We start from the raw sequence: 288,358 nt of genomic DNA, 5'->3' as shown, positions 1-288,358 counted from the left end.
ATGCTAGAAACCAAGATCATCAAAGCTAATATGGGTAATATCAACATAATCAAGAAGGTCCACAGGGGCACTCCCCAGGGAGGAATATTATCTACACTTCTTTGGCTATGTGTGATCAGCAAAATCTTACTAAAACTTAACAGATGTGGGGTAAAAGCGGTGGCGTACGTTGATGATGTGGTGCTAATGGTGTCAGGACTGTAACCCAATACGATCAATGGGATCATCCAAAGGGCGTTCGGTGAGCTTAACTCATCCTGTGGCACAAGTTTAAGCCCGCGTAAAACAGAACTTATGCTTTTTACCACCAAATACAAGGTACCAACTTTTACCCTTCCAAATATCAACGGACAAACTCTTTCACTTTTACCCAGTGCAAAGTACTTATGGGAAATTCTGGACTCCAAACTTAGCTGGCAATCAAACGTCGAAGAACGGGTAAGGAAAGCAGAAATCGCTTTATATGCCTGTAATCGTATGCTTGGAATAAGATGGGGTCTTCAACCTAAGCATACATTATGGCTGTATAAGGCGGTTATACGACCTATTTTATCGTACGGTTCGGTAGTTTGGTGAAAAGCTCTAGGGAGAGAGTACAATTCCAAATTACTCGGCAGAATACAAAGATCAGCCTGTGCAGTAACGGTCGGTGCAATCAGAGCATGTCCTAGGGAGGCTCTCTAATGTATAGACCTACATATAAAGAAGATGGCCACCATGAGTGCATTTAGGTTAAATGAAGCGGGTCGCTGGAAAGAAAAGACTTATGGTCACGCAAGCCTATTATTGTGACAAACTCAGTTAATCTCGGTGAGAACTGACTACATCGTCCCAATGGTAACTTTCAACAGAAATTTTGCCACTCTCTTTCCATCTAAGGAGGAATGGAATAAGGGATTCTCACTAAACAACTTCTATACTAAAATCTATATAGATGCCAATAAAATGGATTGTGGTGTTGGAGCTGGTATATATTCGCATGTATGTACATGGAATTGGAAAATCTGTGCGTCTCCCTAATACCAGCAATGTCTTTCAGGCGAAAGTACGAGTACTAGCAATTGGGGAAGCTTTTAGGCTACTTATCACAGATTTCTCTTTTAAGGGCAATATCGCTATTCTTTCGGATAGCCAAGCTGCAATCCAGGCACTGGATTCGTCTATAACAATCTCTAATGTGGTGGAGCAAAGTAGGAATAGCCTTACCACCGTGAGTGAAAACCATAAAGTAACCTTAATCTGGGTCCCGGAACGCCGGAACATTGAAGGTAATGAAAAATCGTATGAACAGGCAAGAAGGGGATCTGCCATGAATAACGTTACTGCACTACCTGTATTCACACCATTAGGTGCAGTCAAGAATGCAATTTCCCTAAAATACCTTCGAATCGCAGATTGTAGACGGAGAGACCAGAATGTTAACCCTGGGCAAACCGCTGTTCGAGAGTTTCGAGCAACTGCCTGGCTTAAACGTCAACAACCTAATAAGGTTCCTAAGCCGCACAGACTGGATAGAGTCTTGCTGTAAATAACTGTTGGTTATGTTAGTTGGTAACGAGGATGTGGCAACAAAATGATGCGGAAGCGCTAGTTGGATTCTGGATGAATCACCACTCTAGCCAACCAACCAAACCAATCTGGTTCAAATATTTCATTCTGAATATTCGATTGTTATCAAAATGATACCTGCAAAGGAAATTTTTTAAAAATACACTGGGCATATTCCACTTTAAGTTTTTTGAAGTACATAATTCGTATTTCAAGAACTATTCCGATGTTACTTAGTTGATTAGTTTTTTGGTTAAATTAAAATTCAAACTATCTGGCGGTTAGTTATCGTCGGGTTCAAGGTGAAGATAAACAGGCAATGAAATAATTAAAACACTATTGCAACCAACGAACAGTGTGGCGTATACAACCTAGTGCCAAGCAGGTGCTCTGCTTCATTGTGTATAGCTTGATGTGTCCCCGCTGTCGAAAACAGACGGTTTTTATGATAATTTTTGCAATTGGGAAGCACTGCAATTAACCAACCCAGATGAAAATATGTACATACATATATGTATATAGGTTAATTGTTTGCAAAAGCGGCTCCTATTTGTACATAAATTTTATGGCATCAAAGTTTATAAATTTTATTGGCACACACATACAATTTACTCACATAGAAACTTCAATAAAACCACTTAAATGCGTAAAAATTTTCATAATATTTTTATAGTTTCATTTCGTGACTTACTGCGCACGTCTACTGTTTATCAGCTCAAAGTCATATACAAGTAATATTTGTGATCAACTGAAAGCAATCGTGCTCGTGTGCCCTGCAGAGAAATAATGGGCTCGTTTGAACTGGTTTGTGTTTTCTTGAAATGCGCACCAGTTGAAAGTGGTTAAATGTTCACTGGTGGAAAGTGCATTTGAGTTAAGTCCACAAATATAAAAAATTTATTGTACTGCTTCTAGATTGGCGCGATAACCGTTTACGCGATTTTGACCGAGCTCATCAAAGTGCGCCAGTCGTTTCTTTCTCGTGCTAACCGCCGCCAGTTGGGCTAACTTAATGAAGCCAAGTCCTTCTTCATTTGATATTTCCAACTCAGGAGAGGCCTTCCTCTTCCTCTGCTACCACCAGCTGGTACCGCATCGAATACTTTAAGAGTCGGAACGTTTCTATCCATTCGGATGACATGACCCAGCCAATGGAGCCGCTGGACTATGCCTTTGGCATCGAAAATTCTCACCAAAAACAAACGATGAATTCCCAAAATTTTCGATCATTTAATTCAAATTATCAAAGCTTTAAATATGGACTTGGTTGTGCTAAAATTTTGTTTGGACTAAGAGAGAGTGTTCGTTGATTTTCACAACGAACAAACAAAAAGGATCCGGCCAAAGAATGATAGGTTACCAGATTTGACCATCCACTATCAAGGCGAATTGAGTACCTTAGGTGGCGCCTTAAAAAAACAGTTACTTTATTTTTAGCGATTGCGAAAAGTCAGACGTCAGCTCCCTTTCCGATACAAAACAAACAAAAGGGGGAGAAAATGGTCATGTTTCTGAAAATTCAGAGGAGTGGTTGGTAATATTGTTATTTGTGTGATTTCCACTAATCAAATTAATGAAAACGCAGTACCGTGAGTTAAACTGTGAAGGCACAAAATAATACAAAGCCTCCAAATGCATTTATTTTGCGTTTTTATGCGAAAGACGCCGTGACACGGCAGTGTTTGTGCTTATAATTTCTTGTGTTTGGTTGTTACCATTGCTTTCGCGTACCCTTCTTTTTGTTTGTTTATTCATGGTCTCTTACGACACAGCGAGTTCGGAAGGCGCAATCTATTTCTCTATCATTCTTGATCCACTGTGATGAAAAACAAAATTGTGAAAGTAACTTTGGCTGCCACGCCACCTCGGCAGTAGAATTCTGCCCACTCATTTCACACGTATTCACACACTCGTCTAATTAATCGTTATTCAGAGTGCAACGGAGTAACAGAAGTAGTAGCTGCGTTGATTTTTTTCGCATATCATCAACATGTTTCAGTTTCTTCTTAAACTAATCGGTGTCATGACCCCGCTTACGTCAGCCAATCAGCTGATTCTTTCAAATCCGCTGAGAGTGGGTTAATGGTCTCACCTTCTGAATTCTCACCACCGTGAGCATAGGCTGTTATCAAACTTCAAATTAAGTAATTTTACATTTTCGTTTACCGTGTGGTTACTAAATATGTATATGTATGTACTTCAATTAGTGTTGAGAATAGGTAAAAGAATATAATGCTCAACTAACTCAATTTGAAGGTTACCAGAATGCAACTCTGTAAAAACTTATTATAACCACACCACATCAATCATTTTTCACTGAGAGACGATTCTGTCGCCGGCAGCAAAACTTAAAACAAATCAATTCTCGACATTGTACGGTAGTATGTTTTAATTTTGACAAAAAAAATTCGTCCAGTGATTTGATTATGTTGTATGTATGGTGGGTGAGGCAGTCCATCTGCGAACGTCGACTATTGCGTCGAGTGGTGGGGTCACTAAAACAATATCTCCTCCTCTTCTGCGGCGACTCCCTTTTCGGGACTACTTTCTGCATTACTTCGGGTGGACCCACACAACGACGTCCATGAAATGGGCCAGTTCTATTCACACAAGTCTGAACTCACCATGCTTGTAGCCAGCTTCATAAGAAGGTGAGCATTTTTTATGCCTACTGCTGAACATAGCGGACGTGGTTATTTACTTTTATAAAATAACCTGATGCGTTTTCATTATTAATCTACTTCATAAGCCAAATGAGAATTGTGAAATATAGGATAGACGAACGAAACTCAAGCACATGATGTGCTCAATTGTGCAAGCTCTATGGTTCGTGGGTCTCTATAGTAAATAGAGGCTTTGGAGCTTGCAAGCGTACTCCGAATCCCCTTTCGGGATCAGTGCTGTGCAAATGAAATGATATGCATATAGCCAGCTCGAGGAAGAAATAGATAAATAAAAACTAATGTTCAGATAATCACACCCAATTTTAATAAAGCGGCACTATTTTTGAACCAGCGAACAAAATGCGTTAGGCGATTATTAACGCTAGTTAGGATGTTGGATAGCTAATTTGTCTACTCAAGTGGTAGATCCGAACTAACAACACAAAATAAAAAAAAAAAACAAATTCCTGAGCGAAATTCCCCAATTAATACAAAAAATTAAGGTACAATATATGCACTAGTCATCGTTCCAAATTCACTAAAAATATCACCGACTTGGACTCTGATGGATTTTCCTGCTGGGTTTTTATTTTTCTTTTCCTACGCTTGCTTGCTTGTGGGACTTTAATTTAAAGGTGTTCAACTATAAACTTCCAAAAGTTGACTATCTAATCAAAGTGAAGTGGTGAAGAATGGATTGATACACACAACGCACAATTTCTGCGATATTATTCTTCATTGACGATAATGGCTCGAGGGGAGTCGACGCATCCTCTAATTATGTCACCAAATACGGACAAGCGCCTACGATTAATTAGCTTGAAATGACAGCAAATACGCTAAGGTGCTTTGAACTACTCGAAATAATTCGTTGTACCCACTGTTTCTTTGAAAAGGAAGATAAGTAGCAGTAAATCCTCCAGTTTGAGGGAACGAGTTTTACTCGAGTTGGTTCTTATGACATCGGAACCTACAATTCGCAGCCTTGCTCTAGCAAATGCAGGCCACCCACAGAGAAAATGCGCAGTGCTATCCGCCTGCTCTAAGCAAGACAGGCAAATCGTGACAGGCTCAGTGATTCCAATGGTGGTCATATATTGACCCCATGAATTGTGTCTTTTAATAATACCGACCATCAACCTCTCGTCTTTTCTTTCAAGTTTTAGGAGAAAGTTCGACAGTCTTCTGTTCGGGCTTGTCACAAAATACTTTGCAGTTCTTCAGCGTTCTAGACCGGACCATCGCTTTTTATGTAAATTGCAAACATAATCACTGATCCATTTCATGATTTCTGCGGAACTGTTTCCGATTATTGGCTATGTTCCCTGTGGGGGAACCGCTAGTCCACGGTTGGCCAATTCATCGCTAATTTCATTCTCTCGAACAACGCAGTGTCCAGGAATCCATATAAGTAAAAGCTTATTTTGTCTTGCAACAGAATTAAGCTTCTTCTTACATTCTTGAACAATCCTTGAGGTTTGCTATGCGCTCTCCAGAGCCTTAAGTGCAGCCTGACTATCACTAAAGACTCCAATCTGTTTCCCGCTGGTACTTTCAGAATGGCAAAATTTTGGAAAACAGTTACCATTCCTCCCATAACGTAATGATACTTATTATATATGTATATATGTACATATAATTGGCGCTTACCCCCTTTTTGGGTGTGTGGCCGAGCTCCTCCTCCTATTTGTGGCGGACATCTCGATGTTGTTCCACAAATGCAGGGACCTACAGTTTCAAGCCGACTCCGAGGCGCTTTTCCATGGCAGAAATACACACGGAGGTTTGCCATTGCCTGCCGAGGGCGACCGCTATTAGAAAAATGTTTTTCTTTAATTTTGGTGTTTCACCGAGATTTGAACCAACGTTCTCTCTGTGAATTCCGAATGGTAGTCACGCACCAACCCATTCGGCTACGGCGCCCTATGTTCCCAAGTAGAAAAATAAACGAATACCAAAAACTATGACTTCAAATAAACTTTATAAATTTTATCCAAAATATATTTTACTTACATTCTCCATTTTAATCACCATTTTTATTTAAATTTAGAATTTCGACTGAATTCGCAAATTTTCATTTACTCTTAATTTGCGATCAGCTGTTTTTCTCACTTACAAATTCTTATAAGTACAAATTTGTGCAGCAAAAACTTGCAACTTCCCCTCAAAATTAATTGTACGTTTGCTCTCTCGCTGTCCCCTACTTTGCTAATGTTTTGGATGCATGAACAGCAAAACCTGATAATTTGTAATAAAATTCTTACAAATTATTTGCTTCACGAACAGACCTAATAGCGCGCACAGTCTGGTCAGATATTTGGTACAATCTTCTACACAAACTTTATGATTTATTACAAAATATAGGGTAATAGAGTTTCATGGCATCGCCGAAGGTAACATGTTTACCACGAAAAACATGCAATCGGAGATTAAAAACCTCTTTGTATGCCTTTAGTCGAAGCCACGACTGTTATGGCACGAACAAATATGCACGAACTTGTCGGCCATTCAGCTGGCTCTTGGAGATAAATGAGGATATCACATTCAGAGGGTTACAACACATAATTTCTATAGGATGCATAGATACTATTAATGTTGTTTTTGTAATAGTGAAATTATGATTGATTTCTGTATCTGTAGCCAGTAGGAAGTAGTAGTAGTGTGTCTCCACTCATACTAAATGACGTCCTTATAAAATCAGGATCTACAGTGCGCCAAGCTGCTCTAGAAGCCTTAGGAGCCACGCACACCTCTTCAATAATAGTTGAGGATTGTAAGTTGAGGCTGCACTCCTCAGCAATGTGGAATAAGCGTGATCTTGTGTGTATGCCAGGACACTGAGGAGTACAAGGCAACGGACCGCCTGATGAATTGGCAAACTGCGCATCTTTGGACTTTATTAATGAAGCCCTTGTGATCCTACTCACACCTGAAAAAACCAAAGTCTGGTGTACAGAGTAGCAAAATTCTTTCTCAGACAAAGATAGAACTAATAACGGAGCACACTTTTTGGCGACGACGTATGACCATCATAACCTAATCGACAATCTACTGTATATGAAGAAATGTGTACACTGAAGTATGAAGGTATTACAGAACTTTTTTTCTGCCACTATCCGGGCTTCAGCAAACTTAGATGGCACATTTTTGGGTCGAGGGCTTTTCCCGCGACACACTACAAAGATTCATGACAACAAAAAAATTGATGAGGAACAAAAACCTCAAGCCAAAGCTCGCAGAGATGAAAGTTTATCACATTAAAATAAATAAAATATACAAAATATAATTTTTATTAAAAATCCACATTTCGTCTCAAATTTTTATTTTATGCATACATGCATTTCTCTTTAATTATTTATTCAATTTCGCCTCCGAACACCCACGCTCAGTTCTGCGACAAAAGCGTCAACTCTACCTCGGCGATTTTTTCAAGTATCCATGGCAACAAATATGACACATTCGCATACACTCCCGGATAATTAGCCTGTGCACAACCATAACCCCACGACACTATACCAGCTAGTTTATTATTAACCAACAATGGACCACCCGAATCACCTTGACAAGCGTCCTTGCCACCAGTGCCGCGTACGCCAGCGCACAACATAGAATCCGTAATTAATCCACTATAGTCCGCATTGCATATCTCATTACTGACAATCGGCACTTTAACTTCCTGCAGCATAGTTGGACTGGTACCACCTGAACTAAGCGTACCCCAACCACTGACCGTAGCAGTAGCACCATTCAGCGAACCCTCTTCCGCCAATGGCACTGCTTTGATGGTGAAATTGTTGATCGGCAGTGGCGTACCAAGCACCATAATAGCGACATCATTGCTATACGTACTGGGTGAGTACTGCTCATGAATAATGATCTCCTTAACGGTTGCAATAGCACCATCGGCACTTCTGCGCTGGTTCGTTCCTGCGACAATTTGGTATTGACTAGGCACTTTAGCGATTACACAATGTGCCGCTGTAAGGACTATGCTCTCCGAGATAATGCTACCGCCACAGTTATGCGAGTACGAGGCGGATGAGGATAGAATACTCTTCAAGCGCATGCTAACCTGATGGGGATGTGCAGAAATATCAACGGTTCTGCCGCCAACAATACGTCCATCTATGGTGGAGTCCGTGTCTGCCGCAACAACAGTATCAGCTTCGTTCAAAGTACGCGCGCAGGATGTACCCATTAGGGTGAGTGCCAATATGGCGCCAAAAATGGTACCGGCTTTCATGGTGTAACGGATTAAATTCGTGGTAAACTAGTCGGCCAGTCGATTGGCCGAAGACTAAATGGCAAACAGAAAGTCAAACGCTACTATACATCTCCCCAAATGGTTGTGTAATTTTTATAATTTTAGGGCTTTAAATTAGTGTGCGCGACGTGCGATAATTGGCGTCTTATCGATATTATCGGTAGCTATGATGTCCATATACATTTGAATTATCGCTAATTTTGATTACCGCAGTATTCGTTTAGTGTTAAAGGCAACATAAAAGGTTATGATTTATGAGGTGGACAGCTAAGCTGATAAAGCAGAAATTTGTGCATAGAATACTTGATAGTTTAATAATTTAGAAGCTATTGTTTGTTTGCAAAGCGGTTCAAATAAATAACATGTGGAGCAAATGAATTGAATAAAAACCGAAATTGCGAAAACTATTAAAAAATTATACCCCACACAAATGAAAATACCTGTTGAGGTTAGCTTTGCCCTACACTGAAGTTATTGTAACTAAGTAAACGCTGCCGTACTAAGAAGTATTCAATGAATATTTAATTTAAAGATAAAATAAAAATCGTATTTTGTAATACAATATATTTCTTTTATTTGAAAAGTAATTATCCTAATAAAAATGTTACATTTTCTCGTAAAACATTCAATATAACACATAGGCTGAAAAATCCGGAAACAAACCAGGTTTTTTGTTTTGTTCAAAATTAGCTTTATTCATCAACGAAATTTCCCTCAACAACAACGACGTCATTTCAGCGCCGCTCTAACTTTTCCATGCCACTTTTGTAGAACGATTTATCTTTTCTTTCCTCTTCATTCGAGCAAAATTTCTTACAGGCGAGCATTTTTTAGGCCTGCGAACAGACAGCAATCGCTGGGAGCCAAATCTGGCGAATACGGTGGATATGGGAGCGATTCGAAGTTCAATTCATGTAGTTTTGCCTCTACTCAGAATCATCAAAACGTTCTTGTTTTTGGTCAACAGTGAGCAAACGCGGCCCCACTTTGAACAGAGCTTTCTCATAGTCAATTGCTCATGCAATATAAAGCCAACACGTTTTTTGATGTCCTTACGATGTCAGCCAACTCACGCAAACTTCACTTTTCGATCAATTGTCAATACCTGCCAAGGGGCGTCTGCTATTTGAAAAAAACTTTTTCTGCAACATGGTTTTTCACATAGATCCGAGTCTACGTTCTCCGAATTCCGAATAGTAGTCACGCACCAACCATTCGGCTATAGCGGCCGTGATACTTATTGCTATCGTTTTATTACCATACGGCTCTAGAACCTATTTCATTCCTGGACCCATCGGTAAAGAAAATATCCCTCAAACCTCTTTGAATGCACTCTGGTTTAGTCCATTGCGTGGCATTTAATGTAATATATGACTTCAAATCTTATATATAAAAATGGAGACGTTTTTTTGTGTTCGTTAGTCGCCGATTCACGCCTAAACGCATTCACCGATTTCAATCAAACTTTCACAGATCATTGGTATTGGCCCATAGATGGTTTATGTGAAGTTTTAAAGAAATCGGTAAAAGTATGCGTGCGTTGTGTAAGTGTGAAAAATACAATATTTCCGTGTTTCCCTTATACGGACATTACGTATACGGAATGAGAATGCACGCAAATGAATAGAATATACACAGACATGAATAACATTGTTTCGATGTTGAGTGACGTATGCGACTGTATTATTCGTAACGCAATAGTTGTCCTCTCTTTTCTTTCCTTTTTATGCATGCGTGACACGGCATCAAAGCACATTGCTTTTTTTTTAAACTGGAAAAATATTTTGAGCTTCATTTGAACGTTTTATGATTTAGATAAAATAAAAATTCGTTAAATATATTTGATTCCATTAATAACCATAAGCTTGTATTTTTCGAACTTCAAAGTTTTTGGTCAAATATTGAAACGTTTACTTAAATTAAATGTTAAATACATATATATAAATGCGCAAATGTAAAAGTTCAGATGGATTTAAAATATACGAAATCATTCAGCGGTTGAATCCATACATTTTTTGAAATCCATCAATATGGATCGACAGTCGCCATAAATATTCTTTTAAAAAATAAAATGTGTTAATTTGATGGTAGCTCGAGTATTAAGATCAGGTTTCTATTAGTATAACTTTGTTTATGGATTTGAGTAATTTTTTTGTGGTGAAAATCTAAAACAAAAAAAAAGGAAACGCGAAAGCCGACGAGCAAATTAATTGTGTGGGATGAAGGTACAATGAGACATAAAAAATCAGTAGAAGCATTGGATAGAACTTTGAAAGATTTACGTAATAATCAAGAAATATTTGGTGGCGCTTTAATATTATTGTCTGGTGATTTTTTCAAACTTTGCCAGTAATTCCCCGTTCAACACCAGCAGATGAATTAAAAGCATGTTTAAAGACATCCCATTTATGGAGGCACGTAAAAACTTTGACTTTGAAAACAAATCTGCGAGTTTATTTGCAAAATTATGCATCGGCTGACGAATTTTCAAGACAACTTCTGAAGATAGGAAATGGACAAATTCCTATTGATGCTGCTACTGGCTTAATCACTTTGCCAGATAATTTTTGTAATTTCGCACACACAAAACAAGAATTAGTTTCAAGTGTTTTTCCAAATATTGCGCAAAATTATCAAAATCACAATTGGTTAGCTGAAAGGCAATACTGGCTGCGAAAAATAAGGATGTTGGTCAATTGAATGCGAATATTTTAAATGATGTGCCTGGTGAGATTGTAAGATTTAAATCAATTGATACAGTTATAAATCAAGATGACGCTGTAAATTATCCAACAGAATTTTTAAATTCCTTGGATTTACCTGGACTGCCGGCTCATCACTTACAATTGAAAGTTGGTGCACCAATTATTTTACTTAGAAATTTAAATCAGCCACGATTGTGCAACGGAACAAGATTAGCAGTCAAAAAGGTCATGAAGAATCTTATTGAAGCAACAATTTTAAAAGGAAAATTCAAAGGGGAAGACGTATTGATTCCGCGTATTCCGCTGACTCCACCAGATTTAGCTTTTGACTTCAAAAGATTGCAATTTCCAATACGTCTTGCATTTGCAATGACAATAAACAAAACACAAGGAATTGACTTAGAATATCCATGCTTCTCCCACGGACAATTATATTTATCATGTTCACGCGTAGGTAAGCTATCAGTTCTGTTTATTTATACCACAACTCAGGGCAAAACAAAAAATGTATATTAGTTTACGCAAAGGCTTTGTGTTAGTTTGAGTTTAAAATTGGCATTATTTTTATATTGTAAAAAAAGAATAAATACACATAGAGTGAATTTAAATCGAGTGTTCATTATTCATTTCTAATTTTGAAATGCCTAGCGAAGCAGGCAGAGGGTCCGCTAGTAAACTTTATAAATTTTATCCAAAATATATTTTACTGTTTTTCTCACTTACAAATTCTTATAAGTAAAAATTTGTAGAGCAAAAACTTGCAACTTCCCCTCAAAATTAATTGTACGTTTGCTCTCTCGCTGTTCCCTACTTTGCCAGTTTTTTAGATACATGAACAGCAAAACCTGATAATTTGTAATAAAATTCTTACAAATTATTTGCTTCACGAACAGACCTAATAGCGCGCACAGTCTTGTCAGATATTTGGTACAATCTTCTACACAAACTTTATGATTTATTACAAAATATAGGGTAATAGAGTTTCATGGCATCGCCGAAGGTAACATGTTTACCACGAAAAACATGCAATCGGAGATTAAAAACCTCTTTGTATGCCTTTAGTCGAAGCCACGACTGTTATGGCACGAACAAATATGCACGAAATTGGCGTCCATTCAGCTGGCTCTTGGAGATAAATGAGGATATCACATTCAGAGGGTTACAACAGATAATTTCTATAGGATACTGATGCATAGATACTATTAATGTTGTTTTTGTAATAGTGAAATTATGATTGATTTCTGTATCTGTAGCCAGTAGGAAGTAGTAGTAGTGTGTCTCCACTCATACTAAATGACGTCCTTATAAAATCAGGATCTACAGTGCGCCAAGCTACTCTAAAAGCATTAGGAACCACGCACACCTCTTCAATAGTAGTGGAGGATTGTAAGTTGAGGCTGAACTCCTCAGCAAGGTGGAATAATCGTGAGTTTGTGTTGGTTCCAGGACACTGTGGAGTACACGGCAACGGACTACCTGATGGATTGACAAAGTGCGCACCTTTGGAGCGTCCAATTGGACCGAAACCTATTTTAGAGTCAAGCATAGCGAGAACAGTCGAGTACATTAGGGTTTTTATTAATGGAGCCCTTGTGAGCCTACTCACACCTGAAAAAACCAAAGTCTGGTGTACAGAGTAGCAAAATTCTTTCTCAGACAGAGATAGAACTAATAACGGAGCACACTTTTTGGCGACGACGTATGATCATCATAACCTGATCGACAATCTACTGTGTATGAAGAAATGTGTACATTGAAGTATGAAGATATTACAGAACTTTTTTTCTGCCACTATCCGGGCTTCAGCAAACTTAGATGGCACATTTTTGGGTCGAGGGCTTTTCCCGCGACATACTACAAAGATTCATGACAACAAAAAAATTGATGAAGAACAAAAAACTCAAGCCAAAGCTCACAGAGATGAAAGTTTATCACATTAAAATAAATAAAATATACAAAATATAATTTTTATTAAAAATCCACATTTCGTCTCAAATTCTTATTTTATGCATACATGCACCTCTCTTTAATTATTCATTCAAATTTCGCCTCCGAACACCCACGCTCAGTTCTGCGACAAAAGCGTCAACTCTACCTCGGCGATTTTTTCACGTATCCATGGTAACAAATATGACACATTCGCATACACTCCCGGATAATTAGCCTGTGCACAGCCAACACCCCACGACACTATACCAGCTAGTTTGTTATTAACCAACAATGGACCACCCGAATCACCATCACAAGCATCCTTGCCACCAGTGTCGCGTACGCCAGCGCACAACATAGAATCCGTAATTAGTCCATCATAGTAATTCGCGTTGCATATCTCATTACTGATAATCGGCACATTAACTTCCTGCAGCAAATTTGCACTGGAACCACCCGTACTAAGCGTACCCCAACCACTGACCGTAGCAGTAGCACCATTCAGCGAACCCTCTTCCGCCAATGGCACTGCTTTGATGGTGAAATTGTTGATTGGCAGTGGCGTACCAAGCACTACAATAGCGACATCATTGTCATAGGTACTGGCTGAGTACTGCTCATGAATAATGATCTCCTTAACGGTTGCAATAGCACCATCGGCACTTCTGCGCTGATTCGCTCCTGCGACAATTTGGTATTGACTAGGCTCTTTAGCGGTTACACAATATGCCGCTGTAAGGACTATGCTCTCCGAGATAATGCTACCACCACAGTAATGCGAGTACGAGGCGGATGAGGATAGATTACTCTTCAAGCGCATGCTAACCTGATGGGGATGTGCAGAAATATCAACGGTTCTACCGCCAACAATACGTCCATTTATGGCGGAGTCCGTGTCTGCCACAACAACAGTATCAGCTTCGTTCAAAGTATGCGCGCAGGATGTACCCATTAGGGTGAGTGCCAATATGGCGCCAAAAATGGTACCGGTTTTCATCATGAAACTCTAGCGATAGTAGAGATGAGCACACAAAGTGGATTAAATTCGTGGTAAACTAGTCGGCCAGTCGATTTGACGAAGACTAAATGGCAAACAAAGGGTCAAACGCTATTAAATATCTCCCCAAAATGGTTGTACAATTTTCATAATTGTAGGGCTTTAAATTAGTGTACGCGTATACGTGCGATAATTGGCGTCTTATCGATATTATCGGTAGTTATGATGTCCATATACATTTGAATTACCGCTAATTTGGTTAACGCAGTGTCCCCTTGGCTTTAAGGGCAACATAACAAGTTATGATTTATGAGGTGGTCAGCTAAGCTGATAAAGCAGAAATTTGTACATAGAATACTTGATAGTTTAACAATTTAAAAGCTATTGTTTGTTTGGAAAGCGGCTCAAATAAATAACATGTGGAGCAAATGAATTGAATAAAAACCGATATTGCGAAAACAGTTAAAAAAGTATACCCCACACAAATGAAAATACCTGTTGAGGTTAGCTTTGCTCTACACTGAAGTAATTCTAACTGAGGAGACACTGCCGATCTACAGTGGCTCAAGAAATGCAAGTTAAATATTTTTATTTTTCTATTGGGTATTTAAATAGGATTTTAAAAATAGTAATAATAATTTACAAATCCATTACCTCCTTGTTATAATAAAATTATCATGCAGCATTCGCAAAATTGCTGTCAAAAAATAAGTCGGACATCTGGCATTATTGCGATTGCTTGGCGCTTTAAAACGGGGAATTCCACAATTAATTTGCTCTCGGTAGAACAGTGCACAAAAAGAACCAAACGTAATAAATTAAAATAAAATTTCAGTAGTGTTTTGTTGAATAAAAATCCAAATTATCAGGGGTAAACAGCATAGACAAAGCTCAATTGAAGCCAGAAACTTAATTATTAGTCATCATGAAATGGGTAAAACCGTTCGGGAAATCACAGAAATAGTGGATAGATCCTGTTCGACTATATACGACGTGATAAAACGTTTCAAAGAAACAAAATACCTTGGAAAATAAGAAGAAATCAGAACGATCAAAACTGTTTTCGAGTGCAAATGAACGGTGGATAGTGCAACAAATTAAGACAAATCCTACTTTGAGCGTTCCTAAGCTCGCAATAGAAGTCACTCAACGCCTTAATCGTCCCCTTAGTACAGTGCTGTCCATCCCATACATCAATTGATGACACGTATTCTTACTCTCCATCGTTCAGTCGTTAGCAAACCAGCAACGAATAAACACCACGTTTGTTCGCGACGCTTAATGTATGCAATACAATGCCCTGTGAGAACTTTTTTATGCTAGAAAATGCCTTTGGCGACTTGCAATGCCTTTTATGTTACAAGTCGTTCAAAGGAAGCTATAGATGTAATATCAAAAGGCATTTCGATTCCTCCCACAAAAATTTTCTACTCCAATCCAATATTTATTTATTTTGGTTTAAATTTCCCACTGGGCTGCTCCTATTCTCTAGTTCTCACTTATACACTCACATTTTTCATTTTGGACAGCACTGCCTTAGTATAACAATAGCCTATGTGCTCATAGGCTATTATTTTTTTATTGAATTTTTGGATTCTCCATCGTCGATTTTATATGTAGTCAAAATTTGGTCAGATTCTAGTTCCACAAAGTGGGTCAAAACGTCAGTCAAAAAAATATATATTAGTATAAATATGTATTAAATTATTATCCTCAAAAATCATGTAAACGCATATACGCTATTTTTGCATAAACTAAATTTTCTGTTTATTGAATAGAATAGTAATGTACACTCACATACTCTATTTTAACTTTCAGGAAAAAAATCAATTTTGTCATGACACAAACACCTAAAATGACGTATAATGATATACCTACGTTGTTGTTTAACAAATATTTTCAATTTGTTCATTTGTATGAATCTTATAGGCCGTTATATTCTCAGAACAATTAACATGTGTTTCAAAATTACAAAAAACAAAAGTAGCCTATGCAATGCTTACGTTGTTTTATCATGTACATATGTAAATGCAATAGAAATAATTTGTGCAATTTAGGATTTCAGTTCGTTGTTGAAATTCGCTCGTTCATAATCATTTAGTCTTTCATTCGTTCCCAATCATTCATTTAATCATGGATTTGTCAAGCTCTGGTGAATATCTGCTATCTTAAATTGCAGGAAAGAATATTTAGGTATATTAATTGTCAACAGAATTTGCGCGAAATCAACCGGAGCCCTATGTGTGAAACTTGCTCCAAACTCTGTTGGATTATCTGTGGAACCAATGAATTCAAATATATCGGAAAATGACGAAGAGGATGGAGAAGAGTTTTCAGCAGAATCGTCAGATTATTATATTCCAGAAACGGATGAGGAGGAGGAGAATCTCGAGGGGAAAATTGAAAAACCTTCACAAATTTTACATTAACTCACATATATAAAAAAGAACTACCAATTTCTGACACAAAATTGAAGGATCTCAAAGATTTATGCAAAAAAAAATGTAATTCCTCCCGGCTCACAGACATTTTTTTTTAATTTACAAGGAGGGAATAATCGCGATTGTTTAGATCAGAGTTCCCCAAACTTTTTTGTGTCGTAGACCCCTTGCCATGTTTTTCCGTGTTGGGTAGACCCCCTACTTGCCTGATATTGATTTCCTGCAAATTTCTAACTGTAGTGAAGTTTAGTGCTAAAAACTTAAAGTAAAAACACATGTTAATTTATAAATTTATTAATTGAATATTAATTGAATTTAAATTAAAACTACTCAAAATAAAATTTTGTATCTGTTATGTAAAATATACGTAACAGAAAATAAACTATAAATAAAATAACATAAGCAATAAGTCAATATTTTTAGGGAGAAGGATGAACCTGATGCTTTAATAATAAATTATCAACATTTGGCGTCAATTTTGTAAGGGTTAATCTTAGGGTAAGGGTTTCTTTTTTTCGTTAGGAGATTGGGAACAGCGCTGAACCCCCTTTCCAGTAGGTATGACGATGGAAAGGAAATTAAAAATTCCCTCGCTATATTCCATAATACGGGATAAGTAACGGGTATGTTGTTTTGCAGCGAGAATTGCTGATATCCGTTCTTACACTTGACGTTTCCATTTATTACATTCTATAATATACAATATAATAAATTTTTTACTTCATAGGTGCTTTTATAAATAATGGATATATATTTTGATATTATAAGATAGTATGATGTAAGTAAATAGGTACTATCAGTGTATGTGTTGCAGTGGCGGATCCAGGATTTCATAAAGGGGGGGGTCCGGGGTATTTTAGAAGGTAACTGTAACTGACGTTTCTGGACAAGCTTTAGCGAATTCTATCAAGGATTACCTGATCGACATCGGCGTGGATTGCTCTTTTATGTATGGCCAAGGATATAACGGAGCTCCAGCAATGAGTGGCGAATTTCACGGAGCACAGGCTTATTTGAAATCATTTTTCCCTCTTGCAATTTATGTGCATTGCGCTGCACATAGCTTCTGTTTAACAATTAATGCAGCTTGCGAAGTAACCAGTATTAAAAACGCGTTGGGGACTGTGGGATCAATTGAAGCATTTTTTCACTGGCCCAAGAGACAAAGCATCTTGAAAAACGAAATTGCCAAAATGACGAATAAAAGTGAAAAAAGTAGAAAAAAATTGAAGTCTATCTGTCCTACAAGATGGGGTCAATCTCATGAAGCTGTATCAACGTACGTCGAACTTCAACCGGCTGTTATTGAAGCGTTAGAAGAAATAAAAACATGGAAGGATCGAGATACTTCACGCACAGCATCTCAACTTTTGACCGCAATTTTCACAGTCGAATTTCAAATGTCCTGCCAAATAATGGAATCGATTAATTCCCTCGTTCTACCATTAAGTCGAGAATTGCAGTTGAAGAATCAAGATCTAGGAGAAGCAACAAATTGGCTGATGATGCTTTGAATGATTTCAAGGAAAAGCGGGAAAACGTAGATTCATGCTTCCACATTGTTTATGAAAAAGTTTCTGAAATTTGTTCTAAATACGAAATTGAAATGAAAACGCCTCGTCGATGCCCAGGACAAAAATACCGTTGCAACATTGAAACGCAAACAGTTGAAGAATACTACAAAATCGCATTCTACATTCCACTTCTCGATACGTACATTTGTCATCTCCAGAGTCGGTTTCAAAAACACAAAACAGTCTTTCAAAGTTTCGGACAGCTGTTTCTCAAACAAGAATTTGATGAAAAAAAATGCGCCGATCTTTACCTATTTTACGAAGAAGTATTGGATTGTTCCGAGAGTAATTTCATTTCAGAAGTCAAAATGTGGAGACAACGAATCCGCAATCAGAACATCGAAAATTCACTTGATGCATTATCAGTAAGTAACTCCTAATATAGAAAAAGCAATTTAACTGTGGATTTGAACAGAATAAGGTAAATAAATATTTCTATTGAGAATTTAAGCAGAAGCAATTTTTTCAGATCATGAATAATGAAACTTTCAAAAACGTCAACAAAATGTTGCGAATTTTGGCAGTGTTACCTGTGACAACAGCAACTCCAGAACGATCGTTTTCGACCTTAAGAAGGATAAAGGATTATCTGAGAAACACAATGGGACAGGAGCGTCTCAACGATCTTGCATCTTTGAACATCCATCATCGCATTGATTTAACTGATGAGGAAATTCTCAGAAAGTTTTTTGAGAAACCTCGAAAATTTAAAAGTGTTTAAAACCTCTTGTATATTGTTCATCATCGATCAGTCTTAAATTCAAAATAGTATAACTTTTTTTTCATTCATCCTAGAAGTCTTTTAAAAAATGGATTTTAAAGCTACAGAGCATTACTTTGCGATTCCGTTGTGAAAAATAAAAAAAAAAATTTACCTTACTCAAAAAAAATTCATAAAGATGTCCAAAATCGGCATTTCTTGACTATTTAACCACAAATTGCCAAAAGTCCTGACGTGCTGGAGCATTTTCAAGATCAAATTCGTTTTCAGCACAAAAAAAACTTGAAGAGACACTCGTAGCCGTTTTAGAAATTGGACAAAAATGAAATTACGCAGGCCTGTGTAATTATTCAAAATTTTGAATTGCGTCCGTCGTATTATAATTGTTTTTATTATAAAATAAATTAAAACTGGAAGAAAAATTTAATAAACTGCTAATGCATATAAAAAAATATTGTTTTTTTTAACTTGACTCATACAGAATTGAAACATAAAATTTTAGAGCATGATTCCAATGGGGGGGGTCCGGACCCGAAACCCCCCCCCCCCCCCCCCCCCGTGGATCCGCCACTGATGTGTTGAGATCCACTATCGCGGACCCCCATTTTCATTTCATTGACCCCCAAATTTTTTTTCGCTGACGCAGACCCCTTGCAGGTTGTCATAGACCCCCAGGGGTCGATATAGACCACTTTGGGAATCACTGGTTTAGATGAACCAGACAGATTCGAAGAAGAGGACGAAGTCGACAATAAATAAAGACCATGCTAATAATTTACGATCTTACTGTAATTAAAACATAATTTTATAGTAATAAAAATTCATATTAAATTTACTTATTATTCTGGTGTATTTCTTGAATAAAATAGTGTATACCATACAAAATAAAATAACGTATCAGAAACTTAATAGAAAACATTAAAAAATAAAATAGCCTATCTGATATATTTGTAGTTTACACCTCTTTTTTGTTCACTAAAAGGATGATTATAATAATAAAAATTGGTCAGTTAACAAAATAGACTCATTTTTATACAGTCTTAAAAAAAAAAACGTCGAAAATAATAAATATTTACAGACATAACGAGATTTGAGTGAGAGCTACTTTCGACAAAAAGTTTGAAATTCATTTTCTCAAAACATCAAAAAATTTATAGGCTATTTTAATACTAAGGGGACGTAATATTAACTGCAACCCCGAAATTATGCGTATAGTGCCGCGAAGGAATTATTATAATGGAAGAGTTGCACGAAAAAACACCATTCATCAACGAGATTAACCGGCACAAAGGAATAAAATTTGCAAAACATTAAGGAGGGATAAGAATTTCGAGTGCCGGAAACACGTTTTATTTGCAGATGAAAGCAAGTTTAACATATTTAGGTCAGATGAACAATCATATATAGTATGTGGTGACGACCTAATGAAAAATTGCAGGGTAAAAACTCACATCCGACAGTTAAACATGGAGGTGGGTCGGTAATGGTATAAGGTTGTATGTCTGCTGCTAGTACTGCAGATTTGTGCCTCATTAACGGCAATATGTACCACAAACAATACCTAACACAAATGAGAGAAAATTTTGGTCCCAAGTACTGAAAAGTTGGGAATTAAGTACAATTTCCAGTACTATCAAGACAACGATCCCAAGCATAAGTCACTTGATGTCCGTCTATGGCTTATGTGCAACTGTCCTAAAGTACTTGCAATACCTCCACAACCTCACTGTAATTGAACAGCTGTGGGCTCATTTGGAAAACCAACTGAAAAATCTTGTCATTAAAAACAAGAAAGAGCTAGAAGATGTTCTTAAAGAAGAGTGAGGGAACAGATAGATCCTTTAACATGCAAGGAGCTGGTCGAATCCATGCTAAGAAGACTGAATGCTGGGAGAAAACATTAAGGCTTGCCGATCAAATATTAATTTTATTATTTTTCTCAAATATTATTTGTCTATTTCTACTTTATATAAATGCCGGAGTTCTTTTTTGTCATGTATTTGCTAAGTATGTATTTGTATTTTCTATGTATGAATGAGTTGAAGTTTGTTTATGATTTTTGTAGGAGAACGAAAATAAATGTGACCTATAAACGCGATAGATTTGCATTTTAATATATATTTTTTGATTTAAAAGCATATCATTTAGGTGTTCGAGTTCCTTATTAAGCCACTGTATATAGTATTCAATGGATATTTATAAGTAATCTAAAGATAAATAAAAATCGTATTTTGTAATAAAATATAATTGTTTTATTTAAAAAGTAATTACTCTAATAAAAGTGGGGCCTAATAAAGCAGACACGTTAGTTTTTTTTTGTTCAAAATTAGCTTTATTCATCAACGAAATTTCCCTCAACAACAGCGCAATCATTCCAGCGCCGCTCTAACTTTTCCATGCCACTTTTGTAGAACGATTTATCTTTTGCCTCAAAAGAGGCCTTAGTTTCAGCAGTAACCTCTACACTCGAGCAAAATTTCTTACAGGCGAGCATTTGTAGGTCAGCCAGCAATCGCTGGCGAATACGGTGGATATGGGAGCGATTCGAAGTTCAATTCATGTAGTTTTGCCCCTTTGAACAGAGTGTTCTCATAGTCAATTGCTCATGCAGTATAAAGCCAAAACGATCTTTCGATATGTTTACAGAGTCAGCTAACTCACGAAACTTCACTTTTCGATCATTCAAAACGATTCTATGAATTTTTTTGATGTTTTCCTCATTTGGACGTCCGCTGCGTTGTGCATCATCGGTGTCTCTACGACCACGTTTTAAGGACGTAGTCTGGTGAAATACTCATTTTTTATAGATAGTTTTTAGGACTTTTTTTTAAGAAAATAAAATGCGATCGTGTTTGATTTTATAGTGAGTTATTATTGACATCAAATAGTATACAAAAACATTTTTTTTTACATATTTTTTTGTAGCAGGGTGACATCAAAGTAAGCGTCTTAAAAAAAGGTAGGTGGCTTGTCAACAGGATTTTGGCTGTTCAGGACATCTGAAACGAAAAAGTTAAACTGATTATTATTCTGTAGGCTTGTCATTCTGGCAGGTCTGACAATGGGAACAATTTTTTAAATAACAAAAATGCGAACTTTTGAAAAAAGATATGTTTTCAGACGTCCTTAAGGCACCTTTCTAGTATAGAATTTCGAAAAAATCGATTTTTTCCACGTTATGATAATACTTTCAAAAATATACTTGCAAATTTTTATATTGAAATTCGTTGTAGTTTAGGCGTTACAGTCCTTTAAAACGAGACCGATTTGGAGTACTACGCCCAGGTATAAGCGCGTTAACCATTTTCTCGAAACTACTTTTTCCGAGTTGGCGTTGGTGATTTCTCAAAAAGTACTGAACCGATTGATTTGAATGTTTAATATGTTATTGAGTAGACTTGTGGCTCTCGCAGAATTATAATTTTATAATCAATTTTTCTATTTTTTTAAGAGCGAGAACGTGAAAAGAACCTTCTTTTTTTCCAGTAAACAGATAAAATATCTAGAACATTTTTTGTAAATCTGTAAATTGTTTTTTTTTTTTTTTGTAAATCTGCTACCCGCTATAGCGACATATCTCCTAATGAATAATCGACCGAATTTTTTTTTCAGAGGTACCTGAGCAGCGCCATCAGTTACGCCAGTGGCATGTGCTACGTCAGGGGAAGCAATTTTTTTATTATTGTCATTGAAAAAAATAGTTTTTTTGGAAATAAAGAATTGATCTAATAAATAAAAACGATTTTCAATTGATGCCGGTTGTTTTTCTTCAATTTTCAACGCCTTCACGTCTCTAGACCAGAAAGGTGCCTTAAGTCAGCAAACCATCGTTTTTGTTTTTTGTTTCTGATGGATCGGAGTCCCCATAACATTTTTCAAGCAATTGCCAACCAACAAGAGTCAGTGTAAAATAAAACACGCAATTATTTTTGATCTACTGTTTTGAAAATAACAAAAGTAGCGTCACTCTTAGCACAATAACTCACGAACTAAAAAATAGAATATCATGAATTTTTAACAGCTGTATTTTTAAGGTTAGTACTAACTGAAAAAGAAGTGAATGCAATAATACTACTGTCACCTATGTGTTAGTTCCGAGACTTTTCAGCCCATGTGTTATTCACTTATCGGTTTAAAACAGAGCAAGCATTTTCGGGTAAACAATTGTGGTAAGCTGTTAAATTTTGTTTTTTTTCCCCCCCTGTTCACTCCTCCCGGGAGTATTGGGCCTCGACAAGACTCAGTCTTGCGGTGGTTTCGTTAATCTATTTTGATTTCTGACAGGGTAGGTGATTAGCCGCCGCTACGCTGTTAAATATGCATTTAAAATTTATTGTGCAATGGTATGATATAAAATTTGGTTCAAATTGTTTTGTTCTCTTCAATGAGATACAATACATTTTTTTATAGTTATGGACTGCTTAAAAAAATCTCAGTTTTCATTTAAATATCTGCTATTTTACGATTTTTCTAGACTATCGATAGCTTATCGATGGCTTGCCAAAAGCTATCGGCTGTTAGCGTTGCTGCCCATCATTGAAAGTTCCTGATCTCTAGATGAAATCTTATCATACCCACACCAAAAGATAATAGAAATGGCGGCTTGCACAAAAAGTGATTATGTACTTACTAGTTTTACACAGATGGCGCTGGGACGATGAAGAAGCGCCACTGGATGATATATGAAGGAAATTTCTATACTAAGTAGTATAAAACTATAAATAAAATAAAAACTTAGCAGCTGATAAACCATGAATTTATTTATGAACCAATTAAGTCCACTTACCAAAGTAGTAAAAAGTATTATATTGAAATATTTCCATTTTTTATTTTTATTCCTACCTGTTTCTTCTGCACAAAAGAGGCATGGTATCGAGTTTCACCGCACATCTTGAGGACATCTGCCTTCTCTCTCACAAACTCACTGACATGCAAGCGAAGGCGGGCAGATTAGACACGCTGGCATGCACTATCGGACTGGACGTCAACATCGCCAAGACGAAGCAAGAGCTATATTGGTTGACGGTTGTCGGGTGGAATTTAGCGAAAGCTTCTGCTACCTCGGCTGCACTATCACAACAGACGGCGGAACAGATGGGATGTCAGCTGCAGGCTAAACAAAGCAAAGGCGGCGTTCGGGCGAATGCACACAGTATGGACGAGTTTGGCAATCTGCGGGCGGACGAAACTGCGAATATTCAAGTCATGTGTTAAGCCTGTATTGTTGTACGGAAGTGAAACAGGGGTGGTATCCAACACCATCACACAGTGGCTACAATCTTAGGTTAGGTTTGGCAGCCGCATCGCACATAGAGACAACGATGCCACTTAGACCACGGAATGGGTCCGTTGTGAGCCGCAGGGGCTGGGCTACATTTCCCTCTCCACCCTCCTGAGCTTTTGACAAAGCGTAAAAGGTTGTTGATACCTAAAGTGTATAGATTATCTATATTCGTTAAGAAGTAGGATTTTAAAAATCGGTTTCTGCTTCTGGCTAGAGCCGGGCATGTGCAAAAAAGGTGTTGAATTGTTTCCAATTCCTCCTCATTTCTGCAGCTACGACAGAAATCATGCGTGTATACGCCTAATCTCCTTGCATGATTTCCTATGAGACAATGTCCTGTGAGGGCCCCTACTAAGGTCCTGATTTGAAGTCTATTCAGTTTTATAATACACTTGGACACACGTAAATTTAGCCTTGGCCATGTTTGCCTAGCAATTTCACAGGTGTTAACGCTAATCCATCTTTGATTTGCAGACCTGATTAATGCATCCTTAATGAGAGGAGAGGAAGGCCTCCTCTGCATTGGAAAGATCAGGTGGAGAAGGACTTGGCTTCACTTGGTGTGTCCAATTGGCGCCGGTTAGCACGAGAAAGAAACGACTGGCGCGCTTTGTTAATCTCGGCCAAAATCGCGTAAGCGGTTATCGCGCCAATTAAGAAGAAGAATGAGAAGCTTACAAGTCGCGAGAGGTATCTCCATAAAATTACTTATGTCTGGCAAACAGGTACCTTCTCTTGCAAGTTGGTCTGCCCTACAGTTCCCTGGTATATCTCTGTGGCTACAATCTTTCGTCAACAAATGCCTCCGCATCATCTGTAGAATATTCTGGCCGAACACAATCAGCAACGACGCACTGTGGAGAATGTCGTTAACGTCGGCGCGGAAAGTAGATGGTATGGATACTTTTTCATGGGATTATGGTACTCAGATATTCTACTAACTATTGCTATTTTGACAGTGACTACTGGGCTATTTTGACCATCAGCATTTATTATTGGTTGTCCACACTATCGTTTTTTTTAATATACATATGTATATGGGCGTTTCTACATACACACTTGAAATTCTTGATGATAATGTTTAATGCTCTTATATGCAGGGTCTTTCAAGTTCAAGTTTCTTTTGTAGCAGTGTTAAGTTTTGATGGCAGTTACTGTTTAATACGGTTTTTTTTTGTCGGCAGATATTAAGTAGAAAGTTCACAATTAAAGTTCACTAAGAAAAAAAATATAATGAGGAGCAACCAGGATGCCCGGCAGACATGGTTACGAAGGAAATCATTCAAAAAGTCCACGACATGATTCTCGCTGATCGACGAACGAAAGTGCGCGAAATAACAGAGGCCATAGGTGTGTAGACTGGAACGGAAATTAATATTTTACCTGAAAAGTTGGCGATGAAAAAATTGTCGGCCCGATGAGTGCCGCGATTGCTCACAGGCAACAACAAGCGGATGCGGCTGTTAACTTCGAAGCAATGTTTGGAGCAATTTAAGTGAGATCCAAAGGAATTTTTGCATCGAGTTGTCACCGTTGATGAAACTTGGATTCATCATTACACACCTGAAACTAAGCAACTAAATACATTTGCTGCGTGCACTCAAATCATACCCAGATGGTCTCATGCGAGGTCTTATTAATGCTTTCATAGAAAAATGATTTTCCGCGCCTTGTACCAAACACAGACCAAAGCTTGGTTTATGACGTTTAGGTTATGTTAGAATCGACTAGCACACACTGCTGGCGGCATCTATTGACAAACAACGGGAACTTAGTTGCGCATCTATAGATGTTTTGACTGAGAAATACTTTAATGCTAGCTTACCTTGGCATGGTCTTGATCTCTAACTAGTAGTCCGGCTTTGTTTTCTAATTAACTCCCATATATAGACGTAGATGACTCCACTGCGCCTGTCGATCTAAGTTGAGATTTCTTCGCAGACAGAGAGCACGCTTCTACCCACACAAGGCTTGAAATCTAACGCATTTTAGGATGCACTTAGCGGAGTTGCTGAATTTTTATTCGATGTGCCATGTCTACGGCGGGAGCTTTCGATAATACATCCAATGACCTATCTCAAAAAGACGTACCTAAACCCTTCATAAGATGGATTATACTGATGCAGGAATCCAGAACATTGAGTGCAGAATTAGAAGGAAGAATAAAGTCTATCAAGGCCACAAGAGGTTGCCCGCAAGAGGGAGTACTCTCTCCTCTTCTGGGAACACTAGTAATAGACGAACATCTCCACAAACTGAACAATCTAAGATTCCACACTCAAGGTTATGCTGTTGGCCTGTTAGTATACAAAGTAGGCTGGCATGAACATCCCATTTCTAACCGCATGCAACAAGCACCGTCAATGGTGCACCGATAAAGGGCTACTATGCATACCACCGCATCCCATTTTAATTAGAAAAAGAAGAACGTTTGAGCGTATTAAGAGTAAAACGCATCTCCGATCTAAAAAGTGGCGATATGAAAGGGCATCCAAAGATCTTAGAAGACTTCCGAAATACTGCTATACTTTATAGGATGGATACATTATCACGCAAACCCGTTCACTTCAGGAATTTCCAAGTTCTCATTAATGAACGTACGGCCAGGAAAAGTAATTCTATCATCTTCAAACCCGGATCGAAGATATGGTGCACTGAGTGATCGAAATTAGAAGATAGTAGTACAGGGGGGAAATCAATGCACCTAATTTGAAAAAATGGATTCCAATGGCAGAAATACTCGTACATGCCATCGAGATATGTATGAGGGAATGTCTCCGTAGAAAGATGAGCGGAACTCACATTTACATACTTTCGGATAGTCAGTAGGCCGCCGTAGTCGAACGGATTGGTGCGTGATTACCATTCGGGAGTTACGTAGGTTCGAATCCACATGCATGGAACAGCAAAATGATAGAAAAAGTTGTTCCTAATACCAGCAGCCGCTCGGCAAGCAATGGCAAACCTCCGAGTGTATTTCTGCCATGAAGAAGTTCCTCATAAAAAATATCTGCCATTTGGAGTCGGCTTAAAACCGTAGGTCCTTCATTTGGGAAACAACATCAAGATGCACGCCACAAACAGGAGGAGGAGCTCCGGTAAACACCTAACAGAAGTGTACACGTTAATTATTTATTTATTTTAAACCCTTCAAACGCCATTATTCAAGAACGATGAGCCGAAGTATCTAAACTTAGAGACATGCCACGCGGGACAGTGATAAATAAGATGTCTGATAAACTCTTCCTACTCCTCATTCCCCCGCAGCTGCTACAATAGTCGAAATGAGGTACGTTCAATCTTTGAGCATGTCCATCTAGGAGACACTGGCCTGTGGGCAAAGCAACTAACATAGAGACGTTTTTCCTTAACCGATTAAGTAGCGCCTGACGTCCCATTTTGGCCACATTCTTTTTGCAGCATTTCACGTCAGACTATCAACCCGCCGCCGCCAACGCGTAAAGGTTCAAAAATCTTCCGACGAATTTGTTTCTCGAAATGTATTGTTTATTCTCTAGGTAGGAATTTAAACCTTAGTGTAAAGGCGAAACCACTGTACAAGCATTTAAATAGCATAACTACTATCCCTATCCCTTTCCATCGTGAATAGCATAACATTCAAGTGACAGAATTACACTTCAAATAGCATTAGAATGAAGGCATTCGGCCAATTGAAGGATGCCCCAAAATGGAGGGCTTCGAATGAGTTGTACTCATCTGTGGAAAATTTTGGCAATCAATGAGCGAAACTTAAGGAACACCTCAAAATTTTCGTCTACTTTAAATGATGGTTAATCTCCGATAGCGGCCTTCACAAGGCAAGCGCTTGTGGACATTGCTGAACGACTGCATTTGTTACCTAAAACTTTTCTCGTGCTGATTATTCGCTTGAGTTGCCTTCAAAAGGTGTTTTATACACCCTTCTAATTGTCATTAGCACAATGGCAGCTCAGCAATCAGCCAGCAGTTATATGATGACTGTATGAATATTTTTAGATGTGCTCAGCACTGAGCTGTGAACATTAATGACGCTCCACATTTCTGCGCGTTTTCACTCTTACGTATGTCTGATTGCCTGCGAGTTATCAAAATTGTGTTATCAGTTGTCTATTAATAATACTTTAAACGAAAACTGTTTCAAATGATTAACGATATCGTATGATCAAATTTGCCGAATCCATATAAAGAAATTGAAGTGGTAATTAAAAATATTTCAAACAATAATAAGATAATGTTAGTGGAAAACATTTCAGCAGCAAATCATTGGCACAATCTTCACTCGTTGCTGAATGGAAAAGTCGTGTAAGTCTAAAGGTGACGATGACATAATGGCTGACATAAATAACTATAGCGCATGGGCTTATCGACAAGTTATGGAAAATTAATTTATTTCTCATTTAAAATTAACAATTTATTTATGATAATGCAAGCCTTCGAGTAGGTTCCTTATACGTCACCATTAAGTTGGTGGTACAGGCTCAGTTGAGAAATCCTGAGAACTATATACTCTATTGCCCATGAAACTTAGAGTCAACCCTCGCATGGCTTCCCTGCTTGCATAGATAACATAACCAACTTTCATGTAAGCATAGCGGCCTGAAATCGGGACTCCAAAGAATTGAAAATGAGAAACAAAAATCAAAAACAACCCACAGAGCAAAAAACAGAAGAAGGAAGAAGAGATGGTCGAAATGGCAATGTAGAGCCAAAAGCAGCCTTCAGAAAAAGTAGGTAGCTTGCTGCTAAAATCCCGCCGGCAAAGAACGCACCCGTTCTGAATGCAGCTGGAAGCGCACCAGCCCGCATTGCGTACAAAAATACCAAAGCTGATAGCACCGCAAATGGCAACGGGCACACTAAAATAAGCATTCAAATGAAGGATACCTCCACTACCACCATTGGAGGGCTACAACCAGCGCAGTATACGCCAACCAGCACTCTTGCAGCGACAGAACGGCTCATCACTCCCACCCCAGCGAATGGCAACACAGAAACGATCGCCACAAAAAAGAGCGAGTGAATCGACGCAATTGAAATGTCTCCTCGGCTTGATCTTATTAAAAACATGAGGAGGACAGAGGAAGATGTGATCTCACAATGCTTGACAATATTTTTTTTTTACATTCAATATATAATATTTTTATCGTTTTTCTTTTTCCATAATCATGGGAATCACTTACCATACTCTATATAAACAAAAAAAAAATTACGGATAATCAATATGCAAAAAATTCTTGCATCAATTAAAGAAGAAAATCAAGTTTTCGGGATTTTTTCGATAACTCATCTATGACTTCATCAGCTGTGATTGGAATATCATGATGAATAGCTAGAGCAGTCAATCCGTTCAAGCGATCAACGATCCAATGAGTTTCCAGGTTTGATATCGCCTTTACGAATTAAATATCTCTTCCAAACTTTTAATTCGACAAGAACAGCAAGTAGCCCCGCAGTGAGAAATTCCTGGTAAAACTAGACTGTTTTGATGAATTTATCAGCTACTTTGTCGATTTCGTTCAAATCATGCTTGAATAGGGCCGAAAATCCTTCTAATATATTTTCATGTTTGGTAAATCTTTCTCCAAGATCCATGATGTAAAAATCTAAAAAAGGATTAAACGCTGTCACACGAAAATAATCTTCCGTGCTTTGAACTTCAGGATTTGCTCGATTTTTTTGTCTGCGCGCTATTCTTTTGTGTTTGATCTCAATGTCAAGATTTTCAGCAATTTTTTTCGAAGCTTCGTAAATTGCAGAAAAAGCGTCTTCTTTTGCGCGAATCTTTTTTACTTCCTGGCGCAAATCTTTGGCGAGATCCATGGCTTAGACCAAATCTAAATTAACCTTTTGCAATTCATGACTCAAAGGCAACGAAAGTTAAAAATTACATTGATAATATGTAAACATATAATATTTAAAATTCGAAATCCATGGCGTTTTTCAGATTTTTGGCGTTTTTTTCCGAGGTTCTCATTGCATCTAGAGTTTCGTAAACAAACGGGAATAACCCAAAAAAGTCGTTGACGGCCTCATATTTCGAAACCCATCGAGTCAGATTCAATCTTTTCAAAGATTTCGTTCGTGGAGTTTCATCAGATTCTTCAATCGTGTTTTCCAAAATGGCTTTTCTTTTAGGGGTATGCAAGAAATTGTAGACATTTTCGAGGGTACCGAGGCAATCTCTAATGGCTGGTATGTTGCTAGTGATGGATATAGCAAGATTCAAAGAATGTGCGGCACAATGAACGTATATAGCATGAGGCGCATAATTATTACGTATAATTGCCTAAACACCTTTATATTGACCGGACATATTACTTGCCCCGTCAAATCCTTGGCCCATCAAGAAAGAAATATCCAATTCAAAATTTTGAAGATTTTCTACCACTAGCAAGAGCAGCACCTGTAAATTTGAACATCATATAATTAATGACATAAATATATATATAAACTTCCCAAGTAGCATACGCTTGGATCTGGCCAAAATCTTTGACTGTATTTTCACTGCCTGACGCTTCACGACGAAGTTTCTTCGCAGTCGTTTCAGCAGATAATTCTGCATTTTCTTCATTTTCGCTATTCTTAGCAAAGGGTGTTCTTGCCACTAAAACTCTTTTCATCATGAGATGATAAACAAATAACAATGCAAACGTGATTATGGAATAGGTTATAAATCCGCAATATTGACTCTATGTTCGATTATCGAACTTCAATACGTCCTTATCGTCGATAAGTTATCGATGACAGCGCCATTTCATGCCTTTCAATTGGTAAGCCCGTTTAGGCGCGGGAATTCCATTGTGTTCAAATTCAAAACTATTATAAAAAGATTTTTTCTTTCTCATTGTAAAATGGTTTAAATGATGTCATACTGCAAAAAGGTTGAAGGCATTTCGAGAAATGGACGCATATACATGTATAAGTACAATTTTTCAAAAATTTTTGTTTCAATTTCTCATGGGGGGGATTGATCCCCTTGATCCCCCCCCCCCCCCCCTATCTACGCCACTGCTTCATACAGAACAAGAGCGGAAACGGATATGGCAAGCAAAAATCTTAGCAATTGCAGGACCCTCCTTCCTCGACATTAGAATTCAAACGCTCAGACTTTGACAAGCAAGATGGAACTCTGAGTAGTACGGTAGATAGAGAGCGAGACTAATACCCGTTTTAAAAAAGTGGGTAGAAAGAAAGCTCGGTGAAGTTAACTATTACCTCACTCAGTTTTTGTGCGGACATGGGTCCTTTCGCTAGCAATTGAGGCGAATGGGAAAGGTGAACATAACAAAATGCATTTATGGAGGTACTGAGTATGACGATGCGGAGCACACCTTCTTTAAATGCGAGAGGTGGAACACTGAGAGTACAGCTCTACAACGAGTTATTCGTGAATTTGCCCCTGAAGAAATAATCGAAAATAGGCGAGCAAAAGTGGAATGCCGACATTATCCGAAAAAAGAGGCGTGAAATGGAAACTTATGCCTCAAAACAATGCGGCAGCAGTTCCGAACTTGAGGAAAAAATTCCAGAGAGGGGTGAGGATGTTTTTAGTGGAATCACCACACACGTAGTAACGTCGATTCCTAAATGGTGCGAAGGCATTTTTAATCCAACCTCACGACCAAAAGAAAAACCTAGAAAGAAAAAACAATGGTCCAAAGTATTATAACACTTTTGGCAACAGAGATTCTTCGTTGGATTTCAAGGCTGGCATTGTTATCGGTGTTAATGCTGGTTTTTAGATAAACGAAGTTCTATAAATTCTGGCTCCATATGTCAATAAGTGCAGGCAAGTGGTGAAAGTCCCTGTTTGTCATTCTTTTGGGAGTGGCCAGGACTATTCTTTTTCATATGGACCAAGCACTCACAATTTCCGGGCCTCGCCCTAGTATTTTCTAGGTAGCTTCCGCCCACTCGTTCGCTAGTGAGTTAATGTGAGAAGGCGAAGCAACCCAGGATAGCTGGTTCTGCGCTGGGTTTGGAACCCGCCACGTACAAATCCCCGCAATGGAAACGATACCCTGGGACTATGATGTTCAAAAATGTATTCATGTTATGAGAAGAAGACTAAAAGGTGGTATAGATGTTGGGTGTAGTCATTAATTACTGATTCACATAACATTTTTTAAAACGTATGTATGTATAAATGTAATAATGTTAAGTGCAAAAGGAAAAAGACTTTCTTGACAGCTGTATTTGAAGTGTACATTTTCTTGCCTTTTACTAAGTATTGGCTTATGAATTATTTAATTTGGTTGCTAGCCTTCCTACCCCAGCTTGGTGATAATTGAACTATCCACACCTCCAAGCGGGTGTTTGTCTGTTTGAGTCCGTGAGTGGTATTCTCCACTTACCCTGCATGATGCCGAGTCTACCGCGACCCGCCATCTGGGGACGCGTCCGATGGAAGACAGGCAACGCCACCAGCCGTGATGGCTCTCAAATAATGAATAGAGAAAGCTTCGATTCGTTTGCAATTATATAGTTGTTGACACACGTCTTCCTTCGCACATACAAAGTTGATGAAGTCGAGATAACTTTCCAGGAGAGAATGAGTAACAATCGTTCTCCTTTGTGAAAATGAGTAATATTCGTTCTCTAAAGCTGGATTCCAAAGAATCTGGAAAATTCTCACAGGACTAAATACCTCTGTCTCTGTTTCTATTCTGTCCTATCTCTTTCTCTGATACTTTTCTCCTTTCCACCTGGACTATCTACCCTCTTTCCAGAGCTCTAAATACAATGGGCTTTTTAGCCTGAGTGTTTTAGGAACCACCAAATCTCTTGGTGCTCCTTGGCTCGACGAATTCAAATTTCATTTGAATGGTTCACCCTGAACTATGATGCTATGATGACGATGATGTTGACACACGTGTTCATTCTCATTTCTGACTTGGCAGGCATTTTTTCTACACTTTAAATCCCTGGAGACCAAACCAACTAATTGATTGTTGGATACCAAAGGACTTCCAGGTAGAGCGTTGCACGCTTTGTTTTCTGCAAGACCACACAACATAGTTTTGGATATGGCGCCATCTCATTAGTCTTTCCATCTGGAGTAAACACTACCTTTTGGAGTGAAGAAGCAAATTTCGTTTAACTGGAGGTGTAAATTAGCAAAATTGCCGCTAAATCACCACTATCAAAACATCAACAGCCACTTCACAGTCCCAAAACAACAGTTTGGTGTGCATTGTCCAGCAGTGGAATAATTGGGCCATATTTTTGAAGTGAAAACTTCTTTAGAATCATTGGGAGTGATTTGAGAAAAAGTGAAACGAAAAAAGCGACACTCTTGGCTACGAAGCGTTATATTATATGTTGATATAAACGTAGCGACGAACTAAATAACTTTTAGGCCAGCGCCGATAGCATGGCGCGGTAGCCGAGCGACTAGCAATGTGAGCTTCCGATCCAACGTCCTTGGTTCGAATCACAAGAAAAAAATTTTTTTTATACAGTTATTTTATTTTATTTTATGATATGTTTATGAGGAGCTTTTTTCATGGCAGAAATACACTCGGTGTTTTGCCATTGCCTGCTGAGGGGTGAGCGCTATTAGAAAAATAGTTTTCCTTAATTTTGGTGTTTTCACCGAGATTCGAACTGACGTTCTCTCTGTGAATTCTGAATAGTAGTCACGCACCAACCCATTCGGCTACGGCGTTTGTTTAATTTTACTGATGCAAAAATGAGGAAAAATATATGAATAAAGTTTGCTTACTGTTTACACATTTTCCAAAGGTGACGGAGAAACAAAAAAAAAATCGATTTTCAAACAAATACGAGTGCATATGTGTAATTGTGTTAGAGTTTAGGTCACGCCCCAGCAAAACCTGCGTGCATATGTGTTCGTAACATTCAAAAAAATGTAATTGTGTTAGAGTTTCGGTCACGCAGGTTTTGCTGGGGACGCTCATAATAGCAACCGCGTGTGTATTTTTATATTCGTAAATATTTTCATTTTTAAATATTTACCGCAATTATGCCGAAAAATAATGCAGAAAAGTGTCGTGAGTATCGACAGCAAAAAAAAAATCAATAAATAGCATCACGGAATTCATTCACGAAATTTTAATAAAGTATACACCAGAAGTATCGCGGATACTTAGAAAAGATTACGATAAAGTTCCAATGATTTTAAGTGGCGATTTTAACGTAAATTTTGCATTGGACACAGCGGTTCCTTTAATTGACGTTCTCAATACAACATTCAATTTAAAAATGTGTAACAATCGCACTGAATCGACAACACGATCAAAAACAACCATTGACGCGGTATTTCAAAGATATGTTGACAACATCGAAACCAAAGCATTTGTATCATATTTTAGCTATCATTAGCCACTCGTATCATTTGTTGAAATTGAAAACATTGAGGATGAATAATAATAAAATGAAGAAAATAAAATATGAACTTTATAGCAATATTATAATGAACCTATAATTATCCCGCCCCTAATGCTGCTTTCGTCTCATTCTCTCTCAGTTTGTTTTACGGAAGGTTTCACTTCTATCGCGTCTAACAGTTAGACTGGTATTTGTTTTTTTTGAAAATCGTCGAGGGCAAGCAATTTCTGTCAATACTGAAAGAACATTTTTTCTAACATGCTTCTTTCTTGACACAGCCAGAGTGGCCATGCAGATACCGCGTAATTTCTTCCCTAACAAACTGATAAGTCGTTTCGGTGACATATCCTGGCTGCTCAGGTCTCCCGATCCTCACCCTATGGCCTTTGATCTGTGGGGGTACCTTAAAAGTAAAGTCTATAAAACAAGCCCAGTGACCATTTCTGCACTAAAAAAAATGTCGTTCACGAGGTTAAGCATCCTACACTTTGTCGATATTCTCCTATATACCTATATCCTAAAACTTAAAAGTATCTTTTTTACTAAGTGTACGAATAGTTTTTCTGCTAATGGTTCATTGACTCGTATACAGCTTGTGCCAAAAGTATAAGGCACCCCACTAAAATACAAATAATTTCAAATGTGGCTAACAAAGTGATCGCTGAATTTTGCAAATATGTCACTAGAGTGTTTAACCTTTGATTACGACAATAAATTGCATTATGTGAAAAGGCATGGCGCACTTGGTGCGTAAAGTCTAAAAATTTCCACTTTTAAAGGTATAATTAAAATATCTTGATATTTTAAATTTGTTAGTCAATGGGTGAATAATCGTTAGTGCAAAATTATCAAGCGGATATAAAAATATTTTTTTTATCGAAATGCCTAAAAAGTGAACTTTGTTACGACAAAAGAGTGAGAATCCAAGTTTTAAGTGAGCAAGGGAAGTCTCTGGTTGACATTGCAAATTTGGTGGGATGTTCGCGGTGCGCAGACGAATGCGCTATTAAGCGATTTGGGGAGACAAAATCCCACCATAATAAATCAAAATGGGGAAGAAAACGCCTCACAAGTTAACGGGACGGCCAAAAACTTATAGACGACTCTCTCCAAGATCGCAAAAATTCCTCTTCTGTCCTTGCAGCTACCTTGTCAGAAGAAATTGGAGAATCCGTTAGTGATCGTACAGCTAGAAGAAAGATTCTGGAAGTAGGTTTAGAGGGTTGCAAAGCCCGAAAGAAGCCATGCCTCTCAGAAAGGCACCGGAAAAAAGCCTTTGGAATGAACTATCCGTTACCACAACATTTTACGGAGGAAGATTGGTCGAATATTCTGTGGTCTGAAGAATCGAACTTCGAGGTAAGCTTAGTTTACATCGTTTTAAAATATCTACAACTAAAGCTTCTTACCCTAGTCCAATTGTGAGGAATTAACACAAATCTTTTAAAACGATATTTTCCATTTCCTACAGGTATTTTGAACACCTGGTGTGTCGTACGTGAGGCAACGGTTTGCCGAGGAATACTATCCAGAGTGCGTTGTACCCACGCACAAGCATGGGGGAGACATCATTATCTGACTGTGGCTGTATGATTGCTCATGGTGTCGGGGAAATGTTCATTTGCGAGGGTCGCATGGACAGTGAAAAATACCTAAATGTATTCGAAACTTTCGTTAGCGCGCATTTTCGGCGACACTAAAATATATAGAGTTCAATTTCAACAATTTCATGCTCTTTCTCACAAATCAGCGAAATTAGAGGCAATAACAATGTTTTGTTAGATTGGCCAGCACAGTATCCAGATCAAAACCCTATAGCGCACATGTGGGTTATTTTAAAACGTAAGACAAAATAATACAGCATAACTTCCCAAACAGCCCTGAAAATTACTTTAACTCACGAGTGTAGCGCCATAAGTACAGCCGAATGTGTTAAGCTTGTACGCAGCAAACTCCAGATGATTGCTGCTGTTATCAAAGCAAAGAGTGGACCGACTAAATATTAATGTTTTATCACTAATTCCTTTTATTTGTACTGATTTTTTAGTTAAAGATCATCACTTCACTTTTTAAAACTAAAAATTCAGTAATTAATGGCGTGCCTAATACATACATATATACGAGTATAAAAAAATCATGTGCAGCATCGTACACATGGTAGAAGTGAAACTTCTGTGTGTGAATGAGTGTGAATAAGAGAGAGAGAGAGAAAGAGCGAGAGACGAAGAGAAGGAGACAGCGATAATTTCAAAAGCAATACAACAGTATAGAATTTGTGTAACCAAAATTCGATTTTATTAACTATATATGCATTATGCTATCATCTGTTGGTGGTTCAATTGGTAATACTGATATAATTGGTTTGTGATAGCTGAAATATGAAATACATATATGTACGTGATTCAATATTTTCTAGATAACGTGTGAAAATTGCATCTAGTCTAGTTCCGGTTTTTGTTGTTGATTCTTTAGGGTTATTGTTTATCTGCAAACCGAATGTTTCTCGAAGAAATTGAATCAACGGCAAAGAATCATTGGATCCTAAATTTACCTTCTGCTCAAATATGAACGAGACGTTATCAATAAAACGGTCCGCGGATGACATATGGCAAAAATAAATTTTTTGTTTTTTGGTAGGACTGTTATAAGCTTACATGACAAATTTCAGCGTGATATGTCACATAGTTTGTTTTCTGTGCTACTGTAAACAAGTCAAGCTCGAGTGTGTTCTTCGAATTCTCTTTTATGACTTCAATTGTCTCAAAATGTTTTCCACGGAGCGGCAACTTGAGCTTGGGAAACAGGAAAAAGTCACATGGAGCCATATCAGGCGAATACGGTGCTTGCGGAACGATATTAACATTATTTTTGTTCAAATAATCGCGAACAAGACGTGATAAAGTGAGCTGGTGCATTATCGTGATGCAAGAACCATGACTTGTTGGCCTACAATTCCTTCCTTTTAAGACGAATGTTCTCGCGCCACCGCTTTAAAACGTCTAAATAATATTCAGCGTTAACCGATCGGCCTTGCGGAAGGAACTTCGAGTGCACCACACCTTCGTAATCGAAAAAAATAGTCAGCATAACCTTAATTTTTGAGCGACTTTGGCGTGGTTTTTTGGGTTGATGTACGGCCCTCTTTGAACGATTTGTACCACTGGAAAACACGTGCACGCGATAGAGCAGAGTCCCCATAGGTTGTCTGCAACATTTTTAAGTCGTCTGAAGCCGAAATTTTGTTGGAATAACAAAATTACAAACAAATTCTTTGTTCAACTTGAATTTCCATCGTTAAATTCGAAGAACACATTCGAGCTTGACTTGTTTACAGTAGCACAGAAAACAAACTATGTGACATATCACACTGAAATTTGCCATGTAAGCTTATAACAGTCCTACCAAAAAACAAAAAATTTATTTTTGCCATTTGCCATCCGCGGACCGTTTTATTGATAACGTCTCGTTCATATTTGAGTAGAAGGTACGTTGAAATCACCCCAGAGAATCAATGGAATTTTGTCTTCGCCTCTTCCAAGTGCATTTGCACCTGCGTGGCGGTAAAACAGTAATGAGCGGTGAATCAAGATTTTGGTTCGGTGAGATATAGATGGCGGCTATGACAATAGTTTTTCCATGCAGCGTTTGACATTCTGCAATGCAAACATCGCCAATTGGTGTGACTGTTGATGAATATGACTGATACTGCCTTGCAGTCATTTCCATGTTTGGTGTGACGATATTTACGCTATCATCTTGATTGTGGTAGATTGCCACACCGCCAGCTCTAACATTTAGTCGCTTATACGTATTTGATGGCGCAATTGAAATTTGGTATACTAATATCCTCGTTATCGTTTAACCAAGTTTCGGACAAAAGTACTATACTCGATTTGCGGATGACAGAGTCTGTTAAATCTGCGAAATGTGCTCGTAGGCTCTGGCAATTAAGAGTACATATCGTCCCCTTAGTATAACAATAGCCTATGTGCTCATAGGCTATTATTTTTTTATTGAATTTTTGGATTCTCCATCGTCGATTTTATATGTGGTCAAAATTTTCTCAAATTCTAGTTCCACAAAGTGGGTCAAAACGTCAGTCAAAAAATAATAAATATTTACAGACATAACGAGATTTGAGTGAGAGCTACTTTAGACAAAAAGTTTGAAATTCATTTTCTCAAAACATCAAAAAATTTATAGGCTATTTTAATACTAAGGGGACAATATATACAGATAGCCCTCTTCTCTGAGTCATGAAATCGATTATTTGTTTATCCACAGTTTCCAGTCTATTTAACGATAGTCTCCGGAATTCATCTTGTAAATGAGACATACTGACTGATGCTCGTCGACCATGGTAGAATCTAAAATCATTTCCGTTCATTATAATCCACAAGCCTTCAATACAAGTGACTCGTGATAAAGCAACGTTAGCTAATGATTGCGAATATTTTTTATCATATTCGTAAACAACTTCAGAATACGTGCTTCCCTGAGACTTGTGAATGGTCGTCGCACAAGCACAAACTAATGGTAAATGTGATCGTTTAGCCTTAATCGTTTTGTTATTGTTAAGCGGGATTGTTGATGTGCGTCGTCCGATTGGTACCGCTGTTTTACTGATATTATGCGCTGCAACATGACCAGCAACTTTTTTTCTCTGTCGCGTAACATTATGATGTATAGCTCTCCTTCTCTTTCTCTCTATGTTATATATCTGTATACTCTGTCTTACAACGAAGCCTATGTCTTAGGTATAGAAAATGTATACCTCTCTTTCTCCTTCTCTCTACGTTCTATCTTTTTTTCTCTCTCGCGTATCGAAATCTCTAAACGTTACATTTTTTCCAATTCACTCTCCATTCTCGCTCAAATATCAGACCGCCGCTTACACCATTTTTGGATCTCCTGTTAATCCAATTTTTTTGAGGTGTGTCTTGATATGGAGAACCTCCGAACGGCAACTGTTTTTTTTTTTTTTTTTTTTTTTTTTTTTTTTTTTATACCCTTTATTATTGTTTCTATTTCAACTTAAAATATTTACAATTTTTCTTTCTTTTTGGGTTTCAACAGTATCTAGAAGCCAATACCACTATATACATTTATCTAAGAAAAAAAAAAAAAAGAAAACAAAAATTAACTCTATATTTAGTTAATTCAATTATTTAATGAATAAATATATTCATAAAATTGTGACACCATTTACATCTGCAGGTCAGTTGGTCGTTTGCGCTTAAGTCTCCTCGTCTCGGTTTCCTCTTTTAATGGAAGTTGCCGAATTTCCCTGTTATAATGTTCTAGTAGTCGGTTTTTGTGTCTTAAGCTGTTGTTGCGTATTTCTTCATGGACTGTTTTTACTTTAAGTTCTCGATGGATGTTATCATTTAGTATATACCACTCTGCTTTTGATATTATACGGAGTATCTTATTTTGCGTTTGTTGTATAATTTTTATATTTGTTCTGCTGGCAGTTCCCCAAAGCTCTGAGCCATATTTCCATATTGGTGTTATAATTACTTTGTATATTAGTATCTTATTTTCTAGTGAGAGCGTTGAATTCTTTCCCAAAAGCCAATGAAGTTGTTTAAACCTAGTCTTGATTTCGCGTCGTTTTTGTCCAATGTGTAACTTCCAGTTAAGTTTATTGTCTATAATCATACCCAAGTATTTTGCCCTTGTGTCGTGGTGGATTTGTTTATTCTTTATGAATATTGGATTGTATTGTTTTTTTCTCTTGTTAGTGTATGTGACGTGGGCGGTTTTATCTTCGTTTATTTTGATTCCCCATTTCTCGAACCATTCAGTGGTGTTGTCAAGTAATTCCTGAAGTTTATAAGCAGCCGTTCTTGGATCTTTGTCTGATGCTAACAAGACAGTGTCGTCTGCGAATGTTGCTATTAGAGAATTCTTAGTTGCCGGTGTAGGGATATCAGCAGTGTAAAGAAGGTACAGAAGCGGCCCAAGGACACTACCTTGCGGTACACCTGCTTCCATTGTTAGTATATCAGAATACTTATCTTCGAATTTTACATAAAATTGTCTTCCAGTTATATAACTTTTCATTAGTTCGTAGTAGTCTGTTGGTAAATAAGTCAAGAGTTTTTGTAGAAGTCCTGCGTGCCATACTGTGTCAAAAGCTTTGGCCACGTCGAGATATACTGCTTCACACGTTCGTTTTTTATCGATGTCTTCTAAAATTTTGTTTGTAACTCTGTGAACTTGTTGGATGGTGGAATGTTTTTGCCTGAATCCGAATTGGTGGCAGGGTATTATTTTGTCCTTTTGTATAATGGGATCGATTCTGTCAAAAAGCAACTTTTCAAAAATTTTTGATAATACTGGTAGTAGACTTATAGGTCTGTACGAAGTTACTTGCATAGGATCTTTGCATGGTTTTGGTATTGCGATAATTTGAGCAATTTTCCATACTTTTGGGAAATATTTCAAGTTCAAGATTTGATTGAACAAATTCCTTATATAGATAAGCCCCTTCTCTGGGAGTTCTCTTAAAATTTTTCCAGTTATTAGGTCGTATCCTGGCGACTTCTTAGGATCAGTTCTCTTACATATGCATTGCTTTATTTCTTCTAACGTAACATTTTTTGGTTTGCATGGATCTTTTTTTGCGTGGGTCGGGAAAAGATTTACATTAGGCATATTGTTCGTAAAAGTACTTTTGAAGTGTTTTGCGAGAACTTCAGCCTTGTCAAGATTTGTTTTAGTCCAGCTGCCATCAAGTTTTCTGATAGGTGGTTTGTATAAAATTTTATTTTCGAGTTTGTTTGTAGCTTTCCACAGTGAATAGTTTGTCGTTATACCGGGTCCAAGTTTTTCGATGCGTCTCTTAAGTTTCAAATTTTTATGGTCGAATAGCATTTGCTTGATTTCCTTTGTAGCAGCGTTTAGCTTGCTTTTGTCAAGTGGCAGCCTTGTTATTTGCCAGCGTTTACGTAAGCGGTTTTTGATTTTGATTTTTTCTTGGATGTGTGCAGGTATATTATAGCTCGAGGAACAGATAGTTTCTTGTGGAGTTGATTTCATAGTGGCGTTCATTATTGTGTGATTAAAATAGGCTATCGCACTGTCGATTTCGTCAAAGGTCTTTAAGCTTATTTTATTGTTAAGATTACGGATGACTATTTCTCTAAATGTATCCCAGCAGGTTTTTTTGTTATATATGTTTCTATTCGAGGATTCCTTCGTATATGAGCTCTGATATATCATTATTATTGGGGAATGGTCAGACGACAATTCAATTAACGATTTAATTGACATATCTTCGTGGTTAACGTTTTTTGTTATAAAAAAGTCGATCAGATCTGGACTTTTTTTTGGATCAGTTGGCCAGTATGTTGGGTCGCCACTACTTATGAACTTACTGTTGTTTATTTTCATGGCATCCAGTAAATTACGTCCTTTGGAGTTCGTCAATCTTGAACCCCAAATTGCATTTTTAGCATTATAATCCCCGCCAGCTATGTATCGTTTGCCAAGTGTTTTTAAAAAGTCGTAGTATTGGGATATGGAATTTATGTATTTTGGGGGACAATATACAGCAGAGGTTGTTAGTTTGCCGCATTCATCTTCTATTTGGATCGATGTTGCTTGTATATTTTCTTTTTCGTATTTTTCTAATTCGATGCATTTAATGTCTTGCCTGATTATTATCGCTGTGCCTCCATGGGCTTTGTTGTCAGGGTGGTTTGTGACAAATATTTTATAATTAGGTATTCTTGCAAAGCTTTTGTCAGTGAAGTGTGTTTCAGAAATTAGTAACGCGTCTATTGAATTATGGTTTATAAACACTATCAGTTCTTTCAAGTGTTGGCCCAAGCCGTTTGCATTCCAAGCGACTATTTTCAGTCTACTTGTGCTGCCCATCTATTTTGGTCACGAGCAGTGTTATAATATTTATTATGTTTGACATTTGTGCGAGGACCTGCTTCATCATTTCTTTTAACTCTTTGATGTCGTCATTTGAAGTTGCTTCAGAACTTGTTTCAGAACTTGTCCCACCCGATTGTGGGTTGTTAGAAATAACTTGGGCATATGACATTGTCGGTTTGACATATTGTGAATCTATTTGCCGATTTAAAGCGTTTTGCTGTTTATCAGTATTCAGTTCTTTGTTACGTTGCTCTGGGTAGTGTTTTATTTTGAGTGCTTTGTACACCGCGCATCCTCTGTAGCTCGCTGTGTATTTGCCTCCGCAATGGGCGCATTTTATGTTGTTGCTATTTTCTACAACACACTCTATAGTTTTGTGATTACCCGCGCATTTTACACAAACTGGAGTTTTTGTGCAAAAGTTTTTAGTGTGTCCGTATTTTTGACAATTTGTGCATTGTGGAATTGTTTTCTTTTGGTGAGGCGGTTCAAAACTTATTTTGCAGTGTAGTAGATTATTTATTGAATAAATATCTTTATTGTTTGCACCTTGTTTCATCTCCAATGAGAATAATGGCAGAGGTTTCTTTGTGCCTTTTTGCAAAATATTTTGAATATTAATTATTTCATGGCCTAATTCTAATAGTTCCTGCTTAATTTCATCTTTATCAGCCGAATAATGCATTCCCCTTAGGAATACTTTGAATCCTCTTTCTTCCTTTAGTTTAAAAGTATAATACTGGGTTTTCTTCTCCTTTAATAAATTAATGATTGCAGTATAGTTGTGTGAATCGAGCGGCTGTAGTTTAACTTCATTGTTTTTCAAGGCCTTAAGTTCATATTTGCAATCAGGAATGGTACTCAGCGCCTGCATTAACTTATCAATGCGTTCTACGTTTTGTATGTAAATCGGTGGGGGCTTACGTTTTTTAATTGTTGGGTTTAAGTTTTCTGTAGCGGTTGGTCTTTTTGTTCCACTGTTATCGGTTGTGTCATTGTCTGGTTCGTCGTCTGAAAGCAATTCGAACATGTTTGACGATGTTTGCTGGCTGAGCCAGTATGACGTTAGCTTTCTTTGGTTTGTTGTTGTGTCTTTGCTTTTATGTTTTTTTGTGCTATGTATATAATCATTTTGCTTACTTGGGGAGTTGCGGTACCGTTTTTGTGTAGTTTGGACTGCCGTGTTTTTGTTGGAGCTTTCACATTCGTTGTTTTGTTTGTTGGACTGCTTTACTTGTGTAAGTTGGTTTTTTAAGAGGATCTTTTTCTGTTTACACTCAGAGATTTGCCATTGCCTCCCGAGGCGGGACCACTATAAGAAAACAACTATTTTTATTATTTGGTGCTTCATGCACGGGGATTCGAACCTACGCATTTCCGAATGGCAGTCACACACCAACCCATTCGACTGCGGCGGCCGCTATTCATAGACTTTCACTTTTCTAAAAACCTACAACTGCATATTTTATGCTTAGACGTCTGCCAATTGTTCAAACACGGTCTTGTGGTTATGAAACCAAAAATAATTTTAGGTTTCCAGTTCAACTGCCATGAGTGCCAGCACAATTCTGTTCCAATTATTCCAATCTGTTCATCTCCGAATATTACCTGGATTTTGTGAAAAGTATTTTAATAACAAATATAACATAGGCATAAACTATTTAAATAGTTCATTATTTAATTATAAGTATTATTTATTTTTAAATATTGTATTTGGTATTGAAGCCAATCAAAAATGTTTCTAGCAAGAAGTAAAGAAGTACTCAGATGCTGGTGAAAACGAAATTTATGGCGGCGCATATTTTAATGCCATTGCACAGTCTCGGAAGAGCAGACCTCATAAGACTAACGTTTCTGCAAATTTTTATGAAATATCTAGATGGAAGAAGATATCCGGAAGGAAGAACACTCAGATGGAAATCGAATGCCGTATTTTATGCTGATTTTACGCTCTGCCTGGGTAATAGAATAAGTGTTCGCATGCCAGTCCGACTCCACGATTTCTAAGAATTTATCGACATTTTCGATGGTTGACCTACCGAACGTGCTTCATCTTCGACGCCTGTACTTGAATTACCAGGCTTAGCTTTGTTTTCGCCTTTCCTATTGAATTATGTCCGTGAACAACACACATTTTTTAACTGTCTGCTTCGCCTTTTCAGCTTTTTTTTGTCGGAACAGACTAGCAAGTACAGCACTCACTCACAATTAAGTCCATTGTACTGCACTCGGGTTCCCTTTTTGATTTTCTTTAAATCTACTCGACCTCCGAAAAAATCTGAGTAGATTTTGTGGTGCTAAGGAGCCAAGGTGGTCGTTACCTAACAAATCAGTGCCAAGGACCTCAAGCCTGATTCGAGCGAAGGCTGGGCAGAGTGCACTGTCTAAGATGCCCAGCTTTTCCATGTGATTTGACCATAGAAAGTGGCCCGTCATCGGTCCAACCAGCCGCCTACAGTCCCCGCTGCTTAGTGACAGGAGGAACTGCGACAGTCGGTCGGACATGACAGGTAACATCAGTTTTGTCCATCTGCAGCCTCTCTCAGCCTGCCAAGCTCGCTTGTGGGTAAGCCGTTTGCTAACCGCGGCTTTGATGGCTACAAAATGGAGCGGCTGAATGGGCTCTGAGCCCAACTTCCTCCGGCTAAAGAGTCAGAGATCTCGTTACCCGCGATACCCACGTCTCCCGGGACCCATGTTAGCATCACGCTATTAAGTCCACCGACATAGTTCAGCCTGAATTTACAGGCCTCAACTACCCTTGAAATGGTAGTCGTAGTTATACTGAAGAATTAAAAGCTGGTACTCACTACTGGCTTCACCAAACAGAAAAGTGCCAAATATCTGTTTTGAAGAGTGATCTTATTTTTACATAGCCGACTGATCCCAGACAATATGTACATCGGGAGCTGTGAGCTATAGCTAGCATAGTAGAGACATCCAGCTGAAAATGTTCCGACCTTTGAATTCTATTTATTTCTTTCCTTGATCATTTCCGTCACCAAAATTTGATTAAATCTTCTTTAGCTGTTGGTGAGTCAAAATTTTTAAAAATTTATATGGAAGGAGGGTATGGCTGTTTGCCAACTTTTCTCAGATTCAATCTATTGCACATTAGCATGGTACATAGACGGATCCCTCATCGAAATGCAGGGGCAGGGTAAAAATACGCGGAAGCGCTAGGCAAGAATACAAGTATATTTCAACAACAGAAGCACAGCTATTCTTACTGATGGCCAAGCAGCAATCAAAGTTCTTAACTCTTTTCAGGTTACACCCGAAACTGGTGCTGGAATGTCTTGATAAGCTGAGTGTCCTAGACCAGAAGAACCACGTACGTATGCTATGAGTTCCAAGGCACATATATATATATATAATTGGCGCGTACACTTCTGTTATGTGTTTGGCCGAGCTCCTCCTCCTATTTGTGGTGTGCGTCTTGATGTTGTTCCACAAATGGAGGGACCTACAGTTTCAAGCCGACTCCGAACGGCAGATATTTTTATGAGGAGCTTTTTCATGGCAGAAATACACTCGGAGGTTTGCCATTGCCTGCCGAGGGGCGACCGCTATTAGAAAAATGTTTTTTATTAATTTTGCTTTCACCGAGATTCGAACCAACGACCTCTCTGTGAATTCCGAATGGTAATCACGCACCAACCCATTCGGCTACGGCGGCCCATAGGGAGTTAATAGTAACGCAATGACAAATAAATTAGCCACAAAAAGACGACCTCCCCATTTATTGGCGCAGAGGCATTTTGTGGGCTGTGAAGGGGTAACTTCTTCTCTCTTATTCAGAAAATAGAGGAAGGAAAAAGAAGATCCAGCGGGTTTATCGCAATCAAAATCAATGATAGGTAGCTCAACCTACACCGATTTAAAATTTGTAAGAAATTAAAAAAGAACAATTTTAGAATCATCACAGGGATTCTAACAGCGTATCGTAGATTGCATTATCATCTTACTAACCTGTGAGGAAGACGAGACCGCCAAACATGCGTTGGCATCGTGTCCCGCACTGATGCTTGAGCGAGACTAATATGTGGGTAAAATATTTGATCAGAAAAGGAAGTAAAACTCAATAAAATAGGACAAATACTAAATTTCAGTGTGGGAAAAATATATCTAGGAAAGAAACGCATTTCATTAGCGTTTCCCCATAGATTTGGAAACATTTCAGATGTTATTGGACTATTTCCTGGCGTACGTTGGCTTTAAGTTATGCGGAGGAAACCTTAGTTTTTAAATATACCAACAAAAATAAGTGATGTATTAAAATCCGATAATCGGATTCTCAACTTATTGTGACTTTTATTCCATGGATATAGAAAAAATATGTATTTCTATCATATCTCGGTTCCCAGACAAGGAACCCAATCTAAAATCACACTTTTCTTACAAACTAAAGAATACTTTTATTGATGTTTTGATTGAAGCGCTCGGCTATCCCACTTGCGAGGGAAGAAAAGGGTTGCTTTTCATTATTTCTCTTGGAACAAATATTTAAATTTTTATAACTCCTTGAAAAGTACACTTTAGGAGCCCACGACTTATCTCCATTCTCTATGATAAATAGCTATAGCACAGGGGCTTATTGGAAAGTTTCGGGAATCTGTTTATTTCCTATATAATTTTAATAATTTTTGTATGAAAGTTCGTTCTACTATCACTTGAAATATGTGCTTTATTATGTTGTTGTTGTTGTTTAAGTGGTTGAGTATTTCCACTGATATAATCCTAATTGGTGACCAGTACCGTTTTACTACCACTGTCCTCGTATCATGCCTTCTTTTGTTTTTTGCTTCTAAGTCAGATCCATTTAGTGAGGTCCAAGTATAGCACCAAATTCTTTATCTCGATGTCTGAGAACGAAGGAGCGAGGTCGTGCCCTAGCTAGACATTCACATAAATAGTGGAAAAGACTTTCCTTGTTGTTGTTGTTGTTGTAGCAGCATAAACATTCCCCATACTTACATACGGGGAATGGTGCTGGAGTGACAGTCCTTGGCCGGATATGAATCCGGGTCGTTTCGGTTACGTAGAACCGACTGTCGTGGAAACGAAAGACTTTCCTTCACCCCTTCCGCTTGACAACTTCTGCAGATGGGATTGAAGGGGAGGTTGAGTCTGGCTGCATGATCCCAACTTTTCAATGACCTGTAAGGGTTGCAGTGGTGCGTGAAATGTTTGGTCGAGAACATCCTAACAGGTGATTCTTTGGGGTTTGTACGACGGCCATGTGTTTTTTGTTGTAATACATGTAGTTAATTGCTTCCATCTTCTTTCGGCTAAAGCATGATAGTGTGAAGCAATGGATGCTTTTATTGCGCTCAGTGGGGAGGAGACTGACACCGCCTCTGCTATTTCTAGTGTCGGGCCTTTTCTTGCTAGCTCAGCCGCTATCTCATTACCCCGTATGTTGCTATCACCGGGAACTCATGTCAGAGTAATTTCAAGCCAATGACTAAGAAGTTCTAGTTCCTCTCTACACTGTACAGACTACAGACTACATAACTTGGAAGAAATGGAGTTGGAGTCTAAGGCTTCGCAGTCAAGCAGCTATCTGCTTGAAAATATAGCTACTCTTGCACCAACTTCCTTGTAGAGTTTTAGTGATTTGCATTTCTCTAATCGCTAAAAGTTCTGCTTGGAGTACGCCGACATAGTCAGGAAGACGAATTGACTGAGATAGGTTGAGTAGCTTCGAATGGAAGCCAACTTCCACACCACAGTTCATCTTAGAACGTCAATGTAGATTTCAATATCGTATATTCCAACCCCCTTCCCTTTGCTCCATTTGGCTATCGGTGGAAATCGTACCGTAAAGTCTTTCTTGAAGTTAAGGTCGGGGACTGTGTAGTCTAATCTGTTTTTGAGCACCTCACTCCTTATCTTGCTGTGACCGTAATGACCTCGTTGTCCAGCTTCCTATGTCTCTGAGTCTCACCGCGCTGCTTTATTATACCAACAACTGAAATAATACGAACCGTCTCCAATATTTCTTTAGTGTTAAGTTGTGTATTCAGTCAATCTTCAATAACACTTCGAAGTGAATGATATGGCCTATAATGTGCTTTCATTAAAATTTGGCACCAGTTGTCAAACTATCTGATACAGTTGAGTTGATATATTTCCACTGCATTCCAGTAACGGGAAAAAAAACTCAAATTTTAAAAACTCTGCGCCTTCTTTTGGCATGTAATGACCCAAAATGAAATTTCTATTTTAATGTACTACGAAGAGGAAGAACAATTTCTCTGCCTCCCGAAATAAATGTTCTGCACTGTACAGGTTGCGGTATCTGGTGTTGAAGTTTCTGCACGGCCTAAACCATGTAATAATGCCGATGTAAAATATTACAATAATTTACTTGAATTTTATACGAGTATTTTCATTAATTAAGCAGTAGCTGTAGATTTTCCGATCTCACTTTAAATAAACCCTCTGTTATTTAATGCTGTATTTAATATTTTATTTTCCACTCATTAAGTTTGAAAAAAATTTGACTAATTTTTTAAATTGTTGGCAGTCTTTTCAATCCATGACTTCAGCACTGCGATATTGGTGAAAACAGCGGGATTGTCCTTGTTGGCGCAACCCTGACCCCAGGAAACCAAACCCACTAATTGATTGTTGGCTACCAAAGGACTTCCAGCTACAGCGTTGCAAGCTTCGTTTTTAGCGAGACCACACAACATTGAGCTGAAAACTTCGCCATCTTCGTACTTATACTTTCCAGAAACGCAATCGTCGGCGCTTATGATAGTCTCCGAAATGTCTACCAGAGCATTGTTTGCAGCCCAACTGGTGACTACACCACTGCTACCACTTGCTGGTTGCTCGCTAGCCAATTGAATGTAATCAGCCTCTACATCCTCTGCCAGTATCAAAACGGCCACATCGTTTTCCATGGTAATAAAATCGAAGGAGGGATCGACGCTACTTTTGGCAATTTTCACCGTCCTAGCACCGTTGTTTACGCTCACGACCAGTTGTGCAACATCATAGAAAGCCAAACACTGTGCAGCGGTAACAACGGTCTTCGAATCGATTAGAGCACCAGCGCAGACGCGTGATCCATCGAGGCTTTGCAGTGAGGCGATGAAAGGATGCGCCACTATAGTGGTGGGCACACCATTCTCAACTGCAGCAGCAGATGTAGTTGTAGCGTACGCCGCTATCAATAGCAATAAACTGGAAATAAGTTTGTTGGCCATATTGAAAAATATTAACAATTAGCGTATGATAAGTTTAGTGCGAAACTTTGAACTGCTCTCTGCTGGATTGCAAATGCGCTTATATACCCCAGCTAGTTACGATTATCAATTATACGAGTATTCAGTCCATAATTTGTTTACAGCTATCTTCCGATCGGTAAGTGTTCTATTGTTTGGCGCGCCAGTCATTTGTGATATGATAAATGTTAATCGCATCCGAAATGTTAATAGCAGAAGAGTGGCGCTTACGTCATAGCGAAAAGGTGTTTTAACCGTTCGGTTGAAACCTTTAAAATTTTAATGAATTGGCGAAGTGTTCCTCACGTGAAATTACATGAATGCAATGCAGTATCGAAAAAATTCTAAGTTTTCTGCACTTCCCTTGCTATAATTATGTAAATCATCGTTGTAATGGAAAATAAAGGAATCAAATTTACTTTCACGACACATTTATTATAATAAATAATAAAACTGCACCCACACGAACTTTAAGCAATTATTTTTCGAGCTTTCTCATAGGCGCGCATTAGACATTGTGTGCTGTCAATCCACGAGCAACTATTGTGCTGGGGGTAAATAATTTCCTCTTATGCGATAATGAATTATCATGCGATATAAAATACTAGCAGCAAACAATTAGATCAACTTGTTGCTGCATTAAATTCTACTTTGTTTTGTAAGGTTTTGCTATGTTGTGTTATTTTATTTGATCTAATGTGGTGTTATGTTATGTTATATTATGTTATGTTATGTTATGTTATGTTATGTTATGTTATGTTATGTTATGTTATGTTCTGTTATGTTATGTTATGTTATGTTATATTATGTTATGTTATGTTATGTTATGTTATGTTATGTTATGTTATGTTATGTTATGTTATGTTATGTTATGTTATGTTATGTTATGTTATGTTTATTTTTTGTTTTTTTAAGGATATACGCTATCGATGGTAGCCATTGCTTCCACTTCATAAGTGGTTCTGCAGCAAATGGAACATCGGAAAAGGCGTCGTAGGTATTACCGTCTGATACCACCTTCAGCACTAAGCTCAGGCGTCTGTGATTTGTTGTCAGTTCGTAGGCAGTCTACCTCCAGTCAAAAGCTGCTGCCGAATTTTACGCTGCGTGTTGCGTTGCCACTCTACGCGTTGACGATATAGCCCTATCATTGTTCCAAAATGTGTTGCTGCATTCCAGCAAGTATTTGAGGCGATCATCTTGGTGATTAGATTTTCCGGGTACAGCTGACCACCCAGAAGTGCTCCAAGCGTTAGGCGCTCCTCTCTGAAACGACCGCAGTAGAAGAATACGTGTTCCGCACTTTCTATCGCGTTGTTGCAGTTTGGGCAGAACGGGGTGCCCTCCAGATTAAATCGTTGGAGGTACTCCAAAAAACAACCGTGGCCGCTCAGTATTTGAGTGAGATAGTAGTCAACGTATCCGTGTTTCCTGGTCACCCATTGGCTAATATTTGAAATAAGCCTATGAGTCCAACGTCCGATTGGGATCTGACAAAATTTTCCTTATTGAAAATGATTAATATGAACCTCCTTGACCATTATTTATATGTAAGTAAGTAAATTTTAATACCAAGTTCGAAAACTCTATCAGGATTCCTTTTTTTAACTCATAACTAAAACGTATTTAATTAAATCGAGGTGATAACTACACATCACATCACCAAACAAACTTATATCAGTTCAAACGTGCGCACTCATGTATGTATATATCTCTATTCATATAAAGCTGCCAGTTGTTCAAACGAAAGTTTCTACAAACCAAATTAGTAGATAAATAAATATTTGCGCAGCTTTTAAAATGTAGACGCTGCCGTAATCAAATGACTAGCATTCGGTTGGGCCGAGGATCAACGCGGATGGAAATAAAGCATGAAACTCAAAAAATGGCTCATGCCACTGTAAGACTCTATTTGTAAGACTATCTCAAGGCGTCCACCGAGGCATGAAAGTATGCGCCAATTAGCAAGTGAAGTCTATAATAAACTGTATATAGTTCAGGCAATATTCCTTAATTCCAATACCACATAATTTGACTTTTTTATTTTATGTATATTAAAACTAATAGGCAATGGAATGAACTACACGTCACCCTTTCCACTATTTTGCTTATGAAACCAAGCTCACGACGAGCGGAGCGCGCAATTACTCGTGAACAGAGTAACTTTAAGAAGTTAGTCTAACTATGTATGTGTAAATAGAGGAATGAAATGCAAATAGTAAATGTCTGAGTGTTCTAATTATTTCATTTTATACAAATGAACTTAGCCCAAACAAGCGCAATATAAACTTATAATTCAAAACATATTTTTTGATATAACGGTAAGTAATTTAAGCAATTGTAGCCTGCGTTCATTTTGTTTCTTTTAGCAATGCAGTTATTTTATTAGGATTTTTTCTCCCTATATGTTTTGCTATTGGAATTGGTCGGTTATTGAACTCAGTTGCACAGTTTACTGAAAATGGGTAATACAGTGGAGTCTGGATATAGCGAACTAATATTAAGGTTGACATTTTTTTTTTGTTTTAACTTGGTTTATTAGGTTTAAATTCAGGTTTTTTATATAAACAAAACAAATTATTTGTATAAAGTAATATTTGGAAAAATACATACATATTATTGAAAGAATTTACGAATAGATGTTTGCTGTTTGTGTTCGGAAATTGACTTTTGGACCGCTTTTTCGCGTAGACTTTTCAGTGCTAGTATGCCAGCATAGTCAGTGGTGTTAGCTTCAGCCCATGCGATAGCTATATCGAAGCTTTTAATGGTTTCAGTAGCTTTTATTGAATTTCCGATCTGTCCTTCGCCTTGGCTGTCACTACCAGATTCTTCAGTATCCATGGCATAATTATCTAAATCAATTTCTTCGTCAAATTGGATTGAATTCCACTTCTCAATATCTTGTTCAGTGTAAGTTTCCTAAAACAAATAATGTTCACATACAAACTTAATTAACAGGTGCTTGTCAAGAGGGTGAATAAAATTACCTCCGGAAATACAATTTGCAGCAGACCCTGTATATCATGAACTTCTTCACATTTTTCCTGCAATATTTTTTCACGAAGTAAGCTCAATGGAATATCATCGTCTTCATCCTCGCTTTCATTTGCTTCTGTAGTATTTAAGCATTCTAATAAAAGCTTCCAACATTTTACTATTACATTTGCCTGCAGCTGATTCCAAGCAAGCATTAAAAATGATACAGCTTCCTTTAAAGTTAAATGTTTAAGAAATTGTGTGATGTCATCCTTTCCTACAGCTAAAAGCAGGAGATGCTTTTTGTAATACAACTTAGTTAAGCGAATCACATTTTGATCCATAGGCTGAATTAAAGGCGTTACATTTGGAGGCATATAAATCACGAATATGGATCCATCAGCAGTTTTAAGTTCATCTTCTGGTGGATGGCAAGGGGCGTTATCAAGCAAAAGGATAGCTTTGGCTGGTAATCCTTTCTGTAGTAAATACTTTTGAACCTAATATAAATTAAAAACGAATAAATACTCTGCAAAAATGTCAAGAGTTGCATTATAAATGTATGTACATGAGGGACGAAGCAATGGTGAAACCATTCTCTGAAAATGTTGGCGGTCATCCATGCATTCTTAGAGTTCCGATAGTCTACCGGGATGTCGTAAGCCTTAAAGGAGCGCGGCTTCTTGGCATGCCCAATTATTAACTGTTTGACTTTATGTTGACCAGTTGCATTTGTACATGCAAGAAAAGTAATTCTGGGGCCTTTTCTGCTTTTCTCCCCGGAGCTGTTTTTTCTGTTTGGCTGACATACGTTCTATCAGGAAGTATTTTCCAAAACAAGCCGGTCTCGTCTGCGTTATATACTTGGTCCTCGCAAAGCTTCAATTCGTAAATAATGTTTCTGAGTTTTTGCTTAAAGGGATCAGTTGCCTGGATATCCGATGAAAGTTTCTCGCCACACACTTTTAAAAGTCGGATTCCAAAGCGAGTTTTAAATCCAGATAACCATCCGGGGCTGGCATGAAAGCTACCTTCTTTTTCCTTTAAGTCAGCGTGCAGCTTCATTGCTTTTTTCTTAAGCATTTCCCCAGTAACTGGACAATTTTTTGTTTCGTTGAGCTATAAACCACTTGTATAACATCTTCTCCATGCGGGGATACTCGCCTTTTCTAAGAGTCTTCCGCTTAGATGCTCCGACTGCCTGGTGGGATATAATACTACGAGCATTTTTTTTTATTCCCGAAACTGTTGATTTGGCCACACCATAAATTTTTGCTATGGATGAAACACTAGCACCTTTCTCGAGTTTTTGAGCAATATCAAGTTTTTGCTTTAATGGAAGGAATTTCCTCACAGGCATGATAACACTTAATTTATTAGCACATAAACACTTTTAAAAACACATAAAACATTACACATTCACTCAGAAGCGTTTTGCACCCGACAAGAGATAAATAAAGACTGGCACCAAATACATAGCAGCAGCTTTTCCAGTAAAAAAACATAAAATGAGCAATTTCGGGGAATACCCGACTTTATTTCTGTTTAAGTTTTTTTTTTAACAGTTTATGCTTGCCGTTGCGTTTAAAGCTTTGTTCACTATTTCGAGTTGTCGATAGTTCACTATTTAGAGTACTCAATGTAAATTTCTAGGTCTTCACTATATCGAGGTGTTCATTATACCGGGGGCTCCTTATACCCAGACTCCACTGTAATTTGAAATCATGGAATCCAAAGGAAAACAAAGAAAGTTACGGAATGAAAAATAATTTTGTGGAAAGATAGAAATTGTTTCCGAAACATTGGCAAAGCTATTGGGCGAACGTAGGAAATAGTTACAAAACAACCGGGATTTCAACATCTCAGCCCAGTTCTGGGCATCCGAGAAGTACGCAGACAGTACAAAGGTTAACTCTCGAATTAGGTCCCCAAAAATTGTTGAAAACGTAAACCAAACATTAAAAAAAAAGTATTTCTGTGGGGCTGCCAGAAAAGTGGATAAATTAGAATTTATTGTAAATTTTTTTTTTTTTTTGTCTTGTCGGGACAACTAGCACGTGCAGCACTCAGACATTAATTACGTCCTTTGTACTACACTTGGATTCCCTTTAAATTTTCTTTAAATCTACCCGATCTCCGAAGAAATCTGAGTAGATCAGATGCATGCATTCCAAGAGCAAAATGCAGTTTTGTCCTGCTGCATTCCGCATAGACCCCAGAGCCGGAGCCATGCTCGGTCCTGGAACCATCCGTGAAAATGCGAAAACAGTGTTTGCCGGGCTCATTTTCTGAGTTTGACCACAACTGAGCCTCTGGCAGCACTACACTGTATCTCTTTTCAAGTACGACTCTTGATGGCATGGAGTCAAGGGGCATGGAGAGAATCGTTGGATCAAAGTCCATGCCTTCCCTGTTTTCCAATACCGGACAGGGGCCGTACCAGTTTCCATTGTGTTTCAGCCTGCAGATGGCCTTCAAGGCCTCTCCTTGGATGTAAGCATCAAGTGGTGGTAAACAAATCAGAGCATCCGGTGCAACAGATGGCCATAGTGCGTTGTAATCTCGATAAGGGCCTCCTGACTCCCACGGGAGAGAGTATGCTCATCCAGACCACTGATACATAGGTGATAATAGGTCTTATCATAGCCGTGTAAATCCATAGGACCTTGCTAGGAGAAAGACCCGAAGACACCTTTGCACTGCCAGGAAGCTGTAAGTGCCTTTGATGTTTTTGTTTCAACGTGCGATTTCCACAGGAGCTTAGTATCGAGGAATACTCCAAGATATTTAATTTCCTTGGATAGCTGGATTGTGACTCCTTTTAGCTTAGGCAGAACGAGTCCATCAAGCTTCCTCCTTTTGGTGAAGAGGACAATACCAGTTTTGGTGGGATTTGGCGATAGTCCATTCGCACAGCACCAAGTGTCAATCAGATCCAGAGTTTTGCCTACTAGCAGAGCTACACATACTGTCAAAAGTGGCATTATCAAACGAGCCCCCTAGACATAGGGGGGTCTAAAAAGATGCCCATAGCGTAGTCCCTCCTGTCAATGGCCAGCTCTACCCTAGCAACAAGGTTTTGCAGTGCCGGCTCGCAGGATTTTCCACTTTGATAGGCATGCTGAGATGGAGGCAGAGGGTGGACTTTCAGCGACTTCTGACGCAATTCCACCAGTCATTAGAGACTTTTCAGCATAAAAGAAGTCATGCTGATGGGTCTAAAGCTTTCGGGGCTGGTGTAGTCGTTTCCTCCCACCTTTGGGATGAAGGCGACCCTCACCATCCTCCAAGAGCGTGGTATGTAAGCCAGTGCCAGACATGCAGAGAAGATTTTCTTCAGGGCTGCTGTCACGGACTCTGTGCCTTTCTTCAGCATGGCAGGATACATGCCATCTGGTCCGGGCGACTTGTAGCCGCAAATCGAATGGCGGCCTCATTCGCCACAGGCAACGTACCAGTCATGCCGAGAAGGTGAAGCAGCTCTGACGACCGCCTCTATCAATAAAGTCTGTTGCAGGCTGATGTTTATCTGCTTACCAGGCCAGAGAGATTCCATCAGTAAGGTGAATGTCTCACTTTGCTTCTCCATGAAGGAGTTATCAGATTTTTTAAGTGACCCCAGCTTTGCAGTTGGGTCCCTTTTCAGGATCCTAACCAATTCCGCCGTGTCAGTCAGAGATTCAATACGGCTGCAGAATTCCCAATATGAGGCTCTTTTCTATTCCCGAATAAGCCTCTTGTAGTTCTTCTGAACATCACGGTATTGCCCCAGTCCTCAGCAATTTAGTCTTGAGGGCCCGGTTTGGAAGCTTTCTCGACTCACGCCCCCACATCAGGAGCTCTCGATTCCACCAAGTGTGGTTAAGGAGAGGTCGAATTGAACAGAGTGACTCAAAACATTCAGTTAGGTTGAGTTTCTCAACAGCCGCCTCAATGGCCTGTTCTTTTCGAAGTCTTGGTAGCGTCACGTCACGGTCCCGCAACTTCTGCCAGTCTGTTTTTCTGGGGTTTCTAGAGGGCAATGGTATTTGTGCCTCCTCGCCACACTGAAACTCAATGTACCTGAGGTCTGAGCACGAATCTTCGGCAACTACTCTCCAGTTCTTGAATGACCACCAAAACTTGGGAGTTTATTAGGGTGAGATCAATCACCTCCTGCCTTCTAGCTGTTCCAAACGTTGGCTATGAGCCCTTGTTATGTATGTCTAGGCAAGAGGACGCGATAAATTCGAATAGTCGAGAGTCCCGCCCATTCCACTTGCTGCTGCCCCAGATTGTATGCTGGGCATTGTATGCTGGGCATCGCAACATAGGATAAGGCCCAGACTGCGCCGCTCATAGAACCTTAAGAGACTAGTGGCCTTCCCAGGTGGTGGCCCTCCCAAAGCATCGTAAGAAAATAAGCAGATGCAATCACAAACTTCGACCATTCGCGTCTCCCTCTGTAACACACCTCGGCCGCTACCAGGTCATGGCAACAGAATTGCTCAACACCCGTCACAGTGGGATGGGATGATACTATAAGACCGGTCCTAGGTCTGCTCGAACTCCTGTCACATAATAACGTGGCCCCTTTCAACGCGCTTAAGCCACAGAGACGGCCCCTAAATACCCAAGGCACTTGCACTGTTGTTATGTGGGGTAATGTGTGCAGCTGTGTAAGCCTTCTACTTAGTTGTGCGGTAGCGGCTTTGGAATGCTGCAAGTTAATCTGCGTTACCGTCAAGGGACGGTACAGAAACCGTCGGAGCCAATCATCTGGGAAAGACATGAAAACTGACCGTCCCAAAGAAGAGACTCAGACGGTTCCCGTACCGTGAGCCCATGACATCAACACTGGCCTCATCCACTCGCACCCACAAGATGAGTTAATTAAGAAATGCTCTTTTTTCTCAATCATATGTGACCTTTATTTAGAAATGGATTTCGGGCTAGTTTATTGGAATGGTCTTCTAGATTTTGTAGGTATTTTTTGTTCAACCGTACTATTCCACCAGCTACACGAGGTATGCAAATGTCTCTGTGAATGTTGGCATTCTTTATATGCCACGGAGCTCCCATAATTACCCGCAAGACTTTAGATTGCACTCTCTGAAGCAGTTCCTCACATTACAATACCACATTTCCAAATGGAGGGACCTACAGTTTTAAGCCGACTCCCAACGGCAGATATTTTTATGAGGAGCTTTTTCATGGCAGAAATACACTCGGAGGTTTGCCATTGCCTGCCGAGGGGCGACCGCTATTAGAAATTTTTTTTCTTAATTTTGGTGTTTCACCGAGATTCGAACCGACGTTCCCTCTGTGAATTGCGAATGCTAGTCTCGCACCGTCCCATTCGGCTACGGCGGCCGCCTGATGTAGATGTATGTAATACGTATAAAATAGATCCCAGAACGCTGCCCTGTGGAACACCAGCATTTATTCTACAATGCCGAGAGAAAAATTATTTTTGCTTTACAACAGATTCTCTATTAATGATGCAGTTTTGCAGAAAGAGATGTACATTTGTAGGCAATAAACTAGTAATTTTGTGAATTAGGCCGCGGTGGCAAACCTTATCGAATGCTTCTGCTACCTATAAGAACAGTGCAGTGCAGTACTGTTTTTTTTTCTCAAAGATCTTTCGTATAAAGAACACTATTCGATGAACTTGCTCAGTTGTACTAAAAGGTTTTCCAATAACAGGTGTTATTTTGAATAGCCCGCTAGGTCGATAGATGTCACTTTTGAAGCTGTCACTTTTTGATATTTGACAAGTAGAAACTACGCCATTAATAAAAATGGAACGATACACGCTTAAACAGCGCATTGAAATTATTAAAACTCACTATAAAAATGGTGAAAATTTGGCAAAGATGGTTCGTAAAACTCGAACAGTTTTGGGTCATCGTGAAGCACCTTGTCGGACAGCAATAGAGAAATTGGTAAAAAATTCGAGCTGTTGGGTCAAGTTAGTGATGTGAAGATTAAAACCCGTGCACGTTGCCCAAAAACAGCCGAAAATATTGCTGTTGTAGCCGAAAGTGTTAAAGAAAACCCAGGTTTGTCCATTCCTCGTCGTTCTTAGGAATTAGGCATTCCACAAACGTCATTACACCGTATTTTAGGTCTTGGGATTTGGGTCTTAAGGCTAGTAAAGTTCAGTTAACACAAGAACTCAAGCCGGCCGATCATCAACAACGTCGTGTCTTTGCTGATTGAGTCATTAAAATGCATGAAAATGATCCGGAACTCAACCGAAAAATTATCTGGAGTGAAGACGCTCATTTCTACCTCACTGCCTTCGTCAACAAGCAAAATTGTCGGATCTGGCCTCTCTAAAAGAAAAAAAAAGCCTCTCTATCCTCAATGTGTGACTGTTTGGTGAGGTTTATGGTTCGGCGGAGTCATTGAATCTTACTTTTTTGAAAATAAAGCTGGACCAACAGTTACGGTGAATGGATTGCGCTATCGAGAGATGTTTAACGATTTTTTATGATTTTTTATAGCCGAAATGGGATGGTTTTGATCTGGACAACGTTTATTTTCAACAAGACGGTGCTACGTGCCACACAAGCAACGAAACTTTTGATCTTTTATCAAAATAACACCTCTTATTGGAAAACCCTTTATGTTGTGCTCTAAATCCAAAATGGCATCCATAAAGGACCAGTTCTATTCACTTACGTCTGGATCCGCCGCATTTGTTGCCAGCCTTCATGCTATAGGCTCGTGTTCTTGTGTCTCTGTCACTTTGTTGCACTGTGTCGAGGTCTATCTTTTTTCCGCAGTACATTTTTGATATAATTTTTTCTGCGTTCCAGCTATCCTTATGTTGCTCAGCGCGATGTCGCCAATCTGCTTCTTCAGAGCATCGCTTTCCGCGAACCATCTGTCACAAACTAAAAAACGTGTGTTCAGCGTCATCGCTCGGCGCCTCGCAGTAGATGCGCTTGGGATCGCTTACCTTGTCCATGTGGTATAAGTATATCTCGAAGTATCCGTGTCCCCAGAGGAACTGAATTAAGAAGTAATTCACTTTCCCGATGTTTCGTTTGCCTATTAATGGTTTCGCTGTCCATCTCTACCACTCGGTTTAGTGTCCCATCGACTTTGCCACCGCTGCATGGTTTGTCATGTCCATTTTTCTTGGAGTTCCACCCATCCATTCGTTCCTGGGTCATGAGGTATACGGGTATCTCCCTCCTGATCACAAAGACTGAAGCGCCACAGACAGTGTGGTAGGCTGAGGCAACTCTGAGTACCGCTGTACGTTTCACAGTCTCCAGTGATTTGCGCTTGGCTTTGCAGTTATCAAAATTCCTCATACTTCGCTGCCGTACAGGAGAATTGAGTTGTGGCCCGTGACCTTTGCTACTTTGGTATTTGGTGCCGTATCTGGAGCCTGTAGTCAAGTTGAATACTTAGATATTTCGCTAGTTTTTGAGTTTGCATGCAAATCGAGTGGCATGTGACCTAGTGTCATAAGAATAACTCCGGTCTTATGTTTAGCGAGTTCCAGGCCGTGGTCCTCAAACCATATTTGCATCCTTATCATAACTTAATTCAGCTTCCTCTTAGCGTCTTCAGTGTCCCGGGCTGGTATGACCGCCGCTATATCATCCGCGTATCCCACTAGATATGTATCTTCTGGCATTTCTATGCTCAAAATCTCATCGTAGCTCAGATTTCAGAGATTGGGGCCGAGAATAGATCCTTGAGCTACGCTAGACGTTACCGCTTTTGTTTTGTGGGCATCTGGTGTGTCGTACAGCAGCTCACGCTCACTCAGGTAGGTCTGGAGAATTCGTAGCAAGTATTCTGATATCCGAAACCTTTATCGTAGTGACTTTATAATGTATATCCATCGTAAACTGTTAAAGGCGTTTCGTACATCAAGCGTTGCCAGGATGGTCATGCGGTTCGGGTAGTGGCGTCCGCGCTGCTAACTACCTTCTCTATTGCGCCAAGGGTTGATTTTCCGGCCGCCAGGCTGACGATTGCGCTGGGTCGCCTTTACCCTTAATGATCGGCGTCAGTTTCTGTAATTTCCACAACTTGGAGAAGATGCTTTGAACAATGCATGCATTGTAAACCTCAAGCATTACGTCTGGTCGGCTTTCGGCCACAAGTTTTATGGCTTCAGCTGGGATGCCTTCTGGGCATGGAGCTTTGAGCTTAAAATACCCCAAAGCCGCCCAATATGAATGCTATTGAACATCCGTGGGATCTGTTAGAAAAAATAATTCAAGTAAGGTGGCTTTGCGATGTGTTATGTGTGCAGACGGGCCAATATTGCAACCATGGAATCACAGAAATTTGTCATTTTAGTGAGTGAGTGAAGTCCCAAAACATCGTGGCTATTCAACAAATACTAAATTTTGTTTTTGTATATTAATTATAAAGCTTTTTCGATATGTTTTAAGAGTGAACGCTGACTCTTAGGTTCCTGTACTTATATGTTGCTGTAATTACTTACCGTTAGGTAAAAAATTAATTGAAGAACCTCGTTATTTTCTTTTGCTTCTGTAACGTAAGGGTGTATTGAAGAGATAATTAAATAAAATATCTTTGGAACTATAAATTTATATTCCTAATGGAGGATGGTTCCATATGTAGAAGTCCACGCAAGTGGGGAAAGTTACTGATCGCCATTCACTTGGGAGTAGCCAGGACGATTATTCTGCATACGGTTCAAGCAACTCACAACTCCCGGGATTAGCCCAAGTATCCTCTGGGTAGCTTCCGAACACCCGTTCGGGAGTGAGGTAACGTGAGAAGGCGAAACATTTCAGGATAGCTGGTTGTGCGCTGGGTTTGAGACCCGCTACTTGTTCTGGGAGAGAGACTTCGTCGCCAAGTACTGTCGTTCACTCCGGTGTACGAGCGTCTCGCAATACTCCGCATTAAAGCGCGATTTTTTAAAATCTCGCTCATTTGCTCTCACGCCCCGATGGAAGAGAAGGACGATGTGACCAAAGATTCCCCCTATGAGCGCTTGGAACGCTCCTTTGAACGCTGCCCCCGCCGCGACATAAATATCGTGCTTGGCGACTTCAACGCCAGGGTGGGCAAGGAGGGTGTTTTTGGTCCCACAGTCGGCAAATTCAGCCTGCACAATGAAACATCCGGTAACGGACAGAGGCTGATCGACTTCGCCGGGGCCCGAAACATGGTAGTCTGCAGCACCAGACTCCAACATAAGAAAATACACCAAGCAACGTGGCTTTCTCCTGATCGAAAAACGCGAAACCAAATCGTGTTTTAGATGTACGTACAATTCAAGGACCCAACATCGACTCGGATCATTACCTTGTTGCAGCCAAACTACGCACACGCCTCTGTCCAGCAAAAAGCGTACATCTAACTGCACAAAGGATGTTCGACATAAAAAATGATAGCAGCACCACAGACAGCCAGAAGATTCGCCACTCGATTCCCACTCCTCATCTATTAGTTCTGCCTTCTCCAAACTGGATAAAGAGGCAAAGCGAATGGGTCTGATGGTGAACGAGGACAAAACGAAGTACCTCCTGTCTTCAAACAAACAGTCGGCGCACTTGCGTATCAGCACCCACGTCACTGTTGACAGTTATAATTTCGAGGTTGTAAAATACTTCGTCTATTTAGGAACCAGCATTAACACCGATAACAATGTCAGCCTTGAAATCCAACGTAGAATCTCTCTTGCCAACAAGTGCTACTTTGGACTAAGTAGGAAACTGAGCAGTAAAGTCCTCTCTCGACGAACAAAACTAACACTCTACAAGACTCTCATCATGCCCGTCCTAACGTATGGCGCAGAAGCGTGGACGATGACAACATCCTTTGCACGTTGGCAACGGCGAATATCGCAGGCGATGGAACGATGAGCTGTATGAGCTTTACGACCACATAGACATAGCGCAGCGAATAAAGATCCAGCGGCTACGTTGGCTGGGTCATGTCGTCCGAATGAACACAAACGCTTCGGCTCTGAAAGTATTTGATGCGGTACCAGCTGGTGGTAGCAGAGGAAGAGGAAGGCCTCCTCTGCGTTGGAAAGATCAGGTGGAGAAGGGCTTGGCTTCACTTGGTGTATCCAATTAGCGTCGGTTAACACGAGAAAGAAACGACCGGCGCGCTTGGTTAAACTCGGCCAAAATCGCGTAAGCGGTTATCGCGCCAATTAAGAAGAAGAATTAAAAATTAATTAAATATTAGATTAGTAGAACCCATTTTAGTGGTTATCTGTTTCCGATCGCCCACTACACTTTGTACTTATCCATCAAATGTACGGTTACATAGTAGTTGGGCCACACTTAGTGTCTGTTCATTCACGCAGCAAGCAAACATAGCGGGAACTGCTGTTCTAATCAAACAACTTGAATATAATATTGAATTAAGCGAAAATGAATTGAAATAGTTGTGGAAATATTTACGTGGGGTACACATCGCGCATTTACTTCAATAGTGTCGCAACTCGATAAACGCAATTTTCAGGAGAGCCGTTTAAAACTTTCGGTTACCTCTTATTTTGCGAATATAGGGAAAATAATTATAGGTTTTCTGAATAAACTAGGGACATGTAATATATAAAATACATTCAGAAAAATGTCGATCAATATAGTGATTGACAACTTTTCTTCAGCAAAACCGCCCACTTTGAATTATGACTTTATTTGGGGGGAAAATGTATATCTACTGCTGCGCTATCGTAAGCTAAATGTGTCGTTATTGTTGATAAAAAAAGTCAATAGCTGTGTTTAAGACAATTTATTTTCGTATTGTTCTAACTTAAAATTTAATTCAACTAAAAATCGAACTAGAATTAATTAGCTTAATTTTAAAGCTTAAAATAAAAATAAAAAAATAAGAAAAATTTCATCACAAATTAATATAAAAGTTTATTTTAATTAAATCGCTGATATCTTCTTTTTTATTGGAATCCCAATTTTGGTGTGGTAGCCTTTGTTTAAGGGACCGCCGTATCCGAATGGGTTGGTGCGTGACTACGATTCGGAATCCGAAGAGAATACAGGTTCAAATATCGGTGAAAGACCAAAATGAAGAAAAAGATTTTTCTAATAGCGGTCGCCCCTCCGCCGGCAATGGCAAACCTCCGAGTGTTTTTCTGCAATGAAAAAGCTCCTCATAAAAAATGTCTGCCGTTCGTTCATACCATTGGTATGACGGCACCTTTAAGAATGTTTCTGACATTTTGATTTACACCTCCTGACTAAAAAAAAATTATATACAGGGTGGCGCACGAATCGTGCTACAAAAACAAAACGTAATAACTTTTTTTCTAATCAATGTATTTAACTTTTTGTTTTTTTATTGTATAGATAATTCAATTTTATTTTATGTAACTAATTAGTTTTGAAAATAATAGAACGTAAATGTCCTCCATGCTCATTCACGCATATGCGACACTTGATGAGAAAATTGTTCATTGCGCACTGAAGGGTTGAAGTCGGGATCGCCTCAATTATTGTTGTGATGGACTGCTTCAATTCAGTCAAATTAATTGGTTTTGCTTTATACACCTCTTGTTTGAGATAACCCCATAAAAAAAAATCTGGTGCAGTGAGGTCAGGTGACCTTGGGGGCCAGCGGAAAGTGGAATTTCTGGATATCAATTTATTTCTAAATTTTCGTTGGAGCCCCTCCATAACCGGTCTGGCTATATGTGCAGTTGCTCCATCTTGCTGGAACCAAATGCTGTTAAAAGGGATACGTCTTCGCCGCAGTTCTGGATAAAAAAACTCCTTCAACATGTTTAAATAACGGTCCCCATTTACAGTCGCTGTTACACCGTTTTCTTCGAAGAAGTATGGCCCGACAATGCACCTTGATGAAACTGTGCACCACACTGTGACTCGTTCTGGGTGCAGTTCCATCTCATGGAGTATTTGCGGATTTGATTGACTCCATATACGGCAATTTTGCTTGTTTACATTGCCGTTTAGATCAAAATGGGCCTCATCAGACATAAACAAGCAATTTATGAAGTTGTTGTCTTCTTCGGCCATTTCAATAATTTTTTGGCAAAATTCCAGGCGAATAGGCAAATCCAGAGGGTTTAATTTGCTTGTGATTTGAACTTTGCACGGAAACAAGTTTAAGTCATCATGAACTATCCGCTGCAATGACCGTCTGCTAACTCCAATTTGCGCCGACAAGTTACGAGTCGAAACTCTTGCATTTGCCTGAATTGACGATGCTACAGCCGCGATTGTGGCTTCGACCCGAACATGGGGATCTCGATGGTACGGTCTGCGTGCGAAGCTTCCAGATTCAGCAAACATGTTCACCAGCCTAATAATGGTCCATCTGCTCGGGGGAGTGCCGCCAAACTCCCGCCTAAATTCCCTTTGGACGGAAATGATGGACTGCAAAGCATGGTACCGCTGCACTATCCAAATCCTCTTTTCGGTATCCCAAGCCTCCATTTTTTGTAAATCTAAATACTAATCTGCAAAATAAAAAAAAAAGCCGATTACTCACACAGAAAAAAAGTTATTACGTTTTGTTTTTGTAGCACGATTCGTGCGCCACCCTGTATATATACACACATACATATATGCTAGTATACCTCAGTGACCGAAATTAATCTAATTGAATTTGAATCGACAACAAGTCTTAAAATTTCTGTATAACTCTATTATTTTTTATTTATACACAGCCTTTTAGTTATACACAGCCTAATGAAAGTTTTGTCATCTAATGCTCTAGAATCTTTTTATTTGCACCTGAATAAAATCAAAATTTTACAAACTCTTTACAGTTTCATTTATCCATGAGTTCACTGAAGCGATGTTGGTGAAAACAGCTGGATTGGCACTGTTGGCACAGCCATAACCCCAGGAAACCAAACCAACCAATTGTTTGTTGGATACCAAAGGACTTCCAGGTAGAGCGTTGCAAGCTTTGTTTGCTGCGAGACCACACAACATTGTACTCAAAACTTCACCCTCTTCGTAACTGTACTCTCCAGAAACGCAATCAGTGGCAGTTATGATGCTCTCCGAAACATCTACCTGAGCATTGCTTGCAGACCAACCGGTGACAACACCACTGGCACCGGTTTTTGGTTGTGAGCTAGCTAATGGAATCGAACCAACGCTTACTGCCTTTTCCAATATTACGACGGCAACATCATTTTCCATGGTCACATAATCGAAGTTAACATCGAAGGTACTCTTTGCAATCTTTACTATCTTAGTACCGTTGCTTACACCCACGACCAATTGTGAAACGTCGTAGTTAGCCAAGCATTGAGCAGCTGTGACAACGGTCTTCGAATCGATTAAAGCACCACCGCAGACGCGTGCTCCATCGGTTCCTTGTAGAGAGACGACGTAGGGATGTGCCTTAATAGTGGTGGGACTACCATTCTCTATTCCATCGGCGGGTGTGCTTGTGGCCCATACGGCAATCAGCAATAAAGTGCAAATTAATTTGTTGGCCATTTTGAAGGATATGCTAGGTTCAGTGCAAAGCTTTCAACTAGGATTTTACTAAAGTTTTTGCGTGCTTATATACTCTGCCATTCTGCCGCTTATGCAACTACTTTTCCAGGAAGCTTGATAGCAAAGTAAATTGAAATTAATTTAAATATTTATTAAAGCTGTTTTAGCATATATCGTTCATTTGCCCCAAGAGTGTCGTGATCTAAAACAAAAAAAAGGAGTACGTAGATAAAAACGGCATCAACATCAAACTTCACAACATCAATGGCTATCGCCCGTACTAGAATCATATTATTATTTTAATTATTTCGTATCGTATTGATTAAAAAACTGAAAAAAGCCGATTTTTAGAGTGTCAAATTCAAACCCGCGCCATTGTGCCAATTTTTTTATTCTAGTACGGGACATAGTTATAGTCATACTGATTAATAATTTTTTTGGTTTTTGTGTTTCAGATAAATAGAAGAGCCAAAATGAACAACACCGTCCAGGACCAATTTTCGAAGAGGATCAACTTCAGCGGCATTTTTTAAATTTAAAAACAAAATTTTTTTCAAATTTTGTATGTAAAAGAAGTTAAATAAAAAGCCTAAAATATTTAAACATCGTTTTTCAGTTTTTTTTATTGTGAATTCGTGAAAATACCCTAAATTTTATAGCTCTACACCACCGGGACCCATGAAGCGATTTTGGCCCAGTTTAAGAAAGCGCGCCAGTCGTTTCTTTCTCGTGTTAACCGGTCCCAGTTGGAAACACCAAGTGAGGCCAAGTCTTTCTCCACCTGTAACGTAAAGGAGGCCTTCCTCTTTCTCTGCTACCACCAGCTGGTACCACATCGAATACTTTCGGAGCCGGGGCGTTGGTATCCATTCGGACGAAATGACTTAGCCAATGAAGCCGTTGGTTCTTTATTCGCTGCTTTGTTGTCCTGTAGGTAAATACGATCACACACAAAAAATTGGTTTACTCCATACCACGTAGTCTTCAAGCTGTAATTGATAATAAAGAATACCCAACAACGTACTAAATACCTTAAGATGTTAAAAATTAGAAATAAATAGTGATTGTGTTTTTAAGTTGTGGCGCGAGTTCTTTATATGTTTTTGGGTTTTTTGCATTACAATAAAATGAGTGGACACTTTTTTATATTCTATGTTGAGAAATGGTGTACTAGGGATGGAAGCAGATGTTCCTCAAGGCAGCGCTTTGGGACCACTCTTATACACTATCTATATACCTGTACGTGATATACCCTGCCCAAGGGACAAAAGCATGACTGCAACCTTTACTGATGACATCGTTTTGATGACCTCTAACGAAAACATAAATTTTGCCACAAATATGGAAGGAGGGTATGGCTGTTTGCCAACTTTTCTCAGATTCATTCTATTGCGCATTAGCATTGTATATAGACGGATCCCTCTTCGAAATGCAGGGGCAGGGTAAAGATACGCGGAAGCGCTAGGCACGAATACAAGTATATTTCAACAACAGAAGCACAGCTATTCTTACTGATGGCCAAGCAGCAATCAAAGTTCTTAACTCTTTTCAGGTTACACCCGAAACTGGTGCTGGAATGTCTTGATAAGCTGAGTGTCCTAGACCATAAGAACCACGTACGTATGCTATGAGTTCCAAGGCACATAAGAGTTTCTAGTAACGAAAGGATAGATAAATTAGGCACCAAAAGGCGACCTCTCTATTTATTGGCGCAGAGCCATTTTGTGGGCTGTGAAGGGGTAACTTCTTCTCTCTTGAGCGAGACTAATATCTGGGTAAAATATTTGATCAGAAAAGGACGTAAAACTCAATAAAATAGGACAAATACTAAATTTTAGTGTGGGAAAAATATATCTAGTAAAGAAACGCATTTCATTAGCGTTTCCCCATAGATTTGGAAACATTTCGGATGTTATTGGACTATTTCCTGGCGTACGTTGGCTTTAAGTTATGCGGAGGAAACCTTAGTTTTTAAATATACCAACAAAAAACAAGTGACATATTAAAATCCGATAATCGGATTCTCAACTTATTGTGATTTTTATTCCATGGATATAGCAAAAAATATGTATTTGTATCATATCTCGGTTCCCAGACAAGGAACCCAGTCTAAAATCACACTTTTCTTACAAACTGAAGAATACTTTTATTGGTGTTTTGATTGAAGCGCTCGGCTATCCCACTTGCAAGCGAAGAAAAGGTTGTTTTTCATTACTTCTCTTGGACCAAATATTCAAATTTTTATAACTCCTTAAAAAGTACGCTTTAGGAGCCAACGACTTATCTCCATTCACTATGATAAATAGCTATAGCACAGGGGCTTATTGGAAAGTTTCGACAATCTGTTTATTTCCTATATAATTTTAATAATTTTTGTATGAAAGTTCGTTCTACTACCACTTGAAATATGTGCTTTATTATGTTGTTGTTGTTGTTTAAGTGGTTGAGTATTTCCAGCACCGTTTTATAACCCCTGCCGTCGTGTGATCATGCCTTCTTTTTTTCTTTGCTTCTAAGTCAGATCCATTTAGTGAGGTCCAAGTATAGCAGCAAATTCTTTATCTCGATGTCTAAGAACGAAGGAGCGAGGTCGTGACCCAGCTAGCCCTAGACATTCACATAAGTAGTAGAAAAGACATTCCTTCACCCCTTCCGCTTGACAACTTCTGCAGATGGGATTGAAGGGGAGGTTGAGTCTGGCTGCATGATCCCCAACTTTTCAATGACCTGTAAGGGTTGCAGTGATGCGTGAAATGTTTGGTCGAGAACATCCTAACAGGTGATTCTTTGAGTTTTGTACGACGGCCGTGTGTTTTTTGTTGTAATGCATGTAGTCAATTGCTTCCATCTTCTTTCGGCTAAAGCATGATAGTGTGAAGCAATGTATGCTTTTATTGTGTTCAATGGAGTGGTGATTGCCACCGCCTCTGCTATGTCTAGTGTCGAACCTTTTCTTGCTAACTCACCCGCTATCTCATTACCCCGTATGTTGCTATGACCGGGAACTCATGTCAGAGTGATTTCAAGCCAATGAATGAGGAAATGGAGTTGGAGTCTAAGGCCTCGCAGTCAAGCAGCTATCTGTTTGAAAATATAGCTACTCTTGCACCAACTTCCTTGTAGAGTGTTAGTGATTTGCATTTCTCTAATCGCTGAAAGTTCTGCCTGGAGCACGCTGGCATAGTCAGGAAGTCGAATTGACTGAGATAGGTTGAGTAGCTCCGAATGGACGCCAGCTTCCACACCACAGTTCATCTTAGAACCGTCAGTGTAGATTTCAATATCGTACATTCCAATCACCTTCCCTTTGCTCTATTCGGCTCTCGGTGGAAAACGTACCGTAAAGTATTTCTTGAAGTTAAGGTCGGGGACTGTGTAGTCTAATCTGTTTTTGAGCACCTCACTCCTTATCTTGCTGTGACCGTAATGACCTTGTTGTCCAGCTTCCTATGTCTCTGAGTCTCACCGCGCCGCTTTATTATACCAACAACTGAAATAATACGAACCGTCTCAAATATTTCTTTAGTGTTAAGTTGTGTATTCAGTCAATCTTCAATAACACTTCGAAGTAAATGATTTTGCCTATAATGTGCTGTCATTAAAATTTGGCACCAGTTATCAAACTATCTGATATAGTTGAGTTGATATATTTCCACTGCATTCCAGTAACGGAAAAAACTCAAATTTTAAAAACTCTGCGCCTTCTTTTGGCATGTAATGACCCAAAATGAAATTTCTATTTTAATGTACTACGAAGAGGAAGAACAATTTCTCTGCCCTAAATGTTTTGCACTGTACAGGTTGCGGTATCTGGTGTTGAAGTTTCTGCACGCCCTAAACCATGTGATAATGCCGATGTAAAATATTACAATAATTTACTTGAATTTTATATTTTCATTAATTAAGCAGTAGCAGTAGATTTTCCGATCTCACTTTAAATAAACCCTCTGTTATTTAATGCTGTATTTAATATTTTATTTTCCACTCATTAAGTTTGAAAAAAATTTGACTAATTTTTTAAATTGTTGGCAGTATTTTCAATCCATGACTTCAGTACTGCGATATTGGTGAAAACAGCGGGATTGTCCTTGTTGGCGCAACCCTGACCCCAGGAAACCAAACCCACTAATTGATCGTTGGCTACCAAAGGACTTCCAGCTACAGCGTTGCAAGCTTCGTTTTTAGCGAGACCACACAACATTGAGCTGAAAACTTCGCCATCTTCGTACTTATACTTTCCAGAAACGCAATCGTCGGCGCTTATGATAGTCTCCGAAATGTCTACCAGAGCATTGTTTGCAGCCCAACTGGTGACGACACCACTGCTACCACTTGCTGGTTGCTCGCTAGCCAATTGAATGTAATCAGCCTCTACATCCTCTGCCAGTATCAAAACGGCCACATCGTTTTCCATGGTAACAAAATCGAAGTAGGGATCGAAGCTACTTTTGGCAATTTTCACCGTCCTAGCACCGTTGTTTACGCTCACGACCAGTTGTGCAACATCATAGAAAGCCAAACACTGTGCAGCGGTGACAACGGTCTTCGAATCGATTAGAGCACCAGCGCAGACGCGTGATCCATCGGGGCCTTGCAGTGAGGCGATGAAAGGATGCGCCACTATAGTGGTGGGCACACCATTCTCAACTGCAGCAGCAGATGTAGTTGTAGCGTACGCCGCTATCAATAGCAATAAACTGGAAATAAGTTTGTTGGCCATATTGAAGAATATTAACAATTAGCGTATGATAAGTTTAGTGCGAAACTTTAAACTGCTCTCTGCTAGATTGTAAATGCGCTTATATACCCCAGCTAATTACGATTATCAATTATACGAGTATTCAGTCCATAATTTGTTTACAGCTATCTTCCGATCGGTAAGTGTTCTATTGTTTGGCGCGTCAGTCATTACTGATATGATAAATGTTAATCGCATCCGAAATGTTAATAGCAGAATAGTGGCGCTTACATCATAGCGAAAAGGTGTTTTAACCGTTCCGTTGTAACCTTTAGAATTTTAATGAATTGGCGAAGTGTTCCTCACGTGAAATTACATGAATGCAATGCAGTATCGAAAAAATTTTAAATTTTCTGCACTTCCTTTGCTATAATTATGTAAATCACCGTTGTAATGGAAGAGAAAGGAATCTAATTTACTTTCACGACACATTTATTATAATAAATAATAAAACTGTTCCCGCACGAACTGTAAGCAATTATTTGTCGAGCTTTCTCATAGGCGTGCATTAGACATTGTGTGCTGTCAATCCACGAGCAACTATTGTGCTGAGGGTAAATAGTTTTCTCTCATGCGATAATGAATTATCATGCGATATGAAATACTAGCAGCAAACGATTTGATCAACTTCTGACAACTATAATGCAAGTTATTCAGTGCTCAATTTTGTAAAGAGAATTTTTTAGATAATAAATGTTATGGTGCATTTAGTTTGACTTTGTTTTGTAAGGTTTTGCTATGTTATGTTATGTTATGTTATGTTATGTTATGTTATGTTATGTTATGTTATGTTATGTTATGTTATGTTATGTTATGTTATGTTATGTTATGTTATGTTATGTTATGTTATGTTATGTTATGTTATGTTATGTTATGTTATGTTATGTTATATTATGTTATGTTATGTTATGTTATGTTATGTTATGTTATGTTATGTTATGTTATGTTATGTTATGTTATGTTATGTTATGTTATGTTATGTTATGTTATGTTATGTTATGTTATGTTATGTTATGTTATGTTATGTTATGTTATGTTATGTTATGTTATGTTATGTTATGTTATGTTATGTTATGTTATGTTATGTTATGTTATGTTATGTTATGTTATGTTATGTTATGTTATGTTATGTTATGTTATGTTATGTTATGTTATGTTATGTTATGTTATGTTATGTTATGTTATGTTATGTTATGTTATGTTATATTATGTTATGTTATGTTATGTTATGTTATGTTATGTTATGTTATGTTATGTTATGTTATGTTATGTTATGTTATGTTATGTTATGTTATGTTATGTTATGTTATGTTATGTTATGTTATGTTATTTTATGTTATGTTATGTTATTTTATGTTATGTTATGTTATGCTATGTTATGTTTATTTTTGGTTTTTTGTTTTTTTGAGGATATACGCTATCGATAGTAGCCATTGCTTGCACCTCATAAGTGGTTCTGCAGCAAATGGAACATCGGAAAAGGCGTCGTAGGTATTACCGTCTGATACCGTATTCAACACTAAGCTCAGACGTCTGTGATTTGTTGTCAGTTCGTAGGCAGTCTACCTCCAGTCAAAAGCTGCTGCCGAATTTTACGCTGCGTGTTGCGTTGCCACTCTACGCGTTGACGATATAGCCCTATCATTGTTGCAAAATGTGTTGCTGCATTCCAGCAAGAATTTGAGGCGATCATCTTGGTGATTAGATTTTCCGGGCACAGCTGACCACCCAGAAGTGCTCCAAGCGTTAGGCGCTCCTCTCTGAAACGACCGCAGTAGAAGAATACGTGTTCCGCACTTTCTATCGCGTTGTTGCAGTTTGGGCAGAACGAGGTGTCCTCCAGATTAAATCGTTGGAGGTACTCCAAAAAACAACCATGGCCACTCAGTATTTGAGTGAGATAGTAGTCAACGTCTCCGTGTTTCCTGGTCACCCATTGGCTAATATTTGAAATAAGCCTATGAGTCCAACGTCCGATTGGGCTCTGACAAAATATTCCTTATTGAAAATGATTAATATGAACCTCCTTGACCATTATTTATATGTAAGTAAATTTTAATACCAAGTTCGAAAACTCTATCAGGATTCCTTTTTTTAAGGCATAACTAAAACGAATTTACTTAAATCGAGGTGATAACTACACATTACATCACCAAACAAACTTATATCAGTTCAAACGTGCGCACTTATGTATGTATAGTACATATGTATGTATCTTTGCTTATTCATATAAAGCTGCCAGTTGTTCAAACGAAAGTTTCTACAAACCAAATTAGTAGATGAATAAATATTTGCGCAGCTTTTAAAATGTAGACGCTGCCGTAATCGCATGACTAGCATTCGGTTGGGCCGAGGATCAATGCGCATGGAAATAAAGCATCAAACTCAAAAAATGGCTCGTGCCACTGTAAGACTCTATTTGTAAGACTATCTCAAGGCGTCCACCGAGGCATGAAAGTATGCGCCAATTAGCAAGTGAAGGCTATAATAAAATGCATATAGTTCAGGCAATATTCCTTAATTCCAATACCACATAATTTGACTTTTTTATTTTATGTATATTAAAACTAATAGGCAATGGAATGAACTACACGCCACCCTTTCCACTATTTTGCTTATGAAACCAAGCTCACGACGAGCGGAGCGCGCAATTACTCGTGAACAGAGTAACTTTAAGAAGTTAGTCTAACTATGTATGTGTAAATAGAGGAATGAAATGCAAATAGTAAATGTCTAAGTGTTCTAATTAGTTCAATTTATACAGATGAACTTAGCCCAAACAAGCGCAATATAAACTTATAATTCAAAACATATTTTTTGATATAACGGTAAGTAATTCAAGCAATTGTAGCCTGCGTTCACTTTGTTTCTTTTAGCAATACCGTTATTTTATTAGGAATTTTTCTCCCTACCTGTTTTGCTATTGGAATTGGTCGGTTATTGAACTCAGTTGCACAGTTTATTTAAAATTGGTAATACTTTCCATTTGTGGAACAACATCAAGTCGCACACCACAAATTAGGAGGGGGAGCTCGAATTTATTGTCAATGGTTAAACAGGAATATTTGAAGGTTTTAAAAAGAAATTTCGAACAAAGTGCCAAAAAAATGTTTTTTGGGGGCTAGTTAGGGTTCATAATGTCTTCGCACTTACAGCGACCGTCGTCTACTGAGTCGAGTGGTGTTTTTTTTCATTTTCTTTATTTATTAAATCTTTCCTGTATAAGAAACTAACAATAAGTTATGAAGTCTTATGTGCTAGAATATTATTTTTTCTTGCAAGCGCTAAGAAACTAATTATTTGTTCAATGAGATATATATTTATGTATTTATAATAATATAATGTAAATTAATAAAAAGTAAATAAATGGATGGAGCTAGAAAGGACAGGTTTCGAGTCTCCAATGCTTCATAGCTGGGAACCGGAAAGGCCTAGTTCCCAGTCTCCCTTAAAGTTTCCTTTGTTCCACACGACGATTGAGTGCGATTGATGAGTCCGTACTAAAAATCGGAATGGCCTGGATTTCGTTGCCTTCGTGGACGGATCCTCGTGCAAGATGAGATAATTAAGAAATTCTCTTTTTTCTGAATCATATGTGACCTTTATTTAGAAATGGATTTCAGGCTAGTTTATTGGGATGGTCTTCAAGATTTTGTAGGTATTTTTTGTTCAACCGTATTATTCCATCGGAGGATGGTTCCATGTGTAGAAGTCCACGCAAGTGGGGAAAGTTACTGATCGCCATTCACTTGGGAGTGGCCAGGACGATTCTTCTGCCTATGGTTCAACGTGAGCTAACGTGAGAAGGCGAAGCATTCCAGGATAGCTGGTTGTGCGCTGGGTTTGGGACCCGCTACTTAAAAATCCCCCCAACGAAAAGAACTGCAAAGCCTCGGATGAGAACTACCTTTACTGATGACGACCACTGCAAACGAAATAAAGAAAGAACCCAACATCGACTCGGATCATTACCTTGTTGCAGCCAAACCTCGCACCCGCCTCTGTGCAGCAAAAAACGTACATCTACCTACGCAAAGAATGTTCAACATCGTGAGCTAAAAAAGGAAGAGAGACGTATTATCCGAAAGAAGAAACGAGAATTGTCGTTTCGCTACCCGACCATGACGAGGTGAGAATAGCAATATCAAACATGGCGGCAAGGAGCTGGTAAGGTGCATGCATCAGCTTCTATGCAAAATATGGTCGGATGAAAGCATGCCTGCCGATTGGAATTTAAGTGTGCTCTGCCCAATCCATAAGATGCGAGATACTGCAATCTGTGCCAATTACCGCGGGGTTAGTCTTCTAAATATCGCCTAAAAGGTTCTAGCGAGAGCATTGTGTGAAAGGCTGAAGAACACCATCAACCAACTGATTGGACCTTATCAATGTGGCTTTAGACCTGGAAAGTCCGCCATCAACCAAATATTCACAATACGCCAAATCTTGGAAAAGACCCATGAAAGGAGAATCGACACACACCATCTTTTTGTCGACTTCAAAGCTGCATTCGACAGTACGCAAAGGTGTTACTTGTATGCCGCGATGTCTGAATTTGGTATCCCCGCAAAACTAATACGGCTATGCAAGATGACGTTGCTGAACACCAGCAGCGCCGTCAGAATTGGGAAGGACCTCTCCGAGCCGTTTGATACCAAACGAGGTTTCAGACAGGGTGACTCGCTGTCGTGTGACTTATTTAACCTGATGTTGAAGAGCATCGTACGAGCCGCAGAACTTAATCGCTCAGGCACAATTTTTTATAAGAGTGTACAATTGTTGGCGTATGCCGATGATATCGACATCATCGGCCTTAACAACCGCGCTGTTAGTTCTGCCTTTTCCAAACTGGATAAAGAGGCAAAGCGATTGGGTTTGGTGGTGAACGAGGACAAAACGAAGTACCTCCTGTCTTCAAACAGTCTGCGCACTTGCGTATCGGCACCCACGTCACTGTTGACAGTTATAATTTCGAGGTTGTAGAAGACTTCGTTTATTTAGGACCCAGCATTAACACCGATAACAATATCAGCCTTGAAATCCAACGTAGAATCTCTCTTGCCAACAAGTGCTACTTTGGACTAAGTAGGCAACTGAGCAGTAAAGTCCTCTCTCGACGAACAAAACTAACACTCTACAAAACTCTCATCATGCCCGTCCTAACGTATGGCGCAGAAGCGTGGACGATGACAACATCCGATGAGGCGACACTTGGAGCGTTTGAGAGGAAGATTCTACGCAAGATTTTTGGGCGTCGGCTGGGTCATGTCGTCCGAATGGATACAAACGCTTCGGCTCTGAAAGTATTTGATGCGGTACCAGCTGGTGGTAGCAGAGGAAGAGGAAGGCCTCCTCTGCGTTGGAAAGATCAGGTGGAGAAGGACCTGGCTTCACTTGGTGTGTCCAACTGGCGCCGGTTAGCACGAGAAAGAAACGACCGGCGCGCTTGGTTAAACTCGGCCAAAATCGCGTAAGCGGTTATCGCGCCAATTAAGAAGAAGAATTAAAAATTAATTAAATATTAGATTAGTAGAACCCATTTTAGTGGTTATCTGTTTCCGATCGCCCACTACACTTTGTATTTATCCATCAAATGTACGGTTACATAGTAGTTGGGCCACACTTAGTGTCAGTTCATTCACGCAGTAAGCAAACATAGCGGGAATATCTATTGCAGAACTGCTGTTCTAATCAAACAACTTGAATATAATATTGAATTAAGCGAAAATGAATTGAAATAGTTGTGGAAATATTTGCGTGGGGTACACATCGCGCATTTACTTCAATAGTGTCGTAACTCGATAAACGCGATTTTCAGGAGAGCCGTTTAAAACTTTCGATTACCTCTTATTTTGCGAATATAGGGAAAATAATTATAGGTTTTCTGAATAAACTAGGGACATGTAATATTATATATAAAATACATTCAGAAAAATGTCGATCAATATAGTGATTGACAATTTTTCTTCAGCAAAACCGCCTACTTTGAATTAAGACTTTATTTGGGGGGAAAATGTATATTTACTGCTGCGCTATCGCAAGCTAAATGTGTCGCTATTGTTGATAAAAAAAAGTCAATAGCTGTGTTTAAGACAATTTATTTTCGTATTGTTCTAACTTAAAATTTAATTCAACTAAAAATCGAACTAGAATTCATTGCAATAAAAAAGCCTTTTAGAAAAGTTTAATTTTAAAACTTTAAACCTAAAAAGCTTAAAAACAAAATAACAAAATAAAAAAAATTTCATCGCAAATTAATATAAAAGTTTATTTTAATTAAATCGCTGATATCTTCTTCTTCTTCTTCTTCTTTAAAATCGTTGGGAGTGATTTGAGACTCGATGAAACGAAAAAGCGACACCAAAAAGAAGAAGAAAAAAGATATACGTATATATATGTATGTATAGAAAATGCTTCATTACCAGGCACACAGAAGGATGGCATAAGCAAATTTAAATTTGTGAATTTATATATGTATGTACAATATATATGCGGATATATGTATATATGTTATGTGTATGTACATATGTGCCTCGCCACAGCAAAACATACGGTAAAATTTCTCAAGAAATCCAGCGCGCATTCATAGGCACAGCATTGCATGTACAGTAGGGTGGGTCGATTTAAAAATCGCTCATTGCTCTATGGAAATCGTATTCTAGGGATCAAAATAAGAAACTTTGCCGAAGGAACCATACCTCTAAAACGAATTCTGATGTCCCCCAATTTCAAAATATCACCATTTTTGGCCTTTACATGAAAAAATCAGCTAAATGGCTATGTTTTTTCTTTATTTTTATTTATTTATAATATTATCTATTTTTTCTCTTAAGAAATTTATTTAGTCAGAACATATGTAAATGAATGAATGTGAGTTATAGAAAAGAAAGTAAAAAGTTGGGGGACATCAGAAATCGTTTTAGAGGTATGGTTCCTTCGGCAAAATTTCTTATTCTGATCCCTAGAATATGATTTTCACAGAGCAATGGGCGATTTTTTGCCTTCCCACAAATCGACCCGGCCTAATGTACAGTAACCTTGAACAGGCAGCTGCGGTTGTCGAGCATTTAGAAACATATATTTACATACATATATGGGTGCAAACATATTTACGGAGCCGCGGGCACTCGACTTGACAAAAATTGAATATTGGCAAATAATTCTACGCGAAATATTCCAATATTGACTATTTTCGAATTGTCGAGAAAATTAGCATATGGGCGGCTCGTTTTATGAATGAAAGTACTTGCTCTTAGAACTATGAGCTCGAATTTATAAATCAATTTTTTGATGATGAGTTTTTGTTGCACAGTACAATAGTTGAAACTGTTCGGCGCCGCCGCGACTGTTCAACGCTATGGCAACTAGGATGATGGCCGCTACGCCTGCGCCTATTAATGCATTTTGATCTTGTAGTCGCTAGGCATAGAATTTTAGCTTTGGACGACATACGCATTTACAGGAATAAAGTGAGTGGCCTGTGTGTGCGGTTGTATGTAGATGCATATGTGTATATTAATAAGCATTGTTTTGCTGGAAGTTCAGAACACAAATATGTATGTACGTACATAGGCTAGGCCATAGTATAGCATACATACATATGTATAAAAAATTCAAACCAAGCGTCCTACGAATGTTTGCGTGTATGTTAGTACGTCTGTGTATTATACGCGTTACGACGCTCATAATAGCAACCGCGTGTGCTGTATTGCGTCCGTATTTTTATATTCGTAAATATTTTCATTTTTAAATGTTTACCGCAATTATGCCGAAAAATAATGCAGAAAAGTGTCGTGAATTTCGACAGAAAAAAAAAACAAAAAGAAAATAAAACTAAAAAATACCAGTCTAACGGTTAGACGCGATAGAAGTGAAACCTTCCGTAAAACAAACTGAGAGAGAATGAGACGAAAGCAGCATTAGGGGCGGGATAATTATAGGTTCATTATAATATTGCTATAAAGTTCATATTTTATTTTCTTCATTTTATTATTATTCATCCTCAATGTTTTCAATTTCAACAAATGATACGAGTGGCTTATGATAGCTAAAATATGATACAAATGCTTTGGTTTCGATGTTGTCAACATATCTTTGAAATACCGCGTCAATTGTTGTTTTTCATCTCATTCTCTCTCAGTTTGTTTTACGGAAGGTTTCCCTTCTATCACGTCTAACCGTTATACTGGTTTTATTTTATTGGAATCCCAATTTTGATGTGGTAGCCTTTGTTTAAGCGACCGCCGTATCCGAATGGGTTGGTGCGTGACTACGATTCGGAATCCGAAGAGAATGCAGGTTCGAATCTCTACGTAACACCAAAATGAAGAAGAAGTTGTTTCTAATAGCGGTCGCCCCTCCGCCGGCAATGGCAAACCTCCGAGTGTTTTTCTGCAATGAAAAAGCTCCTCATAAAAAATGTCTGCCGTTCGTTCATACCATCGGTTTGACGGCACCTTTAATGATGTTTCTGACATTTTGATTGACACCTCCTGACTAAAAAAAAATTATATATATATACACACATAAATATATGCTAGTATACCTCAGTGACCGAAATTCATCTAATTGAATTTGAGTCGACAACAAGTCTTCAAATTTCTATAATAACTCTATTATTTTTTTACTTATACACAGTTTTTTAGTTATACACAGCCTAATTTCGTTTTAAATGAAAGTTTTGTCATCTAATGCTCTAGAATCTTTTTATTTGCACCTCAATAAATTCAAAATTTTACAAACTCTTTACAGCTTTTTTTATCCATGATTTCACTGAAGCGATGTTGGTGAAAACAGCTGGATTGGCACTGTTGGCACAGCCATAACCCCAGGAAACCAAACCAACCAATTTTTTGTTGTATACCAAAGGACTTCCAGGTAGAGCGTTGCAAGCTTCGTTTTTAGCGAGGCCACACAACATTGTACTCAAAACTTCACCCTCTTCGTAACTGTACTCTCCAGAAACGCAATCAGTGGCAGTTATGATAGTCTCCGAAACATCTACCAGAGCATTGCTTGCAGACCAACCGGTGACTACACCACTGGCACCAGTTTTTGGTTCTGAGCTAGCTAATTGAATCGAACCAACGCTTACTGCCTTTTCCAATATTACGACGGCAACATCATTTTCCATGGTCACATAATCGAAGTTAACATCGAAGGTACTCTTTGCAATTTTTACTATCTGAGTACCGTTGCTTACACCCACGACCAATTGTGAAACGTCGTAGTTAGCCAAGCATTGAGCAGCTGTGACAACGGTCGTCGAATCGATTAAAGCACCACCGCAGACGCGTGTTCCATCGGTTCCTTGTAGAGAGACGACGTAGGGATGTGCCTTAATAGTGGTGGGACTACCATTCTCTATTCCATCGGCGGATGTGCTTGTGGCCCATACGGCAATCAGCAATAAAGTGCAAATGAATTTGTTGGCCATTTTGAAGGATATGCTAGGTTTAGTGCGAAGCTTTCAACTGCGATTTTACTCAAGTTTTTGCGTGCTTATATACTCTGCCATTCTGCCGCTTATGCAACTACTACTTTAAGAAGTTTGATAGCAAAGTAATTAATTTAAATTTAAATTTAAAAGAAATTAATTTAAATATTTATTAAAGCTGTTTTAGTACACAACGTTCGCTTGCTAGCTCTAAACAACAAAAATGTCAATAAAAGCGGCGTCAAAGTGTTAAATTTACTGAAACAATTTATTAATACAAGTGCCTGTGGAAGTTCTCGCATACTTATCTAAATAATATTTTTTTTTATTATGACACTCTTGCAGCAAATGAGCAACATGTACAATATAAAAAAAATTATAATGCGAAAACCGCTTAAGTTATTTTGGCCGAGTTTAACAAAGAGCGTTAGTCGTTTCTTTCTCGTGCTGATCGGCGCCAGTTGGAGACACCTTTTCCACGCGTTCTTTCTACCGCAAAGCAGGCCTTCCCTTCTAGTACCACCAACTAGTAATGCATCGAATACTTTTAGAGCTGGAGCACTTGTATCCATTCGGACGACATGACCTTGCCTGTTGACTACGCTCAGCTACGTAACTTTTGGAATAATAAAAAAATACCAGTCTAACGGTTAGACGTGATAGAAGTTAAACCTTCCGTAAAACAAACTGAGAGAGAATGAGACGAAAGCAGCATTAGGAGCGGGATATTTATCGGTTCATTATAATATTGCTATAAAGTTCATATTTTATTTTCTTCATTTTATTATTATTCATCTTCAATGTTTTCAATTTCAACAAATGATACGAGTGGCTTATGATAGCTAAAATATGATACAAATGCTTTGGTTTCGATGTTGTCAACATATCTTTGAAATACCGCGTCAGTTGTTGTTTTTGATCGTGTTGTCGATTCAGTGCAAGGCGAATTTATTACAGGTGACAGCAAACACATATAAGTAAAACCCTACATGTATTTGTTGTTGCGTTTGGTACAAGCATCACGTCAAAATCAGTAGTCAAATGTAAACAGACGAATGTAAACATACCAATACATACAAACAAAGCTGATCATTTTGACGTAAGTCATACCTACGGGGAAAAATTCAGCTGGGTGAATGCTGTCACCTTAATAAATCCACCTTGATTCAGTGCGATTGTTACACATTTTTAAATTTAATGTTGTATTGAGAAAGTCAATTGAAGGAACCGCTGTGTCCAATGCAAAATTTACGTTAAAATCGCCACTTAAAATCATTGGAACTTTATCGTAATCTTTTCTAAGTATCAGCGATACTTCTGGTGTATACTTTATTAAATTTTCGTGAATGAATTCCGTGATGCTATTTATTGATTTTTTTTCTGTCGATATTCACGACACTTTTCTGCATTATTTTTCGGCATAATTGCGGTAAATATTTAAAAATGAAAATATTTACGAATATAAAAATACGGACGCAATACAGCACACGCGGTTGCTATTAGCCTCTGGACACGGACAAGCATGCTTGTCCAGCAGGCTTATATGTGTGCGTGTCGGGTGCTTGTCGTTTGCCCGGTAACGTTCAAAACAAAAAGCGATCAATCCACAGTTGCATTTAGAAGTAAATATGTCTTCATCGGATGATGAATTTTTATTACTTGCAACTATTGCAGTTTTGTTAAAAAAAAAGAAGAAAAGAGATAAAAGAAAAGTGTGGATGAAAAGCCTGTACGCAAAACGTAAAAAGTTTACTCATGAGCATCTTTTAAATGAATTAAAATTATCATGTAAAGCCGAATATAAAAATTTTATGCGAATGGACTCGGAAACATTTGAAGAGCTTTTGGGCATGGTGGCGCCATTAATAGCAAAACAAAATACATGTATGCGAGATGCAATAACACCCAACATGCGCTTATCATCAACATTAAGGTATTTGGCGACTGGAGAAAAGTTTGAAGATCTGAAGTTTTTAACTGCAATTTCTCCACGATCCCTGGGAGTGATTGTTATAGAAACTTGTGAAGCTATTATTTTATGTCTTTCAAATGCTATTAAGGTAAGTACATTTAAGCAAGTAAAAAATTTAGTTTTGAAAAAAGCAAAGAGGAATGTAAAAATTGATTAACTACTTTTTTTCTTTTTTCAAAAAAATTCAACTTTTATTCTAATATACATATGTATATATACGTTGTTTTTCCCGCCGAAAATTTGTCCGCAAAACATTAATTTTTTTTTTTTACATCCTATACTGTTGCATTCGGGTACCGCTCTTTGTATATTTCTAATAAAATTTCATACTGTTTCGCCTTTTCCTCGCGGTTGCAGTATGCTTCCACTTTTACATTCCACAATGCAGGTAAGCATTGATAATTTTCAATGAATTTCAATATAAATTGCTTATCTTCGGCGCACTTGTCCATTTCGAATATCAACACAAACTAAATACCATAAATAATAAGATGTGAAACTTAAGTGAAGCGCGTCCATGAGGACGTTTCAAAACTTGGCAGCACTCACACATTATGGGATTTTGAACAGCTGATAGGCGAAATGGCCGACTAACAGAAGAAACGCGCCGAAAATAACTGACGAAAACAGTTCGTTTTTGCTTAATGGAGAAATGACGTGTTGAAATGTTTATAATTATTTGTCTTAAAATTAATTCAATTGAAACGTAATAATTTAAATTGAAGGGAGTTTTAGAATTTTCCAAAGCCTCTTATATCCTTTTCGACTTCTACTTTTAATTAGTCTTATGTACATAATGTAGTTTTATTGAAAACTGTGTATTGGCTTATGTAAATTTGTATATACGTAATTATTCTACGGCTGAAAAGCGTAAGTAAGGGAATTAAATTTGAGTTTGGAACATTTTACAAAAATTAAAGGTAATCTGCTTTAACTTATTCTGTTCGTTGTTTCAGAATTTTTTTGTTACCCACTTTCTGTGTTATATTAAAAAATCGCAATAACTCATGTTTTTAATTATAACTTACGTTTTTATGTACTTTACTTATGTATATCACTTTTAAATAATTTCATTTACATATAAATTTTTAAATTTTTTGCTTATTTATGTACATATTTCATACGGATTGTGCTTATTTTTAGTATATGTAGGTATTTACGAGTAACATACTATTGGGCAACCGCACACTAAATACTAACCTCAATGCTAAATACAACCCTGCTGTTTTGTCAATCAGACTCCGACACGATCAACAAAGTAAGCGTCAAACGAAAATATCAAAAATTTTTGATTTTTCATCAAGCATCGTACGTGTAGCCGACAACAAATACGTGTGACACGACGACACCCGACTGCACTAACACACACAAAGCTCAGTCAAGCATGCTTGTCCGTGTCCAGAGGCTATATTATGAGCGTTGTAACGCGTATATTACACAGAAGTACTAACATACACACAAACATTCGTAGAACGCTTGGTCTAAGCAAGTATTAGGTAGTGTAGTATAGGTATAAATAATGCCTTCTCGCTCACCGTGGCTCCGTAATACGCAGGAGCGGGCACACATACGTACTAGCATACATACAAACATACATACACCAAAGCAAGTAATAGGCAGTGTAGTATACATACTACAATACTCACTATACTAGCGTGGCTCAGCAGTACGCATATCAACATATAACGCTTCGTAGTGTCGCTTTTTCGTTTCATCGAGTCTCAAATCACTCCCAACGATTCTAAAGAAGTTTTCACTTCAAAATTTCTTAGCTGCGTCTTGTTAGCTTTTCACATTTAACCTACATATTCGTTCCTGAGCCTTCCAGAGAACTTTAATCGCGTTCTCTGAGCCTTCTCTGTATATCAATGTTTTCTGTAGTGATTGATTATAGTCTTTTACAAAACTTACAAACCTTGAAAAATTTAGGTTTCGAACTTGGCTAATAACATCATTTCCATACAGAATTAAAAATGTTCTCCAGTTAAATACATTTGAATTCCATTGACATCAAAATATATATGTACACATATGCATATAGCTTTTAAAATGTTCCCTCGTTGCACCAGTATACTTTGAATATTCTATTACGCTATTATATGCGCTATTTGAAAACAGCGCATTTTTCTCAAATTGAATTCGCAATTTTGTTTAAATTAAGTTTTTTTCTACAAAATAAAAAATATATTTAACTTATGTTATGAACACATTCGGCTAACACTTTGAGAGCCAACGTCAAAGTGAAACCTACGCAGAGTTGCACTAAATTTCGTTAAAGAAAATTGCAACATTGCCCATTACCACTGGGACCGCGACAGAAAAATACTAATAAAAGAGAATTCAGAAGAATTTAATTTGTGTCGTCTGTCATCGTTGTCGTTGTCGTTGTCGTCGTCGTCGGGTGTGTGTAAACGCGGTTTGCATCCGTCGCCTTTTTCTGCACAAGAAATTTTTCAGTAATATCTTACGCTCGCAATTTTTTCAATTTAATTTTTTATTAGCCGTGTGTTTCATCAATTAAATGCATATATAGTAGAGTGCTCATAGAAATTGGAATAAATGAAATAATTAAGGTACAGACGAAAAAGTGGTGTTTGAAGTATAGAAGGTAGCGCAAAAGTTGGAAGGAAGAAAAAGGAGAACAACTTAAGTGCAAAAGAAAAATGAAAGATATTCCTTTGTGTCGCTGCATGGAATTCGGTGTTTGTTGCGTGAATGTGTACAAGCAAGCAGGAATGGTGAACCGAAAAAAAGCAAGTGAACATTCTGCTTATATGGCCATCAAGTGGGGAAAGGAAAAAGAAAAACAAAGTGTGCTGTTAAAAAAATTTGTGATGCTCATAAAAGGCAACAGTGTGCCGCTAACGAAAATATTCAGTCTCCATTTGCTATTGCTTTTGACGCTTTAGCTTTTATTTTTACACCCCCTCATACAACAGCCAAGAAAGGTAGAATTTCTTGAGTTGTTGAGAATTGTCGGATAGTCAGACGATGCTAGATTACTTAGTTACGTCTTGTAGTGGTTGCGAATGTTGTTACTGTCGTTTGGAATGATTAACTGTTGCAGTCATTCGAATTTATATGCCGCTAACTGTCCTTTGTCGTGTTCTGGTGGCTCCCACATAACTGACTTCAGCGCAAAAACAACAAACAAAGCCGACGACACCCCAAATTCACCACCGTCACTTATATTTTAATACAAGTTTCCTCAACTTGCATGTGACTAGCGGCTTTCGATGTTGATTTTTCATTCTATATTGTGTGGATTACCGAGGAAAAATATAATTGTTTAATTATTTTTTAACACTATAAATCTACTATTGAATGATTTATTAACCAAACGAAGTCAATTTGGTTGTTGCATCAATACCCAGTCAACCAACCAAAATTACATTGTTCCCTCCCCCCGAGTTCGTTGAGTTTTTATACTCGTGTCCGTGGGGCCAGCGAAGATGTCATAGACTTCAACGACGGCATCTATACAAAAACATATGAAAGTAAACGAAATATGTAATAAATACAAAAATACCTACCCGCTGATGTATATATACTACATACATACGTATACGGGCTAAACACAATACAGGCGAATGCATGACGAAAAAGAAGATAGGAAAACGAATTGAATTCGATACAACAAAAATAAGAAGAAATATGGTCAAAGCAACAGCAACATCAAACATCAGCAATAACAATGGCTAGATAGCGCATGGGTCACCGCTACGGTACGAAGGGTATACGAATTCGTTCGAGAATAAAACTTGACAGCGCAACGCAGCACGTTGGCAACGGCGTCGTCGCAGCGTCACAAACAAAAAGCAATAACAACAACTCAGATATTCCATACATATTTATATACAAATAACAATTCGTCGAAATATGCCGACTCAGGTGACGCTAACAGCGCTGCAGCGCAAGAATAAGTTCTGTTAAAAAAAAAAAAAAATAAACGGCGACAACTTTACCGCAGGCATTGCCAGATGGGTGTGATTTGTTTGATCATATTGTAGGGTGCATTATTATTAGGGACACGACATAGAACAGAGGGAAGAAGATACAGCACTCATTTAAAGTAAAGCTGCATAAACGCCTAGTATACGATAAAATCCAAACAAAATATACTTCGATACTATACTTATTACGAATACTCATCCCCAAAATACATACATATGTCGATTTAAAAGTATAGAGTTAAAAATATCGGTATTGAATAGCAAAAGTACCCGTAATAGGCCGTTTATGCTGAACGCTTAATGTGCATTTAACTCTTAATACCACGAAAAATTAGTTAAACCAATATTTTGAAAGCGTTTGCAATAATCCCTTCTCAATCTAAGCTAAGTCGGTGATAAGTGAATTATTTTAGTTGCCATCAATCAAAAATTATTATTATTAGCGATAACATAGTTATTGTTTTATTCACGAATCAGTTAAGGGAGGGGTCTAGGGTTTGACTTTCAAAAAATCGATTTTTTGGAAATAGCTTTTTCTTATAGTAAATCATCTCAAAAATATTGTCCCAAAATTTCAGCTCAATCGAGCAAAACTTTTGGAGTTATAGACGTTTTTGTCCCCACTCCTCTGCGACAGCTGCGAGCGTTTGGAGCGAAGCGTTACGTTTTTCTCGAAACCACTTTTTCAAAGTCCGTGACTATTAGAACTTCAACAATATTTAACCGATCCTTTTCAAATTTGGTATACAACTTCTATATATAAAATACCTCCCCCCCACTGAGAGATTTTTCACTTTTTTGTTTTACATTAAGGGCGGTTTCCACTTATACAGCGAAAAAATCAGTGAAAATCGCACTTTTTGCTTCAAAAAACGCGCTGGCAACGTAAAAATGAAAAAATGAATGAAAAAAAAATCGGAGCCAGGTGGGGGGAGGTTTTGGTGATAATTTAACCAAATAATTTTGTTTTTTTTTTATTTCAGGTGATTCTACAGCTAGATACGATAGTCACCGCAAATCACCTTTTGGAAAAGGCGTTTTCGGAAAAGTTACCTCACCGGCTTATTTCCCTATATTTTCTTACAAAAATTTAGTACAATATTGTTGAAATGATGCTTTATAATGTACAAAAAGTTTAAATACATTTTCACTATTCATATCTCTAAAGCAAAGTCTCAAAAATTCATTAAAAAAATGCTCAAACCCTAGACCCCTCCCTTAATACCATATTCACACCTAGAGACTGAAATAACCTAAAAAAGACGAATAGTGGGGTTCAACGGTCTAAACAGGGTTGGATTACTGAAACACTGGTGGGCTGAATTTTGGGTCATTTCGTAGTTCATATCGACTTTCGATGGACCCTCTGGTATGCATAGCCGCTAAGAAGAATGTGCTATCGCAGCATTTTGAAAGCCGCGTAACACAGACAAAACTTTGTTCTAGAAATTATTGGATCAGGTTAAACTCCTATCTAAAATGTACCCATTCATGCTTAACACTTCTGCATAACCGCTCGAAATGCGCGATGTACACAAAATTCCCTTACTGTGTTCTAATAAAAAACGTTACAGGACTACTAAAACTATTTATTTTCCTCCAACTTAAAGAAACGTAGTTTATTGCGGATTATTCCGTTCTGGTTGAAAAGTGAGAGTTTTTGTTCGAGGATTATTGTGTCGAATGATGCAAAAGGGTTAATGTGTTCCCTATATTTGAAGTATTTCCGTACGTTACAAATCACCGCTTCATGTGACCACTCTAACCAACTCTTCTAACAACCCTCTCCGCATAATGCGACCCTGTCGAAGCAACATATTTTTTGGGTCTACTTCGAAAACAACACTCAGTAGAGCACCAACCTGGGCAGGACTTAGCAAGTGTGCTACAACAACAGTAAAACAAGCAATAATATGCAAATTTTTATGAACTAATTTCTTTCGTTGGGGCGTATTTCAATGAATTTAAAAACAGAAAAATAGATAATTTTATGTGCATGTACGACTTTATTAAAATTATGGCAAGTAAAAATTTTATATAGCTAGAACTTATAACTCCTGTGACATCACTTCGGTTTATGTGTTCTATTTCTTTGTCCTTCTTTTTAAGCAGTGTTTCCTCCATAAAAGAAGTCGGGTTGCAAGACCGCATCCGATTATATATAACCCAACGTCATTAGGAGTCATCTTCGACAGCTTCGAGCAGATTACCCAGCTGAAAAAAGTAGCATATGCTTAAAATATTCAAGATGAAAAAATTCGAGCGCTCATAGTAGTCCAGTTTAACCCTAATCACATGTCGATGGTCGTTCGTGTCTGGCACCTTTTTTATGAAACGACTGCACGGTGCATGTTTCATTCCATTTGTTTATAATAAAATATTATTAAAATAAAAAAGTTTAGAAAAATCTCTGCAGATATGTTTAGTTAAAGCTTAGAAGATGGAAAGAAGAGTCAGTCCTCAAAAAATGATCAGGAATATTATGTGTATCAAACTTAGACCAAGTCTGAGTGTTATATTAAGAAATGAATGTTACAAGTTTGACGAATGGGAGGCCGTCGTAGCAAAGAGGGTTTATGTGTGACTACTATTTGGTATGGCCCGAGTTCAAAGCCCACTGTGGGTATGAAACACCAAAGGATATGAAAGGTTTTTCTAATAGAGGTCGCGAATCCGCAGACGATGCCAAATTTCCGTGTGTATTTTTGTCATGGGAAAAGCTCCTCATAGAAAACCATCTGCCGTTCGGAGACGGCATAATACTGTAGGTTCCGCGGTGGAGAGAATACAGAAGGTAGGAATATCCCCGAATCGCTCTCCCACTGTTTGTGAATTTAACAGAATCAGCTGATTTCATAAAAAAACACCTCAAATAAAACCATCTGGCTTTCGGAGACAGCATAAAACTGTAGGTTCCACGGTGGAGAGAGCACAGAAGGTGGCAATATACCCAAATCGCTCTCCCACTGACAGTGAATTTAACAGAATCAGCTGATTCGCTGTCGTAATATAGCGTTTTTCACATTTTTTTTACACATTTTTAAATTGAATGTTGTATTGAGAACGTCAATTAAAGGAACCGCTGTGTCCAATGTAAAATTTACGTTAAAATCGCCACTTAAAATCATTGGAACTTTATTGTAATCTTTTCTAAGTATCCGCGATACTTCTGGTGTATACTTTATTAAATTTTCGTGAATGAATTCCGTGATGCTATTTATTGATTTTTTTTCTGTCGATACTCACGACACTTTTCTGTATTATTTTTCGGCATAATTGCGGTAAATATTTAAAAATGAAAATATTTACGAATATAAAAATACACACGCGGTTGCTATTATTTATGAGCGTCCCCAGCAAAACCTGCGTGACCGAAACTCTAACACAATTACACATATGCACTCGTATTTGTTTGAAAATCGACTTTTTTTTTTTGGTTCTCCGTCACCTTTGGAATCAGCTGATTCGCTCTCGTAATATAGCGTTTTTCAATAGTTGCGCTTCAACTTTTTTCCGATAGGGAGGGCGAACGACGCAATATTTTTTATTTTTCGCTTGTCATTTGTAAACTTCATTAGTATACATTTCATCATGGAACGCTATACACTTGAGCAACGATTGCAAATCGTGCAAATTTTTTATGAAAATAATCGTTCTGTTGCTGCTACATTAAGAGCAGATTTCCCAAAAAATCATCTTCAGTGTTGAAGCTCACTTTTGGCTTAATGGCTTTGTCAACAAGCAAAATATGCGTTACTGGGCAGAAAGCAATCCACACATGATTCATGAGGCACCGTTGCATTCCGAAAAAATCACTGTTTGGTGCGGTTTACATGCCGGCGGCGTAATTGGCCCATATTTTTTCGTTGACGAGAACGATCGCCACGTTACTGTGACTGGAAATCGATACCGCGACATGATAAACGATTATTTTTGGCCGCAATTGAATGGTATGGACTTAGACGACATGTGGTTTCAACAGGACGGGGCCACAAGCCACACAGCACACGCTACAATTGATTTGTTGAAGAGTAAGTTCGATGAGCGCATTATTTCCAGAAATGGACCGGTCTAATGGCCGCCGCGCTCGTGTGATTTGACGCCTCTAGACTATTTTCTTTGCGGTTATGTGAAGTCATTGGTCTACAGTAACAAGCCGGCGACGATTTGTGAGCTCAGAGCCAATATTGAACGCGAAATTGCTGGAATTTCGGCCGATTTATGCAAAAGAGTGGTCGAAAATTGGGTTCAACGATTGGACTTCGTAAAACGTGCACGCGGTGGTCATGCAAAAGAAATCGAATTTCATACTTAAATGTATATGTTCAAACTCGATAATAAAAAAAAAAATTTGTTAAAAAAGTCAAACCGTTTGTGTTTTATTCAAAAAAAAAAAAGTTGAAGCGCTCTTACTGAAAAACGCTTTAGTTAAGTATTTCTTTTAATTTTTTTTTTTTTTGTTTTTTTTTTTTTTTTTAAATTCTTTACTTAAATCGGCGAAGAAGCAAAGCCTAATTTCCTTTCATTTTTGAGATTTTTGTTTACTAAAATTTTGTTAAACCTAATTCACTAATCCATCACCAATCTGGCAATACTGTCGCTTTGGGGATAAAGAGTTGATTGAGCTCAACGTTGTGAGCACGCTCCGCACCCAATGGTCGTTGATGAGGAGGAGAATGCAAGCAATGGAGTAGGCACACTGTGCGCTGCTGTTGTAGTTGCTCAGCAGCTTGTTGGTTCATTCTTCGAAGCTACGTCGTGCGGGCGCTACGTACAAATATTTTATTTCTATTAACTCACACATGCAAAATTCGACTCGTCTACGATTCCCCCTAAAATAGAACAAATGTGAAACTAAACCAAAAAAAGTCGTAAAATAAAAAATACAAAAATATCAAGCAAATTTGTTAGCGTGTGCAGAACGCGTACAAAAGCAAGTGTTTGCAAAATTAGTAAAATGTAAAATAGAAATACGAAAAAAGTGAAAATATCTCCTTGCGGGCAACAAGTGCGGATGTCTTGATCTGGAAAAAAGCTTTTATAAAATTCATTCATTTGAAAATATGCGGCACCAGAAGGAGGCTACGCATATTCTTTTACAATAATTTTTAATAAAACATACTGATTTTTGTTTTTGTAGATAAAATAAATTAGTGAAGGGCGAACAAGCACAATCAGCTCAAAGCTGAATTTACATAAACAAATATACGTATACATATTTTCAATTTACTAATTTTAAGCAAAAGTACATAAGGAAAACACCAAATTTTATCAATTAAATTAAACAAATCCACATAAAAGCAAACAACGAAGGCTGACAAAAAAGGAAATATTAAAAAGAAAAAAAACGTAAAATAACTACAATTATCTCAAGTATAAGAAAAATCTAGAAAATTTCATTACGAACTGCAGATAAACATTAATTGAGAAATTTTACATCAAGCACAAAATAATTAAACAACAACAATCGAAGCAGATTATAACAACTGTATAAATAAACCGCCAAATAGTGGTAGTAGTAGCAGCAACAAAAACAAAAAAAAAATCAACTTTAATTCATAACTGGAAAAAACAAACAAAACAGGAAAAAAAACAAATATGGAAGCAATTGCCAAACACGACTTCTCAGCAACTGCCGATGACGAATTGAGTTTTCGCAAAAGCCAAATTTTAAAGGTAAGTGCCTGACTGATAAATGTGTATAATGAAAATATCTGTTTTTTTTTCGTTGATTGTGGTTAAATAAATGTGTGTCAGTGGGTGGTGGTGGGCTGCTAGGCTACAAATGGCAGAGGTCAGCTGCAAGCGCTGTAAACAACAATAACATTTTGCAGCTGATAAGGGTTTTATTTTATATTTACGAGTATATGCACTTTGTAGTTGTCATTTGCTACGGTCATACGTTTGTTAGCTTACAATTTTCAGTGAGGATTTATTGGACTCTCGAATTGAGTCATTGAATCAATTAAATGAGTGAGCTTTGCTCGGAATTCAAGCAAAGTCTAATACATAATATAGGGTGGGCCATGTAAAATTTGCTTTTTGAATCGGATATAAAAAAACCAATCAATATTTTTTCAAACTCTTTTTTTTTTATTTTGAAGATTGAACATTGTCATTTATGAATGAAAAATAATATCGTTCAAATGACTGCCACGACTGGCTTTACAGTAGGCCATTCGATCAACCCAATTTTTAAGCACATTTTCGATTGTTTGGGCTCCAATTTCATGAATGGCAACTTCGATTTCGTGTTTTAAAGCATCAATCGTCTCTGGATGGTTCGCGTAGCATTTGTCCTTAACGGCTCCCCACAAAAAATAGTCCAACGGGCTTAAATCACAGCTTCGAGGCGGCCAATTGATATCGGAATTCAAAAACGGTAGCCAAAAGTTCGTGTGTAACTTTGGCAGTGTGACAAGTTGCACCGTCCTGTTGAAACCAAATGTCGTCCATGTCATCCTCTTCAATTTGTGGAAACAAAAACTCGTTGAGCATGTCACGGTAACGTTCGCCATCTACTGTAACCGCGGCTCCTCGCTCATTTTCGAAAAAAAAAAATGGCCCGATGATGCCGCCAGACCAAAAACCGCACCAAACAGTGACTCGTTGTGGATGCATTTGCTTCTCTACAGTAGCGTGTGGATTTTCTGAGCCCCAAATCCGACAATTTTGTTTATTGACGTAGCCACCGATGTGAAAATCAGAAAATAAGAAGAAGACTCACCACTTTGGAAATAGGTTTTCAATATTTCCCAATTTTGTTCAAGCGTATAGCGTCCCATTTCGTAAATGTCAAACCTTAAAGTAAATTATGAACACATTTGGCATGCCATTTGTGTTACCATTCTCAAAAAAATAGGTAGTTCAAAAAAAAAAACTCTATATGGCCCACCCTGTATAAAGGGTTAGAGAAATGTAGCTCACATACGAGTTTTTTTTTTTTTGAAAATAACTTCAAATGCGGAGAAGTTGACCTTTTCGGAATTTATGGCATTTTTAGAGAAAGCAAACTACTTCTACTACTTTACCGAAAGGACTGTCGCTTAGGTAGCATTCAATAAAAATGTATGGGAAATATTTTATACGGTTGCAGCAACAATCACAATAACACCAACAACATTTTTAATTTAATAAGAATTTATTTTGGTTGAAAACGCAGCAGGGCATCCTGTCAACCCAATTGAGGAACTCGCGAAAAGCTTGGATGATAATCGCCCTGCAAGCCTGAACCAAATCGATTTCATTAATGGGGTACCTTGCCTGAATGCTAGATACCAGGTTTGCTGTTGTTGTTGTAGCAGCATAAACATTCCCATATATATATGAGGAATGCTGCTGAAGTGACAGTCCTTGGCCGGATATTAATCCGGGTCGTTCCGGTAACGTAGAACCGACTGTCGTGGGAAACGTGTCACCAGGTTTGCTCATTAGATATGAGGGAACTTTGGATTCTACGTCATTCGTTTTGTGTTTCACAATATTTAGATTTAGCTCAGGGAAACAAAATTTAGCTTTAGCTTACTGAAACACAAAACGGATGACGTCGGCATACCCGCCAAATTCGCTCAGAGCCAAATAACGGTCTGCTAGGTAGCATCTCCTTTAAAAATCTATTCACCATGGAATAGACTAGTAAATGAGTAGAGGCCTGGAAATGTTCCCCTCTCGCGAAGGAATTATAATTGCCCATTTGCATTAAAGCGAATCCATACAAGGTGATACCAATAGTACAAAAACTCCATTAACATGTATTTGATTTTCTTAATTTGGTGGTTTGAATGTCAAAATTTCCATCAAACTGCAAAGAAAAGAAACAACAACAAAAAATTATTTGTTTGAATAGCAAATTAAAAAAAATCACCTGTTCGTGGTTTATATCTATGAAATGTGACGTATTACGTTGTGGTATACCCGATTAAAATATTTTTTATTAAACAATTTAATTTAATCGTTAAGTATTTGCTTAAATAGCTATTATTTGTTGCGAGTTGATAATTTTTGAATTGTATTCTTTCTATTTTCCTATGTTTCCAATGAATATTTAAATGGCACCCCTTAAAATAATAAAAAAATAATTAAAGTTTTCTTTAAAATGTCTTGCGTTGTGAACTCAAGTGAAATTTGTAAATATTTTTAAATATTTTTTTAAATAAGTAGACATTTTTATTAAAAAAATAAGTGGCAACCCCCTGGCGGCCGCCGTAGCCGAATGGGTTGGTGCGTGACTACCATTCGGAATTCACAGAGAGAACGTAGGTTCGAATCTCGGTGAAACACCAAAATTAAGAAAAACAATTTCTAATAGCGGTCGCCCCTCGGCAGGCATTGGCAAACCTCCGAGTGTATTTCTGCCATGAAAAAGTTCCTCATAAAAAATATCTGCCGCTCGGAGTCGGCTTAAAACTGTAGGTCTCTCCATTTGTGGAACAACATCAAGACGCACACCACAAATAGGAGGAGGAGCTCGGCCAAACACCCAAAAAGTGTGTACGCGCCATTTATATATATATATATAACCCTTCTCAAAATGTTTCTGTTGTGTATGTTCTTGTATGCCTTTTCCTTTCATAGCCCTCTAGAATATTTTAACAATCATATTTATTTAATTTAAATTTTTCTATAAGTGGCAACCCTGTTAAAATATCTATTGGCCTTTTCAAAATCCTTTCGTTTGACACCTATTTTGTAATACTTTCTCAAGATACATATTTGATTAATTGAAAAACCTACCTCCATTTTACAGGGTTGCCTGTAAACTATCTGAAAAAATATATTATATATCAGTTCAAAGTTTCTCACACAACTTTCTGATGTAGGAATACCCATTTTCTACGTTGGCAAAAAGATGACAATTTAGTTTTTTAGGGACGTCACTTTGTTCGATATGAAAGGGTTGAGATATTTAAATGAGGTATAGAGCAATCGATATAGTAGCTTCGAAGTATGTACATAAAATAAAAAACTTATCAATAAATTATCAAATTAAACGTCAAATATTAATTATTTAATTCATGTCTTGAATTTCAGTAAAAAACCCTAATTTAAACCAAATTTTTGTATGAGAATTGGGTTTCTGTCAGACTTCCTTCAATTTTGTCCCGTTTCGTTCAAAGAATATTGGGCGACACGGACGCCATCGTGTTTCAGTTTCTTTTGTCATGCTGAAAAGGATCTGTTATGCACAGCCACCTTAAGTGGTTCCTGGACTATGTTGTAAAATACCATTTTCCGCTCCAGATTCCTTTTTGCGCGTGTGGTTTTTATAACAGCAGACATAATAAAAATAAGCTGAAGTGACAGGCTTTGGCCGGTTATACATAGATACAACTACATACATACATCCGGCTCATTCCGATTATGTTGAGCCTTAAGGGGTTAGGTGGGTTTGAAAATTTCAAAAAATCGATTTTTTTTTTTTGTCTTATTAAATAGTATAATATGTTTAAAATATTCTCCTAAAATTTCAAATTGATCCGAGTAAAATTCTACGAGATAGACCCTTCAGAAGTTCCGCCCATCAGGCCATGTCAGTGCAGCGTTTCGCAGGTATACGCGTTTATCTCAAAACTCGATTTTTTAAGTCGGTGGACACGATTTCTCGAAAAGTTATGAAGCGATTTTGTTCAAATTTTGCACACATCTTTGGAATAACATTATCAAGTTAATGAACGAAGGATTTTTTTTTATTTTTATTACAACTAATTTTTTCGAGCCAACACATGACGAAAATTTGACCAAAAAATGTGTTTTTTTGTTCAAAGTCTGTCAAAAATTCAAATTAAATTTTTTTTTTTTTTCCTTCGTCCAGTAACGAGATTTATCCATGTACTAACGAAATATTTTTGGTTTTTTGATTTTAGATGAACCAATAATGAGTTATGCTGTCCACGGCAAGAGCATTTTTTTGTGAGACGTTAAGGGAGATGAGGTACCAACGGCTGAGTTTTCGGAATTTTTAAATAAAAATTTCACAAAATACTGTTTAAATATGTATCTTTGATATGCTGAATTGTTTAAATAAAATATATGATTGTATATATTAAAAAAAAAATAGTAAAAATACCCTTTTTTTGAACCTCTGTAACCCACCTAACCCCTTAAACCGCCGGCTATGTTCAAGACTGTCGATCTCCTCACGTCTTTTTTTTTCTTTTGTTTTGTTATTGTATCGGGCGTTTTTAAGAGCTTGAGAACTTAAAATGATGATACAAAACATAATTCTTTGAATGAATTCATGGTATCCATTTTTTAAATATGATATTCGGCAAATGTCCGCCGCGGCTATGAATTACATGGTCCAATGGGGGCTTGAATGGTTGTATTTATTGTAAGAGTATAAAATATTCCCCAAAGTTTTTTCGGAATGCAGCTGAAGTGACAGTCCGGATTTAAATCCGGCTCGATCTCCGGTCAAATTTTGGTTAAATTATTTCATAAGCCTAGTGGAAATTTCAGACCGGTGGATAAAACGAACTACTTTTTATTTTTTATATATATAATATATATTATTTTTTTTTGTATATTTTTAATTTTTTTTTTTTTTTGTTTTTTATATATTTTTTTTTTTAATTTATTTTTTATATATTTTATTTATTTATTTATTTTTTTTTATATTTATATATTTTTTTTAATTTAGTTAAATTTTTTTTCTTAATTAATGGCCTTCTAGAATGAACTTGTGCAGCTATATATGATATTATATTTTGTACTCGCGCTCAAAGCCATCAAGTAGAATGCATTCATCATTCTAGTCCAGTAATTAAATCACGCACTTTAATTTAAATAAAATTTAGTTCAACAACAGAAATATGAATATTCCAGAATGGTCGTTATCCATTCACCGCATAAGACCATTAGCGGGGACCACCTGCTATGTGGGGAAAAGGACTTTAAAAGTGCATATAGTTACATATCTTTTATGTTGTATTTGCTTTGTGTACATACGTATTTTCGCGTTGTAAAAATATATATACATATATGTACATATATTGGGGACGGGGGGTTCGTTGTCTATAACTCGCACAACACGAATGCCATATAAATATTGTTTATATTCTCGTATTCATTGCATGACTCAGTTGTGTGAATAAGTTCATTTTTTTTTTACATGCATAGTGTTTTACATAGTCGTACGTTATCGTTAAGCTTCCAAGAAGTGAATGTTGGCGCAGTCCCATGTGAGCACTCAACACTCACTCACTCGCTCATTCAGTGACTTATCTACCAAATGGCTTAGCAAATGCTCAGTCTTCCAGTTATTCATATGCAAATCTGCATAACAACAAAAATGCATCGAGTTCAACGTCATCGTCATTGCCCCATCTCTAGTCAACCAGCCAGCCACAGTCACCAACTAGTCGACGTGTGTTTTGCCAGCTCGTTAAGGTGAAAAGTAAATACATGCGGGGTTCAAGAGATTTTCCACACAGCGAAATGGCACAAAAAAAAACCAAAAAAACGAAAAACAAAGAAAAGAAAGCAATTCAAAGCATGAAGAAAATAAAAATTTATAAAGAAATGCATAGTTTTGTGGGAAAGAACAGCTTTTGGGTTTTTGCAATTTTCTACTTCATCAGCGTAATTCAATTCGAGTTGTGTGTTGTCAACAAGCGCTGGGTGAACAATCTTGCTGGAAACAACCCTACTTTTCTCCATGCCACAACCCCCTCCTTTCGATCGCTCACTTATTAAATTTAAGTTCGTTGTAAACCCCAGACACTTTTTAATCTGTTGCTTTCTCGGAACGTGGAAATTAATACGCCAACTTGCAGCCACCCACTGTGTCATTTAAGCCAGGTAACATTTGTGTGTGGTAAATTCCTTCGAACTTTTAAGCTGGAAGAAAATTTGAGAACACATCTAAGGGGAAGTTTTAAACTTTCTTTTTGAAGCTTTGCCAGCAAAATAAAATCAAAAATACCAACATCAAGTTTGAGTGCATTTTATTTGGGAAAAGTTAATTGAATGTAATTAAGATTTTTTCAAGTGAATTCTTTCATTGCCTATTGTTTATTTGAAATTTGTATGGCTTGGCATTTCTTTTGGGAGGACTTATTTTTATCTTGCTTTTAAATAAATTTAAGTTTTTCGATTGAATTTTTTCGCTTGTGTTTTGAAGTGCTAGTGACAGACGTTTTTAGTTGATAAAACGTGTGGATTGAGTACTTAATTTTTATTTTGGGTTGGGTTTATTCATAGTTTGGGTGTAGGAATTTTTTAAATTTATTTAAGTTTCACGGAATGACTGTTGAATCTGTGTTGTTGTTGTTGTTGTTGTAGCAGCATAAACATACCCCATACATATATGGGGTGGTCAAAAAATGTTGCTGGCATCATGTTGCTGACGCGTTGAGTGGTGTTTTCACCGCGTGAACTGAGTACTATAGTAAAGGGTTTTTCAGTAAGAGCGCTTCAACTTTTGAAGTTTTTTGAATAAAACACAAACGGTTTGACTTTTTTAACTAATTTTTTTTTTTATTATCGAGTTTGAACATATACATTTAAGTATGAAATTCGATTTCTTTTGCATGACCACCGCGTGCACGTTTTACGAAGTCCAATCGTTGAACCCAATTTTCGACCACTCTTTTGCATAAATCGGCCGAAATTCCAGCAATTTCGCGTTCAATATTGGCTCTGAGCTCACAAATCGTCGCCGGCTTGTTACTGTAGACCAATGACTTCACATAACCCCAAAACGGGACGGCTTGTTAAATGGCCGTAATGCTCTTAAAGTAGCAGAACAGAACGATTATTTTCATAAAAAATTTGCACGATTTGTAATCGTTGCTCAAGTGTGTAGCGTTCCATGATGAAATGTATACTAATGAAGTTTACAAATGACAAGCGAAAAATAAAAAATATTGCGTCGTTCGCCCTCCCTATCGGAAAAAAGTTGAAGCGCACCTATTAAAAAACCCTATACTTTGCTGTGAGATACAACCGAAATTTCACGCATATTTCACGGCATTGCAATTTGTATGGATTTTGACAGCCATTTCGCGTGAAAGGTGAACTGGGTATTATGCTTTAGGGTGTGCGGAAATGAGCTCTTATGGTTTCTACAAGTTTCAAAAAGTCATACTATACTGTGTCGAGCTGTTTCCACGAAATGGTTCGCAAGAATCGCGAGTGCTTAACTTGTCTATCGACGTTTATGAATATTCACCGGGACGTTCCCACGACAGTCCGTTCTACGTAACCGGAACGGCCCAGATTTATATCCGGACAAGAACTGTCACTTCAGCAGCATTCCTCGTATATGCACGGGGATTGTTTATGCTGCTACAACAACAACAATATTCACCAAGTATTCGCGAGATTATAATAACTATGAAGGGGTTACTGTTTTACCCTTCAATGAAGCTCCAAATTTTGTTTTCAGCTCTGGATAGACCTACTACTTCTAGGAGCAAATTAAAAACAAATGAAAACCTACTTCCCAGAGCCGCAAAAGCTCTTACACTTCTACCAAAAGCCAACCCAAAAACGTAAACTTGCAAGTATCCAATATATTTTGGTTCGTTCCATGATTTATTTTTCAGTCTATGATGCAAATGATGCTGCAAGACCTTAAAAAACTATGTGGTTTAATAAAATCGGTGCGAATTCAGTAGAAGCGGTATTTTAATTTCATCCCTGGAATACCAAGGGATATACATATAATAATAATGGGTTGGTGCGTGACTGCCATTCAAAAGTGCGTAGGCTCGAATCTCCGTGCGTGAAACCCCAAAGTGATTGAAATTTTTTTTTTTAACAGCGATCGCCCCTCGGCAGGCAATGGAAAATCCCTGAGTGTATTTTTGCCATGAAAAAGCTTCTCATAAAAAAATATCTGCCGTTCGGAGTCGAATTAAAACAGTAGGTCATTCCATTTGTGGCACAACATCAAGACGCCCGCCACAAATAGAAGGGAGGAGCTCTGCGAAACACTCAAAAAAAGTGTTAGCGCCAATTAGATATATTTAATTATAATAATAAAAGCGAAAAAAAAATTTTTCTGCTGGTATTCTGTTTTAATGCATAAAGTCTGATGCGAAAAGCGCCAAATTATTCATTCTTAGCTTATAAAGTTTGCGTCGATAAGAAGTTTGATAAAAGAAAGTCCGTACCAACATAAGAAAATCACTAAGAATATTCACTTTTAAACTTGATATTTCATTATTTTGCATGTTTTCGCTATTATTAATCATTATTCTTGAACTCAGGTCGATAGCCTCTGTAGCTGGTGGCTCATTTTGTAATGCAGACATTTATAATTATATTTATTTTAAATTATAAATAATTAATTAGAAATAAATAAATATTCTTGAATTAAAAAGACTCCATCAAAATTTGCGTGATTGTAGTTTATAATAAAATTCTAGTAAATCAATAATTCGTAAAAATCCGAAAAATTGCTCCGATTTCTGCATACATATACGGGGAATGCTTCTGAAATGACAGTCCTTGGAAGGATATAAATCCAGGTCGTTCCGGTTACGACAAACCGTCTGTCGTGGGTTATATGCTACCTGTAGAGCTAGGCCTAGCTTAGCCCCCCACACTAAAGTGCGCATTCCACTGATCGGCCCTGCAACTTCTTTGAGCCAGTTAATAGAATTTTTGATTTTATTTATCGGATGCCGCACGAGTAGAAAATTATTATATCCTTTCATATTCGTGCAACTTCAGTCATGTTTATAGAATTTAGCTGTCTGTCAAACAGATGTTTGCCTCGGTAAACTTCACTTAAGTAAGTACGCCTAGTTCAGCCGTCAGTTTTAGTTTTCATCATCGTCACCGTCACCGACACCGGCAACGTAACCATGGCCGTGTGCAATGCAGTGAAAATGCTGCAAAATCAAACAGCAACAAAAATGAAGAAAAATTACTGAAAAAAAGGTGAAAATAATCAGCAGCAGACAGAACAAAAATTTAACAAAGAATGGAAAAAATTATGCAGCAATGCCAAAGTGAGCCCGAATGTGTGAATGTGTGCAATAACAACAATAGTAATAATATAATAATACATAATAACAACGGCGAAAGCAATGCAACAGCCTTTAAAAGCAAGCAGCTACAGCAACAGCAACACTATCACTTATTTTTCAGTTTTGCCGCACTACTCAACACTGTCTCGACCGGCTGTTGACTGTCATCAATTGTAGTGTTACCCATCTGTTCTTGTTTCTCTTGTTGTTGCTGTTGTTTTTCTTACATTTTTTCACATGATTTTTTCTGTGCATTGTTGTTTGTTTTCTGACGTTTGCTGTTGGTGGTTGGCTGATTTCGTTTGGTGATACTTGCACTGGTTCCTTTTTGTTGTTATTATTGCTTATTCATTACTTTTTCTTTTGCTCTTACCATTGTTGTTGTTGTTCTTGTTGTTGTTGTTGTGTTGAGTGCAATGTGCCGTGAGTACCAGAAAATAAATAAGCACAAAAAATTAGGCCGATTGCCAGCAGCAACAGCAGCCAATATTGCAACAACAACAAACATGCAGTCAAATAATAATAACAACAACACCACTCTTGCAGTCAAATAACAACAATAACAAACGTTGAGGGAGAGCGCAGAATGGTAAAATAGTTGAGCATCAGCAGCAGCCCTTGAGCAACAGAACAGCAGCTGTTGGGGCGTCTGCCAGCCAGCGCAGCGGACAAGCGACTTGGTAACGAGTTGATATGCAGTAAACTCTGTGCCGCTTCACATGCAGACATGCATTCTGACATAAACCCGAGTATTTTCATAGTTTCATGATACAGTGGTGAAAGAAAAAACATAAAAAAGTGATTGCATTGTTGATAACAGATTTTGCTACTTTTATTATAATATTTTTAGCTGTAATAATAAAAGAAGTCATGCCGTTACCACCGTGGCCGAATGGTCTTGCCTTAAGGGGTTAGGCGTAGTCAAAGGCCCGAAAAAATGATGATTTTTGATAATTTTGTTTTGGTAGTCAATTGCTTTATTTTACAAAAATAAAAACATAGCATTTGACTTGACTTTAGCAAAATTTCAAAACAAAAAAATTAATAATTGTAAAAATTATCGTTGTTTGTTTGGAGCCCGTATCTCCAGAAGTCCCTTGCGGTTATCATCACAAATTCTTGGAAATTCATCTAAAATCAATCGGACAAGAGAAAGAAGAAGAATAGATAATCTTGTGCCTGATCGAAGCTTCTTTTTTTTCAAAATTAACAATATCCCGGCTTCAGAAAATATTTTTCATATTTTCGACAAAAAAAAACGACAATTAATTGTTTAAAAAAATCGAAATTTTTTTACCAAAAAATCTTTCGATCAGGCACGAGGTTCTTATGTTTTTCAAAGCAATATAAATTTTATTGAAATATACCAAGCGGTTTTTATATTAAGTTACAGTGATCACCAGTTCAAAAAACATAGTTTTGAGAAAAACGCAATTAAAGTTTTTCTATCGCGCAGCGGAGCGCCCAAGCGTCCTTTGTTAATTGTTGAATAACTCGAAAAGTATTTATCAGATTCACTTCAAATTTTCACACAAGATATTTAATTAAGAATTATACTTAAAGAAAATGCAAAAAAATCCAATTTTTTTTTAATTCTGACTGAAATCTTCAAATAACATTTTCACTTATTCTTATTATCATTGTTATTAGGGTTGTATTCTTAAATTCTTAAACTGTGAAATAATTTTGGGTTTGTGTTTGAAAATAAATTATGTAAAATAAAGTAAAAAATAAATCATGTGAATCAACCTTTAGCGTAAACACCACCTATTCTGTTTTTATACCCGCCACTGTACACAATACCAAATGTTGCCTATGTCCCTGACACGAGCATCAATTGTGTCTGGGGGTCTGTGCTAACTCGCAAAAGGTTCTCGCCCGCCGTGGCAACAGCGTTGGCGACTATGTTACTGTTGATGCATTCATGTTGCTATTGTTATTGCTGTGCTGTGATCGCCTATGCGCTTGGTTTCCTGTTTTCTTCGTTTTTGTTTTTTTTTTTGCTAGTGTTTTGCCGTATCGTCACCCACCGGCCGCCAGAAAAACAACTTTTTCTTACTTCACCCCTTTTGATGTGTGTACTTGCTTTGTTTAATCTTATTTATTTATAATTTTACTTTGTGCAATATTTTAGCTAACTTCTTTTGTGCTTGTCGCAGCCAAACGTTTGTTCGGTCAAATAGTCAAATAAATGATTTTTTTTTTAATTTTTTCTTTGTGTGGTTACATTCCTCTTTTGCTAAAAAAATATGCCTAGCAACATTGTTGCCAAGCAGCCCCTGAGCTGTTGATATTGAGGGGGAGAGGGGCGTTCAATTCAAAATTATTTGTCCCTCTCACTCTCTCTCGCGCAATCTGGCAGTCGATGTGAGTGCTTGCTTGTTTTTGGTTGATTATTTTTTTGACAACCGCTGTCTGTCCATTTTTTTAAGTCCTGTCTCCTCCAGTGTCTATAATTTCGTTGCCGGTTTCTTTGCTTCCCTTTGACGTTCCGTCCATCACATGCAACACGCATGCAATTCATATTCGCTCGCCATACTTGCGTACTTATAGTCATACTTATGCGTCGACTTTCTGTTTCTGTTGTGCATTTTTAGCTTTTTATGTACTCCTTACTTGCCTGCAACTTTTAGTTTCATTGCAATTCATTCCATTTGCACCCACTCTTCTTGCCCCCTCCTCTTATATTTCTCGTTTTTTGTTTACATACTTACACGCGCTGTAACTTGACTGCTTTTCTACTTGGTCAGACCAGTTTTTTTTTCCAGCTCATCTTTTTTTCTTCAATTTGTCTTTGTTCTTCTTTCTTTCAGTTCTTTATTCATTTTACAATTTACCATTCTTCTATGTGTACTCGGTCTTGGACCCGAACTCCAACTCGCCATTGCTATTTTTAATAACTTATTTACTCGCTAATCTGTGCTCTGAAGATTTTTTATGCTTGCGTGAAAATGATATGAGCTCAAGAGTGTTATGTTGCACAGCAGCAGCATGCATTCCATCCAGACTCCGTGCAGCGAGAGTTGCCACTTTCTTACAAATCTAACAAATTTGGGTTGAGTAACAAAAAAAAGTGGGCATGAATTTATTATTTAGTTGACTGTTGCCAGTTCTTATTTACATATGTAGCAACTATTACTCGTAATCGACTTATTATTGTTAAGTTGTGATTGCATATAATTTCTTTCTTTTTATCAAATTAGTTTAATTTCTTTTTCTCTTTTTTCAAATTAATTTAATATTTTTTCCGAGTTAATTAATTTTTTTTTTGTTTTTCAAATTAATTAAAAATTTTTTTTTTGTTTTCTAATTAGTTACATTTTTTCTCTTTCAAGTTAATTTAATTATTATTTTTTAATTAATACATTTTTTTTTATTAATTATTATTTTTTTTTTAATAGTGAAATTTTTTTTCAGTTAATATAATTCAAATTAGTTTTTCTTTTTTTTTTTCAAATTATTTAAATCTCACTCTTTTTTTTTCAAATTATTTAATTTTTTTTTTTTTATAAAAATATAGTTCATTTTCAACAATTGCCATTTTAATCCATGGCTGATCATCTAGCTAAACAAGGGGCAAGCATGTCCCTAATTGATCCTGAGCCTTGCTGTGGACTTATGCCGCATTTACAAATTTCTCAGAAAGTGGGAGGAGAAAAAATTCGTTGAGTACTGACGAAAGTCTATCGGTCAGCGACAAGCGTAGCAATTCCTAACGCCGAAGAAAAGAATTTCTAATAAACTACTTTCACGCAGCAGAGTAGACTTAGAGTTTTAACTGGTTACTTTGTAGGCCCCTGTAGCCTTGACATATCACTTAACCAAAACTGGTCTCTTTGGGGCTATCATCTGTCCCAATGGACACTGTGAAATGAACACTGAAAATTGAGAACAAATTATTTGTGAATGTACTGCACTAGGCAGAAAAAGGCTGCGCCACCTTGGTTTTATTGCCGTTCATTCAAATAAATTATGAAACAATAAACCCCAGAATATGCTAACATTTTTAAAAAGCCTTAAAAATGTAGGTCACCTCAATAGTAGTAACCTAAGTTTAGAACTTTGTAAAAATTTTTAAACATTCAACCAATTTTCGTAACAATTTCAATTTAAAAAAAAAATTTACTATACAGTTTTATAGCCTATTTAATTCCAATGTAATAAAGTGCAAACTTAAAGTGGTTCAACATTTTCGTTTTTTCTTTATGTAACGAATGTCTGATATAGTTTTTTATATGGAAGAGGAATGCGCTAAACCTCAGCGAAAAAATTGTCAAAAATCAACGCGTATTTTGAGCTATTTAAAACTTGCACTTTCTTGAATGGGCTATAAAACTGCATATACAGAATTTGTAAAAAAATTTTGAAATTTTAATCAAAATTTGTAGAATTTTTAAAATTTCGTACAAAATTTGAAACCATGTTAGGTTTTGTTATAGAATAATTAAAAAACAAAAATAAAATATTACTAATATTAATTAAAAAATAGTAATTGAAATTAATTAAAAAATAATAACTAAAATTAATTAAAAAAATAATAACTAAAATTAGTTAAAAAAATAATAAAAATGAATTAAAAAATAAAAATTAAAAACTAATAGTTAAAATTAATTAAAAAAAAAAATAAAATTAATGAAACAACATTAATGAAAAATAATAATAATAATTAAAATTAATTAGAAAAATATGTAAACTTATGAATATGTGGTGACAGTATCGTGGGGTACATGATGGATTAATTTTTCGAAAATTTTTAATTTTTAAATTTTTTTTTTTGCATTTTTTTTTATTTGATTTTTTAAATGAAGAACCTTTCAAGAATATTCTGTGAAAATTTTAGATGAATCGGAGCAAAACTTTCAAAGATACAGCCATGTAAGTGTTGCTACCTACCTGGCTCAACCGCGTTTAGCGTTAGCGTTAAAGCGTTTTTCACACAACTTACGTTTTCACAGTCGGTGCCCCTCATAACTTTGAAACTACTGCACCGGTCCTTTTGAAACTTTGAACACTTTTTCTGTAGATGTTTTACAAGGTAACGCCGAAGAGTTTTTTTCGAATTTGTTGATACTTTTGTTTTTACGGTAACTAATTCACCGATTTTTTACGCGAAAATCGTGTTTTTGACTTTAACGTGTTCCCAAAAATCGAAAAATTTAATTTCAAAAAACTCTCTCGGCGTTACCCGGAGAAAACGATTATCTAACGAAAAAACTTTGGTTTTTTGACTTCAGATGATTTAACACCGAGTTATGAGGGGCACCGCAAAACTACTTTTTTTGAGATGCGTCCGAATAATTTCTGCCATTCCTTCCGTATTTTTAAATATTTTTGGATGAAAATTTCACAAAATATACTTCAAATGCTATAGTTTTATGTAGTAAAAGATTTGACGAATAAATTTGACTGTGTCATCAAAAAAAAATCATAACAATGTGCCTTTTTTTCCATGAATTAACGTTACCCCCCTTTAAATCTTTTCACCATGCGCAGATATGTATGGGGAATATTTATGCGGCCACAACAAAAACATTCGTCAAAACTCCAGTTAAAAGTGCTACAGCCAAATACGTATTTCACTTTGGGTATTTTTTTTCTACTTCTATATGAATGGTAGACAATCATTCCCACCCATGGCATCCCTGCAGCCAGCGCTATCTGGTGAATATGCACATTTATTGTCGTTAGTTGTACTGTCCCTAAGGTGTTGCTTGGAACGTATATCCACACTAAATATTTCTTGGCAATTTCCTTGTTTTTTTCTTCTCATTTTACTTTTTTTTTTTTGTTTTATTTTTTACCTTATGCACTCTAAAGGTACTTAAATTGGTTGCATGTGTTGCATGTAATGCTGCTATCTGGTTTTTCCGCCATTCTAATTCTATTTTGTTTCGCCACACTTTCAAAGGTCAAGCCCATTTCCGTAGATGCATAAAATTTCTTTGGTGTACAGACATTTAAACGAGCAAATAAAATGGGAATTTTTAGTCAACAACAACCAACAATTTCTTACATCTTAGCTGATGATAAAAAAGCTGTAACCCATTTTTGATGCGGTCGCATTACTGGAACCTGTCGAGGTCGATGCGGCAATCGAGTGAGGTCATCTAACGGCAGTTCCAGGAAATGTATTACTTCAAAAGGAAAAATATTAGAGGCATTGGCTTAAGCGGCATATGAAAGTTGGTTGTTGTGACGATCGGGGTTGGGCGGCGTCAGAAAGAGAAGACTTCTTAATAAAATAATTTCTCAGGCAGATTTGTGATTGCTTGACTCAGTAGTTCACAATACGAATCACGAAGGGAAAATACGTGATATTTTAAAAATGTTTAACAGTGTCTATGAATTTGATACTGTAACAGCCAATTATGCACAATTTTCGTTTCATCGATTATGTGTCGGTAATTTTGACGTCAAAGATATGCAACGCGCTCCGGAAAACCAGTTGTCGAAAATGTCCATAAAATAATGAAAATCGTCGAGCGCAAGCATTTTTTCAATTATCCAGCAGTTAAACATTGCACAAAAACTCTTTGAATTCATTTGAATAAGGTTGGATATACAAAATTTACGGCAAAAAAAACCTCTCTGACCGAATTTCTATCTGCGAATCGCAATATTAAATTTTACGCAAACTTGTTGATATCATCTTCCAGCTATATCAATAAGCGTCTTAAGCTAAAATAAAAATAATGTTACGCTTAAAATTTTTTAAATTGATTTCTAAAAGTCATTTTAAAAAGAGTCCTAGTCGCCACGTTAAGCATTTTTTCGACAATATCGCTCATATTTTCGTATTAAATCTTCTATCTATACCCCGTCGTTTTGTTTACTCTATGAACTTAAAATATTTATTTTGCCGCGCCATCTCCTACCAACCTTGCAATTTATATTTTTTAGTTGCGATTTTCGTTCACCCGAATAATCGTTTATTCATATTTTATGACATGCTAGGGTGGCTCAATAAGTTCACATAAAGAGTACTCAATTCATCAACAGAAAGTTTAACATTCCATCATAGTATTCTGCTAGCTCGATATACTACATCAAACGCGTTTTCAAATTTATCGGTTGCCCCCAATACCACAATTTCTCGAAGACAACAAAATACGCGTTTATTTTATTTCGCGTAGACGCGGGGCGCTAATCTGGAGAATATTCTGAATGAAAGACAGATTCGGAATAGATCAGTTGTTTCATTGCGACCCCGGACTTGCCCGTCAAATTAAATGTTTTTGTACTTCTTATCCACGTCGAATTTATATGAATAACTTTTGTCCTTTCTACTGTAATCGATGTAAATGACACCGCGCGCATCCCAAAAGACGGTCTCCTTGACTATATTAGCCGACAGATTCACCTGGATGTTGTTGTTGTTGTAACAGCAATTCTAAACTCTGTCAGTGCAGTGCAAATCACCGGTCGTCTTCGTCTAGCTCATCTAACGGTAGGACAAGAAACTTGCTATTTCGACAGATCGGACCTAGATGTTGTTGTTGCTGCTATTTTAACACTGCCCAGTGCAGTAAATTCATCGGTTGTCGTAATCTATCTCATTCAACGTAGGCTCCGGACACATGTGCCTTCGACTGGGGAATGGGGTGTTAGGCGAGCTCCATACGAACTCTACTTCGGTTAGACTTTAAGACCTACTCAGTCCTTAAAACTCATAGGGTATATGGCCCCTACAGATCTTGGCAACAGTCGCCCTTCGCCTCCACGGCTGCAATTTCGCACAATGCACCCAAAGCGGACCCTCCACGGTCCTCGGTTGTTGTTGTTGCAGCATAAACATTCCCCATACTTACATACGAGGAATACTGCTGAAGTGACAGTCCTTGGCCGGATATAAATCCGGGTCGTTTCGGTAACGTAGAACCGACTGTCGTGGAAACACTCACCTCTCATATCGGTCGTCTTCGATTCCGATTCACCACGAGAACTCCGTAGGCGCGACTCTTCCGTAATCTTCTGAGAATTTTGATGGATCAACCATTAAAAAATTACCCAAAGGTCGTATGAGGCCCGATTGTGCATCGCCAAACTTAGTTTTTAGTTTGTGTATTGGATTTTTCACTCAAAAGGTAATGGCTAATGATACCAAAACTAACTTTTTTTTTATTTTTGGGATTACCATTTCCAAATTTTTAAATTGACACACAACAATTTTTTTGTTTTTGTTTTGAAAGATGATTCTGGTACCCAGAGAAATGTTTGTTTTGAAGTGCCAACGCTAACTCTTCTAGTTTTCCGAAACCGTTTGATCCACCCTCGTATATACTTTGCAGTTTGTTTATAATTTCATTTTAAATCGCTCTTCCCCATTTCACCGCCATCAACAACAGCATTCGATTTTTTCAGTCGCACACATTTTTATATAAAATTAATATTCCGTCGACTAATGTTTTGCTTTTGGCGTTTTGATGTTTTTTTTATTTAAATGTGTATTGGTTTCTCTCATTTTCTGTTTATTTAATACCAGAGAAAAATCTTAAAATTTCCTATCAAAAAATCCTTTGCTTTTTACTCTGCCAAATTCCATATTTCCTCCACACTTTACTCTTGCTCCGCTTGTGCTTTTTTGTTGTTGTTATATTGATTACGTAAATTGATTCATGTTACTCACATTTTCCACATCAGCATCCACCAAGTCTCCATTTACACTGTCTCGTCGTTTGTTGTCACTTTTTCACTCTTCTAAGAGTTAGCAAGTAATTGAAGCATTTAGAACAAATTTTATTATTTAATTTTCGATGTACACTTTTGCTCGTTTTTCCAATTACATGAAGGCCGGATATTGTTTATTAAAACTTATACTTGATTGCACGGGTATGTGTAGATATGTGTTATTTTTCTCGTATATATGTACTTGGATGTGTGTGCTCATTTGGCATCGTTGATGGATTTTTGTGATTGAAAGCTTAGTGAAATTGATTGCTGCTATTGTTTTGACAGAAGAATTTGCGAGGCGTGGGATGGAATAAATATGGCAGATTACCCACCGAACCAAATTAGAAAGCTTGGCAGCCGGCTCTATATTACCAGAATGCCGCCCCAGTAAACTAGCCCTGTCTAGTGTACCGTATCCCACCCAGAAAGCTTATTAATAAATTGTGGCTTTTCTAAAGTTTTTATCTTCTTCCCTAATCTATCGTAAAAATATATTTAAGTCAGGCGTGACAGGTATATATTCCCTCTTGTACCCTACCCTATACCCTCTTGTGCAGCAGTAGATTTCTATGAGAAGCTTTTTCGGTAATCTAAGGTGGGCTATTGCTTGGCGGGCTTTGATCGGCATTTAGAGAAAATTTTACTGTAGCCGGCTTTATAAAAAATATGCTTCAAATGAATAAAACGAAAAATATTTTGGAACTCCCGATTTTCGTTATCCATTTTGCGACCCTAACCGGTGGCTTGTTTTTTTTTTTAAAGCAAATTGAATAATTGTTTTAGTTAGATTATCCTAGGCCGAAATGTGCTTCAGGATGTCGATACAAGTCTTTTAAATGTAGTCTTCTTTAGACTGCCTTCTTTTCAAAGTCATATTGGTGAAGTTAATAAAATTTGACAATATACAAACTAACAACATTTTATTGACCTTCAGAACCTGCAGAACAGGCTATAATTGTCCAAAGGTTTTTGACCTGATGCACCGAATCTGCCTAGCACGAACAGCACGTCTGGTTTTTAAGACATTCCGACCGATTGGCACGATTTTTGGCTACATTTGGGTGCTAATGCTATTCTGAGCTCAGATTCGGATTCAGCACGTCACAAACCTTCAGAAAAATTTATTCTATTTTTTAGTTCAAAATTGTGTCAACAATTGTCGACAGTCGCAAAAAACTACTTGTGGCCTTAGAAATTGCGCCCATTTCTATACCTGTTTTTGCACACGTAGTCGATATTTTACACAATTTTCCCCTTCAATCCTTCGCAATACAGTTCTCAAAGTAATTTCAATATGTTTAAATACCCGCTTAATGCCTTCAGTAGCTTAGACTAATGTACCCTACTAACAAATTTCCCCCTTAAACTGGTCCTTTTCACATCTCAACGCGCCGTTGCTCTCTTAAGAAACCTAAAATCTTTCGAAAAATCTCTAACTTGTTGGATCCAACTTGTTCCCACATCCAACTCCCACAGTTCAAATTATTAATTGACTCTATATTTCTTTTTAATATTTTTGGGACAGTATCTCATCCCATTGTCATTTTTACCCCTCAAAAGTGGATCTCACCTTTTTATATCAAATTGGTTAATTTTTGAGCACAATGAACATTTAATATGTGTATGTGTACGTATAGGTACATTCATACATAGGTATGTGCGTGCACTGATTTTTTGGACAACAATTAAGTAATAGCCAAAATCAATTGTCACACTTTTGTCAAATACCAATAAAAAATTTGTTATAAATTTAGGTTGATTGCAACTACTTTACTTCATTTTCAGCTTGCGTGCGCACCTCTACATACACGCATATAAACTTGTGTTAATGTGTATCTATGCATATGAAAATAAATCACGTACATTTTTATTGTATTTCCGTTGAGTAATCGTTATGGCCAAACATTGGAATTTTACGAAAAAAATTATCAATGCCAACCCATTGATTGGCAATTGCAAAGAAAAATAAAAACACTGTTTATGAAAACTGTTAAGAAGGGAGGAGAAAGAGGAGAAATGAAAAAGCGTCAAACCAAATGAAATTAGAGCAAAGAGGCTGATGTGTGGGTAGTTGAAGGGCAATAGTGACAGCATAATAACAATAATAATAAAAAAACCAGACATATTTGAAAAAAAATGTTTGAGAAAAATATCATAAATAGTACATGGTATACAAAGGCAAAACGTTTAAATTTATCGCTTTGAAAATAATAAAAATTTGTTTGAAAATTAGTTTACTTACACAAATCTGATAAATTTACACCTGTGCGCACAATAGAAGCAGCGCGGCGTATTTGAGTATTTATTGTTTTATTTTATTTTCTTTTTTTAGAGAAATGTTTACTTAATTTTTTATAAAATAAAAATGTAGTTCATTGTTTATTTTTATTATTTTTTTTTTTTGTTTTTAGAAAAATTTAGTTAATTTTTTTTCATTTTGTTTATTTTTTTATACAAATTGTGTTTTTTTTTTTTACGCAAATTTTGTTTAATTATTTTTTTTTTAATTCACTTGTTGTGTATTTTTTTTGTTTTTATTTTTATTTTTATATAACACTTAAATTTTTACTTCAACAAATACCACATAACTGAAAGTTATAAACTTTGTACAAAATTAAAAAGAAATCAATAATTTTTCATCAAAATTGTAAATTGTTTTGTAAAAATTTTCATTAAAAACCGGGGTATGCAGTTTTATAGCCCACTAAAGTTTAGTATAACAAAAAGCAAATTTGAAGTCCCTCAAAAAGTATGTTGATTTTTGACATTTTTTTACGATGGTTTTGTGCATTTTCTCCTTATAAAAAAATTTTAGCATTCGTTATCTGAAAGAAATGCATATTTTCGTCAACAAAAAAATTCTCAAAAATCAACGTGTATTTTGAGCCATTTCAAACTGGTACAAATTTATACCAAAATTGAATGGGCTAGTGGTCGATTCTAAGTTACCGGAATGACCCGGATTTATTTCTAGCCAAGGATTGTCACTCCAGCAGCTTTATCCGCACATATTCCCCATACATGCTGCTACAACAACACGGAGGAAAAAAAAGGGAATTTCCCTACTATACGGCCAGCTTCTTCTCTGCCTAAAACGCACTCACTAATCAGTAAATTTAAAGTTTATAAAAAGTAAGTATGTAAGACTAACATACTTCTTCGGCTCCTTCATCGAAAAATTCCGTATCTAAGAAGAAATTTATTTGTTCTCGATTTCAAATGTCGAAGCACAGCGCAATACTTTCTTAAAGAAATGATGTTAGTACGACTTAGCAAGCATGAAATTGAGGCTTTTGCAAAATTTTCGCATGTCTATACACCAAATCGACTCGTTCTGCTGCACTTTGCCGCCCTTTACTCTCTTTTCAGTTGCCTGAATTAATTTTCATTATGATGTATAGCTAATTTGAAGCCCCCAATTCCCAACCCGTCTAAATTCATATTCAATTAGCTAATGCTTCCCCTTTCCATACCAGATATGTTAAAATAAGCGGTATTTCTCTACGTACTTACCTACCACCCATCTAAATATGCTTATTTTCGCCATAGAAAACATACAATTTTTAGCCAACTAAACAATTTCAAATATTGGACAAAGCTATCAACATCATTATCATATGTATGCACTTACCATCTACTGCGCCAGTCCAGCTTTGGCTTATCGTCCGTGAACAGACCAACACAGCCATCAGCAGCATCATTGTCCAAACATGCGCGCATAACCTAAATTCGGACATATGCGAACATTAAAAATTTGGATGCTAATTTTGCGACGGGCGAATGACGACATTTCAACCGACTGTGTGTGATGGTCGTCGATCCATTAGATACATCTTCATACATAGTCTATTATTTTTACGCAGAAATCAATGTTTGTATTTGTTTGCAGGCGGCAAGCTTTGTTGTTGAGTGCTACAAAAATGAGGAAATTAAAGATTTGAGTGGAAAAAAACTACAAAACAAAACTAACAAAGTAAATGAACTGTAGATGAATGGAATGTCAATGAAATTGCGTTGGCTGGCGCTGCTGGTGGTACTAGGTTGAAGAGGCGACGCGCATGCATGAGCAGAGTGTAGTTGATTGAGGAGGCAGTAGTAAAAATAAAATTCAAAATAAAAATAGTTGGCTATGGAAATTGAGAAAAACCAATTATGCAGAAAAATTTATGAAAATCTTCCTATAAAAACTGTAAGAAAACTATTGAACTATTGGTGGTGTTAAAAAAAAAGCGTTTGCAGCGAATGGGGGAAATGTGCAACAAAAAATTACGTTAAGCCATACATCATCTTCATTATTGCCGCCAGCCGCGGCTACAGCGAGCGCACATACATAAATATAATATTTTATAAATTACTGGACACAATACGTGCCGCACTGTGGACAATTGTTGAGGAAAATATGCTGCTATTTTATTGATAGCCATCATTACGTGTATAAGCACACGGGACCCGAGGCGAGTAATGGCAAGAAATGCGCATTCACTATATGGAATATTATATGCAACTCGATCAAATATCTGGTACCAGTTGCTATCTCAGACAAAACTGCTATAGCAATCGCTTCTGCCATTATTGATTTACAGTCTACGCTTTAATAAACTATTATATATATACAGGGTCCGGAAATCGAAGCGTAAACAATTAAAAAGGCCATAAATTTAGTTTGGAAAATTACTTTTATTCAAGTCAAAGTAAAATGTGTGAAAATAATACAAAATTAAGAATCAAATGGCCCAAAGAGAATCCCTCGGCTTCTCGTCTGGTGAATTTGAGAGCCATTGTGTGGACATTATGAAGTTCGGAACGTTGTTTTTTAGCGATTCTTAGTTAACTCGAGCTTTGTGAGACGATGCCGAGTCCTGTTGAAACGTCAATGATCTGCCACCGAAATGTTTGTGTGCCCACGGCTTGAAAACAACCTCGAGAATACTTTCCCGATAATATTTCGCATTTACCTTGACGCCAGGCTGGATGAAAACGATTGGAGAGCGACCATCTGCGGTTACAGCGGCCCAACAGTGAAACACCAAAATTAAGAAAAACATTTTTCTAATAGCGGTTCTCCAGAAGAAAAAAAAGTTTTACTGTGAATTCTCCTCAAACATGATGCTCGGGGGTTTCTGGGTTCGCTGCTGAATATAAATATTGAAGGAAATTGCTGAAATTGGAATTTTTTTTTCATAATACAGGATTTTTTTTACAGTAAAACTTTTTTTCTTCTGGAGAATTGGAAAATCTTTTAATAATCACTTCCTTTTTGTTTGAGATTTGGAAGGAATGGCTTTTTAGTATTTAAAAAGTGCCACATGACAAATTAAAGTACATGACATAAGCTTTTATTTCGGCATAGGGAAAAATTTTTTTTATAAAAACTGTTCTGGGCAGATGGGGGTGTCCGGTTGGCGAAGAATGCCCCATATATATATATATATATATATATAAAATGAATGTTAAAAAACAGATTGCAATAAAAAAATGGATTTAAATATTGGGTAGTCGAAAAAGTCGTATTTTGTTAATAGATGTCGTTGGAGTCATCTATCTCCAGTGCTACCAATCACATTGTGTCATATCATATGGTGTTAGAAAGGTGACATTTTAAGCTCCATTTAACGAAAAAAAAAATTAAATTCGGAGAAGTTGAAAAAAAGTTATAGCTGTTCAAAAATGAGTGAAAATAATGAAGAAATTCGCTATATTTTGAAATTTTTGTATAAAAAAAAGGAAAAATGCCACGCAAGCCACCAATGAAATTTGTGAAGTTTACGGAGACGATGCTGTATCAGTTCGTGTAGCACAACAATGGTTCGCCCGCTTCCGTTCTGGAAATTTCGATGTGAAAAATGCACTTCGCTCCGCGGTCAACCTATCGTTGAAAAAGTCGATGAAATTATGGAAAAGATTGACCAGGACCATCACATAAGCTGCCATGACATCGCCAAGGCACTAAACATTCATCATCAAACGGTTTTGAACCATTTAAAAAAGACTGGTTACAAAAAGAAGCTCAATGTTTGGGTACCACATGAATTGTCTGAAAAATTTAATGGACCGAATTAACATCTGCGATTCTTTGCTGAAACGAAATGAAGTCGAACCATTTCTGAAGCGAATGGTAACAGGAGACGAAAAGTGGATCAAATACGACAATAATGTGCGAAAAAGATCATGGTGCAAGGGTGGTGAAGCTCAACAAATGGTCGCAAAGCCAGGATTGACGCCTCGAAAGGTTATGCTGTGTGTTTGGTGGGATTGGTAAGAAATCATGCACTATGAGCTGCTCCAGCCTGCTCGAACGATTGATTCTACACTTTACTGTCAACAACTGATGAGATTGAAGCAAGCAATCGAAAAAATCCGGCGAGAACTGATCAGCAGAAAGGGCGTCGTCTTCCATCAGAACAACGCTAGGCCACACACATCTTTGATGACTCGGCAAACACTGGGAGAGCTTGGCTGGGAAGTTTTGATGCATCCACCATATAGCCCTGACCTTGCACCATCGGACTACCATTTGTTTCGGTCAATGCAGAAGTCCCTTAATGGAGTAAAGTTGGCTTCAAGAGAAGCCTGTGAAAATTACTTGTCGCAGTTTTTCGCCGAGAAACCACAAAAGTTTTACACTGATGGAATAATGTCTCTAGAAGAAAAATGGCAAAAGGTGGTCGACCAAAATGGTACATATTTGATTTAATAAAGTTCATTATATGTAAATATAAAAAAAAAATGAGTTGAAGTTTGATTAGAAATACGAAAAGACTTTTTCGACTACCCAATAAAAACTGAATCCGATGAACTTACACAAGTTTTTTTCTAACCTCAGAAACACAGTACATTTTTTTTTAATATTAACAGTTCTGGAATCTGGAAACTTCTTACTCGAAAGCTTTTGAGGTCATTGATTACACGGCTGAATTTAAGGAAATAAATCTGACTAGTAAGTAAGTGCTAAATGCGACCCGGAGCGCACTGTTACTGCTACAAGAACAACAACAACCCGGAACGCACTTTATATACCCGTGCATATTTTAGTAAAATTTAATTTGTCCTTAGTTTGTTGAATCATACAAACTCATAGAGAACAAGAGTTATTGCTTGTAACATCAGACGAGCGGAAGAAATTTTAGTCATTCCCGTGGCAGCCGGTTCTACGTACCTGAATGACTCGGGTTTTTTTCGACCAAGGGCTGGCACCCCAGTAAACTAGCCCTGTCTAGTGTACCGTACCCTACCTCACGGAATTTTAGTATTAACATATACAAAGTGGACGTGTATTTTGATCCGATCTCAATAATATTTACAACGAATCTAACTAAATAGGGTGAGGAGCAATATATGAACCATTTTTGGGCATGTATTTACCGAAACGTTGGCGTGGCACCGCCTATTTGTGTGCAAAAGCACGCGGGTATAAGAATTAAAAATGGTAGATTCAGTTTTTTAACAAGAATTTTGAAAGAAACTATTATTTGAATTCTTAAGAAATTTTTTATGTAACTTCTACTCAAATATGAACGAGACGTTATCAATAAAACGGTCCGCGGATGAAGAACACACTCGAGCTTGACTTGTTTACAGTAGCACAGAAAACAAACTATGTGACATATCACGCTGAAATTTGCCATGTAAGCTTATAACAGTCCTACCAAAAAACAAAAAATTTATTTTTGCCATATGTCATCCGCGGACCGTTTTATTGATAACGTCTCGTTCATATTTGAGCAGAAGTTATGTATTCTCTTTAGGTAGCAGATTATGAATCAGTGTTTCTCATTAAATTATGTTTCATGTTTCTCCTTATGCATCTGTCAATCTCATTAAAACTACAAAAAAATAACCCCAGATACTAAAAAATTGTTTAGTTCAGATTTCAGTTTTTGCAGAAATCGTTCGCCATTTAGGGTTTGACTAATAAGAATTCAGATTCATAGTTAGTAACGATTCAAAAATCCGATGATGTCAATTTTATGAAAAATCTAATAATTTTGTAAAAAACGCAACAATTTTGTAAGAATTTCAGTTCTTCAAAATCAGTTTTTCTTTTTTTTTAATTCCGTCCACTGGAATTTTTCCGATTTCTCTACCTACATTTGACCACAGTGCGCTCGCACTGCTAATAGTTTTGTGTGCCAATATGTGTGGCGGTGTATGTGTATGTGTGCAATTGTCGGCTTTCAGTGATGTGCTTGATTTTTTCCGTTTTCTCCTTTGCCACTTCACGGCCGCTCAACCACACTCGGTCCATCTTAACCCGCAGCCGCCAGCTCGCCAGCCCAGTATTTGTACTGTTGATTAACTTTGTCATTGTCAGCGAGTACAACATAAATAACACTGATGAGTCATGGGAAAAATACTTACCTACTTATGCAACTACATATATGTGTATGTGTGTGTGTATGTACGCATGAGCATAAATAAATATGAATGGCAAGTTGGTAGTTAGCTAAACAGTAGGTAGGCTCTCAGTAACTTGTTGTGGCCCATTAATGGGCGCGTGTGCACCTAAGTAGCAGTTACCGGATAGATGGGTTGGTCGGTCGGTTGGTTTGTTGGCCGGCTGGTTTGTCGGTATTTGTATGTACTATATGTACTTGCCAGCAATGCCATTAGTTCATGCTGTTCATTTCTAATTGTGTACATAGCCTTATATGTTTTTCTTTGACGCGCCTAAACAACCAACACCTCGTTCCCCACCCCCTCCCACCATTCTGCTGTGACAGCAGGCGCCTAAGCGCTTTCTTCTCCCCCTTGGCGGCCGCCGTAGCCGAATGGGTTGGTGCGTGATTACCATTCGGAATTCACAGAGAGGTCGTTGGTTCGAATCTCGGTGAAAGCAAAATTAATAAAAACATTTTTCTAATAGCGGTCGCCCCTCGGCAGGCAACGGCAAACCTCCGAGTGTACTTCTGCCATGAAAAAGCTCCTCATAAAAATATCTGCCGTTCGGAGTCGGCTTGAAACTGTAGGTCCCTCCATTTGTGGAACAACATCAAGACGCACACCACAAATAGGAGGAGGAGCTCGGCCAAACACCTAACAGAAGTGTACGCGCCAATTATTTATTTTTTTTTTTTTTTTGTTGGACTCTTTCGCTCTGCATTTGCATTTATAAGTAATTGCTTTATTATTGTGGCTGTTGGTGGAAATTTTCTATCTATCTTCTTACACATTTTCTACATTTTTTTTGCAAATGTGATTTAATCAATGAATTAATTAATATATCTTAATATAATTGTATATATCTACATATGTGAATATGTTCGTGTGTGTGTGACTGATTGAATGCATTAGTTAGTGAGACGCCGTCGCATGATTTGAGCGTAGTGTTGGCAGTGATGAATTAATGAAAAATACTTTGTTGACGTGCGCCTTAGAAAAATATAATCTCAAGTCCAACATATAGACCCAAATGGCATTTCCATTCACGCTAATGGAAGCTGCATCTGTCAATTTATTACATTTGTGAGTGGAGCGAAGGTGGCCGTGTCGTAGTCGAGTGTATTTCTATCTCACATACCGGCAGTAGCGCTTACCCAAGTACGCTAATTAATGCGATCATAAAACATCTAAAGGTTTATTTACACACATCACATCAGTGCCGCATCAGTGTCAGTGAAAAATAAAGTATCGTTGCCTTAGTTTCAAATGGCCTTAGTTCTCACAGGTTATTGCAGATTGCGCAGTCATCGACACAGGATTGCGACCAATCCACTGAAACTCCAATACACCTTCGCCTTGAATATGGTGCTATAGCGGGAAGATGGTTGAGGCATCTCGGCCAATCACAGCCAGAAAGAAAGGTATGTACGCTCAGTCCAAACCAGATCTATCTTAAGAGGTCCCCAGCTGGTCTAGAGCTCTAAAATTTAGGATATTTTCAGGAATTTATTTTATTATATATTCTTAAGATACTGTACTTTCGAAATATCGAAAAAACATAAAATCGATTTTTTGGAATGTCTATACCACCGGTCCCCTTAAGTTTATTAAGGGAACTGGGTTTGGAGGAGGTGGGCAGTAGAGGGCACAAAAGACCATGTGGTCGAAGAGCAAACCTCAAATCTATCCATCTATCTATCTAGTCTCAAATGGACCTATTCGAGCAATTTTCGTAACTTTTAGTTACGTCGGCTACAATAGTTTGGCGTATTTCACTGATGAGCTGACGTTATTCTATTGGAAGTTCATTCAAAGCTCAAGAAATACTATGGATGTGTGTGAATTAGTATCACTGACCGAACAATCTTCAGCTAATCTCGGCAGACTGAAGGCGAATCTTCGTACAGAGTTTATCAGGTCAGGAGTTTTAATGACAGGTTCACATAGTTTTATATGTCGATTTACCTTAAGAATGTGCAAAATGCACGACTTTGTTTAAAACGATGGAAAAAATGCGCAATACCGTGTAGAAAAAATTCTAAAAATTCTACGCAATTTTTTAGCAACTTAGAACTTGATTTTATCATAATAAAATTTCAAAATATATAAAACTGGATATTTGCAAAATCTTTTAGAAATTCGAATAAAAACTGTGGAATTGTAATGAAAGATTGGTGGAATTGTTCTAAGTTTTGTATAAAGTTTAAAATTTAGCTTTGTATGATGATAAACGGTTCATTAGACAAGGCTGGTTTACTGGGGTGGCAGCCCTTAGTCGGGGAAAAACCTCTGTCATCCCGGTAATGTAGAATCGATTGCCATGGGAATGATTTAGATTTGTATAGTTTTTGTCACCCATAGCCCTATACATTTATAAAGAATTAACGAAAATTAAAAAAAGGAAAGACCGTCGAAATTGATCAAAATGTGGTGGTGTCGTAAACTGTTGTGGTTCCAGCACTGTTACAGTTTTGGCAAAAGCTACCACTAGCTTTAAACTAACACAGCCATCTTTAAAACCCAAAAGCTATTGATTAGTTATAAAAATTTTAAATTTATGCCAATAGATGGATTTAAATTTGCCTCGTTGTTTTTTATTTTTTTTTTTTGTTTTTTTAAGTAATATGATTTTTGTTTTTTTTTAATAATACCTTTTTTTATTAAAAATAATAATTTTTTTTTTTTTTTGAAATATTTTTTTTTGAAATATTTTTTTTTTTAATAATTATTGTTTTTTGTTTTTGAAAATAATAATTTTTATATATATTGTTTTGAAAATAATTTTTTTCTGAAATGATATTTTTTTTTTGTTTTTGAAAATAATTTTTTGTTTTTTGGAATAATAATTGTTTTTGTTTTTGAAAATATTAATTTGTTTTTTAAATAATTGGTTTTCATTCCGCACACATTAATTATTTAGCGTCAAAATCAACGAGACCGCAAATTTACCGAAAAAATTGAGAGAAAATTCCGTATACGTTAATCATTTGAAACGCAATTTTTTTTATTTTAACATGATAGCCTCGAGGCTTTAACTGCATACATATGAATGTCCATCACAAAAAATTATATTGCTTGCAAGACTAATTGACATTTATACTTATTTTTTGTGAACTGATATGGCGAGCGAAAAAATAGCTCACGGATAGAGGAAATTAGGTGTAGGTTGGGTTTACTTACCACTTTTTTTGCGCCAACTTAAAAACAGTTTTGTAAAAAAATAGAAACCAAAATATATAATTTTTTTTTTTTCACAAACGCAGGGTGGCAGATGAAGGAAAGATCCAAACTGCTGTCAGAATAAGCGTTGATTACCCAACGCTAGAACTTTCAGTTCTTCTACCTATTAAAGATATTCAATGTATGCCGAAAGGATAGAAGCTGAGAAGGTACCATTGAAACGCATAGTTTTGAGTATAAATGTGAATATATACATACATATGTACATATACATATAGCGATTTTTAATAGAAAGTGAAGTAAAAAAGTTCTGACCATTTCCCTCTAGCTGCCTTGAGCGTGTGCCTAATCTCAGTGATTTTATGGGGGCATTATTGCACTTTAAAAAATATTCTTTGACCGAAGCCAGTTTGCGTTCTAGGTGAAAAGTCAGAACAGGCGGTCAAAAAATGTTTGCTGTTAATGGGCTTAACAATTCTATTCTGGCCATATGATTCTGGTCGAATATGCGGCACGCATCGGTAGGTCAATCGGCGAAAATGTAAAAACGGGAGCGTGTCATTATTCTGTATTACAAAATTCTGGGTGAAAAAATTCTGTAAATTGCAAAAAAATTCTGCTTTTTAAAATTCTGCTTTTTCAAAATTCTGCACGATTAATGCCTAAAGTTCTGCTTTATTCAAGTTTTGTGATTTTCGTCATACAAGAAGAGAGACAAAGTTCTCATCTCCAGGTAATATTTGATTGCAAACATATGTACATACCAATGTATAACTGTTATCAACTATAATTAATGTAGGTATGTATATATGTACGAGGTGATTCTGCTGTTTCCGTGGCGCCGCAATCTTATGGCGGATTCTTATAGAACTCGACAAAAGAAACCGAAATGAAAGAGTAAAATTTTTTGATATCTCGCTTAGTTTTCGAGATGTTGAATAAAAAAAAGGCTGGAAGGCCTCAATGGTTTTAACACGGAAAGGAGTTCTACGCAAGAATACTGTGGATTGCGTAGCCGGAGTTGGACTGATGAGGGTTATTTTTTTGAAGCGCGGCCGAAGGCCGCCCACGCGAAAAAAAGTTCTACGCAAAAATACTGTGAATTCTATCTAAACTGAAGAAAAAATTATTATTATTATTATTATTTATTTAATATCTCGAATAATAATAAAAAATAATAATAATAATAAATTAAATAATTACATTACCTCTTTAACATTGTTAACATTATATTTTAATACAGAATTTTGAAAGCAGAATTTTAGAAAGGAGAATTTTAAAAAAGCAGAATTTTAAAAAAGCAGAATTTTAAAAAGCAGAATTTTGTTTTTAGAATTTGGAACTGGTTTTGTTTGTAATATAATCTATATTTTTATTAAAAAAAAACTGATTTTTGTTGTAATATAATCTTTATTTGTATACAAAAAAAATTACAAAATGTCGCTGTGCTATTATTGTGAACACCCGGTATATATGCAGGTTTCCTAGTTTCCACACAAAAGGAAGAAATGTTCACTTCTGTTGATCAAGAACAGCACCCGAGATATGTTGTTGTTGTTGTTGTAGCAGCATAAACATTCCCCGTGCCTATACGAGGAGTGCTGCTGAAGTGACGGTCCTTGGGTGGATATAAATCCGGGTCGTTCCGGTAACGTAGAACCGATTGTAGTGGGAAAGGCACCCGAGATATCACTAACATCGGCTTGTTGCTCACAGAATCCGCTTCGAGTATGAAGTGTCTATTTGACGTAGCGGTCGCATAATTTTCTACAACAACATACTCACAGAAACGGATTCTTTATGCGCGCGACTAATAAACTTTTAAATGCTATTTATTTTTAATTTATTGTCGATGATGAATAACCGTTTTCTAAAAATTTAATTAAAATGCACTGACTCATCTAACTGGGCTCCTGTTGATTTCTCGCAATAAAACTCGCAGCAACTATAAGTTGAACTCTGTTAATTGCCCAGTTTTTCCAGTAGCTAATTATATATTTTACCTTGAATTTTCCACCTAATGCAGCAACACTCTATGAAATTGAATTTTAAGCAACACTTTAACACTTAACTTTGACCTTCGCAGATTTGTGTATTAACTGTTTTCTTTTTTTTTCTTATTTCTTTTGCGCTTGTATAAATTACACTTCATTTACGCTTACGCCCATTAACTCCCCTTATGGGAATTTTTATATTTCATCTGCCACCTCTTATGGTGTATTCATTTCGTTTACAATGCACTACAAGCAAATGCAATAACAAAAACAAAACAAGTGTACATACATACATATATATGTATACATACATACGTATATTAAAACAGTAGTGTGAAGAAATGAAGGAATGCCTTTGTGTAATGTGATAAATAACATTTGCTGTTGTTGATTTCGGGCGGTGGGGTTAACTGGGCGAGCCGGTGTTTACCACTGTGTGGTAGCTTACCACACCCACATCAAACTTACATACTATAAATATAGTGAAATGAATACACACATACACATACCCAACTTAGTACGCATCCAACGCAGAAATATCGATTACATCTTTATGCTTGGGCTATCGCACGTGTCTTAAAGATTTTTATTTTTCAGCTGCACTGACTTGCTGTAAGCGATTTGTTTATTTTTTTCCGATTTATTTGCTTCTTTCGCGTATTTGCTATATTTAAAGCTCCAATTTCTTGCGCAAGTGCAAAGCATGAAATTTATTTATTTTTTTTTTTGAAACTCCAAAAGTTTATTTGAGAAAAAAAGTGTTGAAACGCTAAATGAATTCTTTTAGTAGATATTTTTAGCTCTAATACCCCCGGTCTTGAGTCCTATATATTAAACGATAGAACTGCATGAGAAAAGGTAGAAAAGTTTGGAGAATGGAGAGGTTAGATAGAGGAGAGGACGCTTGTTTTCACATAGAATTCCGTTACGACTCAAAACATCTATCTTAATATGTAAAAGGCAAAAGTACTGCTCCTCACCACATATCGGAAAATTATATTATATATATTTCCATTGCTTTTCGAAGCATCCCAGCTCAAAGTACGCATTGAAAGATTAATATACACTCATCGTGATTTATTTCAACCGATTTGGTTGGACTATGAATATATTTTCCTTCTCACAGATTAGGAGTTTTATATAGAATTTTCATAAAAGTGTGTGTCTTTATGTGATAATTTATGGTAAAATTTGTTTTCAAAATGGTTTAATCCCATCGTAGGGCAGGCTTTTGATTAGAAGTACTAAATTTCAGCTTTTCAAATATCAACACACTTTGAAATATCACCAAATAAACAATTCGGGAGGAAAAAGCCTCAACTATGAGGAAAACTGCTGTGACTAAGTTTCGCACTAAGCTAAGAGAAACACTACAGACTATTATGGTAAACATGCCATCTACTATTTAAGGCGAGTATCTCCGAAGAAAAACAATAATTTAGTGAAAAAAGTGAAATAGTCAATTAAATTGAGGTAGAGAGGCAGTGGAAGACAATTAAATCAAATCGATGGATGATCTCAGAAAATGTAACAAAAAGTGTAAAAACTTATTCTGTGAAAAGACGTGTTTAAAATAGAAACCAATTGCAGGAATGGTTGCAGTATCATCTACGACATTTTTAAAGTGTTTACATTACCAACTTTGTATGTCTAAAGTCAGCGGAGGATGCTTACACCACTTCAGACACCAGAGCCCGAGTTTTTCAGTCTGTGTAGCAAGGACTGATATATGTACTTGTACAGCTTTGAACTGGATTTGTACATTCATTACTCATTCTTACAAGTGGAAATAAGTCAAGTGCTTATGGAGCGGCACAAAACAAGTTTGTCAGCGCCTAGGAAATTCAGTCGCCTGGAAAAAGTAAAGACAGGGTAAGACATGGATAAGACATGAATCATGTTGCCATGGGTAACAACAGAAATATGTTTTCGAAGCAGTTAACCACCTCGCTTGCAGTCCAGATTTCACCTCTTCAGATTTTTATTAATATCCAAAAATGAAAAAAAGAGCTTCAAGGAAGGAGACATATTTTTGAGGTCGGCTACTCGTTCAAAACTTTTGACAAAAATTAAAAAAATATATATTTTTTTTTAATAAAAATAAATTCTGTAAAAATTTACCGAAAAGAAAAAAATGTTTATTAATTGATTTTGTCATACGTGGACTTGATTCGCATTATTTTGATTTTTTTAATTTACTTGTTTTAATTTAATTTTCATTGTTTTTTGACGTTACCTTACTTTACTTAACTTTACTTTAATTTATGGTAATTGATTTAATTTAATATGGTTTGAACTGATGTGATTTGATTTAATTTAATTTCTTTTAACTTCATTTGATTTGATGTGATTTTACTTGATTTCATTTCATTTGATGTTACGTTTATTAACCTTACTTGATATGATTTGAGTTGCCTCGACTTAAAGTTCCCTCGTCGTAAAGCTCATCGTTCCATCGGCTGCGATATTCGTCGTTGCCACCGTGCAAAGGTCCAAAAATCTTGCGCAGAATATTTCTCTCAAACACTCCAAGCGTCGCTTCATCGGATGTTGTCATCGTCCAAGCTTCTGCGCCATACGTGAGGACGGGCATAATGAGAGTCTTGTAGAGTGTTAGTTTTGTTCGTCGAGAGAGGACTTTACTACTCAATTGCCTACTTAGTCCAAAGTAGCACTTGTTGGCAGAGAGATTCTACGTTGGATTTCAAGGTTGACATTGTTATCGCTGTTAATGCTGGTTCCTAAGTATACGAAGTCCTTTACAACCTCGAAATCATAACTGTCAACAGTGACGTGGGTGCCGATACGCAAGTGCGCCGACTGTTTGCAGACAGGAGGTACTTCGTTTTGTCCTCGTTCACCACCAAACCCAATCGCTTTGCCTCTTTATCCAGTTTGGAAAAGGCAGAACTAACAGCGCGGTTGTTAAGGCCGATGATGTCGATAGCATCGGCATACGCCAACAATTGTACACTCTTATAAAAAATTGTGCCTGAGCGATTAAGTTCTGCGACTCGTACGATCCTCTCCAACATCAGGTTAAATAAGTCACACGACAGCGAGTCACCCTGTCTGAAACCTCGTTTGGTATCAAACGGCTCGGAGAGGTCCTTCCCAATTCTGACGGCGCTGCTGGTGTTAAGCAACGTCATCTTGCATAGCCGTATTAGGGGATACCAAATTCAGACATCGCGGCATACAAGTAACTCCTTTGCGTACTATCGAATGCAGCTTTGAAGTCGACGAAAAGATGGTGTGTGTCGCTTCTCCTTTCATGGGTCTTTTCCAAGATTTGGCATATTGTAAATATTTGGTCGATGGTGGTAGGCTTTCCAGGTCTGAAGCCACACTGATAAGGTCCAATCAGTTGGTTGACGGTGGGCTTCAGCCTTTCACACAATGCTCTCGCTAGAACCTTATAGGCGATATTTAGAAGACTAATCCCGCGGTAATTGGCAAAGATTGCAGGATGGCCCTTCTTATGGATTGGGCAGAGCACACTTAAATTCCAATCGGCAGGCATGCTTTCATCCGACCATATTTTGCATAGGAGCTGATGCATGCACCTCACCAGCTCCTCGCCGCCATGTTTGAATAGCTCAGCCGGTAGTCCGTCGGCGCCCGCGGCTTTGTTGTTGTTTAGCCCTGATATTGCTATTCTCACCTCGTCATGGTCGGGTAACGGAATGATAATTCCGTCGTCAGCGATTGGGGTATCGGGATCTTCACATTCTCTATGACATGCGCAGCTGTCACTATTTAGTAGGTTCGAGAAGTGTTCCCTCCATAATTTAAGAATGCTCTGGATGTCGGTCACCAGATCGCTGTCTTTGTTCTTACAGGAAAACGCCCCGGTCTTGAACTTTGCTTTGCTTTACTTTAATTTAATCCAACTGAATATTTGATTTAATTAGGTTAACTGTAATTTACTGTAGAAAAACTGTACTATATTTATTGTAGTTTATTATTTTTCTATTTTTTTAGTTTACTTAATTTTTTCTTTTGAGTTAATTATGATATTATTTGTAGGTTAAATTTACGGGCTGTCATTTATTTGTTATTTTTTGTATTGAGAATTTGAATTATTCTTCTCTTACGTGATCTTTCCATAAACAATATGTTTGCTTAAAAATTCACTTAAGTCGGGCAAAACTGCTAACAGCAATCAGCTGCGGAAAGTAATTCTCTCCGTTTTTCATTACTAATTTAATGTGTAAATTACATAGCTGCACACTGTAATACACTCCTGTGGTGTGAGCACGTCTCCAAACAGGTGTAGTTATGTGATTATTGCCTTTCTTCCATAATAAATTAGTCGTTGAATTCAATTTATTTGCTTTTTTGTCGGTTCTCGTGCTGTAGAATTAACAATTTATGATGTAATTTTTTTTTTTTGCTATTGGAATTGTTCAGATAATAAATATGTATGCAATGGCGACGAAGATCGTGTTAATAAACAGAGTAATGATTTTTTTTACTAGCGCGGGTAAAGACATTTTTTCACGCGCAGTTGACACATTTGTATTTATGCAGGGTGGGCCATATAGCGTTTGCTTTTTGAACCACCTATTTTTTTGAGAATGGTAACACAAATGACATGTCAATGGTGTTCATAATTTACTTAAAGGTTTGACAATTACGAAATGGGACGCTTGAACAAAATTGGGAAAAATTGGGATTGAAAACCTATTTCTAAAGTGGTGAGTCTTCTTCTTCTTTTCTGATTTTCACATCGGTGGCTACGTCAAAATTGTCGGATTTGGGGCTCAGAAAATCCACACGTTACTGTAGAGAAGCAAATGCATCCACAACGAGTCACTGTTTGGTGCGGTCTTTGGTCTGGCGGCATCATCGGGCCATTTTTTTCGAAAATGAGCGAGGAGCCGCGGTAACAGTAAATGGCGAACGTTACCGTGACATGCTCAACGAGTTTTTGTTTCCACAAATTGAAGAGGATGACATGGACGACATTTGGTTTCAATAGGACGGTGCAACTTGTCACACTGCCAAAGTTACACTCGAACTTTTGGCTACCGTTTTTGAAAACCGAATAATCAGCCGAAATTCCGATATCAATTGGTCGCCTCGAAGCTCTGATTGAAGCCCGTTGGACTATTTTTTGTGGGGAGCCGTTAAGGACAAATGCCATGCGAACCATCCAGAGACGATTGATGCTTTAAAACACGAAATCGAAGTTGCCATTCATGAAATTGGAGCCCAAACAATCGAAAATGTGCTGAAAAATTGGGTTGATCGAATGGCCTACTGTAAAGCCAGTCGTGGCAGTCATTTGAACGATATTATTTTTCATTCATAAATGGCAATGTTCAATCTTCAAAATAAAAAAAAAAGTTTAAAAAAATATTGATTAGTTTTTTTTTTTATAGCCGATTCAAAAAGCAAATTTTACATGGCCCACCCTATAATTTCATAACTAAATATTTTAAAAGTGAATGAAAAAAGTCAATTAAACTTGAACTTTTATAGCTTTAATTAGAGCTATTGTTGGAAAAATTGCATAGTGTTGATATTTTCGAATTCTCTTAAAAACCTATTCTGTGGATGCAAGTCAAATTTACGTTTGTGTGATACATAAACGGAATTATTCAAGGTTAATTTTTTTGATTTTTATTATTATACTTTTTTTTCCACATAATCTCCCTTGAATTCTATACACTTTTTCAAGTGTTTTGCCGAACTTTTTTAAAACGTCTCAAAAAAGTAGGTAAGATTGCCGAAGCTCCTCAAAATAGGTATCCATTTGAACGCTGACCTTGTCATTTAACGAGAATCGTTGTCCAATGAACCATTAACTTCTAAATTTGGAAGTAAAAAAAATCACTAGGGGTATGTATTGTAATAATTCAAAGTATAATTCTATGATTTTGATCATTGAAATTGCACAGCTGTATTTAATCTCCACTCGAAATTAACTTTTTGAAGATTCTTCTATATAAGTAAAAGTTTCTTGCTTCAATCAGCCATAAAAATAAAGCCATGCGATCGATACGACTCAAACTTTGATCGTTCCCACGACAGTCGGTTCTACGTAACCGGAACGAACCGGACTTATATCCGGCCAAGGACTGTCACTTCAGCAGTATTTCTCCGTATATGTATATGGGGAATGTTTATACTGCCACAACACCAACAACACGCAAACTTTGACAGCTATCCAATGAGCAATGGTATTTGTTAAACGTTCTCAATGCGGATTTTCTAAGCGATTATCTTCGAATGGCCATCAACCCATTATTTGTCCAGTGCCGAGACTATATTTTGTATACACCATTTTTCTGAAGCAGTGAGACAAGCAGTGGACTTATATTTCCTTCTCTAGTTTAGCGTAGTACGAAGGGTGCCTTTTATATGTCGGGATTAGAGAACAAAAACAAATTTTAATCATCGAAAATCGCTTTATTGTTTTTCAAAATATTCTCCATGAATATCTATACACTTTTGCATGCGTTTGAACCAATTGTCGAAGCACTTTTGCCACTCTGAATGAGGTACCTCCAAAACATGCATTCTGAATGCCGCAACCGCTTCTTCAGGTGTCGAAAAACGTTGACCTCTCAGTTTGTTTTTTACGTACGGGAATAAAAAGAAGTCATTCGGTGCCAAGTCAGGACTATACGGCGGATGACCCATTAATTCGATGTTTTGGGTGCTCAAAAATGCAGTTGTTTGAGCCGATGTGTGAGAGCTCGCATTGTCCTGGTGAAGAGTAATCCGTCTTTGGCGATCGGTTTTCCTAATTTCTTGGAAGACAACTGGCAAACAAATAGTTGTGTACCACTCAGAATTTACTGTTCTGCGTTGTTCTAGTGGTACGGTTGCGACATGTCCAGTTTTTCCGAAAAAACAGGCGACCTTTTGCTTGGAAGTGCTTCGTGCGCGAACAACTTTTGTTGGATTTGGCTCATCTTGAAACAACCAAACAGTCGACTGCTGTTTACTTTCGGGCTCATACGCGTAAATCCATGATTCATCACCTGTCACAATGTCATAGACGTGTTTCGAAGCCCCGCGATCGTATTTTTTGATCATTTCCTTCGACCAATCGACACGAGCCTTATTTTGAGCGATTGACAAATTGTGTGGGATCCAACGCGAAACAAATTTTTTTGACAGTCAAATGTTTATGCAATATTGAATGTATGCTGGTCCCACTAATGCCTAAGATTGTCTCAATCTCACGATAGGTCACATGACGTTCTTGCAATATCAGTTCGCGCACAGCATCAATGCTTTTCGGAACAACAACTGATTTTGGACGACCTTCACGAAATTCGTCTTGGAGTGAACTACGACCACGATTGAATTCACCATACCATCGATAAACACTGGTCCTTGATGGAGCTTCGTCGCCAAAAAATGAATTAAGTTCATCCATGCAATGTTGCTGAGTTAATCCACGTCGAAAGTTTTAAAAAGTAATCGCACGAAAATGTTCACGATTTAATTCCATTTTTGGACCGAGATGAATCTTTTAAGTTACTGTAAACAACACAAATAACGCTGGTATTTCAAAACGTTCTGAGTACGTAAAAGCCAAAAAATGTCAAACTTTGCGATACAGCTGTCAGTTGCCAGATTGCAACACCAGGGTTGCCAAATCCCGACATATAAAAGGCACCCCTCGTATATTTGCCAGTCAGATTTGTAAAAAGTGAACCAATTTCATTTGTTACGTTTCAAAGAATTTCTCATATTTATTATAGAATTCGGACAGTTTAAGAAAGAGAGTAAAAAAAGAACTAATTCACCTGCCCCTCCATCCCTCTCACATTTATGGTTTTTTTTTTTTTGTGTTTGCTTTAAATTCAATGTGCCTTCATTTTTCTTACCTACTCAAATACGCACCAAAGCAATACAATCCAAGCATCATTTGCTGCTCTTGACAACACTCTTAGCAACATGTTGCTAGGTAATGTATTTTCATATTTCATAGGCAATGTATCTTGGAGACTGTTGTGTTGAGGAAATACTACTCGCGCATGCATATTGCTAGGAAATTGAAGTGGATAATCTATTGTATGCATTTGAGATTGTATTAAATGCATATTTGTTATTTTCACTTTCGAAAAAATTTAAGAAATTTCTCAATTTGCTTCCGCACTAGAAATTATTAATGGCTTTTTGTCAACGAATTCCGCGTTTTTTGTGTCAGCTACACGTCACTTGGCAACTGCTTTGTTGTACTCTGTTGTTCACGCCTCTATGCAATTGGGTCAACGCAGCTGCCAGTGATGTACATATACTCGTATTCTACAATTCGACATCTAATGCTTTTGCTGTTTATGTGCAGTATATGCATGCCTATCTATCGCAAACAAATGTATGCGAATTTCTACACGGATACGTAATACATGTGTACATTCAAAATAATGTTTTTTTTTAGTAAAAAATTGAATGGTTAATTTTGCGCCACCCGATTAATTTTGCGCCCCCCTTTATATCTGTATTTTGATATTTTTTAAATTCAGTTTAATATTTACTGCAACATTTTTACCACAAATCTTGAGCACCGCAAAAAATTCGCATACGACTACAAAGCAATCTCATCCATATGTATGACTCAATTCGTTAATAAAATTAGCTTATTTACAATACAGTTAAAATAGAACACAAAAAAAAAATTTAAATAGATAAATGGAAAAGAGCGCGATTTGAATACCGCAAAGAGCCAAAATGATTATTTTATGTTATGATGCGAACTATTTTGCAAAACAATAAAGCATGCAAACAACGGACAACGGACAATGTCAAGCAATAATTAAAATAGCGCTGGAGTTTCAGAGAAATTAAAACACATTTGTTGACAGAAAAAAGAAATGTTAAAATTTTGTATAACCACAGAGTTTTTCAATAAGTGCGCTCGAACTTTGCCAGTGTATAGTGGTCATCTTCGCTAAGCTACAACTGCCAAATTTGGCAGGAGTACTTATTTGGTTTTGACATTTAACCAAGAAACGGTGCAAAATTCAATAATGCGTTGAGATTATTAAAATCAGTGCTCTTTCCGCCAAACGTTCAGCGGGTTGATGTGTACTCGCTGTCAAAATCAAATAGTTGGAGAAGCTCGACCAAGGATGTACTCGACAATTGTATGAAAAGTAAATAAAAATAATTAAGGCAACATAATTCAAGCTGTTTATTTTAAATATCGAGCGCTCTTAATGAAAGACCCTATGTACAGCTATTTTAAATACAATAGAATACTAGTGAAACATACTTTAAACTGCTGGATAATCATTAAGTTAATTTTTTATTCGGTCTCACGTGAAACCATTATTTTTTAATAAACGAAAACAAAAGTAAACAACAAAGTATGCTGTTAAAAAGCAAAATTGTACGAATTCAGCTTATTGAATGTTATTTTTTTTTTTACAGTGGGGGTCAAAGTAATAGCAGCGCGACATATTGGAAAGTTGTGACTATTTATTTAAGTTTTCAACTTTGTTTGTTGTAATTTTTTTTTTTAATTTTTTTTTGTTTTTACATTTTTTTACTAATTTTTGTTTTAATTTTTTATTACTTTCTTTTATTACTTTCTTTTATTTTTTTGTTAATAATTTTTTTTTAATATTTTTTCTTAATAATTTTTTATTAATTAATTTAATTTTTTTTTACATTTTTTACTAATTCTTTTTTTATTAATTTTTTTTTTATAAATTTTTTTTTTTATTAAATTTTTTTATTAATTTTTTTTATTACTTTCTTTTATTTTTTTGTTAATAATTTTTTTTTAATAATTTTTTATTAATTAAATAAATTTTTTTTTTAATTTTTTACTAATTTTTGTTTTATTCATTTTTCTTATTATTATAAATTTTTTTAAGGTTTTTTATAATTTTTTTTCTTTTATTTTTTTCTTTTATTTTTTTTTTTTTTATTTTTTTTTTTTGTTATTATAATAATTTTTTTTTTTTAATATTTTTGTAATAATTAATTTTTTATTTTTTTATAAAAATATAACGACAACCATATACTAAAAAGTAAAAAATGTTCACAAAACTTTCAAAATTTTTAGGTGTGTCAAAGTGCTTAAGTTGTTTGTTTGTTTATTCAATGATATTTTATTTTCCATTAGTTACGGTAAAAATAATAGCCGCGCGACATATTGGAAAGTTGTGATTTATTTATTTAATTTTTAAACTTTGTTTATTGTAATTTTTTTTTAATTTTTAAACTTTGTTTACTGTAATTTTTTTTTTAATTTTTTTTTTTATTTAAAATTTTTCTTTAATTTTTTTTTATTTGTAATAATTTTTTTTTATAAAAATATCGTTCATACTACAACCATATACTCAAAAGTAAATAATTTAAAGAAACTCAGCAAATGTTCGCAAAACTTTCAAACTTTTTAGTCAGCATTTTGGGAAAAGTTCTGGGTTTGCAGTTTTGTAACGCATTCAATTTGGTTTAATATTTTGCTCAAAATGCGCATTGATCAATGATCATTCTATTTTACTTCTTTTTTTTTTTTGTCGCGATGTTATGCTTTTTTGCGCGTAACGAAGACCGTCTTTTTTTATATGGAAATGCTCAGAACAATTATGAAAACTCAGTGGGAATTTGTAGCTGCATCATTGTGTGGTGTGAAAAATACATTATTTTTATATTTTATTTTGCGCAAATGGCTTAAAACTGTTTTATGGTCGATCTTTAACACAGGAGCTATGAAATGTAGAACCGACTGTCTGTCAAACTCTCGGTTAGCAACTCGATGGGATTCCGTTAATGATGAAGTCAGTTTCAGTTTTTTATTAATCTTTTTTTAATGATGATTTAATTTCATACGCAAATACCCATGATTTGGCCTCTTAAGATCGAGTTACGTTTTTAATTTCTTGATATTCTGCAGCAAAAAGAAAAATTTAATTGATAAACTGCGAATGTTGAGAAAGCCCAGCACTGACACACTCTGAGTGCCTGCAATAATAAATACAATATATTTTCCTCTTTCTTATAATATAATTTCCAACAATTTCACGCCTATAAATGCCATATTATCGCCCATTATCTACTCAAATTCTTTTTACTTTTTTAAACATCTCCATTCCTTTTATATTTACAGATTTTAAATATGGAAGACGATTCAAATTGGTATCGTGCCGAATTAGACAGTAAAGAGGGGCTCATACCCAGTAACTACATAGAAATGAAAAATCATGAGTAAGTGTGCAAATGCTTTTAAAAAACTGCATTACAAAAAAGTCCACTGATTAAACACTTTCTATTTCGAATTAATTTTAAAATATTGCCACTCTCCCATGCGCGCAGCTGGTACTATGGACGCATCACACGTGCCGATGCTGAAAAATTGCTCTCAAATAAACATGAAGGTGCATTTTTAATTCGCATTAGTGAATCCAGCCCTGGTGATTTTTCATTATCAGTCAAGTAAGTGATGAGAGTAATTCTCAAAATATGCATATTTGTTTTGTTTCGTATCTTTTTTTATCATTATCACGCACGCTTTGTCCACAGATGTCCCGATGGTGTGCAACATTTTAAAGTTTTGCGTGACGCACAGGGTAAATTCTTCCTTTGGGTGGTTAAATTCAATTCGCTCAATGAACTCGTGGAATATCATCGAACCGCAAGCGTATCAAGATCACAAGATGTTAAATTAAGAGATATGATCCACGAAGAGGTGAGTAGGGTAAGAAGTGCTGCTCTGAGCTCATAAAAAATGTAGAAAATTAATTGTAATTTGGAGAATGCAATATAAAACTAATAAACAATATTTAAAAAAAGTTTCTTAAAAATTCATAAACTTATATTATATTACTAGTAATTTTCGAGTGGCCAGTTTAGGAATAAATTACTTTTTTCGGCTCAACTTTTTTGCTTCTATTGTATTTTGAAAATTCAAAAATTCATAGTAATCTTTAGAAAAAGATTTGTTTGTTAAAATGTTCAGTTACAGAAAAAGCTCATCAACTGAATAAAAAACTAGAGATATACCAGCGCCAATAATTTATTGAGTGAGGATAGTATCCTTTTCTTGTTGGAAAATGCAAATGAAAGCATTAAAATGTTGGTATAAGCATCGAAAAGTTCATTAATTTCATAAAGTTTATTAATTTCAAAAAAGGCGTAAAAGGCACCCATACTCCAGAGGGAATGTTAAGCATAACTTCTAACAGAAAAAATAGTATAGAAATCAACCCTGTTAGCAGTTGAATCATAAATATTATTGCCACGCCTATTCTATGTGGGAGGAGATCACATTGAAAATCTCTCAAAATGTAAAATCTGCAATGCATCTCAAAGAGTAAAAACTACTTTTGAATGCATTCTCGCTTGTCTATGTATGTATGTATGTAAATTTGGTATTGAAGATTCCAGACGATCGACATGCCAATATCGGTCTTACTAGAGTTGTAAAAATCACTTAAGGGAGGGGTAACGTTAATTCATGGAAAAAAGGCACATTTTTATGATTTTTTTTTTTTGATGACACAGTTAAAATTTATTCGTCAAATCTTTTACTACATAAAACTATAGCATTTGAAGTATATTTTGTGAAATTTTCATCCAAAAATATTTAAAAATACGGCAATGGCAGAAATTATTCGGACGCATCTCAAAAAAAGTAGTTTTGCGGTGCCCCTCATAACTCGGTGTTAAATCATCTGAAATCAAAAAACCAAAGTTATTTCGTTAGATAATCGATTTCTCCGGGTAACGCCGAGAGAGTTTTTTGAAATTAAATTTTTCGATTTTTGGGAACAAGTTAAAGTCAAAAACACGATTTTCGCGTAAAAAATCGGTGAATTAGTTACCGTAAAAACAAAAGTATCAGCAAATTCGAAAAAAAACTCTTCGGCGTTACCTTGTAAAACATCTACAGAAAAAGTGTTCAAAATTTCAAAAGGATCGGTGCAGTAGTTTCAAAGTTATGAGGGGCACCGACTTTGAAAACGTAAGTTGTGGGAAAAACGCTTTAACGCTAACGCTAAACGCGGTTGAGCCAGGTAGGTAGCAACACTTACATGGCTGTATCTTTGTAAGTTTTGCTCCGGTCCATCTAAAATTTTCACAGAATATTCTTGAAAGGTTCTTCATTTAAAAAATCAAGTATACACCTTTAATTAACACTAAAACAACCCAAAAGTGGTAACGGCAGACTGTTCTGTTGTTTTTTTTTTACTGCTGAAAATTGATTCTTTGGCAGCGCAGATTTAAATCGTCTCGTCCGCAAATTATGGTCCATATTAAAGGTATGACCTGCAAAGTTGGTCATCAAAATTTTGAGAACTTAAGGCAAGCACGTATGCGCCATCCATACCTGTGGAAACGCCCACCTATAGCGTAATCACCGGATCGTTTAAGAGCCTGTATTGAAGCAAAAGACGATTGTTTTGAATAATTTTTTAGTTTTGCATATTTTTTTTTGAATTTTCCAGAAACATTATTTATGAATACACAAAAAAACAAAATTACAATGAAATTTAAAAATTCGTTCCTTAAATACATACAGAACTTAGGGTACGACCAAGTATGTATATGAATTTATTTATTTATTTCAAAAAAAATTCAAAATTATCTGTGTAGTCATAGCAACATGGGACTTGAGGCTAACGTGTGTCTTAATGCTGGGTGTGTGTATTCGTGGGTGACGTTCACTAATTTTCGTAATTTCAAATGTATTTTAGTATTTGTTTATTCAAATTTGTTTATTTCTTATTTTTGGTAGTTGATTTTTGTCTCCTCGTTGTTTTCATTAATTAATTGGAAATATTTATACTAACATTTAGTGCGAAACTTTAAATGACTGCAAACGCCACATACACTTCAGCATGTAAACAATATGAGTGTGTGCATAAATAAACCAAAATAGGTTAGGTACAAAACACACAAATTATACACTTACAATTTTTAATCAGAATTTTTGAAAACATTTTAGTACACAGTTTTATAGCCCATTAAATTTTAGTTTAACAAAGTGCAAGTTTGAAGTCGCTATAAATTTTCGTTGATTTTTCATAATTTTCCTTTCCGACGATGTTGCGCATTTTCTGCATTTAAAAAAAATTTCGGGCACTCGTCCTGACCATTGAAAAATGATAAAATTATTTACGTTCCTTTGAGGTTAAGACGATAATAGGTTAATAGGTGTTTTCTTTTAAAATGTGTTGTTTTTTTTTTTTAATTTTGTTGGAAGAACCGGCAAAAATTGTAAACAATTTGCCTTCTGTATCCTCCGTTAACATAAGAAACGCGATTGGCGTTTGAATAACTTGGATATTTAAGGGGTTAGGGGTAGTCAGAGGCCCGAAAAAATTGTGACTTGACCTCAGTAAAATTCAAAAAACAAAAAAAATTTCAACTGTAAAAGTTATCGCTGTTTGTGTGGAACCCGTTTCTCCAGAAGTCCATTGCGGTGCTCATCACAAGTCCTTGGAGATGCATCTAAAATCAATCGGACAAGAGAAATTAGTTTCATTAATAGATAATCTTGTGCCTGATCGAAGTTTTTTTTTGTTCAAAATTAACAATATGGCGGCCTCAGGAAATATTTTTCATATTTTCGAGAAAAAAAACGACAATTAATTGTTTAAAAGAAATCGAAATTTTGAAAAAAAAAATCCTCTGATCAGGTACGAGCTTTTTATGTTTTTCGAAAGCAGTATAAATTTTATTGAAATCTACCAAGCGGTTTTTAAGTAACAGTGATCACCAGTTCAAAGAACATTGTTTTGAGAAAAACGCATTTAAGGGGGGGGTAGGGTCACAAAATCGAAATTTTTTTTCTTCACTCATCTTATAGTAAATCATTTCAAGAATGTTGTGTCAAAATTTTAAGTGGATCGGAGCAGAACTCTCAAAGTTATAGCCTTTGTAGGCACTCTACCTCGAATGCGGAGCATCGATAATTTCTCAGAGTCATTTTTTCAAACGCGTTTTTCCCGAAACGACTTCTTAAAAGTCGGTGCCAATCACAACTCCGAAACTATTCAACCGATTCTTTTCAAATTTGGCACACGTTTTCTAAATCAAAAATACCTCCCCCCTACACTGTTTTTTTTTTATTTTTTGTTTTTTAAGGTTGTTTTTCACTTACAAATATGGCGAAATTTTTCGCCAAAAATGCTCGTTTTACGTTTTTTTGCCACCAAAACTACAAAAATGAAAAAAAAAAAATTTTATTAATGTAGGGGGGAGCATTACGTCATACTTTAACTGAAAAATTCGACTTTTTTAGTTTCAGATGATTCTACGACGAATGCCGATTGGCACCGCAGAGCACCTCTCGAAAAACATATCTCCAAAAAAACTCTGTCATGGGCTTATTTGTCAATATTTTATTATTAATATTTTTTAAAAACTTATTGAAAATATGTACAATAACATGTAACTGATTTTATTAAAGTATCTTAAGCCATATTTCTGTAAAAAATTCACAAAAAAAGTGTTTTTTTTTTAGCGCTAAACCCTACCTCCCCCTTAAAGTTTTTGTTTATTTCTGTCCGAGCGCCCTTGGTTGATTGTTGAATAACTCGAAAAGTATTTATCGGATTCACTTCAAATTTTACACAATATTTTTAAGATACTATACTTTAAGAAAATGCAAAAAAACATCAAATTTTTTGAACATTCTGACTACCCCTAGGCCCTTAAATACATAACAGGCGGAAGAGTGTAGCATAGGGCGCGATGCTGGCAAATAACAGCCTCGCCGCTCCAACAACCGAAAAGAAATTGTAAGCAGTTTGCCTCCTGTATACTCTGCTGGAATAAGGAACAGATTATTGTTTACTTAATTTGAATAGGCGGCTGCCGTAGCAGAATGGGTTGGTGCGTGATTACCATTCGGAATTCATAGAGAGGTCGTTGGTGCGAATCTCGGTGAAAGCAAAATTAATAAAAACATTTTTCCCCTCAGCAGGCAATGGCAAACCTCCGAGTGTATTTCTGCCATGAAAAAGCCCCTCATAAAAATATCTGCCGTTCGGAGTCGGCTTGAAACTGTAGGTCCCTCCATTTGTGAAACAACATCAAGACGCACACCACAAATAGGAGGAGGAGCTCGGAAAAACACCTAACAGAAGTGTACGCGCCAATTATTTATTTTTATTTGAATATTTAAAGATCGGCGAAATGCTGATCAATAGCCGCCTTGTCGCTTCAACTAACCACTTCTGCTTGCAATTCTCACAAGTCAAAAGTTTTTCTTTCGATTTTAATATTTTTTTTTGTTTGTTTTTAAATAAAATATCAACCCACACTTAATTTTGTGATTTTATTTGCCTTCACTACATAAAACAGCTGCTTTCAACTGTCACTTATGGCGAACAAATATTGCCTTTGCTAACAAATTTCAATAAATTCACTAACAACCCGGCTCAACCTATTGGATATTACAGCTGTGTTTGTCTAAATTATTATATAAATAAGAAGAAGAAAACCCTAACTCACTCGAATGTGTCGGTAGTGCAGTGTATAGTTACAGTATAGACTATGTATTTTGGGCATCTCTTCAACCTAAATTCAACTGACATATTTTATAGAGCGAGCATTTAGTGTGCAACGAATTTTCTTAACAATTTTTATAATACCACCTTAATGGAAAAGTTCCCGGAATATATTCAGAAAATTTAAAATACAATTTTATTCCACAAAAGTGATATTAATTGACTTCAAAGTACTCCCCATAAACTGCAACGCACTTAAGCCAGCGTTTGATGCAGCTCTCGCAACATTTTTGGAATTCTATTTTTCGTATAGCCATCAGAGCCGTCTTCGAAATTTCCATTACGCATTCCCCGTAGAGGTTTTTTAACTCGATCAAATAAAAAAAATCGCCGGGAGCAGCCATATCAGGCGAATTGTATTTGTAAAGTAATGACACACAATTTTTTATATTGCTAAATTGTCCAAAAAGCCTATAGAAAATTATTAATTTCATATTCAAGGTGGCGCAAACTTGATCATCCAATTTTTTTTTTAATAACTTTTATATTAAATAAAAAAATATTTTGAGTGATGGAAATCTTTATTTTGACCTTTACGCGGCCTGTTTATTATACTCCACTGTCTAGTTGACAAGTGTCAAATATGATTGACGTATGACGTCATTTGCAAAAAGTATAAGTCTTTCGATAGGGTGATTAATTTTGCACCACCTTGTATATATTTGACAAAAGCAAACAAATTCAACTTTGAAAGCAAACAAATTCAAATGTGAAACCAAACAATTTAGGTTGTCAAACGTACTCGTTGTTGTTGTTGTTGTTGTAGCAGCTGTTTTCCTCAATTCAAACAGTCCCGGAAACCTCTAATGGAATATTAGTTTAGGTACTAAAATTTGGACGAACTAGCAACCAGCCTTAAATGAAATACTCATTCCAGATCTCAGTATTGGCAAAAGTTAAGAACCTGAAATTTCTTCAGGCCACTTTTGTGGTCTACATCTCCTTGACCAACTGCAGCCAGAATAAATGCACATACGCTCAATACAACCCAGCTCAAGTCTGAGTTTAATAAGGGAACTAGGGCTGGGTGAGTTTCTGTGATAAGTACAGGACACAAAAGGCCATGAGGTCGAAGTGCAAACCTCATAAAGTATTTATCTATCTATCTATGGTCCTGCATTATCTAGAACCCGATTGAAATGTTTAGGAGCTCTACAATATGAGAGGTTAGAATGTCTCTCGGGGTGGTTAGAGCTTCAGAGCTTACTTAGATTCGTAAAAGACGCAGGCTTATTACATGTAGCCTACTACAAGGAAACGTAAGGGTCAAACTCCATCCGGTACTACTAAGGACCAATAGGTCTATGTGATGGATTTCAGCCAGCCAAGTCAACCTAACCTAACCTACATCACTATGGTCTCGTATAAGCTGCTCTGTAAATGTTCAAAAAAAATTACCAGGGTTTATTGGCAGGCAATAATCTGTAGAAGTGGGAATTAATGATATCCTTCAAAGGCATTAAAGGTTATAAAGTGTCTGTGATTTTGTGCCACAGAATCGCTTTATATAGATTGTAGTTATATCGTAGTGTTGGTTACATGTGTATGTACACTGCTGGTCTTAGGTTAGACGCACGTTTAGTTGCATACAACTTTGCTTCATATTTATTTATTAAAGGACGATAGAAAAGAAGTTGATATGCAAAAACATTTCTTATTTAATGATACTTTAAATATAATATTCAAATGATTATACATATTTAACAAAATTGTGTTTTTTAAACATTTTCTTAAGGGGGAAGTCTACTGTGAATTTTTCAAAAAATCGATTTTTTTTATTAGCTTAAAAAATACTTTGAACCCTCTTAAATAAGGTACAATATGTGTTACAGCTGGCTAAATTTTTCTTCGTTGAAATTTCGACCTTTTCCCGAAGCGCTCCAAAGCGCGTACCTGCTAATACTGAAACTTTAAACGCATTTTTCTCGAAACTAAGTTTTTGTATGCGGTGTACACGATATCTCGAGTTCTGATAAATGAATCAGCTTAAAAATTTAATTATATATTCTCTGTAATAGTGTCTCTCGTCTGACATAGGATTTTTTTGATATCGTTATTTGTTAAATTGTTATAAACAATAGTAACATCAATTTTAGGCAAAAAAAAAGAAAAAAATTTCAAGAATTTTTTTTTCAACGCCAAAATTTTTTATCAACATAATCCTACGTCAGACGAGAGTCAATACTATGTATATGATAACAATATTTTGTTTTTTTTTGTTTTAGATCACCGAAACGTAAGATTTCATGTACACCGTTTAGGCACCTAAGAAAAGCGGACCTGCGCTTGCAGAAGTGCCACAGCGGCCATTTTGAATATTTTGACTTAAAATTTTTTTTTCAAAAACTTAAATATATAATAAAGATAAGAGTTTAAATAGATTTTATGTACGAGCAATATTTTGTTAGAAATAAAATCCGGAAAATAAGCCTGTTTTTTCCCTTGTCACAGTAGACTTCCCCCTTAAAGCTACTCAAAATAAGGCGAATTTTTCTTGGTCATTAGAATAGACGCACTTTGGCTTTGGATTTTAACTTAAATTACTATTTGATTTATTTGAAATAAAAAAAAAAATAGTTTCAGTAATAAGTGCTACCTCCTTTGTTAGTAATAACTTCATAAATCCGGTCCTTCATAGAATGATACAAGAAATCTATGTCGTTCAAGGAAATCTCGCTCCAAGCACGTTTAATATCTGCAGTTAATGTTTCCTTATCTTCGTATTGCTTTCCTCCTTCGTATACCTTCCGTGTTAGCCAGCCCCAAACACTTAGAATTACGTTAAGATCTGGAGAATATGGTGGCCAGGTCATGATATTAACGTTTTGACTCGAAATAAAAGATTTTACTACTCGAGAGTTATGAATAGGAGCATTGTCTTGTTGAAAAATCCAAGGAATTGGTCCAAAGAGATCTTTTAATTTTGGATATATAGGGACTCCAACAATGTTTTGAAGCGATCGCCGTTCATCTTTTGATCGATAAAAATCAAGTCAATTGTTCCATAAAACGTGATAGCACCCCACACCATTATTCTCCCTTCTCGGCTATGGTGGCGACTTAAATATAGCTCATCTTTCCGCAAATCGTGATAATAATATTGAAATCCATCAGGGCCATCTAAATTAAAACATTTTTCATCAGTAAATACAACTGAACGCCAATCATTTAGTCGAGTGTCAGATTGGACCGTCCACGTCATGTATTCTTTCGCGAATTGAAGCCGGTTTTTTTTGCGTATTGCATTCAAAGGGGGGTTTTTCTTGATTTTTAGACGCTTCAGGTGTTCTGCATTTCTGATCGTACGCTGAACAGTTGATAGGCTTGCTTTTAATCCGGCCAATTCCTTGATCTTAGCAGCAGATTTAGTCGAATTCGAAGCAATTCTAACAATTTGGCGTACTGCTTGTTTTGATAGTGCCTTTTTCCCCCTTTCAAGTTATTTCCATATGCCTCTGGATCCTTCAAACAGTTCTGGAGCTGCGATTTATTTGTTTGGCAATGTTCCGATTGGACAGTCCTTGCGAGTGAAGAAAGTCTACTTTTTGACGTTCCAATAAGCTCATAACAGCAGCTTTTTTTTCTTCAAATGTAGCTCGAAAACACTTTATTTATTTATTTTTGATATTTTTTCAATACGAAAGTTTACACTTGTCCACGCAATACGAAGAAATTTAAGCTGCGTCTAATTCAATGACCAACCGAAAACACGTGTGATTGCCATAGAAATTTCTATAATCTCCGAATGTACAGTTATTTTTTCGCAAATCAACCAGCTGTCAGCATTTTTTTTTTTTTGAACAAGATTCGCACTTTGATAAGAAAAGCATTTTGGACAATTAGAACAAGCATGATAATAAATAATTGATTTTGTTTAAAAAAAACGATGGCGCGTCTAACCTAAGACCAGCAGTGTATGTGTCTACTGAGCTTTTATTTATTATTAAATTGTCTCTCTCTCTCTCCTTTCATTTCACAGATGCTCGTTCAAGCATTATACGATTTTGTGCCACAAGAATCTGGTGAATTGGACTTTAGACGCGGAGACGTCATCACCGTCACAGATCGATCTGATGAGAATTGGTGGAATGGTGAGATTGGCAATCGGAAAGGCATCTTCCCAGCAACCTATGTAACGCCATACCATTCATAATAGAATAGAAAGTCGTAGAATAAACAAAAAAAAAAATAAATAATTAAAACAACAACAACACACTGCATACAAAAACAAATAAACGAATAAAGAAAACAATACTGGAAAAAAACGAACCACCAACAGCAACAAACACTTTCCACCATCATTTTCTCTCCACAAACCACACACACACAAACACCACACTGCTATAACAACAATCTCAACTGCAAACACTATAACGGCAATAGCAACAATATCAAGTGACACTGCAATAATTGTGGAAATTTAGAGTATTTAGTATATTTTAATTTGCGCAAGCTACCAATTGGGATATATATTATACATATATTTATATAATTAGTCGTGTGAGATATCAATCAGCCAATCGATTTATAATGCATACTTAGGTGCATATGCGTAACATCACAACTTCACATATTCATTTTTTTATACGAACAAACAATTGATTGTTTGTCGATAATTGAAAATATTACAGCATGACACGCTGTGCAAATTTTCATTTGAGGTTAGAAAAGCTGCTGCAGTTGGAAAAATGCCTAAAATGTTGTGCGAAAATTGAAATTGTAAAACTAAAGGCAAATTGGGGGTAAATGCTTCAATGCGACTTTAGCTGTGGTGAATTTTTAGCAAAGTTTAGCTAGGGTAAACACAACAACTAAACCTGCACTGCGAAATTGTGGCAAAGGCGGCGCATAAGCGAAATAAAGTTGACTTAAAATGTAATTACTTTAGTTGAATTGTGCAAGCAAAGTCACAACAACGATTTGATGGAGAATGAAAATTTGTTTATTTGTTACGCCATAAATTTCGTTCTTAAGTTGGCAACGCGATCAGCGGAGTTCGGTAGAGCAATGATACAAAAAAGAAGGCAATTACACTTAACGGCATTAACAACCATTTAACTTTTGCTGGTACTTTGACGTTGTCATCGAAATGTAGCTAAAAGTTGGAAAATTGTGATTAATATTTTTTTCAACTGCCTTTAATGCAACTCAAATTGATAGAAAATAATAAGAAGGCAAAAATGGCTTACGCATTTACAAGTTGCAAAAATACAATAGACCAATGCAAGAAAGTCGGTATACAGTTTTTTTAAATTCGAAATACCATAATTAATTTTTTACAGATTCAAAAATCCCTGCGTGTGTCAAAAAATTTGAAGTACAGTAGATTCTGTTTTTATGCGGTAGATACGTTCCGCAAGAAACAGCATAAAAAAAACGGCATAAAAAAAGCTACCAGTTCTATAGTAAAACTATAGATACGTTTCAAAAGTGCTAAGAACCGCATAAATCTGAAATAATGTAATAAAATCGCATAAAAAAGGGCACTAGTCCCATATTATAACTATAGATACGTTCCATAGCCGCATGACTCTGAAATAATTAAATAAAATCGCATAAACAAAATATTGTATTTTTGAAAATTATATCGTTATTTAAAAAACGTCAGAATCGAAAAATAAATTTACGTCAGAAATAGAATCAGACAATACCCGCATGCTGCGCATTCGTTTAGGATTTGGCATAAAATCACTTTCGTCACTTGAGGAAATGTACACGTCTATCTAGATGGTTATGCAGGCGGTTCCATACTTGTAGTGTTAGCATTTCTGATGTAATCTGTGATGAGTTTTTGCTTAGCTGGTTTAGAATCTTGTTTATATGTACAATTCCCGATAGGTAGACATGCATTTTTTAATTAAAAAAAAAAACCGCATTATTTCAAAACCGCATAAAAAAAAGCCGCATAAAAACAGAACCTACTGTAAAAGGAATTTCGTTCTTGTATCATTTAAAGTAAAATACAAATTATTTTAATCACTGCATTTAACCTTTGACGTGTTATTGTTGTTTTTGTTTTTAATTTCGAAATACCATAATTAATTTTTTACAGATTCAAAAACCCCGTGTGTGTTAAAAAATTGCTTGTATAATTTTAAAGTAAAATACAAATTATTTTAATCATTGCATTTAACCTTTGACGTGTTATTGTTGTTTGTTTTTTTTTTCTTCTAATCGGTGCTCGTTTTCATTTACACTCAGTTTAGACCTAAAAACAGTCAATAGTTTGATATTAATGCAGAGCCGAATGCATCGCAGGAAATCTGGTTATTTTAGTTTATTGCCTTCTAAAAAAAACAAATTTTAAGTTTACTTTATTTGAACTTCTGACGCAATGTTTTACATATTTGAAAACAAATTAAATTTCGAAAACAAATAAAATTCTGTTGAAATTCTTTATTGTTTTAATTTCCATCCTTATACTCTGTTCAGATGGACTACATACAGAGGAAATATACTATGTATTTGAAAACCTGATTGATAACATATTTAGTTTACCAATCTTTTTTATAACAAAATTTTATGCAATTGACAAAAAAAATATTAATAAAAATCAGTTATTTTGAGTTTTTAAAATTATATCTGTTTCAATTTTTATTTTTGTGTTCGCCAAGGGTTATAGTTTATTGTATTATTGATTTGTATTTTTTTGTTTCAATCAAAAAACAACTAAAACTCAGGGTCTTACAGTTAATGAAATTTAGGTTTGCTACCAAAAAAAAGCAGCAGCATCACTTTAAATACACTGCGTTAAATGACAACGGCACTAGACTTTTTTTTGACAAGTTTTAACAATTTATTTGTTTCTTATTTAATTTTAATAATTTTTGTATGGAAGCATTGAAATTCTTAAAGCTTGCTAGTTATTTAGCGCAGTGTATAAATTGTTTGAGAATTTTAGAATTTATATTTGTCGCGCGGAAAATAAATAATAAATGCGTGCGAAGAGAAAATGAAATCCATGAGTGAAAAAGGTAAAAAAATTGTAGCACATTTTTCTATTTCCATGTGGAGAAAAATATAATGCAACAATAAATCAGGCATTAATGCGTTTCAAAAATTCAACAAAAAATTAGGCATTAATGTGCTTCAAAACTTTTAACTTAATTTTATATTCTAGTTCTAGTACCGTCATTATTTTTATTTGAAATTTTTATTTTATTTTATTTTTTCTTTTTTTTACTTTTTTTTTCTTTTATTTATTTATTTTTATTTTTATTTTTTTGATGGAAATAAATATTTGAAATCATTTTTTTTAAATATATTATAATATCAAGTTATAATTGATAGTCATTATTTTTATTTTATTTTTTTATTTATTTGTTTTTCTTTATTATTTTTTGTTTTCTTTATTATTATTTTGTTTTTTTTTTATACCAATAAATATTTTAAATCATTTTTTGAAATATAATATCCACTTGTAATTTAGAAAACATATTTTTTAAAAGGTTCGCGATCAATTAGAGAATGATGATACGAAAAATATGTTTCGTGCTGTGTCGTAATTCCTACTTTAGTAGAGCGCAAAAATTATTGAGCTACAAAAATAAATAAAATAAAACCAAAACTAAGTAAGGATCCTTCTCGAGCGAAAAGTAAAGAAATCAAAAATATGTTATATTTTCACTCATAACCATAACAACAATCACGAAGCTGCTGAACATTAGCTTATACGCCGTGCGAGCGTAGTAGGTATTTCACAAACGCTCTTAAGCTGCTTGAATGTGCTCTGTCTAAACAGAGTATAACAAAGTAAAATTTGTAATTATTTAAAACTGTTTCGCCTCTTATTTCAAAATTACAAATTGGTTTTATTTAAAAAATCGCTATATTATGAGATCGCATTGAAGAGAATGAAACAGCATTAAAAGCATTAAAAAAAATTTTTTTTAGGTTATGTCCTCAAATATGAATTTTTGTACAGCATTGCATGCAAACTAAACACACAAATTTAGCGCAAATACACCAACAGCAATGAAAACACAAACATAAACCTCTTATTAATGAAGATTTGATATGCATTTTTTTAGTAATTTACGTTAAGAAAGGAATTTGTGTGAATTTTTTCTTTAAATTGGGAGGAGTATGAAAAGCAAACAAAAAGTGAAAAAAGCTAAAAACGATTTTTGTTTTTGCTATAAAAGCAACAACAAAGGCACATACAAAATATATACAAATAGAATCACTGAGTTATGTTTTTTAAAAACACGTTTTCGTGATTATTTTAAAGTAATTATTTTTTTTTTTTTTTTAATTTTAATGAATGAAATTGTTCTCGTTTTTTAACAAAGCACTTTTTTGTTTTTTTTTTTTTGTAATTTTAACTTACTTTTTGATTTTGAAAAATTGTTTAATTTAATTGCGCACTTAAAACTTTTAATGGATTTTTTTCTTTTTTTCGAAAATTTTTAGTTTTCGAAATTAATAGTTAAATTGTTTTATGCCGGTTTAAACGTTTCTGTCAAACTAATTTTTTTTAATTATTTTATACATTTATGTGTTTATGTATTTTGTATGCTTGAGTTTGTTTTTGTGCAGTATTTTTTTAAATTTTTGTTGCTTTAGGCCTTACGAAGTATTTATTCGTCAAAATAACGTGTCATGTTTTAAATTTATATATAATATTTTACGAAGTTATTTTTTACTTTTTTTTTTGTGAATGGAAAAACATAATGGTTTGCTGATTGCTGATAAAAACACATAAAACACAATAAAAAATGTGTTAAGAGACGTGAAACAGTAATGATTAAAATAAAACAAGTAATAGTTATATTAGTTTTCTTTCACATATATGAAAACATACACACATATATAAATGATGTTTGTGCATTGAAAGGAGGAGAGTGTGAGAATAAGTAAGAAAACACACACAAACGAATTTTGCGTTCATAAATCTTGCGCCTAAATATATGCTTGCAGCGTTATTTGGATAATTTGTATGAATAAACAAAAACAAGAAAAATGTGTATAAGCAGTAGGCGGCGCAAGAAGAAGCAGTAGATACGTTTGTTTTGCTGAAATGCCACAAAAAAATAGGGAAGTGAAAAAATGTGCAATCAATTTTGTTTTAAGCCGACAAAAACAAATTAATTGTATCAAATTAACAAACAAAAATTGCACAACCGGCTTCACGGAAATTAACACACGATTAACGGTTCTAGCAGTTATACTATATTGCCATAAATTAAAAAGTAATGAAAATTTAACTTTGCTGCTACTCAAAAAAAAACAAAAATAAATAAAAAAAGGCTGCCTCCAACGGATATAATTTAATATTGAATGCTTTTAAATAGCTGGTTGCTTTATTTTGATATTTGTAAACTTTAATGTGGTGCAACAATAAAATCTACTAAAGTGTTAGTTTACATAGACAGTCACATGCTCGCTGGTCACTTTTGCTCTATGTAAACTCGCTCTAAGTGATAGGGCAGCGTATTTATTTTTGCGTTTTATTTTAACAAACCTTTTTCAAAATACGGTTCTTCAATCAATTTAAGAGCTAGTAAGTTTTTGTAATAAATTTAATTAAAAATATAACGCGCAAACCCCGCATTTCTTTTCAATCAAAAAGTGTAAATCGCCAGAATACAAAAAACAACAAAAAAAAACGAAAACCGTTCATACTTGAAAAAATTCATATATTATAAAATCAATTTTAACAAAAATTGATAATTAATGCAGAAATAAATCTGAAATGGCACATTTGTTAAGCAATCTTTGAGCACAACCGTATTCATTATACATACATTCATAGTACATATGTATGCATATTATTAAAAAAAAAAAAAAGAAATTGTGAAACTTTGTTTTTGCTCTTTAATGATAACAAATGTAATTAGGATGCGTGTTTTTTTTTTAATTTTTTGTAATAACTAAGCAAACGATGATAATTATAATTTGCATAAATTATATGACATACATTTATATTATACAAAATATTGTACGTTTATATGCCTTGATATAAAATATGAATATGAAATAAAAATTTAAAAATAATAATAGTAATAGTAATGATAGTAATGAAAACCGTCTCTTTTTTGCAAAATAAAATATTCAATATTTTACATAATTAATATATTATTTGTGAAATTGTTTTTAACTTGATAGATGAAATTATGTATTTCTTGTTTTTTGTTTTATTTAACCCGAATATGGCTTTTTAACAAACAACTTTTTTTTAATTATTTCAGTTATCAATATTTTTTAACATAAAAATTTTATGAGCTTTTTAACAACATTGATTTGAGCTAACACAACACTATGGCTGTTATTCAAGGATGACAAATTACTAGGTTTGACAGGGCTTACTAGGTCCCATTACAATCGGTTCTACGTTAGCGGAACGGCCCGAGGTCATATCTGACTGTCACTCCAGCATCATTCTCCGTGTATGTATGGAGAATGCTTCTGCTGCTACAACAACAACAAAACTCAGGTTTGGCCTATAACTATGGTGAAAAAGAAAATGGTGAGGGGAACTTCGGCCGCCACGTCACAGGAGTATTCGCCAGCCCAAGGCGGATTTATTACAGGTGATGGCATCCGCCCAGATGATTTTTTCGCCGTAGATATGAATAATGTCAAAATTAATCTTTCAGTTTAAATCTGTGTATCTGTACAGTTGATGATTCAAATAACGTCCCCTTTCTGTGTTAACCTAGTATCTACAAAATCAAAATTTTCAGTAAATCGTTAAAAAATGTTTAGAGTTACTTAATTTCTATGAAAAGTTATAACTTATTTGATACGATACTTATAGAAGATACGAGGTTTTTGAATTCGAACATGTAGATACGAGAAAAATCGAAACGCTCTGAAAAAAATTCTATAATCATTATGAATATTGTATGTTTTGTTTTACGTAACAGGAGTTCTGAGGAGTGTTTTTTACTAAAAATCTCAATTTCGAAAAAAATGAAGTTACGAGGTTAACACAGAAAGGGGACGATAATATCTAAAGTGAAATATTACAAAAAAAAAACATGGAAGTGTATTGGGCTGGAAAAAAGTTAAGCGGGGTAAAGGACCCTTTTCCCCCGACAGTGGGCCCTACGTTACCGGAACAACCCGGATTTACTATATATCTGTCGAAGGACTGTCACTCCAGCAACACTACCCGTACATGTATGGGGAATGTTTTTGCCGCTACAACAAAAACAACAACAAACCCCTTTTTTCCCGTCGTGGAGGGGGACCGAAATGTGGAGGAGAGCATGCTGATTTTGACGTGCGGATGCCATCACCTGTAATAAATCCGCCTTGCACCAACCGAAATCTGCACGATAATTTCACATACAAGGCAAGAAACAGCATAAAAAAGCTACCAGTTCTATAGTAAAACTATAGATACGTTTCAAAAGTGCTAAGAACCGCATAAATCTGAAATAATTAAATAAAATCGCATAAACAAAAAATTGTATTTTTGAAAATTATATCTTTATTTAAGAAACGTCAGAATCGAAAAATAAATTTACATCGTTACAAATAGAATCAGACAATACTCGCATTTTGCGAAATCGTTTAGGATTTGGCGTAAAATCACTTTCGTCACTTGAGGAAATGTACACGTCTGATCTAGATGGTGATGCAGGCGGTTCCATACTTGTAGTGTTAGCATTTCTGATGTAATCTGTGATGAGTTTTTGCTTAGCTGGTTTAGAATCTTGTTTATACAATTTCCGATAGGTCGGCATGCCTTTTTACATTTTTTTAAAAACCGCATAAAAAACCCCGCATAAAAACAGAATCTACTGTATATTCACACACTCTTCCAATCAGTTCAGTCAATTCAGGCGAGCGAGTGAGAACTGTGTTAATTTTTTGTCATATATCACTAACGCATTCTTAGTTTTTTCGTAAACAAACCCATTCAATGCTCCTGCTACGTCATCTCATCCACAGGATTAAATCTTAGTACTTATGTCGGGCAATACATTGCCAATAGAGGATGTTCATTGTTCGAGAACAGCCATAAATATCTTAATAATACAGTTAAAAGGCCGGAAAAAAGCGAATTTTCCAGAATTTTTTCTGAGAAAACTTTTAAATTTATTGATCTAAAAATTTGTACACATTATATTATCTTTTAACTGTATTTTAAGACTTAGTATTATTAAAAATATTTATTTGGAAAGGAGCTGCAGCTGATCTCCGGAAGCTCCTCTCAAACAAGACGTTTTGCGGTGACCACTATATCTCCGACCCGGATCCACTGAAATTAAAAAAACCAAACAGATTTCGTTAAAGTAATGTTAAATCTAGTGATTAATTGAAGGAATAAGCAAAAAAAAATTTTTTACAAAATGGCGTTTTTTCAAAAAATAAAAAAAAATCGATTTTTTACCAAAATTTCGGCCTTAAATTGTTTATAAAAAAATTTTTTTATCGGCGGGAAAAAAATCTTCGATTAATTACTAAAAAATATATTTAAGAAACTCGTGTTAAAACTTGAGACTAGTCGGTTTAGCCGATTTAGTTTTCGAGTAATGTTGGTCACCGACTTTGAAAACACTATTTTGAGAAAAACGCGGTTAAAGTTTGAAAATCACTTTAAAGCACTCTGAAACGCCTTTTTAAATTTGCGTGTAACTTCGAAAATATTCACCGGAAAGATATTAAATTTTCTGCGTGTGTTCTTAAATATACATACACATAGCAGAAAAAGTCTGCGTTCACCTATGCAAATATTCTTTGGATTAGAAAAAGTTCAAAACAATAAATATTTCAGAAATTTTTTTTAATGAGTTTTATTTAGTTCACTTAACCGTAACTATCACACATATTTCGCTACCAATAACAAAATCAAATTTAAAATGAGATCACATAAAATTAAAAAGGCCATTCAAACTAAACGGAAAAAGTTTGCGTTCACTTCAGTAATAATAAAATAAAAGGCTTAAGATCATAGAAATGTTTTAAAATTAATAGCTAGTTGGATATCCACGCCTTTTTATGACTTCTAGAACGACGTCTTTTCATTGATCCAACTAGTTTGGCTGTTATTTCTGGACTTATGGCTTCCCATTCCTCTTTAAGCGCGTTCTTAAGCATTTCCTTGCTAGTTATTGTACGCTCTCGTATTTTTTTTCTAGAACGTCCCATAAGTGCTCAATGGGGTTAAGGTGAGGTGATTGTGGGGGTGTGCGAAGTTGTTTTGGAACATTATACAACAACCACAACCTAACAATCTCTGCTGTGTGTTTCAGGTCGTTGTTCTGTTGGAAAATAAATCTTTCACCGAGTCCCAGTTTGATTGCACTTTCTCTCAAAATCGTTTTTAAAATATCAAGATAATCATGTCTGTTCATTATCGACTCAATAAACTGTATATTTCCAACGCCCGAACTAGCCATACACCCCCATATCATGGCACCTCCTCCCCCATGCTTTACCGTAGGTACCAGATTTTGCTTTTCAAGTGCCGTTCCGTTTTTCCTCCAAATAATTTTACGACCTTTTATCCCGAAAATGCAAAACTTGCTCTCATCTGAAAAAATCACACTATTCCAAAACACAAGTGGCTTGTTTACGTATTCCTTGGCGAAAGCCATCCGCTTAAGTCGATTTACTCGCGATATGAAGGGTTTTTTCGGGCCACTCTGCCGTGAAATCCGATTCTTTTTAGAATTTCTCTTACTGTATCTGGTTGTACTTTCTTTTGGTATTCTACTTCTATGTCTTTTGAAATTTGGCTTGCTGTTAGTCGTGGATTAGACTTCACAAGAATAGTTATGTTGCGTTCTTCTCTTTCCGTCAGTTTTTTGGGACGCCCAGAACGAGGCTTAGACTCCAAACAATTCGTTTGCTTGAAGTTGTTTATCACTCTTTGGACCGAGGAGTATTGCCTCCCAACAATTTTCGCGATTTCCCGATAGCTCTTACTATTTTGCCACAAACTTACAATGATTTGCCTTTCACCAATATCTATTTCTTTTCGCCTTTGGTCCATAGTTACAAAAAATGTATTTCTAATATCAATTTTTCCCTTTTTAGATTTGTTCTTAACCGCGTCAACTACATGAATGATTTAAAATTAAATTTAACGTAATTGCCATGCAAATAATCGTCACTATTCGAAATGAACGGACACTTTTTCTGCTCAGCCTATTTAAGTAACTGTACTACAATCCCGTTATCTGAACACGACGCAGCTCAAACTCCAAAAAATTTTGTTCATACCCACTACGAATAATTTTCTTTGAAATAAGTGAAAATAAATAACTGAGAGTTTTAAGATAAACCCGTTAAATTATTTTAATACTTTATAACAGTGGGTGAACGCAGACTTTTTCTACCATGTGTATGTAGATTAAGAAAAAAATGATTTTAATATCCCACATTTGTTACTTACCATAAAATTGTAGCTAGCAGTTAAAATAAAATTAATTAAATATTGTTTTCTAATACAGCAGCATCTGTTTTCTAGACTCGCCTTTCTACATACCCGTATAGTAGTTCTTAAAGATCGACCGAAAGTCTTGTGCATATTTATCACGACAGCATTTACATTTTCTTTTAGAAAATTTTAGTATTTTATTTATTATATGCAAATTAGTATTTATGTTACTTTTTTCTAAAAGCTCCCCTTCCCTCTTAGCACTCTATCGCATTCCTCTTAGCTTCTGTCCTAACCTCCTTAAAGCTCCATATTTTTCTTGAACTCAAATTAACTTCACTTTTGTTAAATACCAATTTATTTACTTTAACCCTCCTATTCGCCTCTCACGCTCCACACAAAGGTTTAAATGCTTAACAAAAATTTTGTAATTGTCATAAATATAAAAAAATGCAAATCACGAGTTTTTGGTAAAATAATTAAAAGTAAAATCCGAAAGAAGTACTACTTGTTTATCTGTCCTAACTTAGCTAAAAGAAAACAAAAAATAAAAAAAAAATACCAGTCTAACGGTTAGACGCGATAGAAGTGAAACCTTCCGTAAAACAAACTGAGAGAGAATGAGACGAAAGCATTAGGAGCGGGATAATTATAGGTTCATTATAATATTGCTATAAAGTTCATATTTTATTTTCTTCATTTTATTATTATTCATCCTCAATGTTTTCAATTTCAACAAATGATACGAGTGGCTTATGATAGCTAAAATATGATACAAATGCTTTGGTTTCGATGTTGTCAACATATCTTTGAAATACCGCGTCAATTGTTGTTCTTGATCGTGTTGTCGATTCAGTTCGATTGTTACACATTTTTAAATTGTATGTTGTATTGAGAAAATCAATTAAAGGAACCGCTGTGCCCAATGCAAAATTTACGTTAAAATCGCCACTTAAAATCATTGGAACTTTATTGTAATCTTTTCTAAGTATCCGCGATACTTCTGGTGTATACTTTATTAAATTTTCGTGAATGAATTCCGTGATGCTATTTATTGATTTTTTTTTCTGTCGATATTCACGACACTTTTCTGCATTATTTTTCGGCATAATTGCGGTAAATATTTAAAAATGAAAATATTTACGAATATAAAAATACACACGCGGTTGCTATTATGAGCGTCCCCAGCAAAACCTGCGTGACCGAAACTCTAACACAATTACATTTTTTTGAATGTTACAAACACATATGCACGCAGGTTTTGCTGGGGCGTGACCGAAACTCTAACACAATTACACATATGCACTCGTATTTGTTTGAAAATCGACTTTTGTTTTTGGTTCTCCGTCACCTTTGGAAAATGTGTAAACAGTAAGCAAACTTTATTCATATATTTTTCCTCATTTTTGCATCAGTAAAATTAAACAAACGCCGTAGCCGAGTGGGTTGGTGCGTGACTACTATTCAGAATTCACAGAGAGAACGTCAGTTCGAATCTCGGTGAAAACACCAAAATTAAGGAAAACTATTTTTCTAATAGCACTCACCCCTCAGCAGGCAATGGCAAAACACCGAGTGTATTTCTGCCATGAAAAAAAGCTCCTCATAAACATATCATAAAATAAAATAAAATAACTGTATAAAAAAAAATTTTTTCTTGTGGTTCGAACCAAGGATTTTGGATCGGAAGCTCACATTGCTAGCCGCTCGGATATCGCGCCATGCTGTCGGCGCTGGCCTAAAAGTTATTTAGCTCGTCGCTACGTTTATATCAACATATAATATAACGCTTCGTAGCCAAGAGTGTCGCTTTTTTCGTTTCACTTTTTCTCAAATCACTCCCAACGATTCTAAAGAAGTTTTCACTTCAAAAATAATAAAAATGCAAAAAATTTGATGTGTAAGAAAAGAAAAAACGAAAGTATTGTCTTTGATATCTGCGCCATAGTAATAATTGTATGAAAAGTATGCCAATTCTTTTTGGTTTCTACAAAATTCCTCCTTTCTTTACACTTTCTTTTCACGTTTGTATGCAAGTAGAGACGTTGCTTTCGTTTCTTCTTTTCTTTTGTCTTCTTCACACATTTTGTTCTTAAATGTTTTGTTCTGTGCAGCGCTACTTGCCATTGTCTAATATGATTTTTGTTTTCTTCCCATCCATCAAACTCATCGCACTCCACAAGGGTACCAGCGTACTTTCGCCCAGCATACCGTTGACATTGGTCATCTTGCCAGCGCTGATAATTGCTCAAAAATCACCGCAAAATATTTTCACCGACCATTCATCGCTATATATATTAGCCTTTGGCATAGTGGCGGCCAAAGTCACCAATAAGCTGGTGGTAAGAAAGATTTTCAAATAAAATTTAATTTATTTAAATGCGTTAACTCTCTCTCACTCTTCGGTTTAGATTGCTCACATGACAAAAGCTGAGATGGAATACTTGGATTGGTCACAATTGGGACCCGCTTTGCTGTTCTTCAATCAATATTTTAACTGTGTGTTGCCGGAAATCTGGCTGCTGTGGTTCACCTTCGTCTGGGGCGCGCAGGATCTCGGACGTTATTGCTCAAAAGTAATTCTCATGCTATCACATAATTTAACAATCTTATATAGGAATAAACAATAATAATATTAGGTATGGGAATAAGTTCCCATCCTTTCTTAGCCAAACAATTAAATAATACGTGATATTATGTGAAGTATGTTCCATTGTCAGCTACAACTTTACTCCATCTTAGGCAGCATACGGATTCCTCTGACGAACATTTCGAGTTCTTTTGACTTGATCCATTCATTGAGACATTTTGCGATGCTCTCGTAAAAAGTGAACCGCTCTCTAATAAGGACTGGCATTCCCATGGCAGCCGGTTCTACGTTACCGGAATGACTCGGGTTTTTCCCGACCAAGGGCTGCCGCCCCAGTAAACTAGCCCTGTCTAGTATACCGTATGCCACCCCAATCTTTCATCACAGGAGCAATCCCTAGCAGCACGTTTGCTCCTAGCTTCAGGGCTAGTGTCGAACTCAACCCTGGACCAGAGGTATTCTACTGCTGCATCTGCCACAAACGGCTCCACCCGAACTCTACCTCGGTTAGGTGCAACAATTGCAACGGGTGGTGCCATCTTAAGACCTGTTCAGGCCTTAAGAATCATAGGGAGTGGTCCACAAAGTATGTGGCCACGTGTTGCTCCCGCCATCAGGCGGCCCCTGCCTCAACGGCGCTACTGCCCTCAGTGCCGGCACTTCAAACTGCCGTCACCAACAACACCTCAACGGTAAGGCGCCTCCTTGAGCAACACAACTCGCCCAACGACCCACAACCGTCCTGCTCCTACCCCAGTGCGGGGGCAAACCAGCAGCTCTTGGTCTCCCGCACAGTCTGCTCCGTGTGTCAGACCAGAGTGCCTCGGAACCTGACAACAGTTCAATGCAATTCTTGTAATGGCTGGTGCCACTTTCGGAGGTGCTCTGGCCTGCGCACCGCCCGTGAGTGGACACGCGACTTCGTTGCCCCCTGCTGCAGAGCTCTGCACCCGCAACCGCCCTCTGCGGCGCGACCGTCTGCCAACGCCAGGCCACAACAACTCTTGCAGGACCAACGCAGACAACACCACGCGTCCACGGACGGATCCGAGACATACGTCCCAATTTCCTAGCTGAAGCAGCTGTTCTGGCGAACGAGCGTGATCGCCTACGCCAGGCCGATCCCGGGGATCCTCGAATAAAGGACCTCATTTCGGAGATCCGGCAACTGGTAACCCAACACAAGCGGACCAAATGGGTTGAGCATCTGAAGTCCTGCAACTTCACCTCTGGTGTGAGCAAGCTCTGGTCCACCGTAAGGTCACTGTCGAACCCGACGAAGCACAAAGCAAGGTTGATGTCACCTTTAACGGTCGTGCTTTGTCGGATCCGAAGAGATGCGCGTGCTACTTTAGCCGGCAATTTATTCTGCATCCTCCGGCCGACAGATCCAAACGTAGTGCCACCAGACGGCTGCACAAACTGACATACAACAGTGCGCCACTTGCTTTCTCCAGCGACGAGGGTCAGGGGGCCATCAAACACATGAAACCATCAAAAGCCATTGGCCCTGACGCACTTAACATGCTGATGTTGAAAAAGCTGGGTCCGTTGGGAGTAGAATATCTCACCAGGGTATTCAACCTGTCTATGGCCACTCTCATCATTCCTGATAAGGGGAAATTAGGGAGAGTGGTCCACCTACTGAAGCCTGGGAAAGCCGCCAACCAAGGGGAGTCTTATCGTCCGATAACTCTCCTCCCCCCAGTAGTGAAGACTCTTGAGGCCCTTCTACACCCAACCTTTACGACTCACTTGACCCCAGCCTAGCACCAGCATGGCTTCCATAGAGTGCACAGCACCACCACGGCACTCACCGTCATAAACAACCAGGTAAACCGCGGACTAAACCAAAACCGCCCCTGCGAGAGGACTGTCCTAGTAGCATTGGATCTAAAAAAGGCTTTCGATACAGTCAGCCACACCACGCTACTAGATGACATTTTACAGTCGACACTCCCGCCAGGGCTGAAGAGATGGACCGCGAACTACCTGAGTGGTCGTCGTCATACGCCGAGGACTGCACGATAATGGCGTCGGGAAATGACATTGATGGCCTATGCTCTAAGGTAAACGACTACCTGGCCAGCCTTTCTCGCTTCTTTACTGCGAGGAACTTACAACTCTCCTCCACGAAATCCACGGCGACCCTTTTCACCACCTGGACAAAGGAGGTCAAGCTACAATTCAAAGTGAAAGTCGATGACACACCAATTCCGTCGGTTAACAACTCCAAAATTTTGGGAATTACCTTTGACAGCTTGCTCTCCTTCTCAGCGCATACAACCGCTATTGCAACTAAAGTACAGAATCGCAACAAGGTTCTCAAGTCGCTTGCCGGCAGCATTTGGGGCAAAGACAAGGAAATGTTGCTGTCGACTTTTAAAGCAATAGGCCAACCGATTCTAAACTATGCTGCGCCTGTCTGGTCGCCTGGAACCAGTGATTCGCAGTGGACGAAGCTTCAGACCTGCCAAAACACTGCTTTAAGGACCGTGACAGGATGCCTTCAGATGTCACCTATACAACACCTGCATAACGAGACCCAAATGCTGCCTATTAAGGAGCACAACAAATTGCTCAGTAAGCAGTTCCTGCTAGGGTGTTACCGCAGGCCTCACCCATGCAGACATCTGCTCGAGCCTGAGCCACCTCCCAGGCAAATCAGGAAGCATTTCCTCAACTACGCGGCCGAGATCTCAGACAAAACAAACAGACAGTTACTGGTTCCGACAGTGTACAGACAGGCCATAAACGACATTCATCGGGAGACTCTCACCACCTTCTTAACCTCCCGACCCCCGAATGCCGCTATCAGAGTCCAACCACCACCAATCGCAGACGAAGAGCTCCAACTTCCCCGAGAGTCCCGCATAACCTTGGCACAATTACGTTCTGGATATTCTCACAGGTTAAACTGCTACCTATCCAGAATCGACCCCGACATACTAAACATATGTCCAGCATGTCGAAACAGCTACTTTCTTAGGCCTACCGTTAGATGAGCTAGACGAAGACGACCGGTGATTACACTACACCGACAGGGCAAAGGTACTGCTACAACAACAACAACAAGAACGGTGCAACACATCAGACGGCGCGGCAGGCAAGCAAAAAGCAGCAACAGCAATCGCACTAGAATTTAATTTTACTATTGTGTAATTCATAAAAAACAACAGCAACAAAAACACTCAACCACAAAGTAAAATTTTAAGAAATTGTTCCGTGTCAATATACAAAACTGAAACACAAAAAAAGGAATTAATACAAACTGTGAAGGGAGGAGAGGTAGGGCGAAAAAAATTACCACAAAAACAAAGCAATTAAACTGATGACTAGTGTAAATTAAAATACAAAAACAAAAATTGCTTAGATTACTTTATTATATTTTTTCTCTTTAGTCTTTGTTTTTACTACTTAAGAGGGTGTTAACTGATGGAGGCGCTATTTACTATTTATGAATACTTTTAAAACTTGCTAAAAATGAAAAGATCAGCTTAAATTATAGTTTATAAAAATTTTTTAGCTCACAATATATATTTGCAGACGAATACAAGTTTACGTATTTTTATATTCCTACTTAGCAATTGATTTTTGCGTATACACTAGAGCAGATAGCAACCAAAAAAGTTTGTGGAACGCCGTACTCGGCTTTATTAATGTAGCTACATATGCACATACATACATACATATGTGCTACATAGTTTATTTTCGACCGCATATGCAAGGTAAAATGAAAAACGAATTATTTTCAAAAGCTTCTTGCAATAAAATTATTTATGTAAAGCTACAGATTTATGTATGTGTGTATGTATGTACATATGTACATTCATATGCACATTTATTTGAGTGACAACCTTTTAGCCGCTGGCCAAATAGCATGCAACTGAGTTCGAAACTCAAATCCAATTGAATTGTGATGCATTTCTAAATTACTAGATTCCCAATTGAAAAATTATTTAAGTTTGAAATAAAAATATGTTTTATTAAATGTGTAAAACATAGTGTTTTTATGATACAATCGTTAGTGCAATAGTCTGCTTTGAGACTGGCAATAAACAAAAAAAATATTATTTTCGTATACGGAATTCATCTGTAACCCACTCCACTGTCACCTTCGACAGTTTGCCCACCTTCTCCATGAAAACAAACTCAATTTTCATAATATTTATAAAAATTATTGAAAGGATTGCTTCCAAGTTTATTTGTACTGAGTCAAATGCAGATAAATTTATCGCCTAGAAATCGTTTCGTTTTGAAATCGCAGATGGGTTTTTAAAAATTAAAAAAAACAACAATCTCGAATAAAATTAATTTCGAGGTAATTTTCAATCTCTTGACATCTTCACGTTTACTTCTTAAATATATTGATATACGACACTTTGTAAACAAATATTAAGCTAGTTTCTTAATATTACTTTACAAATTATATCTACCCATCAAATAATTGATTAATTCCAAATCCTTCAAAAACAGTGTAACTCGCCCCGCATGCAACGACAACAAATATGCATCTTCAAAACGATTTTCCATATACTTTTCTGCTGCTGTCTGTAGAGCCTCCAGGGCTAAAGCCGTTATACAACCCACATCGCTTGAGAACTGCATCATAATTTCGCGTACGACTCGAGAAAAACTAAGTCGTGGTATCATAAAATCTGTTCTCTGCAAGAGTTTTAATTCTTTGCGGCTGGGCAATCTTTGTTTGCGACGACTGCTGCCCCTTGATTGTCTCGACGCACTTGGAGTTGGAACAGGTTGTAATGTTCTTTCTGGTGCTCTAGATTTTCGTACCGTAGAAGTTCTTCCATCATTCTGAGATCGCCGAGCGGCTGCCGTTTGTCTCGGCGGTGAATGAAAATCTGTAACTTCACTCGAGGAACTTGTATCAATCTCGCCAAGAAAATTAGCGTTAGGCGAAGCTCCACGCGTTTTTGATTTAGGACCGGTTTTATGTAATGGCCGCATATTTCGCACGATAAAACTGATTATTTAAGAAAATATCAAACTAAATAATAAAACTTGTATTTGATTCGATAGTAAACAAGCGCGTTTTTCTAGACAAACTAACGGAATGTTATGAGGTTACCACAATGTTGCATTTTTGTAGTTGCCATGCGGAAATATTTCCTTTAATAGATTTTCTAAAAAAGAGTTGTCTAACTTTGACTTAATATCAAAAATATTTTACATAGAAATAAAAACTGATTACCAAACCTCAAAACCAAATTAATTACACGTGAAATTCGTGCCTGTTATCGGCGCACAAATTAAAATATTTTTTTCACGATCTCCACCTGATTCCAATCTGTTTAACTCAGTTTTCTAAAATAATCTCTACTCAAGGACTTCATGCTGCCATATGCCAGAAACGAAATGCCGCTTGTTTGGAGAGTCAGATCAACGTAATGGAATGACCGCCACAGTCACCTGACATAAGCCCCATTGAAAATTTGTGAGTTGATGTCAAGGAGGCAGTAGCTCAACGCAGGCCAACATCTAATACGCAACTATGGGAAGCTGTAAAGAGCGCATGGGAGTCGATTTCGATTGAAAGATGCCAAAAATTTGTTGACTCAATGCAACCCCGATGTGCTGCAATTCTAAAGAATAAGGGTCATGCAACAAAATAGTAGTTTCAATACTAAACAAAATCCCAGGTAAAAATAAAAATAAAATCACCATCATATAAAAGTTTTGTCAACATTTTTCTAACAATTTGTTACACTACTAAGTTTTTGACCACTCAAAATTCGCTGAAGTTTTTCTAAATATAATTTTACCTTACGGAAATAAGATAAACGTTGGGTTTTTTGGGATTTGTTTTGCTTGACATTTGGGCTATAAGAGGGAAAAAATAAAATTTTTTTATAAAAGCGATTACACGTGCTTTTTAACTTATTCTATTTGACGTATGTGCACTACTAAGATTTTGACCGCAGCTGTACATATGCACATATATACATACAATATGTGCATATAAATATTTAATATGTTGAATATTATTTACCATTTTGTTGTTGTCATTTTGTTAGTAGCACTAGGACAGCTATAGTTGTATGTGTTATATGTTGTACTGTGGCAGTTGTTGCTGTTTACATTATTGCTAATTAACTTAGGGTTGTATATATCTCCTATAATTAATAATAATAATAATAACCGCTTAAATATTGTCTTGTAAGTTGGATAGTTTGGCAGCCAATTTTTCATTTCGCCAAATGGTTATCTTGTCTTCATGATTGAAATGAGTGCAATATTTGAGGTTAGCGCTTGACTTTCGCCACTTAATTTGTTTGAGTTTTATTATCCCGGATTTGTATTCGGCCAAGGACTGTCACTCCAGCAATATTTCCCGCATATATATGGGGTATGTTGACGCTGCTACAACAACAACAGCAACAACAACCCGTACTCTTTTTTCAAACGCCTTTTTTAAGATATGTTGCGCTTTATTCTGCATACCAAAGCATTTATGGGTTTCCTAATAATAAGAAACATCCCAAAACTTGACTTAACTTTTTTGTGAACTATTTCTGAAGTTTTCACACGATACTCACCATTTTTCCACCATCAGGGCTTTTTGTGCTACTTATTTCAAAAGGTTAGAAGGAAAATTTTGGACAAGTTTCGAATCGAAAATTTTAATTCAATATTTAATAGATCCCTACACAAACAGTTTGCGCAAACTATGTAATCTATGTTCATATTGACTTGCAACCCTGGTGTCTGCTAGCTGTCAAAGTGACAAGTTCCGATTGGATTATAAGCACACACTTGAATTTTGACGTACACGTACATGAGCTCCCGCAAAATTTCTCTGCTGATGTATGTATGTATTATCAATGACATTTCTGTTGGCCATCAATTTTGTGCTTTTTTCCCTCAGACGTTTGCGTTGCCGTTGGTGTTTTTTGCAACCATCTGATTGCAGTGCATTTTCATCGGGTTACGACGTGGAAATTGTGTGAAATAAATATTAAAAGAATAGTTTAAAATTTTCTAACAGCAACAAACCGATTTGAATAAGCTAATTTGGGGTCCAAACAAAAGTACGAAGTATAAGAAATGCAAGGCGAAAAGTTGTGATAGATCGGTAAAGGCTTTGGGAAAAATATAGCGCTTTCGTGTGTTTGTGTGCGAGTAAAAGCAAAGAAGCGTATTTTTTACTCGCAGCAGAATTAAAAAATAGAGCAAATGAATTTTTGACTTTATCGAGAAGTCAAACACGTGAATTATGTATTTATGCAAGTAAAGGCCAAGAGCAGGTGCAAAGTAAAAATAAATTGTGCTTAAAGTGACAAATCACAAGATCGCCGCACTAAAGGGTAAAGAATTAAAATTGTCGAATTAAAAAAAAATTTGAGTGAAGTGTACGAAATCTACCTCCACTGCAACAAACAATTTCAAGTGCACCAATATGCCATCAATTACCTACAAGGAACGCGTACTCAGCGCTCAACAGCTGAAAAAACTGTCGGAACACAAATACGCCTGCAGCAACAGTAGTCTGCTGGATCCATGGCTACAACCATGGTGGAATTGGCTCGTCTCAATGACGCCACTCTGGCTGGCGCCCAATCTCATAACAATTATTGGACTGATTGTCAACATCGCGACAACTTTAATATTAGTATCGTGAGTATCTGAGAAATAGTGTATTTTTGGTACGCAAGTACTTGTCCCGAGGTTCTTTAATCCTCCTTGAGGGTAATAATAGCTTGGCACTTTGTATAGCAAAATTGCGTGTTGCGTAAACTTTTCGTACTTTATCGGCCAACCTGTAAATGCGTGTGGCCAGTCCAATTGAGGGAAACATTTTCTGGCTTTTATCGCTTTTATGTATTATCGTGAATTATGTGTGAATAATTGGGTCCAATAAAATTTTCTTTACTAGTTCGTTGTTTGTGTTTTTTTTTCTATTGGAATTTTCCAAATTCCGCAAAGCAATTCGCACTTATGTACATTTCCCGTATATTAGCGGTGCCGATGACTACAGCTGCTGCAATAACAACAAGAGCGTCGCTCACTGCGCTGCGTGCAGATCCGTTTGTTGTTATTGAAATAGCTGAAGAAAGAGGATGTACATAGAATAAACCCCCTTACATTTATCGCCAGTTGGCTGGCGAGGTTGTTCGAATTTGTGGGTGCAAATATGTACACATGTATGTACTATATACATAAATGCAGCGGATGCTGGGCAAATGAACGTGCAATAAAGTCGATGAGAGAAATGAGAAATCGTTAAATGACGGGCAAACAAAACTCTGGATATAGGCTGCTGATAAAATTTGTACGAAATTAAGTGAGAAAAAATTTGTAATTTCCTTAAATAATAAAAAAAGATTGTTTACATTTAGGAATTTTTATTTTTAATATTTTGTTTTATGGACTTTTATTTCATAATGTTTATATAAAACCGTTTTATGCTCACAATTATTTCAACTACAATATAAACACAGCCGGTATTTTAACTAAAATATCTTTATTTTTGCCTTTGATGTTCTTTTGCCCCATTATGCATTTTAGAAAAAAGGAGAATAACATTATATATAAATTAGCTGATTTTAATTCGATTACTTTTCACTTTAATTGAGTATTGCTTCCTCGTTTGTTTTTGGTTTACTGTTTTTCTCTTTTGCTGATTGTGCGTTTGTCGCATTATTTTATATGCATAGCCGCGTGTGATTTGACCCTCAAAATGCCGGCTATGAAGAATTTTTTTTGCATTAGGGGGGCTTTTACTTAAACGATTTCTTTTTAAGAGTTGTTAAAAACCGTAAAAATAGAAAATTACCAAAAAAAAGGGACAAATGACAAATTTTCACATCGTTAAAATGCTAATAAAATTAATCAATCATTAAAACCCTATAATGTTAGTTCAGACATACTTAAATTCTTATAAATTTAAAAAATATTTGTAGTGGTTGTTATTGTTGTTGTTGTTGTTGTTGTAGCATAAACAGTCCTTGGCCAGATAATAATTCGGGTCGTTCTAGTGACGTAGAACCGACTATCGTGGGAGCGAGTAGTACTGGTTGTTGTTGTTGGTGTTGTTTTTGTAGCAGCATAAACATTCGCAATACATATGTATATGGGAAATGCTGCTGAAGTGACAGTCCTTGGCCGGATATAAATCCGGGACGTTTCGGTAACGTATAACCGACTGGGCCGTGGGAACGCACTGGTTGTTGTTGTAATTGTGCCATCATAAATTTTCCCCTAAAGTACTCTCAAATTTATGATTTACTACCGGCGCGTTATAAAATCATTTTTGGCGAGGTGACGACGAAAAATAAGGACTTCAAACTGGCGCGGAACGGTATACGGCGGTGTGACCCCGAGAATGATGCAGTGTTGCAAATCAAGGCTGTTGTGTTATGCCGTTTGTCTTGTTAAGGGGGAACACCACTGTGATTTTTCAAAAAAATCGATTTTTTGTTTGCATTTTAGTTAAGTTAAGTTAAGTAGATATATTCAAAAATATGTAAAAAAAAATGTTAACTTAAAATCTTGAAAATTGACGAAGTAATACCCAATACAATAAGTGCAGGTAGTGAGTTACAACGGCTAATATATATATTTATATTGAAAAAATATTAATTTTTGGAATTAAAAAAAACGGCTATGTACTATATACATATATATGTATATTGGCTACAGTCGTACATAGCCGTTTTTTTAAATTCCAAAAATTAATATTTTTTCAAGCCTTTCGAAAACAAAAAAAGGGTACTCGTAAAAACACAAACTCAATTTGCAAACCTGCACCACCGCCACGTACGAAGATAGCCATTGATGTATAGATTAAGAATTTTTTTGGTTTTTTGCTTTCAGATGATTTTTCACCGCTGTATCGTAGCCACCACGGTGCATCAGTTTTTTATGACGTCATTTGTGTCAGTATAGTTGAATATATGTTAAATAAATTATAATTTGTCCGATCCTCAAATAATCATCCCTACTTATAAAATAAAAATTCATCAAAATCACTTAATTTTCACGCGTTCACAGTGGTGTTCCCCCTTAATAAGTAAACATTTTGATATATATATATATATTTTAAAAGTAACTAAAAATCTTTAGTCATTTATAAGTTCACATTAAGCGTTGTTGCTGTTTGTTGTTCCAGTCCGCTCAAATTGCATACCCTCACAGCTGGTATACAAACATATATGTATGTGAATGTATAAATGCTCCTTACAGAGATTTTACTGGTTTAACATGTACATATATTTTGGCGAATTGCTATCTGATCTCTCTCAAAGAGAAAAATATTCAAAATTGTAAACAAACAGAAAACTAGCTAAAACTTATTGAAAGTTTGCTTGCATTGAAAATTAAGTAAAAAAATAGGAAATTGACAAAATATATTTGTATTTTCTTTCTTTTTTCTTCCGTCAGCTGAAATTTGACCATAACCCGGTTAATTTTTGTATTTGTAGAACCATTAGCAACAACAACCAAAATTTTTAACCAGTCACTTCATTAGTACTCCGCAAATATTTGTGGGGAATTCTTCATTATTGTGCTACAACAGTTGCATTCCCATTGTAGTATTCCATTGTTGTTATAAGAGCTTAAGAGTTTATGATTAGACTTATCGGGAGAAATTGAAACCGAAGAAGGTTAAGAAGGATCTCTTAAAGTAACAAAGAAAGTTGTTATTGTGACTGGTTTTTGGGATGACCGCGAATTTAATTTATATCGATAGTTCTGGAAAGAACAGCCACTCGAAACTATAATTTCAACGCAAGAATGAAGCAATAAGAACGGTATCACTTATTCACCCACGGAATTTGGCGTTTTTCGCTGGCAATATTATCTTGGAAAAAAATTTGAAATTGGAAACGACCGTCTCAGTCAAACGTAGGATGTTTAATATTTATACATTTTTGCTCTGAAAAAGTTTTATTTTTCTTACTTGGGACGTTTATCTGCTATCTGTTCTGTCTTCACCGATTTTTTATACCGACACAGTTTCATTTAAATCGGGAAAAAAACTTATAAGACATTATAACTATTGAATTGGTTTTAAAGGCAGCCTTTTAAACATCTAATTTATCGTTCCCACGGCAGTCGCTTCTACGTAACCGGAACGACTGGGATTTATATCCGGCCAAGCACTGTCACTTCAGCAGCATTCCCCGTATATGTATGGGGAATGTTTATGCTACAATAACAACAAAATCTAATTTATTTTTCATTAAGTGAAAGCTGTTTTTGTGAAATTAATTGAGTTAATGGAAACTCTTCTTACTGAGATGTTTGTTTACTAAAACTAGTTTTATATATGTGTGTATACGTGTATGTTTATTTATGTCTTTATTACGAATAATATGTGAAAATCTTAACTCGTTGAGCCCGGCGTCGGTCCCTAGGGACCGACAGTGAACTTTCCGTTTGGCCGGCGTCGGTCCCTAGGGACCGACAGTGAACTTTCCGTTTGGCCGGCGTCGGTCCCTAGGGACCGACAATGAACTAAGACCGATAGTTAAAAAATAAATGTATAGTAATTTTAATGAAGTTTATTGAAACACTCTAAACAGAATATATTTTCAAAGTGTACTTTTGTCTGCTGCAATTCGTTTCTAACTAATCGCTCCAGTCTCCAGTCTGAATATTCCCGATTGCTCGCTCGTTGCCGGCCAAATGGAAAGTACAGTAATATCGATGCCGGGCTCAACGTGTTAACCTTTTACAAAAAAAAGCTAAAATAGTTGTGAAATATATAATTTTAGCACATTCCGTCCGTAAATATTTGTAAATTTTAACAACTTCAAACTTGAGTCGCAACTACTTGTAAATACAACATACATACACCTGTGTTCATAATAATTGTAACGCGTGATATTGTAAAGTTTTGACTGTTTACTCTTTTTATTATTTTTCTTTTTAAATATAGTTTATATATATATGTATATGTATATATAATTGGCGCATACACTCTTTTTGAGTGTTTGGCCGAGCTCCTCCTCCTATTTGTGGTGTGCGTCTTGATGTTGTTCCACAAATGGAGGGACCTACAGTTTCAAGCCGACTCCTAACGGCAGATATTTTTATGAGGAGCTTTTTCATGGCAGAAATACTCTCGGAGGTTTACCATTGCCTGCCGAGTGGCGACCGCTATTAGAAAAATGTTTTTCTTAATTTTGGTGTTTCACGGAGATTCGAACCAACGTTCTCACTGTGTATTCCGAATGGTAATCACGCACCAACCCATTCGGCTACAGCGGCATTCGTACATACTACTGCAAAAACCATACAACATAAAGTTTAGAACTTAGTACAAAATTATAAAAAAAAAAATTAAAATCTAAATTTCAAACTTTTTACTCAGAATCTTTGAAAAAAATTAGAGTACGCGGTACAAGTTTGGGGAGCTTCAAAAGTTGCGCTGATTTTTGACAATTTGTACATTTTCTCCATATGAAAAAAAAAATCGAGCTTTCGTTATATGGAAGAAAATCCATTCCACCGTCAATAAGAAAAGCTAGAAAAACTATCAAAAATCTACATAGGAGTTTGAGCCATTTTAAACTGGCACAAGTTTATACCAACATTTTTTATGCTACGAAACTGCATACTCAGAATTTTTCTAAAGATTCTGACTGAAAATTTGGTTTTTTGATGAAAATTTATGGAATTTTGTTTAAAATTGTAAACTATAAGTTGTTGTAGTTTGGATTAAATATAAATCTACTACATACTTTCATAAAAATATAACAACAAAAAAGGGACAAATTTTGCAATATGTCGCGCTAGTATTATTGTGAACACTTGTGTGTTTACATTCATAAAATATACTAAAAATGTGATTACATACACATGCAGTATCTGCAATTGGTGTCTCTAAACTATTACAAAACTAAAATGAATACATGTAGGTTGGCAAGTATGTATGCCAGTACATGCATATTCCATCGTATATACATACATATTTATTAATAATATTCAGCTATTACCACATGGCTTTCTTCTGATTTTCTCTAGAAAAATTTTCACTACGTTTTTTCGCTCATCTGCGGGTTTGATGATCGCTTTCATCTATTGACTGTTGCCTATAACTTTGTCGTTATTGCTGTTGCTTTCAATTTTGCTACTGTCTAGCGTTTAGCCACGTCACAGAATTCACAATGACTACTGGCCGGCGATATTGTAGTGATTGAACCACAACTACATGAGGAGGCGAGTGAGTAAGCGCTGCAAGTAGAGCTGAGCTGATCACTTATTTTTCTACATATTCACATTCATATATGTACATACATATGCACACACATACTATATGTATATAGTAGCCTGTAGATTGTGCACATGCTTGCAGATGATGATGAATAGTTGACTTTTACTTTGATTGCTGTCTGTGAAGAACGCCCACCTTACTGCAACCCTCTAAAACTGCAATAGTAGTTCAAATTAATTTATAGATTTATTTAAATTAATGATTCATTTAGTTGGTCAGTTTGGATTCTAAATTAATATCTCTGTTTTACATTAACTGGTTACACTGCCAGTTAACTAAATGGTTGGTCAGCAGATTGCAGTCATAAATGCTGACTAATTGTGTGTGGTAAAATGACATGGTTTCTATACGCCAATAGTAAAAAAACAAACGCCGCATTGAAGTCTCTCCCTTTCTCTCTCTTTGTTGTTATACTCGTATCAACATAAAGTAATCTCCAAGATATTTTGGAACATTCTGCAGGTGTGAGAGTCTTTGGTCGATTTGATTTTTAGAGTGGCAGCTTCAAATCTGTGCTTAGAGAAGTAATGAAAATCGAGAGAGGGAGAGAGCGATCGAGCTTTTTGTTTATTGTCTAATTGAGTGCGAAGTTGCTTAATTGATATTAAACAACTTTTTGACGGAATTTTACTTTGTTTGCACTACAACTGAAGAAATGAATTGGGAAAGTTGTATAATATTAGAATGTTTTGTTAAGTAAATGAAAAGGTAATGTGATACAACAATGCGTTAAGCATTAAAATTGTGACAAATATTGAAAAAATAAATATTTTTTGTTTTTATTGTACTTTTTTATTTTGTTTTTAACTTATAAATTTAAGCCTTGTATTGAGATTTTATGTGTGTATTTTTTTGTTTTTCTGACAAAAATCAATATATATATTTTTATAAATGAGAAGTCTGACCAATGGTTGCATTAAATATATTATTATATAGGGTTTTCCAATAAAGATGTTATTTTGATATTCAAAGAGAAATGCTATTTTTTAATATAAATGATCGGATGTTTATTTCATTACAAAGAGGAAGGTATGCCGTTAATAGTGGAAAATAACATCAGGCAAATGACCACCACGCTTACAGGACAATATCTTTTTCATGAAATTTTCCATAACCGCATTGCAAAATGGCTGCCCTATGTCCTCGATAGCCTCACGAATTCCATCTTTGAGGTCTTGAATCGACCCTGAGCTGTTGACGTGGTCCCAAAGAAAAAACCACAAGGTGTTAAATCACAAGATCTCGGTGGCCAATTGTGGACACCTCTTCGAGAGATAACACGGTCCGGAAACTTTTCCCGTAAAAGATCAATGGTCTCGTTGCTGGTGTGGCACGTAGCGCCGTCTTGTTGAAAATAAACGTTGTCCAGATCAATACCATCCAATTCCAGTCATAAAAAATCGTTCATCATCTCTCGATAGCGCAATTCTATTCAAAATAACACCTGTTATTGGAAAACCCTTTATATATATATATATAATTGGCGCGTGCACCCTTTATGGGTGTTTAACCGAGCTCCTCCTCCTATTTGTGGTGTGCGTCTTGATGTTGTTCCCCTAATGGAGGGACCTAGCCGACCCCGAGCGGCAGATATTTTTTATGAGGAGCTTTTTCATGGCAGAAATACACTCGGAGGTTGCCATTGCCTGCCGAGGAGTCACCGCTATTAGACAAATCTTTTTCTTCATTTTGGTCTTTCACCGAGATTTGAACCTACGTTGTATCTGAATTCCGAATGGTAATCACGCACTAACCTATTCGGCTACGGCGGTCGTCGTTACATATTTACATATATAATATTATATAATGTTATATAAAATTACTTCTGAAATAAAAAAAATTGCTACAGTCGCTTCCACGGCATCAAACTAGAGCTTTGGATAGTCAGGTATCGAGCAATGCGAGTAGCTCTATACCCCCTTGAATTTCCGGTCATTACTCAACTGCTCAAATAGATATTTGTTTGAAATTTTCGAACCTTTGAACAATTTGATCAACTGAACAGAGATTTAGAATTTTATTTTTCGAATAACATTAGCACTGTATGAACAATTGGTCAAACTTAAAAAAAAAATTCTGATAAAATAATCAAAACACGCATAGGTCAAATTACTCAAAATCGCGATATATTCGAGCTCATGCTTCAAAATGTTCGAGTAATGAGCATCGAACAGCTGTGCGGGTACTCGTTGCTCATATGAGAACTCTAAGTGAAACGAAACGAGGCGGCCCGAACTTATCTCTGACCAATGATTGTCACTTGAGAAGTATTTCCTAAAAATCATGGGTACTGTTTACGTTGTAAAATTAGCAACAACAACGACAATTAACTATGGTGCATACGAGGTTTATTTTGTCCGGTGTTGGCTGAGAACGGGATTGCGGTGTTTTTTTTTATTTGATCTGACTTTTTCATTTTTGTATTTGATCTGACTTTTTTAAAATTTTTTTTATTTGATCTGACTCTTTTTATTTTTTTATTTGATCTGATTTTTTTATATTTTTTTTTATTTGATCTGACTTTCATTTTTGTGTTTGATCTGACTTTTATTGTTTTTTATTTTATTTTTTTATTTGGTCTGACTCTTTTTTATTTTTTTATTTGGTCTGACTTTTTAATTTTTTTATTTGATCTGATTTTTAAAATTCTTTATTTGATCTAACTCTTTTTTATTTTTTTATTTGATCTGATTTTTCTTATTTTTTATTTGACCCGAGTTTTTTAATTTTTTTTCTGTATTTTTTTCGCTTTTCTTTTTGATTTTTTTCAGTTTCTTAATTTTTTTATATGTACATATATTTTCTTTCTCTCGCTAAGCACACCAAAACGCAATTAATTCTTATATTTTTCAAGAAGCTCTTATATTTTCCCTTTCGATCTTGACTATAAGTTTGTGTATGTATGTATGTAGTATTTTATAATATCCAATTTAAAAATAAAATACCACCCAACTTTGATTAAAATTTTACTAATTTAATTACCTTCAATTGACACTGGTTATACAGGAGAGACCGTCAGGTGTGCCTGTGTATGTACACGTGTACACCTGTGTTCACAAGAATAGCAGCGCGACATGTTGCGAAGTTTATACTATTTTTGTTTTTTTTATAGAAATAGGGTTTATACTACAACAAAGACCATATAACTTAAAGTTTCAAACTCGGCAAAATTTTGAAAGATTAAATAAATTTTCATTAAAATTTCAAACCTACTCAGAATCCTGTATGAATCTAGTATGCAGTTATATACAACTTTGAATTTTTGTATAATAAAGTGTCAGTTAGAAGCGGCTGAAAAACGCATCGATTTTCAATTTTTTTTTTTTTGCTGGTTTCTGGTTTGCCCGTTTGCTCCATTCGAACATTCGTTATATGGCATAAAATGCATAACAAAGTAAACAAAAAAAACTATCAAAAAATAATGCTCCTTTTGAGCCACTTTAAACTTGCTTCAGAACTACAAAACCTAATTTTTTGTAAAAATTCTGTTTGAAATTCTAATGAAATTTTGTTATTTTTCTTAAATTTTTGTACAAAATTTAAACTTTAAGTGATATGGTTGTTGTTGTAATATAAACCATATTTTTATAAAAAAAACAAATAAATAAAAACAAATTAAATAAAAAGTAAATAAATAGCCGCGCGTTATTATTGTGAACACACATGTACATACATACATATCTGTATGTACGTATGCATGCGAATAAATTGCCGGTTATGCGATCTCACGTCCAACGTCTCACGATGCCACTATAGGGTCAATTACATTGATACTAATTTTAATTAAGAATAGCGTAAAAAAGCAACTATCGGAAGGCTAATACAGTGGCAAAGTGCACAGGGGCACCCCGAGGGTTAAACAAGAAGCTAGCAAATAAAACGGCGAATTGTTAAAATATCCCATTTTGAAAGCAAAATGAATGAATAAAATTTGCCATTGCAGGTATTTTTGTTTTCACATGCCGCCGGTACGTGTATGGCCGTAAATGGTTACCTCGAATTTCGTAATTTTCTTTTTGTTTGTTTAAAATCGGGGCGTCATGTACTTTTTGTTTCGCTATTAATTAGGTACTTATTTTTTCTAGCTTTTTATTCTATTACACAAACACTTTTGTTGATCCCTCTAGCTTATGCAGCTTTGACAAACTTCTAATGTTGTATGTATGAGTGTTCATATGACGATATGTGTATGTGTGCATGTATAAAATTTCGTTATGCCTGCGAATATTCGTATGGTAGCAAACATTTGCCTTCTTAGAGACAAGTCAAGATCTTTACATATATGCTTTATATGCTATCACGTGCGAATTTAGGCCATCTGGTAATGACAATGCACTCAACATTTTTCGTGATATAGGAATCTACACTGACAAGCGATATTATAACATAGTGAATTGTTTTTTTTTTTCTTTTTAGTTTGCTTTTACTCAAAGTAGTTTGCTCTCCTTCTCGGCTCATACTACCGCAAAGGAGAGCATAACATAAAATCGGTTGATTGTCTAATTGAGGGCCAAGTGACTTAATTGATATTAAAAAAAACTATTGCGGCTCATACTACCGCGATCGCTACTAAAATTCAAAACCGCTACATGGCCCTCAAGCCGCTAGCTAAAGCGTTTTTCAGTAAGAGCGCTTCAACTTTTTTTTTTAATAAAACACAAACGGTTTGACTTTTTTAACTAATTTTTTTTTATTATCGAGTTTGAACATATACATTTAAGTATGAAATTCGATTTCTTTTGCATGACCACCGCGTGCACGTTTTACGAAGTCCAATCGTTGAACCCAATTTTCGACCACTCTTTTGCATAAATCGGCCGAAATTCCAGCAATTTCGCGTTCAATATTGGCTCTGAGCTCACAAATCGTCGCCGGCTTGTTACTGTAGACCAATGACTTCACATTACCCCAAAAAAAAATAGTCTAGAGGCGTCAAATCACACGAGCGCGGCGGCCATTCGACCGGTCCATTTCTGGAAATAATGCGCTCATCGAACTTACTCTTCAACAAATCAATAGTAGCGTGTGCTGTGTGGCTTGTGGCCCTGTCCTGTTGAAACCACATGTCGTCTAAGTCCATACCATTCAATTGCGGCCAAAAATAATCGTTTATCATGTCGCGGTATCGATTTCCATTCACAGTAACGTGGCGATCGTTCTCGTCAACGAAAAAATATGGGCCAATTACGCCGCCGGCATGTAAACCGCACCAAATAGTGATTTTTTCGGGATGCAACGGTGCCTCATGAATCACGCGTGGATTACTTTCTGCCCAGTAACGCATATTTTGCTTGTTGACAAAGCCATTGAGCCAAAAGTGAGCTTCATCACTTTTTGGAAAAAAGTAGTCTTAAAGTAGCAGCAACAGAACGATTATTTTCATAAAAAATTTGCACGATTTGCAATCGTTGCTCAAGTGTGTAGCGTTCCATGATGAAATGTATACAAATGAAGTTTACAAATGACAAGTGAAAAATAAAAAATATTGCGTCATTCGCCCTCCCTATCGGAAAAAAGTTGAAGCGCACCTATTGAAAAACGCTATATAAGCACTTAGGGCAAGGGCAAAGTCACGTTTGCTGGTGACATTTACTTAGTGTTGAAATAAATTCTGTGACAAATTTTAGAATGCATACAGCGAGAAAAAATTTCCAGAAAAAAGTTCCGTTATTTTTTCTTATTGCATTGTCTACTCTAAATTATATTCAATTTCGTGGCAAATTTCGCTTGTTAACAGCGGAGTGTGGAGCTTAGGAAAATCGCATTGCAGAGATTGCATTACATAAGTGGGGTTAAAGTGCAAGTGAGATCCACGAATTGCTGGAAAAACTTAATATTTCGAGAATGTTGGTTTACCGTACGAGCAATCGTTTTTTCCAAACATCTGAAGTGACGGACAGAAAAAGAAGTGCTTGTCGTCGCGTGATGCGAACCAGTGCAGCCATAAAAGCCATTCGTGGAAGAATTCACAGAAATCCCAGGGAAATCAATGTATCGACCAGATCCATGTCAAGACTAATTAGAGATGATCTCCACGTGAAAGCCTTCCGTCGCTCAACTGGTCATCTTTTGACAATGCGCTTGAAAAAAATTAGACTCGACAGATGCAACGACCATGAAAATATTCTTTTCATAGATGAGAAAATTTTCACTGTTGAAGAAGTTTTTAATAAGCAAAACGACAGAATTTATACGCCTAAAGACGCAAGAAATGTTGTTAAAAGGGTTCAGCGTGGCACCATCCCGCTTTCGTAATGGTTTTGTGGGGTGTTTGTAAAGACGTTACATCTCTTAATTTCTGCGAAAAAGGGACTAAGACCGAAGAAAAAATGTACCAGGAGGATGTCTTAGAATGCATGGTGAAGCAGTACTCTATTCAATGGAAGGCGTTGAACCTTCAAGCAAGATTCCACTCTAGCCCATTAGGCAAAAACCACCCAACAGTGACTAAAACACAATATTTCTTCGATCATAGCCGCAGAAGATTGGCCACAGATCTGAATCCATTGGACTAAAGTTTAGTGGTCAGAATTAGAGAATTTGGCCTGTCGAAGACCTCACAGAAATTTGTAGAGTTTCAAGTAATCTTTGGTTCGAGTGGTGACGTTAATAGCTGAATGGCCTAATCGTTTGAAGGCTTGTCTAAAACCAAATGGTGGCCATTTCGAATGAAAATTTAAACTTCTTTTATATTTACATGAGTAAATAAAACCAAATTCATTAAAACAAGCATTAAAATTTCATATCTATAACGGAGCCTACTTGTAACAGAACTTATGGCAGGACTTACTTTATAAAAATACAGTTTATTTTGTTTATATTAGGATACGCTTTGCATAGTAAGGGCGGCATATAAATGCCAAGCCATACATAAAGTCAATGGAAACTCTTGATTGCAAGATTTTAAGGGCAATATGCGATTATTTGAAGTGGCGTTGATTTTGTTAGCTGGCGATTTTTGCCAAGCACTTCAAGTAATTTCAGTCTCAACTTCAGCTGCTGGACTAAAGGTGTGTCTCAAATAATCAATTCTTTGGCGCCAGATTTACGTACAAATAGTACATACATGCGTTTGCAATGGCAGCGCGATACATAACCAGTTCACTCTGCCAAACAATTGTTAGATTTAGGAAATGGAAAAGTGCCAATCGACAAAACAACAAATTGTATTACGTTCCCACCTGATTTTTGCAAAATGACTCAGCATATCGCAGAATTCCGTAATTGCCCAGCATCAAATGCAAATTCAGAAATCTAAATAGGTTACGTAAGCATGCGTTGATGGTTGCCAAAAACATTGATTTTAATTCCAACAACAGCAACATCACATACACAACCGATGCTGTAATTAAAGATGAGAATATCGTCAATGTTAAGTAACTATTAAACTCCTACTTTCACTCAAATTGCTAAGCATTCCCCCCGACATGTGATTGGAACTTATTATTTCATTTGGCAACATTGATTCACAATTTAAACGAAGTGACCATTGTCACTGGAAGATATGAAGAGAAGATTGATGAGAGGCGATGTTGTTGTTGTAGCAGTTTAGAAAACTGCCAAATACAGCAAAGCCATCGGTCGTCTAATGATAGGCCCAGGAAGCAGGCTGTTTCAAAAGTGTGGGACTAGAGGAAAAGTGGCGTTAGTTGAGTAGGTTTATGTGGGCATTTAAAGAGGTAGTTGGTGTATCCCGCATACTGTTCCGGATATGTGTTAAATATATATTGGTCAATTCTGGATGACTGGTATTTTAACCTGCTACAATATCCAGAACGAAATTGTGTGAGTATAATGCGGATTTCATGGGATAAATGAAGCTCTTCGTCTGCTATGGGTGGGGGCTGGACTTCGATAACGATTCTCGGAGATCGACAGTTCCTAAATGTGGTGGGGGACTCTGTTGTTGTTGTTGTTGTTGTTGTTGTTGTAGCAGCATAAACATTCCCAATACATGTACGGGGAATGCTGCTGGAGTGACAGCTGGTCGTTTCGGTAACGTAGAACCTACTGCCGTGAAAACGTAAGGTACTATCGGGTGTTTTTGTTGTTGTAACAGTTTATCTCGGTGAATGTGGGTGATAATAGATAAGTTGTTTTTGTTGTTGTTGCCGTTTATTAAGTCCTGTCTGGCACGGTGAAGTCCGCAGTCATCGTCGTCAACCTCATCTAACAAGGGGGGTTACCTTCAAAGCCCGGTCATATGATATGTTGAGCATGTCGATGTCGATTCTGGATAGGTTGTAGTTTAACCTAATACAATATGCTGAACTAAATTGGACCAAGCTGGCACGGATAGGTCATAGAATGTCTCACCATATGGTACCAGTGCAATTCTCTTAGAATTTTATTTCTGAGCCATTGATGTGGACCTATCTGGCTATTACTTCTGACTTGCAAACCGGGGAAGCTGTTCTGAATGTTTTTAATTGACCATTCTATGACCAGCTATAGTTTATTTCATAGATCAATCAGAGTTACGCTATTGACATACTCTTTCGCCAGAAAAATGATCTAGAGGTTTTCCATTGTCTGTGTCATTCAGTTTGTTATTTATTAGTAACTCTAACCTGAGTATCTTTTCGAAGTTAGAGGTGCTATTGATGTTATGTCTGGAGTTGAGTTCAGGAGAACCGTTTAATTATTCAAATGCTCCGTGAGGGTACGAGTATAAGCTTTCCTTCTCAAACCCATCTCTACCGAAGTTGAAGGACTTGGTTATCTACTTTATCCCGCAGCTACACGAAACTCGAAACATTTCCCCTATTGCCACTAAATCTGTTTGAATGACTGCCTTACCATCGAAAAATAACAACTTTTCGTTACTCCAATTTTCCTTTCGTTCTAATAACTAACTTGTTCATAATTTAACAGCGTTCGTAGAATATTAACTAAGACTTTTTCTCATATTAGTCGGGTCTACGTTACCGGAATAGCACAGAATTATTTCCCCCAGTTAGGAACTTACACTCCAATAGCATTTAAAAGAAAATGTGGGGGATGTTACAACAACATCGCCTTCAGAGCATTCCCGCGATTATCTGTCCTACGTTTGAGGAACGAACCGGGCTTACAACCGGCCAAGGACTGTGACTTTAGGAAACAAATGTTTAACAATTATGGATCATTTTTTGGTGGCTAGGGAATCAAGGTTTGTGTGCGTGGATCTCCATACCTCATAAGTTTGCTGACCTCGATTGGAAGTATGAATGATTCAGGGTGTACAATCTGATACACTTGTCGCCGATCTCAATTATTTTCAGCGCAAGAAAGGTAAAAAAAACCCTTTATAAGCTCCGGCTGCAGAATAATTCCTGTTTTGCTATGAATGTTCTCTGAACTCTTCTGCGTACAGTTGGAGTGTAGGACAATGGGTTGGAATTTATTTTTTGTTTACACAAATCAGTCAATACTTTCTTCGATTGCAATTTGCATTCGTTCCGCATACATAGGTACTACATATATAGCAATAATTCACACACTCAGTCGCAGTGCAGCTGCGATCAATTTACTCAATTATCTATAACAAAAATAAGAAATAGAACAAAAAATGCATGTGAATGGGGTCCCGGATCCCATTGTCACTATGTACTTTATATTTATTATGGTATTCTTATTTTTTGGTATTCTTTTCTTTATTATAATTTGAATTGAAATCAGCAGTCGGGGCACAAAGGCTACACATTACGTAATAAATTTCATGCTAAAATATTTTTTTTTGTTAACTATCAATTTAAATACAAAATCTGCGACTGTTATCAGGAGTTGCGTTCGTATTTACGTTATTTTTTATCATTCAAAGCATCTTTCTGACGTTATCACATACATATATATGTCCATATGTACTTATGTCGTCGAAGCATCGCATGAGATATTAGTGAGGTGCGGTCAGACGTGGTAGTAAGAGTAGTACATTTTCAACAATTTTTTTTTTTGCTAGAAATTTAGAAATTTTTCTTTTGTTCATCTTATTGGGAATCAACTAAGAAAAAACATTTCCATAATCTGACAGCTTTGGTACGAGTAAGTGTTCACTGATGCTATTTTTGCTGTCAAAGTCTGAAGTCTGTCAAAGTTTGAAATATCCAACTCCAAAACCACGATGAACCAACCTATATTGACATAATATGAAACATTTTGCCTGCTACAGGGTCCGGCACTCGAAGTGTAACCAATTAAAGAGGCTATAAATTTAGTTTGGATAATTATTTACTTTTATTTAATTCAACGTAAAAAATATGTGAAAATAACACACAATTAAGAATCAATTTACTTTTGCTCGATATGACCACCTTTTGCCTTGACTATGGCCTTGAGACGGTCCAGAAACAAATCGCAAGCTGCCCGAATGTGACTTGCAGGTATTTTGCTCCACTCGCGGACAATGCTTTTTTTCAGCGCCTCGAGATGGTGAATCTTTTAGTCCGGTCCTTGCTCTCCAAAATGGCCCAAAGAGAATTATCCCTCGGCTTTGCGTCTGGTGAATTTGAGAGCCATTGTGTGGACGTTATGAAGTTCGGAACGTTGTTTTTTAGGCATTCCTGGCTAACTCGAGCTTTGTGAGACGATGCCGAGTCCTGTTGAAACGTATATAGTCTGCCACCGAAATATTTGTCTGTCCACGTCTTCAAATCCTGAATGCTTTCTCGATAATATTTCGCATTTATCTTGACGTCAGGTTCGATGGAAACGATTGGAGAATGCCCGTCTGCGATTACACCAGCCCAAACCATTACCTGTGGCGTGCGCTGCCTCCTGGTGGCCAATCGATGACTCAAATTCTCGTATGACCGGTCGGTCAAATAAACCATATCGTTTGGGGAGTTTACGAATTGCTCAATTTTAAAAATTGTCTCATCAGAAAACACAATTGACCGCTTTCGGCAAAGCGGAGTTGCTTCGTTCTCTCAAGTCTGACTTGTTGCGAGATCATGCCCCTTTTGGATTTTGTAAGGTTTGACTTTAAGATCATTTTTCACTATGCGGCGGTCAGATATTTTCAGTTCTTTCGCCATTTGAGTGGCACTTCGTCGGGATTTTGCTCAAGTCGCTTCTTCACTTTTTGGACCATTTCATGTGACGTTGCAGTCTTTTGATGACCACTTCCATCAATCCATTTTTGATTTTCTTTTTTCGAGTTTACTCTCGGCAAAATGCTAACTAACAGAGCTGTCTGAAGTTAGTTACACTCCGAGTGCCGGACCCTGTAGAGCTAGGCGCCTGATATTTCTAAAACTTCTTTTATGGTTTGATATGGTTCATACATAGAATAAGTGTTAATATATGTATGTATATGGAAAGCAACATTTCAGAAAAATAATTTATTCACTAGGTGGCACTGGGGTCGAAATATTGGAAGAATACATAATTTTAAAAGTACCCTTCGATAATTGCATTTTTCAGTTATTAATATTTAAAATATTAGATTAACATCAGCGCTTAACAATAAGAAATAAACCTAATTAAATGGAGACATTTTTTTTAAAGTTGTTAAAACTAACAACAAATATTCAGGACAAGCTTTATGTGGGGCTAGAAATAATTTAAAAAACGTTTTAAATTTGTCCTTTTTTTAACTATTTGGATAGAAACAAATTGCTCATTTTCTACCCCCCACAAAAGGTTTTTTATTTCATACATTTTCAATGTAAATTTTTTAATATAATACAAATATGTAAAAATTTTAATTCAATTTAATAAATGTTGTAATATAATAAATTAAAAGGTTTATAAAAAAACTTGGTTTATAAAAAAAAGTTGCTTTATAAAAAAAATTTATTTATAAAAAACAAAATTAATTTATAAAAAAAAATTGATTATAAAAACAAATTCGTTTAAAAAAAAAATTGATTATAAAAAAAATTCGGTTAAAAAAAAATTGATTTTAAAAAAATTGATTTAAAAAAAAATTGGTTCATAAAAATAAATTGGTTTATAACAATAAATTGGTTTATAAAAATAAATTGGTTTATTAAAAAAAATGGTTTATAAAAATGAATTAGTCTTAACAAAAAATTTGTTTAATAAATATACCAAAAAATTTTAATTTTACGACTCATTGATTTTGAATAAGCAGTTTCAATTTTACACCTTTGCTAAATGTATGCGTTATTAAAACATTGCAAATCAGAGATATAAGACATATGGCGTTCATATTTTGTACGCACGCCACTCAAAGTGCCCATCCATTCCTTTATGTTTGGTACCCGCTTTTAATAATCAAGAGCTACTATTCATTACAGTTATGAAATAATAAAATACCCACAATTTCATTTCAAAAAGTACTGCGTGTTAGTGTTGGCCGCCAAAAAAATAATTTTAGAAAGTTAACCTGCAAGCGACTTTTTAAAAATATTAAAAAACTACTTTTCGAAAGTACTTTACATGTATAGTGTAACTACTTACGGAAATTATTGAATATTGGTTTATTGAAATCACTTTCCCTATCACGCCTGACAGCTGCTTTAGTGTTTGTTTGGCATACGCAAATTAGTCGATTTGTTATCATCACTGTGCTCCCAGAGGGTCTACTTACACGTCTTCATAGCAATTATCATAAAAGTATCAGTAAAAGTATTTGCAATATTTTTTAATATTCTTCGTAGTTTATGCCACATGCCAGATAATAAAAATCTGAAAGAAAAGCACAAAGTTGAGACTTGTGTGCCTAGCTTTCACGGCGTTATCACTTTCTAATTAGTTTTGATTTTTTTTTATATTTATGAACTCCAAACTACAATGCGGTAAGGCCTAGTATGATATACATATGTATATATGTATATGCCTCTATGGTTTTTATTAAAAGCTCTTTGATGGCGAAAAACACTCGGAAAATTTACTACCGAAGAATGACCTCTATCTTGAAGAGAAAATTGTTCGCCTCTTTCCTAATTATCGCGCCCCGAATTTACAGGAAAAAAAACTTGTCCTTTGTGTAGGTGTTCTCAGTGGGGTTATATTTTGCTGTTCTCTTTTTTGTTGCTCTCCGAATCATCAGCATTTTCGCACCCATATTTCTGCAAGAACACAGTTGGGAGTTATCAATAACTTCTATGTAAACTCAACTACTTTTGCGTTTAATTGTTTTCTCAACAACTACTTTTTGGCCCAATCTTTTGTATAGAGTTAGGAACAACTTATATATGCATTCTCCAGCATATCTCAATGTTGCAAAGCCTTAAATTTCTTCTAAGCTTTAGCCTTGCCAATCAACGCACTCTCTCCCTTCCTCTTCTTATTTTTTTTGCAATGATCCCGTTAAAATTATCAGACAATTGTTAAATTTGTCTAATAACCTGGTACACTGCATTTTGCACTCTGCCGAACGGCCACTCCTACTATTACAGTGTTGGTGACGTTTAGTGCTGCGCAATTTCTCGCCCACCGCTCCACATAGGCGATGCATAGATATGTATCTTGTTGCAAAAAACGAATTAATGCATGCATGCATATGTACATACTAGTATGCAATTCGTAGTTCAGCTTATCAGCTTATGACAAATCTCCGTATGTTTTATTTTTGCCGGCCTTTTACGCTGCTTACATTCGCCGAGTATGTTTGTATTTCTGAGTAGTTATAAATTTCTATTCGTCGTTTTTTCGCTTTATTAATTTTTATTTTCACACATTTTTTGTTTTGTTTGTCGCACACACCTATTTTGCTTCGCTTTTTGTTCTATGGATTTGATGTCAATGTTCGTGTTTGCTTTTGGCGCGCAGTGGTAGAATTACTAGTCACTGTCGGTGGCAGCGCTGCCTGCTGTTGACGTTAGCGTTGGCGTTGCCATTGCATTGTCAGAATTAAAAAAAATACATTAACCTATAATTGTAAAACTGTTTCAGCAGCTTTATTGTTTTTTGCAGCGTAACCGTTTCGCAACTAGTCGTTGAGTGCAAAATGTTATGATTCAGACTGTCCCGTTTTTCCTACACAAATCACTCTAAGGCATATGCTTGAAATATCAAATCTTATAGTGGTTTTGAGACAAACTTGATACACGTATTAGATACAATCTAATCATGATTTTAAGTGTTTATTTTCACTTAGATCTAACATAGTTAACTTGCATGACCAACAGTGATCTCATATAAGAAGAACAAAATGTGAAGTTTGGAAATACAGGCTAGTTTTAGAAATAGTTAAGGGTATTCTCCTGATCGCCAAGCTCAGCGGGAAGGTGCATGTTGACGCAACCTTGTCCAAAGCAACAGAAGCTCTAATGATTTGCAAACGTCTAGCAGGATAAGTGGCTGTAGCCCAAGAATCCTTGAGCTGACACCGCTTCAAATATTTATTCAACAATCAAGCGTATCCCGCTGCATATTAGCAGGGAAGGCTTCGGGAGAGGAAAAGTGATTACATCTGAAAATATGGAAGTGCTGAGGCTGCAGCTCCCACTTACCCAGCTACCCAGAACATTCGAAAAGAAGTTCAGTATAGAACTGAACGATAAGTTAAACTGGACTAGACCTGAATTTGAAAATAAACTCCAGGAATGTACCCTTGCACTGAGATCCTAGAAGGCATAGGCGCTGGAATATACGGTCCCAGAACCAGGCCTTCTGTGCCGATGGGTAATTTTCCAAGTGCAGATGTGTGCGATCTGTCTATGTGCAGAGATAAATTTAGACAGAAATTTCCGGAATGAGCGAATTGCCATTCTGAGCGACAGTCAGGCGGAACTCATGGTCCTATGGTCCTGTGAGATCAAGTCTTCACTGATGGTTGAGTGTATCGAAAAACTTTATCTACTAGGAACACACAGTCACATCCGACTAATCTGGATTCCTGGACACAGGAGTATAACTGGAAAAGAAATGGCGGACGCATTGGCAAGAGAGGCTGCGGCCTAACCTTTAATAGAACCCGAGCCTTCCCTTGCTATGGGACAACACACCATCAAGGAGAAGCTTAGGAGCGATGAGGGCTGAGGGCCAAGGCAGGTTTGGGGGGGCTATGGGGCTACGCCAGGTGAAATCCTTACTGGGAGGGTACAACAAAAATAGGTTTAATAAAGTTATAACCCTCCCCGGGATAAACTGAGAATGCTCAGGGGCATTCACGTTTCTTTCCTACCTGCTTTAGTGTGGGGCTAAGCGTATGTGCCTTTCTTCTGGTCACACCAGGCCGAGACGTACATATATTCCTTCCTTTCGCTATGGCATCGCATTCGAGAAGCAAGTGTAGTGATGTTTCCGGGTATTGATCGCAAAAATGACAGAAGTCGACGGTGACTATATGTCGAGATAGCGAGCATATGCAGATTGCTATAATCTTCTTATAAGAACTTAACTTGGCAAAACCCCACAGTTTGGTGCCAGCTGTTATTTCGTGGCCTTAGCTCTTCACTTCTAAGCTCTTCATGGATGGTATGTTATGCCAAGGACCCATTAGTAGCCAATGCCAGATGCGAAAAAAACGTAATATGGGGAGCATTCGCAACACCATCAGGGGGAAAAATTATAAAAAATCAACGAGCATCTTGAGCCATTTCTAATTTGCTCTTTATTATACTAAAATTTAATGGATCCAAAAATTTTGAAATTTCATTGACAATTCATCGAATTTTTATAAATATTTTAAAAAGTTTGAAACTTTGTTTAATATGGTGCGTTTTATAGAATGAACTATAATTTTATGCAACAAAAAATAGTTGAAATTAAAAAATAAATAAATAATTAAAAGTTGTCATTAAGTGAAGCTTTTATAATTTTGTAACTGAGTGTTTCTGCTTGCATTTAAATTGCTACAACAATAAAATATTATAAATATTTATATGCAAGGTTTAGACCTTGAAACTTAAGAACAGCTGAGTAGGTAAACAGGCAGACAATTTTCTCTTTGCTGTAATAGCTCTGAGGGATTTGAATTCAATACAACACATCGAGGCAATAAATATTTATATGCTAACATTTTACAATACATAAGTATTTTATTTGCATTTCAAATGAAAAGTAAAAATGATACTTTCATATTGGGTAGAATTGTGCAAATATTTAAAAGAAATGGCGAAAGACTTCAGTTTTATTCCAGCAAAAGTTTATTTAAATTTGGTAAACAGAGAATATGGCTTTCGTTGGCGAACATAAATACGTTTTGGGTTTCAGTTGCAAAGTGCGTTGGTATTGCTTATTTAAATAAATTGAAGCCAGCAAAAATTATTTTCCATTAAAAAATAGTAAAAGTATTCTAGCGAATTGAATTATTTAGGACTCCTTTCAAGAGAATTACAACGACTATAAGCATTGAATTACTTTGTTTCCAGACTGCTTTCTTTGAAATTTATTTTGATATATTTGTGTGTTTTAGTGTTATGGTTTATTATTTCTTTCTAAATTAACTTGATTCTCTTTTCCACCACCAACAGCTACAGTCCCGATGCCAAGTCACCGCCACCCGGCTGGGCCAGTCTTCTCTGCGCATTTGGCCTCTTTGTCTATCAGAGTTTGGATTCGATCGATGGTAAGCAGGCGCGTCGCACAAATACCTCTTCACCCTTGGGTGAGCTTTTCGATCACGGTTGCGACTCCATATCAACCGTTTTTGTGGCGCTTTCAGCGTGCATATCCTGTCAACTAGGCCAATATCCAAATTGGTTATTCTTTCAGGTGCGTATGTATAGATGCCATTTAAAAAGATTGAAACATTTCACACTCCTTTCATCCGGATAGTGCTTTTGTGCCATTGCATTATTCTATTGCGCCCATTGGCAGACGTACGTTTCGGGCACGTTGCGCTTCGGCAAAGTGGATGTGACGGAGGCACAGTTCACCATTATGGGTATACATGTCATCTCGGCTGTTTTCGGCTCGGAGGTGTGGCAAACGCGGGTATGATATTTGTTGATTTTAAACTATTTTTATTCTCTGCTAATAATGACATATACTTTATTACTATTTGCTTTGTGGGATTCGTGGTTGAAAGACGCTAAGTGTCATTTACAAACAAAATTTTTAGCTAGTAAATTGTAATGTGAGTAAAGTTAGCAAAACTAACGTAAATTCTTGATTTCACTACAGCACATGAATTAATGGTTCTCGGAATATGAATTTGATCACATTAAAATGTGTGCAAATTGCTGAAACGCAATTCTTGTCACTTATAGTAAATAAAATGTAAAATAAATAACTTCCGAAAATATTAAAAATTAATTTTTGCTTAAATCCAATCCGCGCTGGCGAAATTCGAAGTTTTTCGGAGTAAAATAAAATTAACTCCGAAAATTTAGAAATATTAGTATTTGCCTGAAACGATCTATTATAATACAATTTCGAACTGAATTAAATAATGACGTTTCTATTCTTTCGAAATACAATAGAATAGATTTCACAAATGAGTTTGGCATTAACCGGCAAATATTTTTTGATGCAAAAATCAAAAACCTATTTAAATTCACTTAGATATCTTTTTGTGAACACTATTGCTCAAAATTATATTTTTAAAACATAAAGCATGCTTAATAACTCTTAAAAAATGTGTACAGTTTTACCCCAAAAATAAAAAAATTAACAAATCATTTTTGTTATAAATTTTATATAGCATCCTTTCGAATTTACACTTTTTTTATATTTCAAAACTGCGAAGAGAAAAAATTTTTTGTCTAATTGGCTCAAATTTGCGTAAAATACATGTGTCATACAAATTGTATATTTAGAAGAAGAAGAACAGAGTGACTTGCTTTAATTCGCTTTAATTCTTTGATTCGTATCTACCAAAATATAAAAATGTATAAAAGTTCGGAATGAGTGCATAAAATATAGCGTAATGGCTAATCGGATAATCTGTTTCCTAAAAGAAATAAACGTATTGACGCTTGGCGATTTTTTACCCACGATACTCCAAATTCTATATGTATCTTTAAACACGTTTTTTTAATTTTAGGAACTGCTATTTTAATACACAAATTGAAGTTTCTTTATAGGTCATATTTTTTTATTTTACGTAACTAATTTAAACTATTTTATACACTTTTCTTTGACTAAATTTTTTTCAGTGATTAATATATTTCTGTTTTTGTTAATACCTATTTGGGCTACAAAATTCATTTTAGTATAAACAGAATTAGTAATCCAAAAATTGTTATGTGGTTGGCATCTAAAATACGTTAAGTTTTTTTATCGGTATTCTCAGAAATTTTTTTTTTTTTTTTGTGAAAATTCATCATCGGCTATAGATAGATAGTAGGTGAAATGGCTAACTTCTTATTGTTGTTAATTTTATGTATTTAGGCTCATCTGGAAATTGGCACAGAGAATTAATTAAAAAATAATTTTTTATCGTTAAGAAGCTAGTAATTATTTTTATATAAATCTATAAAATGCCACAATTTTTTATGTATTTAACATTCGTTTTTTTTTTGTTTTGGAATATATAAAAATTTCAAATCCATCTGCATACATATATAAATTTACTATAAATATATACCCTTTAGATGTTTGGTAATATTGAAATGTGGTCCATCCTATCGCTAATGACCCTAGTTTGTGGTATTTGGTCATTATGGTTTATATTCTCAGTTATTTTGGCTGGCGGTGTTGGCAAGAACGGCTCCACAGTTGCAGTAAGTTTGCCCTGAACAATTTAATTGAAAAACCAAAAAATAAAAATGAATGAAATGACTATAAAAACTAGACAGAGAAAGGAACATTTGTGCAAAACAAAAAATAAAAATGTTAGAACAATTAGAAATTTCAAAAAACAAAGAGCACGAAAATTTTATATGTATTTAAATTATTTTATTCAGAAATGAGTGTAAAGTAATTAAAGTATTTTTTTGCGCGCTACTTGCACTAAAAATAAACGCAAATTCGGTACAAATAAAATATAAAAATATTATATAAAATTTAACTTTCTATTTTGAGTGCCACTTTGGCTATAAAAAAAAATAAATAAAAAAAAATGTATACAAATGTTTTGTCTAACTATATAGTTTTTTTTTTGCTTCCATAAAATATTATAACTGTATTTATTTAGACAATAAATAATTTAATTTACAATGATTCGAAATGAGAGCAATATTAAAGGGCCAATGCCCTCAAGCGCATTAAGAAGAAATATAAAATTAATATATTCATTTAATAGTATTTATGTGCCCTACATACATACATACATATTGCAATGAATTTATATATTTACAATTTATTCATGGCTTAATTTTGCCTGTAATTTCTACTACGTTACAGAATGTTTGCAAGTCAGTTTTTTCAATTGAAAACTTATTCGTCTGTGATATGTTATTAAAAAAAAAATTATATAAATGAAATTCTATAATTCCAATTCTATATTTTGACTATGTAAAAAATGCATAGTTTCTTTAAATTTTTCCTATAATTTTTGCGCAAAACGGGAAAATCCTTTGGTTTTTCGGAGCATAGTTAAGAGTCGAGTGTATGCGGAATTTGTAAAAAATCCATAGTTATGCAAAAACTATAATATTGTATAATATATACATAATTTATATATTTCTTTTTACACAAAACTAATTTTTAAAATCAAAAGCTCGACAAGCTCACTCTTGGCAAAATTGAATACTTAAATGAATCTAAAAGCGCCTATTATGATGAATACAGGCTGCATTACAAGAGAATACAAAAATGTAAAATGTAATTGTCTTATAAAAACCTTAAGAACCCCTAAATACTTTACGTAAAACTAATTCCACAAAAATTCAGAAGCAAATTTTATCAGTACCCACCAATTCCCTTTACAAAGGATTTGTTCCAATACTTTTCCCGCTTATTTCACAGTGATATGTTTATTTCTAATATTCGATCCACAAATCTGGCTGTCAGCTTACACACTTTGTATTTAGATACTTATTTCCTAATAACTTTATTTAGAAAAAAATGTGTAATAATTTTAAAGACTTAGCAGAGAGAATGCGATAATTTAGATAACTTACATATGATGGCCAAAACTTATGATGGTGGTGCCCTGAACATTTTATGCATATAGATAATATATATTATATATCGTATAAAAACTTAAATCCGTAAAGTTTAATACATTTTTATTTTATTTTAATAGTATTAATGTACACTTTTTTCTATTAAGTTGGCTTATATAGAGAAAATAAAGTATATTATATACAATAATTTCAATCGATGAGCAGTAAAATGACACATATCGCAAATCCTTCTGGATCTTTAAAACACCGCCACCACTGTTTTTGCATAGTGGCGATGAATTCTCATAGAACTCAATAAGTCAAAACGAAAAGTAGAGACGACGTTTTTCGATATCTCGTTTAGTTTAAGGCGTTACATACGTGCAGCAGCGCCAAAATTGCGCTGTTTTTAGAAGGGATAACAATAGAAATAAATATAAAAAAATGTTATACATTGTTTATTAGCACTTAAACTTTATAAAAAAAATTATTTAAATTTTTTCCTGACCTAAAGTACAATGAAAAAAAAAGTTGCTCCACGGCCTGCATCATTTCTCCTTGAAATGTTGATGGATCAGCAAAAAGTAAAAAAATTCTTGTAAAATAAAGTTATAGTTATAGTCCGTCGAGCCGGATTTTTGAATTTCGAAAAATTTTGCAATTTACGGCATTTAAAAAAAATATGCGTTTTACGTCATAAATGCCACACTTTAATTATGTATGTTTATAAAATTTTTTAATAAAAATATCAAAAATCAAATCTATTTATAAAATACTTTCGAATATTAGAAAAAGAACCGCATCAAAAGTTATTAAAAAACTGCATGAGTGGAGACCGCGCGGACCGCCCTCTACCTAGTTAATGGGCTGTAGAAGCTATAATATTGGGAATTTCCGCATGAAAATTTCACAGTATATTCGAAAAAAAATCGATTTTTTAAATTCTGGACGTATGTAACCCCTTAAAAAACAACGAAATTGAAAAAAAATTAACTATTGGGTTGGCAATTAAGTAATTGCGGATTTTTTTTTTTTAGAAAATCAAAGACAATTTTTTCATGGAACTAAATATCAGGCCAGTCCATAAGTTCGTGCGTTTTTTAGTTGTTGTTACTCGCGTGCGAAGATTCCATTTTATTTTTTAACAACACGTGCTTCTATCCGCGATTAAAATCACTTGTTGAATGCAAAATATATCAAAGAAAATATAAATAGTTCCGTTATATTCCGCGAATAATTTTTTGTATGCAAAAATCGTACAAAAGTGAAATTATGGGTAAAATACGCACGAACTTATGGACTGACCTGATAACTTTATTCTGTAATGTATTGCCCATTTTGATCAATGACCTTTTGCCATGTTGTTATTGTTGTAGCAGCATAAACATTCCCGTGCATGTACGAGGAATGCTGCTGAAGTGACAGTCCTTGGCCGGATATATGCATATCCGGGTCGTTCCGGTTACGTAGAACCGACTGTCGTGGGAACGACAAGCAGCATCATAATCCCACGTTCATAAAACTTCTGGTTTTTATTAGCAAAAAACTGAATCATGTACGATTTGACATCATTGTCATTATTGAAATTTTTACCATTCAAGGAGTTTTGTAAAGATCGAAACAAAAAGTAATCAGATGGTGCAAGGTCAGGACTATATGGTGGATGTGGCAAAACATCTCAACCAAACGCCAATAATTTTTGCCGAGTGGCCAAAGATGATTGTGGCCTTGCATTGTTATGATGGAATACAATACTTTTTTGATTTGTCAATTCGGGCCGCTTTTCGTCAACTGCATTGTTTAATTTCGTTAGTTGTTCAATGTAGACATCAGAATTGATCGTTCGGTTGGGTGGTAAGAATTCAAAGTAGACAATTCCTTTGTAATCCCACCAAATTGACGACAAAACCTTCTTTTTATGAATATCAGCTTTTGATGTTGTTTGAGTTGGTTCACCTATCCTGCTCCACGATCTTTTCCACTTGATATTGTTTTAAACAACCCATTAACGTTTTAAAAATGGATCATTCTCATTACGTTTCTTTAGCAAACCGCAGCTGTTAATGCGTTTCTTTCAGTACGTGAGAAACCCATGTATCGAGTTTTTGAACATAGCCAAGTTGTTTTAAGTTATTTTCAATGCCTGTATGTGATACATGAAGCTTCTCGGCAATCTCACGTGTCGTACTGTGACGATCCGAATCCATTGTTGCTTTTATTAGGACGTCATCAACTTCAATTGGGCGATCAAAGCGTTTTTCATCTTTGAGTGAAAAATCATCAGAACGAAATTTGGCAAACCCATTTTGGCACTGCCATTCTTTTCAGGCTTCGTCACCATAAACAGCACATAACTTTTTAGCTTGCGATGCAGTTTTCCCTTTGCGGAAATAAAAAAGCAAAATATGACGAAAATGTTTCTTCTGATTTTCCAACGTACGCAACCGAACGAAACACTTTTTTTACTCATTGATAGCTGAATTGCCGACTATCAACTAATAAAATGTGTTTTACATTTGTTCTACGTCTGCAAACCTAAAAATTCAACTGGAGCCACCTATGAGTAAAATCCGCAATTACTTAGTTGCCAACCCAATAATTCGATTACTTAAAAATTATAGCGATTAAGTACATATTATGGGCAAACTAAAAGGTGGCGCAAAATTAAACACCAATTTTGATTTTGCTTAACTTTTTTCCTAAATAAAAAAAAATATTTTGAGTGATAGAAATCTTTATTTTGTGATAGAAAGTAATAGAAATCTTTGAGCCCCCCATTGCTTATATGTTTGTATGTGTATATTGCAACTGTCTAGTTCACAAGTGTCAAATATAATTGACGTATGACGCCATTTGCAAAAATTATAAACAAAGCAATGAAATGCCGAAATAAAGATTTCCATCACTTAAAATCACTTTTTTTTTGTATTAATTAATAAAAAATTATTCAAGAATCAAAATGGATGCTTAATTTTGCGCCATCTTATGCATACATTTATGCTTTATTTTTGTTTTGGAACGACGAATTTGTGTAAAAAAAAGTTAGATGAATCCAATTGAGTATCCAAAATAACGACAATAACGAAAATTTGTTTGCATATTTTCTCGGCAAAATTTTCTGTTCACTTCTCATCGATGAAACTTCATTTGTTTTTTACTTTCCTTAATGCCTGTTTAAATATTTATATAATAATGTATTAATTATATGTATCTTAACATATTACCTGATATTAAATATTAACCGTTACCTTTTTTTTCTTTTCCTCTTAGCTTTTTATTTTTATATCAATGTCCTTTTTTCATTTGGTTAAGGGTTGCTTTTTAAATATTCTTCATTATAGTAGACGATATTTTGTGTATAATATGGATCAGATCTTTCCCAGCTTTTCAAAGTTATATTCCAGCTAATCTTAAATGTAATATTTTCACAAAAACATTTTTTTTTTTAAATTTTTTTTTTTGTTAGACCGCACTGCGTTAAATTGGCAATGCAAGATTATCGTTGCAGAAGATTTTTAAAATATATTTTACTATGGTATAAAAAAATTAAAAATTTAAATTTGTTTTCTTTTGCTAACTTTTATTTCTTAATATTTAGGTATGTTTCTACTTATTCCATTTCTGTCCAATTTTGTTTTATATAAATTCTCCTAAGTATAGTTAATTGAAAAATTCCAGCTCATATCTTTTAGTTAGACTTCACGTGGAGTAAAATCTGCTCAAGTGCCTTTCCGAAAATTTAAAAATTTCCGAGTTGCTTGCGTGGTTGGGTACTTAACCGCACCCGCTTAAGAGCCTCAAAGTATTTCGCAAATATGCCCAGCTTCCGTGCTACAGAAAAAAATTCGATACAGCTATGGTTTCAAGAATATTGTCTACACTGCTTTTGTTTAGCAACTTTGAGAAAAGTATCTCAAATTTAATCCAATAATCAATTGTGGTATTTCAAATGTTTTGTCACACACGAAGTGTTTTTTGAATTAGAATTAAGTTACCATAATTTAAGGCAGTTAACCGTGTGAAAGGGTTTTGCTGTACTATGTGAACTTAATAATTTTGTATACTCGTACTTCTAGTTTGCTTAACAATTGAACCAAAAAAAAAATGCAGGTATAAGCTTTCAGCAGGAGCAGAGTTCTGCCAAATTGTTTCTGTATGTGAGTTAGCGTCTTAAGCGTGAGGCACTTAACAGGGAAATTGAGATTTTATTAGAAAAAGAGTTTCACGAAAATTTTTTATATACTTAAGTGAGTAAGCGACTTAAGCGTGAGGCACTTAACAGGGAAATTTTGTTTGAGATTTTATTAGGAAAAAGATTGCCACTAAAATTTTTTATATACATACATAAGTGAGTAAGCGACTTAGTGGTTAGGGGTAGTCAGAGGCCCGAAAAAATGATGATTTTCAATAATTTTTGTTTGCTAGTCAATTGCTTTATTTTACAAAAATAAAAACCTAGCATTAATACATCATGTTTCGACTTGACTTAAGTAAAATTAAAAAAAAAAGAATTAATTGAGAAAATTATTGCTTTTTGGGCGAAGCCCGTTTTCCCAGAAGTCCATTGCGGTAATCAATACAAGTCTTTGGAGATTTATTTAAAATCAATCCGACAAGAGAAATTAGTTTAATTAATAGATAATATTGTGCCTGATCAAAGCTTTTTTTCAAAATTAACAATATGGCGGCCTCAGGAAATATATTTCAGATTTTTGAGAAAAAAACCCACAATTAATTGTTAAAAATAACCGAATTTTTTTTAAAAAAGAATCCTTCGATCAGGCACGAGTTGTTTATGTGTTTCAAAAGCAGTATACATTTTATCTACCAAGCGGTTTTTGAGTTAAAGTGATTACCAGTTCAAAAAACATTGTTTTGAGAAAAACGCATTTAAAGTTTTGCTATCGATTTAGGAGCGCCCGAGTGCCCTTTGTTAATTGTTGAATAACTTGAAAAGTATTTGTCGGATTAACTTCAAATTTTCACACAATATTTTTAGAAGTCTGACTTCCTCTAACCCCTTAAAAGGGAAAAATAATGTATGATCTTTCATCAGAAGGCAGAGTTCAACCAAGAGTGAGGGCCATGCTTTTAAGTTAGAGGCACTTAAATGATTTCTATTGCTAATCTATATATATATCTTATATCTAATACTACTGTGGGCAAAAAGTAAGGTGAATTTGGTTGTAAAATGAAAAATCTTTATTTATTCTTGTAAATCAATTTCATCCCCTTCAAAATAATCCCCTCTCGATGAAATACACTTATGCCAACGATTTTTCCAATCTCCGAAACATGCCAAATTGTCCATTTCCGGTATAGCCATCAGCACCTTATTCGATTCAGTTTTTATCTCCTCAATCGACTCGAAACGCGTTCCCCGGAGTGGTCTCTTGAGTTTTGGGAATAGCCAGAAGTCACACGGAGCCAAATCAGGCGAATACGGTGGTTGCGGAACGATATGCGTGGAATTTTTGGCGAAATGGTCACGAAGAACGAGTGCAGTGTGAGACGGTGCATTATCGTGATGCAAAAACCAAGAGTTGTTAGTTGTTGGCCCATAATTCTGGTCTTTTTAGACGAATTGCTTCACGTAAACGACGCATAACGCTCAAATAATATTCCTTATTAACAGTTTGGCCAGGTGGAAGGAATTCATAGTGCACCACACCACGAAAATCGAAAAAAACTGTCATCATGACCTTTATTTTTGAACGACTTTGGCGTGCTCTTTTCGGTCTGGCCTCGCCTTTAGCACGATATTCGCTTGATTGGTCGGTTGTTTCGGGGTCGTAAGCATAAATCCAAGTCTCATCTCCCGTAATGATGCATTTGAGCTTGTCCTGATAGTCTGAACGCATTGTTTCACACACATCAACGCGACGACTTTTTTCCAAGAAATTGAGAGTTTTCGGTACCAAACGGGATTTGACTTTTCGTAGGCCCAAATGGTCTTTCAAAATGGTTTTCACAGATCCTTCTGATATTCCGATCATATCAGTAAGGTCTTTAACAGTCAACCGACGATTTTTGAGCACTAACTCCTTCACTTTATTGACGTGTTGGTCATCTGTTGACGTTGATGGTCGGCCGGAGCGCTCCAAGCGTAAATATATTACTGATAATGACATTCACATGAAAGTTGGCCCAGATGTTATTAACAGTGCTGCCAACTCATGAAAAAAATAACTAGAGCGAAATTTTAATCCCGCGTAGTTTGACAAATAAATTCACCTGTTTTGCCCACAGTAGTATATTATTTTATAAAGTTGTATAGGAATTTATTTGCCACCCAACATTGTTTAAACTCCTTAAGGGGTTAGGTGGGTTACAGAGGTTCAAAAAAAGGGTATTTTTACCATTTTTTTTTTAATATATACAATCATATATTTTATTTAAACAATTCAGCATATCAAAGATACATATTTAAACAGTATTTTGTGAAGTTTTTATTTAAAAATTCCGAAAACTCAGCCGTTGGTACCTCATCTCCCTTAACGTCTCACAAAAAAATGCTCTTGCCGTGGACAGCATAACTCATTATTGGTTCATTTAAAATCAAAAAACCAAAAATATTTCGTTAGTACATGGATAAATCTCGTTACTGGACGAAGGAAAAAAAAAATAAAATTTAATTTGAATTTTTGACAGACTTTGAACAAAAAAACACATTTTTTGGTCAAATTTTCGTCATGTGTTGGCTCGAAAAAATTAGTTGTAATAAAAATAAAAAAAAATCCTTCGTTCAATAACTTGATAATGTTATTCCAAAGATGTGTGCAAAATTTGAACAAAATCGCTTCATAACTTTTCGAGAAATCGTGTCCACCGACTTAAAAAATTGAGTTTTGAGATAAACGCGTATACCTGCGAAACGCTGCACTGACATGGCCTGATGGGCGGAACTTCTGAAGGGTCTATCTCGTAGAATTTTACTCGGATCAATTTGAAATTTTTGGAGAATATTTTAAACATATTATACTATTTAATAAGACAAAAAAAAAATCGATTTTTTGAAATTTTCAAACCCACCTAACCCCTTAATATGGTTTTCTAAGCTCTTGAGTCCTGTTATGTCAAAAAGATGTGTCTTAAATTCCCTTATATGCTAAAGATTATCTTTTAGTTTAAAAATCGGACTTTTAAGAAAATGTACAATAACATCTTCGCACTTTTCGTTTCACATATTTGTGGGCATTATTTGGTTTAACATTATTTATCCGTACTCTTTGCATTCCCTCGTCTCGTTCTTGGTATTTGTTCAACTCTGTTTTTTTTTCATTAAATAATTTTTAATTTTTACAGCATTCTTCGATCAAATAAAAATGTACAATGCCGTCACAATGCTGTGGTGGCAAAACTCTGTGCGCTGTATCAATGCAACAAGAAAAATTGACTTTTTATGAAACTCAAAATTATCACACTTTCTTTTTTCTCTTTTCTCAATTTTCTTTTTCGGTGTATCAAAAAAAAAAAAAAAATTGCAAAACAATACGAAATACGATCTACAAACTTTAGATTCCCCTCATTGGCGGGCGTTGGAATTATATCATTTTAATCGGCATTACTTTGGGTTATCTCGTGAATATGATGAGCTTTTCCAAAATGTTTGTTGAAGGCGGCAGTGGCAAAAATGGTTCCTCCGTTGCTGTAAGCATAAAAACACAAACAAAAAAGCAATTGTATAACCTCCAAAAATAAAAAAAAGCAAAAAATAAAAACCAAGTCCTAATCCTTGTCCACTTTTGTACAAAATTAATTGATTAATCGATTCACTAGTGACTAAAGCACTGAAAGAGCCTCTTGTTAATATTTATTTCTAACTAAATTGAAAATGCGCTACTTAACTTGTTTTAAATAAATACATACTTTGTAAACAAGCGGCCGCCGATATGGTGTTTAGTTGTTGTAAGAGCACCATCAATTTAATAATTACTCGCAACGCTATGTTCGTCACCACTAACCGATTAGTAATTTTGATAAAGAGATATTTGGTTCACTTTTTAATGGCAAATACTTTTTATGGTAGTATTATGATCGGATTAAGTATTCTCCCTTGTTTTGGCCATAATAAATACCATTTTCATAATTTATGTATGCAACAGTTGCTTAACTTCACCCGAGTGGAAGGGGTACTCAACATGTGATTGTAATTTATATAAAATATATGTATTGTTTTTTTGTGTGTGTAAATATTGCAATAAATGTATTGCTGAACTTATCTTATATACTCCGAAAGTTGACATTAGTATATTAAATATTATTTTTTTTTTGTTAGAAAATTAAACTTAATCGCCGGTAAACGAATACAAAAAATTGATTTTATGATAAAATTAGGAATGCATACTCAAATTATCTCTAAAACGGCAGATGCCGTTTTGAAAAGTCTTTGCACAGTAGTAAAACACTCAAGATTTGCATTGCCAACCGATTGAGATCTTTTTTAAATCGTTTAATAACGATGGCGCGCAAAACTGCTTTGCTTTTGTTCAGTGAGGTTTTCGGAGTTTCGGAGTACCATTTAAAAATCGCTTGAAGAATACATCCAAGTTGTAAGCCCATAAATATGTACAAACGAAAATAATACTTGTAGATTTTTAAGGGGGAACGCCACTGTGGGGGGTCAAAAAATAGCCGATGTTTGGGTTTTTTGTTTTTGTAAGTAGGAATGATTATTCGACGATCGGACCAAAGGCAATTTATTATATATGTATTAAACTATGTTGATTTAATTTTTTATTAAAAAATATTGAAAATTGACAAATTTATGTATATAAACGTAACGAGTTCAAAAAAAAAAAAATGACGTCATCTGGTGGCAGCGATACAGCAATGAATAATCAAAAAACCAAAAATTTTGTTAATCTACACAATAGTGGCTATCGTTGTACGTAGCCGTTTTTTTTTTTTTTTGCAAAAATAGTGGTGATTTGAATTTCGTTGTGTGTTTTTCACCATTTTTTTTAATTTTCAACAGGCCCAAAAAAGTAGTTATTTTCAAAATTTTGAAAATCGACTCCGTAGAACGATAGCCAATGCGATAACAAAAATTTTGAAAAAAAAATTAAAATCGGTGCATTAGTCTTCGAGAAATCGTTGCCACCGTATCAAAAAAGTCGTTTTGAGAAATAAGCGGTTAAAGTTTTCATTGCGTATTCAATAGTTCTGCATGCAGTTACATCTATCTTGTATATCTCAGTCAATTTTTAAGATTCAAAGTTAATAATTTTTGTACATTTTTTTTGAATATTTATACATGTGGGCAAAAAGTAAGGTGAATTTTTTTGTCAAACTTCGTGGGATTAAAATTTCGCTCTAGTTATTTTTTTCATGAGTTGGCAGCACTGTTAATAAAATCTGGGCCAACTTTCATGTGAATGTCATTATCAGTAATATATTTACGCTTGTGTTTACCAAACGACCAAGAGTGCATTTTTCGATTTTTACAATGTCTGATTTGATTGAGCAGAGAAGTGCCATCAAATTTTGTTTGCGGAATGAAATTTCGGCTGCGGAAACGTTTAGCATGTTGCAGAAGGCATTTGGTGATTCGACCATGTCGCAGAAAAATGTTTATAAGCGATACAAAGACTTCAAAGAGGGTCGAGAACGTGTTGATGACTTGGAGCGCTCCGGCCGACCATCAACGTCAACAGATGACCAACACGTCAATAAATTGAAGGAGTTAGTGCTCAAAAATCGTCGGTTGACTGTTAAAGACCTTGCTGATATGATCGGAATATCAGAAGGATCTGTGAAAACTATTTTGAAAGACCATTTGGGCCTACGAAACAATGCGTTCAGACTATCAGGACAAGCTCAAATGCATCATTACGGGAGATGAGACTTGGATTTATGCTTACGACCCCGAAACAACCGACCAATCAAGCGAATATCGTGCTAAAGGCGAGGCCAGACCGAAAAGAGCACGCCAAAGTCGTTCAAAAATAAAGGTCATGATGACAGTTTTTTTCGATTTTCGTGGTGTGGTGCACTATGAATTCCTTCCACCTGGCCAAACTGTTAATAAGAAATATTATTTGAGCGTTATGTGTCGTTTACGTGAAGCAATTCGTCTAAAAAGACCAGAATTATGGGCCAACAACTAACAACTCTTGGTTTTTGCATCACGATAATGCACCGTCTCACACTGCACTCGTTCTTCGTGACCATTTCGCCAAAAATTCCACGCATATCGTTCCGCAACCACCGTATTCGCCTGATTTGGCTCCGTGTGACTTCTGGCTATTCCCAAAACTCAAGAGACCACTCCGGGGAACGCGTTTCGAGTCGATTGAGGAGATAAAAGCTGAATCGAATAAGGTGCTGATGGCTATACCGGAAATGGACAATTTGGCATGTTTCGGAGATTGGAAAAATCGTTGGCATAAGTGTATTTCATCGAGAGGGGATTATTTTGAAGCGGATGAAAGTGATTTACAAGAATAAATAAAGATTTTTCATTTTACAACCAAATTCACCTCACTTTTTGCCCACAGTATACTTTCAGAAAATGCAAAAGAGATCGATTATTTTGAATTTTCACAGTGGCGTTACCCCTTAAGCTTCAAGAACTCGAAGTTACCTTTTTTTCAAAACTTCTTAAAATACCTAAGAATACATTTAAGAACAGGCATAATATTTAAAAATATAAATATTTGTAAAGATAAACTAAATTTTAAAGTTTTTAAAAAATTAAGAAATGCCTGAAAAGTAATTGAATATTAATTTAAACCCAAATTTATGTAAATTATTATTATTTTGCATACTCAATAGAATCGTTAGTTGTTAAAAAATTAAATTGAGGATACATATGTATGCACTTTAACAACATACATACTTTTTTGGATTCTTTTCAAAAAACAGCGCTTTAAAAATTTAAAGTCACAGTTTGAGCTTGAAATTGATTATTATTTAGACAGCCTAAGTTTTCGGAGTATTTTTGGAGTCACTGAAAAAGCTTAGTTCGAAGCTGCTAAAATTTTGGAGATACAAAAACAATTTTCTTTTTCTCTAAACCTATAAAATAAATCATGTAGTTCATTTTTATTTGCATTTTTCGATGCAATTATTTACTAATAAATTAATTAATATTAACACAATTTTACGTGTGAATAAATATTAAAAAGTTTAAAACTACAACTCGTTCGTAAAATTTGTGGTTTTCTAACCAACAAAGGTTTTCGGAGTCTTTAAAAAATTAAGTTCGGAGCTTTAAAAGTCTTGAAAAAAAATGTTTACCCAAGAATTAAGCTTTCATTTCATTTATTTATCATCGCTGTAGTTTTATTTAACAAATAATGCAATCCCTGGTTTGTTGATCATATAAAATTATAAATCAAGTAAATATATTGAATTCATATCTAAATAAATCAGTTTAAATGTTTAGTTCAAGTTTTTATTTTATTATTTAAGTTATTCTTTATGTTTTTTTATAAAAGTTTTAGAATTTCTTTTAATTTTCCGTCGTCTTATGGGCGAGTATTACAAAAAAAGCTCTCGGTCGTTAAGGGTTAATGGATATCCATAATTTAAAATATCTCTATGTCTCAAAATATTTTGTAAAATTTTATTGCATCATTTGGAGGTCATGAAACTTTTTTTTTCTAAGTCATAAAAATACACCTTATACGAGTGCAATTACAATAAGGCTGATATTTTTCTTCATTTCATGTAGCACAATTTTAATCATTGATAAAATTTCAGAGTTGTAAAATTTTGATGTCCAATTAGTAGCCAATTTTTTACTTAAATTTTAGAAATATTTTTGGTTTGCCGTAACCTATGAAATTTGCAGAATCTTCTTGTGCTTTAAGAAATGTAAAATTGCAATTTGAGCCTCCAATTAATTATAATTTTAACACACATAAACTTTCGGAGTATTTTGAAATCATTAAGAAAGTTGGACTCAGTTACTAAAATTTAAATCGATGATTTATTTACATGCATACATAATAACATACTATAAATATATTATATACATAGATTAATTAAGAATATGGAGTTTTCAAGAATTTACTTAATTGATGCTGGCCTGTGTTACATGTTGATTACTCCTCCATTTTGTGCGCCTGTGGTCCCATACCATTTCGTCTCTGAATAATTACAAAATATCGCACAGACATATATACCTACAATTTTCATTATCAATATCTCGCAAAAGGCATCGGGAAGCATTCTTGTATCGAACATCGGGGTCAAAAATCAGTCGCTTTTCATAAAAGGATCCACCATCATTCATTGAAAACGTATGCCTTAGGCATTCTCAAGCTTTTGTAGGTCGTTTAGTTCATCATCATCATCATTGATTAAATGTTGGGTAGTTTGCTGCAAGTAAGGCTTGATTGTTTTAAAGAGCTTTACATTTCTTTTAGGTAATTTTATAAGCTACAAATATGTTTTTTTACAAAACAATTCGCATTCATACCCAAAAACAAAAATATCACCTCTACGCAAATTTATGATAAATTAAGATTGAATTGAATTCTTTTGGTTGTAGCGATTGGCATTTATTGTACTACTACGTATGCTTATACAGGTAAAAAATAATAATTTTTGTATGGGTCTAGGGCAGTTAAAATGGACCTATTGTCTGGAAAATTGTGGAAAATATAACAAATTGACATCGAATTTTTTGCGTAATCTCATGGCTTGAAGCTAGTTACTTGAGGGTGTTTGCGGTCGTTAATTATGAATTTGGGGACGGAAATTTAAAATTCATTTTGGCTATTTAATTAAAAACAAAAAAATTTTATCGTATTTGGTTGAAACTCGGTACTCGGCGGGTTATTTAGTGGCCACTGTTAACTAATCCGTTCTTTTTTTGCTAACTAAAAATTTGATATTCAATATGGCGATTGAATTTAAAAAAAATGTATGGGCTCGCTCGTCGAGACTCGATATTAGAAAGTTTTTGTAGTCACTTATTAAAAATTTGATAATAGTTTTTCATATTTCAAAATTTTGAAACCAATATGGCAGCTGAATTTTGAAAATTGAATTTTGCAATTTGAAAAAAATTGATTGGATTCGCTCCAAACTCGGTAAAATTTTTTTTTTTTTTTTTTGTTTCGTTGTCTCGAAATTCAAAATTTTGCTTGCAGTCGCCAACCGAGTTCGAAAAACAAGTATCGGATTTGCCCGTAACTCGTATTCGCAGATTTTCGGTGTCGCTGTTTATGAATAGGAGTTTTGATTTTTTCTTGTTTTTCTTCCATTTTAAAATAACTGCCAGTTTTTGAAGATATATTAAATTATATTAAAACTATGAAGTATCAAAAATATTACTTGGAAGTTATCGATTAGCATCAAGAAGTTTCGAAAAATTTGTCAGCATTTCTTTCGTACTGATTTCATTTAAATTTTTTCAAATCAATTATGCGCCGCTTTGTAGTGTAATTGCAATACAACCGAATAAAATTAGCTACCGGGTTATTTAATTTTCTATCAGAATCAGTAAAAAGTTAAAATCGATTTTTTTGACCGGTAACTCTCCCTTTTAACTGCCAAAGGTGCATATAGAAGTGCTTTATTTGAAATTTGAAAAGTATTAGTTGTATATTTTTAACGATTTTGGAAACGTCATTTCATTGATATTGAAGCCTTTCTTGCTTTTTCTTGTTTTATTTTATTTCTTTAGAATTTATTATTTATTTTATTAATATTTTTCAAATTTTTTATAGGAAAAAGAAACTTCAAATTTCGTTATACAATTCTACAACATATGAGTTTATTCATTTTTCTTTTAGACTACTCTTAATATTCCCTGTTTCTAACAAATAAATGAATAAAAAAATTTACTCTTTTTTTTTTTAATAAAATTATGCCTATTCCTTCAACTACCAACTATCATCCAAAACAACTCGTTCAAACATCATCACTACCACCACCAACCACCACCACCACTACCAACGCAACCAATCAACCAATTGTCAATTACCAATTCACCACTCGAAACAGATCCCCATACTTGGCTGCGAACTGCGTACTTTGTCACTTTATGCTATATTTGGCGTTTACATTTTTTTTATTTGTCATAATATGCGGGCGATTATGACAGAAGGATGCGGCAAAAATGGATCATCCGTTGCTGTAAGCGTAGTGACTAAAAACACAGAAAAAGTCAAAATTACTATTAGTGCTCGTGTGAAAAGTCTATAACAACTATAAGCTGTCATACATACCTACAAAAATGTGTGCTTATGTATATCTGCTTTAGTTTTTGAGCGAAAATTCGCTAGGCATCATTATTTTTCCTTAAGAAGAAAAAATAGTATTGTACTATACTGGTAGTTATGTAAATATCTTTTCCAAAAATTTCTATTCCTTTCCTGTTGCATCGGATTTTGTATGAATACAGGGTGTTTCAAACGCAGGTTTCATTTAAAATTGCGTTGCCAAACTTTGAAATTGGTTTAATAAACAAAGTCATGAATGGCATTTGAGCGATGCGCCATTAATCAAATTATTGAAATTTTAAGAATTTATTCGCTGCGAAGTCATTGTAAGTGAAGAGGTGCTTATAAGCAAAATTTCGATTTCGGAACTCTGAAAAGCCCAGAGTCATTTTCGAACAACGGATTCTCAACGCCTTTTTTACCATTTTTACATCGTTTTTAGCCGAAAATGCATACTTGGAATGTGAAAGACCATGCAATACAGTTATCTGGTCACGTATGATATTTTCTCAAAATGGAATATAACTTAATGACTCAAATGCAATACCTAGGAGAATTTCTATTACATGACGCCTGTTCTACTTTCGGTTTGAATTGAAGATCCAATCGTGTATTTTCATTCAGATGGTTCAACAGACCTGTATGCGATGAAAGTTTCTTTAAAAGTATGATCACCTCTGCGAAAGAGATGATTGCAAATAAAATCAGTTTATATGAGATCTCTTATTGCAGCACCCTGTATTTATCGACATGGAATTATATTTTTTGCTTAAATGTAAATACACTTTGCTTTTCTTTGCCGTATCTGCTTCTGTTTGTTCAAATCAAATGTTATACCTGATTCAGAAAAAAAAATACTCCGAAAACTATTTTATGGAATTTCTTGGTTTCCTTGATCCTTAATTTTTAGAATATTTATTAAACCTTATATAACTAATTAATAAGACCTTATATAAAATAATAATTTCGCAAGCTTGAATATTCGAAGATTTACGAAGTCTAAGAAAACCTCAATTGTCTAGTTAAAATTCGTGTTATTATTACCAATTTCTAATAAGCATCTTGCTGTTCTATAAATGATGAGTTCTGTCGTCTCCGAAGCGCAACTGAACTAACAAAAGTCTAGTAACTTTGAGAACACGCGTTTTAGCCTCGGTGTATTTTCGAGTTATGGTTTCAGACGATATATTTTTCTCACATATTCGGAGTATTTTAAAAATTCATGGAAAGTGTTGGAAATGTATACCCAGCTTTAAATAAACTTATTTCAGCATGAAAAATATTTTTAGACTATTTGCGGAGCCTGAAATCCCGTGTTCGGAAAATATACAAACTGTCTAAGCGTTTTTAGTTCTTTAATCACAGTGTTACGACCTTCACGTTGGAGCTTTTCGGCGTAGGCAAGACAAATTAAAATTGGCACAAAAGAACATTGTTTTATTTTTCGGAGTAGCTCAAACTTTCGTAGAAACTTCAAACTCCGGAAATTTGTATTTTATAATTTAGTATTCTTTTTAATTTTATCTGTTTGATCAAAGAAATTAAATTCGGAGATTTTCGGAGTGTAAAATTAGGAGTCAACGAAACTCCTCGCAGGTTTCTTCAAATGTTTTTTTATTTTCGGAGTTGTTTCGGAGTAATAAATATCATATACATATGTACGTATATGTTTTGCTCGATCGAATCCCTATTAATTGTAGTATGCTGACACAAATCAGATCCTTTCGTGTCTAAATGCACAAAAAATAAAAAAAGTTGAAATAATTTTATATTCGCGCCATACAGCTAATAAGTTTTCGAACTATTGTCTATTTGCGTATTGGAACAAAAAATTTATTTTTGTTTATACAGCAATTTCAGCTTAAAATCATATACAGTTTTTTGGCTTTTACAAGAAATTACTTGATTTTAATATAAAACTCGTTTAAAGTTCTCGTTCTGAATGGGGTATTACATTTGAAATGTTTTTTGTTTTTTTTTTTCAAGTTTTTCATTTTCGATTATCGCCTTTTCCATTTCACAAATTTCTCATTGCTTCATCGGGTGATGGTTGTTGTTTTCTTTTGTTTTTGTTATTGTCAGTATCCTTTTCATATGTTACTTTAGTTTCGTCTATGTGGTATTCACTATATTCGTACAAACATTTACGTTTATTGTCATAATTATTCATCTAATCATAGCGCACTTTGGTGTCACAGTTTGTTAGTGTTTTTTTTTTTCGTTGTTTGTTTCATGCATAGCTCGTCCAGTTTCGTCAAAAAAGTTTCCATGATTATTTTTGTTAATTTTACTCCCATACATAAGTCCATTTGAAACTATTTTTTGCAATTTTCTTTAGTACTTTTTCCGTCATTCTTATTATTAATATTTAATTAGAATTTTTTTTCCTTTAATATAAATATTTACAATAGCTGTGCATGTTGTTCGGAAATAATTTTTATCCTCAGTATAAATATTTTAGATATCATGCATTAATTGACACACAAGTATGTATGTGTGTGTTAGTATATACATGTACTTATTTTATTACTAAAACCAGTGCATGGCAACAGGAAAATAGAAAGCTGCCAAAAACAATATTTAATTAAAATTATTTCCTTTTTTATATTACAATAATAAATATAATATATGTACGTTTAGTTAGGTTAGGTTGAAGCACAGTGTACACAGTAAGCCAGCCATTGACAAAAAGCTTACTTGGCAATTCGTATGTGAAGTTTATGTAAAAATTATCCAGTAACTTGACAGTAACTAAAATTTTTTTAGTTTCTATATAACAACAGAAAGAGACGTACGTAGGATTTTTTCGATATTTTGTTTTTTCGCGAAATGGTGCACGTTTGAACAAAAAGTTACAATTTTCACTATAAAGAACGACATAAAATTGTTGATTAAAAAAAAACTATGTAATATAAATAAAAAATCCTACGTACGTCTCCGGAGAAAGGTATTTCGAATGTATTGTCAAAATTTCGTAAGAATCGGTAAAGATTTGTTCGAGTTATGTCTTCGGCCAGTTTAAAAAAAGTGATTTCGAGAAAAACGCGTTTAAAGTTGTAAATAGCGTTCGGGGCATACCTGCGAGGCACTGCCGTCGAATGAAAAATTTGGGCATTTAGACATTTTTGCTGGCATCCCTCATTTGGTATATTATTTCTAAGACCCTAAAGCACCTTTTAAGACAAAAAAAAATTTTCGATTTTTTCAAAATTCTAGACCAGCTTCCCCCCTTAAATTAAAACTAAAGCAAATAAAGTGCAAAATGACGAGCTCAGCATCACGTGATTTTATTTTGTCCACAATAATTTGTTCCATTTCATCATCGCTGTCGGATGAAGAGTATTCCATTCGAATATTCCATTGCAGTATTTCGGAAACTGCAGCAACGGTGGCATCTGAGACTGTATCGAACATGGCAGCCGGTTCTACGTTACCGGAATGACTCGGGTTTTCTTTCCCGACCAAGGGCTGCCGCCCCAGTATACTAGCCCTGTCTAGTGTACCATACTTTACCTTTACCTTTACCTTCTGAGACTGTATGATTCAGAAGTACATATGTACCTCTATATCATTGGCCGATTGCTATTTAATATATGACTTCAAAGAAGCTTTATAAATTTTATCTAAAATATATTAGCTTGCATTCTCCATTTTAATCGCTATTTTATTTAAATTTAGAAATTCGACTCAATTCGCAAATTTTATATTAATTCGTGCTTATCTTTACTTTGCGATCAGCTAATGTTTTTCTCACTTGCAAATTCTTACAAGTAAAAATTTATCCAGTAAAAACTTGCAACTTCTCCTCAAAATGAATTGTCATTTTGCTCTCTCACTTTCCCCAACTTTGCCACTTTTTCGATAAAAGAACACCAAAACTTGGAAATTTGTAGCAACCGTTATGCCGTTTCCCCATCAAGAAGTAGTGTAAAACTAAAACTCGAAATTCTTTTTCCATTGTTTTGAAAATAACAAAAGTAGCGTCACTCTTAGCACAATATCTCACGAAATATGAATAGAACGTCATGAAATTTTAACTGAAAACTAGTGCCATCTATGTGTTAAGCCCAAGATTTTACAGCGCATGTGTTATGTAAAAAAGCACCTCGTTTAAATGTCCACCATGAGCATGTCTCCAGGTAAAATCGGCCAAACAGTTGATTCATGAATGTCTAATTGTCGAGAACGTCGAGATATCGTTGTTGAAGGTTGTTCAGCAACACTTTTCGCTACGAATTTTGCGAAAAGTTGTTCTTAGAGATCGACCATTTTCATAATAAGTTTCAAAAATTTTAACACGTTGTTCTTCCTCTTCTTTCTTAGCATGACAGTCCTGTGTGGACCACTGCTTCCGCTGTTCTGTCGTGTAAAATTATACAACTGTCTAATTAATAAATGTCGAAGACGGCATGCAAAAAGTACGTCTACGAATTATTACTTTAAGGGATTATATATATTATATATACGTAAAAAGCGAATTTTCTAGAATTTTTTCTGAGAAAACTTTTAAATTTATAGATCTAAAAATTTCTACACGTATTATGTTATCTTTTAACTGTATTTTAAGACTTCGTAACAGTAATGTTAAATCTAGTAATTAATGATAGGAATAAGCAAAATAAATTTTTTTGACAAAATGGCGTTTTCTCAAAAAAAACAAAAAATTGATTTTTACCAAAATTTCGGCCTTAAATTGTTTATAAAAAAAAATTTGTATAGGTGAGGAAAAATCTTCGATTAATTACTAAAACATATATTATATTATATTTAGGAAACTCGTGTTAAAATTTGAGACTAATCGGTTTAGCCGATTTGGTTTTCGAGTAATGTTGGTCACCGACTTTGAAAACACTATTTTGAGAAAAACGCGGTTAAAGTTTGCAAAGCACTTTCAAGCACTCTGAAACGCCTTTTCAAATTTGCGTGTAACTTCGAAAATATTCACCGGAACGATATTAAATTTTCTGCGTGTGTTCTTAAATATACATATGTAGATTAAAAAAAAATGATTTTAATATCCCACATTTGTTACTTACCATAAAATTGTAGCTAGCAGTTAAAATAAAATTAATTAAATATTGTTTTCTAATACAGCAGCATCTGTTTTCTAGACACGCCTTTCTACATACCCGTATAGTAGTCTTGTGCATATTTATCACGACAGCATTTACATTTTCTTTTAGAAAATTTTAGTATTTTATTTATTATATGCAAATTAGTATTTATGTTACTTTTTTCTAAAAGCTCCCCTTCCCTCTTAGCACTCTATCGCATTCCTCTTAGCTTCTGTCCTAACCTCCTTAAAGCTCCATATTTTTCTTGAACTCAAATTAACTTCACTTTTGTTAAATACCAATTTATTTACTTTAACCCTCCTATTCGCCTCTCACGCTCCACACAAAGGTTTAAATGCTTAACAAAAATTTTGTAATTGTCATAAATATAAAAAAACGCAAATCACGAGTTTTTGGTAAAATAATTAAAAGTAAAATCCGAAAGAAGTACTACTTGTTTATCTGTCCTAACTTAGCTAAAAGAACACAAAAAATAAAAAATAATAAAAATGCAAAAAATTTGATGTGTAAGAAAAGAAAAAACGAAAGTATTGTCCTTTGATATCTGCGCCATAGTAATAAATGTATGAAAAATATGCCAATTCTTTTTGGTTTCTACAAAATTCCTCCTTTCTTTACACTTTCTTTTCACATTTGTATGCAAGTAGAGACGTTGCTTTCGTTTCTTCTTTTCTTTTGTCCTCTTCACACATTTTGTTCTTAAATGTTTTGTTCTGTGCAGCGCTACTTGCCATTGTCTAATATGATTTTTGTTTTCTTCCCATCCATCAAACTCATCGCACTCCACAAGGGTACCAGCGTACTTTCGCCCAGCATACCGTTGACATTGGTCATCTTGCCCGCGCTGATAATTGCTCAAAAATCACCGCAAAATATTTTCACCGACCATTCATCGCTATATATATTAGCCTTTGGCATGGTGGCGGCCAAAGTCACCAACAAGCTGGTGGTAAGAAAGATTTTCAAATAAAATTTAATTTATATAAATGCGTTAACTCTCTCTCACTCTTCGGTTTAGATTGCTCACATGACAAAAGCTGAAATGGAATACTTGGACTGGTCACAATTGGGACCCGCTTTGCTGTTCTTCAATCAATATTTTAACTGTGTGTTGCCGGAAATCTGGCTGCTGTGGTTCACCTTCGTCTGGGGCGCGCAGGATCTCGGACGTTATTGCTCAAAAGTAATTCTCATGCTATCACATAATTTAACAATCTTATATAGGAATAAACAATAGTAATATTAGGTATGGGAATAAGTTTCCAGCCTTTCTTAGCCAAACAATTAAATAATACGTGATATTATGTGAAGTATGTTCCATTGTCAGCTACAACTTTACTCCATCTTAGGCAGCATACGGATTCCTCTGACGAACATTTCGAGTTCTTTTGACTTGATCCATTCATTGAGACATTTTGCGATGCTCTCGTAAAAAGTGAACCGCTCTCTAATAAGGACTGATTGCATTCATCGCAACAGATAGTAATCCGAAGGTGCAATGTCTGGGAAATATGACGGATGGTGCAAGATTTCTCAATTCAGTCCCTGTAAATATTTTTGGACCGATTTAGCAACGTTTGGCCTGGCGTTGTCATGCAGCAAAATCAGTTTGCCATGTCTACCGTCCCGTCCGGCCGCTTTTCTTTGAGAGCTCGATTCAAACGCATTAGCTGCAGTCGGTAACGTTCGCCAGTGATGGTTTAATCAGTTCAGTACCATTCGGCAATCACAGAGAGAACGTCGGTTCGAATATCGGTGAAAACACCAAAATTAAGAAAAACATTTTTCTAATAGCGGTCGCCCTTCAGCTTGAAACTGTAGGTCCCTCCATTTGTGGAACAACATTAAGGCGCACACCACAAATACGAGGAGGAGCTCGGCCAAACACCCAAAAAGTGTGTACGCGCCAATTATATATATATATAATAGATTACTCCCTTCTGATCCCACCAGATGCGCAACATAACCTTTGAAGCATGAATATTTTTTTCGCTACCGATGGACCTGGTTCACCTGACAGGCCTCAACTTAGGGTTATCATAATAGATTCGTTTTTCATCACCAGTGACGGTACGATCCAGAAAATATTTTCTTTTCTTCCGTTCAAAAAGCAACTCACCCGTCAACAAAAGTGTCTCGATGTCCCTCCTCCTCTCCTTCAATTGATGTGGCACCCAGTTACTGGTGACTGCTTTCTGGGCCATTTCCATCGCGTGCAAACGTTTACTGATGGTTGATCTGTCAACATCCAACTCTTTAGACATATCATCAAGGGTTCGACATGCTCTGCATCCAATAATTGTTGTAGTTGAGTATCTTCGAATTTTTTCGCTGCCCCTTCGCGATCTGTATCACTCACGTTGTTGTTGTTGTTGTAGCAGCATAAACATTCCCCATACTTACATACGGTGAATGCTGCTGGAGTGACAGTCCTTGGCCGGATATAAATCCGGGTCGTTTCGGTAACGTAGAACCGACAGTTGGGTATCACTCACGTCGAATTTGCCGCTTTGGAAGCATCGGAACCACTATTTACAAGTTGTATTTGATGGAGCGTGATTACCGTAAATATTGATCCATATACGATACGTTTCAGTTACACTCTTCCCAAATGCTGTTTTTTTCGGAACGAGCGTAGACATTTTTGACGTCAGATGAAAAAGGATCTTTACGCTTCAAACGAATGTCAACTACTGCGTTCGAGACCTCACATATACACCTTCAAATCACCACTATATTTCTAGAGCGAATACAAAAATAGTATCAGCAGCGCCACCTCTTTTACGAGGGTGAAAACTTATTCGCATACCCAATAATAATAAACCCAACGATTACCTTCTATGCGATCAGCTCCTACGAGAGACACATTCCTTTCTTCCTTCTGTTTTGGCGCCGAGTCATGAAAGAAAAGAGTTTGTTATACGCCGAGATCAGCTATGCAAAGCATTTAGTCAACTTTTCATGGCATAAATAACCATTTATTGCATTAATAATGTTGAAACACTACACACAAGACCGTAATCAGCGATCTTTTGGCACAGGCCATGACCATGACCATGAATACTGACATAGTCTCAACATTTGCCGTCAGTCTAAAATGTTGTTTGACATCCCACATTTCTGCACTGACGCGATTTATTCTCTTGTATAAGTACCTAAACGGAATATTTGGCTTTGAGCGGACTGTTTTTGAATGCTGGCAAGACGATTACTTCCCATTACAAATATGAATTTCGGTTGAATAAGATACACATTTTTCGGTATGGTCATCGATCTCTTGTGGGGGGAGGCCTTCTTCTTCCTCTTCTACCACCAGCTGGTACTAAATCAAATACTTTCAGAGCCGAAGCATTTGTATCCGTCCGAAGACTCATCCAACATTGGCATCGTACACACGTCTGCGCCATACGATTTCCTAGACAGGGCTAATGAAGAGCCACTCATCTAACACCCCTCTCCCTCTAGACCCAAGCTGTCGAAACAAAAGGTTTCCTGGGCCTATCTTTAAATAAGTTAGACGAAGGCGACCGCTGATTTACACTACACTGACAGGGTTTGCTATAGTTTTGCTGCACAACAAGAACAACAAAGAACGGGCATGACGAGAGACTTATAAAGTGTTAGTTTTGTTAGTCGAGAGAGAAATCTACTACTGACTACTGACCGCTACTGGTATAGCTCCACGACATCCTGGGCAACCGTATTAGTTTTGCCGGGATGCAAAACCCAGACAACGCGGCATATAGGCAACTCCTTTTCGTGCTGTCAAATGCGGCTTTAAAATCGACGAATAGATGGTGTGTGTCAATCCTCCTTTCATGGGCATTTTCCAAGAGTTGGCGCATTGTGAATATCTGGTCAATAAGCTACCTGCTCTAAATTAGGTCATGCAGTGAATGCTTTGGAAGATAAGCTATCCAAAACGGCTGCTAATTCTTGCTTTGACATTTTTTTTTGTCCTTTGTCAGGCTTTCGAAGGAATCAATAATTAGAATTTCCGTTTCAGCAACCACTTCAGGCTCTGCATCCGATAACGCTCGAACTCCAGCCAAAAATTATTAGTACTCATTTTGAGCTCACGACTGGCAAACGCATTTTGAGCTCATTACTGGCAAAGCTGAAAAGGCTTTACGCTGGGAAAGCTCGTACAAACAAATGTTGATTTAAGAAAAGCTGGTTTTAAAACCACATTTTTCGTTCAGTTCTAAAATTTGCTGAAGGGGTGGCAATAGTTTAAAATTAGTATTTGGATTAGATAGGCAGGGCAATATTTAAGTTTTCATAAATTATTAATTATTTGGTTTGTTCATGTAAAATTTATTCAGTAACTTAATTGCCGAAAATTCTTTCTCAAAGAGAAAAATATCAAAAAAAAGTATCTGAACGCAAAATCAGTAAAAATTTGCAAGTTTGTTGGCAGGAAAAATCACAAAAATTAATAATATTTGTCAGCTACCTCGCATTCAATTTAAAAAACTAAAGCAAATAAAATGCAAAATAACGAGCTCAGCATCACATGATTTTATTTTGTTCACAATAATTTGTTCCTTTTCATCTTCGCTGTTGGATGAAGAGTATTCTATTCGAATATTCCATTGCAGTATTTCGGAAACTGCAGCAACGGTGCCATATGAGACTGTACGATTCAGAAGTACATACCTCTATATCATTGGCCGATTGCTATTTAATATATGACTTCAAAGAAGCTTTATAAATTTTATCTAAAATATATTAGCTTACATTCTTCATTTTAATCGCTATTTTATTTAAATTTAGCAATTCGACTCAATTCGCAAATTTTAATTCGTGTTTATTTTTACTTTGCGATCAGCTGATGTCTTTCTCACTTGCAAATTCTTACAAGTAAAAATTTATCTAGTAAAAACTTGCAACCTCCCCTCAAAATGAACTGTCATTTTGCTCTCTCACTTTCCCCTTCATTGCAAGTTTTTGGGTACATGAACACCAAAACGTGATAATTTGTAAGAATTACTTGATGAGCAGACCTATTAACTTTAATAAGAAGAAAATTTACACGCTAAAAAGTGGTTATATATGTGTATATATTTATATATATATATATTGGCGCGTACACCCTTTCTCGCCTCTGACTCGCCGGATTGAAAATAATCGATTCGATTTCAAACGGTATTGAAAAACCATTACAAAATGGAATGTATAAAAGTCCTAATAGTTTCGTTTAAGCTTCCATATGTTACAATGTGCACATATCTTCCTGCATATTTACATACATGTACATATTTATTTTATATTTATTAAACAGCGTCTGACTATCCTCTACATTAAATATCTTCTCAGGTCTGTGTGGAGATTTGCAATCATTTACACATTAATCTCTTCACAATCCCCCACCCGGTGAAAAATGCACCACAAACCGTGAGCCAAGGTACAAATGCGCCCACCACCAGTATGAGCATGGTCACGGCTGCTGCAGCGAGTGCGAGTGCGGGAGCGGGAGCGACGCATGACAAGAACGGTGCAACACATCATCGGAAGACGGCGCGGCAGGCAAGCAAAAAGCAGCAACAACAATCGCACTAGAATTTAATTTTACTATTGTGTAATTCATAAAAAACAACAACAAAAACACTCAACCACAAAGTAAAATTTTAAGAAATTGTTCCGTGTCAATATACAAAACTGAAACACAAAAAAAAAAAGGAAATAATACAAAATGTGAAAGGAGGTAGGGCGGAAAAAATTACCACAAAAACAAAGCAATTAAACTGATGACTAGTGTAAATTAAAATACAAAAACAAAAATTGCTTAGATTACTTTATTATATTTTTTCTCTTTAGTCTTTGTTTTTACTACTTAAGAGGGTGTTAACTGATGGAGGCGCTATTTACTATTTATGAATACTTTTAAAACTTGCTAAAAATGAAAAGATCAGCTTAAATTATAGTTTATAAAAATTTTTTAGCTCACAATATATATTTGCAGACGAATACAAGTTTACGTATTTTTATATTCCTACTTAGAAATTGATTTTTGCGTATACACTAGAGCAGATAGCAAACAAAAAAGTTTGCGGAACGCCGTACTCGGCTTTATAAATGTAGCTACATATGCACATACATACATACATACATATGTGCTACATAGTTTATTTTCGACCGTATATGCAAGGAAAAATGAAAAACGAATTATTTTCAAAAGTTTCTTGTAATAAAATTATTTATGTAAAGCTATAGATTTATGTATGTATGTATATATGTATGTACATATGTACATTCATATGCACATTTATTTGAGTGACAACCTTTTAGCCGCTGGCCAAATAGCATGCAACTGAGTTCGAAACTCAAATCCAATTGAATTGTGATGCATTTCTAAATTACTAGATTCCCAATTGAAAAATTATTTAAGTTTGAAATAAAAATGTGTTTTATTAAATGTGTAACATAGTGTTTTTATGATACAATCGTTAGAGCAATAGTCTGCTTTGAGACTGGCAATAAACAAAAAAAATATTATTTTCGTATACGGAATTCATCTGTAACCCACTCCACTGTCACCTTCGACAGTTTGCCCACCTTCTCCATGAAAACAAACTCAATTTTCATAATATTTATAAAAATTATTGAAAGGATTGCTTCTGTACTGAGTCAAATGCAGATAAATTTATCGCCTAGAAATCGTTTCGTTTTGAAATCGCAGATGGGTTTTTAAAAATTAAAAAAAAAAAAAACAATCTCGAATAAAATTAATTTCGAGGTAATTTTCAATCTCTTGACATCTTCACGTTTACTTCTTAAATATATTGATATACGACACTTTTGTATACAAATATGAAGCTCGTTTCTTCATGTCGTTTCTTAATATTAATTTACAAATTATATCTACCCATCAAATAATTGATTAATTCCAAATCCTTCAAAAACAGTGTAACTCGCCCCGCATGCAACGACAACAAATATGCATCTTCAAAACGATTTTCCATATACTTTTCTGCTGCTGTCTGTAGAGCCTCCAGGGCTAAAGCCGTTATACAACGCACATCGCTTGAGAACTGCATCATAATTTCGCGTACGACTCGAGAAAAACTTAGTCGTGGTATCATAAAATCTGTTCTCTGCAAGAGTTTTAATTCTTTGCGGCTGGGCAATCTTTGTTTGCGACGACTGCTGCCCCTTGATTGCCTCGACGCACTTGGAGTTGGAACAGGTTGTAATGTTCTTTCTGGTGCTCTAGATTTTCGTACCGTAGAAGTTCTTCCATCATTCTGAGATCGCCGAGCGGCTGCCGTTTGTCTCGGCGGTGAATGAAAATTTGTAACTTCACTCGAGGAACTTGTATCAATCTCGCCAAGAAGATTGCATCCGCCCGTTTTTGATTTAGGACCAGGTTTATGTAATGGCCGCATATTCCGGACGATAAAACTGATTAAGGAAATATCAAACTAAATAATAGAACTTTTATTTGATTCGATAGTAAACAAGCGCGTTTTTCTAGACAAACTAACGGAATGTTACGAGGTTACCACAATTTTGCATTTTTGTAGTTGCCATGCGGAAATATTTCCTTTAATAGATTTTCTAAAAAAGAGTCGTCTAACTTTGACTTAATATCAAAAATATTTTATATAGAAATAAAACCTGATTATCAAACCTGAAAACCAAATTAATTCCACGTGAAATTCTTGCACGTTATCGGCGCACAAATTGAAATAACTTTTTCACGATCTCCACTTGATTCCACTCTGTTTTAACTCAGTTTTCTAAAATAATCTGTCTACGGTATAAGAAATGAGTCATAAAGTACGTTCACATGTGTCGTAATTACCAATAAATCCACAAAATTAATCTAGCCGTTCATATATGGCAGATTACCTGAAAAATTGACAATCAGCTCTCAAATTGCTTTGGTGGAATATTTTGGAGCTTTTGGTTTGTGTAATTATTATTAACGATTTAAAAAAAAAAGAAGGGAAGGAATAACTAATGTATTGCCGCAATTGGCAGTTGGAGGAAATCCGTAAACGACGTTTACTGAGGTTTCAAAAAATTATGGCAGTAATACGCATTCGGAGTTCGATATTACATTTTATAATAAGTAATAAGAGGCCAAAGCATTTATGGACACACGTTTTTTTCTGCAATATGAATACATAATTAATAATATTTAACAAAACATTTTATTAAAATATGGCTACAAAACTCTTTACTTTGCCGGCTTCCATTTTATTTAATTTTTACTTTGACGTTTCTCTTTACATTCATAAAAATAATGATCTATTACTCAGAAAACAAAGGGTTGTATATATCTGAGATTTTGGGAGAGACATTTTGTAAGGGAAATCTCGCTTTTTAAATACGAAATGGGATTTAAGCACCAAAAAGTAGATCAACTACTAATATTTGAACGTACGAATAGTTGTTACCCTAATAATATGATTGCATATAAGTAGATTATCTACTTTTTCGTTCTCAACTCCCAATCCGTAATTAAAAAGTGAGATTTTCGATAATTATTTTTACGAATGTAAAGAGAACGTCAAAGTCAATACTAAATAAAATGGACGCCGGCAAAGAAAGCAGGTTTCTTGACATAATTCTAATATAATTGTTGTTAACTATTATCAATTATTCATTTATATCACAGAAAATGGCGTCTGCCCATAAATGCTTTGGCCTCTTATTACTTTTTATAAAATGCGATACCGAATTTCGTATGTTTATTGCTGCCATAATTTTTTGAAGCCTTTGTAAGCAGCGTTCACGGATTTCCTCCAACAGTTTATTGCTAGCTGCCAATTGTGCAATTAAAGTAGCTATTCTTTCTCCTTGCATTGTCTTCATATCGCTAATAATAATTAAATTAACCAAAAACACCAAAATATTCCAACAAAATAATTTCTATGAGGAAAAACATTTCAAAACAGCATTGACAGCTGATTGTCAATTTTCTAGGTAAGCTGACATATGTGAACGGGTAGATTAATTTTGTAGAGTTTTTGCTAATTAGTGCATATGTGACCGTACTTTAAGCTTGAGCAAATCTAATTTCAATCGACAAAAAAAACCAACCAAGTAATTGTAATCGCTGCCGTTGGGCAACAATATACATATATTCCGAATGTCCACATGATTTATTGTATATATTATATTATCTTACTCAAGGCGCATTTATTAAAGGTGGTGGCACTGCACCAGCAACAATTGTCACGGCAAAGTATTGGAAAATTAGAAAACCAAAAATTAATTCGCCTTGCTTTACGCTGTGCTGAAAGCCACAAGAACACAGCGAAAGAAACAACAAAAACAAATCAGCTGATTTACCAACACCACCTGTAAAAATTCGCCTTGAAATTACTTTATTGCATAAGGCAAGGGATTGTGAACTTCCAAAAATGCATAGCGTTGTATACAAGGTGGATTTATTAAAATGACAGCATTCACCCAGCTGAATTTTTCGCCGTAGGTATGGCTTACGTCAAAATGATATGCTTTGTTTGTATGTACTGGTATGCTTACATTCTTATGTTTACATTTGACTACTGAGTTTGACGTGATGGTTGAACCAAACGCAACAACAAATAATGTAGGGTTTTACTTATATGTGTTTGCTGTCACCTGTAATAAATTCGCGTTGGTTGTATATAATATTTCAATCATTGTGAATGGGCGAGTGAATTTCTAAAGCAACCCTGTGAACAGTATTACAGTGGATTTCAAAAAATTAATTATTTGGGGAAATATTTAAAGAAAGTCTTGAAAATGTAAATAGCGCGTTTCCTTGGGTTATTCAGCTCAGCATCACTATCAATTCTCATTGAAATGATCCGGATCATTTTGTTAGTTAGTCCGCAAGTTAGAAGGCCGAAAAAAAGCGAATTTTCCAGAATTTTTTCTGAGAAAACTTTTAAATTTATGGTCTAAAAATTTGTACACATAATTTGTTATCGATTGACTGTATTTTAAGACCTAGTATTACTAAAAATAATTGTTTGGAAAGGATATACAGCTGATCTCCGCCGAGAGCTCCTCTCAAAAACGACGTTTTGCGGTAACCACTATATCTCTGAACTGGATACTCTGAAATTAAAAAACCAAAAAAATTTCGTTGAAGTAATGCTTAGTCTAGTGATTAATCGAAGGAATAAGCAAAATAAATTTTTTGACAAAATGCCGTTTTCTCCAAAAAAATAAAATCGATTTGTTACCAAAATTTCGGGTTTAAATTATTTATAAAAAATATATGGATATTTGTCGGTGAGAAGAAAATCTTGGATTAATTGCTAAAAAATATACATAAGAAGGTCGTGTTAAAATTTAAGACTAATCGGTGCAGCCGTTTTCGAGTAACCATTATGAGAAAAACGCGTTTAAAGTTTGAAAAGCACTTTCAAGCACTCTGAAACTCCTTTTCAAATTTCCGTGTAACTTCGAAAATATTCACCGGAACGATGTTAAGTTTTCTGCGTGTGTTCTTAAATATACATATGTACATTAAGAGAATAAAATAAAAAAAAATCGATTTTTTGAAAATTCTGAAGCAAAATTGTGAAAATAATTTCGTTTTACGGGATTCGACAGCCGAGTTCTGCACGCTCATTTCAAACGTGTTTTTACGCTCTTTCCATCAGTCGTTGTTTAAGTCAAAGGTAACGTTCAGACGGCAAGGAAATATTATGGAAAAGGCTGCGTTGTTTTTTTCTCTTATCACCAACACAATCTCACTTTTGTCGAACTCGCTGAGAGCCGGTTAACGGTCTGACGTTGCTCACACCCTCTGAACTCTCTCCACCGTGAATTATACTTAATATAATATTATGTTAGAGATAATTATGTATTGGATAAGCTCATTAAATTTGATGACAATCAGTTCAATCGTTTTTGTTTATGATCGTGGTCACCGGCTTAAAAACTTTTATTGTCAGCCAGTTGAGAAAACGAAAAAACTTGAAGGGCGGAACGATATTAAATTTTCTGTGTGTATTCTTAAATATATGTACATTAAAAAATAAAATAAAAAAATCGATTTTTTGAAAATTCTAGCTGTATATAATACCTTAATATACAATGTTTTAATTGAAAAGCGAAGTTTTTCAAGAACTTATCAATACAAATGTTCATTTTGCCGTAATAGTGTATGCCTAATAGTTTAATATTGAAATGTTATGCAAAACAGCTCATCAAACATGAAATTTATTTCTGAAATAAAGATTTTCTAATTTACTTTTTATAACATAATATTTAGGTACACTTTCACATGTCGGTGCAACCAATTTCATAAAGCTGTGTCGCAAAACGGAAAGTCGCGAAAAACAAAACGAACTGTTGCAAAATTTGTATCAGTTCCCGATGATTAACCGTTGAATACAGTTAAAATAAGTACATATACGGATTATTTTGAATTTAATTATGATTTGACACACAAAACTCACATGCACAATTTTAAAAAATATGTCTTAATATCTGTCAAAATTTCTGTTTCGGCTTTGTGCTCTTTCTCATGCACGCAACTTGCCATCTTGTTATTTGATTTTCAAAATAGCATCGAGTAAATCAGATAGTTGTATTTGCGCATGCAAAGCGTGCGGTAAAATGAAGCTTGAGCTGTTAAACTTCGAGATGTGAGAGCAGTGAAAATTTGTAAGACAGATATGAAGAGTGAAATTCGCGTTCTGCACCAGAGTCTGCTGTTCTAAGAGAGTGTTTTAAACATAGTCTGTGGAGGGTTTAGATTAGGGGTAAGCAGTGACAGCGTTACAATTGTAGAAATTTAATTGTAATGCAGCATACGTAACGTAGGTTTATATAGTTAATGGCTAATTTTAATAAAAAATTAGTAGCCTAAATTGAAGGAGTGACGGCAACACTGTCTGTCAGTTTCTTATTGTGAATATCTATTTATTCTTCATTTGCTTAGTTGCCGCTTTTCTGCTTTGCTTATTGGCCATTCTTATTGGCATTCGCTCGTTCTGTAAATGACAGATAGCAGAGACCAAATAACTGCGCTCAAAACGAATTTTGGTCTTTTGGTGTACGGTTGTTGAACGCGGGTAATATTTTAAAGAATATTTTCTTAAAAATCGTCATCGGAAATAGTGATTCATTGCTTATAGATAAAACAAAGCAGATACTTGTGATTTCAAGAAAAAATCTACACTAACAGGGAGCGCCCTAAACTAAATACATATCAGGCAATATTAAACTATTGCACGCGAAAATAAAGTGTACAGCTGTTGCTGCTAGTGAATAACATTTTAAAATTAGAAACAAATTGTATTATCACAAATGTGTTTGCGCTATGTTTTTATCTATGTGAATTATTAATTTAAACGCTCACGTTAATGTGTTTGTTTGCATTTGGTGTCGAACAGTACTATCGCGAATGCAATAATAATTTCAACGAAGAAGAACCTAACGCGTTTCACCACTCAACATAAACAACGAAGCGGTAATAAGCCTATGAAAAATATAAAGTATTATAAGTTGATTGCATTTCAAGTGTTTCGTACATTTTTCTGGTCATTGCGATCACCTCTCAGCGTGAAATTTTTTGCCTGCAATTCAATCAGTCTTTATGTTCAGTTACGATTGAAACAGTGCAAGGTTGTTTACAAATTCCTACAGAAGGTTTGTTTTTTTTTGAACGAAAATTTCCAATTACCTGCATTCGTTTTTGACTTCTCGGCCGCCCCAAAGCCGTGCCTACTCGTTATTTTGCTCGTTTCTTCGATGCATTCTATTTTCGCTGTTTGTCTGCCTACTGTTATCATGTTACTTTGCTTTGGTTTTTTACTTCCTTCATTCTGTATTTGCCACTTATCTATCCTACGCTGCCCTCCACTCCGCACTTGATTGTATTTGGTGCGTTCTTTCCACCCTCATGTTTATTCTTTATCGACCAATACAAGGCAATCTATTCAATTCTACATTTTCAGTACGATGTAGAGAATGCAAACATTATTGCATTTTCAGGCCCTCTTTGTTGTGCTTCTTCAATTTCAGCCTCTACGTGTAAATCAAAACAGTTTTCATTTGTTCTCTTTTTTTCTTGCTCTCTGTTTTTGTATGTTACTTCATCTGCTGGCATTTACACTTGCGTCGACCGGCGTCGCTGTCTCTGCTTAACCGGTGCATTCGCAGTATTGGTGTAGTTTTGATTGTTATTATTGGACTCACGTACGATAAACATGCTTGTGTTTTTTGTTTGTTTGACGTTTGTCTTGCCTTTTCGTTTTCTATACTCGTCGTTTGGGAGCGCATGTTTTTGGTCACAGCTCACGTACCTGCATTGCTATGTTATTTTCTTGCTTTAGAATCCTCGTTGATATGTGAATTCAACGTGAATTAGGAAAAATTTCACTTTTTTTGTGAAAATGTTGAGCATTCGCCTTTTGCATCTCCAAAGTTAAACAGCTTCAGCATATGGTACATAATGTCATCTGTATTGGAGTTCTTCAGCTCTTATTGCCTTATTTTAGTTTATAATTTTTCTCTTCAATATGGTTACTTTGTGTCCATGTTCAGGAGAGGTGTAAATTTCATAAAATTATTAAAAACCTTTTTCCTCTGTTGCGTGTGTTCAGAGCTCTATCAGGATCACATCATTGTTGTGGAAAACGGAACAATACAACTACTTCTAATGTTTCCAACTGAGCTAAAGTCCAGCGGTAATAACAAAGAAATTTTGCATTTTCTTCACTGCAAAGTAGCTTTTGAACTTGTACACCAGAAGTGAAATCTACCACAATGTATCAACTGCCAGAAAAATATGGTCACTAAATATTGTACTAAAAATTCAGTTTGTGTAAAATGTGTAAACGATGCATGGTTCACAAATCGCTCAGAGTTGAACGATTTCCAACCCTAAGTAAAAAGTAGATGCTGCACAACTGGAAACTCAATCGGTCACACCCATTACGCCAAAGATGCCAAAAGATATACGCCCGAGTTGCAATGGGAAATACTACAGCTGAGCCCACACAACCTTGATAATCACGTAATTATTAAATACCCACGGTTTTAGTTTAAAATATAAACATTCTACTGAAACTCACTTTAATGACAAAATCTAATGATTAGCATAGTCAACTACAATCGGTTCTACGTTAACGAAACGACCCGAATTTATGTCCGGCCAAACACTGTCACTCCAGCAGCATTTCCCGTACATGTATGGGGAATAATGTCGCATAATAATGAGCTCCTTATATATGGACTATAATGGTGCCAATTTGGCATACAAGTGTGGGAGGCTGCGTCCAATCCAACTTGCGGTTATTCGAAGAACCCATCGTAAAGTCTTTCGGGCAATTGTGAGTGCTCCATGGTAAATGACGATAAAGGCGATTTAAGGGGTTAGGCCACTCTAGGATTTTCAAAATATCGAAATTTTTTTTTTTTGCTTAAAAGATGCTTTAAACTCTTTAGAATATAAAACAAAAAGTCCTATGCGTGAAAAAAATGTTTATCTCTAATATTTCGCACTTTTGCGCGAGCGCCTCTGACGTCTCTGAACCGACTATTCAAATTTAAAGCGTGTTTATCTCAAAACGTGATTTTTCAAAACGGCAAGCAGCATAACACAAACAATTTTTAATATTTTCACTTGTAATTGTACAAGGATCTTTAGAACATTATTCCGCACTGAAATACGTACGGATTTTTTTATTAATTAATTAGAAAAATTTTTATAAACAATTAACGGTTCCATTTTAGACGAAAAATTCTACTTTTGACTTCAAACATCTGCAAAATACACAAATTTCAATATTTCTAAAATCCCGTACGTATTTCTACAGCTATACTCACGTCGATTGAGAAGAATGTTTTTAATTTGGTTTAGGTGGACATTTACGTCAGTTGTACTGCTTGCCGTGAAGTGCCTTTTTCGCAGGGCGCGTTCAGAGATTCACTCCAAAGGCGCCATTTTGTAATATTTTTCAATAAAAATATTTGTAATTACACTTAAATACATGCTTAATAATATACTTAAAAAGTTTTTTCCTGGCACCTTTCTTTCAATGTAAAAAAAATCCTTAAAAAACTGCTTTTTTACAGTAGCTAGAGTGGCGTAACCCCTTAAATATAAAGCTTCTTCTATTCGCTACTTCTCTGCTGTTGTTGTTGTAGCAGCATAAACATTCCTCATACTTACATATGTACGGGGAATGCTGCTGGAGTGACAGTCCTTGGCCGGATATAAATCCGGGTCGTTTCGGTAACGTAGAACCGACTGTCGTGGAAACGCTTCTTCTCTGCTCGCTGTCTCTGCTCGGCTGATGTAATGAAAAATTTGCATGTGAAATCAACAACAAAGTTATAGGCAAGATTCATCGCTAGCGAATAACCCTCACAAAACTGGTATCACTCACACAAAAAATGTAATTTTAGGCAGCTCTATTCAAGCGCTGCGAAGATATATTTATTTATAAAGGGTGATCAATTTAGAGGTGTTGGATTTTAAATTGTAATAAAACAACCAAAATTCGAATTGATTAGGCAATGTTTATAATTTTTGTGTAGAACCATTCATGACATTTATTTCTTAAAGATAATCTCTTTTAAATGTTGGCGGCAACTGCACCGTCACTCAGTCATCCGTAAACACCAATTTTGAATGTCTTGCTGGAGGGCTTCGGTCGGTATCTCGTAAATAACTTTAGTACTGTTCGCTTTCAATGCCTCAATCGAAGCTGGTTTATCTGTATAGCAAGTAGCGCCGCCTTGTTGTAATCACGGGCCTCAATTTCCGGCATCAAAAAGTCGTTTATCATGGGGCGATAACGCTCGCCATTCACTGTTACATTGGCGCTAGCCTCGTTTTTGAAGAAATATGGACCGATGATTTCCCCAGTTTATAGGCCGCACCAAACCGTTGTTTTCAATGAATGGCTGTTGTTGAATGCCTTCGGGTTGCTCTTCAGCTCAAATACGGAAATTGTAATTATTCACGTAGCCATTAAGCCGGAAATAGGCCTCACCGCTGTACACCATAAGTTGGCCTGAGCGCGCGATGAATACTTTTCGCAGACTGTCGATGTTCGTAATGCAATTGTACGATTTGTAAACGTTGTTGAGGCGTAAGTCTTTCCATGATGAAATGTCAATGAATATTAAAAAAAACTATATATTTAGTTGGACAGTAGTCAAACTTGATCTGTCAAAAAAACCCCGTTGGAAAAAGTACCTCCAATCTGATTACCCTTTATCAGTTGCTTCATCTATATGCCGCTTGCTAGCGTTTGGCGAAAAGAAGAGGCCTATAATCACAGTTGAAGAAGTGTTACTTAACGTCAGCACAGAACACATCAATTGACTGTTGCACACATAAGCTCCCTGATGAGAATGTTGCTTTTACAGGGAAACCAAAAACAATGAGAGCTGTCGGTTCTACGTAACGGGAACGACCAGGATTTACATCCGGCCAAGAACTGTCACTTCCGTAGCATTCCTCGTATATGCACGGGGAATGTTTATGCTGATACAACAAAAACAACCAGGGCTGAAATAGCATAGTCCCTTGCAGATAATACTCGTACATATTCAGATATTTTTTTTATGGGGAACTGTTCAATTATTTGTTTTCTTTTTATGATTTCATTTTATTATTTGATATGATTTTATTTTATTATTTGATATTTTTTCTAATTTTTTTATTAACTTTCGTTTATTTGCAATCTATTTTAAAATAATAAGCAAATTATATAACTATTTAAAAATTTGACTTATATTATTGAACTGTATACTACGATTAATGATTTTATTATTATAAAAAAAAACATCTCTCTGCACATATTATTGCTCCTAGTCGAAGCACAGCGCGTTCAATGTACTTAATTTTTGTTTTGTAATTCGACCGTTTGATTTGTATGCTTAGTAAAATACCTCTTTTACCTGTAGAAGATATTTATTGTCAATGATACTATATTTCTGCGAATTAGTCAAACCACAATTGTAGGGCAATGGTCCTAAATTTGTAGTGATCTACATACCTTAATAATAATTACTTAATGTCTCAAGGGAGTTGTACTATCAAAGGAAGCAATAAAAAACAACAAAAGAAAAAATGCGCCTTTAAAGTTAAAAATAATATTATAATTACTGAAACTTATCAAAGTGCAGCGTTTTTATGATACTATTTTAATATTCATGGCAGTTTTTTTCCAGTCAAATGTAAGAACAAACGATTTTACCCATTCTTCTACAGTGTGGTTTGTGGAAAAATAATCTTACGACATAAAGAACTAATAGGCCTGTCATAATGGGATCGTTGCGGCAACGAATTTGACTGAGAGAAAAATAAATTATGTGTTATGTGTTGTTATGTGATACTCCATCTGCGGTGCGTATGTGGCGCCTATGACTCAAGTACACATAATTCATTTTGCTCTCAGTCAAATTTGCTGCCGCAACAGACGCAACGACCCTTTGTGACACGCCTATAAGACCTTTGAAGTTGCGATGGTACTGTTTGCAGCACTTTTATTGCAAAATCTCCTAAAATAAATTTATGAAAACCAAAAATTGCAGTATTCTCTGTGAAATTCCGATCGTTCTGAAGCTACAGGACCCCATGACAGCGAAAGCTGGCTAGTATAGCATAACGCAGAGATTATAAGTTTCTTAAGTGTACAGTTTGTCAAGAAAATAAAAATAGTTTGACTTACATACTATAATATTCAAGTAATTTGCACTTCTTTAACTAAACAAACTTTCACAATTATTTCATTAGCCGGTACAAAACAAATGCTTCTCTCGCCTGTCAAGAAAATGATTTTACATATTATACTCGTATATACCAATGGATGTCTTCTGCAAATATTCAGCGGCCTGTTCCGCTTTAAGGCTCAGAGCGAGCTCACAGTGGAAGACTGTCGCACATGGACATTGAACCATCTTAGACTTCTATACGGATATACCCAGTGATTGTGATTATCCCATTATCTGCTTTGAAAGGAATTTCTCAATAAAAATCCCTTCTACACTGGAATGGCTTGAAGAAGATCGATACATCACCCAACACACCCGTTAAGATCTGCACGGACGGATCTAAAATGGATACCGGTGTCGGATCAGGGTTATATTGCAAAGAGCTTTTCATCAGTGAATTCTTTAAACTACCAGCTCACTGTAGTGCTTTTCAAGCGGAAATAAATGCTACTAATGAAGCCTTAAGATGGGTAGAGATAAAGTGAATATCATGAAAACTTATCTGCATTCTATAGGACAGTCAATCTGCTCTACGGGCTCTGGATACATTCCAACTAACATCAAGGAGTGCCTTTCATTGTCGCCAATCTCTTAATGAGATGGCTAAATAGTATCGTATTATCTTATGCTGGGTTCTAGGCGGCAGAGATATACCAGCGAACTGTAGTGCTGGCCAACTTGGAAGAGAAGGTCCCTGTATGCCAAATATAAATAAGTTTGAATGGGGTACCTCTCGCAACTTGTTACCTTTCTGTTATAGACGATCTAGTCAATGCTGTAAATCAAAGATAGGTTAGTGCCAATACCTGTGAAATTACTTGGCAAACATGGCCAAGGTTAAATTTACGTCTATCCACGAATATTACAAAATTGAGTAGACTTCAAAATAGGACCTTAGTAGGGTTCTTTAAGGACATGGTTTTACAGGAAATCCTGCAAGGAAATTGGGCGTGTACATTAGGGTGTCCCAGGCTACAAGGGGGAATTTTTTTTTTCGGAATTTCAATACGCATACCCTTTATTTTTTTCCATTTGACTCTAAAAACTTAAATATATAATATTATTGAGATCGGATGTCATTAACCCGTGCCGACTTGATGTCAAACTTTAAGTTTAAAAGTTAGTATGAAAGCTATAGGCTCACAATAGAAAAAAGTTTAATTGAATTTTTAGATTAATTAAATAAATAAAAATAAAAAAAATATTTCGTATTTATTTTCTTTTTATTATAAAAGGGACATCAATCATCAAATTTTCTTTTCAAAGTCTGCTTTTTACAGTCGGGATATACCTGTCTGTGTTCTTGTACGGAACGTAATAAAAATTGTTTTTGCTCCTCTTGAACAGTGATCAAACCATGGAAGTCTTGCATTAACTTAACCGCTCTTTCTGCCGTATCATTAACTGATTTCAGTCCTAGCAGCTTATTTTTAACCTGTAGAAACAAATCATCATTTGACAACGAAGAGGGGCACTTGTTCAGAAAACTGTCGTCAATCTGGAATCGATTAAACAGGAACTTGCTTTTCTCTGAAATTAAAACAGATAGATCAGTTATCAATTATACCTATTAGCAAACTTAGTAAAAGAAAAAAATCAAGGCTTAATTAACGTACCAAAAAGTGGGCCACAGAGTTCTTCTTTGGATGCAATGTAACGTTTATTGTGAGCTGTTGGGTTTTCTCTAGTTAAGTTAGCAATCATTTTTACTTTAGTTTCTAGATTGACATCATCATCAAATAAAGCCAGAATAGATACATCATCTGTCAAATACCAAAAATGCTGGCAAAACTTCTGCAAAGCTGCTTTTGAAATGCTTTTGCCTATTGTTTCGTAATTTTTCATGGCCTTCAAAAAACACAAATCCTGATACGGCGCCTTTACTGCTAAAATACAATGGAGCCAGGGTTTTACGTAGGATGTCACGATGAACAGACATACGTCCAACAGAGCTGCCTTATCCTTGTTTAAATGGCTCTCGCCATCCATCGAGCCTGGTGCATAGCACCTGGTGCCGAATCTTAAATTTCTTCTCTGAATCTCCGCCATGAAATATAATTGAAAGCTCAATTAATTCGCGATAGTCATCTCTAACGATTTCTTTGGTTGGTTTGATTCAGTTTTGTAGAATTCTAGCACTTTGTCAATTTTCGAAACATTAAAACAAGATAGCTTTTCTGTACAGCTTTGTTTTTTCTCGGGATCGATATTTTTCCAGTTTTCTCGGAATTTCTTGAATAATGGGATGTCTGGGCTTGTAGTTACTTGACTGATTTTCGCTTCAAACACGCCTTTAAGTACTAATTCGTAAACGTGATGACGGCAAGCAAAAATAAGCACTTCTCTACCCAGTTTTTGTTCGAGAAGCACACATGCTCCATTTATGCGGCCTGTGTTAGAAGCAGTAGTATCACAACAGAGAATCTGCACTTTGTCTTCAAGGTTCCAGTTCGTAATAGCATCCCAAACTGCGTCTGCCTGTTCCCTTCCTGTCGAGCTATCCAATTTAGAAACAGCAATAATTTGTTCTTTATTATCGTATGTAATAATTACCGGTAGGTGTTCTCTACTTTTACGTGAATCTAGAGCTGGCAACAGTTTTCCGTCCCAGTGGACAGTTATCGTGTCCGGGACCTTGTTTTGAAAATAAATTTTTATAGCTTCATTTCCGTACGAACTCTATGGATGGAGGACCTGCTTATAGGGCCCAGAGCCTCAATAGTAGCTTCAATTATAAAGACAGAATCCCTCACACTTAACTGACACCTGTGTAATGCGGCAACTAACTTGGGAGTTATGATATTTTTCCGCATAGAAGTTTTATCGAGCTGAGAGGAGGATTCTCTTGCGCTGGGCCTATTTTCTTCTAATTCTATTATTTCACAATCAGAAGAGGACTTTTCTAGTGGTGGTTCGCAAGATGATGTTGATGGGGCTAAGGATGAAAAATGTTTAGCACGTCGCTTTTCCTCCTCGATGATTCTAAGGCGCGTCCTTTCCTCTTTGTTTGCCAGTTTTTTGTCCACTCCGGCTAAGTGACCGGGCCGACCTGGTTATCTTTGGCGCTACAAGAAGATCTTATCTTCATTTATTGTAATCGATTGAAGAGCATCGGCATGTGCAATGTCAAACAAATTCTTTAAGTTTGAAACAAACTCCTTTCGTCGCTGTTCAAACACTTCTTGAGTTTTTTCGCATTTTTTTGCAATTCACTCCAAACTTGGTATAGTTAACTAGTTTCTTAACACATTTAGATATTGATCTGGTCGGTATACGTGCCTTTTCCCAATAAATAATACACTCACAAATTGTGAGATTTGCACTTTCATTGACACTTAAGTTCACTTCACGAATATTAAAGAACAAAACTGCCAGTACTTGCCCGTTAGAGGGAAGTTTAGAAGCGGTGATTTGATGTTTTACGTCCCCTATTAGAAATATCTCCTTTTTGGAACTTCGTAACTCCACTGACATGTTGACTACACGAAAAAAACGCGATTACTAATAAAATAAACAAGTAATTACATGCAATCAATCCGACAGTTCGCGCGCAACTCGGCACGGGTTGCCGTGATTCTATATTAAATAGACGAAACTTTATTTTTAGATGTTTTGAGACCATTCAAACACAATAAGAGGGTAGCGTTAAAAAAAAAAAAACACTTTAATTTTTTTGGGACACTCTAGTGTACATGCATGATTTCTGTCGTAGCTGCAGGCATGAGGAGGAGTTGGAAACAATTCAACACTTTTTTTCCCACATGCTCGGCTCTAGCCAGAAGCAGGAAACGATATTTAAGATCCTACTTCTTAATGAATATAGATAATCTACACACTTTAGGTATACATCTTTTACGCTTTGTCGAAATTAGGTTTATTCATCAACGTAATTTCCATCAAGAACAACGCAATCATTCCAGCGCCGCTCTAACATTTCCATACCACTTTTATAGAATGATTTATCTTTTGCCTCAAAATAGGCTTTAGTTTCAGCGATAACCTCCACATTCGAGCGAAATTTCTTACCGGCGAGAACGGGCAGTAGTCGCTGGGAGCCAAATCTGGCGAATACGATGGATGTAGCAACAATTCCAAGTTGTTGTTGTTGTAGAAGCATAAACATTCCCGATACATATACATATACATGTATGGGGAATGTCACTGAAATGACAGTCCTTGGCCGGATATAAATCCGGGTCGTTCCGGTAACGTAGAACCGACTATCATGGGAACGCGCAATTCAAAGTTCAATTCATGTAGTTTTGACATTTTTTGATTGACTTCTTTTTGGTCAACAGTGAGTAAACGCGGCACCCACTTTGAACACGGCTTTCTCTTAGTCAAATGCGCTTGCAATATAAAGCCAAAACATTCTTTCGATCAGCTAATCAAATTTGAAGTTGTGCACTTTTTGATCATTCAATTTCAAAATTTTGTGGATTTTTTTTATGTTTTCTGGTGTTACCGCCTCATTTGAACGTCCACTGCGTTGTGTATCCTCGCTGTCTGTACAACCACGTTGAAGCTAGCAAACCATCGTTTTATTGTTGTTTCTGATGGAGCAGAGTCTCCATAACACTTTTCAAGCTATTGCTTCGCTTGAATGATATTTTTGCCCTTCAAGAAGCAGTGTAAAATTAAAACACAAAATTCTTTTTGATCCATTGTTTGGAAAATAACAAAAGTAGCGTCACTCTTAGCACAATAACTCACGAACTAATGAATAGAACGTCATGAAATTTTAACAGCTGCCTTTTTTGTGCTTAGAATTAACTGAAAAAGAGGTGAATGCAATCAAATTAGTGCCATCTATGTGTTAGGCCCAGGACTTTTCAGCTGATGTGTTAACATAATGAATCATGCAAAAAATTAAAATAGGTTAGGTTAGGTTAGCCTGGTTGGCAATAAGCCACGCATAGACCTTTTGGTCCCTAGCGATACCAGATGGAGATCGACCTCTATGAATACCTAAAGTAGACATCATGTAGGATGTCAGCGCTTTTGGCGAATCTAAGTAGGGCTGGGAGCTCCGCTTTTGAGACGTCTTCCAGACCTTCAAACAGTGGGGCTTCCAGGCATCTTAGTCGCGTTTTTGATAATGCCGGACAAACGCACAGAAGGTGTTCTAAAGTCTCCTCAACATCCTCTCTGCATTTTCTACATTTGTCCGTATTAGCAATCCCTATCTTGTACGCATGTGCAGTCAATAGATTGTGACCTGTTAGCATACCTAGTTCTGTATTCCTTTCGCGAGAGCGTAAGTACGAATTGAGTAAGTTTTTTGTCGTTAGTTCTATACATGACTTTTGTTGTTTTGCATGTGGTCAGGTTAGTCCACCTAGCTTCCACTTGCCTTTTCATGTGGTCGTCCATTTCGTTGTATATTGTGTTTAGCGGTCTTGGTATGTCGTTCTCTTGTTCAAATGGTAGTCTCACAGCACTTTTTGCTATCTCATCTACTATCTAAAATAGGTTGGAGCTTAAATCTGTTAGTGGAAGGCCACGGAAAATATCTGACCACGAAAATATCTTCGCCAAACATATTTCAAAATTATTCACCAGTATAAGGAAAGTCTCTCCATTTGTGGAACAACATCGAGACGCACGCCACAAATAGGAGGAGGAGCTCGGCCAAACACCCGAAAAGGGTGTACGCGCCAATTATATAGTCTATAGTCAATCGACACTCTTTGAGCACTAAATCTTTGATTTCCTTGACGAGTTGATTGCATTAGTTGATGTTGACGGTCGTTTAGAGCGAATTTCTCTACCTTTTTTTTTCTTTGTAAATAACTTGGTCACCGAATGCCTCCTGTAACACGCTCAATTTCTGTGCTACATAAAATTCATTCCTATAACAAAATTTACTCGAACTTCTTTGCTCACCGAAGTCAGACATTGTTAATTATCCACTGCTGATATCTACACGTCTGAAAGTCACTTTACATATAGAAAAATGTCGCTTTCCCCTCTTATTCAAGTTGGCGCAAAATTAAAAATCCAGTTTTGTTTTTGAATAATCGTCTTATTAAATAAAAAAAAAGAAAGTGATGGAAATCTTTATTTTGACCTTTACACGCTCCACGCTAGTTCACAAGTGCCAAATGTGTTCGACATGCTTTAAAAAAATAATTTTTTTAATTAAAAAAGTAAAACAAAAAAAAAAAATAAAAAGTAAAAATAAAAAAATAAAAAAAAAAAAATAAAAAAAAAAAATAAAAAAAAATATAATAAAAAAAAATAAAAAACAAAAAAAGTTAAAAAAGTAAAAAAATTAAAGTTCACAAGTGCCAAATGTGTTTGCAAAAAATATACATATATATCCTCCGATAGGGTGATTAATTTTGCGCCACCTTGTGTTTTGTGTCCCATTTCATAGCTATTTCTTTCGTTTTTGTTTTATTTTAAAACTCAAACTCTTTCTAATTACCAGTTTTATGACCTCCTATATTATCTTTTGATGAATTTATAAATTAGTTTTTATACTCGTACACTTGTAGCTACAATTCATTTTATGTTTCGCTGTCATACCAAATTTGCTAAATAAGGCGGTATAATTTGCATATCTGACAAGTGGTGTATTTCGCGCAATAAATCTCTATGAAATTAGCAATTAAAAAAAAAAAAAACGAAACAAAGATAAAATACGTGAAAAGCAACTCGATAAAGCTAAATTATGAAAATCTCGTCTCTTGTTCGCTTCATTTATATATACCTACATACAGTTGCGGTCAGAATCTTAGTAGTGCTTATGACTCATTATATAGGGTGGTTTTTAAGAGCTATAGGAAAGTTTTTCAAAAAAACACACGTAAAATTCAGAAAAATGCATGCAATTTTTATTTGCGCCATTTTGCGCCCAATAATTTAATGTTTGAAGATTATTTCATGCAAATGTTGACCGCGACTGCGCTTCAAATGGTCCATCCGCTTAGTCCAATTTTGGCATACTCTTTCCAATGTTTCGGCCGGTATCTCACATATAAATGCTTTAATGTTGTCTTCCAATGCGTTAATTGAAGCAAGCTTGTCTGAATAGACATGAGCTTTAACATATCCCCACAAAAAATAATCTAAAGGCGTTATATCGCACGATCTGGGTGGCCAATTGACAGATCCCGAACATGAAATAAAATGTTCACCGAACTCGCCTCTCACCAAGTCCATTATTACGCGTGCTGTGTGGCATGTGGCACCGTCTCGCTGAAACCACATGCCATGCAAGTCAAGCTCTTGCATTTTGGGCAAAAAAAAGTTGGATATCATTTCACGGTAGCGCTCACCATTCACAGTTACGTTACGATTCGCAGCATCTTTGAAGAAGTACGGTCCAATGATACCTCCAGCCCATAAACCGCACCAAGCTGTGACCTTTTCTGGATATATTGGTAGCTCTTGCAATTATTCTGGCTGATCCTCATTTCAAAATCGACAATTCTGCTTATATACGTACCCATTGATCCAAAAATGAGCTTCGTCGCTGAACACAATTTTTCGATCTGGATCTTGGATCTTAAACTTTCTTAACAGAATACGCATTTTTATTGTTGTTCGTTTGTAAGACGATTCATGGTTAAATTATGGACCAAACTGAAGATGTTTGACAGTGAAACAAAACACGAAACGTGCGTCAGCTGTTTTAACCAAGTGTTTAAAAAGATAATAGCTAAAAAATCTCCCTTTATTTAAGTGACCACGTTTTTTTATCACAACAATGTTTCGCCATCCACTGTAAAATCCGTTAGATTAAGAAGTCGGCTTCAAGTTATGCAATCACTTGTTGTACTTAACCTGTTGGTTTCGTTAATTGATGAAATGAAAACATGAAATTCTAGGTGCAACGGCTTTTTAGTCAGTCAAAATCTTAGTAGTGCGTGAAAAAGTGTGTGAAAAATTAATATCTATATTTGTGAAAATTAAAAAGAAAGGTGAGATAAGTTTATTTAATTGATATTCTGTAGCTAATGGCCAAATTTTTATTATTCCTCATTCAGTAATGTCCAGAAGGAAAAATGGCGTACCCGAGAACCGGCCTCTCATAAAAAAATTGATTGCTGATGGAAAAACTTATGTGGTGTAAGTGCAAAATATCATTGGTTGCTCACCAACAATGGTACGTAATGCCATCAAGTACAAACCAAGTGGCAAAAAAGTGGAAGAAAGCTAGCAATGTCGGCAAGAGAAGTTAAGTCTATCGTCAGATACTCAAACCAGATTCCATTTGCGGCTGCTACTGAGATAAAAGGTGCCTTAAAAGTGTCTTCGATCGTTGAGACTGTTCATCGGCGTTTGCGTGAGCACGACCTGGGTGCCCATAGTCCAAGAAAAGAACCGTTGTTGACAAAAACCCTTGTAGAAAAGACACTTCGATTCGCCAAAGAACATATATAATATATAAATTGGCCTTCGACCAAATGGCGCAACATTTTATGGTAGGACGAGTCGAAGATTGTCTTGTATGGTGGAAGGGGATCGCGCCGATATGTAAGACGACCACCTAACACCGAATACAAGCCAAAGTATACAACAAAAACAATAAAGCATGGTGGTTCTAGCATTATGGTCTGGGCATGCTTTTCTTGGCTAGGCATGGGACCCATTCATTGGGTAAAGGAAATGATGACTGGCGCTTCATATGTTGATATACTCAAGGACTTCATGCTGCCATATGCCAGAGACGAAATGCCGCTTGTTTGGAGAGTCAGATCAACGTAATGGAATGACCGCCACAGTCACTTGACATAAACCCCATTGACAATTTGTGAGTTGATGTCAAGGAGGCAGTAACTCAACGCAAGCCAACATCTAATACGCAACTATGGGAAGCTGTAAAGAGCGCATGGGAGTCGATTTCGATTGAAAGATGCCAAAAATTTGTTGACTCAATGCAACCCCGTTGTGCTGCAATTCTAAAGAATAAGGGTCATGCAACAAAATAGTAATTTAAATACTAAATAAAACCCCATGTAAAAATAAAAATAAAATCACCATCATATAAAAGTTTTGTCAAAATTTTTCTTACAATTTGTTACACTAATAAGTTTTTGACCGCTCAAAATTCGCTGAAGTTTTTCTAAATATAATTTTACCTTACGGAAATAAGATAAACGTTGGATTTTTTTTGGGATTTGTTTTGTTTGACCTTTGGGCTATAAGAGGGAGAAAATAGAATTTTGTATAAAAGCGATTACACGCACTTTTTTAACCCATTCTATTTTACGTATGTGCACTACTAAGATTTTGACCGCAGCTGTACATATGTACATACATACATACAATATGTGCATATACAGTAGGTTCTGTTTTTATGCGGCTTTTTTTTATGCGGTTTTGAAATAGTGCGGTTTTTTTTTAAATTACAAAATGCATGTCGACCTATCGGGAATTGTACATATAAACAAGATTCTAAACCAACTAAGCAAAAACTCATCACAGATTACATCAGAAATGCTAACCCTACAAGTATGGAACCGCCTGCATAACTATCTAGATCAGACGTGTACATTTCCTAAAGTGACGAAAGTGATTTTACGCCAAATCCTAAACGAACGCGCAACATATGGGTATTGTCTGATTCTATTTCTGACTTAAATTTATTTTTCGATTCTGACGTTTCTTAAATAAAGATATAATTTTCAAAAATACAATATTTTGTTTATGCGATTTTATTTAATTATTTCAGATTCATGCGGTCTATGGAACGTATCTATAGTTATAATATGGGACTAGTGCCCTTTTTTATGCGATTTTATTACATTATTTCAGATTTATGCGGTTTTAGCATTTGAAACGATTCCAGGTCAAAATCCCGAAAACACATGCCCGAATGGACATTCACCCGAAACCCAATCACCCGAAAATAATTTACCCGAATAAATTTGCCCGAATACGAATACCCGAATCTTATTAATTTTCCCGAAAAATGCCCGAAAAAATAAAAATAAATTTTATATAAAAATGTTAATAAATAATTAAAATTCAAAATTTTGTAAACAAGTTTTAATTATATGGCATGGTGTGAAAGAAATTGAATTGTGTGAATTTAGGATATTTGAATGTTGTATGCTAAATTAGTTAAGTATTCCAAAATTTTGTTTTCTTCTTTATATCTTTGGTATTCTTCCGTTATTGTGCGTAATCGTTTTTGGAGTGATATCCAGGTTTGACGTGGTGTCGCTCTAACTTGGGCGGATGTTCATGAGGAGATTTTTTAGGGCCTTTTAAAACTATTAACTCAGAAACTGTCTGCAATGTAATTGCCCGCGCTTTGCATTCTTTTCTTCGAACCAATTGACAGTCCCAATAGAATTGATTATTTTTCGACGGTTTGGATCTGACATAAATGTATCCTCCGATTATTAATTTTTTTCCGACAAGTTGTCCCACTTCCTCAATTTCTTCCATTTTTATGAATAATTAAGAACGAATGACTGACTGATGAATTTGACACAAGAATTTTGACAACATTTGTTATGAATAAATAAAGGAATAGCACTCTTTTGTTCTTTTCTTGCATGTACTTCAAGTGTATACTAATTCTTAATTATTTTAAATTTTTTTTTCTTTTCGGGTAAAAGGATTCGGGCAAATGGGTTCGGGCGAAGACGTTCGGGCAAAAAAATTCGGGAAACTGTCAATTCGGGGAAATATACATTCGGGCGTGTGGATTCGGGCGGGTGTTTTCGGGCGTTTGGGCGTAAACATTTGAAACGTATCTATAGTTTTACTATAGAACTAGTAGCTTTTTTTATGCTGTTTTTTTTTATGCTCTTTCTTGCGGAACGTATCTACCGCATAAAAACAGAACCTACTGTAATTACATTTTTAATATGTTGAATATTATTTACCATTTTGTTGTTGTCATTGTATTAGTAGCACTAGGACAGCTGTATTTGTATGAGTTGTGCGTTGTACTGTGGCAGTTGTTGCTGTTTACACTAACAGTAGCCACATTTCAGGCGTCGCCAGCCATACATTATCACTTCCGTTTTTTTATCAGCTCATTTATAACACTCATTAAGAATTTTTATCTATTGCGCACAAGAAAATACAGGAGACTATAGTTTGCAAAAGCTTTAGTGACAAATATCGATGTATGCACATATGTATGTATGTATGTATGGATGCAGGTAGAAATTAATATATTATATATAAACTGAAATGGTATTTCAAATTCTAAGCAAGGCGGATCTATACAATGTGATACCGACTCTGAAAATACACAGCAATTTGGAGGGCTGTTGTTAAATTTCAGGGGAAAAAATCAGCTGATGGAATAACAACAACTTGTATAGATTCGCTTTAATTCTGTGAGAAAATATACGGGGTTACCGGATTAATTAATTTAGCTGTACTCGTGTGAAATGATGCTCAAACTTAACCGTTTTCATTTTACTTACATACATTTATTTTAAATATATATTTTTTACTGGCATTTGATTAAATTTGTTTTAAAATAACTAACATATAATAAATATAATTTTAATAGTTTAAAATATCAAATTAAAATAATTTAAAATAATCTTTTATAATTTTTTTTATTACTTATTTTAAAATACATTTATTATTTATTTTATATATATTTTTTTAAATAATAATAGATTTCTTTAAAAATAAATAATAAATTAAATGTAATAAATAATAAATAAAATTTATTTTAAAATAACTTATTGTTATTATTTCAAAATAAATTAAACACTCAAAATAAAGGGAAATAAATATTTTTAGTTTTTGTTTTAATTTTTTTAATTTTATTTAGTTTTTCTGTTTTAATTTTTTTTTATATTATTTTTTTTTAATTTGTGTTTTACATTTTTTTGTTTTAATTTTTTTTTATAATATATAGGGTGATCAATCATGAGGTGCTTTTTTCAATAGTTAAAAAAAAACAAAAATGTAAATTATGTTCAAAACCTTTATTTATCATTTGAAAGGACATTCTTTGACATTTACTTTTTGAATATGACTTCATTCAAATGTTGGCCGCAACTACGCTTAAGGTGGTCCATTCTGAAGGTCCAATTTTCAATCACTCGTTCGAGCATTTCGACTGGTATGTCGTGAATAACACGCGTAATGTTGGCTTCCAGAGCTTCAATCGTAGCTGGTTTATCAGCATAGACCTTGGACTTCACGAATCCCCAAAGAAAAAAGTCCAAAGGTGTGATATCACAAGATCTTGGTGGCCAACTCACTGGTCCTAAACGTGAAATCAGCTGCTCTCCGAAATGACTTCTCAATAAAGTCATTGTTTCACGAGCTGTATGGCACAGAACGCTGATTTTCATAATACAGTTGAACAATTTGTAGACGTTGTTGCGGTGTGAGTCTTTCCATGATGAAATGCCAAACGCTGTTCAACAAATCCACGATGACAGTTTGCCACAACTCGCGCGCGATCTGTAAAAAAAACGCAAATGAAAAAAACTCCTCTTAATTGATCACCCTATATATATATTTTTTAATTATTTTGGTAATTTATTTTATTTTTTTAAATTTTTTGTTATTTACACTTTTTTTTTTGCTTGCATTTCCCCTTTTTCAGATTTTAGTTCAGGAGTCTGTTTTTATTTAAAGGGTATATCAACAAAAATCATAAATAAAATTTGAACCCAAGTATGTCAGTCAAAAACAAGCAGCCGTTAAAGTTTTGAATTTACAATTTTTCATAAAAAAAAAATTTAGCTAATTAGTTTCAAAACCAGTAGGTATTTTTCACTATCCAAAAAGTCATACTTAAATTAAATAGGTTTCCTGTAGGCGGCACACTAGACTCAACAAGTGGAGGTGAAAATTTAATATAAGGAAAAAATTGTAAATATGCGTGGCTAAAAGAAAAACCTAACAATTTAAAACCCTTTTCTATACTAATATTATAAAGAGGAAAACTTTGTTTGTTTGTTTGTTTGTTTGTTTGTAACGAATAGGCTCAAAAACTACTGGACCAATTTTAAAAATTCTTTCACCATTCGAAAACTACATTATCTACGAGTAACATGGATTACATTTTATTTTGGAAAAAAATAGGGTTCCATAAGATATTTGGATTTTTCGGACACAAACTGAAAAAAATCTTATATATAAAATAAAGTCAACTTTTTGTGTGTGTTCGCTAACCGGCCGTGTCTGCACCGAATTAAACCAAACTTACATACATTGTTAAGAAGGTATTGAAGATGGTTTCCGTATAGTTTGGTTACCAATTGGTGGATAGGGCTCGAGATATAGGTCAAAACGTGGACCCGGGTAACCTTCGGATGTGTATGTACAATATGAATATCAAAGTGAAGCTGTTGGTGAATGCTTTAGTACAGAGTATTTTTCATGCAGCTACGTGACTGGGGTCTCGAGATATAGGTCAAAACGTGGACCCGGGTAACCTTTGGTTGTGTATGTACAATAGGGGTATCAAATGAAAGCTGTTGATAAGTGCTTTAATACGGGGTAATTTTCATACCTATTGATGACTAGGGTCTCGAAATATATGCCAAAACGTGGACCCGCCGTGTCTTTGCACCGAATTAAACCAAACTTATGCACATTGTTAAGTAAGTATTGAAAATGGGTTTCGTAAAGTTTGGTTGTAATTCGAAGCAGTGGCAACGGGTACAGCGTTCTTTTGAGCCAGCCATAATGTCGCTTACTTTTTTAACGCTTGGGGCGGAACTGAACTGTCAAATTGACAGTGTGAGTTACAATGTGTCAATATTTCTTTCTGATTTGGATGCCATAAGGAAAAAACGTAAGTGCAACATGTAAAAATTGTTTGTGAATTTTTTTGGAGTGGATTTTGGAACAGTGAATAATTTCTTACGAAATTTGAGAATTTAATGTGAAATCCGAATGAAATTATGTGTTCGTGGAAAAAATTTTTTTTTTCGTTTTTTTTTTTGAAAAATATAAATGGATAATGGTTAAAAAAGCTCCAATGCTTAATAAAACATATAAATTGAAACGAAAAATTCATGGATGATCAGGAAAAAAGACGATTGTTTCTTAGTTATTCATATGCGTTGATTTGAAATTTAAAAACAATCTTCTTTTTTCCTGATTTTCAATTTATATTTTATATTTACTCAAAAACAAATAGAAAAACAAAAAATATTGTTTATGCCAAAGCGCTTGAATAAAGAATAAAGAAAGAAATAATATGAAAACCATATATTTTCTGTTCTAAACCATATCTATTCTATTTTAGTGTGCCCAGCGAAGGGGGCCGGGTTTGCTAGTATTCAATATAATTCATTCTGTCTTCATTCCTGATACAAAATACCATGTTTTTTTAGATAAACTACTATTTACGGCGCTTTTTCTCCAATGCTGGCTCATTGCATACGAAATGTTTACTAAGTGTAACCTGGCGAGAAAATTTTGTGATTTTAAAAATGCCACGCACAACTCGACGGAAAAGTCCCTCAAAAACATTAAGTTCCGTCGTAAGGGCCCTAATTGATTTTGAAGGACGCTCACCAATGATCGCTGGCATTTGTTGAATAAATTATGCAGAATCGGTTATGAAGGAGTGAACGGGCCCACTTAAGAAAATTAGAGATTGATTTCTAAATCGGTGTGATTTGCACATTCGCACATTCGGCGACGATAACTGCATGTCTTTTAATTGTTTGACTTAAGTTGTAGTCGTCCATGTCGTATCTAAAAAAGAAAAATTAAAACCACATCTAAGTATGTTCTCAAATACTACAGCAACCTGTAAATTTAACAATTGGAATCAAATGTAGTTAATTGCAAACACAAGAGCAAAATCAGATCTAGAATTTTGTTTTTCACGACGTGCAAAATTACTGCTTATGCTTTCTCCTTTTCGTTCTTTGTTTACTTTTTTCTACTTTTGATATCTAAAACATGGCGTGCTGGCGTCACAAACGAAAAATAATTTTTTGTTTTTTGCTCACTTTATCGAATTTTCTATTCTACTTGGTTAATGAGTTGCAAGTGTTTGACAGTGGAAGAGAGAATTTTGCAATAAATTGCTGTAAGCTCCTTTTATTTTTTTTTTATTTATCCTCACGTATTTTTTGTTTACACGCATGTAGAATTTTGTGCTATTTTTTATTTTTAATTAAATACAATTTTCTTACTCATTCGAAATATATATTTTCTTTCTTATTTCCAGTTGCCATATAAATAAAGCTTTTCAACGGATCTACAAATTTATTAACGATTTCAATATTAGCAAAAAACAAGAATTTAACAAATCACGAAAATTACTATCGCTTGCCATTCATTGCCCATTTTCCAAGTGTGTGTGAAAGTGTCTCTGCGTAAAGTCTATGTTTAATACCTGAAAGCGATGGCTACAGAGCCATTTTTAGAAGCCGTCAGGACAGCAATAACAATTACAACAACAAAAACAGAAGACCCAAAATGCGTTGCGAATAAAACGAGAATATATACAAATACAACAAATACTTGTATAAAAACAATATCAAATGTTATAGTAAATGCGAATATTGCTGCTCGGCAATGTCGTCGTCGTTGTCACTGTTGTTGTTCTCGCCTGAGACAACGACGATGTAATAATAAAGTCAGCATTGTGAGCGGAAGTGCCTACAACAACAGGTGTCATCAGCAACAACAGCAGCCAAGTCGGCATATAATCGCAGCAAGTAGTTGTAGTTGCTGCCATGGAATTTCTCATTATTCTCATCAGAGCAGTAAGAGAGTTAGTAGTGGTGGCCGCATCGTCAATTGGTTATTGCTTTTATCGCTCTTAATTACCTGTTTTATTGGTGATAGTCTACAAATTAAAAATGGTAAGTGTTTATGAAGTTTCATAAGAATCTCGTTTAAGTTTTTGGTTTATTTTAGTTTCTGCAATGATTTATGCAGAATGTTGTGAGTAATTTATAGTGATAGGCGCTCAAAAGTGCAATAAGCCTTTTAAAGATAAAACATTTTTTTTTGTACAGTAACCCGTTTCGGTTCAGTCTGAGATCATTTCCAATGAGATTTTTTGTGATTTATTTCAGTTATCACAAATATTGTTTTGTCAGAATACTGGACGCTATTGAAATACTGCAATCATGTCAAATACAATTTCTTAGAGTAATTTATTTGAGCCAACAATTTTTGTTTTAATTATACAAACCTCCAAGGTATTTTCATACGAGGTGAAAAAAAATCTACATGAGTTTTGTTTCTGTTTTAAAATTTGGTAGTTTGAATGCCAACATTTCATGTAATGAATATAAGTACACTATACACTCTTTCACGGTAATAGGTGCCGCAATTCTTAAACTAGGTTTGTTATGCCTTAAATTATAAACGGAGGGCAGCCATCGAAAAACCCTAAATAAACTTTCTTGAAAAAGTAGAACTCAAGACTTGAAAAAAAAATTTAAAACAATTTTAAATGTTCAGCCATGTGTAGAGAAGCGATATTAAATGAACCAAAAAGCGGTGATTTCCTGCAGCATGGCCTTCGATTTCGTCCAAATTTTGTGCATGACCTAAATCCCTGATCAAATCAAGAGATTCTAAACCTTATAAAAGTAAAAATTTATTGATCCGATTTGCATGGTGAATCGTTGGAAAGTTTATAAGTCAGTATTTCAGTTCGATTATCTTCATAATTTTTCGAAACCGCAAGTGGCAGTTTCCCGGACACACATTTTATCGAGAACAAATCCTTATAAACGAGAATGATGTCTGGGAAAAGATGCACTACTTGAAACAATTGAGTACAGGCTTATTTGAAAGCTTGAAAAATTATTCACAAAGTGACGTAGCCTTTTTTGAAAACACAAAAGTTATGCAAATGGGAGCACTAAGAGTTTTTTGAAATTATTTTGTTTGCTAAAGTTAGTAATAGGTCTATGGATAAGTTCGTGCGGTTTTACAACAGATGGCGTAACTTGATTATTATTCCATCGATCCACATTTCCAAACATTCATTGGAGAGCTACTGTCGTAAGGCACAAACGTCAGTATAAGTTTTTTATTTGAAGCGTAAACAACAATATTTTTACCACTCTTGAAAATGTCGAATTTCGTGCCAAATAATGTGTTTTTGCGGGGAATTCTTTAATATGAAGAAAAAAGCAGCCGAAAGTCATCGTATCTTGGTGGAAGTTTATGGTGAGCATGCTCTAGCTGAGCGAACGTGCCAGAAGTGGTTTGCACGCTTTAAAAGTGGTGATTTTGGCCGCGCCGCCAAAGTTCATGGATACCGAATTGGAGGAATTGCTCGATCAAGATCCGGCTCAAACGCAAGAAGAGGTTGCAAAAACTTTGGGAGTTGATCAATCAACCATTTCCAAACGTTTAAAAGCCATGGGATTGATCCGAAATTCAAATTTCGAAAAAAAACCGCACGAACTTATTCATAGACCATATAAAAAAAAATTATACAATTAAGTTAAACAGTTTTAGTAGAAACTTTTATAGAAAATTATAAAAAGTTATAAAGAAAATTTATAAAAAATGTTTAAGTTTACCAATGAAAAAAGTAAGAACCTTTTTCTTAATTATTTTGTTTGCTATAGAGTTAGTAAAGAAATCGCAAAATTAAGTTAAATAGTTAATTAGAAACTTTTATAAAAAATATATATAAAAAGTTGTATAGAAAATTTATGAAAAAAATTTAAGTTAACTAATGAAAAAAGTAAGAACATTTTTTTAAATTATTTTGTTTGCTAAAGAGTTAGTAAAAAAATTTACAAAATAAAGTTTAGCAGTTAGTTAAAAAGGTTTATAGAAGATTTTTTAAAAGTTTTATGAAGATGTTTAAATTTTTTTTAAGTTAACCAATGAAAAAAGTAAGAAAAAGTTTTTTAAATAATTTTTTTTTGCTAAAAGGTTGGTAAAAAAAATTATAAAATTAAGTTAAGTAGTTAGTTAACACGTTTTTTAGATAATTTATTAAAAGTTGTTTAGAAAATTTATAAATTTGTTTAAGTTAAAGAATAAAAAAAGTAAGAAATTTTTTTTTAAAACTATTTTGCTTGCTAATGAAAGGTTGGTAAACAATTTATAAAAATTAGTTAAACAGTTGGAAACTTTTATAGAAAATATTATATATAAAAAGTTGTATAGAAAATTTATAAAAAAAGTTTAAGTTAACCAATGAAAAAAGTAAGAACATTTTTTTTAAATTATTTTGTTTGCTAAAGAGTTAGTAAAAAATTTACAAAATAAAGTTTAGCAGTTAGTTAAAAAGGTTTATAGAAGATTTTTAAAAAGTTTTATAGAAGATTTAGTTAAAAAGGTTTATAGAAGATTTTTAAAAAGTTTTATAGAAGATTTAGTTAAAAAGGTTTATTGAAGATTTTTAAAAAGTTTTATAGAAGATTTAATTAAAAAGATTTATTGAAGATTTTTAAAACTTTTTATAGAAGATTTTTAAAAAGTTGTATAGAAAATTTCTAAATTTTTTTTAAGTTAAACAATGAAAAAAGTAAGAATTTCAGGAAAATGTGAAAAAATTTGATAGTCTCTTTAGTACTGAATGAGCAGAAGTGCGAATTGTTCAAGGAAATATTTATTAATAACTGCAGGGTATAGGGCAGCTGCCATTTCAGCATAATTTGATGATGACCTAACAAAGTGGCAAATACAACTTAAAAATATAGCACAGAACGCTTAAAAACTGACGAAAATTGCATAAAAAAAAAGTTCGTGCGGTTTTACAACAGATGGCGTAACTTGATTATTATTCCATCGATCCACATTTCCAAACATTCATTGGAGAGCTACTGTCGTAAGGCACAAACGTCAGTATAAGTTTTTTATTTGAAGCGTAAACAACAATATTTTTACCACACTTGAAAATGTCGAATTTCGTGCCAAATAATGTGTTTTTGCGGGGAATTTTTTAATATGAAGAAAAAAGCAGCCGAAAGTCATCGTATCTTGGTGGAAGTTTATGGTGAGCATGCTCTAGCTGAGCGAACGTGCCAGAAGTGGTTTGCACGCTTTAAAAGTGGTGATTTTGGCCGCGCCGCCAAAGTTCATGGATACCGAATTGGAGGAATTGCTCGATCAAGATCCGGCTCAAACGCAAGAAGAGGTTGCAAAAACTTTGGGAGTTGATCAATCAACCATTTCCAAACGTTTAAAAGCCATGGGAATGATCCGAAATTCAAATTTCGAAAAAAAACCGCACGAACTTATTCATAGACCTATTTAAATTATTTTGTTTGCTAAAGAATTAGTAAAAAAATGTACAAAATTAAATGAAATAGTTAGAAACTTTTATCAAAAATATATAAAACGTTCTATAGAAAATATATAAAAAGTTTTAAAGAAAATTTACAAAATTTTTTTGAGTTAACCAACGAAAAAATTAAGAAAATTTTCAATTTTATGGCCAATCGGTGGAAAATGGTTTAGAAAAATTTGATTTTGAGCAAAACGCAAAAAATACTAAAAACAAAATTGGGCCGCTGTGCGTTCTACTGCAGCGTTGTCTTCAAATAATCATAAAATTTCTAATTTCTTAGATATTTTTATGGAAAACCTACTTATTTATTTTAAAAGCATTCACTTTAAAATTAACCAAAAATAAAAACAATTCTTTTTCAATTTCCGTGTGGTCTTGCCCCTTATTATTGTCATCACTGTTGAGGGCCTTAAAATGATTTTACGACAAGTATACAAAATACAAAGGATTTCCATGCGATTCCAAAAAATACCTCACACCGTTGCATGTGAATTGATAGGAATGAACAAAAAAAAGTGTAGCAAAAATTAAATCAACAGCTTATCTTAGTACATCCCTTTTCATGTACACTCTCAGTGCTGCTTGTTACAAATTCCAACACTGCACCATTGAAGCCGTGTAAAGGACATTGGCTTACATACCCACATACATAATTGCACAGCACATACACAACAGCATAGAGACATGTATTCTCCACTACCATCTCTAACACCGAAACCGATTGCCGCCGACAATATCAGCAAATGAAAGCTCTCTGCATTCGTAAAAGCGAGGTAACGTAAAAGTGCGACAAAAAAAAAAACAAATGTGACACAAAGTCGTCGGTAGTAAATTTAAATTCCCGTGTTCTTCTGCTTCCCCTTATCACGCGCTTGCAAAGCCAGCATTAACCGCCTAAAAGTAGACTACACGCCATTCAACTGTCGGCACCTCCGATGGCGGCAGCTAAGCAATCAGTTAGCCAGACATCCAGTGATCCGCTAGTCAGACATCCAGTCAGAGTGTCAGTCACTGGAGTAGCGTAATGTGTGAATATGAAAAAAATAGCGAAAAAAAAGCCAAAAAAAATAAAATAAAAAAAAATTATAAAAAAACCTATTTAAAGTTGTCGAAAGAAAGTATATTCGGAGAAAAAATGTAGTCAGCGAAAATTGCGGCAAACAGGCCAACGTGGCATGGCTTTGATGTTGCTGCTTTTGGTGACAAGGACAACGACAATGCACGCAACGCATTCGCAAAAGGGAATAATGAAGCGGTGCGGAGTGGTGTGCTTACATAGCACACTCCGTCACACTCATACTCATACATACGGCCACAAACGTAAAAGTATGTATGTATGCACATTCCTAAATGCATCGGCACCGCACAAAGCCGCTTTTTTCTTCTTGCATGCATTTTTCATGTATGTCGTAGTACTCGCACATCCTTGTCTTCTTGTACCTACACACATTTTATCCCCCTCCGTCGCCGTGTGGCTGTGTGCTTTCTCTCGTGTGCCGCAAAGATCTTTTGCACTTTCGAAATGCTTTTACTGTTTGTTTGCCTTTTTATTTTTTATTTTTCACTGTTTGGCATTTTTTTCCAGCGACACGTTTCCACAAAGCGCCTTTTCCCTTTTTGATTTCTTATTCGTTTGTTTCTCTTGTAGTTTTTTTTCCTACAAATACATATGTATATGTGTATGTATGAAGATAGAATGCCCTTTGCGCAATGTCAATGACAGGCTATGTTGATGCCGATGTCTCCTCCGCGTGACGTCCTTGTATGCTGCCACCACATTTGTTGTGAATGTTGGTTGGAATTTAATTTCTTTGCTAGTATCTCCAGACTTTGTCAGCAAAGCCTCTTAAAGCGCAGTATTTTAAAGCAGCTTGCAAGTGAGCTGTGTAAGCAGTAATCGTAAAGAAGCTTGTGAATGTACTTTTTTTAAATAAATAAATAGATTTTTTTTTCAGTTTGTTTTGGTGTGAACCTAATTCGATTTTGCAAGTGGAATTTAATTCTTGGATTTTTCTTCCTTTGCGCTCGAGACTGAATTGACATTCCCGTAGTTCACGAAAGGTTAGCTGGTGAAAATGATTAGTCTCTAAAATAAGTGCTTAATGAGGTTTCCCGCCTTTATATACCTTTAAAAGTGCAAACTCGATTTTCCAAATACGCAGAAGGTTGCATTTGTTTCATTCATTTTGACTGGTCTGGTAAATCAAGTGTTAAGTTCCTCTAATTTCTTTCTAGCTTTAAGTTTATCGCCAACAGCATACTTGTTTTGCTCTCAAAAGTATAAGTACTTTGAAGCTTCGTAAACTATCTTATATAATCTACGGTCGTTGTTGCTGCTACAGTAGTGTTCTATACTCACATCAGACCGTTAACCGGCTCTAAGCTATTTTGAAAGAATGAACTGATTTGCTGACGTCACATGGGATGTGACAGCGCTTTGCTTACGACAGATGTCGGCAAAAACTGAGATTGTATTAGTGATATACAAAAAAATCAACGCAGTCACTGCTCATGTTACTTCGTTCATGTTTGAACAACGATTGATTGGAAGGCTGATAGTGTTCAACAAACCTCACTTTACACATTTCGTTTTGATTCGTCTTTCTCTCTCCCCTATGACATAATGCTCGAAGTTACTCTCACAATTTTGCATTCGATGGCCAAACCTTGTACCTACAAATGCGTATACGACAGTCAGTTTTACATAATGGGAACGACCCGAATTTATATCCGGTATAAGATATGATATGGCTTACGATATGAGAAATGGCTCACTGTAGACATGTAGTGGAAACTCCTGGAATATATTCAGAAATTCAGAATTTCAAAATACAAGTTCCTTCTTCTAAAGTACTCGTCATCGTCTTCAAAGTACTCGCCATCAACTGCAACGCACTCACGCTAGCGTTTGATCCAGCTCTCCAAACACTTCTGGAACTCTATTTTCCATATAGCCATCAGAGCCGTCTTCGATGTTTCCATTACTTCAATTCTCCTGCTACAACGAATTCCTCGTAGTAATTTTTTGACTCGATCAAATAGAAAAAAATCGCAGGGTGCCATATCAGGTGAATTCGATGGCTGCTGGATGGATACTCTGTACTCACTCGCCTGATGCCTTAATTGCGTTCTGTGCAGTAGGCGTGTGCGCATTTTAGCTGCAGCAAGTTAATGATCCCAGTCGATGTTGGACCCTCGAAAAGATTAGAAGCGTGTCTTCCATCTATCGCAACATAATCGATCTGGTTTCGCGTTTTTCGATCAAGATACAGCCACGTAGCTTGGTATATTTTTTTTATACTTGAATCTGGGGCTGCAGATTACCATGTTTCGAGCCCTAGCGAAGTCGATCAGCATCTTTTCGTTACTGGATGTTTCGTTGTGCAGACTGAATTTTCCGACTGTGGGACCAAAAATTTGCTCCTTGTCCACTCTGGCATTGATCGTGGCGGGGGCAGCGCTCATAGGAACGTTCCAGTCGTTGATAGAAGAAATCTTTGGTCGCATCGTCCTTCTCTTCCGTCGGGGCGTGGGCGGAAATGAGCGAGATGTTGAAAAATCTCGCTTTGATGCGGATTAGTTCGAGACACTCGTCCACCGAAGTGAACGACAGTACTTGGCGACGAAGTCTCTCTCTCACTATAATTCCAACACCAAATTTGCACTCCTTTACATGGCAGCTGTAGTAGACGGATTCAATGCTCTTCTTGCCTTGTCCCGTCCATCGCATCTCTTGAATGGCAGTGATGTCAGCTTTTGCTTTCACGAGCACATCAACCAGCCGGACAGAGGCACTTTTCGCATCAAAGGACATTCCATTTAAATCATACTTCTCTTAGTTCATTTGCAGGAATCGTCATCAGAATAAGCAGTTCTCAGCCCAGGGTTTCGTTTTGTTTTTCATTAGGGAAGGATTTTTGCGTGGCGGGTCCCGAACTTAGCGCACAACCTGATATCCTGACTGATTCGTCTTCTCACTATAGTTCGCTCTCAAACGGTTGTTCGGGAGCTACCCAGAGGATACTTGGGCTAAGTCCGGATGTTCTGAGCTGCTTAGATCGTATGCGGAAGAGTCATCCTGCCCACTTACATTACATTGCAGGTGGTAAAATGAAAAAAAGTTAAAGTGTACTTTAAAGTGAGGAATAGTTTATCGGCTAGTCTGATAAAGCTTACTTTATTCGATAAAAAATTGTGGTATTAATTTTTTTTTGCTATATAATATATATGGGAAGGGCAGAAGTTTTTGAGACATCGATTCGTCAAAACAAAATTAATTAATCTTTTTTTTAATTACAATAAACTAAAGCATAGCGCGAAAAATTAAAAAACAAAAACATAAAAAAGAAAATAAAAAAAAAAATAAAGAATAAAAGTTAAAAGAGAAAAGTGAGAGAAAAAAAATTAAAAAGAAAATTTAAAAAGAGAAAATTAAAAAAAAGAAATTAAAGAAAGAAAAAAAAAAAAAAATGTATTAAAATAAAATAATTACAGAAAAAAGTAAAACAAAAATTTAAATAAAAATTAAAAAAGAAACCATTAAATTAGAAGCAAAATTAAAAAATGAAAAAAAAAACAACAAATTGAAGAGCAAATATTAGAAAAAATAAATAAGTAAATAAAAAATATTAGAGAAAAAAAAATAAAAAATATAAGAAAAAAATAATAAAAAATATAAGAAAAAAATAAATAAAATAAAAAAATATAAGAAAAAAAAACCAAGTAAATTACAAGAAGAAATTAAATGAAAAACAATGAAACAAAAAATAAAACAATTATTTACTAAAAAAAAAATTAAGAAAAAGATAAACAAATTAAATAAATAAAATATAAAATTAATTACGGAAAAAAATAAAAAAATAAAAAAGAACTAAAATACAAAAAATTAATTTAAAAAAAAGTATAAAAAAATTTATTAAAAAACGAATTAAAAAATATTAATAAAACTTTATAAAAAAAATTAATAAAACTTTATAAAAAAATATAAAAAAAAAAGTTAGAGGAAAAACGAATCAAAATACATTTTTATGAGTACATGAGAAAAACATTTTTTACCAATTTTACATTACCTTTCAGCTGAATAAAAGAAAATTGTTAAAGTGCCTCTTAAAGTTAGGAATAGTTAAACCGCTCGGTTAGTGAGGCATAGACGTGAAATTTCGAAAACTAATTTTTTACGAGTAAAGAGATAAATAAATAACATTTTTTTACCAATTTTATATCTTATTTAGAAGTGCCATACACACTCCATCGGCATTCTTTGATTCCTTTGAGTTGAAAATCGTGCTTTGTTCCCTTGTAGTGCTTTGCCATATGTTGAAATATTTTCTTTTGACTTAGCCCCGTATATTTATGTTCAGCTAAATCACGAAAGTTGTCTGTTTTTTTTTATTGCACCTCGTTATGCACAACTCAGTGTCTTGTCTTTTACTGCTAGCCATCCCCACTATCTTATTCATTTAAGTGCATCATTAAATCATCATCCTTTGCGCCTTTTGACCACCAAAAAATAACTTCCAGTCCTACTTAAGACTACTTTGTGCCCATTACTTTGTGTGACTTTGTGCTAGCCACATACATTTTTTGGTTTAGGATTGTGGAAAAAAACATAAGTAAAAAATAAAATATGCCATCAAAAGTATTTAAGCGGCAAAGTGAGTACCCACTAAGCAAGTACTTACTGTCTCACTTAAGTGGCAACTTGCTTTGTGCCTGGGGGTTTAGAACATCAAAAGCTTTCAATGGGACGTTTAGTACACTTTAACAGTGCCAGTTGAATAGAGCTCCAATAAAAGTAGTACTTTGAGTCAAAAAGTATGAGCCTCCGTCAAAGGAAATGATAAAGAATGAATAAATGTGAGAAAAATGACGTGAAACGGCAAATTATTATCTGTGTGGTATGTTTATTTGCATCATTAAATTCGAAAAGCTGACAACAAGCAAACAAACAAAAACAAAAAAAACAAAAAATAAAAATAATAAATACATAAAAAATACTTGTACCCAACAACACTAACATAATAATTATTTAATTTATAAATGAACCACATAGTTTTGTGAATTGTTTGAAAGGCGACTCAACGTGAGGTGAGACGTGATGTGGTGTAAAGGAAAATTATAGTAAAACGAAATAAAAAAAAAAAAATATATACTTATACTAGGCCGGGTCGATTTGTAGGGAGGCAAAAAAATCGCCCATTGCTCTGTGAAAATCATATTCTAGGGATCAAAATAAGAAACTTTGCCGAAGGAACCATACCTCTAAAACGAATTCTGATGTCCCCCAATTTGGGTCGAACTTTTTAGTTTCTTTTCTATAACTCTCTTAAATTAATTTTTTCGTTTACATATGCTCTGACTAAATAAATTTCTTAAGAGAAGAAATAGATATTATTATAAATAAATAATAAATATTATTATAAATAAATAAAAATAAAGAAAAAACATAGCCATTTAGCTGATTTTTTCATGTAAAGGCCAAAAATGGTGATATTTTTAAATTGGGGGACATCAGAATTCGTTTTAGAGGTATGGTTCCTTCGGCAAATTTTCTTATTTTGATCCCTAGAATACGATTTTTACAGAGCAATGAGCGATTTTTAAATCGACCCGCCCTAACTTATACATATCTACATATCTAAAATGGAAAAATTAAGTAATTGCGCAGCACCTTTTACGGCAGGAATTTAATCTTCGAATTTTATTTTCCATTATCTTTGCCACCAATTTATTTTTATTTATTCATTTCTTCGTTTTCGCGCACTGAGCATAGCAATTGTAATCATTAAACATTCCACACATCATTAAAGTTGCTAAATGTAGGTATGCGCTGATATCTCGTTAATTACGCCCGTACTTGTAGTGCAGCAAGGCTGCCAGGCAGGTAGGCAGGCAGGCAGAGAGGCACACTCGCGCACTCAAATACATACTCGCATACTGCCATAGGTGAGTATACTCACCATACTCGGCATAGTAGTCACAATTAAGCAGCCAAGCGAGCAAGCCTTTGCGTCGTCCCCTGTTTTCTTGAGCAGCTGTGTTTTTCTTGCCACACTACGATCACTTCGCTGCGCTGATTGCCATTTTACCATTAACATTAACATTTGTGGTACACACGTAATTACAAGATTACGATATGTGATAAACTTCCACAACCGGAGGCAACAGCAGCAGCAGCAGCAGCAGCCGCACCAACACCAACACCAGCTTCAATTTCAGTCTTAGCTCTCCAATCAGTACTGCTTTGCTTGCAACGCCTATTTGGCCGTTGGCTCGCTTTTGCCGCTTTGGGGTTACGTGCTTGGTTGCTGTCTTAAGTGGCTACCTTCGCTTTGCTTGTTTGGTAGTATTTGTGGTAGCCAGCAGCAAAAAAAAAACAAAAGACAAAAAAAAGCAACATTACAAAAGATAACCAAAATGGAAATTTTACCAACCAACTCAGCATACGAAAAGCCAACTGAGCCAGCAACCAACCGCACTGACCAACATTCAGCTAAACACCAAGCCCCCCTACCCTCGTATTTATGTGATAATGCTAACTTTCAGGCAGCAGCGACATCAGCGACGTCAGAAATATCAGCAACATCAAAAAGGTGGAGTTCTGAACAGCAGCAGCAGCTGCGGCGGCGCTCGTTTGCTCAAGTTACACAAATTGTTTGTTGTGATAAGATTTTGGTTTGACTGACGGTCAGTTGTTGGATTCTTCAATTGATTGGCTGCTTAACTGGTTGGTTGGTTGGTCGGTTGGTAGTGGTTTTCATTTTGGACTTCAAGCCGCCTTTTAGGGTGCGTGGTACGCGTGGTGCTTGTACAGTTTGCGGTTATCGAGTAATGCTATCTCGTATGTTGTCAAGTATTTTGTAGTTATGCTTTAAAAGATAGCTGGGTTGGTTTTCCCTTTTGGCTACCTGGAATGCATGTGTTGTTGCAGTTTTTTTAGTAGCATAAACATTTCCCATAAATGCTGAAGTGACAGTCCTTGCCCAGATATAAATCCAGGTCGCTCTGGTAACATTAACCGACGAGTTGGAAGCTTATTTGAATATTATTTGGTACGCTTTTTTTTCGGCAAAAAGATTTCGAAGTGTTCAAAAGTGAGAATACTCAGCATCCAAAACGCATAGTCTCAAGCATGCCAATTTTCTTCTTAAAAAGTTAGGCCAGTGTAAAGGAAGAAAAAAAAGAAAATTTAGGGATTTTTATTCAGCAGGACAATGAAATAAACAAATTCTGAGAAAGCTATTAAATAATTTTTTTTTTTAAGTAATGTAATGAAAATGGAGCTTTTTTCGTCTAAGCCTTTTTTTGCGGGCGCGTACCAAAACCACTTGCCATTTTTAATTTACGGTGTCAACACTTCTTTTAATTTTATTTTATGTATCGATTTGTTAAAAAAAAGCGCAAAATTAAGAAAAAAAATTAAATTCGATTATATGTGAGAACAGCTACAGGATTCATATGAGAAGGGCGAAGTTTTTGATACATCAATTTGTAAAAACACAATTAATTCATTTTTTTTTAATTAGAACAAACTGAAGAATAACTAAAAAAAAAATTTAAAAAAACTAAAAAAAAAATTAAGAAGAAAAAGCGAGAAAGAACAGTTAGAAAAAAAGTAAAAAGAAAATTACAAAAAGAAAAATAAAAAAATTATTAAAATATTAATACAAAAAATAATAATAATAAATAATAAATATTAATAAAGAAATAATAATAAAGGAAAAAAACAAAAAAAAAGAGAATTAAAGAAATAATAATAATTAAAAAATAATAATTAAAAAAATGTATTAAAAAAATAACTAAAAGAATAATTAAAAAACTAATTTAAATTTTTTTTAATTATAAAAAAAAATAAAAAAAGAAAAAATAACTTAAAAATAAATAAAAAGAAAATTGAAAAATAAATATTAGAAAAAACAAAAATAAAAAAATAATAAAAAAACAATAAGAAAGTAAATAAAAGCAATCAAACAAAAAATAAAAACAATTGTTTACTATAAAAACAATAATTAAGAAAAAGATAAATAAATTTAAAAAAATCAAATAGAAAATTAATTAAGGAAAGGATAAATAAAAAATACAAACAATTAATTAAAATAATTAATTTTAAAAATTAATTAAAAAAATAATTAAAACAGCGAAAGCAGCGACACGCATGAATGCCATATCGAAATGGAATAAGTATCTTGGCCATTCGGCCATACTGAACAGGAACACTGTTATCTCTTCCGACATAGACTATCATGTAAGTCTTCCATCACCACCCTTGCTATTCTCCTGTTCACTCCCAACTAGGGAAGAATGGAAGACAAATCTAACCGAAATCGATGGCCCTCTGATTATATATACAGATGGTTCAAAACAAGACGGCAATGTGGGATTTGGAATCTTTTCCAATTCCCCTCACATCAATCTATCATTTAGATTACCCGACTACTGTAGCGTATTCCAAGCGGAAGTATGCGCTATCTGGTATGCTGCGAAAACTATCTTAGAAAAGAGAATATCACTAGAGGATATCCGCTTTTTCACCGACAGTCAAGCGGCCGTTCGAGCACTCAGCAATTATTTACAAAAAAAAAAATAGTTAAGAAAAAGTTAAATAAATTAAAAAAATAAAATGGAAAATCAATTGAGCAAAAGATAAAAAAATAAAATACAAACAAAATAAAAAATTTATTAAAAAAATGAATTTAAAAAAGTTAATTAAAAAAATTAATTAAACAATTAATTAAAAAAATTAATTAAAAAAATAATTAAAAAGAATGAATTAAGAAAATGTACTAATTATTAAAAATTAATTAAGAAAATGCATTAAAAAATAATCAAACAAAAAATAAAAACAATTATTTACAAAAAAAAAATAGTTAAGAAAAAGATAAATACATACATTAAAAAAATAAAATAAAATAGAAAATTACTTAAAGAAAAGATAAATAAAAAAATAATAATAAAATAGAAACAATTAATGAAAAAAAAATTAATTAAAAAAAATTTATTAAAAAAATGTATTAAAAAAATGTATTAAAAAAATTTTTTAAAAAAATATATTAAAAAAATTAATTAAAAAAATGAATTTAAAAAATGCCTTAAAAAACGAATTAATAAAAAAATAAAAAAAAGGAATATAAGAAAAAAAATTAATTTAAAAAAAAATTTGATTGAAAAAATTAAGGTATCAAATTAAACGGTTTAATAATGAAAAACTGCGCATAAAATAACATTTTTATTAAACAAAAAAATTGCAACATTTTATAATTCTTATAAATTTAGCGGTATCGGATTTTAAATTGAAATAAAACACCAAAATTACAAATTGATTTGGCAATCTTTATTATTTTTGTGTAGCACTATCCATGACGTTTATTTCTTAAAGATAATCCCTTTCAAATGTTGGCCGCAACTGCACTGTCACTCGGCCATGCGTAACCACCAATTTTGAATGACTCGCTGGAGGACTTCGGTCGATATCTCGTGAATAACTTTAGTAATGTTTACTTCCAGTGCCTCAATCGAAGCTGGTTTATCCAGAAAGCATTTAGACTTCACATGCCCCTACATATAAAAGCCCGAAGACGTGATATCACACCATATTGGTGGCCAATCCACTGGTCCGAGACGAGAGATAAACGAGGGCGCAAAAAATCCACCGATTCACGGGCTGTATATGTAGGAAGTAGCGCCGCCTTGTTGTAACGGAATATTGTGGTGATCACGGGCTTCAATTTCCGGTATCAAAAAGTCGTTTTTCATGGGTCGATAGCGTTCGCCATTCACTGTTACATTTGTGCTAGCCTCGTCTTTGAAGAAATATGAGCCGATGATTTCCCCAGCCCATAGGCCGCATTAAACGGTTGTTTTCATTGAATGTCAAGGCTGTTTTTGAATAGCTTCGTATTGCTCTTCAGCCCAAATACGGCAATTGTAATTACTGACGTAGCCATTAAAACAAAAATGGGGCTCATCGCTGTACATCATAAATTGGCCTGAGCGCGCGATGAACACTTTTCACAGAGTGTCGATGTTCGTAATACAATTTTACGATTTGTAAACATTGTTGAGGCGTAAGTCTTTCCATGATGGAATGTCAATGAATACTAAAAAAAAAACTATGTAATTAGTTTGACAGTAGTCACGCGTGATCTGTCAAAAAAACCCTATTGGAAAAAGTGCCTCCAATGTGATCACGCTTTGTATCTAATTTGTGTACCGCGTTTTTACAGCTTTATGCTGTCTCCGAACGCCAGTTGGCTGTTTTTTTTTTGTTTTTTGTTTTTTTTATGTTTTTTTATTTTTATTTTTGAGGAGATTTCTTCACGGCAGAAATACACTCGAAGGTTTGCCATTGCCTGCCGAAGGGCGACCGACATTTTATCGACTTGTGCCGAAATTTGCCTCAGGTGTAGAGTAAAATGACTAGCGATAGATAATCTCTTCTTCTTGATTGAGTTACATGGGTTTCGTCGGGTAAAAAAAGGTCTATTTTAATTATATTTTTTTTCTATGTAAAAAATTATTTATTTAATTCAAACTTTTTTCTGTCTTATAGTTACATATTTAAAAAATAATTTCTGAAATTTTCACAAAAAAAAAAAAGAATTGAAAGTCCTTCATTGTGACGTCATTTCCGGTGACCCCTCGAAAAAAAGGTGCGTCCGCGTTGTCAGCATAACTCCTGACAGGATCATCGAAAATGAAAAAACAAAAATAAGTGTTTTAGTTAAGACCATAAACTCGTGCTTGAACGAAGTAAAGAAAAAAAAGTAAAAATTGGATTTCTGGCAGACATTTTTCAAAAAAAAAAAAAAATGAAAATTTCGGTCAAATTTGCTTGACATTATTTTTTTTTTTTAAAAGTTGTAATTGAAGAAAAAATCCTTCGTCCAAGCACGAGTAAATTGTATCTCGATCACCTGTGTAAAATTTCATCAAGATCGGTTGAGTAGTTTTCCACAACCGACTTTGAAAACACGGTTCCGAGGAAAACGCGTTTAAAGTTTTGAGTAAGAATAAAAGCGGCTTGGAGCGCACACCTTCCAAAGGCTGTATCTCCGAAACTATTATTCCGATCGACTTACAAATTACGGATAATATTCCTGAGATGTTGTAGAAATTAATAAGCCAAAAAAATCGTTTTTTTTGAATTCACGAAACCCATGTAACCCCTTAAGCAATTTTGGCCGAGTCTAACAAAGCGCGCCAGTGGTTTCTTCCGGCGCCAGTTGGAAGCCAAGCCACGTGAAGCCAAGCCCTTCTCCGCCTGATCTTTCCAACGCAGAGGAGGCCTTCCACTTCCTCTGCTATCACCAGCAGGTACCGCATCGAATCGAGCGGTAGATAATACCTCGAATAAATGTTTAATACTCGTAAATGCTCAGAATTCAAAAAAAACATGGCAATATCACTTCGACGCTCTTAAGTTGTCTTGCCAACTGGCTAATGCCGGTCCAATTTCTACACCAACCGCTGCAAAGTATATGCTTTCCAGTTCTAAACTTTTCTACATTTTTTTTTTAGGAAATTCGATAACATCGAATGGTTTGGTTTTTGCCACTCTGGTTATTTTGTTTTTGCTGCTTGTTTCTTTGATATTTTTTCTGCTTTATTTGTATTCTTTTATATTTATTTCTGTATGCTTGTGTGACTATATTTGTATTTACATACTTGCATGTATGTGTGGTGTTTGTTGGTGGTCAGCTTGGGAGTTTTTTGTATGTTGGCTCACATTGCTAACAAGGCTTGTTTCGAATCGGTCGTGACGTTGCGCACAAAAAGGATGTGCAGCGCCGCTTTACCTGCCACAGCGCTTTGTTACGCTTGCTTGTTTGTTTGCCAATATATTTCGGGCTCATACTGTGGCATTATAGCATTAGCATGCATGTTGCGCAATTGCAAATTCTTTGTTCTTCTGTTGGCAGCGAAGAAGGTTTGTATCTTGTCGACAGAGTCCGCCTTCAAAACATGCGCTGCATTTTAAATGAAACCCTTTTTTGACTTGCAAAAGCGAAAAAAGGAGAAAAATCGGAATGAAAAAACCCAGAACACTTTCAAAGTATTTTGTATAGAATTACAACAACGAAACCTGCAACAGAAAGGATGCAAAGAAGTAAAATTGAATGCCGAAAAAATCGACAACACCGCAACATTGTTATTTCACTTTGTTTTTGTTTTTGTTTTTGTTTAGTTACATTGCTGTTGCTGTTGTATTGTCTTTTGTTGCAGCTGCTGTTGCGTCCCTTCTTCAATACATTGTGGTACGTGTATGATTTTTGTCTGTTTTGTGTTTTTTTGTTTTTTTTTTTTTGTAAAAGCTTTGGCTTTGTCTTTAGTTTTAGGTTTTTGGATTTGGGCTTGACTTTGGCAGCTTTGTTGTTGTTGGCAGGCGGGTCTGTTTTGGCTGTTGCTCATTTTGTTGCCTCTTTTGTGGTTGCTGTTGCCATTGTTGCTGGTGCTACTGCTATTTGTTTTCCATTGTTGCTGTTGGTGTTGTTATGGTTTATTTTGTTGCATGTATTTTGAGTTTCAAGTTTTATTCTGCGCTGGTTTTTATTTTGTTGCTACACATTTTTTTTTTTGTTTTTCTTTCCGCATATTTCTTTTCGTTGTGTTTTCTCTTTATTTTCAACGCCGCTCACCTTTACGCATTCACTGGTGCCCATCGAGTTTTTTTTATCCCTTGTTAATGCCAAAAGCGTTTTCGGTTTTAGATTTCAATTTTTCCCCATCCCACGATTGTATTTTTCCTCTGGCCCCGCTCAGTGCATTCGAGGCATGTTTTGAAATTTTGCTCTTTTTTATGGACCAATTTACAGTGGGAGGAGTTCATATAGATTTCAGGTATATAAGTTACTAATTTTTTTAAACTTTAGAAATTTAGTTATACAACATTTAAGTAGGATGTGCTGCTGTTGTTGTTTTAGGGAATGCTGCTGACGTGACAGTTCTTGGACGCATAGAACTCCCGACATCCTTATTGGCTTCGAAGGTCGGGTTGGTCTAGATGTAAATACTGATTTAGCTCTAGGTTATCTAAAGCACCCGGCGGCCGCCGTAGCCGAATGTGTATGTGCGTGACTACCATTCGGGAGTGCGTAGGTTCAAATATCCGTATATGAAACAGCAAAATGATAGAAAAAGTTTTTTATAGCATACATCCGAGTGTATTTCTGCCATGAAAAGGCTCCTTAAAAAAATCATTTGCCGTTCGGAATCGGTTTGAAACTGTTCGCTCCTCCATTTGTGGAGCAACGTCAAGACGCACACCACAAATAGAATGAGGAGCTCGGCCAAACAGCTAACAGAAGTGTACAGAGTTTGCTTGAAAACTAATGAGCCTTATTTTTTTTAAGCAGTTTTATTAAACCTTTTGGCTTATACAACTAATATTCTTCAAAATAGGACCCTTGAGCGTCATTACACCGCTGGTAGCGGTCCTTCCACTGCAGGAAACATTTTTTAAACTCATCCGCCGGACTGGCGTTCAATTCGGCTGTCATAGTTTTTTGGAGCGCCTCGATGGAGACGAAACGCCTCTCCTTCAGCTTTCTTTTCAGGCGCGGGAACAAAAAGAAGTTCGGAGGGGACAGGTCTGGGCTGTAGGGAGAGTGGGGAAGCACCGGAACCCCCATCTTGGCCAATGCGCAGAGGAAGGCGGTGTGCGCCGTCGCTTTGTCGTGATGAAGGGTCCAATTGTTGACGAGGTTGGGCCGAATCCGGGTCCTCCCGGCCTTCCTTGAACGACTTGTGCCACCGTTTTACCTGGACACTGGACAGAGATTGGTCCCCGTAAACCTCCTTGAGTAGCCCAATGGTTTCGGTACTTGTTTTGTTTAGCTTTACGCAAAATTTGATCGAGTAACGTTGCTCCAACGATCGCTGCATTTTCGCCACTGCAAAATCCTACCACACTTTTAAAACAGCTTTCACGCGCGGAGCGATGTTGACTGCACCGCTGTTGCCAGCGAACTGGGGCCGTTTTTTAGTGGACGGGGGTCCAACGATCATTTTCCCCCACCAGCCGATTCGGTTGATCGCTTGGCAGACGCTCCGCGCGGGAAGGCTCATTACTTTTCAATCAAACCCTGTACGCGCCAATTATTTATTTATTTTTTAAGGTGAAATCAGCATTAAGAGGAAGAAGATGCATGTCCGTAGAAGCTGTGAAAGGAATAGCTGCATTCGCCTTGAAGAAACTGGCAGAAAAAGAAAAGATGTGTATGGCAAAGAGTTTTTATTGCGTATGCGTTTACACGTTCTCAAGATGACGTTGAAATGTGACGCGAAGATGATTGATGTCCAGCTCGCCCTTCTACGTGAAAGTCAGATTGCATTTTTGGTATTGTGCTGCTTCACTGGGTTCTTGGAAGTAAACCTTCCAGTCAACATTACTAACTTCAGGTTCTTCATAAACTCTATAAAAGAGTAAGGATCATCCCAATTGTGAAAGAAAAAATGATGACATCTCCATAAAGGCAATGCCCCGGTCCATTTCACATTGTCCTTAAAGCCAAGTTCTTACCAGCCAAGTACAGCAACCCAGTGTTCCTCAGTGTTCATACACGGACATTCGAACCTACACACTCCCGAATGGTAGTCACGCACCAACCCATTCGGCTATGGCGCCCGCCACGGGATTTCCCCTTAGGAAATAAAAAAAAATAAGGTGGGTTGTCTAATACTGGGATTCTGTTCTGTTCTTGACAGAAAATACGGAATAAGCTGGAGTAATGGCTTGATGGAGAACTCATTACTTTTCGCAACGACAGCAATTCGGGACGTTTTCTATTACGGAGTTTCGGTAGTAATGTTGAATAATGCATAATTAGAGCTCCAGGAATCCAGTGAAGACGCAAGACGGAATATATTGTCACCCGTTATTGAAAAGCGGAAGAGCGACTCGGATGTGAATGAACGTCTTCTCGGTCATCTGTGAAACGGTCTTCTCGGTCATCTTAAACCACCTAAAAATTCGTACAACTGCAATAAATATAATATTAATTGCCATGCATTTCTTTCATTCAGTCATAAGTTTCAGTTGCGGCTTTACCAAGTTTCTTGCTCTGTTATTACAGTTAACACCTTGATTGAACGCAAAAAATAGTACTAATGCGAACTAAAGCTCTGGCTATACTAGCTGTATTCTTTTGTATGCGACCTCGAACTCGGCTATATTTTATTTTTTCTTAAAGTTGCAACATTTTTTTATCTGGCAGTTTTACGTTTAGTTGCATTTTCTTAAGTACTTTTCGAGGCCCCATTAACAATAGTTTTTGCTTTTACTTTACTGTACTATTAATCAGGTCGCTTATAGTTTAGCGCTTGCAATTCAAACCGGTTATATAAATTGGAGTAGTTTATTTTGTTCACTAAATGCGCTAACTTCCGTAGTGTTATTTTGCAGGTCGATCACACAAAACAGCTGACAGTCGTTGGCATTTCTCTAGCAACGTCAGTCTCTGTATTCTATAGTCACACCTCGTACAAGGTGAAGTCTAAAATAATGAGTTTGTGCATTGAAAATTATATCCCTAGCTGACTTCCAGTGAAAGCTTGGTGACATTCGGTTCAGTGGAAGCGAAATTATTGCGTCTAAAGTGTCAGTATGTTTGTGTCATCGGTACAAAAAGGAGTTTTGAACAAAGAGCTAATATCAAATTTTATTTTAAAATCAATAAAACGTTAACCGAAACATTTGAATTGATGGAAAGAGTTTATGGCGATGATTGTCTATCTCGTGCCAGAGCTCATGAGTGGTTTACACGTTTCAGAGATGGTTGTCAGGACATAAATGACAATGAACATACGGGTCGCCCAAAATTAGTAATCACCGAAAACTTCATCGATATTGTTCGTAAATTTATCAAAAATGAACCGAAATCATCGTTGAAATTCATGGAATTGGAGTTGAATATCTCCAAAACATCGGTTTATTGCATTTTAAGTGACCATTTGGACTTACGGAAGGTCTGTACACGCTTCATACCGCACAAGTTAACTGAGGACCCAAAATTGCTCAGAATTCAACATTCGAAAGATCTCATTAAAGAGGCTAGAAAAGGCGAGAACTTCCTTTACAATATTGTAACTGGTGATGAAACATGGTGCTGCCAACATAAACCTGAAGCTAAACGTCAAAGAGCCGAATGGATGAGCACCATCCACGCCGGACGAGCCACCACCCGAAAAGTCGCGTTTGGAGAAGTTAAAACTCAAGTAGATGCTCATTTGTTTTTACGATTCAAAGGGAATTGTCCACAAGGAGTTTGAGCCAACGAGCCAAACCGTCAATGCAATTTTCGATTTTGGCGTTTTGAAACGTTTCTTGCATCGCATTTGTCAAATTCGCTCTGAATATCGCGAAAGAGGAAGCTGGCGCTTATTGCATGATAATGCACCATCCCATCGATCCACTCTTTTGACTGATTTTTTGACTAGAAATCACATTTTAACCATAAATCACTCACCATTTTCGCCTGATATGGCTCCCTGTGACTTATACCTATTCGAAGAATTGCATTTGACCATGAAGGGAAAACATTTTGCTTCCGTTGAGGCCATCCAAAATGCTTATACCGACATCTTGAAGGGCATCTCGGCCAATGATCTGAAACAGTCTTTTGCAAAGCTTTTAGATCGCGCAAAACAGTGTATCGAGGCCAAGGAGGACTATTTTGATTAAATAAACTGGAAGTTATTACAACAAAGCTCCTGTCGTTTCTCTTTTAGCTCAGTCTTGTTTATTTTGGACTGCGCCTCGTATAATTAAGATTTTAGTATTATTCTCTTTATTCTATTAATTCTTCCATTCATTATTCTATTCAATAAATCCTAAAACTTGCAATACAGTTCCACTGTGCAGTACATTTTATTGTTTTATTTTTTACTCTTTGTATTTTGCTTTCAATTTTGTGCTTACCGAAGTTTCAAATTCAATTCCGCACAGGCCTGCGGCGTCTCGTATTTCGTTGGGTCGTTTGGTTGAGCCTCATTTACGACTCGAAACTAAAGCATGGTAACACTAAGGCGGTGTAGTTGGCTTAAAGGTCCCAGTCTTAATGGCTTCACTGTTGTTTATGTTTTTTTGTTTTGTTTTTGACTTTTTAATGTTTGCTGCTCCTATTGCAACTGGTGCTGCCCTTGTTTCTACGTTTTGTATCCGAATATAGCAGAGTTATATTTTTGGGTTTACTGGTTTCATTTTTCGTGATTGCTGCTTTAGTGTTTTTTTTTTTAACTTTGGCTTGCTTGAATTCGACCTCTTCAATTAGATGCCTTAACTCTCATCAGCAACCGATTACTCCTGTTCTATTTAACATTGGGCGAAGTGCAAAAGGTGTGATGGGCTTGTAATTGTACTTATTGTGTTGTGGTTGCTTTTTTGGGCTCTTATTTCCTTTCTTATCCTTTGTTGTTCGTTATTGTTATTGTTATTGTGTTTGTTTTGTTATTTAGCTCATGGCATCTGTGGCTTCCTGCCTTGCTTGTCCGATTAACCTGCTCCATGAGGCCCTATCAGGTTTTATTTGTATACAAGCATGCATGTGTGTATGCGTAAAGATACATACATGTGTATGTGTGTGTGTGTTGTGTATTTGTGTTTATCCATTTTGTCCCATCAGTTTCAGTCAATACTTTTGTGTGTTTCTCGCCCTTTTTTCGTCAACCTTTTGGCTTTTTTACACTTAGCCACTATGTCTGCATTTTCTCTTTTTTTTGTTTTTGTTTTGTTGGGACCTTTGCCTGTCTCGTTTAATGCTCGAACACATTATTTTCCACCTAACAAGGTTTCATTCAACATAAAATTTGGTAGCCCTACCTTCAAACACAGCTAACAGAGTTTTATTGGAATTCTGTTATGTTTTTACCGAAGTCTTTTATTTAAACAAAAAATAATAATTATATCAAAAAGTTAATCAATAACATATTCGCTGCTGCTGTTTACAACCTCTTGTTGATGCCGTCCCTCCAAAATTCGCCTGGTCTGGTGGCAAAGAAGTTTTTAAGGACCTCTTTGTTATCGAAGGTAACGCCCTTCATATGGTTTGACAGGGAGCGGAAAAGATGGTACTCGGTCGGTGCAAGGTCCGGAGAATACGGCGGATGCTGAAGGACCTCCCATTCGAGTTCTGGGGTGCGGCTTTGACGACTTGAGCAACATGGCGCCTGGCGTTGTCGTGATGTATTTGACCGTGCATTCTTTTCGGGCGTTTCCCAGTGCACCATGCCCTCCCAGTCTCACCAAACGCATATCATGCATGATCTTCGTTGGATCAAGATCCGGCTTGACTCTCGGCTTTATCGTATCTTTTGGATCCAACCACTCCTTTCTTTGTTTCATATTGATGTATAAACACCATTTCTCATCTCACGTGGCGATTCGTTACAAAAAGCACCGTTTATGACCGCGTGTTGCTCGATGGCAGACGAGATGCTGAGAAGCAATTTGAAGGCGACTTTCTTTGTTTTTTTGGTTGAGCTCGTGAGACACTCAGGCTCCCAATTTTTCGGTAAATCCCATTGAAAGAAGGTGATTGAGAATCGTGTTATGAATGCAGTTAAATTTTTCCGCCAATTCACGACTGGTCTGGAAGAAAACGCCGAAATGTCGATTAGTCGCTGTTCTCAGGCTGTTGGCCTTTGTCCTTCGACTACATGGAAAATTTTCCGTAAGTATTTTAGCTTACGTGCCTATAAAATACAACTCGTGCAAGAATTGAAGTAAAATGACCATCGGCTGAGTCGCATTTTCGCTGATTGGGCTCATTTAGATTTATAAAAACAAAATTAGCTATAGAAAAACTTTAATTTAGTTGGTATCACAGTTGAGACGTGAGATTCGAGTAGATATTTTTTATTTTATTACATTTTTATAGGATCAAAGTTCAAATTCGAGTCAATCTAAAGCATATTCTGTTTTGTTCTGACAGCTGTCACAGTTAGATGACGTCTCTTTTAACAGCTCCTGAGCAAATTAACAATTTACCAACCTAAGTTCGATTCCACTCGAGAGCAAATGGAAATGTTCTGTAATCCGGGTGCATCCGTGAAGAAAATCTCCTTCCGTGATGCGGCCTTATATCTACAATAGTTAAGTTCCACTCCACGCTGTGAACAAGTCATGGTATGGTGTCGATTTTGGTCCAGTGGCATGATCGGCCTTTATAATGAATTCTCTTACGAAATAATCACATTTGATTTTGCATGAAAACTCGAACTTAAAAAACTCTGTCTACATGACAAATACATATTTTAACATCATCACAGGGCTTACTTCAATTGCTTTTATCAGTAGTTTGCATTTACACGCGTTTCCGATGGACTCTCACTTTTTATGGACGAAATCACTGGTCGGGTTTGCTCCAATTGGAAATTATTTCTTTTTCGTTCAATAAAAAGGCCCTTGCATTGAGGTTTTTAACCTCTTTACATGCGTGTAATAGAGTGTGATCATCCAAACAAAATTGTTTTGTAGGCATTAGAATCCTCTTAACAGTAAATCCACAGTCACTTCTGAAGTTGTCAAAGAGTCGTTTGGAGAGCTCAGCAGGTGCACGGGCGGACAAATAAATTTTAGTAGTTCAAATGTCTGTATATGTACATTTCTTTATTTGCATGTTATATATGTACATATGCACATGCATACGTATGTATGTATGTAAATATTACACAATACAATACTCAAATGCAGACTGCGCATAACGATGACGTTGTACCTTGTTTGCCGCAGGTAAACAACAACAAACAATAGGGAAGAGTGGCAGGCGGGTTAAAAAAGGAAGAAACGTCAAGAAAAAAAAAAAGAAATCAACAACAACAGCAACCAACTGTCTGCGCGCATATAAATCCGTGTCCAATTTGTATATTTGAACTAAAAATTCAAGTGCGGAAAGTGGAAATTGGTATGTAAACATAAATAAAGAAAAGAACAATAAGTTAAGGAAAAAAACCAAACAGGAAAAACTTAGCACAGCAGCAGCAGATTTGTTGCCATCAAAATGATTTGTTTTGTTTTTGCCTTGTTGTTTTCACCGATTTTCATAGCTGTTTGCTGTTTGGCCTTTAGTGTTCTTTAAATTATTGTAGTACCGATTGCTGAAGCTGTTGTTATACTCTGTATGGTTGAATTTTCTGCTCTCTGGCCTTTTTAGCTGCATACCTATATGCGAGTAAGGTCGTTTTGTTTTTCTTGTTCTTGTTATTGCCACTGCATGCCTGAGCATACGATGGGCGAACAACCATTACTCACTCCTTTGACTTCGTTCGATCGTTCGTTGCTTTGCCACCAACACACATTCAATTACTTCGAACCAGTCAGTCGCCAAGTACTGTTGCCTCGTACTCGTTCACTTATTTGTTGTTATTCTGACTTTGTAACTATGTTAGTTTTCTTAATGCATACTGTGTATTACTCCACCCGCCTTTACTAGTAGGCTACACCCGACGCCTACTCACGCATACATATGTAGATGTGTATGCATATAAATTCTGTTTGTTTTGCCTGACATGCTGTGCCGTTGATGGATTTACTGTTTGTTGGTGCGTAGAGCTAGTGATTTGTCGCTTTTGTTGTTGGTGCAGTATTTGTAATCACATTGCTGTCGTCCATTCCACAATTCCACACTTTTAATGTTGTTATGTATCACTGCTGCTTTGCACTCAACCTCTGCCCACTGTCTGTGTTTGCCTTCTCTGCCTTAACTAGTTTCATGACCTATCGTTAATTGGTTGGCGCGCGTTTGTTGCCACTTAAGGAGTGCGTAGGTGAAGATGCAGACAAAAAAAGCTAATAGGTGATTTGAGATTCACCATTTTTGTTTTTTTTTTTCAAAAGGGATGCGTTTTCCTATTTTTTTCTTCAAAATTTTCTTCAAAAATTTCAAAATGTAAAGCCCAGCAAAATTCTAGCAAGTGATAAATGTTTACATTATTGTGGTGGTATTTTTTCTTATGCATTCTTTATTAGCATAAACTCCCACTATAACTCATATTCGCTACCGATTTTTTACGCTTGTCGCAAATTGAAAAATATAAATTTTAATGCCTTGCATATAAGGAAATCGAAGGTGTTGCTGTTGGTGGCTCACCCTCGACATCGATAACTTTTTATTGCCATTGCTGCATGGCTAGAAAAATGTTATTTGTAATGTAATTTGCATTAAATTACTATAATTATTATTCAGTTACAGCAACATTGGAATGCTGTGGAGGAGTGTCGCGTTAATGTTATCGATAATTGTTCATGCAATTTATGAGTATCTCCTTTTAAAGTAACCAACATTAATTATACAAATGCAATATCTTTTTGAGATTTTAATTTTTCATACATATATTTTATTAGTCTATACTTTATGGCTGCGAAGCTTAGTTCGCTTCCAAAGCTATAGCACAAAAGTTACAGTCCTCCATCAACAAATGGATAATTAGTAAAGTATACTGGCCGAATACAGTAAGAAATGAAGAACTGCGGAGGCAAGCGGACGAGGAGCTCATATTACGGCTAAGGAAATGGAGATGGATAGGATATGCTGTGAGGAAACCACCACACAGCATTACGAGAATGGCCTTGAACTGGAATCCCTAAGAGAGCAGAGGCCGTGATCGGCCGAAAAATACCTGGTGAAGTTCTACCCGGAACGACTCAAACTCACCTGGCAGCTCTTTGGATGCTGTACACAAAATCGGATACGTTGAAGAATCCTTCTTTGCTCCTTCGAGGAGTGAAAGAGATATGTAAATTTTTGTTTCTTCGCCTCAGTAGACGCTTTTTATTCCTGTGTTCTGCTAGATTATGATTAAGTCAAAGAGAATCGTCATAAGTTAAAGAAAAAAAGTTAGAGAAAATTTTGAATTAATCCTCAAATAACTTTAAAATATTTATTTATTTTGATCTATTTTTGCCCGTATAAATATTTTAAAAATACCGCACCTCCTCACAAGCGAAAAACAAACACGTTCGCCGTACGCTCCTGAATCTAAAATATTTTCGCACGGCGATTCCGATTTTTATTTGATCGAACGTATTCGTCTCCTTTACAAATTTATCGTCATATCTTCGGCATTTATAGTCGTTGAATCTTAAAGTATGGTATGCCCTGTTTTCGTTTCGAAAATAATTTTTTTTTTGCAAAAATAAAGACTATTTCTTTATAAAAATTTTAGCCGATAAAATTTCGTTGCGATACAAGTTGGCTGTATATCTGGATGTTCTCGTGTTAATTCTTATCTAAAATGTGGTTCATCCGTTGTACATCAGAGGCAAATGAAGACCATTCTCTTACATCAACCTAGTAATTGGATCTTGCGTGGAGAACGGAATGCCTGTCGTCTCGGTCAATTCCAATTTGCTCCAATCGATCATATTGAAGTATGATCACACTCGAAGTTTATGAAATAATCCACATTTGACGAATGTAACCCAGTGATCTACAGCTACATTCTTCGTATAACCATCAGTACAAAAAAGATGGTGCAAAATTAAACATCCAATTTAGTTTTTGAATATTTTCAAGGACCCCCAGCGAAAAAAAAAACCAAAAAAAATTTTCAAAATTCAACGCAATTTTTGGGCCACTCGAATTTTTCCAAAAATGCTGATACATTTTTGTTTTTGGAAATATAAACAAAATTTTATTTAATTTTTTTAAATAAAATTGTTTATTGCATTTATTAGTATTTTTCAATAAAATGTTTTTTTTTCATTTTGTTTTAAATTTTTTATTTTTTTTCAATTTTTATTTCTTACTTTATTACAATGCTCAATAGATTTTTAAACTGATCGAATTAAATTACTTTTAAAAACTCGAATTTGTGTTATGTTTTTTTATTAATTTGTTTTATTGTATTTATTATTATTTTTCAATACATTTTTATTTTTTAATTTTTTTAATTTTAATTTTTATTTTTTAATTTTTTTAATTTTTATTTTTTCATTTTTTATTGTACAATGCGCAATAGTTTTTAAACTGCTTATTCGAATTTTTGTTTTAAATTCTGACTGAAAGGTTTGAAATTTTGATGTTATTTTTGGAATTCTTTAAAATTTGTATTAAAGTTTGAAGCTTTAAGTTACCTGGCTTTTGTTGTAATTCAAACTAATTTTTTGTAAAAAAAGAATTAAATTAAAAAAAATAAATAATTTATTCTGCTGCACCTCTTCTTCAGAAAAGAAACCTAACTAACCGGATCATAAATTCAACCTTTGAGAATAAACTTCGTTAATTCATTGCCGTTGGCTTTCGCCTAATCAAAAGGCAATGCGCCTAGGGCTAACAAATCATCACTACTCTAGTTTTATAGCATTTTTCAGACGATGCTAAGTTTTAAATCTTTATTTGTTCCAATTAAATTTAAATTATAATATATACCAGCGTCAACATTCGCTCCACTTATATTTTTTCAATATATTAAAATATTCTCAATTGTTTCCCATTCCACAACTATTATATTTTAATTCGCCAGTGGGCGTCAAGCGTGACTGGCTTTTTAAAATTCATATCAGCTACTCACAAGATAAATTACTGCCTTTACTGACAAGTTTTAAATTGCCGTATGATTAATGCAAGCGCTTAATGCTCACCTGTTGGTTGATTTGTTTAATAGGGAATGATTTATTGGCGAATTTATACGTTGCATATTCAGTTTTATGGAGATATCGACTAATTAAATATAACTGATTTTTGAATAATTAAATCGGTCTCCTTACCGCTGTAGATTTTACTGTAGTAGGTACAAAATGTTGCTGTCAACAATTTTGGTGGCAACGGCGGGAAAATCGTGTAGGTAGAGGGTTCTTTTAATGAACTGTGATTTTGAAGTATAAAAATTTTAATTTTTTTTATGTAGTTTTATATATGCAGTTTTTTTATAAGATACTTTATTTTTTATTTTTATTTAATTTGTTTTTTTTTAAGTTTAAAGTGATATTTTTTAATTTTTATATGATTTATTTTTATCTAATTTTTGTTTATTTTTATATTGTACAATTTTTTAATATTCATGAGACTTTTTTTATTTACATTTATTTTTTTATTTTTATTTATTTTTTTATTTTTAATATAAATGAAAGATTTTATTTTTAAGCGATTGTTTTTTACGTTTATTGAACTGATTTTTAATTTTTAAGTAATTTTTTTTTAATTTTTAGGGGATTTATTTTTATTTTTACGCAATTATTATATTTTTATTATTTTTATGTATTTTTTTGTAATTTTACGGAATTTGTGTAATATTTACGAGATTTTCATTTAATTCTTTTATTTTGAAGTGATTTTTTTATTTTTGGGTTATTGTTTTTCATTTTTAAGTGTTTTATTTTTAAATATTTCATTTTTTATTTAATTGCTTTTTTATGAGCATTTAAAAAAAAAATTTTTGTGTTTTGTTTTTGCTATTTTTATGAGCGTTTTTTAATATTTTTATTATTTTGATTTGACTGTTTTTGAATTGTGTTTTTGTTTTTAATTTTTCTTTGTTTTTATTTTTATGTACTGTTTTTATGTTTATTTGATTGTTTTTTACTTTTAAGTGATAATTTTTAGTTTTAACGCATGTAACTTTAACTTATGCAATTTTGTTAATATATTATTCTGTTTTTTATTTTTATTTAATTGTCTTTTATTTTCCAGTGATATTTTTGTATTTTTAGTTGATGGATTTTTTATATTTACATATATTTTTAATTCTGTATAATTTTTTATTTTTGTGCAATGTGTTTTTATGTTCATGTAATTATATCAATATTTATGAAAATTTATTTTTTATTTGCAAGTGATATTTTTTATTTTTAGGTGATATATTTTTATTTGTATGCATTTTTTTAATTCTGTAGAATATTTTTTATTTCTGTGCATTTTTTTTTTATTTTCTTGTAATTTTTCTAATATTTATGCGACTTTCTTTTTATTTGCAAGTGAAATTTTTTATTTTTAGGTGATTGTTTTTTATTTGTAAGTAATGCTTTTATTTCTATGTAATTTTGTTTTTTAATTTTTTTTATAGTTTTTTAGTTTTATATATATATTTTTTTTCTACGTATGTAATTTTGTTTTTTATTTTCATTTAATGGTTTTGTATTTTTAGGTGATATTTTTTTGATAATATTTTTTATTTGGAAGTAATTTTTTTATTTCTGCGTAATTTTGTTTTTTATTCTCATTTAATGGGTTTTTATTTTTAGGTGATATGTTTTTGTTATATTTTTTATTTGTAAGTATTTTTTTTTATTTCTATGTAATTTTGTTTTTGCTAATTTAATGTAAAACTTTGTTTCAGCTTTTCACAATTATTTTATATCAAATCGAGTAATTTTTGTGCCTTTTAATAAATGTCGGTTTTATTTTTATATTTTTTTGTTAATTTTGAATTTTTTTTTGTTTGTTAATTTTTAATTAATTTTTTTATTTATTTTTTGTATTTTTTTAATATTTTTTTTATTTTTCAGTGATTGTTAAGTAATTTTTTATATTCTTAAGTTGTTTTTTTGCGTATAAGTAAGTTTGTTTTATTTTTATTTAATTTTGTCTTTTATTTGTATAAATTTATTTTTTATTTCTATCCAGTTGTTTTATTTTTGTAATTTTTTTATTTTCATAAATTTTTTTTTATGCAATTTTCGTCAGTTTTTAAGCGTTCTGTGCTATATTTTTAAGTTGTATTTGCCACTTTGTTAGGTCATCATCAAATTATGCTGAACTGGCAGCTGCCCTATACCCTGCAGTTATTAATAAATATTTCCTTGAACAATTCGCACTTCTGCTTATTCAGTACTAAAGAGACTATCAAATTTTTTCACATTTTCCTGAATTCAACTTTCATTCTTTCGTTTTTTATGTGTTTTTTTATGGCATCTAACGAATTATCGCTTGTGGGTGTCGTAACTACTTCGCCTACTTCTGCCTTTCCTTTCCTGCCTTTCCACGCAGCCATGGCGAATACCTCTAAAAATATTTTACCTTCGCCTGGTTTTCCGCTTGCTCGGTATAGAGTTTCACCGCTTCTGTTCCCAGATAACTGATCGCGTGGCCATACAACTTTAGTAAAAGCTATTTTCGAATTCCTGAGGCGTCTAATGAAATGCCTACTCAAGTTGCATACACTTCACGACGTTTTCCACGCCAATGGAAGTTGCCATTGTCGTGGTATCTCTTAAATTCTTATTACACTTCCATTACTATTTATTATAAACCATCGAGGTTTAGTGTATGTGCATCTGCACCTGAGTGCGGCAGCATTCGTCTGCGACTTGAAATTATTCGATTTATTTGTGGAAAAATGTTGCAAGCAAATACATGTGGGAAACATTGCTGAGATACGTTGGAGTGCAACTGCGATCTAGCAAGAAGCAAAAAGTCAAGTGCAGTGCCAGCGCCAGTTTGATACAACTTTGGATTGCTTATCTTTGGCGCTGGGAGCTACATATGGCAGGGCGCATCGAATGATAGGTAAAGCGCGAGACGGTATGCAGCGAATTGGAATGCCAACCGATCGGGCACTTAGGCAGCAATAAAAATAAGAATAACAATAACAACAACAACATCAGCAATGCATACTATTATCAACAGCATCTCAACATCAGCATCAACATCATTGACAGTAATCAGCGTTGTCGCCACCAACACACCGCAGACGGTAATGAAGATACATAATTCAAATGATGCAGCACGACGTGCAGCAGCAGTGGAATGGAAGGCGAATCGATGGAGCGCCTCGGAAGTAAGATTGAAAGAACTGAATGCATAAATTGCGCGCACTGCTCACTTTGGCTGACGCCTGTGTGCGTGTGTATAGGGAGACAGACAGGCAATACTTCTTGAGTGTATGCGTTTGGAAGTTTGCTGAGCGGGCGTGCGGTCGAACGGTTGGTCGGCGGAGTTACTCGTGCTGCATGCCACACACGCATTCAACTATACAAGTAGATATTTAAACATACATACATGCATACACACATACATACATGCATACATATATACATACATACATACATACATACATACATACATACATATTCATACAAAAAGCAATGCCTGCCACCGCTTGACGAGGCAATGGAGTTATTTTCATACCGAATTTCTTCCACATGCTGCATATTGCTTGTATGTACAAGTGTACATGCCACACAAGCATGCCACTCGTTGTCTTTCAAAGCGAAATTGCAAGTCAAGCATACGCACAAACACAGCAAACGCAAAACCAAGGGGAAAGTTAAAGGAGAAAGAGCGTCAAGGGGATATGAAAAATTTTGCAATTTACAAGAGTATCAGTTGCAGCAGTGAAAAACAACAACAAAGGCAGCAATGAAATGTTGATTGCCTGTCTTTGCGGCTCAATGGCTCGTTGGCCGGCTAGTCAGCCTGTCAGCTAGCCAGTCAGCTCGACCAGCCAAAGCTGCTACAGCGGTTGCAATGTGTCGCTATGGCCGGCAACGACGCCAGCCCGACAGTTTAATATTACGAGCATTCGCCAATAGTCGTTGTTACGACGTTATTAAAATGCCAAGCCATAAAGGCTGCATGGTAACCACCAACAGCACCAGCAAAATAAATTTCTTGTAAAAAACACACAAAAAAAAATAAGAGGGAAAAAAAGCCAAAAGAGTTACAACACAATTAAAGCGGCAATAACAACATCAATGGGGCAGCGGTGGCAAATGACATCGCAAAGTGACACCAAAACCGACACAAACACTTGCTAATGTCAAAATACATTAAATAACTTCTTGGATGGGTTTGGCAGGAACTCTTGTTCTTGTAAATCAGGTTTTAATTGGCCATTCGCTGTTGATGATGGCTGATGGGTGATGGGTGAGGGGCGATGCGCTGTGCGCGACTTTATTGTGGGAAAAAGTATTTTCAAAGGAATTTCGAACGATGCACTAAATTTAATGGGAGATGGGGTCTTACATAGGTATGCACTTCTTCGGTCAAATGTCGTGTGAATTCAGTTTGTCAAAATGCGCAATGGGATTTAATTTTAAAAATTGATTGAATTCAATGCACGAAAATATTAAAGTAATGAGCAACTAAATCACTAAGAATCAAAACTGAAAGCAAAGTTAAAAAAACATAGTAATTAATTAATTATCGAATCGCCGGGTATGAAACCCCGAGTGACTGAAACCGTTTTTTTCAAAAGCTAACGCCGCTCAGCAGGCAATTGCAAACCTCCGAGTGTATTTCTGCCATGAAAAGGCTCCTCATAAAAAAACAATCTGCCGTTCGAACGAGGCATACAACTGCAGATCTCTCCATTTGTGGGAAAATATCAAGGCATATACCGTAAATTGGAGGAGAAATTCGGTGTCCATATCTGTGCCCATTGTCCATGTGAAGACCATTTTTTGAAGGCTGACAGCTTCTTGAATGAACCTTGTATGGCCAAAGAAAATTTTATTTTTACAAATGGATCAAAAAAAAAAAAAAAAATACTGAAAACAAAAATAAAAAGCCAATACATTTCTTTGACCATCAAACGGTCAAAATATTGTTGTTGGTCAAGTGCCACCACCTTTGATGAATGCGCCTTACAAGTAGCATAGCTATCACTGAAAATTCTAAAATTATGTAATTTGCATATTTTTGGATCGCAATGAATGGGTGAATAGATTTACTACATACTTTTATTTATATAAGTCAACATACTTGAAATTTTTGTATTTACAATTTTTGTAACGAGTCTAATATTTCTATTTTTTCTCATTGCAGGTAAGCGTTTACAATATTTACTATATTTTGGCGTTGTGCCCGGTAAGTGATTTAATGCGCGTAAAAAATACAAATTAAAAAAATTAAGAAAAAAGTAAAAAAAAAAATGTCGCCGATGGGGTCCTTTGAGTGGCATTTTTAATTTAGAGAACAAGGAAAAGTCACATCACCGGTCAAAGTACTGCAAAATCTAACAAAAGATCGCAGCCGATATTGCTTGGGTTTAAATTGTGCCAAATCAGTTGATACCACGCCATTCACAAGAACTAAAAGGTAGCACCCTATAAGAAGATTCATAATTTTTTGCAATATGGCGTCGTACGTCAATCATATTTGACGCTTGGGAACTAGACAACTGCAATATATAACTATCACTAAAGATAATATTTTTTATTTAGTAAAAAGGTTAAACAAAATCTAGAAAAAGTTAAAAAAAATAAAATAAAAAAATTAAGTAAAAAAAATACAATAAAAAGAATAAATTAAATATAAGAAAAATAAATAAAATGATATAAATAACAAAACAAAAAAAAAATAAACAAAAAATTAAAAAAAAAAATTAAAAAAAACTAAAAAAAAAAAATTAAAAAAAACTAAAAAACAAATAAAAAAAATTAATAAAAAAAAAGAAATTAATATATACATATATATAATTGGCGCGTACACCCTTTTTGGGTGGTGTGCGTCTTGATGTTCCACAAATAAAGGGACCTACTGTTTCAAGCCGACTCCGAACGGCAGATATTTTTATGAGGAGCTTTTTCATGGCAGAAATACACTCGGAGGTTTGCCATTGCCTGCCGAGGGGTGACCGCTATTAGAAAAATTTTTTCTTAATTTTGGTTTTTTCGCCGAGATTCGAATATACGTTCTCTCTGTGAATTACGAATGGTGGTCACGCACCAACCCATTCGGCTACGGCGGCCGCCAAAAAATAATAATAATATAGTAAAAAATAAGAAAAAAATTAAAAACTTAAAAAATAAACAGAATACATTAAAAAATAAGGAAGTTAAAAAAAATTAAAAAAATAAAAATTAATTAGAAGAAATGAATTTATCAAAAAAAAAAAAAATAATAATAATAAATTTATTAAAAAACAAACAATAAATTAAAAAAAGGAAAAAAAAATTATTAAAAAAGTAAAAAAAAGTAAATTAAAAAAAGAAAATATATTAAAAAAAAAAATAAAAAAAATTAAAAAAGAAATTAAAAAAAAAAATTAAAAATAAATTAGAAAAAAATTAAAAAGAAAAACAAGAAATTAAAACAAAAAATTAAAAAAAATAAAAACAAAAATAAATTAAAAAAAAAAATTAAAAAGAAATTAAAAAAAAAATTAAAAAGAAATTAAAAAAAAATTAAAAAGAAATTAAAAAAAAATTAAAAAGAAATTAAAAAAAATAATACAAAATATTAAACAATGGATGATTAATTTGCCACTTTGTATTAGTTTGGGAAAAAATTCGCCGCAGAAATTGTGAATGATTTTATAGTGCCGATACTATAACAGCTAATTACGTGGAAATTTGGTTTCTTCGATTCCGTTTAGGTATTTTTGATGTTAATGAAAATATCGATAAAATCACAGAAATAATTGAAGTTGACCGGCGTGTTAGTAGCGGTAGAATCGCCCAGTGCAACAATAATGGATTTTTTTCCCCAAACAATGCAATATGATTTTCCTGTAAAAAATGCTCATTTGCAACCAAACGCATGTTTTCAATATTTCCCGACCTTAGTCAAACAAACAACGTATCATTTTGTAAATGTCTAATCATAAGCAAAATTTCTAATACCTCTCCGTCTGTAGCCCTCACAGTTGATAAAACCTTTAACTTAAATGCCAAACGCTAGATGGACCACCCTGTAGATGCTTCCACAATTGTCGCAGAGGCTCTAATTGCTAAGCTTGCATATTTACAGAAGTTTTAGACTAATGCCATGTCTTGCTGTTGACTTCAAAGCCGCATCCTCTTTTGATTTCTCAACACAACTCGTTTGCCATTTACGAAGGTACTAAATATCCACAAAAGTTTAAGTCAATATTGATAACAATAGCCAATTTTCGAAAGATAAATATAAACAGAAATAAATATGTCAACTTAAAGCGTATTCGTGTGTAAAGAAAAGACAAAAGATATTTTACCGAAAATTATGCAAATATGTGGATGTATACAAAACCCAAAAAAAAAAACAAAAACAAAAAAATACACAGCCATAAAAATTATAGCCGTGTCAACAAAAGCGTGAAGCCACGCTGGTACAGCTTAGCAGACATTTGGGAGGCGTGTGTGCTAATCTAAACATTTTACATACATACTTACACACATTCATATATTCATAGGCACACGCAAATGTATTTACGAAAGTGCCGTTGATTGTTTGCTTGTGATGCAAATGGTGCCATAAGTCGCTCGCTGTTGTCTCGCCCTCCTTTTCCCCTCATTTTAATGTATGGATGTTTGTAATTTAATAAGCGGCTTAAAGCGCTTAACTTCTTTAATGCAAATAAACACAAAAGGACAACAGAGAATGAAAACGCGAAAAGCATGTTGTGTTGTTGCTTTTCTTTTATTGTTATTATTTTTTGTTTTGCATTTTTTCCTTTAGTATTTTTTTCTTCGTTTTTTTTTCTTTGTATTTTTTTCTTCTTTGTAATACTTTACTTATGTATTTGTATGGATTTAAGTAAGCGCGCATAACGCTCGTACAAAAACAAAACCCAAACAAAAGCTTGGGAAGACAAAATATTAATAAAGAAAACAACAACAAAGAAATCGCAAGAAATAAAAGCCGTAGAGCAATAAAACATTTCAAATTTAGCGTAAAATATAGTCTAAGCGCGCCGCGTCTGGAGCTTGCGACAAGATGTCTGTGGAATTATCGTCTTCCATATGCATGGACGGATTTGTGCGAGTGTGCGTTAAGCTTTGGTTTGGTGTGGCTTGGCGTTACTAGCGATGTTTTTCGTTTTTCTGGTTGGCGACGCTTTCTCGACTAATTTGTCTAAGTGACAAAATTTCAGTGACAGTCAGGGTTGTTAATATTAAGATTAATTTTCAATCTCAAAATTTCGGGATTATCAATTACGGGATCTCGAAAAAGTTCACTGAATCAAAACACAAATTTTTTCAACGTAAACAAATTATATAAACAAAGTTAGTTGGTTTGTACCAGTACCCACAAATATAATGGGTGTTTTTCTAAGAACCTGAGAACTTGAAATGATAATACAAAGCAGATATAGGGTGTTTTTTTTAGAGGTTAGGTTTTCAAGTTGGCACTACTTTTTTCGTAGATGGTCTTTTTGACAGCTGTCACTTGATTTATGCTCAGTTTGGTTTGCCATTTCATAATGAATAGACTTACACCTGAACAACGTTTGCAAATCGTGCAAATTTATTACGAAAATAATGGTTCGGCTCGCGCGACGCATCGCAAGAAAATTTTGTTCAGCGATGAAGCTCACTTTTGGTTGAATGGGTATGTCAATAAGCAAAATTGTCGCATTTGGAGTGAACATAATCCACAAGCCATTGGTGAGACGCCGTTACATCCTCAAAAAGTCACTGTTTGGTGTGCTCTATGGGCAGAGGGAATCATTGGTCCATATTTCTTTAAAAATGAAGCCGGCCATAATGTTACAGTCAATGGAGAGCGCTATAGAGCCATGATGAATGATTTTTTCATGCCTGAATTGGACGATGTTGATGTGGACGACCTTTGGTTCCAACAAGACGGCGCTACATGCCATACAGCCAACGCAACAATCGATTTATTGAAGGAAACTTTTGGTGAGCGCATTATCTCGCGCCGTGGACCTGTGGCGTGGCCTCCAAGATCGTGCGATATAACACCGCTGGACTATTTCTTGTGGGGCTATGTGAAGTCGCTTGTCTACGCAGATAAGCCCGAGACGATTGACGTCTTGGAAGAGAATATTCGGCGCGTTATTGCTGACATACGGCCCCAATTGCTGCAAAAAGTGGTCGAAAATTGGGCCTCTCGGCTGGAATTTATTCGAGCTAGCCGCGGCGGCCACTTGCCCGAAATCATTTTTAAAACATAATGGCAAACCCTTATCTTTATAATAAAGCTAAATTCTTGGCCATAACATTAAATTATATACGTTTTATTTCATCTTGAAAACCTAACCTCTAAAAAAAACACCCTTTAATTGTTGAAATAATTTTTGTTTTATTATAATCTGCTAAATTTTTTTATTTTTTGCTCTCTCTTTGTTCACTCCTCTCGGGAGCATAGCTCCTCGATAAGACTCTTCTATCGTAGACGGTTCTGTGCTGTTGTTTTTGCACCGTCCCACGAGATGTCGGCATCTGCTAGTTCGCGCAGCATTGACCTTCTCCAACTGTTTTTTGGTCGAGCGCGACCTCTGCTCCCTTGCGGGTTCCAGTCCATTGCCACTCTCGTGATGCTATCTGGTAGTTTTCTCAATGTGTGACCTATCCATCGCCATTTTCTGCGTTTGATTTGCCTAAGGATGGGTTCCTCGTTCGTTAATCTGCACAGTGCGTCGTTACTGATGGTGTTTCGCCAGAATATTCTGCAGATGATGCGGAGGCATTTGTTGATGAAGGATAGTAGCCTCTGAATGATGGTGTTAGAGACCATCTTCATCTGCTCCTCCATCTGCCGTGATGATGCAGCTGAGGTAGATAGTTTTTGCGGTCCTACAGGTATGCAAAATGCTTAGGGAACGTGGATGCAAGGGAGATATTAACATTTTCTCCGATAGTCAAGCTGCGATCAAGGCACTGACAACACCACGATGCAGATCCAAACTAATCAACTTCTGTAAGGAGGCGATTAAATCTATTGGGTGTGCAGGTCTCTGATCTGGGTTAGAGGACATAGGAACGTAGAGGCAAATGAAATTGAGGAATTCCCTGAGGAAGGGGATGATGATGAGCTGGCTGGATGAGAGGACTGAATTGGTTTCAGAGAACTCCTACCCGCTCATCGGCATCCACCTGATTGTCGCTAAAGAGGAATTGCACAACTTTTTTCCTAGGAAAGGGCTGTGTTATTTCGAAAACCCTTTGGCCCTAATACAATAGAAGGAGGAATCAGAAAGTCCTGGGGACTCCACGCTATTCCATTTACAAACTCGTAGCTGTGTTTTTACTGGTCATTGAACGATCGACAAACATGTGGAAAAGCTAAGTTTTTCATTTAACTGCCATTCCAGAAGCTGTACGGACTTTTCAAAAAGGGAGACTGTTGAACAGTTTCTCTGTAAATGTTCGAGTTCCACAACTAGACGATTAAGGTCACTGAGTGCTCGTTCCTTCGACAGCCTGGGCAGCACGCCAGCCTAAATCCCATCCATCCTCTCCATTAGATCAACATCTTTGGCTGGCTGTAGATATCTGCCTGTTGGAGGTCTCATAAGGGTATCAAAACTGCGCTTTACTCGTAATGCTACTTGGGGAGTGCCAGAGTCCTACTTCAACCATTTCACCTACCTACCTACCTAGCTTAGCAGAGATGCTGTGAGTTTAGCATTGAGAGTCGGCCATAATTGACGGGCGATTCTGCAGGTGTTTTCGGTATGCCATCTCTCGTTCGCTGCTCTTTACTTAAGGGTATGCCAAGGTCCTTGTCTGGGTACTCATCAGTCAACTTGGTGCCCAGTCTCGTTAGTTCATTGGCCCTACATTTAGTTACCCAAAATGTGACAATGGCCAGGAACCCATCAGCCATCTCGCTGATGTGCGGCATGGGTACCTTGGAGATTATCAACTGCTTTATGAGTGATTTTATCGCCGCCTGGCTATCAATGAAAATTTAAATAACATCTTGCGGTATTTTATTATTGCCTTGATCTAAGGAGAATATCCAGTCTACAAGCAAAGTTCTGTAGTGACATAGGAAGGCACTTTGGTAGGTTGATTACTGCAAAAGCCATAGGCAGCAAAGTTGATTAGAAGTGCAGAATCTTCTCTGTGTCCAGCTTTTATGAAGATCCAAGGACCCACGCCAGAATACTTGAATGCAAACCACTGCAGCTGTCCAACTGAAATCACAAAAATTGATTCAATTTTATCAACTGCGCCTGCTAGTTTAACAATCATCTTCCGTGACCTACGGTATCACTATGGTACTTATTTAGTACTTAGAATTTGATGCCCTTGTGTCGAAGTGTAGACTGTGCTGAAGTATTGATGCTTTTCGCTGGTTATGCTACTTCCTTCTTTTATACCAGAAACCACTTTCTTCACAGGTGTTATCTATCGCTATCGCGATTTTATTATGATTAACGGCTGATTTTATGGCTTATTTTCAACAAGATAGCGCTACCTGCCACACAGGCAACGAAACCATCAATCTTTTACGGGAAAAGTTTCCAGACCGTGTTATCTCTCGAAGAGGTGATAACAATTGGCCACCGAGATCTTGTGATTTAACACTTTGTGACTTTTTGCTTTGGGGCCAAGTGGAAGAGAAGGTCTACGCCAACAGTTCAGGGTTGATTCAAGACCTCAAAGATGGAGACTTGGAATTACTTCGAACTCTTCGAGCTGTATGGAAGATGAGGTTGAATCATCTTAGCATCTTCTCTTTAGCTGTTCTCTCTCGTGGGTATAAGATTTAGGCATCTTGGTTCTCACTTCTTTCCTACGCCGGGCCTTGATATAAAAAATCTGATGAACTTCATTAGCGGCATAAAGCCGCTAACATAAGCGCAAATGCGTCACCGTTCGTAATCCACAAATACTCAATCCTCTCCTCCTCCCCCATCTTCTCCTTTCATCCTATTTGCTTCCTTCACAATGCAATGATATCACAAAGAATGAATGAAAATTCTTCGTCCAAGTGGCTCCAACCACTTCAAGGGTAGTCGAGTCGGTAGAAATAATGGTCTGCTGCTAACATGGGTCCCGGGACACATGGGTATCGCGGGTAACGAGATCTGTGACTCTTTAGCCAGAATAAGCTCTGAAGCCAATTTTCTTGGCCCGGAGCCCGTTCTGCCACTCCCTTCTGCAGCCATCAAAGCCACGGTTAGCAAACGGGTTACTCTAATCCACAAGCGAACTTGGCAGGCTGAGAGAGGCTGCAGAAGGGCAAAACTGATGTTACCTGTCATGTCCGACCGACTGTCGCAGTTCCTTCTGACACCAAGCAGAAGGGACTGTAGGAGGCTGGTTGGACTGATGACGGGCCACTTTCTATGGGCAAAGCACATGGAAAGGGTGGGCATCTCAGACAGTGCACTTTGCCCAGAATATGGAGAGGAGTATGAGACGGCGGACCACTTTCTGTGCGTCTGTCGCGCCTTCGCTCGAATCAGACTTCAGGTTTTTGTCACTGATGTGTTAAGAAGCGACCACCTTGGCTCCTTGGCACCACAAGATCTACTCAGATTTCTTCGGAGATCGAGTAGATTTTAAGAAAATTAAAAAGGGAATCCGAGTGCAGTACAATGGATTTAATTGTGTCTGAGTGCTGTACTTGCTAGTCTGTCTGACAAAGAAAAAAAACAAAGTGGACCCGCTTTCTAGGCAACCATTATAACCAACCTAACTTAATGGCGGGTTAATCATTTCAATGAATATAAACACTTTAAATGTAACTCGTCTGCTATGTCTGTGGCCCAATAATTCTTAAGCGAGAAAGAAAATTCCTAAAAATATTCCTAAAACCCCCTTTTTCCAAATAAATAAGATCCTAAATAAGAATTATTTCTTGTTTCTTTGGATTCCAAATAGACATAAATGCATGTCGGTCATCTTCTTCCACTCCTTCTATGCCAACCCGAATATGTGATCGAGCGCCTTTCTCCAGAGCTCACGCGATCTTCCTCATGCGTGTCTATCACTGCCGGCAAAGTTATTTCCATTGATGTCATATTTATGCTCGACAATAATTTAGCTCTTCTGCTTTTTTACTCTTGACATTATTTGTTTCTGAACTCTTCATTGTCTTAAATTTTTTGTTTAAGGTTAAGCACCTGTGGTACATTCCCATTTATGTCTGTCACCTAGCACGAAATTTAGGTATTGTGTCACATATTTGCACATTCTTCAAAAATGAAGTATTTACTGTCGAATGCCGTTTGTTGTTGTATGTCTTTCACATTGTTTTCTGTTTTTTGCAACAGCTTGTTTTCTAAAACGTTCCTTGCGTCATTCATATCTTTGTCTCAAATGCATCAGCGAACTAAGTAATATTGCATTTGAAGAATTCTTCAGTTCAAATATTGTTTTTTTGATTGCTCTTCAATTCCACAAACAGTTTGCTACGATGTTTCGACAACTTTTTATTACTTCGCATTGTTCTTCCCCGCTTTGACCTTTTACTTCTTGCTTACCATTTGACCACATCTCTCTGATTTGCTGCCAGTGCTTTTGTCGCGCTGCCCCATTAGGTGCCTTTCTTTATGTTGCATCATTCCACAGTCATTTAGTGAGGCACCCCTACCGTCTCCTCGTCTCCTCAGCTGAATGCGTCTATTGTGCTGCAGCAGTTCAACTTCTTGGCTGACTGTCTGTGCTGCTTTGCGTGGTTCCTTGACTCTTTGCTGCTGTCTCATTTGATTTTTTTTCCTTTGACCAGCTTAGTAGTTCTTCTTACGCTCGCACTGTGTCCAATTGCTCAACTCGTTAACTGTTGCTCTCCAACCTTGCCGCGCGGGCACTTCCTTAGCGTCATCGCGCACATTCAACCAGCAACCACATTGTATGTAATTAACTTGGCATGATTGTTGGCTTGTTGTGATGCTGTCTGGCACCTCGCTCGCTCGTAAACGTTTTTCAAGCACCTTATTTTTTCTGCCCTACGTCCAAAGTGCTCCTCCTCTGCTATGCTTGTTTTCGTGTCTTTTGCTGTCTTCGGTGCGTTTTTTTCTTTTTATTTCGTTTTTTATTACTTTTTATTATTCTACCTTTTTGCCATTTTTACTCTTTTATTTTTAGAACGATTTTTTTTTTAATGTCTTGTTTCTCGACTTCACCTCTTGACTTGTTGTTGCTTGCCTGATTTTTGTCTGCTTGTATTGTTCGTTCGCTCGTTTGCCAACCTGCATTGTGTGTGTATTCCATACCGTCGGCTCATTCGTCTGTCCGCCTGTTGGCTGGTCTGTCTAATCGACTTCTTGACTGCCCAGTTACGCAGTGCACATATCCAATCATCTTCGTAAACTTATCTACCTGTTTTTGGTCTTCTTTCTTGAACATTTCTTTCACAGTCACAGTTTCCCAGATTGTTCTTGTGTTACTGTGACGTTCGAACTGGTTTTGGTTTGTTGGCTTATGGGACTGTAAGTGCGCCTTCTAAGCAGCCTTAACCTTATTTAATGATAATTAATGAATCAAACTTGTCGATAATGAAGTTTTTGGCCATAAACCTTCACTCCGTTCGCTCGCCAGCAGCCTTTCAGTGCTTGGTTTCTGCTATGCTGTGCGTTGGTATTCTGCGCACGCGCGCCCATCGCGCTGTCACGTTCTTCATTATCATCTACCAGTTGTCGATTTTAATGTGTGCAACAACAACAACAACAAATCAACAGTAACCAAACAACAAGCACGTTGTTATAAAATAATGTGAAAAATTATGATGGTGCGCCGATGATAATGAAACGTAGCCAGCCCGCGGTGTGAAGTTCTGCTCTTTCATAAACGCCCAATGCGCCTTCGTAGGCCATAACTATGCGTGAATTTATGTGCTAAGTCTTTATGAAAATACAAAAAAGAAACACACACACACAGTAACAACAACAATCAGCTATGAAGAGTTAACAAGCTGTGGCTTGTGCTTCGCAAGCGCAAGAAGCTTTAAAAAATAAGATAATTTGTAAGCCTTTCTTGTTGTTGCAAGCCATTTTCGCTTCGTATACCATTTGAGCGCTTAGAGGCGATTTATGGGTGATCGTTAGACATTTCAGTCGCTTACAATAGCATTGATTTGAAGAAAAAATTTATGTACTTAAAAACCAGCTTGAAATAATGCTAGTTGGCTATTTTATGATCCGGCCACTTTTAGCTTCTTCTTCTTCTCTTTCTTTTTCAACAACAATACTTCTCTTGCCATTGTCTCAAGTCAATAAGTCACGCGCCTAACGTAGCCTGCAGAGCGCAAATGCTGGCAATACAGTGACATTTCGATAAAACAAAGTAAAAGGAAAAATAAGAGGAAATTTGAAGCGAAGTCATTATACGAGTACCTGTGGAAATAGATTATTTATTTTTTATTTGTTTGTCCTTATAACATTTGCAACTTAAAACTTTGTAAATGCAATCCTGATTCATTATGTAGAGATTTTTTGGTAAGTTGAGATTTTTGATGAGAGAACTGTACATGTCAACTTGCTCAAAATTCGTTATGCAATGAACTTTAAGTGAACATTTCTCTGTGTAGACACTGAAAGAAAGACGAACGTCATGGAGTCGCATTGAGCTGAACCTAAAGGCGTTATTTACCATACCAAAATAAATCCTTAAAATAAAAAATATCAAAAAACGAAATATAAAAAAAAAGTAAAAATTAAATATAAAAAAATATAAAATAATACAAAAAATATATATGTATATTATATAAAAAAATAAACTAAAAAAATAAATTAAAATAAAAAATATATAAAGAATATAATAAAAAATAAAAATAAAAATAAAATATATAAAAAAACAATAATAATAATTAGAAGTTATAAAAATTATTGTAATAAGAAAATAATAAAAAATAATAAAAATTATAATAATAAAAAAATAATAAAAATTAAAAAAAAAAAAAAAATATTCACAGTGGATTCGAAGGTAACTGCAAAGCTGATGAGCTCGCAAGAGCTGGCCAGACAAATCTGGCCATCCTAAAATCTGAAACAGACAAAAACCCTTATAAGTCTTTCGAAACACGAACTAAGGCATATAATATCTCTTATCACCGGCCACTGCCTTTTGGGCACTCACGCACGTCGGCTCGGGGTTCCTCAAAACGACCTGTGCAGATACTGCGAGGACGAAGATGAGGAAGTATCGAGCGGACATTTGCTGTGCAGTTGTCCCGGTCTAGCCAGAAGTCGACTTGCTCTTCTAGGCTCTCCAACAATTGACAATCTTTCAGTACTCTCGAACCTGAAAATCGAATCTCTCATCAAATTCTCGAGACGAATTAATATCTTTGACCAAAATCTACAATAAAAATCTCGGTTAGGTGGGGAAATCATATAACTTAATGAGCTCTAGGGCAACACAACGGACCCAACTGGCGGTCTATGTGGCACTCCGATGCGGGGTCACCCTTAAACCAACCAACCAACCAACCAAAAAAAATATGCAAAATATGAAATATTTAATAAAAAATATATACATAAAAAGCAAAATAAAAAAATATTAAAAAAAATAAAATAAAAAAAATTAAAAAAAAGAAAAAAAATATATACAAAACTATAAAACGAATATAATGAGAAATGTAAAAAATATGAAAAGTAATATAAAATATATATTATAAAAAAATATACAAAAATATAAAACGAATATAATGAAAAATGTAAAACAAATATGAAAGGAAATATAAAATATATAAAAAAAATAATAATAATAAAAAATTATAAAAGTTAATAAGAAAATAATAAAAATAAAAATTAAAAAATAAAAATAGAAAATCGAATCTCTCATCAAATTCTCGAGACGAATTAATATCTTTGACCAAAATCTACAATAAAAATCTCGGTTAGGTGGGGAAATCATATAACTTAATGAGCTCTAGGGCAACACAACGGACCCAACTTGCGGTCTATGTGGCACTCCGATGCGGGGTCACCCTTAAACCAACCAACCAACCAACCAAAAAAAAATATGCAAAATATGAAATATTTAATAAAAAATATATACATAAAAAGCAAAATAAAAAAATATTAAAAAAAATAAAATAAAAAAAATTAAAAAAAAGAAAAAAAATATATACAAAACTATAAAACGAATATAATGAGAAATGTAAAAAATATGAAAAGTAATATAAAATATATATTATAAAAAAATATACAAAAATATAAAACGAATATAATGAAAAATGTAAAACAAATATGAAAGGAAATATAAAATATATAAAAATAATAATAATAATAAAAAATTATAAAAGTTAATAAGAAAATAATAAAAATAAAAATTAAAAAATAAAAATAGAAAACAAAACAAATAAAACCAACAAAATAAAAAAAAGTAAAACATAAAAAAAAATTGAATAAAAAACTAATAACATAAATTTATTATAAACTACTATAAATCCCTTCTTTTTGCTGTGTTTAATAAATAAAAACTGAGAAAGCAAAAATAATTGTATTTATTTATTATTTAACAATTTATTATATAACGATTACTTCTTACAAAAAAAAGAAAAGATAAATATAAATATAAATAAATAAAAAATAATAAGAAATAATTATAAAAAATAATTGTAAAAGTATTGACAAAAAAAAAATAATAACAAAAGTTAAATAAAAAATAAACTCAGAAATAAGATTGCAAAAAACATCGATAAAAAAGTGTTAATAAAAAAAGTAAATAAGGTAAGAGAAATAAAACAAGTAAAAAAATAAAAAAGGTAAGAAAAATAAAAAAACTAAAACAATAAAAAACAATTAAAAAAATAAAAAAGGTAAGAAAAATAAAAAAGTTAAAAAAATTAAAAAAATGAAAAAATAAAAAAAAAACGGCAAAAA

General features: G+C 35.6%; 13 protein-coding genes across 28 annotated transcripts; 4 read left to right on the top strand and 9 right to left on the bottom strand.

Annotated features, from left to right (window-relative positions):
- Positions 1-7,519: 7,519 nt before the first annotated feature.
- Positions 7,520-8,519, bottom strand: LOC129244522 (trypsin zeta-like). Its single transcript, XM_054882195.1, has one exon. The coding sequence runs from the start codon at positions 8,452-8,454 to the stop codon at positions 7,597-7,599; it is 858 nt and encodes a 285-aa protein (XP_054738170.1). The 5' UTR covers positions 8,455-8,519; the 3' UTR covers positions 7,520-7,596.
- Positions 8,520-13,164: 4,645 nt separating this feature from the next.
- On the bottom strand, positions 13,165-14,073 carry LOC129244902 (trypsin zeta-like). Its single transcript, XM_054882805.1, has one exon. It carries the CDS (start codon positions 14,059-14,061, stop codon positions 13,246-13,248), a length of 816 nt encoding a protein of 271 aa, XP_054738780.1. The 5' UTR covers positions 14,062-14,073; the 3' UTR covers positions 13,165-13,245.
- Positions 14,074-48,816: 34,743 nt separating this feature from the next.
- Positions 48,817-49,612, bottom strand: LOC129245030 (trypsin-like). The gene has a single exon (XM_054882988.1). It carries the CDS (start codon positions 49,584-49,586, stop codon positions 48,876-48,878), a length of 711 nt encoding a protein of 236 aa, XP_054738963.1. The 5' UTR covers positions 49,587-49,612; the 3' UTR covers positions 48,817-48,875.
- Positions 49,613-52,220: 2,608 nt separating this feature from the next.
- Positions 52,221-53,138, bottom strand: LOC129244278 (jerky protein homolog-like). The gene is made up of 2 exons (XM_054881894.1): positions 52,595-53,138; positions 52,221-52,526 (listed from the first exon to the last, which is right to left on the bottom strand). The coding sequence occupies exons 1-2, from the start codon at positions 52,958-52,960 to the stop codon at positions 52,221-52,223; spliced, it is 672 nt and encodes a 223-aa protein (XP_054737869.1). The 5' UTR covers positions 52,961-53,138.
- Positions 53,139-65,309: 12,171 nt separating this feature from the next.
- Positions 65,310-66,019, bottom strand: LOC129246193 (trypsin-like). The gene has a single exon (XM_054884786.1). The coding sequence runs from the start codon at positions 66,017-66,019 to the stop codon at positions 65,318-65,320; it is 702 nt and encodes a 233-aa protein (XP_054740761.1). The 3' UTR covers positions 65,310-65,317.
- Positions 66,020-69,884: 3,865 nt separating this feature from the next.
- LOC129245059 (trypsin-like) lies at positions 69,885-70,772 on the bottom strand. Its single transcript, XM_054883024.1, has one exon. The coding sequence runs from the start codon at positions 70,737-70,739 to the stop codon at positions 70,029-70,031; it is 711 nt and encodes a 236-aa protein (XP_054738999.1). The 5' UTR covers positions 70,740-70,772; the 3' UTR covers positions 69,885-70,028.
- An 8,719-nt stretch (positions 70,773-79,491) lies between these two features.
- LOC129244277 (trypsin-like) lies at positions 79,492-80,215 on the bottom strand. Its single transcript, XM_054881893.1, has one exon. The coding sequence runs from the start codon at positions 80,191-80,193 to the stop codon at positions 79,492-79,494; it is 702 nt and encodes a 233-aa protein (XP_054737868.1). The 5' UTR covers positions 80,194-80,215.
- A 4,326-nt stretch (positions 80,216-84,541) lies between these two features.
- LOC129243998 (growth factor receptor-bound protein 2) lies at positions 84,542-146,385 on the top strand. Of its 11 annotated transcripts, none has more exons than XM_054881555.1 (6): positions 84,542-84,621; positions 91,259-91,794; positions 134,403-134,500; positions 134,609-134,728; positions 134,816-134,990; positions 143,789-146,385. In XM_054881555.1, exons 2-6 carry the CDS (start codon positions 91,717-91,719, stop codon positions 143,960-143,962), a joined length of 645 nt encoding a protein of 214 aa, XP_054737530.1. In that variant the 5' UTR covers positions 84,542-84,621; positions 91,259-91,716; the 3' UTR covers positions 143,963-146,385. The 11 variants fall into 11 exon arrangements, with proteins under 11 accessions (XP_054737530.1, XP_054737534.1, XP_054737532.1 ...); XM_054881559.1 differs by having other exon boundaries at positions 84,548-84,738; positions 91,420-91,794; XM_054881557.1 differs by having other exon boundaries at positions 84,548-84,738; positions 91,359-91,794.
- Positions 146,386-156,035: 9,650 nt separating this feature from the next.
- On the top strand, positions 156,036-156,841 carry LOC129244001 (cholinephosphotransferase 1-like). The gene is made up of 2 exons (XM_054881566.1): positions 156,036-156,486; positions 156,556-156,841. The coding sequence occupies exons 1-2, from the start codon at positions 156,241-156,243 to the stop codon at positions 156,772-156,774; spliced, it is 465 nt and encodes a 154-aa protein (XP_054737541.1). The 5' UTR covers positions 156,036-156,240; the 3' UTR covers positions 156,775-156,841.
- A 3,784-nt stretch (positions 156,842-160,625) lies between these two features.
- LOC129244000 (histone H3-like centromeric protein A) lies at positions 160,626-161,800 on the bottom strand. Its single transcript, XM_054881565.1, has one exon. The coding sequence runs from the start codon at positions 161,700-161,702 to the stop codon at positions 161,154-161,156; it is 549 nt and encodes a 182-aa protein (XP_054737540.1). The 5' UTR covers positions 161,703-161,800; the 3' UTR covers positions 160,626-161,153.
- A 1,777-nt stretch (positions 161,801-163,577) lies between these two features.
- On the top strand, positions 163,578-215,537 carry LOC129243997 (cholinephosphotransferase 1). Of its 6 annotated transcripts, XM_054881551.1 has the most exons (9): positions 163,578-164,369; positions 186,342-186,582; positions 186,646-186,804; positions 188,406-188,534; positions 197,379-197,510; positions 203,820-203,951; positions 209,903-210,061; positions 210,131-210,295; positions 214,432-215,537. In XM_054881551.1, exons 1-9 carry the CDS (start codon positions 164,152-164,154, stop codon positions 214,672-214,674), a joined length of 1,578 nt encoding a protein of 525 aa, XP_054737526.1. In that variant the 5' UTR covers positions 163,578-164,151; the 3' UTR covers positions 214,675-215,537. The 6 variants fall into 6 exon arrangements, with proteins under 6 accessions (XP_054737526.1, XP_054737527.1, XP_054737522.1 ...); XM_054881552.1 differs by lacking the exon at positions 188,406-188,534 and having other exon boundaries at positions 163,579-164,369; XM_054881547.1 differs by lacking the exon at positions 197,379-197,510 and having other exon boundaries at positions 163,579-164,369.
- A 207-nt stretch (positions 215,538-215,744) lies between these two features.
- On the bottom strand, positions 215,745-216,517 carry LOC129243996 (histone H3-like centromeric protein A). The gene has a single exon (XM_054881545.1). It carries the CDS (start codon positions 216,498-216,500, stop codon positions 215,964-215,966), a length of 537 nt encoding a protein of 178 aa, XP_054737520.1. The 5' UTR covers positions 216,501-216,517; the 3' UTR covers positions 215,745-215,963.
- A 4,580-nt stretch (positions 216,518-221,097) lies between these two features.
- On the top strand, positions 221,098-276,087 carry LOC129245955 (uncharacterized). Its single transcript, XM_054884413.1, has 3 exons — positions 221,098-221,539; positions 241,934-242,573; positions 275,677-276,087. Exons 2-3 carry the CDS (start codon positions 242,111-242,113, stop codon positions 275,724-275,726), a joined length of 513 nt encoding a protein of 170 aa, XP_054740388.1. The 5' UTR covers positions 221,098-221,539; positions 241,934-242,110; the 3' UTR covers positions 275,727-276,087.
- The last annotated feature ends 12,271 nt before the right edge of the window (positions 276,088-288,358 follow it).

Source organism: Anastrepha obliqua, chromosome 4, assembly GCF_027943255.1.
Source record: "Anastrepha obliqua isolate idAnaObli1 chromosome 4, idAnaObli1_1.0, whole genome shotgun sequence".
NCBI classification, from domain to species: domain Eukaryota; kingdom Metazoa; phylum Arthropoda; class Insecta; order Diptera; family Tephritidae; genus Anastrepha; species Anastrepha obliqua.
The sequence above is the reverse complement of the archived record's forward strand: the minus strand, read 5'-3'. Positions and strand labels throughout refer to the sequence as shown.

Bases quoted from the DNA above. Each gene is read 5' to 3' on its own strand.
- LOC129243997 (XM_054881551.1), top strand. From the start codon at position 164,152: ATGCCATCAATTACCTACAAGGAACGCGTACTCAGCGCTCAACAGCTG. The intron at 164,370-186,341 runs GTGAGTATCTGA...CACCACCAACAG, and splicing joins ACAACTTTAATATTAGTATC to CTACAGTCCCGATGCCAAGT. The intron at 210,296-214,431 runs GTAATTCTCATG...ATATCTTCTCAG, and splicing joins TCGGACGTTATTGCTCAAAA to GTCTGTGTGGAGATTTGCAA.
- LOC129244001 (XM_054881566.1), top strand. From the start codon at position 156,241: ATGTTTTGTTCTGTGCAGCGCTACTTGCCATTGTCTAATATGATTTTT. The intron at 156,487-156,555 runs GTAAGAAAGATT...TCTTCGGTTTAG, and splicing joins AAGTCACCAATAAGCTGGTG to ATTGCTCACATGACAAAAGC.
- LOC129244278 (XM_054881894.1), bottom strand. From the start codon at position 52,960: ATGCCTCCAAATGTAACGCCTTTAATTCAGCCTATGGATCAAAATGTG. The intron at 52,527-52,594 runs GTAATTTTATTC...TATTTGTTTTAG, and splicing joins TGCAAATTGTATTTCCGGAG to GAAACTTACACTGAACAAGA.
- LOC129245955 (XM_054884413.1), top strand. From the start codon at position 242,111: ATGGCTACAGAGCCATTTTTAGAAGCCGTCAGGACAGCAATAACAATT. The intron at 242,574-275,676 runs GTAAGTGTTTAT...TTCTCATTGCAG, and splicing joins TAGTCTACAAATTAAAAATG to GTAAGCGTTTACAATATTTA.
- LOC129244902 (XM_054882805.1), bottom strand. From the start codon at position 14,061: ATGGGTACATCCTGCGCGCATACTTTGAACGAAGCTGATACTGTTGTT.
- LOC129244277 (XM_054881893.1), bottom strand. From the start codon at position 80,193: ATGGCCAACAAATTCATTTGCACTTTATTGCTGATTGCCGTATGGGCC.
- LOC129243996 (XM_054881545.1), bottom strand. From the start codon at position 216,500: ATGCGGCCATTACATAAACCTGGTCCTAAATCAAAAACGGGCGGATGC.
- LOC129243998 (XM_054881555.1), top strand. From the start codon at position 91,717: ATGGAAGCAATTGCCAAACACGACTTCTCAGCAACTGCCGATGACGAA. The intron at 134,501-134,608 runs GTAAGTGTGCAA...CCATGCGCGCAG, and splicing joins ATAGAAATGAAAAATCATGA to CTGGTACTATGGACGCATCA. The intron at 134,729-134,815 runs GTAAGTGATGAG...CTTTGTCCACAG, and splicing joins GATTTTTCATTATCAGTCAA to ATGTCCCGATGGTGTGCAAC.
- LOC129245030 (XM_054882988.1), bottom strand. From the start codon at position 49,586: ATGGCCAACAAACTTATTTCCAGTTTATTGCTATTGATAGCGGCGTAC.
- LOC129245059 (XM_054883024.1), bottom strand. From the start codon at position 70,739: ATGGCCAACAAACTTATTTCCAGTTTATTGCTATTGATAGCGGCGTAC.
- LOC129244522 (XM_054882195.1), bottom strand. From the start codon at position 8,454: ATGAAAGCCGGTACCATTTTTGGCGCCATATTGGCACTCACCCTAATG.
- LOC129244000 (XM_054881565.1), bottom strand. From the start codon at position 161,702: ATGCGGCCATTACATAAAACCGGTCCTAAATCAAAAACGCGTGGAGCT.
- LOC129246193 (XM_054884786.1), bottom strand. From the start codon at position 66,019: ATGGCCAACAAATTAATTTGCACTTTATTGCTGATTGCCGTATGGGCC.